Below are 280662 nucleotides of genomic sequence, written 5' to 3'. Positions count from 1 at the left end.
TAGCTGTAAGTTATTGCCAACAGCCTTGTCTGAGAAGGAAACATCCTGTGTCTAAGAGCACTCTGACCCTCGACCACGCGTCTGGGGGAAAGATCTGCACGACACACGTTTCTGCCTCAGGGATCTGGGAATGCGTGGCTTCTTAGGATGCACAGGCTTGCAAGTTCCTGTGTTTTTCTATCTCTACTTCCTTGTCCTTTTTTCTTTCTTCTCTCTGGTGATCTACTAAGCAAAACATCTGTTCCTTGTATGTTGGGTTCACAGGGGTTGCCCAAAGATGGGGACAGACCACCAAAGTGTAGTAAACCAGAAGCAAACGATTACAGGAAAAAGTTAAAAAAAAAAACAAACAAAACTCCATAGGGCACAAAAAGCTTATCAGCTAGCTGAGACCACAGCCAGAGATGGATTTGTAAGGTTGCGGCAAAGCACAGCTTCCGAATATCACCTTTTTTTTTTTTTTTTTTTTTTTTTTTTGGTTTTTCGAGACAGGGTTTCTCTGTGGTTTTGGAGCCTGTCCTGGAACTAGCTCTTGTAGACCAGGCTTGTCTCGAACTCACAGAAATCCGCCTGCCTCTGCCTCCCGAGTGCTGGGATTAAAGGCATGCGCCACCATCGCCCGGCTCACCTTTTTTTTTTTTTTTAAAAAAAGTTTATTTATTTACATTTTATGTATGAGTGCTGTCTTAGGATTTCTTTTTTTTTTACATTTTTTATTGTTATTTATTGAGCTCTACATTTTTCGCTGCTCCCCTCCCTGTCTCTCCCCTCCCCTCTTCAATCCTCCCCAAGGTCCCCATGCTTCCAATTTACTCAGGAGATCTTGTCTTTTTCTACTTTCTACTTCCCATGTAGATTAGATCTATGTAAGTCTCTCTTAGTGTCTGCATTGTTGTCTAAGTTCTCTGGGATTGTGGTTTGTAGGATGACTTTCTTTGCTTTATGTTTAAAAACCACCTATGAGTGAGTACATGTGATAATTGTCTTTCTGGGTCTGGGTTACCTCACTCAAAATAATGTTTTTTAGTTCCATCCATTTTCCTGCAAAATTCAAGCTGTCGTTATTTTTTCTGCTGTGTAGTACTCCATTGTGTAAATGTACCACATTTTCCTTGTCCATTCTTCATTCGAGGGGCATTTAGGTTGTTTCCACATTCTGGCTATGACAAACAAAGCCGTTATGAACATAGTTGAGCACATGTCCTTGTGGCACAATTGAGCATCCTTTGAATATATACCCAAAAGTGGTATTGCTGGGTATTGAGGAAGGTTGTTTCCTAATTTTCTGAGAAATCACCACACTGACATCCAAAGGGGTTGTACCAGCTTGCATTCCCACCAGCAATGCAGATGTGTTCCCTTTTCCTCACAACCTCTCCAGCATAAGTTGTCATCAGTGTTTTTGATTTTGGCCACCAAATCTCACCTTTTTATAGTAGGGAGCACCAAGTATTAGGTCTGAACAAAGGAATTTTTACAATCTCAAATTTTTACAGATACAAACTGCTCTTCTTTGCAATTTCCATTAAGAGTTTTTCAGTTAAACTAGTGGTTTATACTTAATCTATTGTCTTCCCTGGTATTCCCAGGTGGCGTTTACTGAAGCGCTGTGCTCTCCCCTTTGATGCTGCCAGTTTCACAGAGCAGGGGTAATGCATAACCCAGAGGTCATGTATATCCATTTTCTTAAAGTTAACTCAGCTTATATCCATCGTTAATCATGGATGGCCGGAATGTTATCTAAAAGCTGACCCTCAGATTGTGGTGTCACCCTAAATTTGCAGAGGGCCACTTCAGTCTCGCAAATAGAGCTATGGGTTGTAAAGCAGAGTAGCCCACTGTTAATAGTTAATCCTTGAGCTGCTGAGAAAGCTGCTGACAGCCTGTTCTCATTCTCCTAGGCTTACAACTTTATATTTCTTTATTTCTACTTTCTTACTTCTGGAATCTACATTTTTATATTCTTATTCTTGGACTCTTCAGTAAACATGGTTTAATGACTTCCTTTCTTTTTTTGCATTATGATTATCTTTGCATGAACTCACTATAAGAGGCACCCTGGCCCTCTGGAGCTCCGTGCATGCTCTTTGGGTCCCCAGCCTCCTCCGAGCCTTATTTCATGGGCTCAACTCCAGCACCTATGGCAGTGAGTCTGCTGTGAACTATGGAATCCACGATGGGCTTTCTTTTATATGTGTTTTGGTATTTCTATCTTGCTTTCAATAAGCTTTCTTTGTATGGTATATTTAGTGTTTCAATATGATGATGGAGATTCTTTTTTGAGGGGGAAGTCTTGACTGTTTGGTGTTCTGAAGTTCTTCTGTATTAGAGTCCTTTCCTCTAACTCTGAGAAATTTTGTCATGATTCTTTTGAACATGTTTTCAATGCCCTGAGAACAAGATTCTCCTCCTTCTTCTATCTAGTCCTTTCACAATGTTTTATGTGTCTTGGACTTCCTACTCATACCGTCTTAGTTAAATCTTTGCACTTGTTGGATCTAAGACTTCCCACAGAGCTTTTGGGGGCTTGTAGCATGTCTTAGTTTGCTGTCTGCTGCTGTGATAAGGACAGTGACCGAAAGCAGCTTGTGAAGGGAAGGAGTTGTGTGCTTGGCTTACAGGTTACAGTTCAGCACGAACGGAGTCGGGGAGGAACGGAAGCAGGGGCTGTGGTGGAACGCTGCCTTTCGGTTTGTTCTCCAGAGCTTCCTTGGCCTGCTTTCTTTGCTGTTCCTTCCTTACGTTTTGTTTTGTTTTTTTGAGAAAGGGTTCTGTGTAGCATTGTCTGTCCTGGAACTCACTCTGTAGACCAGGTCGGCGTCAAATTCAGCAATCTACCTGCCTCTGCTTCCTGAGTGCTGGGCTTAAAGGTGTGTGCCACCCACCACTGCCCTGCTCAGCCAGCTTTCTCACACAATTCACGGCTACCTGCTCTGGTAGTGACATGGCCCCCAGCAGGCTGGACTCTGCCACGACAATCATTAATCCAGAAAATGCCAGGCAGATCTGACGGTTTTTCAATTGAAGTTCCTCTTCCCAGGTGACCCCAGCTTGTACAAAGTTGACAAAAAACTGACTAGCTAATATTTATTTAATTTTCTTCACAGAGCTTTTTATTTTACTTCCAGCATTTCAGTTTTTTTCAGTATTTCTTTTTATTGAGTTCACATTTGATAACTTGTTCCACTTTATTTCAGTAATTTGTGTTTCCAATCAGGAGCTTATTTTCCTTAAAGTGTGTGTGTGTGCGCGCAGCGTAGCATGTGGAAGCCAGAGTGTAACTTCCAAGAATCCGTTCAGTGCTTTTTACTATGTGGGATCCATGGATCCAGCACAGGTCATCAGGCTTGCACAACAAATGCCTTTATGTGCCGAACCACGCCGGACCCACGGGAGTCTAAGTTTTCTTCATTTCTTTTCGAAGTGTGTGCTCAAAGAGTCCCATTACTGGGCACTGCTACTGTAGGATTAGTCAGTTTCCGATGAGTCGTGTTGCTTTTGTTTTTGTTTTTTTATGTTTATTATGCAACTGCATTGGTGTTTATCAGGGGTTATTTTGTTGCTTTTTTAAAAAAAAAATCAGCTGTATTCTTTCAGCTGAGAGGGTCTTGGAAGGAGTAGAACTTCAGCAATCAGTTCCTCGGTCCAGCAGCTCAGGGTGCCTGTATCGCCTGGACATTATTCTCTGGGTGGAACGGTGAGTGTGATCGCGATCACTGCTGGAGTCCCCCACTGTGCATGTACACCAGCTAATTAGCGGCAATAGCCCATGTGGTTTCTATAACGACCGGAGGATAAACACCCAAGGATAGTACAGAGTATAATGGTATTTTAATTAATAATATTAGGTGGGTGAGGATGGGATAGATATTAGATTGATTTTTGTTTTTCAAAACAGAGTTTCTCTGTGTTATCCTGGAACTTGCTATTATAGACTAGGCTGGCCTTGAACTCACAGAGATTCGCCTGCCATTGCCTCCTGAGTCTTTTGATTAAAGGCTAGATTGATTTTTGAAAAGGAAAAACAAAACAAAACAAAAAAATAACAACAACAAAAAAACGAGGAAGTAAGGTATAGGGAGTATGGGATGCTGTTAGAATCCACAGATTCTAGGGACTGTTAAAGCCATAGAAAATTACAATTAAAAAGTAAAAGCAATGAAAGGAAAAGGCTGGAAGAGGAAAAGACATAGAAATAAGAAAGTATATGAAATATGGATGAAAAGCACAGTAAAACACTCAGGAGGCAGAGACAGGCAGATCCCGTGAGTGGGAGGCCAGCCTGGTCAACATAACAAGATCCAGAACAGCCAGGGCTATGTAAAGAGACTCTGTCGGGGGGAAAATGTTTAGTAAAGAATGCCTTAGAGGATACCGAGTGGAGAAACATACAGAACAATCTTAAAATCTAACTGAGTGATATACACAGTAAAGAAAAACCATCATGACACATATATGCAAGAGTGGATATTAAATAATAGAAAGTAAGAAATAAGAAGTATACTTAGGAAGTGAATCTCTGGCATATCTGCACGGGGTCAAGAGATGGCCTTCTCGGATTCCTCTGGTTCTTACAGAAGTCATTCAGTGTGGTGTTGGGGAGAGCCGCGTGGGAGCCACGCTCCTCCGGAGGTCTCTTCTGTTCCTGCAGGTCCAGCGTATGCGAGGAGCAGCAGCCTGACCCTTAACATTTCTTCTTCTTTTTGAAGCTCACACACAATTTTATTAGAGTTTAAAAGAAAAACCGCAGAGCAGGCAAACCATAAATATCAGAAGCTGCCCAGAGGAGGGAGATGGAGGAGACGAAGACAGAAAGCTATGGGCTTTAGAGTTATTCATGGAAGTTTGGCGAGCAGGAAGCCACATCACAGGAAGCAGCCACAGAGCAAAGAGTGGGGTTGTGGGGCTTTAGAGCCAAAGTGAGGGAGTTCAATGTGTTAGGGAGAGCATACTTATAAGAGAGAGAGAAAAGGAAAGGTCAAGCTAACAAAACTGCATGGCTGTGGTTCTGTAAGCACCTCCAAGAGGGCTGGGATTCTGAGAGAGACACGTATAATAATATCTCATGAAAGGAATCACTCCTCCTGCGGGGGGTTTGAATGGAAAGGGCCCCATTGTCTCCTAATGGTTGAAGCTTGGCCTCCAGCTGGTAGACCCGGTAAGTCTCAGGAGCTGTGGCTCTATTGGAAGAGGTTTCAAAGCCACACCATTCCTCAGCTCTCTCTCTCTGCCTGTGGTTGTGTTCTGACATGGCTTCCAGCTGCTGCTCCAGCCCCATGCCTACCTGCTCACTGACTTGATCCTCATCATCTTAGTCATGGGCTCACTCTCTTTGTTTTTGTTTTTGTTTTTTTTTTTTTTTTTTTTGCTTTTGTTTTTTGAGACAGGGTTTTTCTGTGTATCAGTCCTGGCTGTCCTGGAACTCACTTTATAGACCACACTACCTGGCTCAAACTCACTGAGACCTGCCTGCCTCTGCCTCCCGAGTGCTGGGATTAAAGGCGCCACCACCGCCCAGTTTACCCTCTGAAATTTGAAGCAAAGCCCCAGTTAAATGTTTCCTTTTCTAAGTTGGCTTGGTCATAGTGTTTCATGATGATAGAAAAGTAATGAAGACACCTCCCATCTCTTTGGTATGGCTTTAGGTGAACCTGCCTTCCTGAAGGATTGCACCTTGGTCAGGTAACTTATTCAACTGAATTAACTTTTCCTTTTGTTTTATATTGAGACACGGTCTCTCTGCATAGCCCTGGCTACCCTGGAACTCACTCTGTAGATCAGGTTGGTTTCGAACTCAGAGATTTACTTGCCTCCGCCTCTCAAGAGCTGGCATGTGCCACCAGGCAGTGGTGGCCTTAAATCCCAGCACTCGGGAGGCAGAGGCAGGTGGATCGCAGTGTGTTCAAGCCCTCCTGGTCTACAAGAGCTAGTTCCAGGACAGGCTCCAAAGTTATAGAAAAACTCTGTCTCAAAAAAAAAAAGGCATGTGCCATCATGCTGGCTATAATGAACTTTTAGGGGAGGAGGCAGTGGCATGTCTCCACTCAGTAAGAGATTCCAACCATTTGGCTAGTAAGTTATAGCATTCCCTTAATGGACCTTCAGTGTAACCGTACATTCCTCCCCTCTGAAGAGGTAACTCTAACATCACTATGAGATGGGATGAAATTGGGAAATAAATATACACGCACCATTCCCACAGTTTCCACCGCTTCCTTCCAGACAGCGTGACTTGTCCAGAGGACTCAGACGTGGGACTCTGATTCTTGCCCCTCCCACCTGCTTTCCTGCAGCGGTCTCCGCCACTCCTACAGTCCACGGCCAGGTCTCGATGAGCCCACAGGCCATCAGATGGACCTGGGGGCATTCACTGCCTCTGAAATGCACCGGGCTCTGGAGCACTTGTGCCACTCCGCCCAGTGAGTCCAACTTGGGACGATCCTGGGTTTTGGTTTACTGGGCTGTGAGCTAGCCTTGCAACCCTGGCAGGTTGATGCTAATCTCACTTGTCAGCTTGTGGAGCATTGTTTATCTTGGCTGAGATGGGAAGACCCACCCACGTGGGAGGCACCATTCCCTTGGAAGTCTCGGGATGTTTAAAAAGAACAGAACGTGGAGCCAAATAAAGGTACTCATGATCTCTGCTTCCTGATTGTGGACATGATGAGACCAGTCTTTTCCGCCGTAGTGGACAGTGACCTGAGTCAACTCTGAGATGCTTTTGTCAAGATATTTTACAGTGCAAGGTAGACAACTAAAAACATTTACACAGACAAGAGGCGCTGCCGTTGCTGTCATAAACCTGACCTTTGGAAGTGGGGAAGTGTAGGAAAGTTTGAAACTTTGGGCCAGAGAAGCTCCGGAACGCTGTGAGCAGAGCTTAGTGAGCCGTTCCGGTGGGAGTTTGGGGGGCAAGGAAGGCATCTTTGGACCGTGGAAGCTCAGTTCGCGGAGTCTCAGAGGGGGACATAGACTTGACCAGGGGCCGGTTGTGTGATAGTTTCACCTGGAATCTGGTTCCCACACCCTGAGAGTTGGAGTGAGGGATGTAAGGGTGAGGAATTCACTTGTTAGGAAGACAGGCGAGTATCTGAGCTGTTCAGAGATAGCAATGTAACCGGTAAAGTCAGCACCATTGAAAAGAAGTCTCTGCACTGTGCAGGCAGTAACAGAGCTGTTTTGGGTAACCCCCATCTATCTTGTCAAGATCCAGATTTATTTGAAAGTGAATGAATTGAAAGGGTTCCTGGCTTCTCGATAGCGATAGCCTAGGAAAGTGCTCCAGAGCCAGCACGGGAAGCTCACCTAGCTATGGTCCTGGGGGGCGTGGCTGAGGCTTGAGCCCACAGCAGGATTCCGCTGCTTTGACCTGATAGTACTAGCTTTTCAGTTTGAAAGCAGAGGCAGGCAAATCTCTGAGTTAGAGGCCACCCTTGTCTACACAGTGATCTCCATGTTTACACTTCAGCCTGGTGGTTCCTTGCTAAGCTCAATTTTTCCAGTTTGGAAAGAGAATGTCTAATCTGTGCCATTGTATGTTGCAATGATATAACTTGTTTTGGGCTTTATAGAATTTAACAGTTAAGAGGTTGCCTTGAGTCGATAAAGGAGCTAAAAGTATGCAATGGAAGAAAGAAAGCATCTTCAACAAATGGTGCTGGCACAACTGGATGTCAACCTGTAGAAGAATGAAAATAGACCCATATCTCTCACCGTGCACAAAACTCAAGTCCAAATGGATTAAAGACCTCAATATCAGTCCGAACACACTGAACCTGATAGAAGAGAAAGTGGGAAATACCCTACAACAGATGGGCACAGGAGATCGCTTCCTATGTATAACCCCAGAAGCACAGACATTAAGGGCAACATTGAATAAATGGGACCTACTTAAACTGAGAAGCTTCTGTAAAGCAAAGGACACTGTCACTCAGACACAAAGGCAACCTACTGACTGGGAGAAGATCTTCACCAACCCCGCAACAGACAAAGGTCTGATCTCCAAAATATATAGAGAACTCAAGAAACTAGACTTTAAAATGCTAATTAACCCAATTAAAAAATGGGGCACTGAACTGAACAGAGAATTCTCAACAGAAGAAGTTCAAATGGCCAAAAGACACTTAAGGTCGTGCTCAACTTCCTTAGCAATCAGGGAAATGCAAATCAAAACAACTTTGAGATATCATCTTACACCTGTCAGAATGGCTAAACTCAAAAACACCAAGGATAACCTTTGCTGGAGAGGCTGTGGAAGAACGGGTACCCTCATCCATTGCTGGTGGGAATGCAATCTTGTGCAACCACTGTGGAAGTCAGTGTTTCGGTTTCTCAGGAAATTCGGGATCAACTTACCCCTGGACCCAGCAATACCACTCTTGGGAATATACCCAAGAGATGCTCTATCAAATGACAAAAGCATTTGTTCAACTATGTTCATAGCAGTATTATTTGTAATAGCCAGAACCTGGAAACAACCTAGATGCCCTTCAATGGAAGAATGGATGAATAAAGTATGGAATATATACACGCTAGAGTACTACGCTGCGGTAAAAAACAATGACTTCTCGAATTTTGCATGCAAATGGATGGAAATAGAAAACACTATCCTGAGTGAGGTGTCCCAGACCCAAAAAGATGAATATGGGATGTACTCACTCATAATTGGTTTCTAGCCATAAATAAGGACCACGGAGTCTACAATAGGTGAACCTAAAGAAGCTAAGGAAGAAGGTGAACCGAAGGAAAAACATATAGTTGTCCTCTTCGCTAAGGGAAGTAGACCAAATTTCCGGGGAGAAAATGGGATCTTGAGGGGGTGGTGGGATGGGGGTAAGGGGAGATGGGGAGAGAAAAGGTAGAAGGGAAGGAGGGGGGACCTGGGAAACGGGAGAATTGGGATAAAGGAAAGGTGGATAGGGGAGCACGGAACCACAATTCTTAGTTAAGGGAGCCACTTTAGGGTGGGCAAGCGACTTGACCCTAGAGGGGCTCCCTAGTGCCCAAGATGAGGTTCCCAGTTAGTTCCTTGGCAGCTGAGGATTGGGAACCTGAAATGACCCTATCCTAGAGCAATACTGACGAATATCTTGCATATCATCATAGAATCTTCATCTGGTGATGGATAGAGATCGAGACAGAGACCCACACAGGAGCACTGGACTGAGCTCCCAAGGTCCCAAGGAGGAGCAGAAGGAGGGAGAACATGAGCAAAGAATTCGGGACCACGAGGCGTGCATCCACCCACTGAGACAGAGGAGCTGATCTATGGGGAGCTCACCAAGGCCAGCTGGACTGTGACCGAAAAAACATGGGATAAAACCGGACTCTCTGAACATGGCGAACAATGAGGGCTGATGAGACACCAAGGACAATGGCAGGGGGTTTTGATCCTACTTAATGTGCTGGCTTTGTGGGAGCCTAGCCAGTTTGGATGTTCACCTTCCTAGATATGGACGGAGAGGACCTAGGACTTAACACAGGGCAGGGAACCCGGACTGCTCTGTGGACTGAAGAGGGAGGGGGAGAGGAGTGGGGGGAGGGGGAGAAGGGTGGGAGGAGGGGAAGGGAAATGGGAGGCTGGGAGGAGGTGGAAACTTGTTTTTTGTTTATGTTTTTTTTTCTTCTTTTCGCAATAAAAAAAAAAAAGTAATGTGCTTTGGTGTTGAGTTGCCAAGGGATGGGATTTGGATGGTCAACTGATGAGACCTAGGATCGTTGAACAGACTGGCCCGTGAATATGTCTGTGGGGGACTGTCTTGATTAGGTCGGGGTGGGAAGACCCACTGTGGGTGGGGATCCGGGAGTGTAAGAAAGGGGAAAGTGAGCCAAGGACAGGCGTTCATTGCTCTGTGTTTCCTGACTGAGGATGTCAGGTGACCAGATGCTTCACGTTCCTGTACTACTTTCATGTCATGAGGGACTGTATCGCTGAACTATGGTCCAAAATAAACCGCGTCACCCTTAAGCTGCTTCCGTTAGGGAATCTGTCACAGTGTCAGAGTGACTAACACGGCAGGCTGTGCACAGCACGCTACCCTGCACTAGGGTCTTTATTACAGTGGGACAGGCTCTAAGGAAGGTGGAGATGGAGGCGGGGGAGGCTGATAAGGACTTGAGGAAGGAGGCGAGACAGAGTGAGAAGGTGAAGAGGGGCTGGCTAGGACAGCTTGCCCTTGTTGGAATTGTCCTTTCGTGGAGGACACAGGGCTGGTGAAGCTCAGGAAGATGTCCTCCAGAGAGACCTGGCTGATGGAATAGTCTTCCAACATATAATCCTTCTTGGCTTGTTCCATAATGCCAAACACCTGTAGCAGAGGAAGCCAGTTGCTGCAGATAAGTCCACCCGTAGGTGATGGGGTGGCCACAGGGACAGGTGATCTGGGGAAGTGCAGAGACAGCCATCCTCTGGGAGCTGTGACAAGGCACAGAGTGCTGCTCTCAGGCAGCTACTACAGAGTACCTCCAAAGGAGTCAGGCCTGTGGGAATGGTGGCAGGAAGCGGTGTCCCACTGGGTCTGTGGCCTGCTATGTGGTTCTGGGCATGTAGCTCCTCTCTAGGCCTGCTCCCTGCTACCTGAAACCTGGGGGTGGGAAGAACTGACTTCTGAGGCTCCTTCTAGCTCAGCCTTATGCTTCATGACTTGCACACAAACATTTCCAAAGTTGGCAGAGGACACATAAATGCCACTTCTAGAGAGCAGGAGAAATAAGAGGTGCACTCACCTTTGCCCAAGTGAGGCCGGGGCCAGGGAGGTAGTACTGGACCATACCTTCATGCTTGTCTTCCAGATTGCTGCCTGCACAAAAGAGAGACTGTTCCTGTGAGGGCTGGACTGGAGGGCTAGAAAGGGCAGCCCGAGTGTGACAGCTAACAGATCCAGGCAGGGTGTCCAGCACCATGACACACCTGGGAAGGTCAGCTCCACAAATGCCTTGAACTCCTCCAGGACTTCGTGCTTCCCTTCACTCTGCACCTTGGCCTGCAGGGAGTAGCCGCTGCCAAACTTGCTCTTGAGGTGCTGTGGGCTGCCCAGGCACTTGAACTGGCCCTGAACCATGATGGCCAGCCGGGTACATAAGGCTTCACACTCCTCCATACTGGGGAAAGGGAGAGAGCCTGAGACCGCACTGGAGGAGGCCGATGCCCACCCTGGATGTCAAAGGCTTGTGCAGACAGGAGGGCATCTGTGCCCAGGTCAGGCCATTCCCGATTCCCCACGCTGAGTGTACCCACATGCAGAGCCTGGGAAATGTCCTGGCAGAGCCTGCACTGGCTGCTGCCTTATCTTCTCTTCACCTGGTCCCACCCCAGCCACCTGTTCTGGCTCTGTCCCGACCCACAGATGCAACTCTACCTGTGGGAGGTGATGACAATGGCCTTGCCATACTCACAGGCCCGGGCCACAGTGTCCCAGAGTAGGCGCCGGGCCACAGGGTCCATGCCGGTGGACGGCTCATCCAGGAGGATGACTGCAGGCTCTCCAATGAGGGCGATGCCGGTGCTCAGCATGCGCTTGTTGCCACCACTGGGTGTGGATGGGATAAGGGTGGGGACATGGAGAATGGTGATTGTGGCCTCTGGCGTTGAAGCCCACTTGTTCAGCCCCCGACTCTTTCCTTCTCTGAGGTGATGCCTACTCTGGTGCGCTTCACTCAGGTTGAATTGTAACTTGGTTTGCTCACTAAAGGTCTGAATGGACCTAGATGTCCAGGTTGAAGGGTTGAGATCCTTCAAGGGTCTCTATGAGTACTGGGGGTAGGGTACCACCCATCTGAGAGTAAGGGTGTAAGACCATTTTAGTTAGCTGTTTTTCTTAAGCTGCTCACTATGTAGTCCCAGCTGGCCTTGGCTTCTCATCCTCCTGACTCGGGCTGTCAAGAAGCATGGGACTATAGATGCACACCACTATACTGGCTTTGCTTATTTTTTTTCTTAATTTATAAAATTTATGTATATGTGTGTGTGTGCCTGCATGCGGGTACCCATGACAGCCAGAGGGCATCAGATTCTCTAGAACTGGAGTTACAAGCAGTTTTGAGCTGCTTTGTGGGTGCTGGAGAACTAAACCCAGGTCCCCTGCAAGAGCAGGAAGCACTCTCAAGTGCTGAGCCATCCTTCCCGGCCCTCCCCACGTTAAACTCGCATAGCATTCACTGTGTGCAAAACTCCAGTCTAAACTTTTCTTCTTTTTTTTTCTTTCTGACTTTTCAAGACAGGGTTTCTCTGTGTAGCCTCAGCTGTCCTGGAACTCTCTATGTAGAGCAAACTGGCAACAACTCACAGAAATCCACCTGCCTTTGCCTCCTGAGTGCTGGGGTTAAAGGTGTGTGTCACCATCACCTGGCTTCTAAACTTTTTAAATGTAAATTTATTTGATCCTCTAAATATGGAAGGAAATATAAAAAGCTGCCAAAGACTCAAGCCAACAGACTGGGGGAAGGGGCAGGGACTCTTTATCGGACACCTGGATTCACTGCCAGTCAGCAGCATCTCGCCGCTCTCCAGTTCCAAACCTGGGGTACTGCTGGACACCTGCCTACAGGGGCACAGTGTGTAGTGTGAGGAGAGCCTGTGGATTTGGACAGTTAGTGACCCCCCCCCTTTTTTGAGACAGGGTTTCTCTATAGCTTTGGACCCTGTCCTGGAACTAGCTCTTATAGACCAGGCTGGCCTCGAACTCACAGCAATCCGCCTGCCTCTGCCTCCCGAGTGCTGGGGTTAAAGGTGTGCACCACCACCGCCTGGCTTTTTGTTTTGTTTTGTTTTGTTTTTGTTTTCCTGCCCGGCTATTTTCAACTATTTTACAGTATGTAATTTATCTTTTAAAGTTTGTAAAAATGTGGGGCTGGAGAGATGGCTCAGTGGTTAAGAGCATTGCCTGCTCTTCCAAAGGTCCTGAGTTCAATTCCCAGCAACCACATGGTGGCTCACAACCATCTGTAATGAGGTCTGGTGCCCTCTTCTGGCCTGCAGGCATACATGCAGACAGAACATTGTATCTATAATAAATAAATAAATATTACAAAAATAAATCAATCTTTTGCCTTGCTTTGATTAATCTGAATTAGGATTCTGTTACTGGCAACAGTGATAAACCACCTCGGACTTCTTGGGAGACATATCAGGATGAGGTAACTATGGGTCTAATATGAAAACCTACCCAATAGGAAACTTGCCATGAACAAGCAGACATAAAGATCTGCCCATCTAGCTGTTATAATCACACTTGATAACATATACCTGCTCTCAGCACAAAAAACTGCCTCTGGCTTGAGATAGAAGCCAGCTTCCCTTCACCCCATCTTCCGTGGCAAGGACTACACAGCTCCTCCATGCCTGAGCTGATGGGCTTAACCCTACAGCCCAGCGCTGAGAACTGTGGTTATCTTGCAAATGGAGGTGGGAAGGATGAGGGAATCCTCAGATCTCACCTATAGGTCTTTACCAGCTTGTCTGCATACATGTGTAGGAGTAAGTCCTCAAGGATCTGGTCCACACAGATTTTAATGTGGCATTCAGGGATGCCCCGGATACGGGCATACATGACAAGTATCTCTCTTCCTGTCATGAAGTTTAGCAGGGCATCAAATTCAGGACAGTAACCAATATACTGGCGCACCTGAGGGAGGGAGACACATCAGAGTGAAGCCTCTTGGGCCAGTTTCCCGTCTGCCAACCCAGCAGTTCCGGGACACCGCCTCGGGCTGTCTACGTGAGGAACATGCAGCATGAGGGAGCCAGGAGTGGGAGGATGGCAATGCTGGTAGTGTTGGTGAACAGGCTGCTAAAGAATGGAAGAGGAGGGCTGAGGCTTGGTTCCCTCCTCCTGCTCCACACGTACCAAAACCAGAAGCGCTTAGTGCCCCTTATTTTAGGAGTCAGGAGAAGCATCTTGGTTTTTACTTTTCTTCCTTTTTAAGAAGTTACTACTACTTCTCCTCCTCCTCCTCCTCCTCCTCCTCCTCCTCCTCCTCCTCCTCCTCTTCCTCCCTTTTCTTCTTATATGTGTAGAGGTGGAAATGGGTGCAAGAATGCCAGGGTTCATAACTGGAGACCAGAGTACAATTTTGTGCTTGGTTCTCTCCTTATACCTTCAGATGCGTTTCAGAGATGGAGCTCGGGCGTTTGCAGTGTGCCCGCACTCACTGAACCATCTGAATGGCCCTCACGTTAGAAATATTTTCTATTAGACATGTAATCTATAAGTAGATTTCCTTCATGAAGCATTTACATAAAGAGCCCTGGAGTCTCCACCAGGGCCTGCGGTCTGACTGGAATGTATGTATTCTCCAGACTTCTGTGCTAATGCAGGGTCCCACAGACATGCTCTCCTAGAACAGACTGTTTGGATGAAGTTTGTCAATGGCACCATCCCATACTTACCGTTGCTTAATGTGCCTTTCTAACTGAATATTATGTTCTGTAGATTCCCATACAACCCTGCTCCCAACTCAGGTTAGCCGCTATATACCCAGAGAAGGTTTTAAAAAAATTTTTTAAATTAGTAAAATTTGTTCTTTGATTACATCTTAAGATCCTGTCTCAAAGCAAGACAAAAGAGTTACTAAAAGAGTCTGAGGAAGAGTTGTTAGGGACAGAGATAAACAAAGAGGGGGAACCTGTGGGATGAGCAGAATAAGTTGGAAAAGCCAGAACTACCAAATTCTACAGAGAAACAGGGAAGATACAGACTAGGGTGACTGTAGTAGAAATGGGCTCAAGAGAACACATCTGAGGAGCCTCAGTGGTGGGAGCCTCCACTGACCATGGCTGCCAACTGGGTAACCTGGATGGTACCTTGAATGACAGGAGGATGTGTGTTCCCTCATCCCTATGGTTCCTGTGGGCATTTGAGAGCTAGTGCTATATCTGACCGAGAGTTCAGAGAAGCATCTAAGGGTGCATTTAGATTCAGGGGATTACTTTTTAGAGATCAAGCTCCAAGCTTCATGACCCTGAATCCAGTCACTGATATTGGTTGTGTGCCATACCCACCTTTGCCAGGTCAGACTTGATGTTGCAACCCTTGACAAAGACATCCCCTGAAGTGATGGGCTGCTCCCCAGTCAGCATGTTGAAAATGGAAGTCTTCCCAGCTCCATTGAGGCCAAGAAGGCCAAAGCATTCTTTTTCTTCAACGGTGAAGGACACCTTGTTCACAGCCAGCAGAGGTACCTTCCCTTTATAGACCTGAGAGACACAAGGCAGAGATGAAGAGAGGAGGTCAGCAGCCACTGCACACTCCGTCTCGCAGGTCTGAGCTGCTTCTTATGACCCAAGCTCAGACTACCTTCTCCTTCTGGCCACTACCCAGAAAGTTCCCTTTCTTCCTACAGCCCCTGCTCATTGTCAGCTTGGTTCACCATTTCTCTCTGTCTCTGAGCAAATAAAACCCTTTGATGTTGCTTAAGGGTTATTTTTTTGGTTTGGTTTGGTTTTTTGTTTGTTTTTGTTTTTCAAAACAGGGTTTCTCTGTGTAACCCTCGCTGTTCTGGAACTCACCCTGTCAACCAGGCTGGCTTCAAATTTAGAGATCCACCTGCCTCTGTCTCCACAGTGTAGGCAGAGTTTTTGTCGTTCGGGATCGCAAGCAGCTCGCTTCTAAAATAACCACTCAAGGACTTAATATTATTTATAAATGCTCAGCAGATAGTGTAGGCTTATTACTAACTAGCCCTTAAAACTCAGATTAACCCATTCTATTAACCTATGTGCTGCGCTGAGGCTTGTGGCTTTTACCTCTCCTGCATGTCCTGCTTCCTTTTTGTCTGGTGACTCTTCTGCCTCTGTCCTTCTTCCCAGTGTTCTCTCTGTCCTGAAAATTCCATCTTGTAACGGCGTAAACGAATGCAGACAGATTGTAAAAATATATATACAGCTTTAATGCGAAATAGACTTACAGAACCACCGTTCCCGCGGCGGAGACCAGGAAAGCAGAAGCAACGGCTGGGAGCACGCTGGCCAAATTTATAGGCAAACATTAGCCTGAGGCGAACACGCCCCCCAAGGGGCGGGACTTATCCCTACATCTCCCCTTTATGTCTAAATAAGACAGAATCAAACCAAATACAACTATATACAATAACAACAAATAATAAATATAACAAACAATATTGAGAACAAAAGCTTTGCTAAACATTCTATCTCAAGGAGTCTAAATAATGTAGAGAGTAACTACAATTATATAATCTTCAACTCCGTCAAAGATCTGAGAAGGGAAAATATTACTTAACAAACTAGATATATCCAAAATGTGCAACAGTTGACAGAGACAACTGACTACCTGGGCAATCACCCAAAGTCTCGTTTGCAATGTTGAGTCAACCAACTTTGGCTAAGGCCTAACATAACTGACATACCATTATTAAAGGCAAGGAACTTTTCAAAACTATCTTACCCTGTCTTGGCAGGATATGACAGTCCTGTTTTATCCATTGATGCACGCTCTGTATCTCTGTCAGTGGTTGAGGTATGGGCATTTCTTTGCCCAAAGGCCAGTTCTGTCAAAAAGAAAGGCTCCAGGTGGAGTGTCTTTGGTGCTCAACATTCTCTCGGGAATAGAGCGGTGTTGCCAGGAGCAATTGTGTCTCACTATCATGAAACTCTGAGTTAGATTAAAGGCCATTTTCTACCGCTCTTTGAAGAGGTTGAAGATTATCTATCTATACTGAGTATAATCTCTACATATCTAGAGAACCTGATTAGTCTAATTATAAATGACAAACTAAGATGACTATTTATCTATATAATTCTCAATATCTATCTAACTTAAAGACTAAGACAATAAACAACTGTGTAAAAAATGAGGATAATGACCTCCAAATATAAACACTGTACAAATATACATTGCAATATGGTAAATATATATCAATATACAAACATTATATAAGTATCCTAATCAAAGGTAGAAATGTACACTGCAATATGGTAAATATATACAATATATATTTATCAATACAATATATGTCAATATATAAAAAATGTTTTAAACAGAGATAGAAACATGCATGCATACAATAGTCAATATAATTTAACTTTGTATCAATATACAAGAATCGATACCAATATATTTGTCTAAAAGCAGTAACTCACAATTATAAATCTATTATCCCATCATTCCCTCTGTTTTTTTTTTTCAAAACGATCCCTGAGCTTATAAAATTCCTCCCCCAACCTCCCAACCCCTAAATGATGTCCCTAAACCCAGGGGTAAACTTTACTGGGAGAGGGGACGTCGTCCTCTAGAATTACTTCCAGCTGTCATGGGGGCGACATTCTTTCTGGGGGATCCTGTGAAAGTAAAATGATGGTTAAATTTCAAGATCAATGTCTTTTAAAATTGCAAATAGTCTCTGAGTATTTTGTGGAGGTCTGGCCAGAATGTTGTACAAGATGTGCACCATTTCAGCTAACCAAGTTGGGATCGTCTTGTGCAGCTGGTATCCAAAACAGGTCTTGTAGTAGCGCTATCAGTATCATGACGCCATATCAACCAGGTAGAGTTGTTGTTGTGGGGCCCCATCTTCTTCCTGGAAACTTCAAATGTCACTTCAGGAAAAACTCATTGTTCATTGTGAAAAACTTAAACATTAATCATATAGACATATATAGACATACATACATATATATATATATTCAATGAAAGGCATGATAGATATATTCAATGAAAAGTATGATAGATATGAAGAAAAGCAAAGATGTTTTCTAAACTCATATTTCTTTCTGTCCCATATCATGGCTCTTGACATGAGACAGAAACTCCAGAAACTCTGGGTTTTTCTCTTACTAACAGGCTTGGAATTGGAGAGGGACTGAGCCAGAGTCCAACTTCAAAACCAGCTCTATATATTTATAAAGAAATGTTTAATAAGATATATATATATAAATATAAATTAATACTTACAAAATGTGTCCATCCATTAGTAATTAAGTATTCAGGGTCCCTCAATTTCTTTGAAGATGAGTATTTTCCTGTGGAGATAAGAAAAGAACCCTGCCTCCAACCTATCTGTATTTCTTACCATCAGTATGCTCGCCATCCTTATGAAAGAATTGTTATTTATCTTTTCCAAGTGGCTTCTCTTCTTCAAACCGAACCTTTATTAATTTTGATGGTATCCACAATTTTTCCTCACCTGTGGAGATAAGAGCAAAACCCCTTCCCCAACGTAGCACATCTCCTGGCTTCCATTGTGAGGTCAGCACATCCTTGAAATAAACTGGTTGATTTAGTTCAGTAGACTTTTCCATTATCCAATGTCTTTCTGCAGCCGTTGTTCCCTTCTCATTAGCGTTGAGAAAATTCAAGGTTAACAAAGCATTATGTAACCTATTTCTGGGGGTGTTTTCCACCCCTTTCTGTTTGTTCAACATATCCTTTATAGTTCGATTTGATCTTTCTATGACTGCTTGACCTGTAGGATTGTATGGTATACCTGTAACATGCTTGATATTGTAATAATCAAAAAACCATTTCATTTTCCTAGAAACATAAGCAGGACCATTATCCGTCTTTATTTGTGTAGGTATACCCATGATAGCCATGACTTCTAATAAATGAGTGATTACTGAATCAGCTTTTTCTGAACTTAAAGCAGTTGCCCACTGAAAGCCTGAATAAGTGTCAATGGTGTGATGAACATATTTTAATTTGCCAAATTCTGCAAAGTGGGACACATCCATCTGCCAGATTTCATTCCTTTGGGTGCCCTTTGGATTAGCCCCTGCAGGCAGTGGTGTTTGGTTATAGAAAGAGCAAGTAGGGCATTTCTTTACAATCTCCTTAGCTTGTTGCCATGTAATTGAAAACTCTTTCTTCAAACCTTTGCTATTAACATGATGTTTTTTATGAAATTCAGAGGCTTGTAGCACACTACCAATCAATAATTGATCAATTTCTGCATTACCTTGTGCTAGAGGACCTGGCAGACCCGTATGGGATCAGATGTGTGTTATGTACATAGGGCAAAGCCTGTTCCTGATCAAATCTTGAACCTGGAGAAACAATGAGGTTAGTTCTGTATCATCAGGTATAAATTCAGCAGTTTCAATATGTAAAATAACTCTTTCTGCGTATTGTGAATCTGTAACTATATTAATAGGTTCTTTAAAATCCCTTAGCACCATAAGAATGGCATATAATTCTGCCTTCTGGACAGAATTATACGGACTTTGTTCCACCTTACCCAAGTCTTCTGATTTGTAACCTGCCTTCCCTGATTTATTGGCATCAGTATAGAATGTACGGGCTCCAGTTATTGGAGCATCACGGACGATTCGAGGAAGAATCCAAGAAGTTCTCTTTATGAAGTTAAGCCTTTTGCTTTTTGGATAGTTGTTATTAATGTCTCCCAAAAAATTAGCACAAAGCCCTTTGCCATGGTTCATTATCTTCCCATAATTTCTTTAGTTCATCAGCAGTGAAAGGCACTATAATTTCTGCTGGGTCTATGCCTGCTAGTTGACGAAGTCTCAGCTTGCCTTTTATAATTAACTCAGAGACTTTTTCTACATAAGTTTTCAGTTTCTTACTTGGTTTATGTGGTAAAAAGATCCATTCCAAAATAATATCATCTCTCTGCATTAAAATTCCTGTAGGAGAAATTTTTGATGGTAGTATGACGAGAATACAATCGAGCTCTGGATTCAGCCTGTCCACATGTGCCTGTTGTAATTTTTCCTCAATCATTGTCAGTTCCTTTTCTGCTTCAGCTGTTAATTCTCTGGGACTGTTTAAATCTTTATCACCATCCAAGGTTTTGTTCAAATGAATTATTAGATCAGGTGTTATTCCAATAGCTGGTCGTAGACTGGAAATGTCTCCTAACAGTCTTTGAAAGTCATTAAGAGTCCGTAGGCGATCTCTCCTTAATTTGTGCTTTTTGTGTCTTAATTTTTTGCAAACCTATTTTATAACCTAAATAATTAACAGAATCTCCCTTCTGAATCTTTTCAGGAGCGATTTGCAATCCCCATTTAGGTAAAACTATCTTTATTTCTTCAAACAGTCTGTTCAAGGTATCCATGTTTGAATCGGATAACAAAATGTCGTCCATGTAATGGTATACTATAGATTTGGGAAATTTCTTGCGTATTATTTGCAATGGTTGGTTCACAAAATATTGGCACAGGGAGGGGCTATTTAACATACCCTGGGGGAGAACGGTCCAGTGGTACCTCCTCAAAGGTTGAGAATTGTTATAAGTAGGCACTGTGACAATCTTCTTTTTGCAAAGGTATAGTGAAAAAACAATCCTTTAAATCAATAACTATGAGAGGCCATCCTTTTGGTAATAAAGAGGGCAAAGGAATTCCAGATTGCAGAGAGCCCATAGGTTGAATAACCTTGTTGATGGCCCTGAGATCTGTCACCATTCTCCATTTACCTGATTTTTTTTTAACCACAAATACAGGAGAATTCCAAGGGCTGGTAGATTCTTCTATATGTCCAGCATTTAATTGTTCTTGTACCAGCTGTTCTAAAGCCTGTAACTTTTCCTCAGCTAAAGGCCATTGCTTTGTCCATATTGGTTTCTCAGTCAACCATTTTAGAGGCAAGGCTGTTGGTATCTCTGAAGGGACATCAATTGCTTGTTCTTGTACAGCCCAAATGGCCGGTTTTCTCCGTTTGTAATATCTTTTAATATTTTTCTCAGAAATATAGGCTCTAGAAGTAGCAGGAATGTTAATTTCGGTATTCCATTGTTGTAATAGGTCACGACCCCATAAATTCATTGCGATATTGGCTACATATGGCTTTAATTTTCCTATTTGTCCCTCTAGCCCTATACATTCAACCTATCTCGTGCTCTGCCTTACTTGAGATAGGGTTCCAATTCCCAGGAGCTGAACATTTACATTCTGAAGAGGCCAATACGGATGCCAAGATTCTGGTGTAATGATACTTACATCAGCACCTGTGTCCAGCAGGCCAGTAATAAAAATGCCATTTACACACACTCTCAGTTTAGGTCTTTGATCATTTATAGAAGTTTGCCAAAACACACGTTTTGTTAACGTGTGTTAACAAAACTTATCTTTCTGATCATTATTGCTTGTAACAGTAGACACGGAGCTTCCTAATTGTCCTGATGAGGCACGTTCTCTGCAGAAACTGGAAATGACTGAACCATGTTTGCCATGGGGGCCTGTGAGGCCCCCCCCCTCACGTTTCCCGACTGTATCAGGTTGCCTTGTCTATCTCTTGTAGACCTGCATTCATTCGTCCAATGCCTGCCTTTTCCACATCTTCTACATAAACCTGAAGGCTGAGTCCTCCTATTTCTGTTATTTCTAGAAGATGCATTATTATTATTATTTCTGAAAGATGCATTATTATTATTATTATTATTATTATTATTTCTGAAAATCCGTTGTCTACAATTCCTTTTCATATGACCCATTTTGCCACAATTAAAACATTTGGTATTCTGGTGTCTCCTTTTACCATCGGAAATTGTTTCTTCTACCCATGCTTCAGTGCCATAATCAAATGTATCAACATTGAGTGTATGCAAGACCCATTCTTCCAAGGGCGCTGATCTGAGCTTTAAAGGCCCCAAAATCCTTTTGCATTCCACATTTGCATTTTCATAAGCCAAAGACTCAATCATTATACGTCTTGCTTCTGGGTCAGATATCCCTATTTGTACAGCCTTAGTTAATCTTTGTAAAAAGTCACTAAAGGGTTCTCTCTGACCCTGTTTAACTCTGACAAATGATTCCATTCTCTGTCCTGGGTCTTGTACCCTGTCCCAAGCCCTTAAGGCTGCTGTAGTACACATGGAGAGCGTGTTTTCATCCAAATTAGCTTGTTCCTGAGGGTCGGAAAAGAGCCCTTCACCTAGAATTTGATCTAGGGAAATGTCAATTCCCTTCGCTTTTTCCTGCTGTTCTAAAAGTCTGGCCTCTTGCCTGAATAAGCATTTCCATTTCAATTGCGGTCCACTCTCAAGTACCGCAGAGCTCAGCTGGAGCCAGTCGGAGGAGGTTGCTCTGCTTGTCGTGGCCCAAGATCTTAGCATCTCTTTAACAAAAGAGGCTTGCATCCCAAAAGTCATGACAGCCTGTTTTAGTTCCTTGAGATCATTCATACGAACAGGCTTCCATGTATCCTCCTTGATGACCCTAGGGTTTCTGGAATCAATCACCTTCTCTGTTGTTATTACTGGAAAGGCAGGTAGAGCGGTAGGTAGAGCTTTGTGGAAATTGTCCCGGAGAGATTTACCCACAGATATAGTTAAAATTTGCCTTTCTACCCTTTGCTCTTCTTCATCAGAATTTAGAAATTCCTCAACCTTTTCAATTCTATTCACCATTGCCTTCTGCAATGTCTGAATTTCCTGTCCAGAATTATGTTCCAAAGCCTTCACTGAGGATTCTAAAGTATGAAGTTTGTCTGTTAGAGATAACATCTCATCTTTGGACATAATTTTTATGGCATAAACCGTGCCTTCTTGTATTGACAATCTTTCCGTCAATCTGTCATAAGCTTTAGACAAAATCCGATTGTCACATTCAGCAGTTTTGATTCTCTCAGTTAATGTTTCATTTCCTACAGAAAGGGACTGAATCTTATGGTCCAAATCAGTTGTTCCCTCTTCCATAGTAATGAATTTCTCCTTAATATCAGCCACTAATGTTTCAGTTCCTACAGAAAGGGCCTGAAGTTTACGATCCAAATCAGCTGTTCCCTCTTCCATAGTAATGAATTTCTCCTTAATATCAGCCACTAATGTTTCAGTTCCTACAGAAAAGGACTGAAGCTTACAATCCAAATCAGCTGTTCCCTCTTCCATAGTAATGAATTTCTCCTTAACATCAGCCTGGAGAACTTCAAACTGATTCTTGAGAAGATTGTTGTCATTCTCAATTGTTTTTAAGCGTTCAATCTCTGCCTTAAGAATCCTGGATTCGTCTCGTAAAGACTTTATCATATTTCTATTATCAAACCATTTAGTGCCAATGAAAACTACGAATCCCAGAAGGATCCATAGATGTGGGGTGATAGACACCTCTTGTAAAATCTCCCACATGGTACAATTAAAAAAACTGTTAAATTCTTGAATTCTAACGTGTTCAGACATTTTATTTATAAAAGAATTTTTTTTTTACCTGCAATGATAGGTTCCTGCCAGTGGTGGTCTCTGTGTTTTTGGAGCTTGTCCTAGAACTAGCTCTTGTAGACCAGGCTGGCCTCAAACTCACAGAGATCCGCCTGCCTTTGCCTCCCAAGTGCTGGTATCAAAGGTGTGCACCACCACTGCCCGGCCAAGTCACTTTGTATCAGACCAAATCTGCCGCTGTGGCAGCTTTTGTTGCAAAACCGCAGGTACTTGAGCTTCTGCTAATTCAGGCAGTGGGGTTCTGCTGCAAACTTAGCCAAGGCAGGCAGAATGGGCCTGTGTGGCCAAGTATGTCTTGGACTCGACACTGGGGCAGGAGTCACAAACTAAAAAACAGCACCCGGGAGGGTGCTGTGTTAGCTAGCAGGCTACCGGCTTGAGTCGGGGGCAAAATGGCCCACGCTGGACGCCAAAATGTAACGGCGTAAACGAATGCAGACAGATTGTAAAAATATATATACAGCTTTAATGGCGAAATAGACTTACAGAACCACTGTTCCAGCGGAGGCCAGGAAAGCAGAAGCGATGGCTGGGAGCACGCTGGCCAAATTTATAGGCAAACATTAGCCCAAGGCGAACACGCCCCCCAAGGGGCGGGACTTATCCCTACACCATCTAGTCATTGGCCAGTCATCGTTTTTATTTTATTAACAATGAGAGCAATAAATATTTGCAGTGTGCAAAGATTGTTCCACAGCACCCCAGTACTGGAATCAAAAGCATGTTGGGCTGTTTTTTTTTTTTTTAAGATTTATTTATTATGTATACAATATTCTGCCTGCATATATGCTAGCAGGCCAGAAGAGGGCACCAAATCTCATTACAGATGGTTGTAAGCCACCCCCGTGGTTGCTGGGGCTTGAACTCAGGACCCCTGGAAGAGCGACCAGTGCCCTTAACTGCTGAGCCATCTCTCCAGGTCCCTATTTTTTGTGTTTTAATCACTAGATACATAAGGAAAACAGCATGATTGACAAACCTGGGGTGGGGGAATCCTATAATTTATAGGATTATAGAAAATTATATAAACGTCTATAATTTCAGACGTTTGAAAGGTGGCTTTGAAATTCTTCCTAGGAATCGCATAAGTGCTGGAGGCTCTATTAGTTTCCAGAGCCCTTGCCCACCTGGCACCTCCACAGTTGTTATCTGGATACAGGAAAGGTCAAGCCTATTTCATCTCTCCTTCTATTCTTTCTCAGGCTTTTAGCAAGCATGGCTCTCATTCCTTACTATCCCAGGCCCTCCCTTTACCCAGGAGACCACAGAAGAGACAACAAAGGTACAACGATCTCTGTCTCTGAGTACAAAAATGAACTCAGGTGTGTTTCATTCTCAGACAGAGAAACCTCACTAAGTCTGTCTTCCCTGGAAGCCTGTCTGCCCAGCAGAAGACTGATTCTGTGTAAAATGCCCACAAGAAAAGTATCCTTGGCTTTTTAAAGCCAACTATAAGAACCAGGCATGACATATGCTTGTAACCAGAGTATTCAGGAGGCAGAGGTAGGTCTACGTAGGCCGTATAGCAGGACCCTGTCCCAAATCAAACAGACAAAAAGATAAAAGACAAAAAAACAGATAAAGGAGCAAAGAGGAATCTAACTTTACCTTTGACACTTCTTTAACAATAAGTGGATTTTTCTTTAGTAATGTTTCAAAATAAAACTTGATGGTTTCTGCCTCATCTAGTATATCTCCATCTTCATCTTCTGGCTCTGTTACATCGAGGAATATTCCCTGTATTCCCAAGACAAGGGTGGACATGTAACTGGTTTCCATTGACAGGAGTAGGAGGTAGAGCTTGGCTGGCGTCAAGGAACCGGGCCTCTGTGGTGCACCCTGAAGGTACTGCATCCGTGATGAGGTAAGCATGCAAATCACAAACCATCAGCTTTCGGAAGAAACCAAAGCCCAGGAAAGGGAAGATGAACAAAAGCCCACCCACTCCAGTGTCCTCTAGAGGATGCTGGTTCCACGAGCTAACAACAGACCTTTCTCTAGGCTGTTCATAGCTGACTGTGGAGAAGGTGTCTCACAAGGTATTCTAGCAAGCTGGGGGCTTGTTCCTTTTCAGCTGAAAAGCTGGCCTTTAAAACACCCCAGGTGGCCATATATGGACCAGGGTCTCAGGGGCTGAGTCAGGTTCTTCTCTTCCTCTGAAGGTCCCTAGACATGGGCTACCACCTCTCTGCCCTGGGATCCCTCTAATATATGAAGGTAGCTAAAGAACACAGGAAGGAAGCTCTGGAGCGGTGGTTCTACCTGTGGGTTCTACCCCTTTGAGGGTAGAGCAGCCCTTTCATAGGGGTCGCATATCAGATATCCTGCATATCAGATATTTACATCACCATTCGTGACAGTAGCAAAATGACAGTTCTGAAATAGCAATGAAAATAATTGTATGGTTGGGGATACACAACACGAGGAACTGTGTAGTAAAGGGTCGCAGCGTTAGGAAGGCTGAGGACCACTGCCTTAGAGCCAAGCCTTGACCTGTTTTTACATGACTCTCACCTCTATTTACTCACCAATTCTTCCTTCCTAACAAAGCCAGAAAGCCTGGATCTCAGTTTGCAGAACGCATTGGCTTCAATGAGGAAAAGCAAGATGATGTACACAGGTCCCAGGACAGCCAGAGCAGTCAGGTACTTCCCTATCCCCAGAGACTCCCAGGCATAGATGTTCCGCTGGACCACATAGCCTTCGTCTAATATGAAACAAGCAGGGGTTAGTTCCCCCTTCTGGAGATTTTCAAAGGTATTCCTCATCTTTATGTATGGCAGGTAAATCCCCACAGTGATGAGTGTTACTAAAAGAAGCATCACTGTTATCAACACCATCACTACATTCAGCCAATAGTAAGCAAAAATACTTTTCCTTGCTTTAACTCAGGGCTCTATAAAAACAGTGCGATTAGCTGAGCGTGACAGAGCACACCTGTAACCACACCTGTAACCACACCTGTGACCACACCTGTAACCACAGTACTCAGGAGTCTATGGTGGGCAGATGGCCATAAACATGAGACTGGTCTGGACTACTTAGCAACTCCAGGGAGTCCTGTAATATACGTGAGAGACTGTCTTAAAAACAATAACAAAACAGTTCCAAGAACTTGTGACTCATGAACCCTAGGGGAAAACCTACTGCTCTTCTGCTAAATGCATGTAGCAATCAAATGACTCCCAATGACATATCGTTATACACATTATCACCACATTGTTCAACCCTCACCAGAGAAGGTTCTTTTTGCAGTAGATGATAACTAGCAGAGAAGCCTATTACAGTCTCTGTAGAAAATAAAAGACTTTGGAAGGCTCGGCCCTAACTGGGAAGCCTATACTACACCCTTCTCAAGGCTCAGTGATACATGCAAAACAAGGGGCGGAAAGATCTTAAGAGCTAGAGGTGGTCACACAATGGGGACAGCACACGTAAGATCTTCAGAACTTCAAGCCAGAAAAACTCCAGTGGGCACGGAGTTCCAGCCCTAACCGGGACGCTACTCGCAGAAGGTAACTGCTGGGAGAGGGCCGTAGAGTGGCACTGGTACAGCACCACACGTCAGGGCAGGCTTCCTGCTCACGTGTGATCAGCACAAGACCCACTCCATGCTTGTGTTGCTTTTAGAGAGGAGGAACTTGAAGTTGGATGGATAAGAATATGGGGATGAGCTGGAAGGAGCTGGGGGCGGGGGAGAATAAAATCAAACATTTCACGAAATTACGAAATTCTCAAAGAACAAACAAATCATTGTTTTGGAAAAGCGTAATAAGAGGCTTTCCTCAAGCTGTATTGTATAAATATATGTAATTCTTGTCAATTAAAAAGTAAAAGGGGCCAGATGGTGGTGACACACACCTTTAATCTCAGCACTTGGGAGGCAGAGGCAGGTGGATCTCTATGAGTTTCAGGCCAGCCTGGTCTATAGAGCTAGTTCCAGGACAGCTTGAACTGTTACACAGAGAAACCCTGTCTCAAAAAACCGAGAGAGAGAGAGAGAGAGAGAGAGAGAGAGAGAGAGAGAGGCTGGAGAGATGATGGCTCAGCTGTTAAAAGCACTGGCTTCTCTTTCAGGGGATCTGAGTTCAAGTCTCAGCACCACTCCCCCACTCCAGCTCCAGGGGATCTGATCCCTTACACATACATGCGGGTAAAACACCAATGCACATAAAATAAAATTTAAAAACCAAATGAATAAAACAAATATAAAAAAGAAATGAAAGGGCTGGGCAGTGGTGGCTCATGTCTTTAATCCCAGCACTCAGGATGCAAAGGCAGGCGGATCTCAGTGAGTTCGAGACCAGCCTGGTCTATAAAAGCGAGTTCTGGACAGGATCCAAAGCTATGGAGAAACCCTGTCTCAAAAAACCAAAACAAAAGAAAAATGTAACTCAACAGTAAAGCATGCTTCTTATATTTGAGATAAAAAACAACAACAATAATAATAAAAGGCTTTTCCTTATTTTCAATCATGTAGAAGAATCTCAGGAGGAGACGTGGGGGGTTAGCTCAGTGGGAAAGTACTTGTTTAGCATGCTGAAGACCTTAGGCATTTCACCCAGTACTACAAACCAGACCAGACCAGCTCTGAAGGATTCTAGTCTCTCTCTCTCTTTTTTTTTTTTTTTACCATAGCTGTCTTAAATTTTTTTTTTTATTTTCGAGACAAGGTTTCTCCATAGCTTTTGGTTCCTGTCCTGGAACTAGCTCTTGTAGTCCAGGCTGGCCTCGAACTCACAGAGATCCGCCTGCCTCTGCCTCCCAAGTGCTGGGATTAAAGGCGTGAGCCACCACCGCGGGCTTGTCTTAAATTTTTGTAACTATATATATTTGAAAATTATACAATAAATATGTGCTCATTGAGGAAAAATAAAAAGAATGAAGCAGGCAATTAGAGTGCTTTTAATTTCCTTAAACATTGTAATGATTGCATAGTTTTGTGCATAATTCTTTCATACTTTTTTTTTTTTTTGGTTTTTCGAGACAGGGTTTCTCTGTGGCTTTGGAGCCTGTCCTGGAACTAGCTCTTGTAGACCAGGCTGGTCTCGAACTCACAGAGATCCGCCTGCCTCTGCCTCCCGAGTGCTGGGATTAAAGGCGTGCGCCACCACCGCCCGGCTTCATACTTTTATTTATATTTATTGTTCACTATTGGTGCTCCACCCCAGGGCATCATGCATGTTAGTCAAATCACTACCAAGTTTCAACCCACAGGTATTATCTTGTTAGAATTATTTTCTGTAGATAGGTGTTTTGCCTGCCTGTGTGCCATGTCTGTATATCATCTTGCATTTTATTGGTGCCAAGAAAAACATTAGTCCCCCCTAAATCAAAATTATAAATAGTTATTAGTCACTCTGTGGGTGCTGGGAATCGAACTCAGGGCTTCAGGAAGAGCAGGCAGTGCCCTTAACAGCTGAACCACCTCTCTAGCCATTAATTTGTAAAATTATGTTTATTTATTTTCTTATTTGTGTGTGCGCATAGGGCAGGGGGCAAATACGCTATACATGTTAGGAGGTTAGACAACTTGTGGGAGTTGGTCCTCTCCTTCCAACCTGTGAGTCCCAGGAGTCAAACTTAGGCAATCAGGCTTGGCAGCAAGCACTGAGCCATCTCACGGGCCCAGACAGTATCTGTTTTTTATTTTCTTTTTTTTTGTTTGTTTGTTTTTCAAGACAGGGTTTGTCTGTAGCTTTGGGGCCTGTCATGGAACTAGTTCTTGTAGGCCAGGCTGGCCTCGAACTCACAGAGATCTGCCTGCCTTTGCCTCCCAAGTGCTGGGATTAAAGGTGCGTGCCACCACCGCCTAGCACTGGCCCAGATAGTATCTTTTAAAATGAATATGGAATAATACTATGCATTATCTTCTCCAATGTACTTGCTTCACTTAATATATAATGGACATTGACCACATAAGAATATACAGATAAGGGAGCTGGAGAGATGGCTCAGTGGTTAAGAGCACCAGAGGACCAGGGTTCAATTCCCAGCACCCACATGGCAGCTCACAACTGTCTGAAGATTCAGTTGCAGGGGATCTGACACCTTCACACCAATGTATATAAAATTAAAAGTTGAATAAGCCTTTTAAAAAAAAAAGAATATACAGATAAAATCACTTTTGATACTTGTATCTTCTTTTTTTTATTTTTTTTTTTGTTTTTTGTTTTTCGAGACAGGGTTTCTCTGTAGCTTTGGCTCCTGTTCTGAAACTAGCTCTTGTAGACCAGGTTGGCCTCGAACTCACAGAGATCCACCTGCCTCTGCCTCCCGTGTGCTGGGATTAAAGGTGTGCGCCACCACCACATGGTTTATCATTTTCTATTGTATAGTGTACTACGATTTGTTAACTAGTCTCCTTTTGGTATACCTGTAGGTTACTGTCTTCCCCTAGCAAAGCACTGGTTCACATCAACACAAAAACCTACAGATTCTTTTGTTTGTTTGTTTGTTTGCTTGCTTGTCTCTTCGAGACAGGGTTTCTCTGTAGTTTTGGAGTCTGTCCTGTAACTCAGTCTGTAGACCAGGCTGGCCTCAGACTCACAGAGATCCACCTGCCTCTGCCTCCTGAGTGCTGGGATTAAAGACAGGCACCACCGCTGCTTGGCTGAAAAAAACCTACTGATTCTTGAGTCCCATACAAAATTGCACACTACAGTCATCTTTCTGTATTCCTAGATTCTGTATCTATGGGTTCAATCAATGAGAAACTGGGGGTGTCAAAACTTCTCAGAAAATAAAAACTGTATCTGTACTAAACATCTATAGTTTTCTTCTTGTCATTATTCTTACATATAGTGTAACTGCTATTTACATAGCATCTATTTTCATAGCAGTTACACTATATTAACTACTTTAGAGAAATTTAATGATAATTTAAAGCATGTGGGAACAGACTAGGTATAGCTCAATGACAGAACACTTGTCTAGTATGCACAAGGCTCTGTGTTAGATCCTAAGCAACACACACACACACACACACTCATGCACGGGGGCGGAGGGATGTGCAGATATGCATAGCTTATATGCAAATACCATGTCATTTCATACAGAAGGTGGATGTTGCAATGAGTTACATCTTGGTGGGGTGGCACATGCTTGTAACTGGGTAAATCTTTGCAAGGTCAAGGGTAGCCTGGTCTAAATAGTAGTGAGTTCCTGGACAGCCAGGGATACATGGACTTTGTCTCAAAAAAGACAAATCATCTGGGTAGTGGTTGTGCACACCGTTAATCTTAGCACTCAGGAGGCAGATGCAAATGGATCTCCGTGAATTGGAGGTCAGCCTGGTCTACAGAGCGAGTTCCAGGACAGCCAGTGCTACACAGAGAAAGCCTGTTTCAAAAAAACAACCAAAAAATAAAATCATATTATGCAAATCGTATCAGTATTAAAATGTCATCAGCATTGGGAGTGGAGAGATGGCTCAGTGATTAAGAGCGCTAGCTGTTCTTCCAGAGGTCCTGGGATCAATCCCAGCAACCACACGGCAGCTCACAACAGTCTGGAGCTCCAGTTCCAGGGCATCCAACACCCTTATGCAGACATATCTGCAGGCAAAACACTTAAGCACATGAAACAAAACTAAATAAAACTGTTATTGGCTAATTTCATTCATAATACTTACAAACATCATTGCACTTAATATCACTCAAGTTCCTAGCATCGCAAAACTTTTTTAGCTCAAAGTTATAGTACAAGTTGGAAAAAGCCATCCCCAGGCAGTGTCCAGGAAGTACGAGGAACACATGATCCAAGGAGTCTGAGAGTTCCGCATAGCCAAGGTCTGCAGAGAGAACAGAAAGCACTGGTTTTACCTGCATGAGTCAAAGTGCACACTTCGCCGTTCCTCCTAACCCACTTTAGTCCAGACCATCCTACTCCCAGGTCTCCAGCAGAAACCTGGCTTCCTCCTCTCCTGGCGTTGACTCCCTATCCCTTCAAACTCTAAGCCACGAGTACTTTTCTTTGCTTGGTTCCTTCAATCTGTCACTCCATATCCTTGTTCTTGCAGGCGAGCCTGAAGAGCACATTGTGTCTGAGAACATCCAACGGGGGCATGGCTACAGGAGGGTTGTGTGAACAGAGGTGGAAGGGTTGGAGGTGAGCTCAGACAGACAGACAGCACCGACATGGCGGCTCACAGCATTTGAAGTCCAGTCCCGAGGAGTCTGACACAGCTTTCTGGCTGGGTACCAGGATGCAAGCAATGTACATACAGTCATTCAGGCAGACACTTATGCACATAAAATAATTTTTCTTAATTTTCATATGTATGAGTGTTTTGGCTGTGTGTATTTTTAGTACCTTGACCTCAGGAACTAGAGTTACAAATACTTGTGAACTTGTAAGTTCACTGAAAAAATGTGGGTGCTGGGAGTAAAACCTGGGTTCTCTAGAAGAATAGCCAGTGTTCTTAACTGCTGACCCATCTCACCAAGCCCCCAAATAAAAATTACTTTTAAAAATAAAGAAAGAAGAGGAAGGGAAGAAAACTCAGTCTGAAGTGAGGCACAAGGCGAATGAGCACTGTAGGGCTGGAAGGAAGTCAGCAGCTAAGAACCTCCTACTCTTCCTGGGGCTGGAGTTTGACTCCCGGGAACTGTGCCAGACAGTCCACAATCACTTGTCAGCCTGGTTCCAGTGGATTCCATGCCCTTTTCTGACCTCCATGTGATCCCCCACGTATGCGCACATTCACACAGAAAACCCAGACACATACCCATGATAATAAAATAAGTCCTAATAAAAAGAGCATTGTAGAGGTAATTTCTCAGTCATTTTGTCCACCCCGATCCAGACTTGGTAGTGCAAACATGACGATGTCAGTTTCAGGTGTAGGTTGTAAATCGACTCAGCCTTAGTTTCTTTCTTACCAGGAGCCCTTCCTCCGATGCTGGCTCATTAATTTACTCATCTTTTTTTTTTTTAAAGTAAAGAACACCACATTTTAGTGAAATGCATGGATCACAGGTGAACAATGATTAGTACATACGTAAGTTCATGTAAACTAGTACCCCTTCAAGATCAAGAACACTCTTCATTCTCAAAGTTCCCTGGCGGGTTGTTTGTCTAGTCAGCCCCTTCCCAACAACTCAGAGGCAGCCCCTTCTCTGAGTCTGTTTCCAGGATTAACTCTGTCTGTTCATGGATTTAACCCAAGACGTAGCAGACTCTTCTGCTCAATGTAGTCCATTCTTAAACTGAGCAATAATCTACTGAGTGATTTGATTGAATTGCTTGTCCATCCCCTGTGGAGATGTGTTTGGCACACTCCAGGTGGGAATCTTCAGCCTCTAGCACCTGTGAATATTTCCTCATGGGTCTCTGGTAGGTATACACACATTTCTGAGTGTGTAACGACCAGGGTTGTTAGAGCAGAGACTTAGACAAGACCTAGATGTGATCTCACCTTTATCGCTTGTGACCGTGACAAGCACAGTGGGGCAGATGCTCAGGAAGGTGAGCATTACCACCAGCTTAGCGCATGCGTTACTGGGATTTTTGAAAGAGAAGCTGACTGTGTAGACGAAGGGGATGGTGGCCCAGCCATACAGCATCATGATCAAGACCACCGCCGCGGTGCCCTCGTGATGTGCAAACGCTTCCTCCTTGTACCACAAAAACACCAGCTTAAGAAACAGAAAATTTTGGAAAAGTCAATGAGTGCCAGGAAGACAGTACTCTTTCTGCTTTAATTAATTTATGTATTTGTGTGGGTGGGGTGGAGTTGCTGCGTGTGTGCCAGGGATGTGTGGGTGGAGGACAGAGGACCACTCTCGAGTTGGTTCTTCCTGCCATCTTATATGATCTAGAGATTAAACTCAGGCCATGAGGCCTGCGAGCAAACACTTTCACTCACCGAGCCCTCTCATAGGCCCGTCATCTCAGGATTTAAAACAAGCGTTAACAGTCCTTCGCAGGCATTCGCTTGTGAACTAAAGCCACCCTGAGTCTCAGTAACAGTGAAGCAAATAAAAGACCAAGAGATGCTGATAAAACACACGGAACAAAGCAGGGGATGACCCACTCTGCACGGGACAATCGGGGAACCCTCGGACGACTTGATTCAACTACATCTAAGTTGTTCACCCCTGTTCTTTGGTTACCTACTTCTGAATCATACACACACATCTCCAAAACACTGTTTCTCATTGACTGGAGGCAGCAGTTCTGTGGGTGCTACATAAACACCCTAGCTCAAGGGAGCCCATTTCTGCAGATATTAAACCTAAATGAACTTGACCACAGTTGGTGATGAGAGAGCTTTCGTGTCTGCCTTTCTAGCCAGGACTGACTCCAAGTTCACCTTCCCAGCCGGTTCTGGTTCTGTATACTGGACTTTTAGGGGAGCCCCCGGCCCACGAGCGTGAGCCCAGCACCACCCAGTACTCACCACTAGCACGAGAGTGGGGACAAGGAAAGAAAGGAGATCCCATAGCAGCGCCGAGAGCCAGAAAGCAGCCGCGCTGACGCCACTGACAAACTGGATGTGCTTAGACTTAGTGTTCTCCTCTGTGACGGTCAGGATGGAGAAAGAGCTCGACAGGAAAGCTATTCCGAAAAGAAAGTTGACGACAAGGTAATGTCCTTTAGGGCCCCTGTGAAAGACAGAACGTGAGGCCACAGCTCAAGGAAACCTGTGAAGAGCAACAAGAGCTCCTACAGATGGGGAAGCTTGAAGCTGGGGGAAGAAAGCTAACGTACTGGTACAAGATACTCTCGGAGAGCTCTTTGGCGGTCTGCGGTTGAGGGTAGTTGGTTGTGGTAATGGAAGCATTGGCACAGGAAAGTAACTTGAAGAGAAAATTGTCCACCAGAGCCAGAGCCAGGCCAGGGGAATGGTACGCCTGGTTGTTGAACAGCGCCTTCACCGTGCTGCGGTTATTCACGTCTTCAAAAGAAGCTGCCACCACATAGAGCTTATCAAAATCCTCAGGAGACGATTTTGCCTTTTTCAGTAGGAAGTCCTCTACAGGACCTAGAAGGGAGCCAAAGGTACACAAAGAATTGCTGAGAAAATATCACACCAGACCCCATGGCACACAGTGCATTCATCACGAGCCCCCACCCCAATGCCTCCAGTCTTCTGTTCCTTCCGGATACCCTACCACCAACCTCACATACATCCAAAAGCTAGAACCCTCCTGCCTTGCTCTCTACCAAATTCCAGATGATCTCCAAATTTCCACCTCTTAAGTCCTTTTGATTCCAACTACTTTCCCCCTTACTACCACCTCAACCAGGTCTAGCCCCATAATGTCTTTCTGGATCATGTGGTCCTAAACAAAACCCTTCACCTTCTATATAGTTTCTCTGTACTTAATAACAGTATACTCAGACCTACCAACTTGCTGGGACTCTGACCTTTAGGCAAAGCCACATATCCAAATACTATAAAATATACTTTCTGTTTTGTTTTGTTGTTTGTTTTTGAGATGTCTCACTATGTAGCCCAGGCTGGCCTGAAATTCACAGAGACTGGCCTGCCTCTGTCTCCTGAGTGCAACCATGCCTGGCTTAGAACCCATTTTCTATGTTATAGAAAGTCAGTCCCAGTGTAATCCACAGAAAGGTGGTGAGAACTTTGCTGCGGACGACTGTGTGGGTTACATGCTTGACCCTTAGTGGTCGTTGCTGCTCTAGAGTGGGTTATTTCTCTTTGGAGGTGGTTAGTTATGAAAGCAGTGAGCTATTATAACAGTGGATTAAGCTTTCTCTTCCTACCCTGAAATTCCTTCCTCCTGTCTACCATGTTCCAACACACAACATGAAGCTCTCCTCGGAAGCCAAATAGAGGCCCTCACTCTTGAACTCCTCCTCTTAGCACCAGGTGCCAGGATAATCCCTATTTTCTTTCCTGGTGCATTCTGACAGAGGAAGAGAAAACTATTTAGTCACTCTCCAGACTCTTGGCCTCGTGTCTTTAGATTCTCTCTGTACCTGTGGGTTCCTTAAGCTTGCAGGTCTTCATATTGTTTGGAATGTCTTTTAGTGATCTTCCCTTCCCACCAGCCAGTCCTACTCAGGTAGCAGGCTCTGACCGTGGGGTTTCCCTCCCACAGGCTCTGACCTTGTTGTCGATAGGCCTCTGGATCAGAAGTTCCGTGTGGGCTGTACTAATTCTGTTCTCTCTATATTCTCAGTACACAGTGCCACATCGCTATGCTTTAAAGTTGAAAAAGACATTTAGTGATCTTAAAAAAAAATAACCTTGACATTATTACATTGGACTCCAACTATACAAAAATGGTCATTATCAAACTGTTAGCGACAATGCAAAGCAGGCTTCTCCCAATCTGATATATGAAGAAACAAGTTTTGAGAAGCACAGTGTGTTAAGACAGCTCTCGGTCACTGTAACGAATACCCCAGAGGGAGATTTGTCTTGGCTAACAGCTCAGTTCATGGTCTGTTGGCCGCGCTGTGCTGGGGCCTGTGGTGAAGCATCGTGAAAGGAGCATGTGGAAATGCAGACTTGTCGCCTCATGGGTGGGAAGGGAAGAAGGATGAGGACAGGTCTGGGTATCTGCACCCCCTTCAGGAATATGCTATCAGCTACCTGAGGACCTTCCATTATGATCAGTTTCTTAAAGAATCCACAACCTCGGCCAGGCAGTGGCACCACACACAATAATCTCAGCTCTCTGGAGGCAGAAGCAGGCTAATCTCTGAGTTTGAGTCCAGCCTGGTCCACAGAGAGAGTTCCAGGACAGCCAAAGATACAGAGAAACCCTGTCCTGAAAAAGCAAAACAAACAAACAAACAAACGACTCCACAACCTCTGGAGAGACAATGGTCTCATCTCTAGACGTCCTCCCCTTCTTTTTATCCAGAGCCTAAACGACGCCTTCCTTAGCTTCAGACGGTCAGTCTGACTTCAGAGCGCACCATGGGGTCCAGAAACACGCTGTTTCCCTACGTTCCGCTCAGCTCCTGGTCCTGGTGCCTACCTTGAAGATGCAAAGGAATCTGTCCTGCTGCCACGAGCATCTTTTTAAAATTATCTGAAAGTTGAGGATCCAAGTGGAAATTCTCAGAAACAAAAAATGGCACAATAGTCTGACCATATGTTTTTAAAGTCAGCTCCAAGGGTACGTTTTCCATTTTCTTTAATTTGAAGTCAAAAAAAGTGAGGCTTAACATAATGATCACCAGAGGCAGCAGAATCTGCATGAATAACATCAGCTTCCAGTTGCGCCAAGAATATGTGACCTTCTTCAGGAGCATGGCATAGAATTGTTGGCAGAAAAGACAGAGCTAGAGTTGAAAAAGAAGGCAGGTGCTGTGTCAACATAGAGGCGGAACCTGGACGCATTGAAGCAGCGTCTGCTCACGCCCACGACAGTCCACTGCAAGGCCCACCTCGCGCCCACCGACAATCCTCCCCTGTGTGGCCCACTTCCCTCTGCTTCAGGTTAGGACACCTCATGATTTCATCCTGCTAACGAGCAGCAAGAGGAGCTCCGACCTGAACACTTCTGTGGGTAGAACCTACCGCACTTCGGATACCAGATACAAACAATAACATTTCCCCCTGACTTGTAAAAATTTAAATTTGATGGGAGACTATGGCAGATTGGTGGATGTTTCATTTGTTACAACATAAAAAAGTTATCGGGGGCTGGAAGAATGGCGCATTAGGATCCAGGTTTAATCCCCAGTACCCACAAGGCGGCTCACAGCAACTATAACTCCAGTTCAGGGAATCTGCCACTCTCCTCTGACCTCCATGGACACCAGGCACACATGAGGGGTACAGACATACACAGAGGGAAAATATCACACACATAAAAATAAATAACTCTTTAAAAAAAAATTCTTGCCGGGTAACACACACTTTTAGTTCCAGCATTCAGGAGACAAAGGCAGGAGTATATCTATCAGCTCAGGGCCATCCTAGTCTGCACAGTGAATTTCAGGCCGCCCAGGGCTACGGAGTGGAACATTATTGCAGGGTGGTGATGTAAACCTTTAATCCCAGCACTCAGGAGGCAGAGACAGGTGGATCTCTGTTAGTTTAAGGCCAGCCTGGTCTAGAGTGATTTCCAGGACAGTCGGGACTACACAGAGAAACCCTGTCATGAAAACAAAAACAAAAATAAAAACAAAATCTCTAGATGATGGATACAACTTAATTTTGAAGTAATCTTTAACTTGCATGTTCCACCTCTAGTTAGATAACCTGTATAACTAGGGAGGACCCATAGCATGGCCTTATGGCAATGACAGTCAAAATCAATTTACAGTTACATGCCCCATGGTCCTAGGGGCTGACACAAGCCTGGTGTGGGAAGCCTCGGGGTCAGCGCTGCGTGTGCTCACTTGGCTTCTCTGGGGCAGCATGACTGGACATGTGAAAGGGCCTTCCAGACCAAGCTCTAGTGCCTATCACACAGCCCCTTGCCAGGAGCCCTGTGGAAAGAGGCCTCGTTCGAATCCCTGGCCAAATATCAACAAATCACTAGAGGTCTCAAGCAAGCATGAGTTTCTACCCTTGATGCGCTGGACACCTACTTCAACGCTCTCCAAAGGTCTGCTACAGCTAATCTGAGAGTGGACATAGAAGGACTTTATAAGCAGCGCTAGGGAGGGACCTTCAAAGGCGCGTCATGGCCACAGGGCACCAGGTAATGCCTTGCTAAGGATTTTGAGCAGCAGAGGGTTGACCCCAACCCCAGACATGGGCTTTATGGATGAACTTCCCCATTACTGCATAAATACGCTTTTTAAATTTTTAAATCTTTTTTTTTTTTTTTCAAGACAGGGTTTCTCGCCAGGCAGTGGTGGGACACGGCTTTAATCCCAGCACTCGGGAGGCAGAGGCAGGCGGATCTCTGTGAGTTCGAAGCCAGCCTGCTCTACAAGAGCTAGTTCCAGGACAGGAACCAAAACCACAGAGAAACCCTGTCTCGAAAAACAAGCAAACAAACAAATAAACAACAACAACAACAACAAAAGACAGGGTTTCTCTGTGTAACAGTCCTGGCGGTCCTGGAACTCACTTTGTAGACCAGGCTGGCCTCGAACTCACAGAGATCCACCTGCCTCCCAAGTGCTGGGATTAAAGGCGTGCACCATCACCACTAATGCTTAAAATTTAAGTTCTTGGTGGGTGCAGCACATGAGCAGCTATACCGCACAGAGTATGGATTTGGCAGTTCAAGTAGTTCTTTCAGCCTCTTAGCTGAGGAAGAAAGGCCATCCCCCTGCTAGGATGTTTGGATACTGTTCCTTAATTGGGCTAATCACCACTGTGGTGGCTTGAACGAGGATGGCCTCCATAGGTTCCATATATTTGGATGTTTGCTTTCCAGTTGGTGGACTTCTTAGGAAGGCTTAGGAGGTGTGGCCTTGTCAGAGGGAGTGTGTCATTGAGGGTGGGCTTTTGCCAGGTCTAGTCTCTCTCTCTCCCTCTCCCTCTCTCTCTCTCTGTCTCCTGCCACGGATAGGATCAGGATGTAAGTTCTCAGTGACTACTCCAGGGCCACGCTTGCCTGTGGGCTGCCATGCTCTCTGCCATGTTGGAAATGGGCTAATCATCTAAAACTGTACACAAGCCCCCAATTAAATGCTTTCTCTTTTAAAATTCATCTATTTATTTTACATCCCAGCCACAGTCTTTCCCCCATCCTCCCCTCCCAGTCCCTCTCCTCAACTCCCCATTTCCACCTTCCAATCCCCTCCTTTTCTGTCTCCATCCAGGAAAGGGCAGGTCTCCTATGAATTAAATGTTTCCTTTATAAGCTGATGCTTTGGTCATGGTGTTTCATCACAGCAGCAGTAACCCTAACAAAGATCCTTCTGCCTTTGAACTAGAGCAGGCTGTGTAATCCTGCTGAAACAAGATAGACCCATTCTTTATCTTATTTTATTGACACGGAATCTCTACATGTAACCAAGGCTGTCCATGAACTCATAGTCTTTCTGGTTCAGCCTCTCAAGCACTGGAATTATAGGCATGTGCTACCAAACCCAGTTCTTTTATTATTTTTATTTTTTTGAGACAGCATCTCTCTACCTAGCCCTGTCTATAGTGGAACTCACTATGTAGACCAGGCTAGCCTCAAACTCACAGAGATCTGTCTGCCTTTGGCTTCTGAGTGCTGGGATTAAAGCCATATGCCACCACACCCACTCTAAACCCAGTTCTTGATAGAACAACAGCAGAATTCCATCCATTAAACCACATTTTCCCCATGTATTTGATGCCTTTTTTTAAAGATTAATTTTTTTAGTATTTATTTATTATTCATACAGTATTCTGTGTGATGTCCCCATGTATTTGAAATATGCTGCTTACTCCAGTATTTAATTTGATTGACAGGCCAGACTGCACTGAAAAGATTCTTGAGTGAAGACATTTAATTCTGTCAACAGGAACTCTGTGAACTCGGGGACAATGGTGAACAGAGGGTCGCTTCTCAGTTAAGATACTTGTGCCAGAATCAGCCGACTTACAAACTCTAAACCAAAACAAAAACAAAGTCTCAAAATCACAACCCATTTCATTTTGTTTGTGTTTAAACAATGAGATTCATATACTACTTGGGAAGATGTAAGCTAGACTGAGAACAATGACAGCGAAGGGTGCTATGTCTAAGTTGTACAGTGGGGAGCATGGGCCTCCATGGGCTCTGAGCACCGTGTTAACTCATCAATGTCTTTTCTAAAGATAGCATGCAACACTATTGTGATTAGATGTTTGTTACTTTGTTTTAAAAAGTACTACATGAAAATTAAAACAACATAATATGTTAGTTAATCTTATAAGCAAAACTAAAAATTAAAAAAAAATTGAGAATATTGACAATGGCCAAGCAGTGGTGGCACACACCTTTAATTCCAGGACTCAGGAGGCAGAGACAGGTGGATCATGTGAGTTTGAAGCCAGCCTGGTCTACAGAGTGAGTTCCAGGACAGCCAAGGCTACACAGAGAAACCCTGTTTCCAAAAAACAAAAACCAAATACTAAAAAAAAAGGAAGAAAAGATTATAGACCAGGAGCCTAACAAGCATTGGTTAGTAGTTCAGAACAGCCAAGGCCTACTTTTTCCCTGGTCCTGAACTTAGAATGGTTTTGCATTTTGAAATGATTACATGTTGAGTACATAAGTACCTACATAATATCCTGATTGTCTAAGCTTACATAGTATAAAATGCTATCTGGCGTTTTTGTTTGTTTATTTTTGTTTTTGAGACAGGGTTTCTCTGTGTAGTTCTGGCTGTCCTGGAACTCACTTTGTAGACTAGGCTGGCCTTAACTCACAGAGATCTGCCTTTTTCTGCCTCCCAAGTGTGGAAGGAGCAGAACAAATTCCATTATGATAAAGAATTTCATCTTAGACAGGTCCTAACTGGGTGTGTGTGTGAATGCAGCTACGGCAAAGACATAAACATTTTCAAGAAACTGAGCCTGTCCTGGTCAAAGTGACCCACCAGAGTGTCCAAACAACATCTGCTTGCTTCAAATGTCCTGTGGGTATCTGATTAACTGCTGTTTTGAAATTCTTGTCTGCTGACAGCCACTGTTTTGTAATTCCCTTATACTCCAACCAAGGAATTCAAAGGTTGTATGCCTTTGCCCAATCCCGAAATGCCAAGATTTGCATCACCCTGTTTGTAGTTTTCACTTTAAAAACCCCTTATCCCAAGGGCTGGAGGCTGACCTGCTGCATCATCGGTGTGTTGGATTATGGTCTGAGCTACCTTGTAATCAATAAACCCCAGTGTGTGTGTTTGCATTGGATAACGGCTCTGTGGTGGTCTTCTTTGGGGGTTCTGTGACATGGGCATAAGTGCACTACCTGGCTTTCTAAGAATAGTTTGCTGGCCCTGCCTCTGCCTCCCGAGTGCTGGGATAAAAGGTGTGTGCCACCACCGCCCAGTTAGGTGATGTATTTCTGTTCATAACCCTTGAGTCACTTTTTTATTCCTGGGAACTTATCCTAACATAAGTCGTTATTACTTATGGCTAATTTTTCTTTCAGGAGGATTATAAAAGTTGGTACATTTGTTGTTTATACTGCAACACAGATTGTCACCAAAGTTGGGCATCTTAAAACAACTGTAAACATGTATTTTTTAAAGATAGGTATAAAGTGTTCTGCCTGCATGTGTGCCTGCAGGCCAGAAGAGGGCACCATATCTCATTACAAATGGTTGTGAGCCACTGCATGGTTATTGGGAATTGAACTCAGGAACTCTGAGCCACCTCTTCAGCCCAGCAACTGAAAAACATTTATTATCTCAGTTTCTGTCGGTGAAGAAATGGAGAATGGATTAACTATTATTTTGTCTTAAAGCTTTTCATGAGGCTGCATATTTTCTAGCTATCGGCAAGGGCTGCAGTACCTGGAGTTAGACTGGGACTGCTGGATCCACTTCTAAGGGCAGGAAGTGCAGAGAGCTTTTCATACACCTCCTCTTTCCCTAAGATTAACTTCTTGTATTAGTGTAGTCCATTCTTAAAAATTATGGACTGGCATTCCAACAGGTTCGTAAATAGAAACTGACAAGTTTATATCAAAGTACCTTTAATAACTAAAATAGTCTTTAAAAAAAAAACAGAACAAAGCTAAACATTCTGCAAAACTAGAGCAATCCCTAGCGGCCATTCCAACAATATGGTACTGGCATCAAGACGGAATAGATCCTTGAAGCAGAACTGGGAATGTAGAAAAATTAAAGTCAGTTGACTTTTGGTGATGAAACCCAAACAATTCAATGTGGAAAGAAAAATCTTTTCAATAAATACTTGTGTCCCAATGAGACAGCCATGTGCAAGAAAAGGAATACTGACGCTTTATCAAGTCACACCCCAAATAATTCCTAGTTCAATTATATGCCTAATTTAAAGCTAAAATAATAACGTTCCCAGGAGAAAAGGCAGGGGAAATATTTGTGATCACCTAAGGTAAATATTTTTAAAAATAAAATAGATTTTTTTAAAACCCATGAAAGTCAGAAATGTATAAATTAACTTCCATAGAGATGAAAATGTTTTCATTAAAAACTGCTAGTGATACCAGGTAGTGGTGGCATATGCCTTTACTCCCAGCACTCAGGAGGCAGAGGCAGGGGAATGTCTGAGTTTGCGACCAGCCTGGTCTTTAGAGCGAGTTCCAGGACAGCCAGGGCTAAATAGAGAAATCTTTTCTTCAAAAACCAAAATCAAATAAAAATAAAACAAAACAAAGCCTGCTAGTGAGCCACACACAGGTGTAATCCCAGCTGTAAGGCAACCTGGAGAAGGGGCTCATAAATTCAGAGCCCCGGGAATAAATCCGAGGCCAGCCTGCTCAACTTAGTGAAACTCTACCTCACAGTAAAACAGAGAGACGGCTGAGAACATAGCTTAGTGGTAGAATGCTTGCCTAGTATACATGATACCATCAATTCAGTCCCCAGTAAGCACACACACCTGATCATAAGACTATGAAGAAATGTCTAGAAAGGTAGCTCAGTGATAATGCACTCACCACCATATGAGAGACCCTAGGTAGTCCCCACTACCACAAAAAAGGGAAAGAGATAAATTTTTTTATTTCAAATATATATATTGCTGTGCATGGTAGCACATGCCTTTCATCCCAGCACCCTGGAAGTAGAGGCAGGTGATCTTTGTGAATTTAAGGCCATTCAGGTCTACATATATTAACCTCAGGGCAGCCGGGGCAACACAGTGAGACCCTATTTCAAAAAAAAAAAGTTTCTTAGCTTGAAAACAAGAACAAAACACCTAGGGCTTGGCACAGAGTAAAACTGCTACAGGAAGGCTGGGGTGTGGATTAGTGGTGGAGCACACACAAGGCAGAGAACACTGATAAACCATTTTGTGCCCCAGACAAATAATGATGTTTTGTGAAGGCTAAAAAGATTCAGAATTAAAATGCACAATAGCCCATCAAAATCCCAGCAAAATTCTTCAAAGACCTCGAAAGAATGGTACTCAACTTCATTTGGAAAAGCAAAAAACCAGGATAGTCAAAACAATCCTATGCAATAAAAGAACTTCTGGAGGCATCACAATCCCTGACTTCAAACTCTACTACAGAGCTACAGTACTGAAAACAGCCCAGTATTGGCATAAGAACAGACAGGAGGACCAATGGAACCGAATAGAAGACCCGGATATCAATCCACACATTTTCAAACACCTGATCTTTGATAAAGAAGCAAAAAAAATAACAAATGGAAAAAAGAAAGCATATTTAACAAGTGGTGTTGGCATAACTGAATATCAACATGTAGAAGAATAAAAAAAAACATCTATCACCATGCACAAAACTCAAAGTCCAAATACATCAAAGGCCTCAACATAAAGCCAGCCACACTGAACCTTATAGAAGAGAAAGTGGAAAGTACACTTGAACATATTGGCACAGGAGACCACTTCCTCAATATAACCCCAGTAGCACAGACACTGAGAGAAACAATTAATAAATGAGACCTCCTGAAACTGAAAAGCTTCTGTAAAGCAAAGGTCAACAAGACAAAACGACAGCCTACAGATTAGGAAAAGATCTTCACTAACCCCACATCAGACAGAGGTCTGATCTCCAAAATATAGAAAGAATCAAGAAATTGGAGGAACTCAGGACCGCAAGGGGTGCACCCACACACTGAGACAATGGGGATGTTCTATCGGGAACTCACCAAGGCCAGCTGGTCTGGGTCTGAAAAAGCCTGGGATAAAACCGGACTTGCTGAACATAGCGGACAATGAGGAATACTGAGAATTCAAGAACAATTGCAGTGGGTTTTTGATCCTACTGCCGTACTGGCTTTGTGGGAGCCTAGGCAGTTTGGATGCTCACCTTACTAGACCTGGATGGAGGTGGGTGGTCCTTGGACTTCCCACAAGGCAGGGAACCCTGATTGCTCTTTGGGCTGAAGAGGGAGGGGGACTTGATTGGGGGAGGGGGAGGGAAATGGGAGGCGATGGCGGGGAAGAGACAGAAATCTTTTATAAAAAAAGAAATTGGACACCGAAAGATCACATAATCCAATAAAAAAAAATGGAGTATAGACCTAATCAGAGAACTCTCAACAGAGGAATCTAAAATGGCTGAAAGACACTTAAGGAAATGTTCAACATCCTTAGTCATCAGAGAAATGCAAATCAAAACAACTCTGAGATTCCATCTTATACCTGTAAGAATGGCCAAGATCAAAAACACTGATGACAACTTATGCTGGAGAGGTTGTGGGGAAAAGGGAACACTTCTGTATTCCCTTTTCCTGGTGGGAATGCAAGCTGGTACAACCCCTTTGGATGTCAGTGTGGTGATTTCTCAGAAAATTAGGAAACAACCTTCCTCAAGATCCAGTAATACCGCTTTTGGGTATATATCCAAAGGATGCTCAATCGTGCCACAAGGACATGTGCTCAACTATGTTCATAACGGCTTTGTTTGTCATAGCCAGAACCGGGAAACCACCTAAATACCCCTCAACCAAAGAATGGACAAGGAAAATGTGGTACATTTACACAGTGGAGTACTACACAGCAGAAAAAAATAACGACAGCTTGAATTTTGCAGGAAAATGGATGGAGCTAGAAAATATCATTTTGAGTGAGGTAACTCACAGAAAGACAATTATCACATGTACTCAACTCATAGGTGGTTTTTAAACATAAAGCAAAGAAAGCCATCCTACAAACCACAATTCCAGAGAACTTAGACAACAATGCGGACACTAAGCCGGGCGATGGTGGCGCACGCCTTTAATCCCAGCACTCGGGAGGCAGAGGCGGGCGGATTTCTGTGAGTTCGAGACCAGCCTGGTCTACAGAGCTAGTTCCAGGACAGGCTCCAAAACCACAGAGAAACCCTGTCTCGAAAAGACCAAAAAAAAAAAAAAAAATTCAGAAAAACAATGCGGACACTAAGAGAGGCTTACATAGATCTAATCTACATGGGAAGTAAAAAGTAGAAAAAGACAAGATCTCCTGAGTAAATTGGGAGTATGGGGACCTTGGGGGAAGTTTGAAGGGGGATAGGAGAGGCAGGGAGGGGACCAGAGAAAAATGTAGAGTTCAATAAATATCAATAAAAAATAAATAAATAAAACAAAAAAGAGAATGCACAATAATATGTAAGTTGACAATGGGGGAGCACATAGGGAGTAAGGGTCCCAGCATTTTCCAAGAGCATGTTAAAGATTCCAATTCCTTTTAGCCTTTGACAAAGATATCGTATCTCTTCATTTAGACTGATCATTAAAATAATAAAATTGTAATATATAATTTGCAACAAGTATGGATGGATGGTTGAAAATAGGGGAAAAACAAAAATAAAAGAGAAAATTATATGCAATGTGTCAACAGTAGAACACATCAAGAAAAATCATAGTTACAAATCTGAATATTTCATGAATAATCATAAACAGCTGCACATGCAAATAAAAAGACAAATGCCAGACTGGATAAAATTACCCCTGGGCTCCTTGCCAAGCTCTGGCCTGGTGTAGCTCCCGAGATAGCAGCATTCCACCAAGGTCTTCCTAGAACTGAGCCTGCATTTCCAATTTAGGGTGTACAAATTGTTTGGTAGATAAACCACTTAACACAACAACTGTGCAATCAGGGGGATTCTTTGTAAGAGAAGTAATAAATTCTCCATATTGTTAAAAACAGCTAAGTCAAGATTGTTGTCAAGATACCTGTAGGCAAAAGCATCTCAATTGATAAAATGGCTGTTGCCAGTTGGTAACATATACGTATAATTACAGTGCTCAAGAAGCAGAGGCAGGAGGATCACCCAAGTTTGGGGCCAGCTTGATACATACAGGAACTTTCAGACATATTTAGAACTATATAATGAGACCCTGTCTCAAAAAAAAGTAAAAAAAAAATAGATCTGTTAGACCAGGTGTAGTGGCACACACCTTTAATCCCAGCACTCAGGAGGCAGAGGCAGGTGGATCTCTGTAAGTTTGAGGTCAGCCTGGTCTACATAGTGAGGTCTAGGACAGTCATATATAGAGAGACCCTGTTCTCACCACCCTCCAAAAATAAGTTTGTTGAATAATAATACATTTAACACAATTTTTTATTATCTAATATCCTACTAGATCAAAAGTATTGTTCAGAGACTAGAAGGCCATTCAGCAAGACAATTAGGAACAAGAGTCAAGCTTTGGGTAAGATGTTTGAAGCTCTCAGTTTTGTTAGTGCATATGTGGGTGTGCACAGGTACTCTCGATGACAGAGAAAGACGTCTGATGTCTTCCTCTATTCTTTTCCACTTTGTCCCTTGAGACAGGGTCTCTCGGTGAACCTGATGGTCACTGGGGTTTTCCTGGGCTGGTCCGCCAGAGAGCCCATTTTCAAGCTTGCGTAGCAAGTGCTCTTACCCACGTGAGCCACCTCCCCGGCCTTCCAGTTATTTTAGTTTTGCTTACTGTATGAACACTTCCTCCATAGTAGTGACAGAGGCTCCCAAAGTGGAGATTCCCAGCTCTATCTGTCTCTGTTCTAATTCAGTAAATAGAGCTTCAAACCTAGAAGGGAAAAAGGTTTTATTTTTGAAAGATGTAATTCCACCCTGAGCTTTCTGCAGCAGAGAAGACATGGAGTTTGTTGTTGAGATATCTGCTCAGTTCTCAGCTTTATCACTTAATTTCATAGCTATCACTTTTGAACTTGTAATAGTATTTACTTTGGAAAGTTCTTATAGGGCTAAGTATAAACATGTCTAGTACAAAAGCCTAATGAGGAGTAACTACCACCCTTCCTTCTCAGTCCCTCCTGAGGTACCTTTTCTTGGATTCGACCTGCCACGCCATGAGAAGCCCAAGGCATCTGAGAGTGACTGAGAGGAGCACTGGATGCTACACTCAGCAGTTCCAGTAGCACCCAGTTGTTAGCTAGCCCTGGTTTCCCAGATGTGAGAACGAGCCATCCTGGATATTCCAGAACACTCTAGGTCCAGAAAAATTAATGTGGAGCATAAAAACTGTCCAGTTCAGTGCAACCAACAGACAGAAACCGATGGGGGCAGGGGAAGCAACAGTTACAGCCCCTGTCTTTTATGTGCAAGGCCCTGGACTGAATCCCCAGTACTGGGGAACAAACATTAAAATAGTTGCTACTTTAAGCCAGAATGTTTTGAGTTATGTTGTTATTTAGTAATATACAACTGACCCAGAATTTGAAACTAGAAGCACTACAGCACTATAAAACCCTCAGATCTGAGAGCAGGTGTCATGTTTTTGGGACAAGACAGTGAGGCAAAGGCGAGAAGGGCTTCAAGAGAAGTCTAGACAGACTGGGAGAGTAATGAGGAAATTGTCACTTAGTGGTAGAATTTGGCAGCACGTTCAGCTGTAGTAACAGGAGACCAAAAGCATATCTGTGAATACGCATGACATTGATGTGGGAGTGTCATATATCAATCTGTTGATTTCATTGGTTAAGCAATAAAGAAACTGCTTGGCCCTGATAGGTTAAAACATAGGTGGGAGGAGTAAACAGAACAGAATGCTGGGAGGAAGAGGAAGTGAGCTCAGACTTGACAGCTCTGCTCTCTGGAGCAGAGGCGCCATGCTCCCTGCTCCCAGGCACACGCGATGAACCTCCGACCCAGGATGGACGTAGGCTAGAATCTTCCTGGTAAGCGCACCTAGCGGTGCTACACAGATGATTAGAAATGGGATAAATTAATATGTGAGAATTAGCCTAGAAGAGGCTAGATAGAAATGGGCCAAGCAGTGTTTAAATGAATACAGTTTGTGTGTTGTTATTTCGGGCATAAGCTAGCAGCCCCGCCGCTCCTATTACAACATGACATGGCAGGACATGTTTTCAAAACTGTGAGTATGGCTTCAGTCTAAAAAAAGTGTGTTTCATAACTTGATGCAGAGGACCCCGAAAAAGTACTTATACCATCTTGGATACTCTTCTATAGCAAGGATCAGGCAAATGAAGTCAGCTTTTTAGGAAGAAATAAGTGTTCAAAAGACAGAGTGAACAGCCAGTGGGTGACATCAGGCTATCTGAAACTGTTCTCATGAACTGGAATCATCAATAAGCATTCCCTGCTTCAGAAAAAGCAGGAATTTGAGATGCATGTCCACCTAGAATTTAGGATTTCTGAAGACTAATGTGTTATTTGTCTTTATTTTTGTTTTCTGAGTGTTGTCTCTTGTGATTGCCATTACTTGCTCAGCTCACTGGGTGTATGTAGATCAGATAACACCTCATTATTTTACAAGTCTTCAAGAAGAGCCATGGCCAATGAGGTGAACCCAAGTTCCATGCTAGACATAATTCAGATGACGGGGTTCTGAATCCTATGCTGACTCCACAACAGGAGACACTGTACTTTGCGTGTGGGCATGTGGGAAGGCTGAGGATTGTTGTGGCTGTGGTGGAGTGTGCTGGCGTCTTGGTCCATACCTGGACGTGGTCTTCTTAGGAAGTATGAATACCACTTCTTCTCCAATGCTGGACTCCAAAATTGCATTTGGTATGTGTTGGTAAACCACACTCGAAAGCTTCACAGTGTCACAGATGGGCATTTTTATCAAAGTCATATAATACCCTCCACCTGGAAGACCATGCAGAAGACTATGAAATCAGCTTATCCTTTATACCATTCTTCTCAGGCCATAGTCTCTAGCTCAGCTTGGACAGGTAACAGCAAAGACAAAGAAATGTTGTGAAGTCAGTTTAAACCATAATGGCCTGGCTTCCGAAACTCTGCAACGCCATTCTAGAGACTGCCCTTCTGTTTCAGAATTAGGAGATAGAATGATGGCCAATCTAAGTGCTAAGCAGGGATAAAGAACTACAGTAAGGGTGCCAAGAAGGGTGATCCTCCGAATTCTGAACGTAAGAATGGTGCACAGTGCCAGGAACTCACTTGGATAACTAGGTTGCCAACAGAGTGTGAAGATGTAAGATTAGAGACAGAGGGATAGGCAAGGAGGCATCTGTAATAATCCAAGTAGGAGGAGATGGTGACCCAGACACCAGAATGCTAGAATGTAGCCAGACATTTGAAAGAAATAGGTAGAACATATATATAGTCTTGGTTTCTTTTTGAGACAGGGCTTCTTTGTGTAACAGCTCTGGCTGTCCTGGAACATGATTGTAGACCCACCTGGCCTCGAACTCACAGAGATCCACCTGTCTCTGCCTCCCGAGTGCAGGGATTAAAGGCGTGTGCCACCACCGCCGAACTCCTATATGTATTTTGAAATTAAGACCAGCAATGTTTGCAGATGGGTCAGACATGGGCTGTGAGACTTTGGCTTTGTTTGCTTCCATTTCATAGATTAGATTTTTTAAAAAAAATTCTAAGAAAGGATAAACTAACTTGGTGCCTGGATGAAGAGGCAATAAATTGACAAACTGGAACCCATGTGTTTAACATGGGTCTTCTGGTCCTAAGTCTCAAAGGTGCTTTTTACTTCATTTCTTCCTCCTTCTCACAAGCTCGTCTCCTGGACCGACAACAGGAAGTCTAGGGAAGACCAGGGCGCTTCACAAGGGCGGTGGAAATGGCACTGGCCCGTCACAGGACAGAGGCTGACCTGCACTCCTGCTGCCCGCTACTCACCATATTTCTGCTTGAGGAACGCTGGTGACCCACAGCACCGTAGCTCCCCCTTGGCCATGATGGCGATGCGGTCCCCCAGCAGGTCAGCTTCGTCCATGAAGTGAGTGGTCAGCAGGATGGTGCGGTCGCTCTTCTGCTGCTGAAGAAGGTCCCAGATGGCCCTCCTGGAAGTGGAGTCCATGCCTGAGGTGGGCTCGTCCAGAATCAGGACCTAGAAGGGCCGAGGTGCAGTCTTTAAACACTGACAGAGCCATTTCCCAGGCCCAGGCTAGGCACGCTGAGGGACTCTGTGCAGCTGCAGCTGGGGGTTTGACAAGATGTCCTCACCACCCCTAGGTCTGTCCTAGTGTAGGAGCCTGACTTGGCTGCATCAAGAGGCCAGACCCCTGCTCTATACCTTAGAACCGGCTATGAGGGCGATGCCAAGTGAGAGCTTGCGCTTCATCCCCCAAGTCAGGAACTTGGACCTCGAGTTCCACTTGTCCTTTAGGCCGAGGAGGGGCAGCAGCTCCTCTATTTCTCCACGGCAGTTCTGGGGAGACAGGCCTTTCAACTGGAGGCAGGAAATGAGGGGATGTAAGGCAAGTGTTACTGATGGGAGCTGGGATGTCTAATCAACATTTTGTTTGTATACACAGAAAATAAGGAGAAGGGGCTGGAGAGATGGCTCAGAGGTTAAGAGCACTGATTGCTCTTCCAGAGGTCCTGAGTTCAATTCCCAGCAACCACATGGTGGCTCACAACCATCTATAATGAGATCTGGTGCCCTCTTCTGGCATACAAACATACATTGCAGGAATGTTGTATACATAATAAATAAATAAATCTTTAAAAAAAAAAGAAAGAAAATAAGGAGAAGAAAAATACATAAGGAACATCACTTTCAGGGCAAAGGACAAAGCTACGTAAGTGAAAATGTAAATGAAATGTATCGCCTATCAAAGGGTTAAAGAGATCCCATCTTTAGAGAAATCTAAAGACACCTTCTGGCAAAAATTCCTCCACAGAATCAACACCTCATCCTCCCTCCCTCCCTCCCTCTCCCTGCCCTACGTACTTTCAGACAGGGTCTTACTACGTAGCTCTGGTTGTTCAGGAATTCACTACGTACACCAGGCTGGCCTCAAACTCACAAAGATCTGCCTCCCCGGTGCCAAGATGAAAGGCGTGTGCCACCATGCCCAGCAAATCAACACTTTTCTAGGATCAGAGTTGAACCCTGTTCTCAAAAGTCGCACTTTGCTTATCATTTTGAATTAGCCAGCTACGTAAGAATGTGAGGCTAGTTTCTGACCACTCAGGCTGAGGCAGAGCCACCCCCCTTGTCCTTCCCCCCCTGCTGTGTGTTTGTTTGCTTGATTTGATAGGGATACACACCCTTCTGTGGAATTAAAACATTTGGCCTTGGTGAAATACTTTGGGTTGCTTGGTTGTGGACCCTCAGATCCAGTTCCACAGTAAATAACTTAAAAATAAATACATCAGCTTGTTTAAAAAAATGCATCAGGAGACAGTTGGTGGAGGTGCATACTTTTAATGCCAGCACTTGGGAGGCATAGGCAGACAAATCTCCTGAGTTCCAGGCTAGACTACAGAGTGTTCCAGGACAGCCAGGGTTACACAGAGGAACTCTGTCTTCAAACAAATGAACAAAACCCTAAAAACAAAACAAAAACCCAACATATATTATGACTGAGTAAGATTTTTCAACATGTTTTTAAAAATCACTGTTTTTTGTTGTTGTTGTTCTGTTTTGTTTTAGTTTTTCAAGGGAGGGTTTCTCTGTGTAACAGTCCTGGCTGTCCTGGAACTCACTCTACAGACAAGGCTGGTCTCGAACTCACAGAGATCCGCCTGCTTCTGCCGCCTGAGTGCTGGTATAAAAGGCGTGCGCCACTACCTCTTGACTTAAAAAATCACTGTTTTATAGTAAAGAGTTTGTGTAGCTTTTGTCCCTAGTTCCTGGCATGGACTCTCTGAATCTTTTTTTTTTTCACTTTTAAACTCCTTCTACAAAGTCTGTAGTACTTTAATATCAAACCAGAGAAAAATACAACAACAACAAAGAAAACCACTGGCCAATATTCCTGATAAACACATGCGAAGTTCTTAGTAAAATGCTTACAAACTGAACATAGGCATATAGCAAAAAGATCATCCACCACAATTGAGTTGGCTTTTTCCTGGAGCAGCAGAGAGAGTTCAAAATATATAAGTTAATGAATGTAATAAATAATAAAAATAAATTTAAAGATAAAAATTACATGATCAATCAGCTTACAGTCCACAACCCCGGAGAACCTATTTTGCATACAAATGGATGGAAATAGAAAACACTGTCCTGAGTGAGGTAAGCCAGACCCAAAAAGAGGAACATGGGATGTACTCACTCATATTTGGTTTCTAGCCATAAATAAAGGACATTGAGCTTATAATTCATGTTCCTAGAGAAGCTAAATAAGAAGGTGAATCCAAAGACAAACACATAGGCATCCTCCTGAATATTAACCTTCATCAGGCGATGAAAGGAGACAGAGACAGAGACCCACATTGGAGCACCGGACAGAAATCTCAAGGTCCAAATCAGGAGCAGAAGGAGAGGGAGCACGAGCAAGGGACTCAGGACCTCGAGGGGCGCACCCACACACTGAGACTCTCTGAATCTTGAAACTTCCCAACAGACAGAAGCATCTTTGTTACCACTAGGTCCTCAGGTCATAGTAGAGGTCACACAATGGAGGTGGTCCACTCTGAAAAGCCAGCTTTGTGCAAGTTTTCTGTCATTGTTTGGAGTGTGTGTGTGTGTGTCTCCATCTGTATGTGTGTCTGTGTATTTGTGTGCCTGTGTCTGTGTGGAGCTATGGATGGTTGTGAACCACGATGGGGGTTGTGAACCACGATGGGGGTTGTGAACCACGATGGGGGTTGTGAACCACGATGGGGGTTGAGAACCACGATGGGGGTTGAGAACCACGATGGGGGTTGTGAACCACGATGAGGGGTTGAGAACCACGATGGGGGTGCTGAGAACCCAACCTGGGTCCTCCACAAGGGCAACAAGTGCTCTTAATCACTGAGCCACCACTCAAGCTCCTAGACAGGCTATGAAAAGAGTCATTTCAGTGTGTGTGTATGACACACACACATGCACACGCAGGAGCACACATGTAGCAATAAGATCACGACTCTTGCGAGGTGGTTCTTTACCATGTGAAACCTGGGGCACTGAACTTCAGTTGGCACTGAACTTGGTGAAAAATGCTTTACCCACTGAGTCGTCTTGCTGGACCAGAGGACTACATTTTATAGCTATGAAATGTTAGAGAGAAAGAGATGTAGATACTGGATGGTTTTCCTACGCACAGGTGACAAATTTTAGAATTAGATGAACAGGTCATTAAAGCTTTTAGCAGGACTTGGTGACACATGCCGTGAACTGAGCACCCAGGGGCTAAAGCAGACTTGGTGACACACTCCTGTGAATTTATCACCCAGGGGCTAAAGTAGTAGGATTATATGTTCCAGGTCAGCCTGGGCTTTACAACAAGATTCTATCTCTAAAGAAGTAAAGTAAACAATAAAAAAAATTTATGTGTATCAAAAAAATTGCTATCAATAAATGGAAATTAAGAAAGTTTCTGCAGACCATATCTATTTGGCAGAGTTATAACACCTTGTGTCTAATAAAGATGTCCCACAATTAAATTACAAAAGGATAAACAACTCAACTGAAAAATGAAGAAGCGTATGGAGAAAGATTTCTTCACAGAAGTGTACAAATAGCTGCTTCACTCTACGGGATCAGGCCTCTGGGTTCTGTGGGACCCAAAGGCATTGAAGGAACTGGACTTCTCTAGAAGGCCCTGAGAGCCCCTTGAGGCTAGAACCCAGCCCCAGCATAGGACTGGGAAAAATACAGGGGCAGGCCTCCAGTCCAGTGGCCTTAGAGGCCAGTGCAGGCTGTTCTGGGTTCCCTGAGACACTGGGGCTTTGGTTCCAGGGGTCCCTATGGTCAGTGTGAGTGTGAAGTTTTGATTTCTGAGGCTCCAGTGCTCACTGAGGGCTGAGGGGAGTCTTTAATAGGCCTGTGGCTTTAACCTCAGCCTCCTGAGAGTACATAGGCTTCAGTGAGTCTGATGTTTGATATCCTGTCCCCAGTGGGGCCAGAGAATTCAAGGGATAGTCAAGGTTTTTACTCCATCTGGTTGTCTTGTGGCTTAGTGTACAGCCCCATCTTTGGACCTGTTGGCACACAGTCAAGATGAAATCATCTCAGCAACTCCATCCAACAATCAACAGCAAGCCCTCTAGCAAGATAAAACATCCAGATAAACTTGGAAGAAGGGGAAGTCAAAACTTAGAGACAATCCCACTCCAATAGACTTATAAAACAAAACAAAGAATATAATACAACCAACAGCCATAACCCATCCCCAATCAACCTGCACCCCTCTAAGGGAACCTAAAACTGCAGACAAAACTGAAATATCTGAGAAAGAATTCAGAGACTTTTTTTTTTTTTTTTTTTTTTTTTTTTTTTGTCTTTTGAGACAGGGTTTCTCTGCAGCTTTGGAGCCTGTCCTGGAACTTGCTCTTGTAGACCAGACTGGCCTCAACTCACAAAGATCTGCCTGCCTCTGCCTCCTGAGTACTGGGAATAAAGGTGTGTGCCACCATCGCAGGGCCAGAGCCTTACTTTTTAAAAAAATTAATAATCATACAGAAGATTCAAACAGATGCATGAGCTAATAAAATCTATCCAAGACTTCAACAATATAGTCTTCAAATGAATGAGACAGTCATTAGACTGGAGGAAACATCCAAAATCTGGGGGAAAACTCAGCAAAGATATCAAAACAGTAAAGAAGAACCAAATAGAGATTCCTGAAATTAAGGAGATGATCAAATAAAAATCAACATAGATACCATCATTCAGATACCATCATTAACACACGAGACCACAGAGAAGGATGGATTTCAGGGATGGAGGACCAAGTAGAGACAAAAATACCAGCAGTAAGATAAGGGAGTGGAGCCGGGCGGTGGTGGCGCACGCCTTTAATCCCAGCACTCAGGAGGCAGAGGCAGGCAGATTGCTGTGAGTCCAGTCGACATAGCAAGTTCCACATAGTGAGACTCTGTCTCAATACACACACACAAAAAAAATGAAATGGCCAATTTTGTGTGATGTGCATTTTATCTCTATAAAAAGTAAAAACTTAAATACAAAAAATTGATAAGGATTCTAGAAGTCTCTTTTGTCCTCATATTTGACTTTAATTTAACACTCGATTTTCCTTGCTACAGAGAGAACCTTAATTCCCTAGAATTATCTGCATGAAAGGGTATCTCTTGCTTTAATGAAATGACTCTCAGCAGGCCACTGCATAGCTTTAGGATTTGGGGCTGGTCATCAGAAAAGCCAGGATCCAAAGCTCTACTCCCCGTCCTCCAGGGAAAATGAGTAAATAACACATCATGCCTACATAATAACCCTTGTATAAAAATTTCTTAGCAGCTAAGCTTGGAGTCTCTGGTTGGTAAATGCATTGAAGAGCTGGAAGGGTTTGTGTTCCTAAGGGGCATGGAGGCACCCCTTCCCAAAGACCTTGCTCCATTTGCCTCTGAGTGCTCATTGCATTATCCATGCTTTTTCAACGAACTGGTCATTATAAGTAAATGTTTCTCTGAGCTTTGTGAGAAGTCACAGAAAATACTGAACCTGAGGAGTGGGCTATGAAAAGAACTTGGGTTTGCAGCGGCATCTGAAGTGGAAAGTAGTCTTGCGTGGGTGCTTCAACTGGAGGGGAAAGTTATACTAACTCCAGGCAGCGTTACAACTGAACTGCAGAACACGCGGTTAGGGTGTCAAGTATTCGACGGAACGAGAAGCTGCCTCCCTACATTTGGTGTCAGCATTCTGAGACACTTCGGTGTGCTCCCTTAAAGGACCCCCCCCCACACACACACACACAAACAGTAAGAGAGCTGCAGTCTGTCTCACCATTCTTAGGCACCGACACAGACCCTGCCCACCAACTCACCTGACCATAGAAAGAGAGATGGTCAGCTACTGTAAAGTTATCAAATAAAATGTCATGCTGTGGGCACCAGCCCAGGCTCTTCCTAATGTAAACCATGTCTGTTGAGATGTTCCGTCCATGGACATATGCCTGTCCCTTTGAAGGAGAAATAAGACCTAGAACCAAACAGAAAAGACACCCAAAGGTCATCCTCAGGCGAGGCCGAGCAATCTCCCAAAGACTCCCTCATCCTCCTGTGCACCGTCAGCCAGAGCATCCTAGGAATGCTTCTGTGTGTGTGTGTGTTCCTTCTGTGTGTGTGTTCCTTCTGTGTGTGCGTTCCTTCTGTGTGTGTGCATTCCTTCTGTGTGTATGTTCCTTCTGTGTGTGTTCCTTCTGTGTGTGTGTGTTCTTTCTGTGTGTTCCTTCTGTGTGTGTGCGTTCCTTCTGTGTGTGTGCATTCCTTCTGTGTGTATGTTCCTTCTGTGTGTGTGTTCCTTCTGTGTGTGTGTTCCTTCTGTGTGTGTTCCTTCTGTGTGTGTTCCTTCTGTGTGTGTGTTCCTTCTGTGTGTGTGTTCCTTCTGTGTGTGTGTTCCTTCTGTGTGTGTTCCTTCTGTGTGTGTGTTCCTTCTGTGTGTGTGTTCCTCTGTGTGTGTGTTCCTTCTGTGTGTGTGTGTTCCTTCTGTGTGTGTGTGTTCCTTCTGTGTGTGTGTTCCTTCTGTGTGTGTGTGTGTTCCTTCTGTGTGTGTTCCTTCTGTGTGTGTGTTTCTTCTGTGTGTATGTGTTCCTTCTGTGTGTGTGTTCCTCTGTGTGTGTTCCTTCTGTGTGTGTGTTCCTTCTCTGTGTGTGTGTTCCTTCTCTGTGTGTGTTCCTTCTCTGTGTGTGTGTTCCTTCTGTGTGTGTGTTCCTCTGTGTGTGTGTATGTTCCTTCTGTGTGTGTGTGTTCCTTCTGTGTGTGTGTTCCTCTGTGTGTGTGCGTGTTCCTTCTGTGTGTGTGTTCCTTCTCTGTGTGTGTGTTCCTTCTGTGTGTGTGTTCCTTCTCTGTATGTGTGTTCCTTCTGTGTGTGTACGTGTTCCTTCTCTGTGTGTGTGTTCCTCTGTGTGTGTGTTCCTCTGTGTGTGTGTTCCTTCTGTGTGTGTGTTCCTTCTATGTGTGTGTGTGTGTTCCTTCTGTGTGTGTGTTCCTTCTGTGTGTGCGTTCCTTCTGTGTGTGTGCATTCCTTCTGTGTGTATGTTCCTTCTGTGTGTGTTCCTTCTGTGTGTGTGTGTTCTTTCTGTGTGTTCCTTCTGTGTGTGTGCGTTCCTTCTGTGTGTGTGCATTCCTTCTGTGTGTATGTTCCTTCTGTGTGTGTGTTCCTTCTGTGTGTGTGTTCCTTCTGTGTGTGTTCCTTCTGTGTGTGTTCCTTCTGTGTGTGTGTTCCTTCTGTGTGTGTGTTCCTTCTGTGTGTGTGTTCCTTCTGTGTGTGTTCCTTCTGTGTGTGTGTTCCTTCTGTGTGTGTGTTCCTCTGTGTGTGTGTTCCTTCTGTGTGTGTGTGTTCCTTCTGTGTGTGTGTGTTCCTTCTGTGTGTGTGTTCCTTCTGTGTGTGTGTGTGTTCCTTCTGTGTGTGTTCCTTCTGTGTGTGTGTTTCTTCTGTGTGTATGTGTTCCTTCTGTGTGTGTGTTCCTCTGTGTGTGTTCCTTCTGTGTGTGTGTTCCTTCTCTGTGTGTGTGTTCCTTCTCTGTGTGTGTTCCTTCTCTGTGTGTGTGTTCCTTCTGTGTGTGTGTTCCTCTGTGTGTGTGTATGTTCCTTCTGTGTGTGTGTGTTCCTTCTGTGTGTGTGTTCCTCTGTGTGTGTGCGTGTTCCTTCTGTGTGTGTGTTCCTTCTCTGTGTGTGTGTTCCTTCTGTGTGTGTGTTCCTTCTCTGTATGTGTGTTCCTTCTGTGTGTGTACGTGTTCCTTCTCTGTGTGTGTGTTCCTCTGTGTGTGTGTTCCTCTGTGTGTGTGTTCCTTCTGTGTGTGTGTTCCTTCTATGTGTGTGTGTGTGTTCCTTCTGTGTGTGTGTTCCTTCTGTGTGTGTGTGTGTGTTCCTTCTCTCTCTGTGTGTGTGTTCCTTCTCTCTGTGTGTGTGTGTTCCTTCTGTGTGTGACAGCCCTTGAGGACACGCAGGAAAAACCCTTCCTGCTTTGGAGTTCCTGATGGGAACTTGAGCAATCCCAATCTGGCTAAGTGAATTTAATAACATGGGTCTTTGTAAAGTAAATCACATGACTGCAGGGATTATAGTAAATTTATACGCTTAGTAAATACAGTGAAGACAAAAGCACTTTGGGAATCTAAGAGTTATGAAATATGATCCCCAAAGGCAAGGTCTGACTTTATTCTTATTGCCAATAAATATCAGTTTCCTGAATGAATGAGTGAGTGAGTGAGTGAGTGAGTGACATTACTGACAAATGCATGCCAGTATGTAAGTTGGTCACCTGACTCCCTACACACTATCTTTATCCTTATTCTTGTTAGAATGACAAGAATGATACATACTTATCACAAAAGGTTCAAAAAAGGAGGAAAAGGTATGATCAAAGAAACAGGCTGGAGAGAGGGTCTAGTGGTTAAGATCACTTGTTATTAGAGGACTAGGGTTCAGACCCCAGAACCCACACAGTGGCTTACAATGCCAGTAACTCAAGTTCCAGGAGATCTGGCACCCTCTTCTGGCCTCTGCAGGTACCAAGCACATACATGCATGCATGCAGGCAGGCAGGCAAAACACATACATAGAAAAAAATTTAAACCAGGTTGGTGATGGTGGTGGTGCACGCCTGTAGTCCCAGCACTGGGAAAGCAGAGGGCAGGCAGATCTCTGTGAACTCTAGCTCAGCCTGGCTACAGAGCGAGTTACAGGACAGCTGGGGTTACACAGAGAAAAACCCTGTCTCAAATAAACAAACAAACAAACAAGCAAAAAAGCAATCAACAAAATTTACTTTAAAAAAGAAATATATGTTGTTTAATAAGTTCTACCATGAAAAGAAAACTATAGTTACCATTTCAATACACTGCCTTACATAATTTTATAAACATTTTATGTTTATTTATACTTGCTGTGGTAGTGATAGATTGAATCTAGGGTCTCACATAGGCTAGGCAAGAGTTTTACCAATGAGCTCAGCTCCCAACCCTATGCATTACTTTTATACTGAAATAGGAAAATATAAATTGTTGAGGCTTTTTGTTATTGTTGTTGTTTGGTTGGTTTGGTTTTGGTTTTTGATTTTCCAAGACAAGGTTTCTCTGTGTAGTTCTGACTGTCCTAGAACTCGATCTGTAGACCAAGCTGGCCTCGAGCTCACAGAGATCCACTTGCCTTCTGCTTCCCCAGTGCTGAGATTAAAGGCGTGTGCCACCACTGCCTGGCCTATATGGCTGACTAGTGTGGCTGTTTTGCATTCTGGTATTCAGGCAAGCTTTATTTATTAAAATACAAGTGAAATATCACTACAAACAAGTGCTCTTAGGGACGAGGCCATATCTCCAGCCCCCTGGGGCAGGGGACAACATTTTAGAAGGTTTTGCTACTGTCTTCTAAAGCAGATCTACTTTGGCTGTGACTAATAAAGTAAAGGACAAGGCTGAAGAGATAGCGCAGCATTTAAGAGCACATACTGCTTTTGCAGAGGAGCTAAGTTCAGTTCCTATTACCTATAAGCCCCTCGAGTTAGACAGGTGGCCAGGCCCCACCCTTGAGGACCTCCAACCACCAGGCTCTACCCACAGAACACTCTAACAGCTACAATGGCCTGACCCAGTTCCTCCTAATGCAGGGGGCCAACCTCTATCCTACAAAATAAAAATCCCAAACTCAGGGCTTGAAATCCCATCAATCTCCACCCTGGAAAGCTCCACCCCCAAAAATCCCTATATAAAGCCTGCCTCTCTCTCTCTCTCTCTCTCTCTCTCTCTCTCTCTCTCTCTCTCTGTGTGTGTGTGTGTGTGTGTGTGTGTGTGTGTTTGTGTGTTCTTTGTTGATTCTTGACAGAGAAGAGGCAGCCACCCTCTGTGTCTATCCCAATAAATCTCTGTGTAAAGTTTTTGTGTGGTGTGATTTTGTGGTATTCCTTGTCTCCTGACCGTGGGGAAGCCTTTACCCTCAGAGCTATAACACTTGCTTTGGGGAAACCTATCCCCTCAGAACTGTAAGTGGCCCAATTAGTTGTAACCTCAGCTCCAAGAGATCCGATATCTTCCCTGGCCTGTGCTGAGTTTTAATGCATATCTGAGTACATGCCTGCTGAAGCCAGAGGTCATCCTAAAGTGTCATTCTTCAGGAACTGTCTACCTTGTTTTGTGGGACAAGCTCACTTACAGGGATTGGAGGCGTGTTGATCAGGTTAGGCTGGCTGACCAGTGAGCCCCAGGGATTCCCTTGCCTTCCTCCCCAGCGCTGGGATTGCACTGGGTGCTGGGGTTGAACTAAGCCATCATGCTTGCCTGGCGTTTGCTTACCTTATCCACTGAGATATCCTCCCAGCTCCTAAAACTCATGTGGAGACCCAACGAAGCTGTTTCCTATTGCACAAATTCTAATTGGTCTTAATAATAAAAACCCAGAGAAGCAGAGCAGCCAGACACTAGTCCTTACCACTACAAAATCCTCAGAACCAAGGAGGTAAGACTCTCTCTACAGATCCTCAGACCGAATACCTTGAACTCCTGTCTCCTCCCGCCTTGTATGCTTCTCTCCACCCAGTCATATCCCTTTCTGGCCCCACCTCCCTAGTGTTGGGGTTAAAGGTGTGGGCCCCCACTGCCTGGTTCTGTTTTTCTTTTAGATTGGGTCAATCTCCTGCAGCCCAGGGTGGCCTTGAACTCTCAGAAATCAATCTGCCTCTGCCTCCTGAATGCTGGGATTAAAGATGTATGCCACCACTGCCTGGCTAACTAGTGGCTTAGCTCTGCTCTCTGATCTTCTGGGAAGCTTTATTTGTTAGATCAGAAACAAAATATCACCACGGTTTCCACTCCAGATACTGTCCATTAATCTCTGAGTAAAACCACTTCAAATACCACCTGTGCCAGGTGGCCCAACTCCAACTGCGAAAACCAAATCAGCGTACACTGAGCTCCAAAAGGGCCCGCTACAGTTACGCAGCTTCACAGTTCACCTAACAAGACAAAGGATCCCCAACTCAAAATGTCAAGCTGCCTTTAAATGTCACTGTGCCCTCTGGAGGCCTGGAATGCTGCATCGGGAGCAGCACACACAGCTGCACTGACGACTCAGGTGAGAGACTCTCTAGAGCCCCTACCTGTGGGAGAGTCGCATCCCAGACATGGATCCCGGTGCTGGGAAAGAAGTCAGCCCGAGTTCCTCAGAAAGAGCACACTAGACCCAACTTCTCATTGCAGGAAAGCCCACAAAACTCGGCTTGGTGTGGAAGAGCGGGAAGCAGAGCGACCGCTGCTGCTTCCCCACAGGCTTCTGCATCAAAGGAAAACAGCAGTACAATAGAAATCCAAGACCAAGTCCAGGGACTGGAGAGACGGCTCAGAGGTTAAGAACACATACTATTCTTACAGGGCACCCAAATTCAGTTCCCAGCTCACAAGCACCTGTAACTCCAGCTTCAGTCGGTCTGATGTCCCCTCCAGCCTCTCAGGCAACTGAACTCACATGCACATACCTATGCAGACAAACATGCATACACATAATTAAAGATAAGTCATTTTAAAGGTAAAAAGGTAGAGGGGCTGGAGAGCTGGCTCAGAGGTTAAGAGCATTGCCTGCTCTTCCAAAGGTCCTGAGTTCAATTCCCAGCAACCACATGGTGGCTCACAACCATCTGTAATGAGGTCTGGTGCCCTCTTCTGGCCTGCAGACATACATACAGACAGAATATTGTATGCATAATAAATAAATATGAAAAAGAAGTGTTAAAAAAAACTTCAAGTACAATATTTAAAAGAAAAAAGGTAGAGGACTGGGGTGGGGGTGTGGATGGTAACGTGCTTGCTGTGCAGGCGTGAGCACTGAGTCCAGTCCTCAGCTCCCAGGTAGTGGCAATGCTGAGGAGGAGGAGTTCTGCTAGCCAGTGAGCCTCAGGTTCCTGTGCGTGAGCCACACAACAAAGTGGGCAGCTCTGAGGAACGACACTTGAAGTTGACTTCTGGTTTCCATAAACACACATCCATACAGCCACAGGCACTCACATCCACACCCCAAGGGTAAAAAGCGACACTGTTTTAGAGTAATTATAAAAAGTCTTTATACTGGGCGGTGGTGGCGCACGCCTTTAATCCCAGTACCCGGAAGGCAGAGGCAGGTGGGTCTCTGAGTTTGAGGCCAGCCTTGTCTACAGAGAGACAGCTAGAGCTACACAGAGAAATCCTGTCTCCAAAAATCAAAAACCAAAAAAAAGAAAGTCTTTATGTAAATTTATAATAACTAAATAACTTCAGAGAAAACCCAAACTTCACTAAGTAGAGAAACAAAGTCTATAACGCATGATGTTTGGGGCTTTTCTGCCCAAAAAAAAAATACAGTATGGAGTTGGCACATACCTATAATCTCAGCACTTGGCACTTTAGGTCCTATCTGCAAAAAAATTATGGTTGTAGCCCTTTGCTAGCTAATGTCCTGAGGAAGCAGCCAGACTTTGCTTCTCCACTGAGTATCTCCAGAGCTCACGAACACTGCTATATGATCCCCAGCGGCATCTCTTTCACCAGGCTGGAGTTAATTTTGTGTGTGTGTGTGTGTGTGTGTGTGTGTGTGTGTTGTATCATTTTGTTAGAAGTCTGTGTTAGTGCTTCTACATTCATAGCTGGAGTATTGACAGTATTTACAATTCAGCTATTTAGTCAATCAAATTGAATGTGTATTCTGTGCAAACACATTGTTCTGGCATTGTGGGTCCAGTAAACAGGACAGTTTCTTAGGGAATGAGACAGAAATAGCATACACATAAACGCAGGCAAATGAATACAGACCTTGAGGAATCCTGACCACAGACCTAAGGAGCTGTAATAGGAAGAACGTGGGAGGTAAACAGACTCATGGCTTCCTTGACAATCCAGCTGACTGAGGTGCTGACAGCTCCCCAGGCCTGTGGGATTCTGTGTGTAGGAACGGGTTGGGTTTTTGGAGCTCCTTCAAAGCTGTATGCACCCTTCGATTTTGTCCATAGTTTTATACATGTTAAACTTCTAAAAAAATGTTTCTTGGGTGAGGTTTCGAATGTCATAGAATATCATTTTAATTGATAGGATGTGAAATAATTATTTAAGCATAGAAATTACTCCAGATAGGTATTTCAGAATAACTCGCAGGATTCATTCTAAAAGTCCCTGTGGCAATCAAAATCCAAAGATGATGTTTTTGTTGAGAAGTCTGAGATGTTGAGAGCCTAACAGTGCCTCACACTGCACAGGAAAGTTTGTCTAGAAAGAACTGTTTGAACTGAGTTCTGCAGACTGAAAGGGGCAGTTATAGAACTATAGCTATATACAACCAGACACTACAAAGATGGCACAACTAATACACCATCTCTAATAGTAAAGCGTCAATGAAATTTAACAGAGAAGTCCTCTGCAGAGCTGACCCACACAGGTACCTGTAAGAATGGAGCAGACCGTGGTTTTCCCTGCTCCGTTGTGTCCCAGGAGAACAGTGATCTGCCCCTTGAACAGGTTCAAGCTCAGATCCTTGACGGCTATGCGTTTACTCCGTCCCCTATAAAACACCTGGAGGAGAGTCAGGGTGTGACGAGCTTCATAGCCAGAGCAACACCCTCTGAAAGTTCACCAAGCAGGGCGAGGGCTGGAGAGACAGTGCAGCGGTTAACAACGCTGGCTGTGAGCCTGGAAACAACCTAAATGCCCCTCGACTGAAGAATGGATAATAAAAATGTGGTACATTTACACAATGGAGAACTACACCAGAAAAAAAATAATGACATCTTGAATTTTGCAGGAAAATGGATGGAGCTATAAAACATTATTTTGAGTGAGGTAACCCAGACACAGAAAGACAATTATCACATTACTCATTCAGGTGGTTTTTAAACATAAAGCAAAGAGAACCTACAAACCACAATCTCAGAGAACTTAGACAACAATGAGGACACTAACAGATACTTACATAGATCTAATCTACATGGGGAGTAGAAAAACACAAGATCTCCTGAGTAAAATGGGAGCATGGGGACCTTGGGGGAGAGTTGAAGAGGGAAGGGGATAGGCAGGGAGGGAACCAGAGAAAATGTAGAGCTCAATAAAAATCAATAATAGGGCTGGAGTGATGGCTCAGCGGTGAAGAGCATTGACTGCTCTTCCAGAGGTCCTGAGTTCAATTCCCAGCAACCACAATGTGGCTCACAACCATCTATAATGAGATTAAACATACATGCAAGCAGAATACTGTATACATAATAAATAAATCTTTTAAAAAATTAATAATAATAATAACAACAACAACAATAATAAAGAACAATGGCTGTTTTTCTGGCTGTCCTGAGTTCTACTCCCAACAAACTTATAGTGGCACGGTGGCTATAATGCCCTCTTCTGGTCTGTAGCAAGCACTCATATCCATAAATTAATTAAATAAATACAAAATAAATAACCCTTCCCCCAAAAGAATAAGGAAGAAAACAAAAACCATCTACAATGCAGCTCTAACGCAAGACACAGCAATTGCATTTCAGTGTCTTGTTTAGACTATTTCTATCCCCTCTGACAGCATTTGGGCTGGACTTGGGTATGGAATGCCGATACTGCTGCTGGCTGGGCCTCAGATGTCACTTTTCACAAGTCATCCAATGGTGCCTGCGACCGGGTGTTATGGAAGGAATTGGCACACTCCCCCAACCTGTTAGGTCTCTATTGTTTTGAAGCAAGTGTGACAGTCTTGTTCTCTGACTTCTGTCTCCCTTTCAGTAGAGGTGCCCATGTGGCCAAATTCCCAACAAGGATAATGGGTAGTCTGCTGAGAGGAACTGGAGGGAAGGAAGGGAGGAAAGAAGGAAAAGAAATGCCAAAGGAAGCGGTCTAACTTGGTCCTTCACCACCACAAATGAGTGACTTACTCCAGGCATCTTGCAATCACGAAAGCTCATGAAATGGGTGGTCCCAGGAAAAGCAATTATTACACACCACTCAGTCAGAAAGAGCTGAGAGCTGGCTCTGCGGATCAGCTAAAATCACACAGAACCATTTGTCCTAAGACTGCCTGTTATGAAGGGAGAGCTAGAGCTAGTAAGGGAGAGAGAGAACAGAGAGGATCCCCAGAGAAAGTTAGAGAGACTCCTAACTACTATTACAGAGGAGCTGCACACATGACACAAGTGTCCTGGGCTGGGATATGACCCACTGATGCCCCAGGCAACACGGGGCTAAGTGGGTTGTTTGTTTTGTTTCGAGACAGGTTAATTATATATTCCTGACTGGCCTAGAACTCCCTCTGTAGACCAGGGAGACCTCAAACATACAGAGCTCTGTGTGCGTCTGCTTACTCAGCTGTGGGATTAAAGGCGTGTGCCACCATACCCAGCCGAGTTAGAGTTTTAAGGTGGCAATGCCAAAGTAGAGAAGGTCCCACCGCTTTCTTTTACAGTTGCAGACCAGAGAGCCCAGACAACCACACCGTAGACACTATGAGCACTGAGAGTATACCATGCTGCAGGGCTCTGTCCAGAGCCAGTCTGCAAGCACCCATGGAAGAACAACTGCCTGCTTCTTTATTTGGAAACTAACAGTGAGATCTGGTTTACATTTTGATTTGGTGGAGATGACATCCACCAAATGGCTGCATTCTGGTTTATCTCCAATGGAGATGCTCTGTGGTGGAGGGTGAGCGGACAAACAAAAACCAGATCAGTAACTTCATGATAGGAACAGACCATTTCAAGCCATGTTTCCAATTTTGGAGAGCAGGATCTATCACGTAGGGAATTACAACTCTTGATTCCAAAGAGCAGCCTACAAGCACTGTTATCTTAAGGGGTTGTTTCTCAGGTCCCTATAAGAAAGTTTGAAAGCCCATACCTTATACAGATGTAAAATTTCAACTGATTTTATTTGCTCAGTTGGCTCGTCCTGCATGAACTCTCTCCTTGAAGGTTTCTCCGGATCCCCCATGTCCAGAAGTGGCAGTGTCACTGGAACAGGCCTCTTGAGACAGGTCAGGCACTGCGCGAGAAGTCAACTTACGCACTAACCATTTATGTGGTTTTTCTCTTAGGGAGGATAAATTTTGGCAAATTAGACACCAGCCCCATGGGAAGTTACTCTTTGAATCAAATATTTAATGGCACCTGGAGAAGTTAATCAGCTCACTGATGGACTCATACAGTTCAATCTGTAACCCCCGGAATCCCTGGCACCGAGGAGCTCAGGAAGTGGCCTCCAGGCTCTCTCTCACTGTCCTTGGAAAGCTGCCTTACCATCCGTCACGTTCTTGGGGGTGAGACCTGGATGGGGATGCTGGTGTTACAGTGTACTTGTTTCTCCACATGCTGCAGAGGTCCCGGCCCCTGGACAGGCCAGCACAGGCCAGCACAGGCCAGCATAGGCCAGCACAGGCCAGCACAGGCCACTGAGGGAGGCTGAGCGAAGCACCAAAAGTTCAATTGCTGAGAAAAATTTAGTCTGAGAATTTCTGGAACTGTGACACTGCGGTGATCTCAGAGGTCTCGAAGGGCCCTCGACCAATGCAGCTTAATGGAGAAGGGTGTGTGAGAACTCCAGCATGTTGGGAGTGAGTTCTGTGCGATAATGCGGGGCCTGGTATTCAACGGGCATACACAGGAACCCCAAGGCACTGCCAGGTGCACTGTATGACGTCATCCTCCTGGTCTCACCCTCAAGTCCATTACATCAGCCATGAGGCAAGTTCAGAGAAACTGAAACTCCACTGCCAACCACAGGCTGATAGTTAGGAGGTGAATCCAGGGTAAAGACTTACTGGTGTTTGGATATTTTTAAAAAATAATTTATTTAACTTTACTTTATGTGCATTGGTGTGAAGGTGTCAGATCCCCTGAAACTGGAGTTATAGACAGTTGTGAGCTGTCATGTGGGTGCTGGGAATTGAACATAGGTCCTCTAGAAAAACAGCCAGTGCTCTTAAAGGCCAAGCCATCTCCCCAGCGCAGGTGTTTGGGATCTCAATTAGTACATTACTGGGAGATGGAGGAACACAGATGACAAATATAAAAATCTTTTTTTTTTTTTTTTTTGGTTTTTCAAGATAGGGTTTCTCTGTAGCTTTGGAGCCTGTCCTAGAACTAGCTCTTGTAGACCAGGCTGGCCTCGAACTCACAGAGATCTGCCTGCCTCTGCCTCCTGAGTGCTGGGATTAAAGGTGTGCACCACCACTGCCTGGTGACAAATATAAAAATCTTAACATCTGTCTCTAAAATAGAATCAGAACTTACCTTGGCAAGTAAGTACCAAGACTTTGGCGTTCTAAACTTTCTCAAGAAGGGAGACTCCACCAAAAAGGCTATCAGACAGTACAGGAGGGAGTCCAGCAGGAGCATCATCAGCACCTGGAGGAAGCTGAAGTCTCCTCGGACACTGCCTACGTTCCTCCACTGGATGCCGGAGCCTGTGACACGGAAGGAAGACAAAACCTGCTCAGTCCACAAGACTCAGCAGTCCTAATCATAGAGATGAGGGCCTGGGGGATCCTGATGTTGGCAAAGGGTGGCAGCAGCAGCAGCCACAGCAACAACAATCCACTTACCAACAGGGTGGGGAGGCCCCAATTTTCCCTCAAATGTCTTTAAACTTGAGCCATCAAGAGAGTGTGCTCCCCACCCTGGGGCTAGAGGTCCTTCCTCCTACAGCTATCCTTAGAAAGCACCCTCATGTACATGTCCAGAGACATGGCTCTTCGTTGATGCCAGCTGCAGTGATGTGTACAGGCAACGCTAACCATCACAGAGACCTATTTCAATAGTACTGGGGATTGGGCCTATGACCTTGCACGCAATAGGCAAGCACTTTGCCACTGAACTATATTCCCAGCCCTTACTTTTTTTTTGTTTAATAGACAAGTCTCTAAGTTTCCCAGGCTGACCATAAGCTCTCATTCCTCCTGCCTCGGCCTCTCTAGTATCTGGGATTACTTATACATGCCACCAGGCCCAATTAATAAAAATGAATAATTTTAAATTTCGGTTTTTCATCCATTTATCCATTTGTGTGTATGTGTGTGGAGGTGTGCATGTGTACCATGGTCCATGTGTGGAGGCCAGAAGAGGGAGGAGGTCAGTTCTCTGCTTCTACCATACAGGTTCTGAGGACCAGACTCTGGTCATCAGGCTTGAAGGGACGAAGCTGAAACCACTGAGCCCCCTCACAGCCCTTATATGGTTTCGTTTTTTCCTCCACTTTTGATTGGTTACTGTCTTTTAAAAAGAAAGGCAGTGAGGCCGGAGAGACGGCTCAGCAGTTTAGACATTGGTTGATTTTCCAGAGGACCCAGGTTTGATTCCCACTGCCCATGTGTTTCTTAGCCTTCTGAATGTCCCTTTCCCCATAAGTGACAGTGTTTTTGCCGCTTTATTTTAAGTTACAAGAGCAAATCTCTAATGAAGTGAGTGATTTCTCTCAACATTCTAGAATAAGCCGCTTGCTAGCTACATGTACCATATGTGCCGTCTCTCATCCTAACATGCCCTACATATTATTTGATTTATTTTACATACTGACTGCAGTTTCCCCTCCCTCTTCTCCTCCCGGTCCCTGCTCCCCCTGCCCCCCTGCACCCGACAAGGTAATTCAGCATGGGGGACAGGTTCCCAAAAGCCAGATAAGTGCCAGGGTTTGTCGTATCAGAATTTCAATTTGATATTTTGTGCCTCCCCCCCCCCCAACCAGACTAACAAACCATAGACTGAAACCTTAAAAACTTTTCAAACAAATTAAGGCTGGGATCTTTCAACTCTGATCATCTCAGGTTTCTGCTACGATGATGGAAATCTGACTAACAGAATCTATTAAAAGGTTTGGTCACCAGAGAGATGCTACTGGGAGTAGGCAGAAACTTCAAAGGCATAGTAGGAGGAGGAGCTTGGCAGGAGGTGGGGCTTGGCAGGAGGCGGGGCTTAACAGGAGGTCTTTAGGTTATTTGGAGGAGTATTCTAAGAGAACATGAGACTTGTTCATTCCCTGGCAGTTTACTTTGCTGTATATGTCTCTCATGAAGGCCATGAAGGGTTGGACACCTATAGGTCCAATATAAGGAGGTCACCTAATCTTTGACTAGACTGTACATATTTGTATCAAGGTAAGTCTTTCTCTTTACAAGTTAATCATTTCAAGTATTTCTTTATAATAAGATAAGGCTGACTAATACAATCCCCTAGACAAACTTGAGAAAGAGGGGACAGCAAATCAATGAGACGAATACATGTGAAAACTACTACATTCCCGGTAATGTTCAGTATTTTCTGAGCTTCTAATCATAAGGTTATATATTTCATTATCTATAGAGCTATATAAGCATATAATGTCTAATCATTTGTTTTCAAACAAAGTTACTCTGTTGCCCAAGTTTGTCTGGATGGAATTCCTGGTCTCCAGTAATCTTCCTGCCTTCCAAGCAGCTGGGACTACTGGTCCATACCAACACGTTTGGCTCCAATTTCCTTCTTTACTATTCTTTGGCTTCCCTTCTCCTATCCATATCTATGGCCAGGCTGGCCTCAGACTCAGAGATCTGCCTCCTAAGCGTTGGGATTAGAGACTTGTCACACCACTCCCCAACCCCCCACCCCACCCCTAGCTCTTTAAGGTTTGTGAAGCCTTTAGCATCCCACAGAGTACCATAATGTAAATGCTCAGAACACTAAATAAAATGAGTATGTCAATAATCTATATTTAGAAACGAAGGACAGCCTGGCTCAGCTCAAAGCACGTAGGCAGCCTAAACAGTTTGAGGACGATCGAGCTTACCTTTGGCTTCAAACAGAGAGATGAATCGGACTCCCATTGCCATGGCAACATTTGAGAAGAGGCAAGAGGCTATCTTTTCGACATAGGTCCTCTGGTGATAACTGAAAGTGATGTACAGGTAGGGGAGGTACGTGAAGAAGAAGATGATGCCTCCCATCACAGTTCCGACGTGTGCTGCAGAGCCAGAGGAAGAAAGATGGAGTGTTTCATCAGTAACAGAAAGTTACGACCATACAAGCCTTGTTTCCCCGCTGGGAAAGAAAGTGTCTCTGTGACTGTTTCAGCATTTCAGAAAGGAAACAATCTCTTTTTATATTTGCATCCTTACTAGTGAAACATGAAAGTATTTACGGCACTTTAAAAAATGAAGGTTTCTGCAATTAGTGCTGCTGCTGAATTCTGGCTTTAAGCCGTGGTGATCCCATAGGATACAGGGGGTTATTCCAGGTTTTTGTATCTGTTGAGGTTTGCTCTGTCACTAGTATGTGGTCAGTTTTTGAGAAGGTTCCATAAGGTGCTGAGAAGAAGGTTTATTCTTTTGTGTTTGGGTGGAATGTTTTATAGATGTCTGTTAAGTCCATATGAGTCACATAACTTCTGTTAGTTCCCTTATTTCTCTGTTAAGTTTCTGTCTGACAGACCTGTCCAGTGGTGTGAGTGGGGTGTTAAAGTCTCCCACTATTAGTGTGTGGGGTTTATAGTGTGATTTAAGCTTTAGTAGTGTTTCTTTTACATATGAAGGTGCCCTTATATTTGGGGCATAGATTTCCTCTTAATGGATTTTCCCTATGACAAATATGAAATGTCCTTCTTCAACTCTTTTGATTGAATTTAGTTTGAAGTCTTTTTTTTTCTTAGATATTAGGATGGCTGCACCCATTTGTTTTGTAGGTCCATTTGATTGGTAATTTTTTTCCCCAGCCCTTTACTCTGAGTCGATGTCTGTCTTTGAGGTTGAGGTGTGTTTCTTTTATGCAGCAAAAGATGGATTCTGTTTCATAGCCTGTCAGCCTGTGTCTTTTTTATAGGCAAATTGAGTCTCTTTATATTAAGGGATATTAATGACCAGTGATTACTAGTACCTTTTACTTTAGTTTTCATTGTTGGTGATATTATTGTGTGTGTGTTTTCCCTTCTTTGGGATCATCTATTGCTTGTGTTTTTGTGGATGTAGCTAACTTCCTTTGATTGTAGTTTTGCTTCTAGTACTTTGTATAGGGCTGGATTTATGGACAGGTATTGTTTAAATCTAGTTTTGTCATGGAATATCTTGTCTTCTCTGTCTAGGGTGATTGAAGCTTTGCTGAGTATAGTAGTCTGGGCTTGCATCTGTGACCTGTGATTGCAGATTATTGTCTGCAATAATGCCTGACCAGACCCTTTTGGCTTTCACTGTTTCTGTTGAAGAGTGAGATGTAATTCTGGTAGGTCTGCCTTTATATGTTACTTGGCCTTTTTCCTTTCAAGCTTTTAATAGTCCTTCTTTATTCTGTATGTTTAGTGTTTTGATTATGTGGCAAGGGGACATTTTGGGGGGCAGCCTATTTGGTGTTCTGTAAGCTTCTTGTACTTATAGGCATGTCCTTCTTTGGGTTGGCAAAGTTTTCTTCTATAATTTTGTTGAATATATTTTCTGTGCCTAAGACTTGGATTTCTTCTCTTTCTTCTATCCCTATTATTCTTAGGTTTGGTCTTTTCATGTGTTCCAGATTTCCTGGATATTTTAGACATACCAGCTGAGCCCTTTCTTCAGTCATTCCCCTTTTTAAAAAAGATTTTCTAAAACTTATGTGTATCTTTGTGTGCTTGCATGCAACACATGTGTGCAAGTACCTACAGAACATAGAAGAGAACATCAGGAACATCTCTAGGACCTAGAGTTAAACCTGAATCTTTTGCAAGAACACTGAGTGCTCTTAACCACTGAGCCATCTCTACAGCTCCCTGGTCTATCGTCTTATGGTGGTGCCTTTTCTAAGTTTGAGTTGCATGGGTTATTTTATTTATTCTGGATACAAGTCTCTTGTTATTCCTAATTTTTAAAATGTTTTTCCTAGGCTATAGATCATCTCCTCGCTTTCTTTTTCTGTATGTGTTTGTTATGTTGCTCTGACCGACCTGCCACTGTTTGTAGCAAAGACTGGCCTTGACTTCAGAGCAATTGTCTTGTCTCAGCATCCCGAGCACTGGAATTATAAGCATACACCACCACTTTTTTTTGCTGTTAATGACGCATGGTCTCTCTATTATATAGCTCTGGCTGTTCTGGAACTCACTATGCAGAGCAGGCTGACCTTGAAATGATTATCCACTGATTTCTGCCTCCCAAATGCTGGGATTAAACATGTGTGATGCCATGTGGTGGTGGCGCACGCCTTTAATCCCAGCACTCAGGAGACAGAGGCAGATGGATCTCTGTGAGTTTGAGGCCAGCCTCGTCTACAAGAGCTAGTTCCAGGATAGGCACCAGAACTACAGAGAAACCCTGTCTCGAAAAACAAAAATATAAATAAATAAATAAATGAAGGTGTGTGACACCACACACGGCACTACAATTTTCTTGATGGAAACTTTGATAATACAAAGTTTAAAATTTTTCTGAAATTCAACTATCAATTGTCTCTTATCAGCCCAAGTGTCCCAAGAAGTCATTGTGTAATACAAAACCATGAAGATTTCCTCTTATCTTTAAAAGAAATTTATTCTTTGAAAATTTCATACTTAATATTTAATTATTTTGATCATATCCACCAACCAACTTCATCCATTCAACTCCCATTGGGATGCCCTCAGCCTATGCCCCTCTTGGCTTCATGTCCTCTTTCATCTCTTACATTTTTTTGTGCATGTATGTGTTCATGTGGATTTATATGTGCATGTGGAGGCCAGAGTTGATATGCAATCTTCTCCTCTTTTGGTTTTCTTTGCTAAGGGTCCCTCGTTAAACCTGAAGGAAGCCGCAGCGACAGTGTCTAATTCCTCAGAGTTAGGGTGGGGATATTTTGTACTCAGCTTTTGTCATGTAGGTCCTGCAGAGTTGGCAAACACTTCACTGAACCATCTCCATCTCCTCAGCGCCTGTATTTTATTTCAGATTTATAATCCAATTTGAGTCAATTTTTGTATCTGATGTAATGTTATCCCCACAGGCTTCTTCTGATGTTGATCTCCAGTTGTTCCAGCATCTCTTGTTGAAAAGGCTCCATTGGTAAAAACCAGCCAGTTACCGCATTAGGTTACATGATCTACTTTTGCTTTCATTTGTCACTTGCCCCTAGGATTGCTTCCTTCTGATTATGATTTGTGTTTCTGAATTCACTGGTCACCTTTAATTTTTAAATATCTGCTTATTTACTACACTTGACCAAAGTTTGATGGAGGAAGGTCATTGGTTAATTAATAAATAAACTGCTTGGCCCTCATAGGTTAAAACATAGGTGGGTGGAGTAAACAGAACAGAATGCTGGGAGGAAGAGGAAGTGAGCTCAGAGGCCATGCTCCCCTCTCCAGGGCAGACACGATGAAACTCTGACCCAGGATGGATGTAGGCTAGAATCTTCCCGGTAAGCGCACCTTGGGGTGCTACACATTATTAGAAATGGGCTAGTCCAGGTACGAGAGTTAGCTGAGAAGAGGCTAGATATAATGGGCCAAGCAGTGTTTAAAAGAATACAGTTTGTGTGTTATTATTTCGGTAAAGCTAGCCGGTGGTGGGAGCTGGGTGGCAGAATGCAACCCGCAGCTCCCCCCCCCACAAAAGTTTAACTTTTAAGGCTTCAAGTTCGAGAACTTTAGTAGGGGTGGCGAGACAGGGTTTCTGTCCTGGAACTAGCTCTTGTAGACCAGGTTGGCCTCAAACTCACAGAGATCCTCCTGCCTCTGCCTCCTGAGTGCTGGGATCAAAGCATGGGCCACCACCGCCCGGCTCAGCCTTGAGCACTCTTAGGCATCCTTCCATGCTCTTGTCCTAACTTCTCTGACTTGATATAAAGCTACGGAAGGGAGGTGGAATTCAAAGTCTGAATCCGTCTCCATCTCAGCAGAGTCAGTATTTTCTAGGAATCACATTTTAGAGCATGCTGTTTGATATAAAGCACTCACAAATATGAATAATACTTTTCTCTTCCTGGTTCTTGTTAACACTGTCTTCTCAGGGGCAACTGCTGAGCTCAATTTCTATAGATGTTTTTACCTGGAGACGGTGGCTCACACTTCTGTTCTGCTCTCCCAGCTGATGCTACCTCCTACCTTTCTATTCCCTATTCTAACCTCTATCTATAGGTTTAGATGGAAGACCTCCAACGGCAACAGATTCACAGGAAACCCTTTGTGATATCTTAGAAACCTCTTCACTCTTATGCCCCAACTTCATACTCAGGATGTGGAGGAGCTGCTATCCGAAATGCATTACCCTTACATTGTCTTTTAAACTGAGACTTGGTGGGGCTGGAGAGATGGCCCAGGAGGTAAGAGTGGATGCTGCTCTTCCAGAGGACCTGGCTTGGATCCCCAGCAACCACATCAGGGGGCTCACAACTGCCTGTAACTTCAGCTTCAGGGAACCCAAGGGTCTCTTCTGCCCTCTAGAACACCAGCATACACAGCACACATACAGAGACACAAATAAAAACAAACTGACGCTGATTATAAACCTCAATTTCAAATTATTTTAAGGGCTTAAATATACCAAAAGATTCTATTTTTCATGTGTTTTAACAAGCTTTTAACAGGGATTGGATTTTCCCACTGCTGAGATAACCATCAAACTGAAAACTTGGCTGTGGAAGAAGAAAACTAAATGCTCTAAGTAACGGGAATGACAATGCTTTCAGAAAAAAGTCATTAACACCCCCAACAGAAAATGACAGCAGTACTCACCGCGTTGAAAGAACGTGCTCATCATGAACGCAAAGAAAATGGTGGCAGTGGCAAAACACATCAGAAAAATGAATATCAAGCAAGGATTACTGTTCCCGAACACAGCCACGCTGTTTATCTGCAAAACAACCACAGATGTGAAGGAAGCATGATGTATCAATAAAACACTGCAGAAAATATTTTAAATTATTTAGAATTATACATAGATATTTTTAAGGCAGACATATGATCTGCCATCTGTTATAATTTATCAGTTATGCTATATGGGGGCTGGAGAGAAGGCTCAGCAGCTAAGAGCCCTGGCTGCTCTTCCAGAGGACCTGGTTAGGTTCCCAGCACACACATGGCAGCCCACACCTGTGTGCAACTCCAGTTTCAGGGGATCTGTCACCCTCAAACCAATGCACATAAAATAAAAATCAGTAAATTATTTTTTAAAAGTTATGCTATGAGCATTTTCAAGGAAAAAATAAGTTTGGATTAAATTTTTACCCTAATGTGGATTTTTTTTTCCTTTGGGGGCGTTATTGTGGGTATTGAGCTAAGGGCCTTAAATACACCAGGCATGTGTTCTACCACTGAGAGACACCTCCAGCAAAAGTGGAGGTGTGTGTCACATGATCACTGTGACATACACTTGGTGCTCCTTCTGCTACCTCATGTCTTCTGTTTTAATGCTTTCTGGTTATTTCCTTTGTTGAAATAGTTTCCTATTTAGTATGAGCTTTTCTTTCTTTCACCACACTAACACAACATTAACAATTTAAAAGGTAAGTTTTTATATATCCAAGTTGTGGATTATTAAATTCAAGCAGGCAAATGTTAATATCAAACCCTATTGGCACGCCTTTAATCCCAGCACTTGGGAGGCAGAGGCAGGCGGATCTCTGTGAGTTCGAGACCAGCCTGTTCTACAAGACTAGTTCCAGGACAGGCTCCAAAACCACAGAGAAACCTTGTCTCGAAAAAAAAACAACAACAAAAAAAACTTTAACGTTTGTAAAAATGCATTTTGAGATCTTCAAGTTCCTACTACTAGATTAGGTATGACAGCACAAGAGTGAAACCCAGCACTTTAGGGTAAGGTTGAGAATTCACACAAATTCAAGTCAGCCTGGCTTGTACAGTGGGTTCTCGGCCAGTCAGGGCTCTGTAATGAGCCTCCTTCTCAAAAAGAAAAGGAACAGAAATGGGAAGAAGAGGAGGAAAGATGCTTAATTCCCCAGAATTTCAGCCAATACCACTGAATATTCATCAGAGATTTTCCAAATGGTCACCAATAACAATATCACCCATACCATTCCAGGTTCTCTCCTATCCATTCAGAGCTCACCATATTCTAAAGAATAAGCATACCTTTGTGCAGAAAAGAATGGTCATAACAGAAACAGCAATTAAGGCAGAAATGAAGAACGTGATGAACCAGGCAACCCAGTGCAGCCAGCTCTCCAAGCCCATCAGACACATATATTCCTGGAGGCAGGGAAAGAGCCAAGTGTTAGAGTCTCGTCACCCATCCTAGGTAGAGTCTGGGACATCACTGACTCAGTAGGTTAGGATGACAGGCTGGGTGTCTTGGGGAGAAACAGCTACTGGGGCTGATGGAGACAGATGCAGCCAGAAGGCGAGAGAATAAACAGGGAGGGTGCTTGGCTCAACTACGGCAGAGGAGGCACTGTATAAACCAACTTTAAATTTAAAACCAATTGCTAGGAGAATTTAGAAGTAGGACACCTAAGGAGCCCAGACTTGAAAGCAAAGTATAGTAATCTATGACTATAATGACAGCATTTGGGAGACAGAGGCAGCAGAATTTGTCAGAAGTTCAAAGCCAGTCTAGTCTATGTTACAGGCCAGTCAGGGGTTCTATATTAAGATCTTGTCTCAAAAAAAAAAGTTTGGGGGGCTGGAGAGATGGCTCAGAGGTTAAGAGCATTGCCTGCTCTTCCAAAGGTCCTGAGTTCAATTCCCGGCAACCACATGGTGGCTCACAACCATCTGTAATGAGATCTGGTGCCCTCTTCTGGCCTGCAGACATACACACAGGCAGAATATTGTATACATAATAAATAAATAAATATTTGAAAAAAAAAAAGTTTGGACTTTCTAAGTTTGGACTTTATTCTCAGGGCCATTTACTTGCAGGAGACATTCAGTAAATGAACGAACAAACAGCTTATTTGTCATTGGAATTCTAGGCCTGAGCCAGCACGCCTAACTTCCACAATGTTAAATTAATCTGAAAAGAAGATTCGAGTATAAAGAACAAAAACATGACCAAAGGCGCTGGAGAGATGGCTCAGTGGTTAAGAGCATTGCCTGCTCTTCCTAAGGTCCTGAGTTCAATTCCCAGCAACCACGTGGTGGCTCCCTATTCTGGTCTTCAGACATACACGTCTGGCGCCCTATTCTGGTCTTCAGACATACAGACAGAATATATATAAATAATAAATAAATAAATATTTTTTTAAAAAAGACATTTTATGCCTACCAGCTTCTACACAAATTTACTGCTGAAGCAAAAAATAGGGAAGATCCAATTCCATCACAGGAGTGGGAACTAAGTGGGTGTGCTAGCCGCATGACAGAAGCTCCTCGTTCCCCAGGGCTTTTCAGTGAGTATGAAGTAGGCAGCCTCGAGACGCACCCTAGTCGGTCTGCCTCTTCCTCCTGACTGCAGAGACAGAGCAGGCCAGGGCAAACAGCTCCCCAGCTACAGATGTCGTCAAAGGCCCAGAAAAGCTTCAAAAGAGATTTTAATACGCAATCATAATAATCAATAAAAAAGAAAAGGAAATTTGGGCTGAAGAGATGGCTTATTGGTTAAAAGCACTGGCTACTCTTCCAGAGTTACTGAGTTCAATTCCCAGCACCCACATTGTGGGTCACACCATCTCTATCAATTCCCAGCACTATATCGTGACTCACAACCATCTCTAACTGTAGTTGCAGGGGAACCAGTGCCCCCTTCTGGTGTACAGATGTACATGCAGGTAAAAACACCCTATACATAAAATACATAAATTTAAAAATTATTTTAAGCCAGGCAGTGGTGACTCACACCTTTAATCCCAGCACTCGGGAGGCAGAGGCAGGCGGCTCTCAGGGAGTTCAAGGCCAGCCTGGTCTACAGAGTGAGTTCCAGGACAGGCTCCAAAGCTACAGAGAAACCCTGTCTTGAAAAACCAAAAAATAAAAAAATAAAAAAATTATTTTAAAAAGAGAAAAAAATTAAAGAGAGGATTTTATCCAGATGAGCCTCTAGCCCTGGGGAGGCCGAAACAAACGGACCATGAGTACATGGTCAGCCTGGATAACACAGTGGGTTCTGGGTCACTACTGGCTACCGAATGAGACCACGTATGAGAAACAAGAGCCTAAGCAATACAAGATATTTTTTAAAGGTTAGAACATGAGAAAAGAAGTGATAGAGGTTGTGTAAACAGACGAGCACAGAAAGTGAGTAATGAAACCAGTTTCGGGACCAACTCAGAGGGAACAAATCCTGTCTTCGGTTGTATTTTCCTAGAAGATGCTTCTCAGACATCTTGCCACAAAATGGTAGTGGGTTAACTGTGGCTAAAAATCCCCTCTGTGTGGACACTGTCTGAATGCCTGCCCTGCTAGAGACAGTGTGCTAACTGAGCAGACCTACTATGCTGGGCAACCTAAAAGAAAGACCATGTGTGATAAGAGATGGGGCTCCCTAAACTGCTAGCAGGATAAAAATATGAAAACACTTCTGCTTTTCAGTTCACCCGAGGCTGACGAATCCTTCCACTTGCTTGGGTCTCAGTCCCCCGAGATATTTCATTAGCATCCTCCCCATAGCCCTGTCCTTCCCCTCTGAGTGGACAGAGCTACCTTCACTTTCTTCTCCTTCTCCAGTGAAATGGAACTGATGATTATGAGCTCGACACAGATGAAGCTGAGCATGAGCAGCAGAGGGAACTCATTCTGAAGGATCACTAAGAATGGGTCCTGGATATGGGGCCCAAACGGGAATCTCTGCAACAGTACTTTGAGATCCTTGAACATGTTTTGTGTTGCATTGGGAGCATGGTGCCACATGATGGCTCTGTCTACTGCATGCTGTATTGATAGGAAGCCTTCTCCGTTGTATCCTGCAAGAAAGCAGAATATCATGCATAAGAAAGGCTGATGATCAAAATGACCGAAAATTCAGGTGGATCCTGGCTAGTTATTAAGACAGACAACAGCCAGCAGGTATTCTTAGGGGTCTCGTGATATACCACAGAGGTCAGAGAGGAGCCACTTTGGAGAGTCATGGGAATGAAGCAATGACAAGGGTCTTCGCGGGATCGTCTCCCTTCATTCTCCACCTCTGTGGACAGAGCACCTGTTCTGTAGTTTTGATTATACAGTAAACACAGGACAGTTAGACTCAAAGCACTTGAAAGACGCAGACTTCCTGTGTTGTGACTGCTGTATGTTGCTGGCAAGCCACAAACACTGTCTTCATCATAAGCAACACTCATTTTTTTTGTTTTTTTTGTTGTTGTTGTTGTTGTTTTGTTTTTCGAGACAGGGTTTCTTGGTGGCTTTGGAGCCTGTCCTGGAACTAGCTCTGTAGACCAGGCTGGTCTCGAACTCACAGAGATCCACCTGACTCTGCCTCCCGAGTGCTGGGATTAAAGGTGTGCGCCACCATCGCCCGGCAGCAACACTCATTTTATGAGTGTAGTTGGTGTGCCAGGATCAACTTTTAATAAAAATAGATTGCAAGGTAAGGATCCCGAGTGGTTATCTAGTTCCAAGCAAGGGTAACCAGCCTCCATGGAAGGGCAGTAGAGTAGTACAGAGCCCTGCAGTAGAAGCCACCACAGTGCCCCATTGTCTAGACACAGGCAGACCTCCAGATCTGTCAAACTGGAATAGGGAAGCGCAAATTGCTGGCAACGAGCCCTGGGTATTGCTATGCATTCTTATTTGGTTTGTATGTCTGTTTTCACTAAACAATTATAGGGTATTTTCTAGAATCAGAGTAAATACTTGGGTACTTAGGTTTGGATTCTAGTTGGTGGGCATGCAGGCACAAGACTGAAAGACAATTGTGTTGGTCATCCTATAACGAGGGGCTGATGATCAATTTTGGAAGAACAGTTGCTTGACTGGTGGGAAGTCAAGAAACCTAAAATGAATTGGAGAACATGTATCCTGCATGTGAGGAGTGGCTCCTGGGCCCCCACTCGGGGATATGCTGCTTCATGTGGAGAGCATCTCAGTTATGGGCCATCACTTCTCCTTAAGTCTGGAATTGCCAGAGAGGAAACTGGGGGCTGCCATGGAAGGGGTGGGTCCAGGGAAAGCGGGTGCCAAGTAGGGATGTCTGCACTGTTAGATACAGTTGTGTCCATTTCCACAGCAGAGAACAAGATGACAGGAAGCAGACACTGAGAAAAGCTCTCCCCTATCTTACTGGAGAGCTACGAGAAGAAAGTCAGCAGTGCTTCTTGCACAGAAGGATTACAGAATCTGGGAGTTACAACCCAGCTTTGGAGCCATGTGTTATACCTGATGTGGCATATGCCTGTTATTCCCCTCTGTATGCTGTGAATATGTTTTATTACCATCGGTTAATATAGAAGCTGCTTTGGCCTATGGGAGGGCAGAATATAACAAGGCAGGAAATAAAAGCAGAGATAGAGGAGGAAAGAAGGCAGAGTCAAGAGACACCATGTAGCTGCCCAAGGAGGAGGATACCATAGCCTTACTGGTAGGTCACAGGCTCATGGTGATACACAGATTAATAGAAATGGGTTAATTTAAGATGTAAGAGCTATCTAGGAATATGCCTGAGCGAGTGGCCAAACAGTGTTGTAATTAATATAGTTTCGTGTGATTATTTGGGTCTGAGCAGTCAGAAAACAAAAGAACAGCCTCCGTTTACATATGCATTAGGACACAGGAGCCCCTAGGAACACCTCACCTTCTGATTTTAATGTTATCTGCTTATCCTGAGCAAAACAGTAAGGGGAAGGGCACTTTCTTAGGGTATGACTCCAAAGTAGGAGACAAAAGAGTGGAGCTTGTCATGCGATCTGAAAAAGGGGCAGCTAGTATTCTCCAGCTAGTTTTGGGTGGGCAAAGTGGACAGAATTAGAACCAACGAGAGATCTAAAGATTCAGAAAGAGCAGTAAATTCAAATGAAGTATTAGCCAATGCAGAGGTCATGTGTTCAGCACCCACTCCACCCTGCCCCCACCACCCGCATGTGTGCACATGAGCATGTGTGCACAGGAAGAGGCCAGACTCAGGTGTTATTGCCCAAGAGCCATCAACAAGGTCTCTCACTGGGACATGGGGCTTGCTAATTAGGCTAGCCTGACCAGTGAGCCCTAGGAATCAGCCTGTCTCTGCCTCCCAGGACTGAGATATCTGGCAGGCATATGTGAGATGCTAAACTCTTTCCTTAGTGCTGTAAAAGTAAACAAACGAACTGGAGAGATGGCTCAGAGGTTAAGAGCACTGGCTGCTCTTCCAAAGATCATGAGTTCAATTCCCAGCAACCACATGGTGGCTCACAACCATCTAAAATGAGATCTAGTGCCCTCTTCTGGTGTATGCAGGCAGAACACTATGCATACTAAATAAATAAACCATTTTTTATTTATTTATTTATTTATTTATTTATTTATTTATTTATTTTGTTTTTCGAGACAGGGTTTCTCTGTGGCTTTGGTGCCTGTCCTGGAACTAGCTCTTGTAGACCAGGCTGGCCCCGAACTCACAGAGATCTGCCTGCCTCTGCTATTCCCTAGTGCTGGGAATAAAGACACGCACCACCACCGCCTGCCATAAACCATATTTTAAAAGTGAATAAACAACAGCACAGGCCTAGAGGTATAGCTCATTAGTAGAGTGTTAGCCTAATACATGGAAAGTCCTGGGTTTGATCCCCAAAACTGTAGGGTTTGAGGAAGGGGCAGAAAAACAAGAGTGCTACTTACAGGGAGAGAAGGAAGGTCACAGAAACATTACATAGTCACAAAATGTAAGTCATGTGTCTGTCATGATGAGGGCTACATCTTCCCTAAATAACTGGCCATTCTTGTTATACTTATGGTTCCACTCTGGTCCTGCACGTGTGAAACAAAGATAATGCCCATGGGTTCTCAACAGGGATCAGGTGGCTGCGCTCAAGGTGAATGCACTGGTGTCTTCCTAATTCTCTGGCTGAGTCCTGGTCCCTAACCACACCATCAGGCAGAGGCTGGTGTGGTAGAAAGCAGCATCTGGAGACCTTGTGTTCTCTAGCCTCTGGGAGGCCTTTCCTGTCAGTAACCTCGGAAGGAACCATTGTACCAAGATGAATTCCCATACATCTCTAACAGTCAGCAGCGTGTGTTAGTTCTGGCAGTACTAGAGACTCAACATGAGGGGTCTCACGCTAGGCAAGTACCACTGAGGTATGCCTCCTTCCCGGGAGTAACTTTCCTAAAATGAGAAGAAAAAGGTAGAGGAGTTGTTACTTTATAGAAATTTCAACAAATTAAAGAAATTCACTTGAGCTGTTTGTAGGGAACAGTGGCAAACACACTTTAAAAAGCAGAGCGTTACAAATATAGAAGCACACGCCCCTGTTCTTGTCAAATGCTTTCATTCTTTCAAGCAATTCAATGCCATTATAAGCAATTAAAATACATACCTGCTGCTTTACCTCATACCGGAATATAAGCATTTTATTGAACGCCACATTTTGCAAAGGCAGCTCCTTGGACCTCTACTGAAATGCTAATCTTAGGCGAGCATCCAGTTAGCCAAACAGTATCACAAATATGTGGTACAGGGCAAATGTGGCTGTGCTCACAGTAATATTACAGGCTTCAGAGTTTCCTTACCAGGGCTTCCCCCATCAACATATGCAAATTCCCGGGGTTCTTGGCTTAGATTAGGAGGATAAAGAAAGGCTGTGCACCAGCCTTCTATCTCCTCTTGAAAAATGAAATGCCTCCATTGTGCGAAGTTCCTCTGAACATAACTGAAGCGCAAGTCATACTTAACCTACGAGAAACAGAGAGAAAACATTTGGCCACGAGATCCTGGAACTCAGCAACGGTACACGACAGAGCAAAACTATTTGTCTTAACTCTTTAAGGCCACACAGACAGGTGTCCCTTCTGGAATCGCATAACGGTCTTCCTTGTATTTCTCTGCAAATTATCCCTGTGACCAACCTGGGAAAGGAGCAATGAACTGTAGAATACTCTGGAACCAGGTCACCTAGATCTCAGCCCCAAATTTCTTATTAAAATGCAGTCACCCTGGTCAAGTTACTTAATCTCAATAATTTTTTCCTCAGCTCCTTCAGCGTGAAAGGGGGATGGAAACAGTCTCTGACCCATTAGCTGCCTGGACGGTTACACGATATGGTATCTGACATGTATGTCATTAACACATGCTTGTAAAATATGGTTGGTTTTTATTAGTCACGGTACAAGTTCTAAAAGTCATTAAACTGCCTGTATAGCACAAAAGCTACACACAAGTGTTTCACCCATAGCAAAACATAAATCAAATATTCTTGTTTAACATACTACTTTTTGGTTTTTTGTTTTTTTTTTTTTGTATTTGTTTTTTGAGACAGGGTTTCTCTGTAGCTTTGGAGCCTGTCCTGGAACTAGCTCTTGTAGCTCTTGTTTGAGATCTCTTGTCTCAAACTCACAGAGATCCGCCTGCCTCTGCCTCCCAAGTGCTGGGATTAAAGGCATGCGCCACCACTGCTCAGCTAGAACAGATTTCTTTTTTTTTTTGGTTTGGTTTTTTTAAAAAAAATATTTATTTATTATGTATACAATATTCTGTTTGTGTGTATGTCTTCAGGCCAGAAGAGGGCACCAGACCTCATTACAGATGGTTGTGAGCCACCATGTGGTTGCTGGGAATTGAACTCAGGACCTTTGAACCACTGAGCCATCTCTCCAGCCCCCAAGAACAGATTTCTTTTAAACAGTCTGAAACAACTGAGTGGGCTGTAAGATGTGAAGGTGGAATATCCACTCGTATCCTCTGGAATAAGTCAACAAAGCTGCCATAGAAGAAAGCTGGAGGGTGGAGAACCTGACTGACCCACACTGAGGATGTAACCACATAGTAAGATTGTTATAGGGGACCAGGTGGTGGTGGCGCTCGCTTTTAATCCCAGCACTTGGGAGACAGAGGCAGGCAGATCTCTGTGAGTTCGAGGTCAGCCTGGTCTACAAAGCAAGTTCCAGGACAGCTAGGACTGTTACACAGAGAAGCCCTGTCTTGAAAATCACCCCCCCCACACACACACAAAATCATTATAGGTTGTTATAGGAAGGTTATCTTACCATAAGTGGCAAAGGTTCATTGCTGCTATTGAAGCTGTGGTCAAAAACAATTCCTACCAGTATGAAGAAAGACTTGGGATCCTTAATTATATAGTTTTCAAATAAAGGCACTGAAGGAAAGCCTACAACTACAAAGAGAAAAACCCAGTTAGTGACTAGCTGGCATGAAGGCAAATGGTGCCACAAACCGTCATCCTAAGGGGATTTCAGACTCCAGCTTGTTTTGCCATTCACTTACTCATTCATTCTGCAAACACATGAGCAGAGAGAGACATACACTCCAAATGAAATTAGTTAAAAGGCATGACTTTTAGCTAGGTGGTGGCACACGCCTTTAATCCCAGCACTCTGGAGGCAGAGTTTGAAGCCAGGCTGACCTACAGAGTGACTTCCAGGAGAGTCAGGACTACATAGAGAAGCCCCATCTTTTGTTTTTGTTGTTGTTATTCAGTTCAGAACGTATAGTGCAGTCCACAACTGTCTGTGAATCCCGGAAGTGATGCTGAGGAGAAAGGGCTAGCTCGTACTCATTATCACGTGTGTTATGTGAGTGCAAGAGCATGTGGAGGTCACGGCATAAATTCCAGTCGGTTCTCTTCTTCTTTATGTGGGTTCCAAGGACTGAACTAAGCTGTCCTATTTATGTGGCAAGCGATGGAGCCGTGTTGCTGACTATAATAGTAAATGCTGTATTTATATATCAACATAATTAGAAAAAAGGATAGAAAAGGTATCATATAAAATAATGGTTTTCATTATTGTTGTTGTTATTATAAGGTTATTGTTCTTTTCTTTACTTAGCATATTTAGATCTCTTCCTTTCTATTTTTTTTATTTTTTTCACTGGCTATGGTGGTGCAACAGCACTCCTAGGACTTAGCAGGCAGATGGATTTCTGTGAGTTCAAGGCCAGTCTGTTCTACATAGTGAGTTCCAGAGCAGCCAGGATTATATACTAGACAGGCTTTGTCTCAAAAAGAAAAACCAAACAAACAAAAAAGTCAAAAACAGTTTTTATAGAGTTTCTATGTTCAATTGTTCTGCGTTTAAAAACTGTATTTTTTTAAATTTATGAGAATTTCATATAGCGTATTTGATCATATTTATTCCCACTTCTCCCCCAATGCCTTCCAGATCCACCCTACCTTCCTACCCAACACAATTTATATCTTTATTTTTTTAATAGCCCACTGAATCCAATTTATGCTGTCCATATTCTCCTGAGTGTGGCTAAAGTCAACTTCTCAGGGGCCACACAGGGTAACTCAGGGTAGCTCTATGTAGCCCAATTGTCCTAGAACTCATTGTATAGACTAGGCTGACCTCCAACTCACAGAGCTCTGCCTCCAGAATGCTGGGATTAAAGATGTGGGCCACCACACCAAGATAGACGGACTCTTCCTCCCTTAGAATCCATCAGTTGTTCTTAGCCCCTTAGCTGGGACGAGGCTTTTGAACCCCTTCTCCTCCTAATCCAGGTTGGAGACTGGCTTAGGTTTGTGCAGACAACCACTGTGAGGTCCTGTCGTGTGCAGAAGACAGTTTCAATCCCTTCTTCCCTCACCAACTCTTAGAATCCTTCTCCATCTCTTCCAAGGTGGTCCCTGAGCCTTGGAGTGACACAGGTGTCCCATTAGTGGTCGAACACATTCACACTTAAACTGAAAATTATATGCATACACAAGGAACAACCATTCTGTTTAATGAAGTTATAACCACCAAGGGATCTACATCTTTGATCAAGAAATATCCAGATTTTTAGAACTTAGTTTATTACTTAATTAGTTCTTTAATGAACTGAAGAATATCTACTTAGTAGTTTATCCATATTGCCTTTATTACTGAAGGGTTGATCCAAATAACCTGTCTACCAACTCTTTCAGGATATTTGACCAAACTGTGACACTCTGAGATCGTGTTAATAAAGTTAACCTTGAATCAGGGGGCAGAGTCAGAGACTAGTTGTTGGGAATTAGCCATAGAGAAGCCATAGGGATAGAGAAGACTCATGGGAAAGTTAGGCTGGGACTTGGTGTTTGACACTTTCTTTTGATTTGGAACAAGTGAAGAGACTCGTCTCTTGCTGGGACTCCAGTCAAAAAGGAAGGTCAGCTGGTTGTTTCTCAGCCAGTTTAAACCCACATATTGCAAGCACTGCAGAGCCGGGGGTCCTTCCAGGCTGCAGCCTGAGTGACAGGTAGGCTGCTGACTTTGGAGACATGGGGCCATAGACAACAGTTAAAACATCAGTAGATTTCATGTGTAGTAGAGAAGCCGGCAGAGAAACATCAACCCACAGTTTCCTCTTTTTCAGAAATTCCTAGGAAGTATCTCTTGTAGATTCACTGCCCCTAAGCGTGGCCCTGGACCAGTCATAACAAGGGATGATAAGAGCTGCTCAGTGGTTAAGAGCACGGGGTGCTCTTCCAGAGAATCTGGGTTTGAGTCCCAGCACCCACATGGCCACTCACAGTTCCAAGGGATCACATGTCATCATCTGACTTCTGTGGGCATTAGGTACACATCTGATGATACATGACATCCATACACATAAACAATAAAATGATAGGCCAGGTGGAGGTGGTGTAGGCCTTTAATCCCAGCACTCGGGAGACAGAGGCAGGCAGATCTCTGAGTTCAAGGCCAGCCTGGTCTACAGAGCAAGTGCCAGAACAGCTAGGGCTATTGTACAGAGAAACCCTGTCTCCAAAAACCGAAAACCAAAACCAAAACCAAAAAAAAAGAAAAGTCAGACGCAATAGTATGAAGAAGTGGTGGAGAGAGGAAAATCCCCTGAAATTCATGGGCCAGTGTATTGGGGCTCTCTAGAGAAACAAAACTTTATAAAATCACACATAAAAACGGGGTGCATTATAATGGCTAACAGGGTGGTTAGCTAGTCCAACAATGACTGTCTATTAATGTAAGCGCCAAGGATCCAGCAGCTGTTCAGTCCACAAGGCCGATGTCTCGGCTGGTCTTCAGAATAAGCCAGAATCCCAAAGAAGTAGGCACTGAAGGAATGGACTTGCCAGCAAGAGCAAGTAGGCAAAGGGCAAGTACTTTCTTCTTCCATGGCCTTTATTTGGGCCACCACCACCAGAAGGTGTGGCCCAGATTTAAAGTGGATCTTCCCACCTCAGAAGATGTGGGTTAAAAGCGAGTCTTCCCACTTCAAATGATTTAAGAAAAAATCCCTCACAGACATACCCAGGCATTTGGGTTTTAGTTAATTCCAAATGTCGTCAAGTTGACAACCGAAGATACCTATCATGCCAGCTAGTCTGGTGTATGTAGCAGAAAAACAATGGAGAAACCCTATTTCAAAAAGGACAATGGCACGGGGTTTTGATCCTACTTAATGTGCTGGCTTTGTGGAAGCCTAGCCAGTTTGGATGTTCACCTTCCTAGATATGGACGGAGGGGGGAGGACCTAGGACTTACCACAGGGCAGGGAACCTGGACTGCTCTGTGGACTGGAGAGGGAGGGGGAGAGGAGTGGGGGGAGGGGTAGAAGGGTGGGAGGAGGGGGAGAAGGGTGGGAGGAGGGGGAGGGAAATGGGAGGCTGGGAGGAGGTGGAAACTTGTTTTTTGTTTATGTTTTTTTTTCTTCTTTTCTTAATAAAAAAAATTATGTAAAAAAAAAAAAAAGTGGAAGGGCCGGTTGTAGTGGTGCCCGCCGGTAAAATTTGCTGAAGGAGGCAGAGGCAGGAGAATCACGAATTCAAGGGCTACACATTTTTTTTTTTAAAAAAAGGAAAGGCCCACCATCTGAGGTTATCCTTTGCCCTCCACATGTACAATAGCATGTGCTCACCTAAATTTATTCCCCTTTTTCTTCTTCTCCCCACTTCAATCTCTTTTTCAATCTCCCCCCCTTTTCTCTCTCTTCTCTCTCTCTCTCTCTCTCTCTCTCTCTCTCTTTCTCCTCTCTCTCTCTCTCTCTCTCTCTCTCTCTCACACACACACACACACACACAGAAAGAGAGAGAAAGGATTCATGAGGCTGGAGAGATGGTTTAGTAGTTAAGAGTATGTGTTGCTCTAGCCAGGGGGTGGTGGAGCACCCCTTTAATCCCAGGACTCTTGAGGCAGAGGAAGGCAGGCAGATTTCTAAGAATTGAGAATTGCAAGGTAGCTGAAGGACAGTACAATGGCCTTAAAATAATCATAAATAAGTATGATAGAGGTCCTTAAAGAGGATATGAATAATACCCTTATATAAAACTATGAAAACACTAACAATGGAAGGAAATAAATAAAAACAAGACCTGAAAATGGAAATAGAATCAATAAAGAAGACCTAAATTTAGAAACTGAAACAGGGACTTTAGAGGCAAGTCTCATCAAAAGAATACAAAAGATGGATGAGAGAATCTCAGGCACAGAAGAAAGAAATGAGACCTCAGTCAAAGAAAATATTAAATCTAAAAAAATCTTGGCACGAAACCTCCAGGAAATCTGGGATACTAGGAAAAGACCAAATCTAAGAACAATAAGAATAGAGGAAGTAGAAGAAACCTAAGTCAAAGGCACAAAAAGTATTTTAAATAAAATCATAGAAGAAAATTTCCCTAACCTAAGGAAGAAGATACCTATCAAGATACAAGAAGTTTAGAGGATACCAAATAGACTGAACCAGAAAGGAAATTTCCTCTTTCTGCATAATATTCAAAACACCAAACATCCAGAATAAAGAAAGAATATTAAAAGCTGAAAGGGGAAAAGTTTTATTAGAATAACACCGAACTTCTCAGTGGAGACTCTAAAAGCCAGAAGGGCCATGACAGATGCTCTACAAACACTAAGAGACCACAGATGCCAGCTCAGAGTACTATCCCAGCAAAGCTTTTGGTCACAAACATTCTATAATAAAATCAAAGTTAAAAAATATTTATCTCTAAATCCAACCCTTCAGAAGCTGCTAGAAGAAAAACTCTAACGCAAAGAGATTAACTACACCCAAGAAAATCCACAGAATAAATATCCCAGAAGGCAAATCAAGAGGGAAAACACACACCCACACCACAACATAACAAAATATCAGTAATCAACAAACACTGGTCATTGATACCCTCATCGTAAGCTCATTGATATCTCTTAACATCAGTGGCCTCAAGTCCCCAATAAAAAGACAGTGTTAACAAAATCTATTCAAAAACAGGATCCGCCAGGCAATGGTGGCGCACGCCTTTAATCCCAGCACTCGGGAGGCAGAGGCAGGAGGATTTCTGTGAGTTCGAGACCAGCCTGGTCTACAAGAGCTAGTTCCAGGACAGGCTCCAAAGCCACAGAGAAACCCTGTCTCGAAAACCCCCCCAAAAACAAAAAAACAAAAACAAACAAACAAAAAAAAACAGGATCCGTCCTTCTGTAGCACCCAAGAAACACACTTTAACATCAAGGACAGACATCCCCTCAGGGCAAGAAGATATTCCAGGTGAGTGGAGGTGGAGCGAAGAAACAAGCTCATTTAATTATATTAATATCTGACAAAATAGACTTCAAACCAAAATGAATCAGAAGAGATAGGAAAGGATGCTACATTCTCATCAAAGGAAAAATCCACTTAGAGAACACTGCAATTCGTTTTTTGTTTTTGTTTTTTTTTTTGTTGTTGTTGTTGTTATGTTTTTGACAAGGTTTCTCTGTGTAGCTTTGGAGCCTGTCCTGGAACTAGCTCTTGTAGATCAGACTGGTCTTGAACTCACAGAGATCCACATGCCTCTGCCTCCTGAGTGCTGGGATTAAAGATTTGTGCCACCCCCACCCAGACTGAACATTGCAATTCTTAACATCTATGCCCCAAACACAAGGGCACCCAAGTTAACAAAAGAAACACTACTACAGATTAAATCACACATCAAACCTCACACACTTACAGGCGGAGACTTCAGTACTCCACTCTCACCAATAGACAGGTCATCCAGATAAAAAATAAACATGGAAATGCTGAAGCTAACTGATGTTATAAACCAAATAGACCTAATAGATATTTATAGAACATTTCACACAAACACAAAAGAATAGACCTTCTTCTCAGCACCTCACAGACCTCTCTCCAAAACTGACCACATACTTGGACACAGGAAAGCTGAGATACCACCCTCAGCCTACCGACCACCATGGATTAAAGTTACTTATCAATAACAACAGAAACAGGAAAAAGCTTAAAACTCATGTACAATAAACAACACACTACTGAATGAAAAACGTGTCAATACAGAAATTAAGAAAGAAATCAAAGAGTTTCTCTAATTTAAGGAGAATGAGTATTAAAAGCTGCAAGAGAAAAAGACTAAATACACATAAAGGGACAATATAACAATCACAGTAATGTTGAAGAAACTTTTATATGAACTTCCCATTTGGAAAATTTTTATTCATTTAAACTGTTAGGTTCAATAAATATTTACTGGGCCACCTACTGTGTTCCAGGCACTCTAAAGGACACAGTGATGACCAAACAGACATGGTCCTCTTCCCTGAGCACAGTGGGGGAAAGTAGACAATACACAGACAGCTAATAAATGTGTAATTAAGACACTTAATGAAAATACTGATAAAATGGCAAACCGGACTTTGTAAAGGAGAATAAGGCAGTAGAGAGAAACTCAACCTACTTATTTAGCTGCCTTCCTAAAAGCAAGACAGACTGGCCTAGGAATGGCTGGCACAAAGTGACCCACATGAAGAGGGTACTGAAAAAAGCAGAGAAAAGTACTGACAGAGGAAGTTAGAGAGGAAACAGCAGGGGCATAGTCTAGGAAGTCTGTGTATTGGGAAACCATAGAAGGGTGTAAGCAGGGCATGGGCAAAATCCTAATGACCATTTGAGTTATCTTTCTGCCTCTGCCTGGAGACTGGGTAACAATAAGAAAAGAGAAGCAGAGAAACCTATGAGTATGTTGTGGAATAATCTTTTTTGTACACTGTGAAGATGTGTCATTCTGACTGGTTCAATAAAAAGCCGAATGGCCAATAGCTAGGGAGGATTTTCGGGGAAGGGAGGATGCTAGGAAGAAGAAAGGCAGAGTTGCCTTGGAAGAACCAGGATGGGCATAATGGAGATGAGGAAACATGCTCGTGGAAGAACGTAGATTCAAAGAATATGGGTTAATTTAAATTATAGGAGCTAGTTAGGGCCAGGCGGTGGTAGCACACGCCTTTAATTTCAGCACTTGGGAGGCAGAGGCAGGAGGATCACTGTGAGTTCAAGACCAGTCTGATCTACAAGAGCTAGTTCCAGGGCAGGCTCCAAAGCTATACAGAGAAACCCTGTCTCGAAAAACAAACAAAAAGGTATTTAACGTTTTAATTAGCATTTAAACCTTGTGATACAAGAATGCAAGCTTTCAGTGCCGTCTGTAAAATAATAAAAACGCATAGAGGACGGCTTTCCTTCAACTACCACCTCAAACACTTGGAGATTCCAGATTTTGCATCACTTTTGTAAGAAATCTCAGGAAAAAAAAAAAAACCTCCTTCAAACTACACTATAAAAATGCCCTCCAGGACGGCGCGATGATGGCGCAATGTCTCCAGCAGACCCGCCAGCCTGAGGGACAGCCTGAGTGCAATCCCCAGGGCCCACAGGGAGGAGAGAAATGACTCCGGCAAGTTGTCCTCTGACTTCCACTTTGTGCGTCACAGAATGCCCACATACACACACCTCTACTCACATCCACAACAAATCGACGTAATAAAACATTTTAGTGCAATAAGGAAAAGTGAAATGCCCTCCCTACTCCATCTTATATCTGACCTTCGAAGCCAACAGTGAAGGCTTGGTCCACCATTTCAGTAACGCTTTTCAAAGTCTCACTTTTGGAAGGGATATAGGCCAACTGATATTTATTTCTCGTCGGATAATAATCAAAATATATTGGCAGAACACTGATATCAAATGCTGGGTACTTAGTAGTCGATACGTGTTTTGGCATACTATTGAAACGAAGATACAGTACAATTGCAGAAAACAGTAACGGCATCAGGATTTCGAGAACCGTTATCAGAGTCTTCCGCTTCTGGAACAGAAACAACAGCTGCACGTCAATCCCAGATGAAACTCAAGTGTGATTTCTATGGGGTAAGCATTCTTCTACTTAGAAAGCTGGAGAAACCTTCTAAGTATTTTCTTAGAAGCATGATCCCCAGTATTTAATAACCCAAATGTAGCAATTCACATCTGTAATCCTAGCACTCAAGAGGTTTAAAGGCAGACCGATCAGAAATTCAAAGTCACCCTTGGCTACTTAGGAAGTTTGAGCCCACCCTTTGATATACCATTGAGACCCTGTCTCAAAACAAGTACACAAACAAAAACAAAAAAAAACTCTTTCATTTCTTCTAGTCTTCCTATACAAAGCACACACAAAAAAGGTAAAAGACAGAATAAGAGCTAGCTAGGCATCTCCATTTAATACTACTTCTAAACCATCAAGAGTTAGAAATCAACAAGAGTTGTGTTTCATAATGAGACCTCACAGAATCACTGTGGGAGTGTGAACTTATAGAAATGAAATTCTTTTTTTTTGTTGTTTGTTTGTTTTGTTTTGTTTTTCAAGACAGGGTTTCTCTGTGTAACAGCCCTTGCTATCCTGGAACTTGGTTTGTAGACTAGACTGGCCTTGAACTCACAGAGATCCACCTGCCTCTGCCTCCTAGTGCTGGGATGAAAGGTGTGTGGTCACTACCACCCGGCTAGAAATGAAATTCTTAATTGTTCTTCAACTCATTAGTAGTGATTGTAACTTCAACTTGACAGAATCTAAAATCACCTAGAGACAGGCCTCTGGGAATGCCTGTGGCTCAGCATGAGCAGGACCACTCTGTAGCTAGGATCTCGGACTGTGTAAGTGGTAAACGGGGATGGAATAACACCCACTGTCCTCTGCTCCTTACTGTGGATGTGATGTGACCATGTGCTTCAAGCAGGCACAATGATATCCCCACCTTTAAGCTGTGAGCCAGAATAAACCCCTTCTCCCTTGAGCTGCTTCTGTCAAGGTGACTTACCACAGGAAGAGAAGCTAAGATTGTAACTTATTTAATTCAAACACGCAGCTGCTCCAGAGGACCCACATCTTCCCCATGGATAAGTGTATCTGTACCTTTAAGACGAAATTCTTCCAGAGGAGAAGCTTTAGTTTCTTGAACACTGCCATTTTCCTCCCAGTTGAAAAAGATGCTCACCACTAGTCAAGAAACAAGTTGAGAAAATAGGATGTATAACACAAATATGCCAAGAAGTATTTTCAGTCAGGTGTAATGGCACACACCTTCGATTCTAGCACTTGGACAGGAGAATCTCTGTGAGCTCAAGGCTACCCTGGTCTACAGAGTGAGTTCCAGGATAGCTGGGGCTACATAGTGAGACCCTGCCCTGAGAAAAACAAACAAAAACAGAAGTATTCTTTTCATCTTTGAATAACGTTGCTCTTGGGGATGCTCGGAACACTGTCTTTTCATTGTTACCCCTTCCCTGGCTCTTTGGGCTGATGCCTCCTCCTCTCCACAGCCTGCAAACATGAAGGTGCTACAGGCTCAGTCTCTGGACTCCTTTTCATGCCAACATGTGACCTCACATAGCCATGACAGGATCCACAGGCATTCACACAATGTCTACTTGGATTTCTCTAGTCTGGACTTTTCCCAAATGTTCAACTGAAGGCTACCTGTCCCTGCCCCACTGTGTTTTAGCTCAAAACTGGCCTGGCCTATTTGTGGTTCTCCTGAAACAACTTATCCTAGGGTCTCCTTTACCTCAGGTCCTATCAGTACCACTCTTGAGATAAAGGTCTTTACTGCCTTTTCTTTTGAAATGCAGACTGTCACAAGCCTGCTGGTTCAGCCTTTAAACAGTCCCAGAATTTGGCACCTTCCACCACCCCAGTTCTTATCAGCCCTCACCTCTCCTGACATTTGATGGTTTGGCGACAGCCGCAGCAGTACAGACACTGCATCTGATCTTGTCACCTTGCAACGCACTCCTAAGCGCTAACAAGAACAGCCCGTTCAAGCCAGATGACCCTTCCACCATAAAATCTCCAAGAAAAAGTTGCGCTTTACAATGACCTACCAAGTCCTGCAGTATATAGTTCCTGTTATTTCATCAGTTACCATCTACTTTGCTGTTCCCACTACGACATCACAGGCCTAACTACTGTTCCAAAACATAATAAACCCACACTGCATCAACATTTGGGTTTCCTTTGCCAAGTAGACAATTCCTTCATATCTTTACATGGATAACTCTACAGTTTCTTTTGGATATTTATTCAGAAGTTACTTTCCCAGTGAGCTTTTCATTACCATTCTAAATAAAATTTAAGTCTCTTGGAACATCCATATCTACTTTTCATGTTTTTCTTCCTAGCATATTTAAGTGAAGGAATGTTCTTTACTTCAGGACTGGGGAGATGGCTCAAGAAATGGCTCAGTGGGTAAAATATCTGCTGCACAAAATGCTTGCAGGACCTGAGTTCCATCCCCAATACTCATGTAAAGTCAGGCATGGCGGCACATGCCTGTAACCCTAGCACTAGCTGAGCAGAGAGGCAGCTAGATCTTGGGGGCTCACTGGCCAGGTAGTTGACCTGAAACACTGAGCTCCAAGTTCAGTGATAGACCCTGTCTTAAAAAAATAAGATGCATGGGCTGGAGAACTGGCTTAGCATTTAAGAGTCCATCCTACTTTCCAGAGGACCCAGGTTCGGTTCCTAGGAGCCACACGGGGCAGTTGACAATTGCCTACAATTCCAGAAGATCTGATGTGCTCTTCTGGCTTCCACAGAAACTCACGCACGTGCACGAATACACACACACACGGGGGGGGGGGGGGGGGGGATTGACAGAAAGACTGAGCCAGACATACAAATACATATAATTATAAAATAACTATTAAAAAATGATGCAGGTACAAATGGATGGAAATAGAAAACACTATCCTGAGTGAGGTAAGCCAGACCCCAAAAGAGGAACATGGGATGTACTCACTCATATTTGGTTTCTAGCCATAAATAAAGGACATTGAGCCTATAATTAGTGATCCTAGAGAAGCTAAATAAGAAGGTGAATCCAAGGACAAACATATAGGCATCCTCCTGAATATTAACCTTCATCAGGTGATGAAAGGAGACAGAGACAGAGACCCACATTGGAGCACCGGACTGAAATCTCAAGGTCCAAATCAGGAGCAGAAGGAGAGCACGAGCAAGGAACTCAGGACCGCGAGGGGTGCACCCACACTCTGAGACAATGGGGATGTTCCATTGGGAACTCACCAAGGCCAGCGGGCCTAGGTCTGAAAAAGCCTGGGATAAAACCGGACTTGCTGAACATAGCAGACAATGAGGACTACTGAGAACTCAAGAACAATGGCAATGGGTTTTTGATCCTACTGCACGTACTGGCTTTGGGGGAACCTAGGCAGTTTGGATGCTCACCTTACTAGATGGAGGTGGGTGGTCCTTGGACTTCCCACACATCAGGGAACCCTGATTGGTCTTCGAGCTGATGAGGGAGGGGGACTTGATCAGGGGAGGGGGAGGGAAATAGGAGGTGGTGGTGGGGAGGAGGCAGAAGTCTTTAATAAATAAATAAATTTTTAAAAAAATAAATAAAGAAATAAAAATAAAAAATGATGCAGGGCCTGGAGAGATGGCTCAGGGGTTAAGAGCATTGACTGCTCTTCAAAGGTCCTGAGTTCAATTCCCAGTAATCACATGGTGGCTCATAACCATTTGTAACGAGATCTGGTGCCCTCTTCTGGCCTGCAGCTGTACATGCAGGCAGAACACTGCACATAATAAACAAATTTAAAAAATATGATGCAGTACTTAGAAGGTACCACCATAACCAGCTACACTTACATTAAAAAATAGATTAATGGCTGTAAGGGAAAAAATTAAATTACTGAGAGCATAATTATGGTTGCAAAAATAAATAAATAAACACACAAAAACATTACATTGGCTTTTTCTCTCTCTCTCTCTCTTTTTGGGGGGTGGGATGAATTTCAAGACAGGGTTTGTCTGTAGCTTTGGAGCCTGTCCTGGAACTAGCTCTTGTAGACCAGGCTGGCTTCGAACTCACAGAGATCCGCCTGCCTCTGCCTCCCAAGTGCTGGGATTAAAGGTGTGCGCCACCACCGCCTGGCCTTATATTATTTTCAAATTACAATAGCTTCACTAGTCTAACGATACTTTGTTGCATACTCTGAATTCTGTTAACTGGGTATTTTAATACTTACATTTCCAGTTGTATTCGTGCAGTCAGCACACAATAAAAATGTAAATTTAGCACAAGATGCCTATTTTGTGAGATGCTGAGGAACGTTCTTCATCAATACTCCCAGCCTCATTTACCTAGGGGAAATTTTAAGTCATCCAGCTCTGTTCCTAGATTTAGCTCTGCAGAACTAGGATTCGGTTTGGAAAAGACTAAAGAGTTGCAAGCTTTAATCAATTTAAGCTGGAAATGACAAGTATTGGTTTGAAAGAAAAGCAGTTAAGGAAGAAGCAGGCTAAAGTTATAGTCAGTCAGGCTCACACACTTTTCTGGCGTGAAGTAGAGAATGGGAAAGACATTTTGTTTGGAGGAATGATGGAGATGCTTGCAGCACACTAATAATCCAAATCCCCGCCTTCCATTAATTGCTCCGCCGCATGCTTATTATTATAGGCAAGCGTCATACTACCATTTAATTGGAATTTAAGTGCCAGACATTATAATCACTTAAATATGCTTTTTTTCTCATTTCACTTTCAAAAAGGGTGAGGAGTGGGAGGGAACAACAACCTTTAAATTTGCTATTGTTACCATTTCAATTTTAGGAATTGGAAATTAAGATTCCAAAGAGTAAAATGACTTGACTACACTACTGAAGAACTCAAGGCCTGAAGTCAGGTCTCAGTGACTCCTTTATCCGGCAAACTTGGCCAGAGCTGTCTCTGTGGAAGGTGTTCTAGGATCCCAGGGGACTGACTGTGTGTCAGTAAAGGGCTCTTTCCCTGGGAGCCCACCTTCTGGGTTAACCATATTGGACCTCAGAGAGCAAGAGATCGTGACCACAGTGAAACTGGCATCTCGACTTGGAAGTCCCGGGTTACCTTAGGCACCTCTGCAGCCTGGATGCCGGGGAAGGCTGAGCCTCTCACTCACCGCCCGCACCCAGACAGTGGCCGCGGGCATTCAGGGACCCGCCAAACCACCCGCGGCGACTGTTGGCCCCGCGGCGCAGTCGCCCACGCTCCACCCGGTGACCCACTTCTCACGGGCCGGCCGCGCGGCTGCACAAACCTGGATCCAGGAATCTACGATCTCACCGCCATTCCCTCCCAGAGGGGACCCAGAACCCTGATTCCCTTCTCCTAGCCCCACCCCACCCCGCTACTCCGATTCCGTTCTCCTAGCGATGCTGCTGGGCTGGGTCGTGACTCTCGCTTTACTGGATGCCCGCTGTCGCCGCTGGAAGGTTCCTCAACCTAACCTCCCCAGGGCTTGGGTTTCTTCTGCTCAGGCAGGAGCGGGAAAGTAGCATGTTCCCTTGGTGACTGGAGTGTGATGGAGCGAGAGCCCTGGGGAGAAAGAGGAACTTGAAATAGTAAAACCCGCCGCGAGCCGGGCAGTGGTGGCGCATGCCTTTAATCCCAGCACTTGGGAGGCAGAGACAGGCGGATCTCTGTGAGTTCGAGGCCACCCTGGTCTACAAGAGCTAGTTCCAGGACAGGCTCCAAAGCCACAGAGAAACCCTGTCTCAAAAAACCAAAAAAAAAAAAAAAAACCCGCCGCGAAAGTGAACTACTTAATATTCCAGCCTCAGTTGCTTTGAAACACATTTGTGCTGAGACAAGCTTCAGGCCTCTGTCCCCTGGCACCGCACGCTCAGTCGACGAAGCAGAACCCCAGACTAACGCCCTCTGCTGGACATGGACCAGGCGGCGCCGCAACCTCAGTCGCCGGAGTGAGGCCCAAAACCCGCAGGGGCAACCCATCACGCACGCGCAGTACGGCCCCGCCCCACCCCACCCGCACTCGCGCACGCGCCTGCAGGAGGTGCGCCCTCCGTGGAGTACTGCGCAGACGCACGGTCCGGAATGTTGACCTAGGAGCGGGTGCACGCGCGCGCGACGCGGAGAGCCCTCTGTCAGAGCCGGGCAACATGTGCGGGGCTCTGCGCAGACGCTGAAGCCGGAGCTTAGGCGAGGCTAAGCCGGCCGGGAGCAAACCCCGGGCACCTGCAGGGGCGGCCCACTGCGCACGCGCGATCAGCCGCGCCCCCTAGAGGAGCTGGAGCTTCCTGGTGCGTTCTCCCACCCGCGCCGGTCTCCGGTGCTTCCTCCCTGCGGGGCGGCCTCAGCTGTCAGCGCCGGCCGCAGCCGCCCCTGCGAGGCTGGAGCGGAACCGGGAATCTAAGGGAGGGAACCTGTCGAGAGAGCCGCGCCGAGCGCCGCCACTCTGGCGCTGGGGGTCGGTGAGTGCCACTAGGACCGGTCCCCTCGCGTGCTAGCGCCGGCGTGTGAGTTTGCTCATCCTTGCCCTTGTCTCCGCTTTGCCTGCGGGCAGCCCCCAGCCCGGGGCCTCCAGGTCCCCGCCGGCTCCCGGACCGTCCGTGTGTGTTGCCGCAGGTGTCGCTTTCGCGGCGGCGGCGAGACTGGGTGTGTCCCCGCTATAGCAGGACCGCTGGGCGCGCAGGAACCTGCTCAGACAACCAGGGTCGTTTTATGCGGGCCCAGCAAATGGACAGACAGCCGCCGCCCTCCGGTGCGTTCTTGGCTACGGGGTAGCTGGCAGATGGAGTGCTCCCGGCGCACCCAGCCAGTACTGGTGCGGGATGAGATTCCTCCTGAATCAGAGTCCTTCAAGCTCCACCCTCTTTATTTTCACGAACTTCAGCGTAGGGTTCAAGGGGTGCTTCCATAGGGGTTGAAGTTGGCGAAGCCCCCAGTGTGCAGGACAAGACAGGGAAGGGGGAATCATGGGTGTGGGCTATGTTCCTGCAGCACTGTGCCTAGGGTCAGGTGTCTCAGGGCTGGTGCTCCGGACTTCAACCAGCACCTGAGGGCTAGGGTCGCCTTCGGAGCCTGGGTCCAGGGCAGGTGTTCCCTGGTGCTGCATGCTTGAGAGACCCTGCTTTCCCTGTGTGTGGCCCTTCTGGGCCTTGTCTTAGAAGGTATTTCTGTCTGTCCCCTTGTCTCCAGGCCCGGAAGGTTCTTGAATCCTGGTTTAGGGACTTAGTGTTTGCACATCAGGAGCCCTCGGGGAAATGTTCCAGAATGAGTGATGTTGGCTCCTTAGTAACAATGTGGAGGGAGACCCAGGCAGAGTTTAAGGAAATGAATTCCATCCTTGTCTCCTAAGCAGCCTTATTTCGTTCTGAAAGTTTTGGTGTTGCCGTTATTAAGCTTGAAAAGACTGAAACCATTTTAGAAAACTTGCCTCATGAGAAGTGAAGGGGGAAGGGAGAGGAAAAGTGAATAAAAATGGATGCCATGGGAATCTCCCTCATGCACATTGGTTCCAATTGAGCCCTTGCAAACAGAACATCTTCCTCTAAGATGCTGTACCCCCAATCTGAGCGAGCAGCCTTTTGGAGCATGACAAGTCGCTAGCTTTCCATATTACATTGACCAGGTAGTCTCATGGAAACTATTTGACTTAGTCTTAACTGGAAAGGCTTAATTTGGCCTTTATGGAGTCTATGGTTTCTCCTCCAGCCCTGCTTCTGGCAGTTGGCAGGAGGCTTTTTTGCTACTGAGTCTGTCTAGAGCTACATTCTAGAACTCTTAGGTATGCCTATCGCTCTTAAAATGGGCCAGGCTCCAGGCATGATTCTGAGTCACTAGGGATTGTCCCTGGTCATAGAGATCTTAGAATGGCACTGATTTACAAAAAAAACAAAAAACAAAAAAACTCTGGCAAAAAGCAGAAACAGTTTTGGACCAGTGGTAAAAAGCATTTGACAGTCCCATCTGATAGGTTGAGTTAGATCCCTACGACCCAACTGGCAGACTGGGAGAACCAACTTCTTCAAGTTGTCCTTGACCTCCATACAGACACCATAGTGCAAGCATCCCCCTGCCACAGCACAAATAATAATGTATTTTTATTAAAGGACGAGGTGGGTGGCACATGGCACATCCAGAATAGGTGCCACAGGTGTCCAGCGGGGTGGTTTCAATTAGGAGCAGGAGATCTGAACCAAGGCTGCGTGTTAGAACTGCTCAGACCAGAGCCCACAGTCTTCATGGGTGAGCCTCAGCTTCAGTGTCTGTCAGAAAACAGCCCTAGAAGATTCTGCTTTGCAACTAAGATGATGAGCTCCTGCTTTCCAGAGACAGCATTACAGAGGGCCTGACATCGGAGTAGGCCAGGAAACGGTAGGGTTTCACCAGGTGGAGCAATATGTTGGGTGAAGTGCTGAAGGCCCATTCTGGGTGTGGAGAGAAGGGCGTGGGGCCCATCCATGAATTGATGCCCATTCCCCTTGAATGGCACAAGGCCTGGAGTCAGCAGGTCGTGGTCACCTTCACAGATACCATAATGCTCTCCTTGCTGCTTTGCTTGTTACGGAAGATCCATGGTTACCTCTCTGGGGACTCCTGTTGCTTCATTACCTCGTTTCCCATGCCTAAAAAGGCAGAAAAGCTAGCTAACCGGGGAACGAAACCAAGGCTGCAGCATGGGAATCAGGCAGGAAAGCAAGCAACAGTATAAGCTTTGTGGAATTCTCTTCAGAGAACTTTCTTTAGGCCACATATTTGTCCTAAAATATACCCTGTCAGTTCTCACCAAGAGCTTCCTCTTCTAGGGAGACCACTGCCACCAGCTCTGGATAGACCAGATAATGGTGAGTGTTTGTTCCAGAAAGTACAGTCCTCTCTCTACCTGGGCCTGCAGAACGAATCACCCAGTCTCAGACTTGGCTTCCTAGAGCTCTAAGACACAGCTTTGTAGGCCATGATCACCTCATTTGCATAAGGACCACTGTGTAAGCAAATCATCCCCATACACTTTTCCTTGTGTACTGCTATATAGAAAAGAATTTGAGAGTGTCCATATATAGAGAGAGTCAAATAATAAATCCTAACAAGTGAATCCAGAATTATAGCTGAATGTGGACTTTTTAGAGAGATACAAGGTGAGGCCAGGCAGTGGTGGTGCACGCCTTTAATCCCAGCACTTGAGAGGCAGAGGCAGGTGGATCTTTGAGTTTGAGGCCAGCCTGGTCTATAGAACAAGTTCCAGGACAGCCAGGGCTACACAGAGAAATCGTGTCTCAAAAAATAAAAAAGCAAAGAGATAAAGGTAAAGTTAACATGATGAAAACATTTCCAATATAGTAACAGAACAAAAAGTATAGTATAAACATGCCTTGTACAGGAAAAGCCATGAGATCAGACTCAGATCACTGAAGTGAAACTCATGTCCTAGTGCGTGAACATGCTTGTTCTTGGTCTGTTCATTTCAGGAACCAGGTCTTGTTGAGCTTATGTGAGCATGATAAACCTTGTGTAGGCACAGATGCTGTGCTTCTGGGTCTGAGCTCATTTACCTGCCACACAAATGCTCTGGGCAGATTTGGGTTGGTGCATGTTTACAGGTAAAAGGAAAGATGCAAATTCTGGTCTTGAATATTTTGTGGTATTTACCTTTATATGTGGCACTCATACAGCAGCTGTGGCAATATCATGTGATTGTGAACTGTCTTATGCTTATCAACTTTTTATTGCTATTACAAATTCTTGAGGCAGCTTTTTTGAAAAAGACTTGCTTTGGCTCATAGTTTTAGAGGTTTCAGCCCATGATAATTGGCCATAGCCTTGCGGCCTATAGTAAGGCTGCACACCATGGTGGGGAATAACGTGGCAAATGAAAGCTGCACACATGGTTGTGTCCAGAAAGAGTTCTCACAGATGTTCCGGTGATGTAGACCTCCTGCCAGGCCCCACCTATTAAAGTTTCTGCCAATAGTATCAGGCTTGGAACTCAGCTTTTAACATATGAGCCTTCAGGGGACACACAAGATCCAAACCACGGCACATCTGTATTCAGACATTCATGCTCACTAGATTTCTATTCTTAGCATGAATTGTTTGATAGTTATGATTCTCATATCTTGTCATCTTTTCCTTGAAGGGACAGGTTTGTGTGTGGGGATTTTCTGAGGGAGAGGGTTTTTTTCAAGGAGGGTATATCCATAGGGTGTGTGTGTGTGTGTGTGTGTGCGTGTGCGTGCACAGGCCAGACATATCTTCCTCTGTTGCTCTCCACCTTATTTTTTGAGACAGGCTCTTTCATTGAACCTGGAGCACATTAATTTGGCTGGATTGGCTGCCTAGAAAGCTCCAGCAGTTTCCTGTCCCTGCACCCCCTCCTGCCCTGGCTCCCATTTCAGTGCTGGGGTTGCAGACACACATTCTCATGCCCAGCTTTTCACGTAGGTGCTGGGTCTGAACTCAGGTTCTTCTGCTTACATAACAGGCCGTTTACCCAATAACATCTCCTCAGCCTGTTTATTTCTTTTTTAAATATTTATTTTTATTTTATACGTATGAATGTTTGTATGTGCACTATATGTAGACCTGGTGCCCACAGAAGCCAGCAGCAGACATCAGACCCCCTAGAACTAGAGAACATTGCATTACAGAACATTGTGAGCTGTCCCATGGGTGCTGGGATCTGAACCTGGTCCTCTGCAAGAGCAAGCAGTACTCTTCATTGCTGAACCATCTTTCTGCCCTCCCCTCACTTAGGCAGTTTCATTCATTGTTGCACTTACTTGTTATTTAAAATTTTTAAAGGTATCTAAGATTGAAATCTCGTCAAAGACCTCCATAATTCCCCAGTAAGTCCCACGCTAACCAGTGAACCCTGGAGGTGCCTGTCGACACTTCCCGGATAACTACAAAACTTTGGAAACCTTTGGGTAGTCTCTGTTAAATGTTTATTACATTCTTTGTGTGTATGTGTGCACATATGTGTATACGTGCGGGAAGATCAAAGGACAGACAACTTATGAGAGTTGATTTCATCTTTCTTGTCTAAGGATTGGGCAGGTCACCAGGGTTAGAGCAAGAGCCTTTATATACTGTGCCATTTCTCTGGCCCTCTTTTTAAAAACCACAACCATGATACCCTTTTTTTTTAAAAAAAAAAAATGATATCTTGAAGGCTAGAGAGATAACTGAGAGGTTATGAGCACTTGCTGCTCTTTCAGAGGTCCTGAGTTCAATTCCTAGTAACCAACCACATGGTGGCTCACAACCATATGTAATGAGATCTGGTGCCCGTTTCTGGCCTACAGGCATATATGGAGGCAGAGTGCCATATAGATAATAAATTTTAAAAATGATATCTTGAAACATATACACTTTATGTCTGAGATGCTTAAATAAACTCCTGAGAGAGGCCCCACCACCACCCATGTAACGGGCTCACTATCAGGACCCACAGCCACTGCCTCACAACTGACAAAACCAGAGTCCGTCATGTATTAAATATTCATGAAGCTTTTTTCTTATTTTAGGGAATACAAGGAAATTGCTCACTACCCCTCCACTGCCATGTACTGCCTTGTTCACCCGACTAGAAAACAGCTGGTGAGCTTCACAGATGAGGGCCGTATCCTAAAAATGTGCCTCTTCTTCTCCCTTTTACTCATGATGCGGTTTCCATCTGTAGAATCCATTGCCTTTGACTTTTGCCAGTGTTTAAATAGCCTCAGAGAAAGACTGAACAGAGTCAGAGCAGACGTGAGCTATGTATGCTTTAGCTCACATACATACATGTGCCCGTCAATGCTTTCTTGGGACAGAATCCAAAGCTTTGTGTACGTTAGGCATGGTAGCACATGGTTTAATGCTGGCACTTGGAAGGCAGAAGCAGGTGGATCTCTGTGAATTTGAGGCCAGCTTGGTCTACAGACTGAGTTATAACAACCAGAATTACATACTAAACAGACCCTGTCTTTGAAAAGAATTTTTTTTTTAATTTTAAGAATTTAAGCCTTGGGGTCTGTTTTCATCTGTGTCTCCTTGTTTGCTACTGTCAGGCTCATGTTCAGTTTCAGGGTAACTCTTCCACCAATATCCTTCCATTTCTCCGGGATCCTCCAGTAATTCCTCAGGATGAAGCATCCAGAGCACCATGGTCACCTAGCCCTCCATCTGTCAACATACGTACAATTAATTCCTGTCTTCTCCAGGATTGTGTGATATTATCTCTGGTGGTCTAAATGAAAATGGCTTATAGGGAGTGGCATTATTTGAAAGGATTAGGACATGTGGCCTTAATGGAATAGGTTGGCCTTGCTGGAGGAAGTGGGTGTACTTTGAGGTTTCAGAAGCTCAAGCCAGGCCCAGTGGGTCACTATGTCTTCTACCTGCTGGTCCAGATGTGGAATTCTTGGCTTCTTCTCCAGCACCATGTCTGTGCCACCATGATGGAATGGTCTAAACCTCTGAACTGAAAACCAGCCCCAATTAAATGTGTTTTGTTATGAGTTGCCATAGTCATGGTGTCTCTTCACAGCAACAGAAACCCTAACTTACCTGCCTTAGCTTAATTTAATTTCAACAGTTAACAAGAGAGAGAAGTATTACAGACTATAAACTGTAAGAACATTATGTGTCCATTAGTAAATCCTTAGCATGTTGTACAAATACACATCACAGTAATCATTTGGCAAATGTTTGTTGAATGAATAAATGTTTTCTGCTTTGTGTGTCTTAAAAAGCCACAGAGTCTGTCAACACTCTCTATGTACACACACATACAGTCCTGGCTGACTGCTGGAAATTCTCTAGATCTGGTAATAAAATGCTTTCCTAAAAGCATCTCAAGTAGGGCAAAGCAATTCCTCAAGTTGAAGGAAGAACATGAAGTGTGGCCAGCGCTGCCCACCAGGACACCTCTGTGTCACACACCTGTGTAGCATATGAAGCACCATGGTCATCCGCTTTCTCTGAGCAACCTCAGTGGCCTATTTGTGGCGTTATTAGGGTTTCTTTCTTCTCGAGGCCCGTGACTTCATGGAGGGAGATGCACCAGTGCTGGGGACATGACAGACACATGGCGCAAAGGGTTTTCTGCTTGATACCAGGTCCCTGTTGTGATTTACTGGTTTCGAAGGCCCCTTAGCGCCCTCTCCGAAGCACTGGCCCTGCTCTACTCCATGTTTGCAGATATTTATGTGGAACAACAAAACCAGATGATAGGGTTCAGTGTAGCTGCCATGGTGGCTTAGTGGTAGAGTTCTTTTTTTTTTTTTTCCGAGACAGGGTTTCTCTGTGGGTTTGGAGCCTGTCCTGGAACTAGCTCTTGTAGACCAGGCTGGTCTCGAACTCACAGAGATCCGCCTGCCTCTGCCTCCCAAGTGCTGGGAATAAAGGCGTGCGCCACCACCGCCCGGCAGTGGTAGAGTTCTTTTTTTTTTTTAAAGATTTATTTATTAAGTATACAACATTCTGCCTCCATGTATGCCCACATATCAGAAGAGGGTGCCAGATCTCATTACAGATGGTTGTGAGCCACCATGTGGTTGCTGGGAATTGAACTCAGGACCTCTGGAAGAGCAGTCAGTGCTCTTAACCACTGAGCCATCTCTCCAGCCCAGTGGTAGAGTTCTTGCCTGGTGCGAATGAGGCACTAGTTTTACCCCTGGCACTGGCTGAGACTCTTCTAGATGCTGCTGATTAGAGGCACCATAGTGCGCATGGACTGTCACAACCCATAGTCCCTAAGCAAGAGCAATTGTGAGAAAGACCATTTTACAGGACTCCTACGATCTGCCAGCAGAGTTCTCAGAAATCAGCACTTGCTTTATACATAACCATTTGATTGTCCACTTTAATACAAACATTGAAATACTCATTGCCTTGTGCAATGTTTGATATTTTAACTGGAAGCAAACAAGCCTTTGCCAGGGTGGGGGCTGCCTTTTCTTTCTCGTTGTTTCCTCAGGATCAGGCTGAACCCCCTTCAGTGGGACCTTCTTAGAGGATTCTTGCAGGGGGTGGGGAGGCTAAAGTGACCAGCTCTTGGTGTTTGCCTTAGAGTAGCTGGCAGTCGTTTCCTCCCCTGAGGTTAGGCTCAGCTCTCAGCCATCACCACTTCTGAGTATCTTCAGTGCCACTCAAGTGTTAAGTGCGTTGAGGAACTTTAACTTCCTTCTCTTGTGTGCACTGGCTTTCGTAACCAGAAAGTGTTCCAGATTTTGTAATTCCAGGATCTCCTCCTTTAAATGCCTTTGCTCAAACAGAACATGCACAAGTGTGAATATAGCCTTCACTGAGACTTCAGATAAGGCTTAGCAAGGGCAAAGCAGTAAGCAGGGTATTGAGGGGAATGGGAACAAATTAAGGCACTAAAGAGGTGGTGGGCTGACTAATGCTGCATTCTAGGAGCAAGAGATGAAGATGTTAGAAGGATGCTCACTGTGACTAGAATATAAAAGATATATATACTTTATATATAAATATGTAACATATACACGGTGTATATCCTGTGTATAAAGGATAGAGGCATGCAGGGCCTAAGAGCTCAGATTTCGAGGCTGTCAAGACAGGCTGAGGTTCAAGTGCTGACACAGCTTACTTGCAGTTTGGTCTTGGCCAGTACTTCCTTTTGGTCTCGGTCTGTGAAGGATGATAATACTAGGAACCCTGACCACATTAGGAGGCCATCAGCATAAAGTGCCAGGCACAGCTGTGGATATGTGTGTAAATCTGCATCTCTCCGTTATCCAGCTGGTCTGTTTTAGCACTGTCCTGTTTGGTGTGTCCGGTGAGTGTCAGGCAAGTGCTAGCCACTGATCTGTGCTCCCTAGTCCCTGATAAACATCCTCAGAACACATTTTGCTCTCTTACTTTCTAACTTGGTAGCTGTTTTGTGGTTGTTTTTCAAATTAAACTTAAACATCCTTCATCTACCCAAAGGTGCCAGAGAGTCATGCCTGTGAGCCCCAGGTTCCTCCAGATGTCCCTCGAGATCTCATCATTCCTGCTCCCTAGGGCTACTGCTTCTCTCTGGGGACCCACTGGCTCCACCCCAGAGTTGTGTGTGTAGCACTGCTGCCGCCAGGCCACTTCACCTGTAACCTTGGAGCAACACCTTCAGCCAGCCTTGCCTGGGACTAAGGTCAGTTTCTAGTGCTGCCTCTGCAGTTTGCCTAGGTGTCTAAACTGTGTGGCCTTTGCTGCTCTGGGCCTGAAAGGAGTGGGAATAAGCAAGAGAGTGTTATATATTCTTGAACAATAGCCAAAAAATAAAACTTTATTGTTATTGTTGTTGTTTTTTGTTTTTGTTTTTCAAGACAGGGTTTCTCTAGCTTTGGAGCCTGCCCTGGAACTAGCTCTTGTAGACCAAGCTGGCCTCGAACTCACAGAGATCTGCCCGCCTCTGCCTCCTGAGTGCTAGGATTAATGGTGTGCGCCTCCACCGCCCGGCTAACCATCTACTTCTTTAACCAGAAGATCATTTTATTTCCTTTTTGAAACGAGGTCGGATGTAGCTCATGCTGGCCTTGTACTTACTGTCTGGTGGAGGAGATTGAATTTGAGCTTTTGATCATACAGGCTTTTGCCATCACGCTGAGTTTATACAGGGCGTGGGATTAAGCCCATAGTGAGCTCCAAAACCTTTCTGAACTGTGACCTTTCCATATTCTTCTCTGGTGGAGGGAGAAAGTTCATCTAGGTTAAGCCAGCTGCTGGTCTGGATTAGCTTTGACCAGAGCCATCTGTTCTCCCTTCCAGATGGACTGTTATGAAAACCTTTCATAAACACAAATCTGGGGTGGTGAAATTCTCAGCGGGGAAAGGCGCTGCTGTTAAACACTGTGGCCTGAGTTTGATCTCTAGAGCTGGCATAAAAGGAAAGAATTGTTCCCCTAAGTTGTCTTCTGACCTACACCCACAAACAACACACACACACACAGGATAAATAACTAAAAATGTGTTAACGTTAAAAATTAAAAAGTCACCGCGGGCCTTAACGAATGTCATTAAATTGCTGCTCCTTTATCAGTCATCATAACTGTTTTTAAGACATTGTTGATAGGAGGTTTTACTTGCTGTTGTTTAGGTTTTGATGGTTGGTGGTTATAGGTTTTTTTTGTCATTAAAAGTCACATTTTTAAAGTGGGTATGGTAGCTCATGTCTCAGTCAGGAGACTGATACCACTATTCTGAGGCCAACCTTAGCTAACTGCAGGACTCTGTCTCGAAAACAATTCCATTTTAAATTAATTTGTGAAATTTCTATACTACCTTTAATGCATGAATTTTGAATTTATGTTTTAAGGCAAGATATTTAGTGCCATTTAATATCTGTTTTAAAAAGGTAAGATTTTTAGGTGTTTTGTTTTTTTTTTTTTTTTTTTGGTTTTTTGAGACAGGGTTTCTCTGTGGCTTTTTTTTTTTTATTTAAATTTATTTATTTATTAAGGATTTCTGCCTCGTCCCCGCAACCGCTTCCCATTTCCCTCCCCCTCCCCCGATCAAGTCCCCCTCCCTCATCTGCTCGAAGAGCAATCAGGGTTCCCTGACCTGTGGGAAGCCCAAGGACTGCCCACCTCTATCCAGGTCTCGTACGGTGAGCATCCAAACTGCCTAGGCTCCCACAAAACCAGTACGTGCAGTAGGATCCAAAACCCACTGCAATTGTTCTTGAATTCTCAGTATTCCTCATTGTCCGCTATGTTCAGCTAGTCCGGATTTATCCCATGCTTTTTCAGTCCTAGGCCAGCTGGCCTTGGTGAGATCCCAATAGAACATCCCCATTGTCTCAGTGTGTGGGTGCACCCCTCGTGGTCCTGAGTTCCTTGCTCGTGCTCCCTCTCCTTCTGAGCTCGTGCTCCCTCTCTGTGAGGCGGAACTCACAGAGATCCGCCTGTCTCTGCCTCCCAAGTGCTGGGATTAAAGGCGTGTGCCACCATCGCCCGGCCAGATTTTTAGTTTTTAAAATAAAGGTTTTTTTTTTTAGATTTCCCTCTCTTTTTTAAATTATGTGTGTGTGTATCTGTGAGGGTATGTGCACTAGAGTACCGGTGCCCACAGAGGCCCCGGGTACTGAATCCCTGTACTGGAGTCCAGAGTACATGCTGGGGATCGAATTTGACCTCTCCAAGAGCAGCATGCAGTCTTAGCCTCCAAGCCATCTCTCCAGCCCTGGAAAGATCTTTATGGAAATATTTTAACTGTAAAAGTAAAAATAAGGATTTTTTTTTCTTGGTTTTAGTTTTGGGGGGTTTGTTTGTTTTGAGACAGGGTTTCTCTGTGTAACCTTGGCTGTTCTGGAACTCATAGAGATCCACCTGCCTCTGCCTCCTGAGTTCTGGGATTAAAGGTGTGTGCCACCACTGTCCAGCTAGGGTTTCTTTAAAACAAACAAAAAACCTCTTTATCCCATATAGTTTATAGTCTGCAGCTATTCATTTTAGAAGCATGTTAGCTTTTGATCATTAATGAGTGACTCATGAATTATCAATATACCCTGTTTTGCCCTCATCTGACTAAGAGTTGGTGTTTGGTTAGTATTAGCCATGCCCATGAGCTCATTAACTGAACTAAAGTCCCCACTGTGAGTCACCAAGGCTTTTCCCCACTTGGAGACTTGAGCTGGGAAGTGCTTCTCTCTGCTTGCAGCTCTCAGGAGCCCTGCTGCTCCCTTCCTTCCCTTCCTGTGGGTCTTCACATCTGGACCTCCTTGCCTTCAGTTGCTGAATGGGATTCTCCTGACTGGGTGTTGCCAGCCTTACCTGAGCTTACTCGGACCACCTAGTTTTCCAGGTTAGCAGCTCAATGTCTCTGCTTCTGGTAGCTGAAATGCAGTAAAATTTGTCTTAAGTTGACAACCTTCATAAATGTTGTTTCTGCTGTCGCCTGTGTTTGATGAACTCTCTGTAGACTTTTCCTCTGGTTGTGGGCACCAGAATTATGTTAGATTTATGTTTAATGTAGGAGAAGTACTTTTAGGATGAATTTCTTATGTCTGGTATGATGGCATGTGTCTATAATTCTGTCAGGAGACTGAGACAGAGAATCACTATGAGTCAACAGCAGTCTGGGGCTACCTAGTGAGACCAGCCTGAGCTACAGAGCAAGACCCTGTCTCATAAGGGGGGTGTGAGAGAGAGAGGGGCCATGCGCAGTGAAACCCTGGGCTCCAGTATTTCTAATAGCAATAGGAAAAACTGGCCTTAGATTCACGAGAGAATGACTGACTTACACAACTCTTGAGCCATTGGGCTCCTGGGTCAGCAAAGCCACTGAAGGCCCCAGTCCTAGGCCTCTGCTTTTCTCTTCCTCCTCACAGTCCTCTCAAGTCCTAAAAACTACCTGTACCAGGACACCAAGTTGAGTTTTCTTTTTAGTTGATTAATTTAGTGTCTGTGTACACACATGGCATGGTATATGTGTGGGACTCAGTTCTCGCCTTCCACCTTTACCTGTGTCCCAGTAACCCGGTGCCAAGCTTGGCTGCAAGCACTTCTACCTGCTAAACCCCCTCTCCAGCCTTGAATTTCCTTTTACTGATTCTACATTGGTTAAGGAAAAGGCATTATTTTGTGATTAGATGGGACATGCATGGTAACCAAGGCATTGGAACAATGATAAAGCACAGCAGCAGTGGAGAGCACATAAAAAGCTCATTGTTGGGTGGGCAAGAGCCCAGTGGGGAGAGCAGTTTGGCTCCAAGCCTGAGGACCTGAGTTTGATCCTCCAGCCTTGCATGGTGGAAGAGAGAACAGACTCTGACAAGTTGTCCTCTGACCTCCACACATACACCATGGCACTTGGATGTGCACACACGCATACACACAAAAGTGAATAAATAGAATTAGTAAAGCATGTTGTTGAAAAAGATGGCAGTTGCCCCAAAGCATGTGCATTGTCTCTGGATATGGTGGGTCTGGAGCATCAGGATGGCATGCTTCCTTCCAAGGGAGTGTTTGGGATTAAGGTGGCAGAAAGGAAGGTGAGAAAATACGGAGGAAAAGAGCTTGTAGCAATTCCCAAGGTGATTGGTCTGTGTTTCCATGGCACTTTAGTTTTCCATCTTTGAGCCTTTGGTTGGTGTTGGCCCTGTGCCTGCAGGAAGATGGCAGTGCTGCGGCAGCTGGCGCTCCTACTCTGGAAGAACTATACTCTGAAGGTGAGTCCAGGCCCGAGGAAGGGTGGCCATCATCCATTGGATGCCCAGGGAAAGCTTCAAGGACGGAACATTTGCTGCAGTCCACAGGGTGGTCGTTTCTCTTGTAGAAGCGGAAAGTTCTAGTGACAGTCTTGGAACTCTTCCTGCCCCTCCTGTTTTCCGGGATCCTGATTTGGCTACGCTTGAAAATCCAGTCAGAGAATGTGCCCAATGCCACAGTTTACCCGGGCCAGTCCATCCAGCAGCTGCCCCTGTTCTTCACATTCCATCCTCCTGGTGGGAACTGGGAGCTCGCCTACATCCCTTCCCACAGTGATGCTGCCAGGACCATCACGGAGACCGTGCAAAGGGAGCTAGTGATCAGCATGAAAGGTGAGACCTGGGAGGGGCTTGTGTTTTGGGTCTTTGTGACAGTGTTGCCTCCTCCAGGGCACAGAAAAAGCTGAGTCCACACTCAGAAACTCATCATGTTGGCTAAATACCTTTATTAATCCCTGGACTACCTTATCTCAGTACACAGTGAGGCTCAAGAGCCCGGCCTCCCCTCTGTCCAATGCTGAGGGGGACCAATGAAGAAACGTGTGGTAGTTAGTGTTGGTCATATCTGGCTCCACAGTCGCACCTAGTGATAGCGAGCAGCTGGGTGGGCCCAGTCCAGAAAAGCCGTTTAATTCTGAGAGAGCAGAGCACAGTTTGAGTACATGGTACCAACAACCTTCCTGGGGTGGGTTTCAGGGGACAGCTCTGAATTAAGTCACAGGAGGCCTGTGGAGCCACCCGGGTAATGTGTGCTAGCCTTCTTTTCTGTATCTTTGCTTTCAAGATAAAGCTATTGTCTCTTTCCCTCTTCCTGTTGGCATAGACTGCCTATAGCTTGTTTCACCCCACCAAAGGATTACAACAAAGCTCTGTACTTAAAAGGAGGGTCAGGGGACAAGGTCATTTGAGCAACTCCAATTTTTAAAGCTTGCCATGCTGGTCATGGTGGCGCATGCCTTCAAATCCAGCACTTGGAAGGCAGAGGCAAGTGGATCTGTGAGTTCAAGGCCAGTCTGGTCTACAGAGTAAGTTCTAGGACAGTCAGAGTTACACAGAGAAACCCTGTCTTAAACAATAAATAAATGGGGCATTGCCTGCTCTTCCAAAGGTCCTGAGTTCAATTCCCAGCAACCACATGGTGGCTCACAACCATCTGTAATGAGGTCTGGTGCCCTCTTCTGGCCTACCGGCATACACACAGACAGAGTATTATATACATAATAAATAAATAAATATTTTTTAAAAAACAATAAATAAATGAATAAAATAAGACTTGCCGTGATTGGGGGAGTGAGTGGGGCTGTTGCCAAAGACTGCAGCCTCTGGCCCTGTTTTGTTACAGGTTTCTGTGACTTGGCCCTGCTGCCGGCCTGGTATTCCAGCCTGATTCAGACTGCAGTAGGAAGACTAAGTGCTACCCAGGGCTTCTCTGACTGAGCAGTTCTACTGTCCACAGCAGCCTAAATCTCTGCCAAGACAAAAGCCACTCTAGTCTTGAGGGTTCCCACAGCTTTTGACAGCCTTGTCAGTGTGCTATCTTTTATCTGAAGTGTCCTGGCCTTCCCAGGCTTCTCAAGGAGCAGGGATGATTAGGCAATGTGTGGTTTGCTGCTTTGTCCACAGTGCATGGCTTTTCCTCTGAGAAGGACTTTGAGGACTACATTCGGTACGACAACTGCTCCTCCAACGTGCTGGCAGCTGTGGTATTTGAGCACACCTTCAACCACAGCAAGGACCCTCTGCCGCTGGCGGTGAGGCTTTGATTCCCCTCCACACGCTTTGATTCCCCTACACACACACACACACACACACACACACACACACACACACACACTGTGCTGAGCCTCATTTCCCCCTCACTACTCACTACGCTTGCAAATAAGGATGCTTTTCCTCAACTGCCCCCTGCCTAAGAGTCAACCTTAAGCTGTCCCTGGGAACTATAGTACTCAGTCCGTCTGAGGGAGCTTGGTGATGTTAACCTATAAGTCCAGGACAGTTTTTAAAAATCTACCAGCCCATGGGCAGTCACTTAACTTTTGCATTTTATAAAAGGTCTCTGGGCCTCTTCGGATAAAAACCAACTAGGATAAGGAAGAAAATGGGTGTTTTGGCCTTAAATATAGCTTTAAAAAAATGAAGGAAGCTCTTTGCTTTCTAGATGGTTTTAGAACTGAGCAAATTGATGGGGCGGTGGTGGCTTGGCCTTTAACCCCAGCACTCGGGAGGCAGAGGAAGGTGGATCTATGTCAGTTTGAGGCCAGCCTGGTCTACAAAGCAGGTTGTAGGGCAGCCAAGGCTACACAGAGAAACTCTGCCTCAGGAAAACAAAACTGAGCAACTCTCTCACACGATGGTGGTGCCCGGCCATTGAAAATGTGATATTGCTGGGCATGGTTGTGCATGCCTTTAAGTCCAGCACTTGAGAGACAGAGGCAGATGGATCTCATGAGTTCAAGACCATCCTGGTCTACATAGCAAGTTCTAGGCCAGCCAGAGATACACAGTGAGACCCTGTCTAAAAAAGAAAAAAAAAAGTATTCATGTTGCTGAGTAACGGAAGAGAAGTGGCTACAACGTCGCATAAGTACCTTGTGTATCCCTGTGTCCCTGCTGGGAGGAATAACTGCCTCTGGGGCTGGAGAGAGAGAGCTCAGCAGTAAGAGCACTGGCTGCTCTTCTGGGGGACGCAGGTTGAATTCCCAGCACCCACATGACAACTTACAACTACAGTTCCAGGGGACGCAACACCCTCACGCAGACATACATGCAGGCAAAACCCAGTGAACATTAAATAAAAATAAATAAATCATGAAAAAAAAAAGAATGTAGGTAGTGGCACAGGCCTTTAATCCCAGCACTTGGGAGGCAGAGACAGGTGGATCTCTTTGAGTTCGAGGCCAGCCTGGTCTACTGAGTGAGTTCCAAGACTGGCTCTGTAGCTACTGAGAAATCCTGTCTTGAAAAGAGAAAAAAAAATAAAGAATGTCTCCCTCTGATGTTTTGAGGCAGTTGGGGTAATTGCAGGGCAGGGCATGATAAGCTCCTGGTGACACCATCCTAGTGAGGAAACACACCCTCGGGGCACTCTGGCTCTACTCTTCCAGATGAATCCTTCAGAATGGTTGATTTTCTCTTCTGTTTTCACAGGTAAAATACCACCTACGCTTCAGTTACACGCGAAGAAATTACATGTGGACGCAAACAGGAAATGTTTTCCTAAGAGAGAATGAAGGCTGGCACACCACTTCTCTTTTCCCACTTTTCCCAAGCCCGGGGCCAAGGGAACCATCATCACCTGATGGCGGTGAGCCAGGTGAGAGACACTTAGGGACCATAGTTCTAACCCCAGGTTGCTAACTCCTGATCACTCTAAGGAGTCCAAACCACCTCACCTTCTCTACAGAAAAAAATTGGGGGGTTGGGGTGGTGAGACGGGGTTTCTCCATGTAGCCCTGGTTATCCGGGAGCTCACTCTGTAGGCCAGGCTGGCTTTGAACTCACAGAGATCCGCCTGCCGCTGCCTCCTGAATGCTGGGATTAAAGGCACGTATCACCGCTGCCCAGCCAGGAAATTATTTTTATAAACTTCTCAATTGTGAAGGGAAAAACATTCAATAAAGCTGGCTCCTAAAGGTTAAGTCTAAGCCTTAGAAAGAGTAGCATCCCGCCCCTACTTCAGAAGACATGGGTCCTTGAGTGAAACATTTATCACTCGGGTTTTTGTGTCTTGTGTTTTTCAAGACAGGGTTTCTCTAGGTAGCCTTGGCTGTCCTGGAACTCACTCTATAGACCAGGCTGGCCTCGAACTCACAGAGATCCCCCTGCCTCTGCCTCCCATGTGCTGGAATTAAGGCATGTGCCACCACCACCCAGCTGTCGCTCCGGTTTTTAAAAGCCTCATTTTAACCAACTTTTCAGGCTTGTTTTTTTGTATCCCTTCCCTGGCCTTCTCTGTGTTTGATTTTATAACATTTTGAAAGGCTGCAGGTTCTTGATTTAACTCAGTAACTTGCATAGAAGTTCATGTTGATTATTCCAGTTCCCTGTCTATGCATACTGTGGTCTGTGTGGTGGAGCTTTCTGTTGTTCATAGGTCTGTCTGTTCTGAAGCACAGGAACGTCTTGGACCCCAGCTAGAGAGAGGTAAGAGGTGGCTCGGACCGATGATCCAGGGTGAAAAATAGCTCAGTCCGACCAAGACTGGCAGATGTCCAGAAGTTCTGGAGAACACTGTCTTCTGCAGGTCTCTCTGGGGAACAGGACTCAGAATGTACACCTGGCAGGCAGGAGGCATCTAACGAGCAGCATTTAGAGACACCTCTCACTGGTTCTAGGACCCATCCTGAGACTAACAGTCTGGGTTGGGGTCTTAAATCTGGAAAATGAACTAAAATGAACAAGGAGCGATAGAGTGAGAGAGGTTCTACACCAGTGAGTAGACCTGGAGCTCAGGAGAAGCTGCAGCCAGCTACCACATCAGTTGCCATGTCAACCAGCTGGACACGCTGGCTGACAGATGCTACCGTGTAGCTCCTCAAGCCTGTCTTGTTTGTTTGTTTCTGTCTTGTTTCCTGAAAGCAGTAGAAAATATCTCTTTAAACCAGGGATGGTGGTACACACCTCGGATCCCAGTACTTGGGAGGCAGAGACAAGCAGATTTCTGAGTCGGGGGTCAGCTTGATCTACATAGTAAGTTCCAGGACAACTAAGAGATCCTCTCTCAAAAACAAAACAAAAGCCTGGGGCTAAAGAGATGGCTCAGAGGTGAAAGCCCTGGGTGAATACCCAGCACCCACATGATGTCTGATAACTGTAGCTCCAGTGTCAGGGAATCCCATGTCCTCTGGCCTCTGCAGATACCGAGCAATCATGTGATGCACAGACAGGCGTGCAGGCAAAACATCCAAATACATAAAGTAATCTTTAAGAAAAAAATTTTTTAAAAAGTAAAAAATTAAATCTTAGAGGAAAGGCTGACAGATATCAATGAGTGCAAACTCAAAAAATTGCCCCCAGAAGAAAAAGCCCAATCACTAATAGAAGACTCGGAAAAATATCTTCAGCAGTTGAGAAAGGGAAAATGTCAGCCAGACGTGGTTGTTCAAACCCTTGAAAGACTTCCCTGAGTTGTTTAGGAGTTTGTAAAAGCCGCAGAAGTAGGTAGGAAGGTTACAACATTGGTGCCGGGCAGGTCAGTTCTAATCTCACTTTTGTCCCAGATGTCCATGCCTCAGACTCACTAACGGCATCCTGATAAGTATATGTCCCCAAGGGTGAGGAGATGGCTAAAGTTAAGAGCGCTGACTGTTCTTCCAGAAGACCCATATTTGATTCCCAGTACCCACATGGCAGCTAACAACCTTATGTAACTCCTGTTTCAGTTGACCAGGCATGTACCTGGTACATAAACATATATCTCCCAAATACCCCATTCTCATTTTAAAAAAAAAAATTAAATGAAAGGCTGTGCCCAAAATACTCTGAAAGAACAAGATAACCCACAACATTCCTCCAGTGGGAAAGTGGTATATTAGATTACAGAGTGATGGCTTCATGCCTTAGACCAGTGGTTCTCAACCTTCCTTGTGCTGCATCCCTTTAATACAGTTCCTCATGTAGTGACCCCAACCATAAAATTACTTCATTGCTACTCATAACTGTAATTTTGCTACTGTTAATGAATCACAGTGTATATATCTGATATTCGAGATATCAGACGTGTGACCCCAACAGAGTAGCTGCGGACCATGAAGAACCATTGCTTAGACCGTCAAGTCCCCACAAAGTTGTAGTGATAAAAAATGGCTGCATCACTTGATAGTCTCCTGAGGAAACAATGCGCCAGCAAGTAGCAGGCAGTTATATGTGGGGAAAACCATACTGTAGTGGTGACTAAGTTTGACTTCGAAGACAAAGTTTATGGTGTCCCATGTCACCTGAACCCCTCACCAGCTCTGTGGCTTCCTGGGCCTGTCTGTCTCTCCAATGAGGACAGCATTCGCTGCTGTGAAGTGTCCTTGTAATGATGAGAATTATTGCTGCACCAGCACTGGCCTTGACACTTATCAGTGACATTACAGTCACAAAACCAGAGACAGAAGAATGGCAGCACTTGGTAACCTGTGCCATGGGCGTGGTTAGTGTAAGCTTTGCGGCTGGGATGGAAAGGGATCCTGGCAGTCGGGAGCCAAGGAATCCTAGTGCTACAGCTCAGGGAGAGAAGTATTCTGGTAGTCGGGGGCCAGGGAATACTGAGTGTTACAGCTCAGGTGGGAGAATATTCTGGCAGTTGGGAGCCAGGAAATAGTACAGGTCACAGTAAGCATAGCAGCTGACAGCCCTGCTCTAGGGAGGGTTTCCCCAATGTAACAGCTCTGCTCCAGCAGGAGAGAGCTTCCCCATTGGAGTTGTTACAAAGCTCTGGAGCATAACAGCATAACAGCTCTGCTCTGCTAGGGGAAGGGCTTCCCCAGTGAAAGTCTGCGACTACACAGCCCTGCTCCTCTCACTCCCTCTCAGCTCAGACAAAAGGTCTTCACCCACCCTCATTCAAGAGATTTACCCGGAGGGAAGGATTCAGGAGAGTGTCTGCCTCTGCCAGGGTGGAAAAGGGGCAGCCACAAACTGAACAACCACAGGGCTTATATAGGACTTCTTAGGGGTGGAGTTTTTCCAGGGAGATTTTCAGAGTGGGACTTGGTCAGATTTCAGTCCCTTGAGCTCAGATCTGGTTGGTTTTCAGGGGCAGATTTGGCTCTGGTTTCAGAGACAAACTGGGTTTCTTTCACTGGCCCTTTCTAGCCTTTCTGGCTCTTGTTTTGGGACCAGGGCATATTTCTTTCACTGGCTCTGGTTCTAGGGCCAAGTGTGTATCTTTGACTCTGGTTTCAGAATCAGGTGTATTTCTTTGGTTCTGGCTTCAGGGCTAAAGTGTGTTTCTTTCACTGGTTCTGGTTTTAGGGCGGGGGGGTGGGGGGTGGTTTCTTTGGCTGGCCCTTTCCCCGTACAGTTCACATGTACATGGTAGGCTTTTATGAGAGTTCTGGGGATCCAAACCCAGATTCTCTTTTTTGTGGACGGGGGGAGGTTTCAGGACAGAGTTTCTCTGTAGCTTTGAAGCTTGTCCTGGAACTAGCTCTTGTAGACCAGGCTGACCTCAAACTAACAGAGATCCACTTGCCTCTGCCTCCCTTACTGGGATTAAAATCGCGTGCCACCACTGCCCGGCTCAGGTTCTCACGCTTATGTAACAAGTGCTCTCACCTACTAAACTGTCTCCCTAGTCCCATATTAAGCTATTTTTAAACTATAATCATGTTTGTGATTATGTGTGGGATATATTAGTTATGAAGTAGAAGTATCACCTCTACTGTGATATGTGGCAATATGTGGCAAACATTCTCTTTTCCCTGGGAATCTCTGAATGGTGTCGGATGCTATTAGTGGTCCGCAGAGTGGGGTATCAGTTACCCTTTGCCTCCTTGGCCCTACCTCTGTGGACCCAGAAAAGTCCTGTCTGTTCAAAGTGCATCCCTCTCTAGTGAGCAGCGCCATGACACAGCGTTCCTCTGTTTTTGGACTCAGGGTACATCCGTGAGGGCTTCCTGGCAGTGCAACATGCTGTAGACAAAGCCATCATGCATTACCATGCCAACGCCTCTGCGCACCAGCTGTTCCAGAAGCTCAGCGTAATCACCAAGAGGTTCCCGTTCCCACCGTACATCTCTGACCCCTTCCTCATCGCCATCCAGTACCAGCTTCCTCTGCTGCTCATGCTAAGCTTCACCTCCACCTCCCTCAGCATCATCCGGGCAGTGGTGCAGGAGAAAGAGAAAAAGCTGAAGGTAACCCTCTGTGTGCGACAGGCCGGTTTGAGAATGGCACAGCCTCAGTGGTGGGTCCAGAGACTCCTCAGAAGAGTTGGCCTGTCTCAAGGCTCTGCTATCAGCCAGGGCTCCCTCTTGGAGGCAGTGTAGACACCCTATGGTCCAAGCTCTTTGAAATGCTGAGATTCTGAGAGAGAGCGGGCCTGCCCTCTGCCTGTAATCTCCAGGCAGCACTAAAGGAGGTTTTGTTTGCTTTGGGTTTTAGTTTGTTGTTTAGTTTGGCTTGGTTGTTGTTTTGTTTTGTTTTTGTTTTGTTTTGTTTTGTTTTAAGTTTTTTGAGACAGGGTTTCTCTGTGGTTTTGGAGCCTGACCTGGAACTAGCTCTTGTAGACCAGGCTGATCTCGAACTCACAAAGATCCGCCTGCCTCTGCCTCCCAAGTGCTGGGATTAAAGGCGTGCGCCACCACCGCCCAGCTTGTTTTTGTTTTTGAGATAGAGTTTCTCTGGCTGTCCTGGAACTCACTCAGCAGACCAGAAAGGTTGGCCTTGAACTCACAGATATTCCCCCTCCCCCCCCCTTCTGCCTCCTGAGTGCTGGGATTAAAAGTGTGTATCACACCTCTTTTTCTTTTAATTGTTACATTATCTTTATAATTTTTTGTTTCTGAGCTAAACAGAGAATTCTCAACAGAAGAAGTTCAAATGGCCAAAAGACACTTAAGGTCATGTTCAGCTTCCTTAGCGATCAGGGAAATGCAAATCAAGACAACTTTAAGATACACCTGTCAGAATGGCTAAAATCAAAAACACCAATGATAGCCTTTGCTGGAGAGGTTGTGGAGAAAGGGGTACACTCATCCATTGCTGGTGGGAATGCAAACTTGTGTAACCACTTTGGAAAGCAGTGTGGCGGTTTCTCAGGAAATTCGGGATCAACTTACCCCTGGACCCAGCAATACCACTCTTGGGAATATACCCAAGAGAGGCCTTATCATACAACAAAAGTATATGCTCTACTATGTTCATAGCAGCATTGTTTGTAATAGCCAGAACCTGGAAACAACCTAGATGCCCTTCAATGTTTCTTTATTTCAAAAAATTTCCTTTCAGCCGGGCGATGGTGGCGCACGCCTTTAATCCCAGTACTCGGGAGGCAGAGACAGGCGGATCTCTGTGAGTTCGAGACCAGCCTGGTCTACAGAGCTAGTTCCAGGACAGGCTCCAAAGCCACAGGGAAACCCTGTCTCAAAAAATGAAAAAAAAAAGTTCCTTTCATATATTTTGATAATATTTTCCCCCTTACCTGACCTCTCCAAGGCCCTCCTGGTGTTTTTGTTCTGTTCTGTTTGGTTTTGCTTCTATTGTCAGTGTTGAAATGGAACTCAGGGTCTCAAGAATGTAAGCACTCTACCACTGAGCCACACTGCCAGCCAAGAGCTGAATTTTCGCTTTACAATGCCTCTGCAGCTTTAGATTCCCAGAACCCGTAGGCAGCATTGGTCAGTGGAGGAGCTGCTCCCGACGGCTTGATAAGCAGGCCAGAATGAAAGACCTGGTCAGAGCTGCTGCAGGTTACCTTATCCTATTCTTCCACAGAGACAGGATGCTCCTTTCCCTAAAAGGTTCTCCTTCAATGTGGGAAGGCAAATGAGCAGATGCCTAGGTCTTTTAATGTGTGTGCTTGGCCACAAACTGGTCAAGGCTCACAGCCCAGGAGGCTGCTGTCAATGTGGTCAGTAGCCTACAGAGTCTGCCAACCTTAGGAGGGGACCAGACTGGGTGACTCTGGATCTTAATGCCAGCTGACACTCCTGGCTTCTCAGAATCAGCTCAAGTAATATGAAGACATGGGAGCATCCCTTGGGAGTGTGGGGTGCCCCACGGCATACAGGACATCCCTGCAGACTTGGGAGCATCCCTTGGGAGTGTGGGGTGCCCCACGGCATACAGGACATCCCTGTAGACTTGGGAGCATTCCTTGGGAGTGTGGTGTGCTCCACGGCATACAAGGCATCCCTGAGGGACGCAGAGAATTCACCAGCTTAACATCTTTTGGGTACCTGTGTCACGCCTGAATGAGGCACAAGCAGAGAAGGGGGTTTCCTGGCATGACAGAACTTAGTGGGCCCAATGGTCTTAGCTCTCATGACGCAGAACAGACCAGGCCACATTGCGTGGTGGGCTAGGGAGTGGGGCCGACCATCGTGACTTAGGAAAGGGCAATTAATGCTGATTTGACTGTCAGGTAGCCTCCCAGATAGGTGGTGTGTAACACTGATGAAATGCAGAAAAGGACTAAATTCTCACCACAGGGATAAGAACTGTTGGACAGGCACTAGCATGACAGACCACAGCCTTCTCTTTCCCCTCATGTATGCTGGGTAATTCCTGCCTATGCGTACAGCACAGGTGTGCTGGGCTGCCCCCTGCCCTATAGATGGCACTGTGTTTTTATAAGCAGACTGGCACACATAGGACTGTGGGGAAAAGCTGCTAGCGTGCAGACAGGATAATAGCCTGACTCTGTGATGCCGTCTCCCGTCCACAGGAGTACATGCGCATGATGGGGCTCAGCAGCTGGCTGCACTGGAGTGCGTGGTTCCTCATGTTCTTCCTGTTCTTCCTCATCATGGTCTCTTTCATGACCCTGCTGTTCTGTGTCAAAGTAAGTGTGGCTTCTGTGAGGACTTTAGCAGGAAGAAGGGGGGTGCAGAGATCCCAGCACTCTAGGCCGTAGAACATTCATGGCCACTGACCCCAGGGCAAATCTTTCCCCTGCTGGGGAAAAGAAGCAGGGCTTCCCACTGGGTGAAACAAGGATCCCTTCCCATCCAACAGTGTCCCTGAGACCTGGAAATTTAGGCCCCTCCTGGTTCATTTCTGCCTTCCCTGCCTCACCCTGCCACTCTGGCTTCTACAGGTGAAGAAGGACATAGCAGTCCTTTCGAACAGCGACCCCTCCCTGGTGCTGGTCTTCCTGCTGTGTTTTGCAATCTCCTCCATCTCCTTCAGCTTCATGGTCAGTACCTTCTTCAGTAAAGGTGAGTCCTGTTGTTCCCCTTAGTCCAGAGGACTGGAGTCATGCAGGTCTAGGGAAACAAGGGGGTTTATGCATGGTCACAGGATCAAAGGGATGTATTTTGATGACCCCAAGGCTGAGTTTGAGAGGAAGGCAGAAAGGAATACAATAAAGGCCATAACAGAGCCTCCTAGAATCCCCCAGGAAGGAGCCAGGCGATGGGTAGAGGGCAGAGAGCGTGCACTGTGAGCCAGAGAGGAGCGGCAGGATGTTACAGGGAAAGGGGAGTCGGCAGAAGGCAAGTGTGACTTTGTGGACTGCTGAGATACTAGCAATGAAAGCTTCGCCTGCCTGTACACTCAAGTCGTTTCTGCTCTCTGAATTTTGTGTTCAACTTCTTGTCATCTTGTGCTTATGTTTTCTTCCTTGCTGACTTCTGTTGAACAGAGAAAGTTCACAATAGTTTTTGGCTGTCTGATAGCTTGTAATATACAAGCTACATTTCTCCTAGTAATTATTCGTAGTTTTAAGCTTAAATGATTTTAAATTTTTCCGAAAAATGAGTATGTCTCAGGTCAGTCCATACCTCACTGTGAATTCTCAAGCTCCCTATCAAGTAATTTTATTGGTTTTTAAAAAACATATGCAAAATAGTAGCTTGGTTGCTATTTTACATTCAAGCTGTTGCCAGCGTGTTTTATGTGTACACATTTTTGTGTGTGCTGCTGCAGGTGGGCAAAGATCTGCATGAGGGGGCTAATAATGCAGAAGATGCTGTAGTCCCTGTGCTGGGTTTTGGGTGGGGTAGGATCTGACTTGGGTGGGGTAGAAGTCTCCTAGCAAGTTCATGGCACCCATGCTCCTTCTCCCCACAGCCAACATAGCAGCTGCCGTGGGTGGCTTCCTGTATTACTTCACCTTCATCCCCTACTTTTTCGTGGCTCCTCGGTACAACTGGATGACCCTGAGCCAAAAGCTCTTATCCTGTCTCCTATCTAATGTTGCCATGGCAATGGGAGCCCAGCTCATAGGAAAATTTGAAGCCAAAGGTAAGTCTTATCCTCAAAAGTCGTCAAGTCATGCCTTGCTGATTCTTGCAGCTTCGTAAGAAGCATCTTGCCCAAAGTGTTTCTAACAGTTAGACTCACATCAGGTGGAAAGCAAACTTATTGGAGCACCTGAGCTAGGGTGTTTAGCTTGGCCCTAGACTAGCGGGGAAGTAGCTCAGATAAGGCCACTAGGAGCCAAACACAACACGAGAGGTGTCGGTCACCCCATCTGCTCTGTCCAGTGACTAGATTTTACCAATTAGCTTGATTCTCTTCCTCCTTCTGTATTTGAAAGTTTTCTAAGTGTAATTTTTTTTTCAATACAGAGTTTCACTGTAGTTTTAGAGCCTGTCCTGCAGCTAGCTCTTGTAGACCAGGCTAGCCTCAAACTCACAGAGATCTGCCTGTCTCTGCCTCCCAAGTGCTGAGATTAAAGGCATGCGCCACCACTGCCCGGCCTTCTAAGTTTATTTTTATTTTCAACTCTGTGTGTGTGTGTGTGTGTGTGTGTGTGTAGGGGTTGTGCACATGTGAGTGAAGATCCTACAGATTTAGAAGAAGGTATCAGGTCCCCTGGAACTGGAGTTACAAGGGTTGTGAATCACCTGATGTGGGTGCAGGAATCCAACTTCAGTCCTCTGCGAGAGTAGCAAATACTCTTAATCCGTCTCACCATTCCCTTTAGAAACTTTTTTACTACATTTTTTATTGTGAGTATGTGTGCACACAGGAGCATCCATGTGCCCCAGGGCATGTGTGGTGGCCAGCAGACAGCTGTTGGGAGTCATTCTCTCCCTTCACTGCATGAGGCCCTTCTGGTCTGGTGTCTGTGCTGCTGTCAGAGAGCCCCTGAGGCTGGTAATGTGTGAAACAGTAGCCTGGTTCTCACCGCTCTGGAGGCTGTTCTGGAGATGGGACACCTGTTTCCAACACGGCATCATGGATGTAGTTTCTCATAGAGCAGGAGACCGAAAGGGAAAACCATTCCTTAAGACCTGTTTCATGACAGCTTTGGTCCTTTTGCTGTTTGTTTTGTTTTGTTTTGTGTTTGGGGAGGTTGTTTTTGTTTGTTCATTTTTGGTTTTTCAAGACAGGGCTTTTCTTTAATCCCAGCACTCAGGAGGCAGAGGCAGGGGGACTCAACAGAGGTGAGTTTGAGGTTAGCCTGGTCTACAGATTGAGTTCCAGGACAGCCAATGCTGTTTCACAGAGAAATCCTGTCTCAAAAAACAAAAACCAACAACAACAAAGACAGGGTTTCTCTGTGTAGTCCTGGCTGTCCTGGAATTCTCTTTATAGACCAGGCTGGCCTCAAACTCACAGAGATTCGCATGCCTCTGCCTCCCAAGTGTTGGGGTTAAAGATGTGCGCCACCACCGCCCAGCAGCTTTGGTTCGTTTATGAGGGCTGTCTCTCACACTGTTAACTGGAAACAGATGAATATAAGGCCATGTATTCAAACCATACCACTGAGCAAGGTAATCCTAGCACTAAGGAAGTCACAGCAGAATTGTTGTGAGTTTGAGGCTGCCCAGGAAACATAATGAGTTCCATACATGGGCTAGAGTGAAACTCTGTCTTATAAAACAAAACAAGCAAACAAATATCAACAAAACAACTACCTTTTATGAGGGCCTGGGTTGTTGCCTAGCACTGAATAAAACCAGACATGGCGGTGCTTCTGTAATCCCAGCACCAAGGAGGTGGGGGTAGGGAGTTCAAGAGGTCAAAACACAACACCTGTGTGTTTCTGTCATTAGTAGCCTATGGATAGAGTGTAGACATTGTAAAATAGCAGAAACTTCCAAGGCCTCTAGAACTTTTTAAAAGGCCTTTTACAGAACCGGGCAGTGGTGGTGCACACCTTTAATCCCAGCACTCAGGAGGCAGAGGCAGGTGGATCTCTGTGAGTTCAAGGCCAACCTCGAATTCCAGGGTAGCCGTCAAAGCTACAGAGGAACCCTGTCTTGAAAAACAAAAACAAAAAAAGAAAGCCTTTTACAGGGTAGAAGAAATGGCTCATTATTTAAGAGCACCTACTTAACTTTCAGAGGATTGGGGTTCACTCCCAACACCCACATCAGGCAGCTCACAACTGTCTAACTCCAGGTACAGACGATCTGACTCCTCTGACCTCCTGTGGCACCTGAACTCACACACATACCCACATGCAGCCACAAACAACTTCCGATACGTAATTTAAAAATAATGAAAGTAAATATTTTTTAAAATAAAAGACCATTTCCAAAGAGGAATCTCAATGTATGTCACCTTTTTTTTCAAAGTTGTGTAGTGACTTTTCTTTTTTAATTAATTAATTAATGTATTTATTTTACATCCTGACTACAGTTTCCCCTCCCACCTCTCCTTCCAGTACTTCCTCACCACCTCCCCTCTGCTGCCCCCCATCCACTTCTCCTCAAATTCTGTTCAGAAAAGGTCGGACCTCTCATAATATCAACAAAACAGTAAGACTAAAATCCTCCCCTTATATTAAGGCTGGGCAAGGCAATTCAGTATGAGGAAAAAGGTCCCAAAAGCCAGTAAAAGTATTGGAGACAGCCCCTGTTCCCACTGTTAAGAGTCCCACAAAAACCAAGCTAAGCAACTGTCACATATATGTGTGTGACTTTCCTTAAAACAGACAGCTCTGTAGCTGTTTGAGGGTACATATTCACCAAGGCTGTGGAGCAAACATTTCATCCAGGGTCCTCTGGCCAATGGAAGACTGTCAGATGCTTAGGTCCAGGCTTTCAAGGCTATGACACTGATGTGCCTTGTAGCTCCCCACCGATGATGAGCTTCGTAGAGCTTCACAATAGTCCTGAGTTCTTTCGGTTTTATAGGTTCACACTGACCTAACACCACATCTCATGTGTGCATGCATTTGTGTACCTATGTATATACATATGCATATATGTATGTGTATGTAAACATGTAACCAATGAAATGCAAAGTTTATGAGCTTTTAAAAATTTTAAAGATAGCCACACAATGGTGGCACATGCCTTTAATCCCAGCATTTGGGAAGCAGACTTAGGCAAATCTCTGAGTTCAAGGCCAGCCTGGTCTACAGAGTGAGTTCCAGGACAGCCTGGTCTACAGAGTGGGTTCCAGGACAGCCAGGGATACACAGAGAAACCCTGTCTTGAAAATCTAAAAAAGTAAAAAATATAAAAATAATAAATTTAAAAAACTAAAGATGTCACTGGAGAGAGTTGCCTGCATTTGCTTCTGTGCACTCCATACATGCATTACCTGCAGAGGCCAGGAGAGGGAGTTGGATACCCTGGAACTGGAATTACAGAGGGTTGTTAGTCACCTAAATGGTGCTAGGCATCACACCCAGGTCCTCTGGAAGAAGTACCATTGCTCTTCACTTCTGAGCCATCTCCTTAGCTCAAGTTCATGAGCTTTTGATAGTATTCCAATTTGCTAATTTTTTAAACTTACTGCTGTCTTCAAGACTTGAAGAAAAGTTGTCTAGGGGTGGGATGTGGCTCAGCTGATTGTGTCTACCTAGGGCTCAGTCCCTAACTCAGCATACGCTGAGTGTGGTGGTGCACACTTTTAATACCAGCACGTGGGAGGTGTAGCCAGGACGGTTATGGACTACTCCTGGTGAATCCTCAGGCACTGGCATCCAGTGGCGTGACCTCCTGAACCCTGTCAACGTGGATGACGATTTCTGCTTTGGACAAGTGCTGGGGATGCTGCTGCTGGACTCGGTGCTCTACGGCCTGGTGACCTGGTACGTGGAGGCTGTCTTCCCAGGCCAGTTTGGCGTGCCCCAGCCCTGGTACTTCTTCCTTATGGTGAGTGCTGATGCCCTGTTCTTCAAGCAGGTCACTTCTTTGGGGGACAGAGGTGTCCCCAGCACTCACATGGGACCCCTTCCAGTTCCAGTGCATGACACCTGTGTAGGGCTGACTTAGGGAACTCTGACCCGTGCATCTCTGTCCCAAAGGCCCTTAAGATTTGTTCATAGGATAAAGACAGACTTTATTCCCCGGGGTCTGAGATGCAGGCTCACTGAAGCACACAGCCACTGGTGCCCTCAAACACACTTCCTTGTTTATGAAAAATCTTTTAATTTTTAGAAATAATGTCAAGGTTTAAGCCCAGGACCTCGCCTATAAACACTGAGGTCTGTCCCCAGCATAACAACAAACAGCTTACTGTTCTGCCTACAAAATAATGAAGCTTTTTTTGTGGGGATGGGAACCACACTTTTGAAATAGATAGCACTTCCCACCACTAGAAAGGAGCACTGCTGATGCCTGGTTGTGCCCTTTTAATGCTTTTCTCATTGACAAACACCTAATAAAAGCATCTTAAGGAAAGATGGGTTTATTCTGGCTACAGTTTGGGGCGGGGAGGATACATTCTATTGGGGGACTGGAGAGATGGCTCCACGATTAAGACCACTGTCTGCTCTTCCAAAGGTCCTGAGTTCAGCATTGCCAGGGCATAAATTTCATTCATTTTCAGGGAAGACATGGCAGCAGGAACACAATGTCACATAGTGTCTCTATTCAGGAAGTAGACATCCTGAATGCTGGTGCTCCGTTCATTTTCTCCTTTTCCTTCAGTCATGAATGAACAATGAAACCTATGTGTAATGTGAGTCTTCCCACCTCGCTCACAGACACGCCCAGAGGGTTGTCTCCAATGTGATTCTAGATGCTGTTGGATACTAGACAGTACTAGTCTTCATGGCCTTTGCACACTTGTCCTGTGCACTTCCTGCCTGGCCCCTGCAGACAATTTGCTTGATAAAAGTGGACCATATTATAAACCAGACATGAAATGTGCTTTTTATTATTATAGCAGTGTTTGTTATTTTGAATGCATATGCCTAAGTATCTATTTTTAGTTCTTAGTCTTTTATTTAGCCATATTTATAAGTGTATTTTTAGTTTGGAAGCATATTTCTACTTAAATATATAGCGTTTTTAATGAGTGAACTTCATTTGTAGTGGTGACGTAGTATCCCCAGGCCAGGGTTCACCATCATCCACTAGCAACTTCCAATTGATAGTTAGGTCCAGTTCTTTTTTATTTTTTGATTCAGCAAGTATTTGTCAAGTGTCAGCTATTGTATTCCATCAAATGCAAGATGATACCTGTTGTTAGAGAAGACAGACATTATTACTCTTTTTTAGTGTTTTTCAAGACAGAGCTTCTCTGTAACTTTGGAGTCTGTCTAGAACTCGCTCTGTAGCTCCAGGCTGGCCTGGAACTCACTGAGATCCACCTGCCTCTGCCTCCTGAGTGCTGGTATTAAAGGTGTGCACCACCACCACCCGGCCATAGCTATGAAGGGAAAATGCCATTGAATTATGGGCTTTTGTTATGTGAAATCCATTCTGACTTCACAGTCACTTTCCATACAAGATGTGTCTGGTACCGGTACAGTGTGCCCATCAGAACTGAGGACAGAACTAACAGATCCTCAGCAGACATCATATCCTCTCGTCCCCCACCCCCCCCCCCATCCACAGGGAGCTTGTCACTGCTGAAGAGAGAGGGCAGAGATACAACCCCGTTCCTCTTAGGCTCTGATAGTGCTCTGGACAGGGCTGCTCAGTGATGTCTCTTCATAACGATGACAAATTCCCTTTTCTTTGTTAAATCTGAATTTCACAACAGTCCACTCTTGTGCCCATTTACCAGATTAGGAGGCAAGAACTAGAGCTTTCCCAGGTATAGTCAAATCAGAAAACATGCAGGGACTCAGTATAAAGATGGTGTTGTCTCCTCAGCCATACACCCTGTGAAGGTGCAGTGACATCATGTTGTTGCACGTCTTTAGTGTGTCGATGGTAGTTACTTTGTTGCCCACGAATAAAATGAACTGACACTAATGACTCTGATACCCACGTGCCTGCATCCCAGCCCTCCTACTGGTGCGGGAACCCAAGGATGGTCGTTGGGAAAGAAGAAGAAGACAGTGACCCCGAAAAGGCTCTCAGAACTGAGTACTTTGAAGCCGAGCCGGAGGACCTGGTAGCTGGGATCAAAATCAAGCATCTATCTAAGGTGAGGCCTTGAAGGCAGACCAGTCAGCTAGAGATGCTCTCTCTAGGCCTGGCTCCCTCCAGCTATCCTAAACACCTGAAGGAGGAGGATAGGATCCCCGCAGCTGCTCTTGACCCACTCTCCAGGGTACAGACCATCCCTTCACGTCTGGCCCCAGGTTGGCTAGTGTTGTGGTGTTGTGGCATTGTGGCCATCTAGTCCTGGGTGTTCCTTGCACTAGCTACTCAGTACAGGCTACACTGGATGCACAGTAACAAGAAGGAAGTCATGTAGGGACTAACAGAGGCATGTAGCCTCGCCCCACAATTCTGTTCTGGGTGTTGATTCATGGTGCCTGCTTCAGTGTCCTGAGATACTAGGCCTAAAGGGAAAGGAAGACCCTGAGAGCCACAGGAAGTCAGGCAGCTCTCTGCCTTACCTACAGGTGTTCCAAGTGGGTAATAAGGACAAAGTGGGCATCAGAGACCTGAACCTGAACCTGTATGAAGGACAGATAACAGTCCTACTGGGCCACAACGGTGCTGGCAAGACCACGACCATGTCCATGCTAACAGGTGAGAGGTAGCTCCATGTCCATCTATGACAGACAGACAGGCCCTTCCCCTCTGGCTACTTCCCATCAGCCATGGATTTTTCTCATATGACTTTCATTCATACCCAGTTAAGTTTTAGGCCCATGGCCCAGAGGAACATACGGGAGCCTTTAAATGGTTCCCACCCTGTTCTCAGCCTGTCTATGAATGCCCAAACCTGGTGGGGTCAGTAATGACAAGTACAGCTAATTCTCCAGCCACACAGGACTGAAGAGAGCTGTGCTGGGCTAGGGGTGTGCATCCGTGTGGAGTGATTGTCTGGCATTCATTGAGCCCTACGTTCAGTTCCAGTACCCATGGGAAAGAGTAAAGGATACGAGGAGGAAAGGAGGGGACTCTTCATCCCCTGTATGCTTCACCGGTGTGGAACTATTCCTCGCCTTCCTGAAACACTGAGGTGCTTGTCAGTAGCACACACCTTGACATTGAGAGTGGGGCTTGTGATAGTGCTGGAGCCAGTATCTGCACACACTTGTGTGCATGAGAGTGAGTTTCTGATTTATGACAGAGTGGTGTGCCCTGCAACAGAGCTTGAGGTTCCATCCTTCGTCTCCTACTGCTCTGCTGGACAGAGCCTAACGTAGCCGAATGCAGGGGTCCAATACTGTCTTCTGGATACGGTCCTCAGTAAAATGGGGGCAGTGAGTTAGCTGAGTCAGGAGGTCATTGTACCTTGCACAAGTGAACAAGATTTTCATGATGAACTTGGGGGTCTTTGATTTGGCTGCAGGTCTCTTTCCCCCTACCAGTGGACATGCATATATTCATGGGTATGAAATTTCCCAAGACATGGCTCAAATCCGAAAGAGTTTGGGCCTGTGTCCCCAGCACGATGTCCTGTTTGACAACCTGACAGTTGCAGAACACCTCTACTTCTATGCACAGGTGAGTTAGGGTGACAGAGACGTGTGGGTAGTGACTGTTCTACCAAGGATTCTGCAGCTGTCCCAGTATTCCATTAGCCTCTCAGTAGTCTGTTCTGAGGAGCTAGTCCATGGAAGCAAGTCCTAGGCAGATGAGCAGAGTCCATTCATGCCAAAGGAAGATATCTCTTAGGCCAGAGAACTTGCTAGAGGGTTTGGCACCTTTATCGCCACCTGACTCGTACTTCTCCTCCCCACCTTTCAGTTGAAAGGCCTCTCTCTCCAGAAGTGCCCTGAAGAAGTCAAGCAGATGCTGCACATCCTTAGTCTGGAGGACAAGCGGGACTTGCGGTCCAAATTCCTGAGTGGGGGGATGAAGCGCAAACTCTCCATTGGCATCGCCCTCATAGCCGGTTCCAAGGTATAGGGCAGGGGTCTGGCCTCTTGATGCAGCCAAGTCAGGCTCCTACACAAGGACAGCCCCAGGGGTGGTGAGGACATCTTACTAACCCCCAAGTCAAGCTGCAGAAGGCCACACAGCACAGCCATCCTGAGCCTGAGACATGGCTCTGTCACTGTCACAAGGCTTCACCTCTGCCCTCCAGGTATTGATGTTAGACGAGCCCACCTCGGGCATGGATGCAGTGTCCAGGAGGGCCATCTGGGACCTTCTTCAGCAGCAGAAGAGCGACCGCACCATCTTGCTGACCACTCACTTCATGGACGAAGCTGACCTGCTGGGAGACCGCATCGCCATCATGGCCAAGGGGGAGCTACAGTGCTGTGGGTCATCACTGTTCCTCAAGCAGAAATATGGTGAGAAGGGTGAAGGAGGAGTTCAGGTCAGCCTCCATCTAATGATAGGGCCAGTGCCACTACCCCCTGCGAAGGGTCCCCATAGTGGCTGGGCAAGGCCATCTTCGAGCTTTCTCTTCTCTTGTCCATCCAGTGGGTATAGTAGGACAGAGTACTTGAGTGGTAGGGCTCTTGTTTAGTCCACAGCAGGACTGCCCAGGGCAGGAATCCGTGGGAGTAGACATGGGTGCTTTCCTTCATGCTACTCGCATTAAGAGCAGTATTCATTGCTCAACCCAGTCCAGCAGGCTGAGTGCCGAGTCAGCCCCCTGCTGTGTGGAATGTGTGGCTTTCTGTTGTGACCTCTGGGTCTAACTGTGCCTGTCTCCTCCTCTCATACAAGAGTACTTCTCCCCACAAAATGCCCCAGCGTTCTCACCTCACCTCTCCCCTGCCAAGCACTTTCCCCTAGAGATTTCCCCAGTCTAGCCAGGGCTAGAGAGGGGCCCTGTCATCCTAAGTGGCCATGTGCCTAGTGAAGATACTGAGGTTCCCTTACCAAGAGTGTCTTCTGTCCATCTTTACTAGGGCCTCGAGAGTTTTGCTTGTTCCTTCTTGTCTGTTTGCCCAGTTAGCCATGCCATTGATTGTCCTGGGTCCAACACCCTTGTCTCTGAAGGGAACAAGAAAGGGCCATTTCCTGAAAAGCATTATTGACAAGAAGCCAGACAGAGCTCAATGCGTGCAGGATAGCCCCACAGCTCCTGCTGTCTCCTCCTGGCAGCCATGATCTGCATGAATCCTACTACACAGACACACTTGCATGCTTAGGTTATTGCTGGTGGTTTTATCCTCACGAAGGCTCTGGCTCCCAGGAGGGGCACCTGGCTGCGTTCAGTGACCCAGCTTCCCTAGCACTTTTCCCCACATAGGTTGTGGGAGGTGACACTACACGGAAGAGCCCAAGATGAACCTGTCCTGGTTCAGTGGTACCCAGTGTGCAAGTGTCTGATTTGAGCCACAGGGATGTGGCGTATCAGAAGCAGTGGGGCCACCAGAGGGCCTGACACTTGGTCCATATGTTCCAGGAGCGGGCTACCACATGACACTGGTGACAGAACCACACTGCAATCCCGAAGGTGTCTCTCAGCTAGTACACCACTATGTCCCCAATGCCATGCTGGAGAGCCATGCTGGGGCCGAGCTGTCCTTTATTCTTCCCAAGGAAAGCACACACAGGTACGTGTCCTAGAGAGTGCACAGATACAGACCTAGGAAGGTCCCATGGCTGAGAGGGCTCTGTTCCCTCTCTGTTATGACTGCTTGAGCATCTCTGGCCCAGGAATGGGGGTTCTGAAGCATCCACTGGTCTGGTATTTCTTTTGTTGTTGTTGTTGTTTGGTTCATTCGTTGGTTGGTTGGTTGGTTGGTTGGTTGGTTTTTTTCTGAGACAAAGTTTCTCTGTAGCTTTGGAACCTGTCCTGGAACTCACTCTGTGAACCAGGCTGACCTTGAACTCACAGTGATCCCCGTGTCTGCCTCCCAAGTGCTAAGATTAAAGGCATGCACCACCACTGCCCGGCTTCATTAAATACTTTCTTATTTCAAGAGGGAAGAACCAGGGTACAGTCACAATCAAAGCAAAATCAAATTTCACCTGTGTAAATAAGGCAACATCCAATGTCTGAAATCCACTCAAGGCCTCCTCAGAAGGACTTGGGCTGGGCTGGAGAGATGGCTCAGTGGTTAAGAGCATTGCCTGCTCTTCCAAAGGTCCTGAGTTCAAATCCCAGCAACCACATGGTAGCTTACAACCATCTGTAATGAGGTCTGGTGCCCTCTTCTGGCCTGCAGGCATACATGCAGACAGACAGAATATTGTATACATAATAAATGAATAAATATTATTGGGCCTGTTCTCTGGCTCCACCCTCTGCAGCACACACAGATTGTCTCCTAGTGGCAGGCTGGCTCCATGCCACTGTTGCTGCTGTCCTGGGTGTTTATCCCATGGTCCTCACTGCAACTGGACTACACTTTGACCAGCAGCGTCTCCTGGGCTTCTCCTGGGCTCTCTTCAAGAATTCCCAGCCCTGCCACGCAGTGCCAAGCCTCAGCTGCTCTCCACAACCCCTAATACCTTCAGTATCAACTGGGAAACACTTGCACATGACCTATTGGCTGTCAGCGCATGGTACAGCCATGGCCACCCCTGTACCACAGCTTCTGCGTGCTGACCCTGAGGAAACACTTCCCTGAAGATTTCCCTCGGTGATGCTGCTCTCTTCTTAATCACAGCTAATTTCTCAGCTCCAGCTGACCAGCATCGATTATCCCAACAAAGAAAAGGTTTCACGTTAGTGGTTCTGGTATCTTATTGACCACTGCTAATTCTTCATTCCCAGTGACCAGAACTACAGATTCTTAACTCTGAGTCTTTAAGTGACTCAGACTTCCCTCTGGAACGTCACAAGACAAACGTCTTTCATCTGTATTTCTCCCGACACGTATAATGTGAACTCAATGGCTTTTCTAGCCCAAAGCTCCAGAGTCCTTTCCACAGTCCTCTGAAAGGCACGTGGTCAGGTCTCTCTCATCAGTACCCCACAATCTTTGCATCAGTGTCTGTCCCACTTAGGGTTACTCCTGCTGTGGTGAAATACCAGGGCCAAAAGCAGGTTGGGGAGGAAAGGGTTTATTTGGCTTACACTTCCACATGGCTATTCATCACTGAAGGAAGTCAGGACAGGAACACAAACAGGGTAGGATCCTGGAGGCAGGATCTGATGCAGAGGCCATAGAGAGCTGCTGCTTACTGGCTTGCTCATCATGGTTTGCTCAGCCTGCTTTCTTATAGAACCCAGGACCACCAGCTAGAGTGGCCCCACCCACAGTGTGGGCCCTGTCACATCAATAACTAATTAAGGACATGACTTAAGTCTGTAGCCTGACCGTGTGGAGGCATTCTCTCAGTTGAGGTCCCCTCCTCCTCTCAGATGTCTACAGCTTGTGTGAAGTTGGCATGAGACTAGCCAGCACAGCAAGAATGTGTATATGAGGTTTTCTAATGTTCATTTTTTATAACGGGCTCAACCCAGGGCCTTATGCATGCTAAACAACTGCTCTACCACTAAGTTACACTCCACAGCCCATGTAATGTGGGTTTAATTTTTATTTTTATATTGTGTGTGGATGATTTGCCTGTATGTATGTCTAAGCATTACATGTCCTCAGTGCCTACAGAGGTCAGAAGAGGGTGCTGGGAACTGAACCGAGGAAATAATTGCTCCTCTGAGCCATCTCTCCAGTCCAGTAATGCAGTTTTTTTTTTTTTTGGTTTTTTTTTTTTTTTTTGGTTTTTCGAGACAGGGTTTCTCTGTGGTTTTGGAGCCTGTCCTGGAACTAGCTCTTGTAGACCAGGCTGGTCTCGAACTCACAGAGATCCGCCTGCCTCTGCCTCCCAAGTGCTGGGATTAAAGGCGTGCGCCACCACCGCCTGGCTCAGTAATGCAGTTTTATAGTAACATGATGATCTATAACTCAAGTGTACCATAGTTTAAAAACTCCACTATTCATTTCACATTTTCAAAACTGTTTTAATAAATATTCTCTTTTTTTTCTGAGACAAGGTTTCTCTGTAGTTTTAGTGCCTGTCCTGGAACTAGCTCTTATAGACTGGGCTGGTCTCGAACTCATAGAGATCCACCTGCCTCTGCCTCCCAGTACTGGGATCAGAGGTGTGCACCACCACACCCAGCTGAAAGCATGTACTTCTCTCATGGTTGCTTTGAGTAAGGTTTTTCATTTGTTTTCCAGTATTTATTGAATGGGTCGGGAAGCTCACAAATACTTGATCATCACCTCTCTCCATTCTGCCTGCCTGGTCAGAATGGTAGCGGTGTTGCCTCTGGGTAATATCTTTAACTCTGTTATGGATCACTTTTAGATCTTCATATCTATCTTCATATCCATCATATCAACCGTTTTGTTGCTACTTTTATATACATGGTTTATGTGTGTGTTTGATTTTGTGGGGTTTTTTTTAGTAGAAATTGTATGTTTTGTACATCACATCTGTTCTGTGATTCTTCCAGTGTTATTCTCAAAGCCCTCCAGTTAAGTAATAATCATCAGAAGGGTTCGGTCTGTCTGTCTGTTTTTCAGGTTGTTTTGTGGTTCCTTTGTATTCTCAGGTGATATGTGGGAGTGTCATATATCAATCTGTTGATTTCATTGGTTAAGCAATAAAGAAACTGCTTGGCCTCATAGGTTAAAACATAGGTGGGAGGAGTAAACAGAACAGAATGCTGGGAGGAAGAGGAAGTGAGCTAAGACTCCACAGCTCTGCTCTCTGGAACAGAGACGCATGCTCCCCTCTCCCGGGGTGGATGCGATAGCTCTGCTCTCTGGGACACACGTGATGAAGCTCCGACCCAGGATGGACGTAGGCTAGAATCTCCTGGTAAGCCACCTCGTGGGCTACACAGATTATAAGAAATGGGCTAGTCCAGGTGCGAGAGTTAGCCTAGAAGAGGCTAGATAGAAATGGGCCAAGCAGTGTTTAAATGAATACAGTTTGTGTGTTGTTATTTCAGGCATAAGCTAGCAGGCGGCCGGGGTGCTGGGGACGCAGCCCCTCCGCTCATATTACTACACTCAGGGCCCAAGTCCACGTGCTCAGAAGGGAAAATGTGTAGGATGACATAATAAGTCTCTATCTCCTCTAATTTTTCCATGAACCTAAAACATCTCTATAAAAGTAAGAACTCTGTCAGTGTGGCTGTCGCTCGACAGTAGCACACTTGCACAACACCGGGAATATGTGTTTAATTCGTCTTTAAAGAAGGAAAGATAGCATTGCAAGAGACAGTTCTACCCTGTCTTTTCTGCATTGTATACAGAGGTGATTACTTAGAAAGTGTCTGCAAAAGCCTTATCACTTTTTCAGGTTTGAAAGTCTGTTTGCTAAACTGGAGAAGAAGCAGAAGGAATTGGGCATCGCCAGCTTCGGAGCCTCTGTCACCACCATGGAGGAAGTCTTCCTTCGGTCAGTAAGTGTGGGCTTCCATCTGTCCCAGACCCTCACTGGAGATGATTTTCTTTAAGGATTCTGCCCTAGGCCACTGTCGAAGGTGGAGAGTGAGCAGGGCAGGGCAGGTGCTCCGAGGCAGAGTTCAGCTGTGAGTCTCACAGAGACGCAGCCATGGCCTCAGTGTGAGGAGTGTGCCTGGCCTACGTCCCCACACACAGGCCAGCACGGCATGGGTCACCCCACAGGATTTGTGCTTCTATACTAAAGGGTGTAGGTTAGCTCTCGGATCCTTAGAGTACCAGACCATTGCCATATTTCTTGAGAGTGTCTTGAATGCTTATCTGGCTGGTATAGTGCTAATAGCTGGAAGTAAAATATTTTTTTATGAAATAATTTTTTCTTCTTGAGGAAACCATGGTCAGAGGAGACAGCCTAAGTTATAAGATCTTGTGCTGTGTGCTTAAAGGCATCTACCTCAGGGACTGTGGAGACCAACAGGAAAGGCCAGCATTGCTGCAGGGAGACCAGTGGGTACAGCCAGGCACAGGAAGAGTTTGTGCACCTTGAAACAGAACAGCCAGGGGAGAGAAGAAGGGAAAATCAGAGCAGCTTTTGGTGTGTCTTAGTTGAATAAAAGAGCCACATGCCAATCTGCTGTCAACTGTCCCTGAGGGCTCAAATCCAGGTGACTCTCAGAAATCGTGTAAGCCTCTGCATCTCTATGTTTCCTGGGATTTAGTGCCTGTCTAGTCCCCGGTCCACTTTATCACCCCATCCAGCTTCTGACCTTGTTATTTTTCCTCAGCTCTAGGCCAGTGCTTTATCTGAGTAACTCATCTCAGGAGAAAAATGCCTTGGGTCTCTGCCAGCCTGCCCAGGACCCTGTTAGCAGTAAGGACGGGCAGCGCAGCAGACACTCAGATGGTGGGTGGCCTATTCTTAATTCACTACCGCCCGGCTTGGTGGCTCTATCTTGAATCTGTGATTTGACTCTGAAAAATAAATAGGTCTGGGACCAGGGATGACTCAGAACAAGCCTGTCAGCCTGAGTTTGGTCCCTGAGACCCATCTAATGATGGAAGAAGAGAAACGACTCCCCAGGGAAGTCCTCTGACTTCCACATATACATGGCATGTAACACACACACACACACACACACACACACACACATTTTTTTTAAAAGGCCAGATAAGGTGGTGCACACCTTTCTTCGTAGCACTTGGGAAACAGAGGCAGATGGATCTCTGTGAATTCAAGGCCAGAGAGAATTCAGTCCAGGACAGCCAGGGCTACATAGTAACATCTTGTATCCAAATAAATAAATGGGCTTGGTGGAAAAATCAGTGAAGGGGGGCCTGGGTAGGGGCCAGCAGAGCAAGGCCTGAAGAAAGCTTCAGAGAACAAAGCCAGGCAGAAACACAGACCAGAAAGCCCCTCAGCCGCTCAGTGGCTCAGTTGTTCCTGATCAAGGACTGCTTGCAGGGTTGGGTTAGGCTGGGTTTTTGCAGGGCTGAGAATCCTATCAGGGACTGGCACATGCTAGGCCACTGCTGTGCACTCAGCTACCTCCCCAGCACTCTGTTTGTTTTTAAATGTCAGCTTTACTAAAATGATTTATATAACATTTAAAAGTCACCTTTTTGATATGGTTTTGATGTGCTCACAGTTTCTCAGTCTTCACTGTACTAAATTTAAGGTGTTTTAGACATTCTCTGCCCCGCTCCTTAAAACCCACATGTTAGCACTCCCTGTCCTTCTCACCGTCAATTGCAGCCATAGACCTGCTTTCTGTCATTAAAGCTTTGCCTGTCGTGAACACTTGACATAAATTTGATCATACAGCGTATGGTATTTTGTCTCATCTTCAACTTAGCACACTTCCATTGAGGTCCATCCAGGGTGTAGCACGTGTCTGAAGAGCATTGTTCCTTGTCGTAGCTGAGCAGCCTTCATTTTGTTTATTCATATCAGTTGAAGGACATGTGTGCTCTTTCTCTTTTTCCTTTTACCGGTCATGTTTCTGTGGACATTTTGTATACAAGTTTCTGTGTGGTTACATGCATTTATTCCTCTTGGATAAATGCCTGGAATGGATTATACGGCCATCTTGTGGCTCCATTAGGTACACACATCGGTCACTTAGAGGTTTTTGTCAGAAGCACTAAAATAGAAAAGAATGTCATTGGCTTCCTGGTCTTTTTGTTCGTCTGTTCGCATTCACTCATTTTTTTACTCATTCGCTCATCCTGTCGTTTCTCTGCTCAGTGACTAGCTGGGGCTGTAGGCAGGGACTGCCCATTCGCTTCACGGCACTCAGACCCAAAAATCACACAGAAACTGTATTAATTACAGCACTGTTTGGCCAGTGACTTAGGCATGTTTTTAGCTAGCTCTTACATCTTGAATTAACCCATTTCTATTAATCTGTGTATCGCCACGAGGCTGTGGTTTACCGGGTAAGGTTCTGTCTGGCATCTTTCTCCTTTGGCAGCTACACAGCTTCTTTCCACCTACTTTCTCTCTGTATCTCTGTTCGGATTTCCCATCTGGCTTTACTCTAATAAGCCACTGGTCAAAACAGCTTCTTTAATAAACAATGGTAATAAAACATATTCATAGGGGGCTGGAGAGATGGCTCAGCGGTTAGGAGCATTGCCTGCTCTTCCAAAGGTCCTGAGTTCAATTCCCAGCAACCACATGGTGGCTCACAACCATCTGTAATGAGGTCTGGTGCCCTTTTCTGGCCTGCAGACATACACACAAACAGAATATTGTATACATAATAAATAAATAAATATTTAAAAAAAAAAGAAAAAAAAAAGAAAAAAAAATAAAACATATTCATAGCATACTGAGGAGAATCCCATATCAAGGGGCAGCATGGACACTACCACACAAATGCCAGAAGAGAAAAAGAACCAGAGAGGGCCCTGCCTCCGAGAACTTTCCAGTGTGTGGGGAGACTGTCTGGTTAGGGATACAGCTCATATCCCTAACCAGAGCCCAAAGAGAATGTGCCTGTGAACCATGTGACAGCCTGGAGCAGGCTGCAGTGCAGCCCCAAGTACCTGCTGCAGGACTTGCAACCCCATGGCCTGCCTCCCTCTACAGTGTCTATCCCTGCCATGCCCTCTGAAGCACAGTTGTCTGCCTCCCAGTTTAGCTTTGGCTGGCAGTGCCCCTGAACTTTGTTTTCTTGGGACCCAGCACAGGTTGCGTGATGAGCTACCTTCATACATGGTGAAGCCATGGTGCTGTACATCCCTTCTCTCCCCGCTAAACACCCTGGTCACAAATGCTGGGCAGTTCCCTTTGGAACCCCAGCTGGTTATCTCTTTCCCGTGGGCATTACATCTGGCTACACAGGGATGATGTTCTGGAGATACGTGTTGGTGGGTAGGTGAACTCGTGAGCACACAAGATGATGGCATTGCTCTGCTTCAGAGCCTCTATAAAAAGTCCTCTTCCTGTGTCTGTTGCTGGGTGGAACAATAGCTTCATCCTCTACCGACGAGCTGAGTTATGACTGGTGACTGTATCTGGTGCAGGGTTGGTAAGCTGGTAGACACCAGCATGGACATTCAAGCCATCCAGCTTCCTGCGCTGCAGTACCAGCATGAGAGGCGGGCAAGTGACTGGGCTTTGGATAGTAACTTGTGTGGAGTGATGGACCCAACGAATGGCATTGGAGCCCTCATAGAGGAAGAAGAAGCCATGCTCAAGCTCAACACAGGGGTGAGCACCTGGAGCTGGGACCACACAAGACCAGCTCGGGAAGGTTATCATTCTCTGAACTCCTCATCTTAGGGGAGGCAGGGGCCGTCCATATGGCAGGGGTTCTCCACACGGCAGGGGGTCTCCACACGGCAGGGGGTCTCCACACAGCAGGGGTTCTCCACATGGCAGGGGGCCATCCACACCACGCAGCAGGGGTGCTGCACATGGCAGGGGGTCGTCCACACATCCAGAGTTCCAGTAGAAAATTGAGGGCAGATTAGTAGGTCGACAGAGACCTACTAATTCAAATGGCTTTTTTATTTGATATTTTGTGAGAAAAGAGTTCACTCTGTTGTCTAAGTTGATAGGCCAGGGCTGGCCTCAAGCTGTGACCTTCCTGGCTCTGCTTCCAAAGGCTGGGGTTACAGATGTGCTCTGCCATTCCCGGCTGAATGTCTTGATGTTCTAGCTTGGGAACTCACAGAAAACTGTGTTTGCTTTTAACATTGAAATTGCCCTGTTGGGGAAGCCTGCCTTATGCCAGGCTCTGTGCTACCTGCCTTGATAGTCATCTAATGAGGTCAGAGAGCAGCAGGGAGGACTCTGCACCCGTTTTAGAGTCAGAATAGTCTAATCCAAGCCTGGTGATGGTGGCGCTCACCTTTAATCCCAGCACTTGGGAGGGAGAGGCAGGCGGATCTCTGTGAGTTCAAGGCCAGCTTAGTCTACAAGAGCTAATTTCAGGACAACTAGCAACTAGGACTGTTACACAGAGAAACCCTGTCTCAAAACAACAACAACAAAAACCAGAATAGTCTAATGCAAATTCAAATAGCCCGGCATGTGCAAAGCCTGGGCCTGGGAGCTTGATCCCTAGGTCCTGAGACCTGCACTTAGGAGGTCAAGAAGGAAAGATGTAGCGTAGGGGAGTCCAGGGAGGCAGTGAGAGGAGTTGTCTGTCTGCTGTGTATAAACTAGACCAAAGTCTTCTCTGTGGTGAAAGGCAGGGAGCCCCAGCCAGACCCTCAGTACTCTGAGAAAAGTATCTGCCAAGCTTCTGTGGCTACAGCGAGACCTTACAAACCCATGTGCCCTCTCAGTTTTTGAGCTCCACCCATGGCCCCACATCACCACAAATTGTTCTTGGTGTAGCTGCCTGGGACAGTGTCACCCAGAGTTCCACAGAGTGGTGCTACTTGGGTCAGCACTTGGCCTGCGGCCAGCCCCCATGTACAGCCATGTCATCTGCCTCCCTTCCACCGCAGCTTGCCCTCCACTGCCAGCAGTTCTGGGCCATGTTCCTGAAGAAAGCTGCATACAGCTGGCGGGAATGGAAGATGGTAGCGGCTCAGGTCCTGGTCCCCCTGACCTGCATCACCCTGGCCCTCCTGGCTATCAACTACACCTCAGAGATCCTCGATGACCCTCTCCTGAAGCTGGGCCTGGACGAGTATGGTAGAACAGTTGTGCCCTTCTCAGCCTCCAGCAGCTCTCAGCTGCACCAGCAGTTGTCTGAGCATCTAAAAGACATGCTGCAGGCTGAGGGCCAGGAGCACCGTGAAGTGCTGGGTAAGGAGTAGCCGGGGCATGGGGTCCAGTGGTGCTGACAGCATTGGTGCTGTCACTAGGGTGAGTCGTCCTTCACTGTCCTTTGCCTTCATAACAGTTAGCAGCTTCCCTGGAATGGCCCACCTCTATCACGACAGTCAAACTTGCCTTTGAGCATCACCAGATGTCCCATAGGCTAGAGCTCATGCTCCTAAATCAGGGGAAGTATCCCTGGGATACCAGAGGCACAGGCACAGTTAGGACTTGGACACACCCAGTCTTCGGAACCTTTTATAAATAAAATGCAGGGGCTGGTGAAATGGTTCAGCAGTTAAGAGTACTGGCTGCTCTTCCAAAGGACATGGGTTCAATTCCCAGCACCCACATGGCAGCTCACACCTGTCTTAACTCCAGTTCCAGGGGATCTAACACCCACACCCAGATATTCATGCAGCAAAACAAAATGCAGAAGTCCAGTGATCTCTATATAACTCATCTTTGTGTGTAGTCTAGGCTGCTGATAGTGCGCCGTCATGAGATGTGGTACTTTCATCCAGCACCTTGGAATTTAAAACTGCCTTGAGTCTCTGGTAGCTATAGCTCAGGATTGCCCCAGGCTTAGAACTGCCATGTTCTGGTTAAATGAAGTGTCTTGGCAGGTTTTTTCCTTTTATTGCTCCCTCCCACATTGTGACGAGCAACCCTGAGGTTCTGTGGACTGATTGATGACAAAATGACAGTTTCTTATTGGTAAATGGGTGATCATTTCAGCAGTTGAGAAGCTGTCAGCACCATGGTGGGCACTACTGGCCCAGTGGAGGTCCCAGGAGAGCCCAGTGTTCCATCTCACCTGTGCCTGTACTGAATCCCCGAGAGTCACTGGGATGATGGTGGTGCTCCTATTTGTCCCACCTGGTACCTGACACTGCATTATTCCACAGGTGACCTGGAGGAGTTCCTGGTTTTCAGGGCCTCAGTGGAAGGGGGCGGCTTTAATGAGCGGTGTCTGGTAGCAACATCCTTCAAAGATGTAGGAGAGCAGACAGTGGTCACTGCCTTGTTCAACAACCAGGCATACCACTCCCCAGCCACCGCCCTGGCCATCGTGGACAATCTTCTGTTCAAGCTGCTGTGTGGCCCTCGGGCCTCCATTGAGATCTCCAACTATCCCCAGCCTCGGAGCACCCTGCAAGTTGCCAAGGACCAGTTCAATGAGTACGTGTACAGCTTACACACCCACTCAGGTGTCCCGCACCAGGACCACCATTGGGACAGTGTCAGAAATAAGGCTTTGTATATCACAGAATGATGGTGTATTTACCTTAAATGCTGCTGCCTCTTGGCCAAGGTCACTTCAGCTGCTCAGCAAATCAGATTCCAAACACCCGTCCCATAGGGTCTGTGGTCGGAGGATCCAGTGGGCATCTTTGCCTTCTCTTCCTGGCAGGGTCCTTGGTAGTAGAGCAGGAACTGTGCTTAGAGCTCTAGAAAGGCAATTGCACCCATTAGACTACAGACTGGAAGGCCCAAAGAACAGGCTAAGGGGCACAGAATCTTAGAAGATACCAGTTGTTCATGAACATGTCACCCACAGCATACAATATGCAGTCAGCCACTTGTTTGTGTATCCAGAGGTGGCCCCTTCACCTCAGTGTCATTTTGTTAAATTGTCCCCAAAACAGTCCTGAACTCTCCAACAGTCACTCATCCTTCTATACGGAAGTTTCTGTCCTGCCCAGTCCTCTAGCCATTCAGTCCCAAAGAAACACAGAGTTTATTTATTATAAACTATTTGGCCTGTTACTCAGGCTTGTTATTAATTAGCTCTTACAACCTAAATAATCCATAATTCTTATTTGTGTTTAGCCAATTGGTTTAGTATCTTTTCTCAGTGAGGCATTCTCATCTTCCTCTATATCTGGCTGGTGACTATGTCTCTGACTTTCCTCTTCCCAAGATTCTCCTAGTCTGGTTGCCCCACTTATACTTCCTGCCTGGCTACTGGCCAATCAGCATTTTATTAAACCAATACGAGTGACAAATCTTTACAAAATACAAGAGCATCATCCCACAGCACATCCTCCCAACTTTCAGTCCTCAAAACTGCTCACCTCCTGTTTCTGTAGGGCTTTCTGTTGTGGTTATTTCTTAGAAATAGAATTGTATATAGTACATGACCTATCAGCATGGTGTTTCTAGGGTTTGTCCATGTTCAGGCCTTACCGCTCCTCCTTCCCCTGCCTTCCCTTGCTTTTCCTTGCCAGACACTTTTTGGGTTGGGGGGGGGTTGTTTTGCTTTACAAAGATTGGGTTTCGCTATGTGTTGTCCCTGACTGTCCTGGAACTCACTCTGTAGACCAGGCTGACCTTGAATTCATAGAGACCCACCTGCCTCTGCCTCCCAAATGCTGGGATTAAAGGCTAGTCCACCATGCCTGGCTGGTTTTTGTTCTTTTGAGACAGGTTGTCACTGTGTAGTTCTGCTGTCTTGAAGCTCCTTATGTAAACCACACTGGCCTCAAACTCACAGAGATCCACTGCTCCTGCCTCCACAGTGCTGGGATTAAAGTGTGTGCCACCACACCCATCTTAATCCTACTCTTTATCCCAATACCATTTATTTTTTTTTGTTTTTAAATATTTATTTATTTATTTATTTATTATGTATACAATATTCTGTCTGTGTATATGCCTGCAGGCCAGAAGAGGTCACCAGACCTCACAACAGATGGTTGTGAGCCACCATGTGGTTGCCGGGAATTGAACTCAGGACCTTTGGAAGAGCAGGCAGTGCTCTTAACCACTGAGCCATCTCTCCAGCCCCCCCCAATACCATTTATTGAGATGATCTGAAGTAAAGCTTTCAGAGCCCATTTCTAGAAGGTGTTGCTGTTGACTCACTGTAGGACACAGAATGTAACAGGAAGGGGGATTTGTTTACCATAGGGACCCAGGAACTTATCAGCGAGGTCTAGCTAGAGGTGATCAGAGAGCAGGGCAGGAGCTCCCAGCAGTCACAGTGACAAACAGAAGGGCAAGTGTCCCTGAGTGCAGAGACAGTGGTTTAGAAACTCACAGAGAAGCCTAGGGGAGAACTCTGTCCTTGTTCATTCGGGACCCCAGGAGGAGCCGTCCTCAGGGAGTGAGTTCTTCCTTATCCCCCTTGAGTGGTGTGGCTACTGTCCATGGGTTTGGATGGTAATGACCAAGGGCTCAATCTTTCCCACTACCCAGACGCACTGTGCTCTGCCCTCCCCAGGGGCCGGAAGGGATTTGACATCGCCCTCAATTTGCTCATCGCCATGGCATTTCTGGCCAGCACGTTTTCTGTCCTGGCAGTCAGTGAGAGGGCTGTCCAGGCCAAGCACATTCAGTTTGTGAGCGGTGTCCGTGTGGCTACTTTCTGGCTTTCCGCTCTGCTGTGGGACCTCATCTCCTTCCTCATTCCCAGTCTGCTACTTCTGGTGAGTGCTGGGTGTGCCGGCCCCTGCACACCCAGGGAACACGCCTGGGGTCCCCTTGCAAAACCAGGACCAGCAGAGAAACCCATGTAGCAGCTGAATTCTGATCAAGAGGACAGTTGGAAACTCCAAGTTTCTTCCCTGCCCTTTGATAGGCAGGGACTGGGCTAGCTGTCCTGGTTCTAGCTCCGGTAACCAGGAAACTTTGCTCCCAGGGTTCCCTTTCCCTGGCGCTGGTTCCCGCTGGCCTGTGCACTGACCGCCCTCATCTGTGCTGCCGTAGGTGGTGTTCCGAGCCTTCGATGTGCAAGCCTTCACGAGGGATGGCCACCTGGCGGACTTGCTGCTGCTGCTGCTGCTGTACGGCTGGGCCATCATCCCCCTCATGTACCTCATGAGCTTCTTCTTCTCGGCTGCGTCCACGGCTTATACCAGGCTGACCATATTCAACATCCTGTCCGGCATTGCCCCCTTCATCATAGTCACTGTCATGCGCATCCCAGGTGGGAGACTGGGCACCACCCTAGACCACTGGCCGCCCACTTAACCATTTTGTACAAGAGACCCCGTTTGCCAGTCACAATAGTGGGAGGGTGTCTGGAACATTCTCCCAGGGGCCACACAAGGAGGAACCACTTTCTGGGCTAAATCCGATCTGCCAATGCCTAATACAGGGATACCTGAGACCTGACCTTCCTTCCCTGGATCTGTCCTTAGGCAGATGTGTCGTGTCTGCCACCACTAACTTGTCTGTACCTCTTCACAGCTGTAAAATTAGAAGAACTTTCCAGAACCTTGGATCATGTGTTCTTGGTGCTGCCAAACCACTGCCTAGGCATGGCGGTCAGCAGCTTCTATGAGAACTATGAGACTCAGCGGTATTGCACGTCCTCACGGTTCGCTGCCCGCTACTGCAAGAAGTACAGTGAGTGTCCAGGTGGACCCTGCTTCCGCTCTCACCCTTGGCTGCCAGAGCTTCTCCAGGCCTTACCCAGTGAAGGGGCTTACACCAGCCCTTTTTCTGCTCCCTATAACAGTATCAGAGGCTGAGCAAGTTATAGATTGAAGAGGTTTTTACTGTACTGCAAGGACAAAGGCCCACTTCTGGCAGTGGTCATCTTGCTCACAGAATCCCAAAGATGCACAAGGCTTCATGTGACCCAAGATGAGTTGACGCTTGTGTGTCCTCTGGCCTCTTAGAAAGCCATCAGGGTTTAGTTATGCGGCTTTGCCCTGTAGAGTGTATTTAATGCTAGTCACCTTTCAGAGGCCCCACCTTCGAACGCCACGGGTGGATTAAATTTCCACCTTAAAGAAAAAATTTATGTATGGGTGTGTTGCCTGTAGGTGTTGCCTGTGTACCACTTTCATGCTTGGTACCCAGAGGCCAGAAAAGTTGGTTGTGAGCCACCCCATCAGTACCGGGAATTAAACCTGGAATTGAATCCTCCTCAGAAAGAGAAGCCGGTGCTCTTAACTGCCATGCCATCTCTCCGGCCCCAGATTTCCCCCTTTTTAATACCTCACACTAGGGATTGCATGCCAGCTCCATAACAGGGCTTATAGTCTGAGTCATCACCTGCCCCTTACTTCTGCCTTCATGTTCTGGGCCTGCATCTGGACATCTGATTTTCCCTTATGTCCTGGTGCCCTGCAGCTTCTAGAGTAGAATACCACACACAACCCGTGGGATAATCAACAGACACGTGATATCCATAGTTAAAGTGTGGGCAATGCCATGCCCCCTCCAGAGGCTCAGGGGAGGATCCATCCTGCCTCTGTTTATGCACAACCTCCTCCTCTGTGTCTCTGGGTCTCACATTTCCTGCCTTTCTCTTACAAGGACGTGTCACTGGATCTGGGGCCAACTTCAAATCCAGTATCTCCCCTTAGGTCTTTAACTAGTAGCATCTTCAATGTCTCATTTCTTAACAAAGTCACATTCACAGATGGAGAGTTTGATGTAATTGGGGATGGGGGCTTTTTACACTTGGAATGGTCTCCTTTGTTCATCAGCAGGGAGCATAGCAGTCCCTCTGTAGAGCCATGCACACCCTCAGACAAAAGTGCAGTCCCTCCCCTAAGACAGGGCCTGTGAGTCCCTTCTCTAAACTTGAATGCCTGGAGAGGGGCGTGATTAGGGCGTCTTCACATCTCTCCCCAGTCTCAACTCAAAGTAGTGTGAGTAACAGACAAGGCTGTAATTCGTGGTTGGTCCCTGATCGCAGGCATACAAGGGACACCTCACATGGCAGGATTCTTCCAGAGCTGGAAAGTACCTAGACTCTTGATTGACATTGGACAGACACAAGGCATGACCTCAAGAATTGGAGCCTTGGTGGAGGGTCTGGGCATTTGTGTGGCCTAGGGAGCTAAGGGCAGGGCTGGGGTCTGGGAAGGGATAGAGTATACGGCAGATGGCCCAGCCTTGCTCCTTGCCCTGCACAGACATCCAGTACCAGGAGAACTTCTATGCCTGGAGCACCCCAGGGGTTGGCAAGTTTGTGACCTCCATGGCTGCCTCAGGGTGCATCTACCTCACCCTGCTCTTCCTCATTGAGACCAACCTACTGTGGAGACTGAGGACCTTCATCTGTGCCTTCCAGAGGAGATGGACTCTGGTGAGTGGCTCCTGGAAGCCTGGGAATGCTGGTAGGTGCTCCCCACATCTGCCATGGGCCCGAGACAGTGAAGGACTACCTCCCTCTGAGCACAGCCTTGAAGCTCATGCACCTTGGGTGTCCTCCCATTTGTCACACCGCCTCACGGCCAGCACATAGCGATGGCTCCCTAGCATGGCCAGGTCCGAGTACACTGTCACAGCACGGGAGGGCTCTCAGCACTCATTATTTTCTCTGCCATAAAGCCTGAGAGACAGTACCTGAGCTTCCTGAGGTGTCCAGCTGGACAGGAGTCTGCTCACTTGTTAACACATACCACACACACACACACACACACGCACGCACGCACGCACGCACATTTTCCAAATCAGGGTTTCTTTGTGTAGCCCTGGCTGTCCTGGAACTCACTCTGTAGACTAAGCTGGGTTTTTGGTTTGTTTGGTTTTTTTTTTTTTTTTTTTTTTGGTTTTTCGAGACAGGGTTTCTCTGTGGCTTTGGAGCCTGTCCTGGAACTAGCTCTGTAGACCAGGCTGGTCTCGAACTCACAGAGATCCGCCTGCCTCTGCCTCCCGAGTGCTGGGATTAAAGGCTTTTGCCACCACTGTCTGGCCATATATTCATTTTTAATTAAGTAATCAATGTGGAGGTCAGAAAACAACTTGTGAGAATTGATTCTGTCCTTCTGCCATGTGACTCCCAGGATAGAACTTGGTTGTCAGTCTTGACAGCAGATGCCTTTACTCACAGAGCCATCTTACTGACCCCACACATTTGGTCTTTCAGATATATTCCGTGGTTTCATTTCCTCCTTCACAAACAAGAACAAAGTCTGTCAGGATCACATTGGATATCCAGATCTGTCCGAGTTGAACTTACTTCTCAGAAACATTAAGCTCCTGAATGAGTTCCCACGCATGTGATAGTCTTCCCCGACAGGGGCAGTGGTGCAGAGTTCCCGCACATGTGATAGTCTGTAGTGATAGGAGCAGCAGGGCTGCGTCCCCAGCATCCCGGCCACCTGCTAGCTTATACCCCGAAATAATTACACGGAAACTGCATTCTTTTAAACACTGCTTGGCCCATTAGTTTTAGCCCTTACTGGCTAATTCTGATATCCCGATCAACCCATTTCTAATAAACTGTGTAGCACCGGTCTTACCGGGAAAGATTCAGCATGTCTGACCTGGCAGCTTCCTTCATCGCGTGCATCTGCCCGGGAGAGGGGAGCATGGCATTTCTGCTCCAGAGAGCAGAGCTGTCGAGTCTGAGCTCACTTCCTCTTCCTCCCAGCATTCTGTTCTGTTTACTCCACCCACCTATGTTGTAACCAATAAAATGGGCCAAGGCAGTTTCTTTATTTTTTAACCAATGAACTTCCTCCATCAATAGTCTTCCCCGACAGGGGCAGTGGTGCAGAGTTCCCGCGCATGTGATAGTCTTCCCTACACGGGCAGTGCTGCGGACCTGTAGTCTCAGCTTCTCAGGAAGACAGCAGGCAGATGTCATGCGCTCAGCAGTTGAGGCTACCCTGGACAACACAGCAGCACACATGAGCTCACAAGAATTTCAGAGGGTAAAAGTGCTTGCTGGATAAGCCTGTCAGCCTGAATTAGAACCCTGGAACTCATGATGGAAGACAGAACCAAGTCCTTTGGGCTGGAAAAACAGCAGTTAAGAACACATACATCTCAACAAAGTTGAGTTTCTGTTAGATGTCTAACAACCAGCTACCCATAACTCTAGCTCCAGGGATATCTGATACCTCAGACCTCTGTGGGCTTTTCACTCACGTATGTGCACATACACACACACACACAATTAGAATTTTAATTTTAAAAAAGAAAAGAGGGTTGGAAGATGACTCAAAGGTAATGAGTACTTGCTGCTCTTCCAGAGGAACCAGCTTCAATTACCAGCACCTATATGGTGGCTCCCAACTGAATGTAACGCCCTTTCCAAGGGACCCATCACCCTCTTCTGGCCTTCACAGCACTGCACTCATGTGGCACGTGGGTATACATGCAAGCTAAACAAAACCCATACATAGAAAATACACTCTTAAAAAGTGTTTAAAAAATAAATAAAAATTGTTTTAAAAACAGGATTTTGTGCCTTCTTCTGGCCTCCACAGACACTAGGCATGTATGTGATGTATGCACGCGCAAACACATACACACACAAACACACACACACACACACAACCATATACATAATAAAAATAAATGAAAAAGGGGCTGGAGAGATGGCTCAGAGGTTAAGAGCATTGCCTGCTCTTCCAAAGGTCCTGAGTTCAATTCCCAGCAACCACATGGTGGCTCACAACCATCTGTAATGAGGTCTGGTGCCCTCTTCTGGCTTGCAGGAAGAATATTGTATACATAATAAATAAATAATTTAAAAATAAATAAATAAATAAATAAATGGAAAAAAAAAACCCTCCTTCACATCCCTGATTATGGTTTTCTTCTTGAGTTCCACACGGTTCTTGTGTTAGACCTGATGCCCGGATACTGAGTTCAGCCGCTAAGACCCCTGCCTCTTATGAGAGAGTGTATACATGAGGGGTAGGGGTGAGAAGTCCCATCATTTCCCATGTCGTCCTTCTATGGGACTGGGATTCACATGTGTAGTCTTCTTCATCTTAAATAATCAGGCAGAATTGCAGAACCGGACATCAGTGCTTCCTGAGGACCAAGACGTAGCTGACGAGAGGAACCGAGTCCTGGTCCCCAGCTTGGACTCCATGCTTGACACACCGCTCATCATCAATGAACTCTCCAAGGTAGCAGAAGCTCCGCCTTCCACCCCACTGGCCCTAGCTAGTGGGGCCTAGAGGCCAGAGGTCCTGCATTATCTTCAGCCTCCTCACCTGGGCTTTCTCGTCGGCATCTTACAGGTGTATGACCAGCGAGCACCACTCCTTGCTGTGGACAGGATCTCCCTTGCCGTCCAGAAAGGGGAATGCTTTGGCCTGTTGGGTTTCAATGGAGCTGGGAAAACCACAACATTCAAAATGCTGACTGGGGAGGAGACCATCACCTCAGGGGATGCCTTTGTTGGAGGCTACAGCATCAGTTCTGATATCGGCAAGGTAGGTGCAGCAGGGAGGCCCTATTGGTCTGAGCAGTCAAGGGCCACCCGAGAGGCCAGGTAGACTTGTCTCTGGCTCACTGTGGGCATAGCAATGTTTGTGGACATCGGAGCAAGGCCGTGACAGGATCAGGCTTAAACAGGTGGTAGAAAGGAAAGAAATGCTGGTCAAGGAAACATAACTTAGCTGTTTGTGTCGACCCAACAATGTTCTGTGTCTAGGACTTACAAATATGGTTTGAAGGCCTAGAGAGAAAAGGAGGAATGAGAAGGTCCAGGGCCCATTCAGGTTCCCACACATTGGGCTGAAACCACAGTGGGAATGGACCAAGTACAGCCTGCCTGTCCCCTAATGCTTAGGGACAGTATAGAAGGCCCCTGTGTGCCAAGCAGAGCTGAAAAGGGGAAGAGGGATGACTATAGGCCTGGCAGTGGACTCCTCTCCCTGAGCAGGTAGCAGGGAGTGCTGGGCTGGAGGACGGGCCACCCCAGGCTTCTGAGATAGGAATACGGTGTCCAGATGTGTGAGCAGAGCAATGCGGTATAGATACTGTGCAGGTGTGTGAGCAGAGCAATGCGGTATGGATACTGTGCAGGTGTGTGAGCAGAGCAGTGAGGTGTGGATACTGTGTGCAGGTGTGTGAGCAGAGCAGTGAGGTGTGGATACTGTGTGCAGGTGTGTGAGCAGAGCAATGCGGTATGGATACTGTGCAGGTGTGTGAGCAGAGCAATGCGGTATGGATACTGTGCAGGTGTGTGAGCAGAGCAATGCGGTATGGATACTGTGCAGGTGTGTGAGCAGAGCAATGCGGTATGGATACTGTGCAGGTGTGTGAGCAGAGCAATGCGGTATAGATACTGTGCAGGTGTGTGAGCAGAGCAATGCGGTATGGATACTGTGCAGGTGTGTGAGCAGAGCAGTAAGGTGTGGATACTGTGTGCAGGTGTGTGAGCAGAGCAGTGAGGTGTGGATACTGTGTGCAGGTGTGTGAGCAGAGCAGTAAGGTGTGGATACTGTGTGCAGGTGTGTGAGCAGAGCAGTGAGGTGTGGATACTGTGTGCAGGTGTGTGAGCAGAGCAATGCGGTATGGATACTGTGCAGGTGTGTGAGCAGAGCAATGCGGTATGGATACTGTGCAGGTGTGTGAGCAGAGCAGTGAGGTGTGGATACTGTGTGCAGGTGTGTGAGCAGAGCGAGCAACCAGGTGTGACAGGAATTTGCAGGAATGAACTCAAGGAATGAACAAACTCAGATTTCTTCTTTTTCTAGATTTATGTGTATGGGTGTTTTGCCCGTATGTATGTATGTATGCTGTGCATCCCTGACCCATGGAGGTCAGGAGAGGATGTTGGACACTCTGAAATTGAAGTTACAGATAATTACGAACCACCACATGGTCCTCTAGAAGAGCAACAAGTGCTCTTGACCACTGGGCTATCTCTCTAGCCTCCAAACGCAGATTTAAGATTTTTCAGTTGTCTGGTCAAGATTATAAAAATAATTTAATGTGTTTAAGGATTAGAAATGACTGGACATGGTAGTACATACCTTTTAATTCCATCACTCAGGAAACAGAGGAATGTAGATCTCTGTGAGTTTGAGACCAGCCTGGTCTACCAAGTGAGTTTCAATACAGTCAGAGCAACATAGAGAGACAATCTCAAAAAGAAATTATTGTTATTATTATTATTATTATTATTATGTCTTTCAAGACAGGATTTCTCCTCTGTGTAATAGCCCTAGCTCTCCTGGAACTCGCTCTGTAGACCAGGCTGGCCCCGAATTCACAGAGATTCACTTGCTTCTGCCTCCGGAGTGCTGGGATTAAAGGCGTGTGCCACCATGGCCCAGCTACAAATATTTTAAAAGGATTAGAAATGTGTGCACAAGGGCTGGAGAGAGGGCTCAGTGGTTAAGAGCATTGCCTGCTCTTCCAAAGGTCCTGAGTTCAATTCCCAGCAACCACATGGTGGCTCACAACCATCTGTAAAGAGGTCTGGCGCCCTCTTCTGGCCTTCAGGCATACAGACAGAATATTGTATACATAATAAATATTTTAAAAAAAAAAAAAAAAGAAATGTGTGCACAAGCCGGGCGGTGGTGGCGCACGCCTTTAATCCCAGCACTCGGGAGGCAGAGGCAGGCGGATCTCTGTGAGTTCTAGGCCAGCCTGGTCTACAAGAGCTAGTTCCAGGACAGGCTCCAAAACCACAGAGAAACCCTGTCTTGAAAAACTAAAATAAATAAATGAATACATAAATGAATAAATAAATGAATAAATAAATAAATAAATAAATAAATAAATAAATGTATGCACAAGTAATAGTGCTTGCAGTGATCCCCACCTGATCTGAAAATCAAGGGAAGGGTGACAGGAGCTGAACACATTTAACCTGAGGTCCAGAAGGAAAGTAGTGTGGGAGAGTTAAGCCAAAAGCTAAGAATTGTTCCAAATCAATTAAAACAGACTCTAGATCTCCAAGAAGGAGACTCTCTGAAATCTTCAGAACCTAGGCACAGCCACCCCAGCCAGCTCACATTCACACCAGAGCCAGGAGAGACCCACTGCATCCTGACTTTGCTGAGCCACCGCTGAGGACAGATGCACACTCTAAGAGCATTACCAGTGCTCACCTCTTATTAAAGAAAGGCCCTGGACCATCAGAGTTTGTTACTACCTGAGGGGTGAGGGAGGGTGTGAGCACATTCCACCAAAAGGTTTTTATATGTCACCACATGTATGAGAATGAAACCATCCTTTTTCATATTATTTTGTTTTTGTTGTTTTTTTTTAATTATTTATTTATTTATTATGTATGCAGTGTTCTTCCAGCATGTATCTCTGCAGCCCAGAAGAGGGCACCAGATCTCCTTACAGATGGTTGTGAGCCACCATGTGGTTGCTGGGAATTGAACTCAGAACCTCTGGAAGAGCAGCCAGTGCTCTTAACCTCTGAGCCATCTCTCCAGCCCCCTTATTTTTAGTTTTTAAATATGTAATTATTTGTTTATTTATTTACTTTGGTTTTTCTTTTTTTTTAAATTTTTTTTAATGATTTATTTAACTTTATTTTATGTGCGTTGGTGTGAAGGTGTCAGATCTTGTGGAACTGCATTTTCGGACAGTTGTGAGCTGCCATGTGGGTGCTGGGAATTGAACCCTGGTCCTCTGGAAGAGCAATCAGTGCTCTTAACAGCTGAGCCATATCTCCAGCCCTACTTTGGTTTTTCAAGACAAGGATTCTCTATGTAACAGCTCTGGCTGTTCTGGAACTCATTCTGTAGACCAGCCTGGCCTCAAACTCACAGAGGTCCACCAGCCTCTGATTCTGAGTGCTGAGATTAAAGGCATGCACCATCATGCCCAACTAATGAAACCATTCTTATGCTAACTGCCTGCATAGTTGTCTGTCGTGAATCAGGCTCCCAGCTAGACCACTTGCTGGCCTGTCTGTTTCCTTTGGGAGCCTCCCTAAGATAGCCAAGTCCTTCCTGTGTCCCCACTTGGGTGGTGCTCAGAGAGCTTCCGCTGTGGTCAGGGCCTAATTACTCTCTTTAGACAACCCCGGGCAGACTCACTGGGGTGTAGACGGAGGGCAGGTATAGAAGCAGGCACCATGGCCAGGGTCACTTTGGTCCTCTGAGAAGAGATGGCATCTCAGACCCATTTCCTCCCACATCCTCATCTAGGTACGGCAGCGAATGGGCTACTGTCCCCAGTTTGATGCACTGCTAGATCACATGACTGGCAAGGAGATGCTGGTCATGTATGCGCGGCTCCGAGGCATCCCAGAGCGCCTCATCAGTGCCTGTGTGGAGAACACTCTGCGGGGTCTGCTCCTGGAGCCACATGCCAACAAACTAGTCAAGACCTACAGGTACGACCTATATTTAGCCTCTATCTTATGAAATCAGCCCTGGCTCTTTGCAAAGTAGCTTAGGCTCTCCTTATCATAGAGCTCAAGTCAGTGGCTCCAGAGTAACTAACTACTCACCTCCTCCCTGTCGCCTGGGATGCTCTAGTCACTGGGTGTGGCCTTGGCAATTCATGTGTATTATTATCTTGCCACCCACCTGTCACCCATCCATCTCCAGTGGTGGCAACAAGCGCAAACTGAGCACCGGCATCGCCCTCATTGGAGAGCCTGCAGTCATCTTTCTGGATGAGCCGTCCACCGGCATGGACCCTGTGGCCCGGCGCCTACTCTGGGACACTGTGGCCCGGGCCCGTGAGTCTGGCAAGGCCATTGTCATCACCTCCCACAGGTAGAGTTGCATCTGTGGGTCAGGAGCAGAGCCAGAACAGGTGGCTAGGGTGGGACCAGGTGAACAGAAGATACGGCAGCAGCAGTGCAGGCTCTGCCAGGACATTTCCCAGGCTCTGCATGTGGGTACACTCAGCGAGGGGAATCGGGAATGGCCTGATCTGGGCACAGATGCCCTCCTGTCTGCACAAGTCTTTGACATCCAGGGTGGGCATCGGCCTCCTCCAGCGCGGTCTCAGGCTCTCTCCCTTTCCCCAGTATGGAGGAGTGTGAAGCCTTATGTACCCGGCTGGCCATCATGGTTCAGGGCCAGTTCAAGTGCCTGGGCAGCCCACAGCACCTCAAGAGCAAGTTTGGCAGCGGCTACTCCCTGCAGGCCAAGGTGCTGAGTGAAGGGAAGCATGAAGTCCTGGAGGAGTTCAAGGCATTCGTGGACCTGACCTTTCCAGGTGTGTGATGGTTGGTGCTGGATGGGGCCTGGGACCCTGCCTGACCCCTTGACAAGGACCCCGGCCCATCCTCTCCAGCCCGACCCACATGGTCTCTTCTGTGCAGGCAGCATCCTAGAAGATGAGCACCAAGACATGGTTCATTACCATCTGCCTGGCTGTGACCTCAGCTGGGCCAAGGTGAGTGCAGGTCCCAGAATCCCATAGGGGTCTGGGACTAAGAAGGACCTTCCAGGACTCCCTGTTCTGTGGTAATTCCAGGATCTTTTCCAGGTAGAGTCAGGGTCTAGTTTTCATCTCCCACTCACCTTTATATCTATTGGGTTTGAGTTTGTATATGTAAAATATTTGAGGTAGAAAAAGAGAATGTTTGCATGAAAGGAGACTGGCCCCCAGAGAGAGGACACATTTTGCTCAAGGTCAAGCTCTGAGATCAAAGCCAAGCCTTGGCTTCCACCTTGCTACCCCTGCACAACCAGCATCTTCCGAGTGACTTTGGGGGCTCTAGGACAACACTGGGGGATGGTAGGGTACGGTCCAACCTCCCATCATCAGAGGACTCACTATCTGGGTCCTGGGCTCTCTTACATGTAGCTTTTCTGTTTCAAAAGGTATTTGGTATCCTGGAGAAAGCCAAGGAGAAGTATGGTGTGGACGATTACTCTGTGAGCCAGATCTCGCTGGAGCAGGTCTTTCTGAGCTTTGCCCACCTGCAGCCTCCCACCACTGAGGATGGGCAATGAGAAGCTCCCTGCTGCCTTCAGAGCACCGGGCTTGGAAGGAGGAGTCGGTGCCCAGCCGTGCACCCTCTCCCTCCTAGTTTCCCTTTTCTTTCACTTTAATCACTTTTTTCTATGATGGACATGAAAAACAACCAAGGTGATATGCACAAAATGGAGCAAGTGTGTCTGTCAGGACCTGCAGGCAGGAATCAGCATGCAGATTTCCACCCCTGAGGGCAGACTCTGGAACCGCAGCCCCAGACCCAGAGCCCCGTCCACAGCGCACACAGATAGGCAGGGCTTCCAGGTGCTGCTGCAGCGAAGCTGGGGCCTGAACATCTTTGCAGTGCTGTCCAGAGAGCCCCCAGGGACCTGTCCATGTTTACAGATGACAGTAAGCTCCCCAGGGAGGAAAAAGAAAGCCAGCAGGTCTGAGCAGCTACAAGGACTTCCAGGCTGCCATGAATGAGCAGAAGCATTGCAGATACCTTCATGAAGGGAAGATGTTGGGTATGACAGGTGCTGAGACCTTGGCTCCCAGTGCAGCTGTGAGGCATCCTTGGGTTTCGATGACTCTTCAGGTATGGATACTGCACCAGGCTGAGCTGGTCCTGAGCCAGATGTCATCCCACAGAGCATCTGTAGCACAAGAGATGTGGCCAGACTTGAAGCACAGTCCTCTGTTCCCAGCTCTGTGCCTTCAGGAAGCTACCAGCCACAGGACAGTCAGGGACCACTACAGGGCTGAGCGGTGTCACTTCTTGAGGATACACTTAAACATTGTGATTCTATAAGGAAATAAAGGCTAAGGGGACATCATCAGTCTCTGAGTCATAAATATGATATAAGGAGGGGTCCCAGGACTGGATCACTACACCGCGATCCCATATTCAAATTGGCTCTCATATCCAGTTTCAAGCAAGAGCAGGAATTGGCTTTTCCTAACAGAGGAGGCTTGCAGAATCCACTGCTGTGGGGTGAAGGGATCGGCACGCATTAATCACTTTCCCTGGGATAAAATACTGGACGAAAGCAACGTCAGGAAGGGTGTGTTTGGCTCCTCCTGGTTCAGCGTGCACGGGAGGAAGCCGTGCTGCTGGGAGCTTGAGTGATGATCAGCCATGCTGTATCCACAGGCAGGAACACTGCTGCTTGTCCCTGCTTCCTTTCAGCCCATGGAATGCCACCACCCATATTTCTTGTAGCTCAGTAAGCCAAGGAGTGGGCCAGCAACAGAGCTAGATAAGAAAGGTAAACAGCAGGTGGGGCGCATGCCCAAACACTGGTTACTACAGCCATGCTTAATCCCAGCCAGTTGATCATCGTCAGCCATCACAATGCCCAAAGGCAAATGAAAAGTGGATCCCATCTACAGCCAGGAAAACAACAGGGGCTGGTGCAAGACACCTCTGGTTCCAACATAAAGAGAAAAACTTCAGAAGTTTCTTCAACATGAGTCCCTTTTATTTATGTAGTATTGCTTCTTGTCATTTTCTTTTTTTTTTTCTTTTTTTGTTGTTGTTTTCGAGACAGCTTCTCTGTAGCTTTGGAGCTTATCCTGGAACTAGCTCTTGTAGACCAGGCTGGCCTCAAACTCACAGAGATCTGCCTGCCTCTACCTCCCAAGTGCTGGGATTAAAGGCATGCGCCACCACCAACCGGCTTTCTTGTCATTTTCTAAAACACTGACTCAACACTTCTGTATTTTACATCCTTCTAAAATTGATTAGTTTTGTTTTTTTTTTTTTTTTGAGACAGGGTTTCTCTGTAGCTTTAGAGCCTGTCCTGAAACTACTAGCTCTTGTAGACCAGGCTGGCCTTGTAGAGATCACCTGCCTCTGCCTCCTAAATGCTGAGATTAAAGGCGTGCACCACCGCCCAGCTAAAACTGATTAGTTTTAGAAAAACTGTGCTTTTTAGAAGTCATGGCCACAGGACAATCAGGAACCACTATAGTGCTGAATGACCATCCCGTGGGTGTACAATAAACATGACTATCCAGGAAAAGATGGGGGACATGCCCAGTGTGAGTGACACAGGCCACAGGAGCTGGGGCCTCGTCACTCTCTGTTCTGGTTACTGTTCTTACCACTGTGGTAAACTACTCCAAAGACAGCTACTGTAAGGAGAAACAGTTCATTTCAGCTCACAAATCAAGGAGGTGACAGCGCAGAAACTGGAGGGAGTTGATCCTGCAGTCAGGAAGTAAACACAGAGAGCAACAAGAGGTGCTTAGCTCACCTCTGTATTCTTTTTAAAAATTAGGCCAGGATGCAACCTTAGGTTATGGTGCCACCCACTGGGTAGGCCTGCCCACCTCAGATAACCTAATTAGGATAATCCTCCAGGCCGGGCAGTGGTGGCACATGCCTTTAATCCTAAAACTTGGGTGGCAGAGGCAGGAGGAGCTTAGTGAGTTCAAAGCCAGCCTGATCTACAAAGCAATTTCCAGCCAGGACTGTTACAGAGAAACCCTGTCTCTAAAAACAAAACAAAATAATCCTCCACAAACACGCCTAGAAGTCCGTCTCCCAGGAGAGCCTAAGTCTCATCAAGTTGACAACTGAGATTATCTTAACTAGGGTTTCTGTTGCTATGAAGAAACACCATGACCATGGCAAATAGTTTTTTCTTTTTTTTTTTTTTTTTTTTGATTTTTCAGGACAGAGTTTCTCTGTGTAGCCTTAACTGTCCTAGAACTTGCTCTGTAGACCAGACTGACCTCAAACTCGCAGAGATCTACCTGCCTCTGCCTCCCAAGTGCTGGGATTAAAGATGTGCACAACCACCTCCCAGCTAAACAACAATAAATCTTACAAAGGAAAACGTTTGATTGGGCCTGGCTTACAGTTTCAGAGGTTGAGTCCATTATCATCACAGCAAGACATGGCAGCATGCAGGCGGACATGGTGCTGGGTAAGGAGCTGAGTTCTTCATTTGATCCATAGACAGCAGGAGACTGTACCAGTACCACACTGGGTGTCGCTTGAGCATATATGACCTTAAAACCCACCTCTGCAATAGCACATTCATTCCAACAAGGCCATCTCCTAATAGTACCATTCCCTATGGGCCAAGCATTCAAACACATGAATCTTCCGGGAGGTGGGGGCATTCCTATTCCAACCTCCAACCACCACAGAGATTAACCATGCTTTCTCATCACTTTGAGACATTTTGGTTGGTTTTGCTGTTGTTGCTGAAATGAATGTCTATGCACTTCATTGTGTCCATGATCCCTCAGAAGAGGTCAGAAGGGGACATTGTATCCCTTGGAACTGGAGTTATGGATGGCTGTGAACCACCATGTGGGTACTGGAAACCAAACACCGTGCTCCAGAACAAGTGTTCCTAACCACTGAGCCACCTCTCCAGTCCTGCTACAAGATCTCACTGTGTAGCCCAGAGTGGCCTGGAACCCTCTGGAAACTAGGCTGCCTTCAAACTCAGAGATCCCCCTGTTTCTGCCTCCCAAATACTGGGGTTACAGGCCTGGGCTACCACACTAAGCAAAAATGTTTTTGACCATCTCTGAGGCTTTATAGGAACTTCAAATAGTTTCCACAGCGCTCATTCCTTTAAAGTGTTCAAAACTGGCATGGTGGTATTAGTCAAGTCAGGGTTCTCTAGAGTCCCCTCCCTCCCTCCCTCCCTCCCTCTTCCTGTGTGTGTGTGTGTGTGTGTGTGTGTGTGTATTAAATTTACTGGACTGACAAGCTGCAGTCCACCTAATCCAACAATGCCTAGCTATGAATGGAAAGTCCAAAAATCTAGTAGTTTCTCAGTCCAACAAGACTGGGAGTCTCACTGGTCAGCTGCATATGCTGGAGTCCGGAAGAAGCGGGCTCTAGTGAAGGAATGGATGTGCTGGCTCCAAAGCCACAGAGAAACCCTGTCTCAAAAAAAAAAAAAAAATGCCAGGCTCTTGTAGACCAGGCTGCTCTCAAACTCACAGAGATCCGCCTGCCTCTGCCTCCCGAGTGCTGGGATTAAAGGCGTGCACCACCATCGCCCGGCTGGAGCTGTGGACTTCTGAGCCAGTAGTCTCGCCTGTCCCTGTCGTTCATTCCCTTTCAGACCAGTAAGGCCCAAGCTGTTTTCATGTGGCTGCTGTACCTGGCCGCCTAACTCTTCGGCCAGGTACAGGTACAGCCTAACCCAGGAGACAAGGCTGTTTCCTCTGCTCCCCATGATGGGACTCAGTGTCCACAGGCCCAAGAGCAAGTCCTGTGGGACAGTTACCATGTTTCCTCATTTAGTCCCGTGCCCAACAAAGTGGCTCCACCGAGACACTGTGTCACTGCGTGTAGAACCTGCTGGTTAAGACAGAAGGGAGTAGAGGAAGCCCTACCACCTGAAATCACACTATTGGAAAGCAGAGGCAGAGGATGTCCAAAAATTTGAAGCCAGCCTTGGCTACACAGTGAACATCATGACAGACAGGGACACATAGCAAGATCCTGTCTAGAATGATAGATCAGGAGGAACTGACCCTATCCTAAGCAGCATGGTTACAAGTATCAGAAATTGAGCCAGTGGTGGCACAATACTTCCCAGCATTCCGGAGGCAGAGGCAGGTGGATCCTTGTGAGTTTGCAGCCAGCCTGGTCTACAAGTGTTAGTTTCAGGGCTGGAGAGATGGCTCAGCTCTTCCAAAGGTCCTGAGTTCAATTCCCAGCAACCACATGGTGGCTCACAACCATCTGTAATGAGGTCTGGTGCCCTCTTCTAGCTTGCAGACATACACACAAACAGAATATTGTATACATAATAAATGAATTTTTTTTAAAAAAAAAGGTTTCAATCACTTTTAAAAAATTTAAAAAAAAAAGAGTTGGTTCCAGGACAGGCTCCAAAGCCACAGAGAATCCCTGTCTCGAAAAAACCAAACACACACATACACACATGTGCACATAAAGAAAATTACAGACCACTGGTTTAAAACCACAGTTTACTGTTAGTCATTCATGAACTATGGAGAAGGCAGTACACGGCTGTCATCTTCAGGATCTTTGGCCAGGCTGGCTTCAAACTCAGAGGTCCGCCTGCCTCTGCCTCCCAAGCGCAGGATTAAAGGCGTGAGCCTTCTTTGCCACAGCTGCCACCACCACTACCACCTGGCTAGAGATTCAGTCTTACGATTCTGAATGTTTCTGCATACAAAATGGTAAAGTCTGGTAAATGCTCAGTTTTCAGAGCTCAACAGCTGACAGTACACTCAGTTATAAAAATCCGTAATATTTAGCAACAAATTTTATCAAAGCATCTGAGTAAATCATGCTTTTAGATTTAATATAAAATGTGTTGAAGCTTACACGAATGCCAAATTAAATTACTTCAAACATTTGGGGAAAAACGCAGGGGAGAGGGTGTTATGTTAGCTCAACTTGTTCTGGTGGGGTCCCTAGGCTGCCTCCTGCTTCAAGGTCCTCAATGCTGCGCTGGACTCAAAGCTCTGGGTCTGAGGCCCCCAGAAGTCTCTTTAAACAGACTCCGCTAAATCTTCAGAGAATTGTACCCGCTGCCTGCTTGACTATCACCATCTCGGAGTCTCAAGGGCCCTTCCCCTACAAGAAGAGGCTAAAGCCCCTGGGAGATGGCTGATCTTGGTTGTCAACCTGACTGGATTTAGAATTAACCACGAGGCACTCCCCCAGGCATGCCTGTGAGGGATGTTTACAACTGTCAAGTAAAGTGAGAAGATCCACTCTAAAGGGGAGCAGCACTAACCAGGGACTGCCCAGGTATGAGGAGGTCTAAGATTCGATTTTGTTGCTCCTCTCTGGTAAGAGTGTCTACCTTTTTGCTGCCATCTTTCACTTACACCAGAACCCAACTTCTTCAGCCTTTCCAGGATGCAGACGGTCACTGTTGGATGACCCAGACTGAATCAGGTAAGTTAACATGTTTATTTACTTATTTGTTTTCATTCTATCAGTTCTGTTCCTCTAGAGAGCAGCTAATATATCCACTTACCACTCATACCTGACCACAGCAGACACAACAACAATACAGGAAAATAAAACTTATGTTAAATATCCCACACAACAAATCTTAAGAGCAGCAGGGGTACCTGGCCAGACCGACTGGATCTGCCAACCCCACCCCAAGACTGCAGAGGCAGGCTCCTTTTCCTAGCCTGTGCCCAGCTCCTTGGACTCTGCTATCTTCTCCCTCCGTCTCTTATGCACGTTGGCCTCTTTTCTATCTTTCACTGCAATATGTAATCCAAATCTAAGCCACCTTTGTTCCTTCCTCCTCAACTTAGATCTGTTCCTCTCTTCCTTGCCGCCTCAAACCTGTTTGGATAACCGCAGGAACTGTGTGCGTATCCATTACTTTCGCAAATAATCACAGAGCAAGGAATGTGCCAGGCTGAGTTGGGAGGCGGGGACACCACGGAGGCGGAGAGCGCTACTCTACAGTCTTGTGCCCAGACAGGGACCTCTATGTCCTGACAGTGACCCTCACCCAGACTGGCGTTCCTTTTCTTCTCCCAGCGAACCTGAACGCCTTTCTTTGCACCTGTTGTTCCCTCTGCCCCTTTTCAGAAATGTCACCTCGAAGACGCCTCCCCTGTTGCAAGTCTTCAACTCTTTTCTTTTTGGCCTCCCTGGTCTCCTGCCGCACCAGTCGACCGAATCCCACCAGCACGGAGACCGCGTCTACGCGATCACCACTACACTACCAGAGTTTTGACTGCACGAACCCACCATCTGTGCCAGCTTGTCCCTTCAGAACCGCGCGGCTCTGCTTTGACCCTCTCCCGCCAAGACTGTGCGGCGCACCGCTCCCTGCAGGACCTTGGGCCCTACAGACGGCGTAGATCAGGTACTCAGAGTCAATGAGAGAGGTAACCAGAATAGCTTCTTCCGCCCAGACCCGCTAGACGCCAAAGGTTGGAGCCCTGCGGTCCCGGCCAGCCAATCACCGCGCGCTCCAGGACGCGCAAACCGAGTCCCGGATCCTATAAAAGATCCACTCCGCAGGAAAGAAAAAGCAAATCGCTGCGACGACACTCTCCTGCAAACAGCCGCTGTCCTTTCATTCTCCACCGCTCTCGTGCATTGGCTGAGGCACCTGACGTCATCGCTGCGCGACGACGCCGTCTTCCCGCTTCTCAACTCTGACGACAGAGCGGCGCCGACCTCCGGGTCTGAGAAGAGCGGGAGGAGGTGGCGGCCTCGGGAAGATGTAAGTTGGGGAGGAATCCGGCCGCATCCGTACTTCGGGGGCCGCCTGCCGGGCTTGGTGGGGCGCATCGTGGAGCCGGTTGCGTCCCGCAGCCCCGCGGTGTGGTAGAGGCTTGCCGGCGACGCGCACAGCCCGAAGAGAAAGAGGGGTTCAGGTCGGGCGGAGTGGGAGGCGTCGAGGCCGCGGCCCGGAAGTGGTCGCCGCGGTCGCAGACGGAAGGGCGATCCCGCACCGTTAGCTCGGCGGCGGCCGGCCTTAGCTTACGGGACTCCCAGCAGCTGCGAGCGCCGCCTCTTCTCTTGTTTTCTCGTCTAGCTGGAGACCTCGGCTTGGCACGCCGGGCCCTGCCTGAGTTGTGAGTGGAGAAAGGGTGGGAGGCGAGGTCGATATAGTGGCCGGAGCGGACGGTGCCGATGGTGAACCGGCCTACAAGGTTGGCTTTCTCTTAGATCTCTTCTCACGAGTGTTTATCGATCTCCTGTGTGCAGTCCTCAGCTCCGGGCCTCGAGGGTCCGGCCCCCAGGGTGGACTGAGCACAGTTACCGAGCTGGAAGGGAGAATATTGAAAGGTTACGGTTGATGGTAGAGACGTGGAGTAGGCGTCCTTTCTGTACCTTGTGCTTCTTCGTAGGCTCCGCGGCTCAAATGTGCTTTTATATGTTGAGAGTGCTTTGAAGGTTGCCGAAACGGCCTCTGCTCTAGATGTAACTAATTGTTTTCTCCTCTCTCTGGCTGTCGGACGCACGCCTTTCCGGAGGACGGGGAGGTGACCAAGGTCCTGGGCTGGTGCCTGCACTTGGGAGAACAGAGACCCTCACCTTTGCTTTCTAGCACTCGACCACAGCCAGCAAAGTGTTTGCTCACACTATGGTTACAATTTGTAGACTGCTTAAAAATACCAGGTTCTGCTTGCTTCATAAAAGTACTTTGTGATAGTTGGGCTGGGGGTGCCCAAGCGGGATCTGTTCTTTGCCACCGGTACCATCCCGAACCGAAATGTTAAAGCACACACCAGAATTAAATAATTTAGTATAGGGAAACACACATATTTAGTATTCTTATGTTGGTTATGCTATAAAGGTAATTTTTGTTATCTTATTAAAAAACTAATTTTGGGACCCACACACTACCTTTAATCCCAGCACTCGGGTGTCATGTCTCTTGAATTTGAGGGCTGCATAATGAGACCCTGTCTCAAGAAAGAACCTATTAACTTTGGACTGTCAGTCAGTGTCAGTAGTAGAGTCCTTGTTGAGTGGATCAGGCTCTGGGGTTTTTTGGTTTGTCCTTTGTTTTTGTGGTTTGTTTTGTTTTGGAAACAGTGTGTCCAAACATTGTAGACCAGGCTGGCCTCAAGAGATCCTCCTGCCTCTGCCTCCCAAGTGCCGGGTTTAAAAATTTATTTCTGAAGCAGCGACTCTCACTGTAGACCAGGGTAGCCTCCACAGAAATCCACCTGCCTCTGCCTCCCAAGTGCTGGGGTTAAAGGTGGGTACCACCATTGCCCAGCCCTACAAGAAAAATTTTATGCTAGTTTTGATGTGGCTGCAAGGAAACTCGAGGTTGTGTTCATGGCTCACATTCTTACTGGGCAGTCCTGCTCTGTGTGATCTCTCCCAAAATTAATCTTAAGGTGAGCTGTTACGGACTTGATTAAGCATTCAGAAGTCAGGTGTGATGAGGTAAGAGCAGGTGTGGATGTAGTTTCCAGACGTGAAGAAAGCCCTTTGACTGTCACTTATCGCTGAACTTGAAGTTTTGGTTGGGTGCCTTGTCGGATTTACAGGCAGCCGAGGTCGGGAGAGGTGAAGCTCTAGTCATGGCTGAGTTGATGGGATGCTTTTGCCTACCATGCATGAGGTCCTGGTCTCAGTCTCCAGCCCCGCGTAGAAAGCCCATAATCCCACGTGGAGGCAAGAGAATTAACAATCAGACTTTCCAGCCAGGCGGTGGTGGCGCACGCCTTTAATCCCAGCACTCAGGAGGCAGAGGCAGGCGGATCTCTGTGAGTTCGAGACCAGCCTGGTCTACAAGAGCTAGTTCCAGGGCAGGCTCCAAAACCACAGAGAAACCCTGTCTCGAAAAAACCAAAAAAAAAAAAAAAAACCAATCAGACTTTCCTGCATAGGACATTTGAAGCCAGCCTCGGCTGGATTATAAAATACACCTTTAATCCCTGCACTCAGTAGGCCGAGGCCAACCTGGTCTACATAGGCAGTTCCAGGACAGCTAAGGTTACATAATAGAGAGTCCTGTCTCTAAACAAAAAGTTTATAAAACTAACAGTGAGCACCAGCAAGGTGTAGTGGCACGTGCCTTTAATTCCAGAACTCGGGAGGCGGAAGCAGGAAGAGTTCCAGGCAAGTCTGGTCTATAGTTCCAGGGCAGCCAGAGCTATGTAATAGACAGATCTGTCTCACAGTAAAGAACATGGTTAAGAATGAGTGCCATCGCCGAGATGACAGTAGGGAAGCACAGAGTCAAATGCAGGCACGCTTGTGTACTCCAGACCATGGGTTGCTGTCTTCCCTGGGGGGTGTCTGTAGCATGTTTTATAGCCCTGGAAAGGAGCTGTTCCATTCGTCTGTCCAGAGGCAAGGGCTCTTCTCTTTTGGGTTAGAATATTTCCTCAGCAACATTTAGAAGTGCCGTCTCTGAAATCAAAACCCAATGGTCTATTCTTTCTCTCTTGGTTACAGTTGAAGAAAGGAGGCCTTTGCTTGTATTTTTGCTCCCTAAAAAGAGAGCACAGGAAGCAGTTCTAAATTCAGTTTTTGATAGTCATTTAGCATATTGCTAAACCTTTAAACAACCTGTAAGATCTCATCCCATTCCAAGTTTCAAGGTGCAGAAAGAATTCAGTATTTGTGCCTGCCTAACTGCTGCCTAGATCCAGCAGGTCACATTTTCCCACGTTTGCTTTATGTTTACCCACTTGACAGTCTTACAGGGTATCTTTGTGTAGCCCTCCTGGCTGTCCTAGAACTAGTCCTGTAGAGCATGCTGGCCTTGATCTCTTCACCTTCTTTGTCTCCCAAGTGCTGACATTAAATATGTGTGCCACCACAGCCTGACTTTATGTTCTGATGTAATGTTTTGTCCATTTGTGTTGAATATTTAGTGTTTTAGTGTTTGTCATCCTCAAAATGACCTGATCATTACTCCAGTGTATCCACAAAGGAAATTACAGCAAGAAGACAAATCTAAGCATGACAGTTGATCTGCCAATTGGGGTTTTCTCCTCTAAAGCCATTGTGGTATCTAGTACTTTTTGAAAGCCAGCAAACTTAGCAGTGAACTCTAGAGTTGTGCATGCTCTGAAATAACGTTGATAGTACAATTATCACCCCAGTTCTTTAATGAAAACAATGAGGAATCTTAATATTCCTCCTGTGTGTTGGGCATGTAATAAATTTTGTAAATTTTTTCCTATTTGAAAAAAAAACTAAGGTGGCCATTTCATTTGTGCCTCTTACGGGAGTAGGAAAAAAAACCCATGAGGAAGTAAGGGCTGTCATCTGAGTGTCCAGGCTGTGTGGACACTAGCTGTTTGCTGTGTTCCCTTGCTCTTTTCTTGTGTGCTCAACTTTTTGTTGCAAAGTAGATTTGTTGCCTTGTCAATTCGTTTACTCTATTTAAATCCTTTTATCTTGTTACTAGGCTGCTCTTTGGCGTAAATTGCAATCGATTAGGGATCGTTTCTCAGACTCGAGTTAGAAGTGAGAGTTCAGATAAGTGAGGCCGACATTGCTGCTTTGAACACCTCAGAAGGGGAGAATGGATTTATCAGGAGTGAAAAAGAAGAGCTTGCTAGGAGTCAAAGAAAATAATAAAAAGTCCAGCACTAGGTAATCCTTCTGTAAGATTTTTCTAGTGCTATTTTGGGGGTGCTTGCTGTTTTAGGGACTCTCAGAGAGGGGAAATTTTGAGTTCTACAGTGAGTGTCCTAACCCACAGATGGTTTTGCTCTGTGATCAACTGGGATCTTAGTATTCCCTCTGGACCCCACTGTTGGGTTGTTCTATTCCAGGGCTTGATCAAGGGAGCTTGCAACCTCACATTCTTCCTCACCATGCAGGGCTCCTTCTCCTACCAAACGCAAGGACCGCTCTGACGAGAAGTCCAAGGATCGCTCTAAAGATAAAGGGGCCACTAAAGAGTCGAGTGAGAAGGATCGTGGCAGGGATAAGACTCGGAAGAGACGCAGTGCTTCAAGTGGAAGCAGCAGCACCAGGTGGGGCAGAGGGGCCACTGCTGCAGCCCTGTCTTCCTTCACGGTGAAGCCCACCAAGGATGACCTTTTCTTTTTTAGGAGGGTGACACGTTTGTGTGTTAGGAAGTCAGAGATCAGCCTTGGGTGTTAAATTCCTTCCCTTGGGGAAATGTAAAGGACATCTGCCCTTCCTGTGCTCCTACCAACAAACCAATGTCAATGTCCACTGACACTCACTCCAGGGAACTGTTGAGTTTGTTAGGGTTTCTAGTGCCTTGGGTGCGGGTTTGCTATCAGGTATGGGTGATGACTCCCCTGTGGTTGTGTAGATGGAGTTCCCACCCCTCATAATCCCCTACTTAAAGCATCTTCGAGGCTGTGCGCAATTAGGACAGAATTGCATCCTACAGCTGGTTGAAAGGGCTGGCTGAATACTCCCTGAGGATCCCTTCACCTCCCTGTCTCTTCCTTCCAAGAGACCAGCCCAGCTGTGATGACCTTTGGTGTGCAGGCCCAGCTGAACTGAGAATAGCAGCAGTTTGGCTGGGAGGGTAGTACTGTATAACGTGTTACACAAGAGCTTTCTACTTTGTTTTGACAGGATTACATTAGTGCCTAAGACTTGCCAATTAAATTGAGGCCAAGGGAAGGGTACCTTTTCTTAACTACTTTAAAAGCAACCAGACCTAGGGTTGTTGACAAGACCCTAAGTTATGGCATGCTGATTTTGAGTTTCATCTCATATATGGTCTTGATGTGTAATGTATGTTGTATATGGATATGAACTCTTCTATGATACTAAGAAATGTGATGTTTAGATGTCATGAACTGTTTCTCTCGCAAGTATTAATCATTCTTTAATTCTGAATTGAGATTGGATGGCTTCAGTCTAGAGCCTTTTTTTTTCTTTTAAAGTATATGAGTTTTGCCTCCATGTATGCATGCATACCATGTGTGTGCCTACTTCCCATAGAAGCCAGAAGAGGGCATTGGGTCCTCTGAAACTATCACAAGGCAATTGTGAGCTGCCATGTGGATGCTGGAAACAAAACCTAGGTCCTCTGGAAGTGTTTTTAGTTGCTGAGCTGTTTTTTCAGCCCCTCGAGCTCAGTTTTTGGTAGTTGAAAGCCTGCCTGAGTATGAGTATCTACAGCCCTGTTGCAAGCTGAGGTGGTGATCTGACCTTGGCTAGACTCCTGCCTTTTCTCCATTGGTAAAGTTTAGGGTTCTGTACAGGTGACAACAGCCTGTCTTTTCTTTCTGGACCTGTCAGGTGTCATTGCTGATGACTTAAAGAACTAGGAGGTCCATTTCCTGCTGGGCAGTCTTTGTGCAGAAACGTGACTCTTGCTCATTGTTGACTCTCTGATCCCCCACCTTTTCCTCAGGTCTCGATCCAGCTCGACTTCCAGCTCAGGCTCCAGCACCAGCACAGGTTCAAGCAGTGGCTCTAGCTCCTCCTCTGCGTCCAGCCGCTCTGGGAGCTCCAGCACATCCCGGAGCTCCAGCTCTAGCAGCTCCTCCGGCTCCCCCAGCCCTTCCCGGCGCAGACATGACAACAGGCGGCGCTCCCGCTCCAAGTGAGTGCACGGTGGCTAGCCTGCTCATTGCCATGGCTGTACATAGGAAAGTAGATCAGGGACTGACAAGTGCCTCAGCAGTAAAGGGTTTTGCTGCCAAGCTTATGACAATCTGAGTTCAGTCTCCAGGATTCACATGGAGGTGGGTGTGTGGTCACTCCCACAAGTTGCCATCTGACTTCCACATATGTATGCACTATAGCACAAAAGTACATATTTTTTTAAATTGTTTGTTTACAGTTTGTTATGCACAATAGTGTTTTGCCCACTTGCATGTCTATGTGAGGGTGTGGGATCCCCTGGAACAGGAGTTACAGACAGTTGTGAGCTGCCATGTGGGTGCTGGGAATAGAACAATTGAACCCGAGTCCTCGGAAGAGCAGCCAGCGCTCTTAACTGCTGAGCCATCTCTCCAGCCCATGATTGATTGATTGATTTAAAGTATGTCATGGGAAAGTGGTGGTGCATGCCTTAATCCCAGCTCTCAGGGTGGTCTACAAGTTATCCTCTAACCTCCACACGTGTTGCCCTGGCACTTGCCCACACAGAATAAAAGAGTTGGGGGGTGTCTTAATTTGAAGGGTTTCTAAATCAAGGATAACGTCATAGTCGGTGTTCCTTTGCTGTGAAAAGACACATGACCAAGGCAGCTCTTATAAAGGAAAGTGTTTAATTGGAGCTGGCTTACAGTTTCAGAGGTTTAGTCCATTATCCTCATGTGGTGGTGAGTATGGTGGCAGTTCTACATTTGGATGTGAAGGCAGCAGAAGAGATAGACACTGAGCCTGGCTTGAGTCTTTGAAACCTCTAAGCTCACCTCCAGGACTCCAACAAGACTATACCTTCAAATCCTTTCAAATAGTGCTATTCCCTAATGACTAAGCATTCAAATAAATGAGCCTATGGGGCCATTCTCATTCAAACCACCATAGGTAATAATATAAGTGAATTGGTAAGAATTCTTGGCTGTTCAAGCTGAGTAGAAACCTTAACACCATTGCTGAGGCAGGCTTTCACTAGGCAGTGTAGGTTGGCTTTGAACTTCTAGTATTCCTCCTGCCATGACCTCCTGGGTGCTGGGGTTTTAGGCAGATACCACCACACCCAGTTGATATTTTCTTCCTTTTTCCATGTTGGGGACCAAATCTGAGATCTTGCCCTGAACTCTATCCTCAAACTCACTATGGTTGGTGGAAACTGAATTTCTGGGTGTTTTGTATTTTCAGATCCAAACCACCTAAAAGAGATGAGAAAGAGAGGAAAAGGCGGAGCCCTTCACCTAAGCCCACCAAAGTGCACATTGGGAGGCTCACCAGGAATGTGACTAAGGTACGAGTCACTGATCCATGAAGGCTGGACAAGCTGGTGTCTGGCAGCAGGTGCACCTAGAATGGAATCCATGACTTGATTGGAACACTGCTTAATTCTTTTTATTGGACTTAATTTATTGTTTATATCCAGGAGACCCAGTGACACATCTTGTCATGTGGCAGAATGTTTTCACACTAGTGGGGATTTACTCAGCATTTAGTGCATTCCCTTTGACCGTTAAGTAATAGATAGGTAAACAAGGATGTGACCTTTCTCTCTGTAGGATCATATCATGGAAATATTTTCTACTTATGGGAAAATTAAGATGATTGACATGCCTGTAGAAAGGATGCATCCTCATCTATCCAAAGGCTACGCATATGTAGAGTTTGAGAATCCAGATGAAGCCGAGAAGGCACTGAAACACATGGATGGAGGTGAGTGACCCTGTGGCCACCCTCAGCCTGTCACCTCTGTCCTCACATAGACCCATTGTTTGTGGGACCGTTTGGAGTAGGGTTCCAACCCAGGTTCTTTTGAGTCTCAGTGTAATCTCTTATTCTTTTGGCTTTTGAGGGGCTCACCACCCAGCTCCCAAATAAATCACACACGGAGGCCTTAGCTTGGCTTGTTTCTTGCCAGCTTTTCTTTTTTTTAATATGCATTTTTTAAAGATTTATTTATGATGTATAGAGTGTTCTGTCTGCGTGTATGCCTACATGCCAGAAGAGAGTGCTGGATCTCATTACTGCAGAGACTGAGAGCTGGCAGCTCACAATACCATCTGGGCTATTAACCTGTGTTGGGGGAACCTTAGAGTCCTCAGATGCCTATTAAGCTTTACAAATATCTAAAAGTTTTAATTGAAGTTTTGTTGTTGACTTTCTGTATGAGTTTTCTTTGATACTTAGCCACTTTAATTCCCTCAAGTGTTTCAAGAGTTGAGCATAAACTACCTGTGTTGTTCATATCAGCTCAGGTTCTATGAGTGACACCTTCACTTTCAAAGTGCTTGTCATCTGGTATTGCCAGAGTGTCTTTTTGATGATCAGTTAAAAATCCAGGGAACTAACCATGCGATGGTGGTGCACACCTTTAGTCCCAGCACTCGGGAGGCAGAGGCTGGTGGATATCTGTGAGTTCAAGGCCAAACTGGTCTATAAGAGCTAGTTCCAGGACAGGCTCCAGAGCTACAGAGAAACCCTGTCTCGAAAAACACGGGGGTGGAGGATGGGGGAGATTCAGGGAACTAGAGTGGCCTTTGCTGGCAGTTGGCTACTTGATGTCTTATCTGTTGTTCAGTTAATGCAGTGACATTGTTTATTGGTGCTGGTTAGACTGGGTTTTGTCATGAGGGTGCCTGAATTAGCCTCTAGGTATTGGCAGGCAGGAGCCTTTGTCAACACTGAGGCTAGGTTTGGGCTCTAGGGACCCTAGATGTGGAACAGTCTGTAGCTGTTAGGTGTCCCTGAGTTTGCACCTTGGTGCTCTCTGCTTTTCTCTCTCAGGAACCCTATAAGTTCCTGAGGTTTGTGTCCAACAGTGCCTCCTCCCTGCTTTTGAAATCATCCCTAAATTTTTCTTTGTCTTTCCTTTTATTTGGAAATTAGTTCATGTAGATAGCTGTAGAACTCTTCAAACAAGTGTCCTTTTTTTTTTCTTTTTTCTTTCCCCAGCCTGAGCTTCCCACTGTCCTTTAAATAGGAAGTTCAGGGCCAGGTGTGCCTTTAATCCCAGCAATTGGGAGGCAGAAGCAAGTGGATTTGTGAGTTTGAGGTTGGTCTGGTCTACCTAGTGAGTTCCAGGACAGCCAGGGCTATGTAGTGAAACCCTGTCAAAAAAGAAACTCAGCTATTGATGGCACCTTCTTGCCCCTGCCAAGAGCCTCCATCCTGCCCTTAAGCCCCAAGCTATCTTGTAACTTGTTCCATAGTTGGTGGTTCTGTGTCTTCTACCTAACAGGTTTCAACACGTTTTCAGAATTGTGTATTGTAGTAGGACAGGCCAAGCAGTTTCTTTATTAATTAACCAATGACCTTCCTCCATCAGTGTGTGGATTGTCTGCAGGGAAGTTGTTCCGGTGCCTCAGTTAGTGTCTTTTTTTTAAAAAAAAAATCAAATGTAAATATTTTTTTAAATGTATTTAACTTTATTTCATGTACATTGATATAACGATGTCAGATTCTGTGGAACTGGAGTTACAGACACCTGCAAGCTGCCATGTGGTTGCTGGGAATTGAACCCGGCTCCTCTGGAAGAGCAGTCAGTGCTCTTAACCACTGAGCCATCTCACCAGCCCTCTCAGTTAGTGTCTTAAATCTCATCCCTGTGTTAGCTTTTCCTGGTGTTCCTTGTGTTATTTTATGATTATTTACCTTGGTATACTGAGCACCTAGATTGGTGCTTGCCTGAGGTAGGTAGGGTTTTATTTTGTATTTGAGACAGGGTCTACCTATGTACCCTCGTCTGGTCTTACCAGGACCTTTCTGTATAGGCGAGGCTGGCTACAAATTCTCAGAGATCTACCTGTTCTGTCTCTGCTTCTCCAATGCTGGGGTTAATTTTGATATTTTTGTTTGATTTGACTTTGAGGCAGTATATATATATATATATATCTCACTATGTTGCTGAGGTTAACTAAGGGTTACCTCCACCTATTGAGTGCTGAGATTCCAGGCATGTGGGACCACACCATCACAGGTATGAGTATGGTAAGTACTTAATATTAGAGATCTTATGATTTTGTCCCTTTTTTCTACAGGACAAATTGATGGCCAAGAGATCACTGCTACTGCTGTGTTAGCACCCTGGCCTCGGCCACCCCCACGGCGATTCAGCCCACCCAGGAGAATGCTTCCACCGCCTCCCATGTGGCGCAGGTCACCCCCACGGATGAGGAGGAGGTGAATTAATTGGAATTGCCCTTGACCCATCTTTATGTGATTTATAAACCCAAATGGCTGTGGCAACTCTGGGCTCCTTCATTGTTGTCCATTTGGGGTTGAATACAGAAAGAAGGTCAGCATATTGCCCTTGGGTACTGGTCAGAGAAAGGACAGTCAAAATATGTGTATTGACAGGCACAGATGAGGCCCTTCCAAGGAACCTCCTCTAGAGTCTAAAACTAGCATGGGTCCTTGAAACCCAGTGCAAGCTCTCTGCTCTGGGTGAGGGGCCTGCTTGGCATGGTGCACATGCCTTTCTTTAATCCCAGCACTGGGGAGGTAGAGGCAGGTGGATTTCTGAGTTCTAGGACAGCCTGGTCTACACAGTGAAACCCTGACTGGAAAAACCAAAAAGAAAAAAGATTACAGGAGGGGTTAAGAGAGGAGCTTTGGGGTCAGACAGCAGAAGCCACACTTCATAGGGTTGTAAAATTAGAGTTATCTTCGGAAAGGCCAGTTTGCCCCCACAGCTGTGCTTCTTGGAGCTTTTTGCTTTTGGCTGACCACGTTCCTCTTCCTGCAGGTCTCGCTCTCCAAGGCGCAGGTCCCCTGTGCGTAGGAGGTCTCGATCTCCTGGCCGCCGCCGCCATAGGAGCCGCTCCAGCTCCAACTCCTCCCGATAAGCAGGGACGTTGATTCGTACCTCTGTAACTTATGTTCCCCCAACTCAGTTTTGTCCTTTCTTTAGCCAACGAGGATCTGTAGGGAAGGATCCCATAACGGGGTGGGCTTTGAAGACAGCAGTTGAGATATTTCCTCTGCAGGAGGATTCTGGCTGCAGAGGTACTGTTGATTCAGGACTGTGCCCATAAAAGTGCCCTGTAGTTTTCTGGCTAGAAAGTTCACCCTTCCCATTCTTGAGAGTCTGGTTTATAGCAGAGCCAGCTGGGATGAGCAAGCCTCCATATTGCAGCACACGGTTTTCCACAGATGACCTAGGACCTAGGCAACCTGGTCGTGCTCCTGCTGTTGCTGTGCCACATCTGCGGAAAGGGGACCCAGCTGCTGTGCTCTGAGGCCTGACCATGTCCCCTTTGGAGTCCTCGTCAACTTCTAGGGTTAAACACCTTTATCTTTCCCTACCCCCAGGTCTGTTATTCTGAAATTGGTGAGCCAGTTCTACAGGGTCCTCATGGAACCTGCCACCACACTCATTGTCACCTGCTGCTGTTCACAGGGATGTTGCAGGTTAACTGTGGCAGTGTATTCATTGCCTGTTTTTGCTTTTATTGTACAGTCAGTACTATAAATTTTGTTTTGAGTTTTATGACTTTGTAGTATTTTAGATAAAGTCATTTGTACTTGTGTAGAGTGAGAGGAGACTGTTGAATAAACCTTGGACTAAATGCAAACTGAGTGCTGGTGTCGCTGCCTCCTTCTTAGTCCAGAAGAGACAAAATTTGTGTCCGCCCAACCAAGAACTCACTTTAGGCTTAATTCCCCCCGTGGCTTTTTCTAAAAGCTCTCAGCCAGGGGGACCCAGGGTTTGTGTTTGGAGAGAGATCAATACCGTGGATGAGAAGCTGATTCTGCCTGAGGCTGCTACTGCTGTGTTGTGAAGATGTGGAAATAATTTCCTGTCCCCTACTGGTCCTGAGTTTCCGATTATCCGTCCCCCACACCACAGAAAAGTCTATGCCAGAAGGAAGACTTAGAAACATTTAAAACAGGAGTAAACATTGAGGTTCCCCTCCCTCAGTGCATGTGCCATACAGGTGGCTGCTTTTATTTGTGGACTTTCAGTATTGACACAAAAATAAACTTGGAGGTCTTGGAACTTGCTCTGTAGGCCGGACTGGCTCACAGAGGTCCTCCTGCTTCTTGGGTTAACGGCTTGAGCCACGCCACCCGGCCCAAAAACATACACTTATGAGGGTGTTTTAAACCCATGGTGACAGCCCTCCGTGTTAGCGAGGCAAATCTGTTCACTGCCCTGCAACCATTCTGCCAGCCTTAGCTTATGTTCCTAATCCCAGCTCCTCTGATAGGCGTTCATGTATTGCCTGGGTGAGATCTGGCAGCTGGCAGGAACCTTTGGTAAATGCTCCCGAATCTCCGGACACCTCCCTCCCCGTGCCCGACCCTTGACAGGAGCTCATTCATTACCTGGTGCTGCCAGCTGTTCTGGGCTCACCCAGAACAAGTTACTGACTCCGGAGACTGGCCGCGCCCAGTCCTCAGGAGGCTGCGGAGTGCCCGGCTGCCCCTGACCTTGTGGGAGGGAGGAGGAGGGCCGGTCCGAGAGGAGGAGTCTGCAGCGCCTGGCTGCTGGCTTTGCGCTTGAACCCTGCCGACAGCCAAGATGGCGCTGGCTGCTGCGAGTCGCGTTCTGCTGCACGCCGGTGCGTGGTCAGGGAGGGGGAGCCGGTGCACGGCTCCGGAGTGGGCTGGGTTCGTGGGCGGCCGTGGCGAGAGTCTGGCGAGCTTGCTAACGGTGCCCCGGGCTGTCCGCAGGATCCCGCCTCGGGCGCAGGGAGGCCTTGGACGGCGCGCGGCGCTTCGCTAACAAGCGGGTGCTGGTGGAGACGGAGGACAAGGCAGGTGAGTGACAGGGGTGGGGACTGCGCGTCCTCCCGCTCCGAGGCCCCAAGGCTACACTTCTGAGTGAAGTCAGATGTTGAGCACTTTGAATTTCCAAAAGCAGTGAGAAAAAAAACTCATGTAAACTCATTTTCTGTTTAAAACTTAATGTCACACGGGGTGGTTTGAATGACAAAACGTGTAAACTTTTTTAAAGTTTTGGTTTTATTTTGAGACAGGATTTCTCTGTAGCTTTGGAGCCTGTCCTGGAACTAGCTCTTTTAGACTAGACTGGCCTCGAACTCACTGAGATCTGCCTGCCTCTGCCTCCCGAGTGCTGGGATTAAAGGCGTGCGCCATCACTGCACAACTGTTGTTTTGTTTTTTAAGACAGGATTGCTCTGTGCAGCCCTGGTTGTCCAAGATCTCATTTTGTAGAACAGGTTGGCCTTAAATTCAGATATCTGCCTGCCTCTGCCTCCTGAGTGCTGGGATTAAAGGCGTGTGCCACCACTGCCCGGTTTAGCTTTTAAAGTTCAAAAGTTTTTAAAGTTATGGTCTATTACCTAAACTATTAGTTAAAAACAGTTGTATGGGGCTGGAGAAATGGCTCAGCATTTAAGAGCACTGGCTACTCTTCCAGAGGACCTGGGTTCAATTCCCAACACACACATGGCAGCTCACAACTGTCTGAAAGTCCAGTTCCTTGGGATCTGACACCTTCACACCAAATGCACATAAAATAAAATTAATTATTTAAAAACAAACATTAAAAAAAAAACGTTTGGGGGGGCTGGAGAGGTGGCTCAGTGGTTAAGAGCATTGCCTGCTCTTCCAAAGGTCCTGAGTTCAATTCCCGGCAACAACATGGTGGCTCACAACCATCTGTAATGAGGTCTGGTGCCCTCTTCTGGCCTGCAGACATACACACAGACAGAATATTGTATACATAATAAATAAATATTTAAAAAAAAAAACGTTTATAGCCTGCTTTGTGGCTCATGCTTGTAAATCCAGCTGCAGCTAAGTGTCTCAAAAATCCTACATGGGGCCTGGAGAGATAATGGCTCAGCAGTTAAGAGATCCCGGGTTCAATTCCCAGCACCCACAGAGCAGCTCACAACTGTCTGACTGTTACTTTAGTTCTAGGGGATTTGTTAGCTTCCCACCAATGCACATAAAGTGAAATAAATTATAAAGAAGAAGAGGAAAAATAGCCGGGCGGTGGTGGCGCACGCCTTTAATCCCAGCACTCGGGAGGCAGAGGCAGGCGGATCTCTGTGAGTTCGAGACCAGCCTGGTCTACAAGAGCTAGTGCCAGGACAGGCTCCAAAGCTACAGAGAAACCCTGTCTCGAAAAACTAAAAAAAAAAAAAAAAAAAAAAGAAGAAGAGGAAAAGAAAGAAATGTACCAATGTGCCTCCACTCCTGGCTTTCTTTAAAAAAAAAAAAAAAAAAAACATGAAAATGACCGGAATATTTTCCAAACACTGGCTCGTGGCACAGACCCCAGCAACTATTTTCCTAATTAAAGTTAGAAGCTGCAAGTAGGGTCACTCCCGCCCCCCCCACACCGTCAGAGCACCTGGGAAGCCCTTCAGAAGGCTGAAGCAGGAGGATGGTGAAGTTGAGGTCAGCCTGGGCTACATGTAGGGCTTGTTTGCCTGTGGTTTGTTTTGTTTTTTAGAGTGAGGGTGTGAAGCACAATTAATAGAAACCAGAAACATTGGGGTTCAGCCTGAAGACCAGAAACATTGGGGTTCAGCCTGAAGACCAGAAACATTAGGGTTCAGCCTGAAGACCAGAAACATTGGGGTTCAACCTGAAGACCAGAAACATTGGGGTTCAGCCTGAAGACCAGAAACATTGGGGTTCAGCCTGAAGACCAGAAACATTGGGGTTCAACCTGAAGACCAGAAAAGCAAAGCAGCCAAGCCACCGGCTCTTGCCTCGACCTCAGTCTGAAAATGGTGATCCTGCATTCAGGAGACCTCAGAATGAGACTGAGAGCTGTCTCTTCCCCTCTTATAATCCTCTCAAGGGCTGGGATTAAGGGCATGCACCACTACCACCCGGTTTTTAGGGCAAGCTAAGTGTGGCTCCGGGGATTAAAGGTGTATGTCATTGCTGCCTGGTCTAAGGCTGACCAGTGTGGCTGTTTTACTTTTCTGATCCTTAGGCACGCTTTATTTATTAAAATACAAATGAAATGCCACTCTAAGGATGCAGGGAGAAAAAGGTGGGATTCTTCCGGGACGGGTAGCTAATGAGCTTCTGGAAGAAAAGCTTAGGAGACTGAACCCAGCTGGGCACAGAGCTTAGGCTCCCGTGCTAACCCTGACCCTGGCCTCTCAACACTAAGTGTTGGCACCTGTAGAGGAAGGACGAGTCCTCGGAGACTCTGAGGCCAAGGTCTGGGTTCCTGTGTGACAGTGCTGCTGGCATGGACTGAGGAGGGGCTTGGGCTCGACCTGAGGAGTCCAGCAGCAGTAGGTGCAGACCAGATTTACATCTCTCAGGTACCACAGAAACACACATTTTAAAATATGAGAGGGCTGGAGGTGCCTTGATGGTAGAACATTTCCCTAGCATTTGCCAGGCCTTGGGTGTAATAGCAGTACCACAAAAATAAATAAATAGATAAATAAATGAATAAAACTATCAGAATGGGTAGAGTAACAACTCTATACCATGCTAAAGCCACTGGATTATACACTTAAAGGTGACTAGACAGTTGGGCTTAGTAACGTGTTTTATCACAGTTTTAGCATATGTGAGTAGCATATGTGTGTGTGCATATATGTGTGTGTGTTTGTATATATCTCTTGTAGAAAAGGTAAAATAGCAACTGGTTTTATTTTATTTATTTTGGTTTTAAAAATAGAGTGTTACCTCCAGTTCAAAGGCAAAATAGAAAAGCCCATATGTCCCTTTAGTTTATGGGGTTTTTGTTTCTTGTTTGAGACAGATTTCATTTATTCCACCCTGGCCTGGAACTCATTGTGTAACTGTGTCACTGTGACTGACCTTGAACCTAACCCATCTGCCTCTGCCTCCCAAGTTCTGGGATCGCAAATGTTTGCACATATTTTTTAACAATTTATTTTATGTATATAGGCTTCTTTTCTTTCTTTCCTTCCTTCTTTCTTTCTTTCTTTCTTTCTGTCTTTCTTTTTTACCTGCATGTAGTTTGCACAGTACTGTGGAAACCAAAAAGGCTGTTAAATCCCCTGGAACTGAAAGTTAGAGGCAGTTGTGAGCTGCCAGGTGGCTGCTGGGAATCAAACCCAGGTCCTCTAGAAAAGCAGCCAATATTATTTTATTTTCGGGGTGGGGGGTGTTGTAAGAAAAAGTCTCTCTGTAGGATTTCTTTTTTTTAATATTTGTTTATTTATTTATTATGTATACAATATTCTGTCTGTGTGTATGTCTGCAGGCCAGAAGAGGGCACCAGACCCCATTACAGATGGTTGTGAACTACCATGTGGTTGCTGGGAATTGAACTCAGGACCTTTGGAAGAGCAGACAATGCTCTTAACCACTGAGCCATCTCTCTAGCCCTCTGTAGGATTTCTTTGTGTAACTCTGGCTGTCCTGGAACTTGCTCTGCAGACCAGGCTGGCCTCAAGCTCACAGAGATCCACCAGCCCCTGCCTTCCTAGTGCTGGGGTTAAATGCCCTGACTAACCACTGAGCCATCCATCTAGCCCCTCTCGTTACACTTGTAAGCCGCCAGTACAGAAGCACACTAGGTGTGAACTCGGCTGGCAAAGAAAGCAGTTCCTTCCAGAGTTGATGCAGGGTCTGTCTGCTTGGCAAAGGTTGGCTCGGGTGAAGATGGACTCTGATTGGTTTCAAGTTTCTCCCCCAGCAGGCACTTCCGATTAGCATGCTTCTCAAATCAATTGTGCCAAAAACCAGGGGCAATTATGTTTCATTGTAGAGTCTGCTGAACTCATCATTCACGAAGATTGTATCTAATACTCACCCTGCTCCAGGAATTTGGTGACTACGTTCATCTAAATTCTCTCCATAGCTGTCTTCACCTTTTGCCTTGTTACCTTTCCCCTAGTGCCCACTGCCATACCAGGCTGTTCAGATATGTTCCTCCCAACTAAGTCTGAGGTGCTTGTTTTATATAGGCCTGTAACTGGGTCACAGTTACTTCTTCCACTTAAGTCAAAGGTCTTAAAAGAAGACCTTTGTCCTCATTCTCAGAGAAGGGTCTTTCATTAACACCTGGACACTCAGGTCCTCAGCTGGAAATACCTCTTGATTATTTTGCAAATTCTGTAGGCAAGTAGTTAGTGGCTGCAATGCCCCTGGAGATAGGACCGTATTTTTCTTTCATGCTGCAAACAGAACACACCAGAAACCGAGGATAGCGGAGGGCACTGCAGGTAGCATTCGCCGAAACCGCTACAGAAGTGTGAGCTGAGCGCCTGGTTCTGAGACGTTCCCTCTTCCTCTGAAGACTTGGCTTGCAGAAGAACAAGAGGAATCGCACAGAGTGATAAATTCAAATCAGAGAAAATGGAAGGACAGTCAGTAGAACTCTGCCCACGTCCTCTTTCAGGACGTCAAAGTCGTGGCACAGATCCAGCTCCGCTGTCAACTCCTTGGTGTCCTTGAGACTGGAAGCCCAGGGCAGTCAGCTCAGAGTGCAGCTGAGGAGCAGCTGGTGTCCTCAGGTTTTGGCGTAAGGGAACCCTTTCTACCTAAAGTAGGTTTCTTGCCAGAAGGGCATCCACCTCCAGCCTTCAAAATCAGATAGCCATCTGGTGCGGATATTGGAAAGACGGGGACATTCAGGGCCCCAGGGCAGGACTGCTTGGCTTCTGTCTGAAAGTGCAGGTTTCTGATAATGGCAGTCCGGGTGGACACAGACAGAATACGGCACACTGAGCTGATGGGATAGATGACTGCCACGTTTCTGAAGAGCAGAAGTCCAAAGCCAGGGGCGGGAAGGACTGTGGTCCTCTGAAGCTCCGGCAGGAGTCTCCCCTGCGTCTTCTGGCTTTGGTTCTACCTCACCCTCTGGTGTCCTCTGGCTTGTGGGCAACTCCTTTTATTCCGTTTCTTTTACATATGTGTATGGTGTGTGAATGAGGCGCACATGTATGATGGGAGTGCACCACCACTACCCGGCCACATGGCTATGTTTTTTATATTTTGTTTGTTTTTCTGTTTTCTGTATAGAAAATGAAAGCAGATCCCCTATTTTGGGGTTTGTTTGGGGGGCTTTGTTGTTTTGTTTTTGGGGCAGGTCCTCACTATATAGCCCTGACTGAGGTAAAACTGATCTCTGTCTGCCTGCCTCTTTTAAAAGTTAAAATTTCAGACCAGCCGGGCGGTGGTGGCGCACGCCTTTAATCCCAGCACTCGGGAGGCAGAGGCAAGCGGATCTCTGTGAGTTCGAGACCAGCCTGGTCTACAAGAGCTAGTTCCAGGTCAGGCTCCAAAACCACAGAGAAACCCTGTCTCGAAAAACCAAAAAAAAAAAAAAATTTCAGAGCAGGCAGTGGTGGTACACAACTTTAATCCCAGTACTTGGGAGGCAGAGGCAGGTGAATCAATCTTTCTTTCTGTCTTTCTTTGGTTTTTTTTTTCTTTCTTTCTTTCTTTTTTAAAGACGGGGTTTTTTTGTAGCTTTGGGGACTATCCTGGAACTAGCTCTTGTAGACAAGGCTGGCCTCAAACTCACAGAGATCTGCCTGCCTCTGCCTCCTGAGTGCTGGGATTAAAGGCGTGTGCGGATCTCTATGAGTTGGAGGCCAGCCTGGTATATATAACGAGTTCCAGGCTAGCCAAGACTATATAATGAGACCCTATCTTAAAATTAAAAAAAAGTTAAGATTGTGTGGAGAATGTTGGTCCAATCAAAACTGGCTCATTATTGTCAAACCAGTACAGCAGATGGGACTACTAGCTACTACTTTCTGGTGCCTGTCCTGTGGACTAGTCCATCTGCCTGGGCCCCACAGTTTGTGCTCAGGTGAGTCTCAGTGATTCCTCTCCTGAAGCTCTTACCTAGGGAGGCCTGAAGTGCCACAGAACTTGTCTCCTGCCTCTGGTCTGGATGAATTTGAAAGAAGGGATCTGAGCTGTTCAGTGGCAGCACACGCCTTTAATCCCAACACTCACTCAGGAAGCCGAGGCAGGTGGATCTTTGTGAGTTCAAGGCCAGCCTGCTCTACAGACCAAGTTCCAGGAAAGCCAGGATTGTTACACAGAGAAACCCTGTCTCGAAAACAAAACAAAAAAAGGACCTTAAAGGTACACTGAGGCAGAATGAGGCAGAAATGGGGCATCCAGAATGTCCCGCCCAGCGTCTGGCTGTGCACTTCTTTTGAGGTTTGGAACTTTATCGAGCCTGTATTTAAGATAGTTTTCAAGAGTGTCCACCGTGTAGTCTATGGGCTGCAGTAGCCAAGGACAACTTAACACAAAATTGTAATCTTAAAATATGACTTGGTTTTAGGTTTTTAGTGGGGGGAGTTGATTTTTTTTCCGGTAACTAGGTTGTACAGTTCTTTGTTTTATTTATTCATTCACTTGTTTTTGGTTTGTTTGAGACAGGGTTTCTCTGTGTAGCCCTGTCTCTTCTGGAACTCACTCTGTAAACCAGGCTGATCTCTAACTCACAGAGATCCACCTGTCTGCCTCTGCCTCCCGGGTGCTGGGATTAAAAGCATGCACCGCCACCACCCAGTCTGCCTGAACTTTTGAAACCCCAAATTCTGCAACTCCCATAGACGGACTGAGGGCTAGGGATGGCCAGGGGTGGCCTGGACTGAGCAGTTTTCGAGGATTCCCTCTTTTTTGAACTAGGAGTTGCGGTGATGAAGTTCAAGAACCCCCCAGTGAACTCCCTGAGCTTGGAATTTCTGACAGAGTTTGTCATCAGCCTGGAGAAACTAGAGAATGACAAGACGTTCCGTGGTGTCATCCTCACTTCGGTAGGTGCCTGTTTGAGCCACACACACACACACCCCAGCCCTGACTGTGGGCAGAGAGCAATCCATTACAGGGCCTGGAGCCCCCAACACCCCTGATCACCATTACGGGCTTCTAGGACACGGTGTCCTGAGGAGCAGGCTCTCAGTGGATGGCATGGATGGGGTGTGTACCAGGCCTGGGCTGTCCCTGTGAACCTGCCCAGCAGTCTCTGTGGGAACTTTGTCTTCCCTGGAGCTACCTAAGGTCATCTAGTCACTAGCAAATGTAGCTAGGGGCTCCCAGGGCACCACCCCTCAGGAGCTGCTGGTACCTGAGCTACTCCCAGCAGAATACGAGCCTTGAGAGTGTGTGCTCGCCTTTGGGCCATCTTAGGTCAGGTATGGGGGGGAGGGGCAAATTCTTCCGCCATCTGTATTCTGGAGGGGACCCTGGGCGTTGCCTGCAAGCGCTGGCACAGGCCGGGAACAGCATTGGTGAGAGCAGTGCCACTGAAGTCAGGAGGAAGTCCGAGCTTCGGTCCCCTGCCCTCCTCAGTGCCAGGACACAGTCAGATGTGGAGCCGGGTCATTTCAGCCCCTTTGTTCCCGTTGTTTGGTTAGGGTACTGTACTCCAGGCTAGCCTCCAGCTTGTTCTGCAGTCAAGGCCAGAGTGCCACTGCGCCAGCCTGTGAGGGGCGAGAACCAAACCCAGGCCTTGGCGGACGCTCGGTGAGTCCTCCACCATCAGCTCCCAGTAAAGAATGGTTTGGGGTTTTTTTTGGTTTTTTTGGTTTTTTGTTTGGTGGGGGGGGTGATGCTGGAGATTGAACCCAGGGTCATCTGAATATTGGGCAAGTGTCCCGTCGTTGTACTTCCTCAGCCCCCTTTTAAGGTGGAAGGACAGCACCACTACCTTTCAAAGTAGGCGTAAAGTCTAGGCGTCTCCCTAATCTATGCCACAGTGACACAGAGACCAGCAGGGACCACTGGCCAGTAGCGTGTCTTAGCAACGTGGTCAGTAAAGGTGCGGGAAGCTAAAAGTCATCAAGCCCCAAAGGGTCAGGCTGACCAGCAGGGAAGCGGTCATTTCCCTGGACAAAGGCCGCCAGACTCCTGTCTCATTGATTCCTGTGCTTATTATCATTGCGACTGTTAGTTTATTTATTCAGCCCATAGCCTTAGCAGTTTGTCTCCCAGCTGATGTCACTGCAGGCTGCCTTTACCACATCTAATTGGTGCTCCATTAGCGTTGATAAGCACTAGCCCACCAATGCCACAATTACGTTGATTATTCTCATCCTATTAACGGCCCACCCGAGAATTCACAGTAGCCCTTTTTAAGTCCGTGTTTTTATCCTGGTTAGCCTTTTTTATGCGGTAACTCATAATGGCCCACCAAACACATGTACCACAGTTCACCCAAGCCCAGTACCACTAACTGGAACACTCTCTACCCTTTATCTGATCTCTGACCTAGTAATGTGACCCCATTTCAACTCTTTTATCTGACTGTCCTTAGGCCTTAGCAAACACTCTCACCATGTATCAATGATGGCGTGAAATACCAAGACAATTGCACCCTGTTGTATAGAAAGGCCTTCATTACAGAATCATTTATTGTAACTGAAGTCTCCCGCCCCAGGCTTTCTGGCCTTGTGCCTGCACGTGACCTAGGTGGATGCTGACCGCGTACAGGAACTGTTCCAGTTAACTTACTTGAAGTCCCCCTACTCAGTACATCAGTCCTCCCAGCCTCAGGGGTGTCACACGAGCCCACCATGGCGTCATAGAAGGAAGTAAAGTCACAGGAACCAAGCCTTGCATATTCCAGTCATGTCAGGACTCCGCCCTTCTCCAAGCCTCAGAATGCTTCTGGACGTCATTTTTTGTTGTCACCGCCCACACATTTGTCATCATTTGCTTTATGGTAAAACCAGGTCATTGGAGGCTTTGGAAACCGGTTAGGCCCCTTGGTAACTGGGGCACTGACATGGCATTCCCCTGGAATGTCAGTGACTGTTCCACTGGGAGAATCGCTTGTTGGGAGGCAAAGGCTTCCCAGATTATAAAGATTATAATAAAAGCCATCTGTGAATGGATGACCCTGTGGAGGACACAGCATTTCATATGGTGCAAATGTCTGGACGGTCAGCAGTGTCTCGGTATTCCTAAGAGCCCTAGAAAATGGTGAGGAAAAATGTCATGTTTACTACTACAGATGTGATGAGAAATGAGCTCTTGCTATACCCTGAAAAACGTGGAAATCCTTGGACAAAACCAGCCATAATAGAGAAGACAATGACAGTGGAAGTGAGCGTAATATCGAGTGAAGAGCTGCATAGGACAGTTCCAGTGAGGCCCCTGTTGTAGGCTTTCTATTGCTGTGAAGAGATACACAGCCACGGAAACGCTTATAAGGAAAACCATCTAATTGAGTATCTTACATTTTCAGAGGTTTAGTCCATTACCATCATGCTGTGACATGGTGGCGTGGAGGAAGTCATGGTGCTGGAAGAAGGAGCTGAGAGTCCTGCATCTTGACTTGCAGGCAACAGGAAGTAGTCTGAGGCACTAAGTGTGGCTTGAGCATAGGAGACTTTAAAGCCTGCCTCCACAGTGATGCACTTCCTCCAACAAGGCCATGCCTACTGCAACAAAGCCACACCTCCTAATTGTGCCACTTCCTATGAGATTATAGGAACCAGTTACCTTCAAATTACCACAGGAAATGGGAATAGGAAAACAAAACCTAGGGCTCTTGGTGTAGCAGTAATGTTTCCTCAGTGAAGTGTAGCAAGTCAGCAGAAGCTCTAGCTGGGGTAGCAATAAGTGTGGCGAGTGTCTGTGACAAGGCCTACTGGGAATACATGATGAGCTCATAAGATAAATAATAAAAAATCAATAGATATCATAGCTCAAAGTGTTGCTATATATCCAAATGTTTCTTTTATGCCTGAATAATAATAAGTAATGATATGGGAAATAATTCTGAAACCTGGAAGGATGAAAATGTAAACTTCTGATTGGCTGAAAATGAGAAAAGGTGTTGCTAGAAAATTGGATCTCTTCCTTCAGCAGGATCAAAGAAGGTTGTGTTTAAGTTTCTGGCAATTAAGAGTGCAGAAATTCCTGCAGCAAGGACCAGGAGGGAAGGGGGAAAGAGCTGCTGTAATTAGGACAGATCACATTAGTAAGGGGGGTTGATACTGTGTTATGGCTGGCGGTTTCATACCAATGGGGATAGTAATAAAGTTAGTTGTGCCCAGGATAAATGAAAGAGCAGCTAAATGAAAGGAGAAACTAGGTCTGTGTGGGCTGTGTCGGGGTCCGGTGCTAGCCCAGACCCTCAATTATTTCTCTCGACCAGACCCCAACATAAACTCTCTGGACCGGCATGGAAGCGTGGGAATAAAGACACAACTCACATGGCTTTATCAGGAGGGAGATTCTCAGTGGTCCCTCATGAAGTCCTGAGTTCACATCCTGAAGAATTTCTCTCATTTTTTCTCCAAACAATCTTTTTTTTTTTTTTTGGTTTTTTCGAGACAGGGTTTCTCTGTAGCTTTGGTGCCTGTCCTGGAACTAGCTCTTGTTAGACCAGGCTGGCCTCGAACTCAGAGATCCACCTGCCTCTGTGTCCTGAGTGCTGGGATTAAAGGCATGCGCCACCACCGCCCGGCCTGTCTTATTAATTTTAAAAGATTATGGGAGAGAGATACTTTTGGGCTCTGTGTTGGAGCCATACTCCCTTGTCAGGATAAATTATAATGCTTTATAAATAATCACGCTCCCAAAGGCTACAGTCTCCTGTTTAAAGAGAAGGGAATGACCTGGGTTGAGAATGCTTTTTCACCTGGTTTCCAGCACCTCTTAAATTTTTTACAACAGGGGTGCTGTTGGTGTCTGTCTGTCCTCTCAGGTCCTGACAGGGGTGCTGTTGGTGTCTGTCTGTGTCCTCTCAGGTCCTGACAGGGGTACTGTTGGTGTCTGTCTGTGTCCTCTCAGGTCCTGACAGGGGTGCTGTTGGTCTTCCTGGAGCAGGTGTTGCCCTGCACCAGCCCTGGCTACGAACCCATGCACAGGGGAAATCCTCACGTGCATTTCTTCTTCTGGTAGCTTCTGAGCTATTTCCCAGGATTTGGTGCTGACCCTGACACAAGGCTCTGTCCCTAATGCTCTCCTGTACCCCACTGGCTCCTCCTCCTCCTGTGTTCTCCTCAGGCCTGCTCTGGTGGCTACGTCAGACCTGAGACATCAAACTGAGGACCCACATGAGTGGCTGTGCAGTTCTTCAGATCCTTCTGCCCCAGCACTGCCCTTGCCTGGCTTTGGGAGGTAGAGGGGAACACGTGGCTGAATGACGGAACTCGGCCAGCCTGTGTGTCTCTGAGCAATACCCCCCTTAACCTGTTCTGTCCTTTCCAGTTTGAAGCTTCCAGAAAGTAGAGTCAGTCCAGGGGAGGGTCCAGGCCATGTCCTTGACACTCTCAGTTCTGATTCCTTGTAAGTGGCTTCTTACTAGTCGAACATGATCCTGGCTTCTCCTGGCTTTTCCTGGCAGGACTGCCCGGGTGTTTTCTCAGCTGGCCTAGACTTGATGGAGATGTATGGCCGGAACCCAGCCCACTACGCTGAGTACTGGAAGGCTGTGCAGGAGCTGTGGCTGAGGCTCTACTTGTCCAAGCTGATCATAATGTCCGCCATCAATGTGAGTGCCCCCACCCTCCCCCTGGGGACACTCAGGCGCTGACCTTCCTGGGCCAGACAGACCTAGCAGAAAAAAAGCCACTTGGGTGGGAGCAGGGCCTGGTGGGCTGGAATGAGCCCTGAACAGACCAACACTTGGGAGGTGATATTCTGACCTGACCTTGGAAAGATGGAGCAGTAGAGAAAGGATTGGGGTTCGACTTAATAAAAGCAGGGTTCTTGTGGGGTGGTGGTGCACACCTTTAATCCCAGCACAGAGGCCGAGTGAGTTCCAGGACTACACAGGAAACCCTGTCTTGGGAGGGGGAAAATAACACAAAAAGAAATGGGAAAAAAAAAGGGTCAGGGTTCTCTGAGGGGATAGCTCTAAGGATCAGAGCTACAGGAATGAAAAGGGAGGACTGAAGAGAAGGTTAGTTTAGAGATACACAAGCCTGGGGAAGAGGCCTGTCCCAGCGTGGGGGCACACATTGCAGACACTGCCATTTGGGGTTCCCAGGCATCCTGGTAGGAATGACCACCAGGAACAACTTCGTGGCCTGACAGCTCTGTCTAAATACTCGTCTTGAACATTAGCATCAGATAAAAGCTAGAAAAGGGAGAGGCAACTTGCTGACCTAAGGGTCATTTTTTGGCCCCCTAAAAGCTAAAGAGCCACATGTGAAGGCCTTTGAGCCCATGGGTAAAACTTAGGCCTCTTAAGATCTCCGCTGCTGGTCCCTGGTTGGCCAGTCTCAGTTTACATACCTATCGGGCAGACTTGGCCCAGATCAGCGCAGTGCCAAGAGCTCATGCCCACCCTCAGCCCTGTTTAGGGAATATTACTAGGAACCGGTGGAACACCTACAGACCAAGGCTCTGCTTCTCTGTACAGGGTGCTTCTCCAGCTGGAGGCTGCCTCATAGCTCTTACCTGTGACTACAGGATTATGGCTGACAACCCCAAGTACACCATAGGATTAAATGAGACCCTGCTGGGCATTGTTGCCCCCTTCTGGTAAGACGAGGGACTGCACTCATACTCTACTGGACAACACACACACACACACACACACACACACACATCCCACCACCGCCAGCAGCACTAAGGTGAAGGATGTCCTCATTCCAGGTTCAAAGACAACTTTGTGAACACCATTGGGCACCGAGCAGCAGAGCGTGCCCTTCAGCTGGGGATGCTCTTCCCACCAGCAGAGGCCCTCAAGGTGGGTGTGGTGGACGAGGTGGTGCCTGAGGACCAGGTATTCAGCAAGACTCGCTCAGTCATGGCCCAGTGGCTGGCCATTCCAGGTGAGAAGCAAGCAGCGGGCAGCTTTGGGGCAAGTGGTTAAAGGAAGATGGATCACATTCTGGTGACCCATCCTGATGAAACCAAAAGTTCTCCCAAGTCAGGTTCTGTGAATGTAGGCTGCGCTGTTTATCTGCTCCGTGCTGCTGTGGAGCAGGGCTCTTAGAGAGGGGGAAGCCATCAGGAACACACACAGGCTCTTAGAGAAGGGGGAAGCCGTCAGGAACACACACAGGCTCTTACAGAGGGGGAAGCCATCAGGAACACACACAGGCTCTTAGAGAAGGGGGAAGCCGTCAGGAACACACACAGGCTCTTACAGAAGGGGAAGCCATCAGGAACACACCCAGGCTCTTAGAGAAGGGGAAGCCATCAGGAACATACACAGGCTCTTAGAGAAAGGGGAAGCCATCAGGAACACACACAGGCTCTTACAGAGGGGGAAGCCATCAGGAACACACACAGGCTCTTATAGAGGGGGAAGCCATCAGGAACACACACAAGCTCTTACAGAAGGGGAAGCCATCAGGAACACACACAGGCTCTTACAGAGGGGGAAGCCATCAGGAACACACACAGGCTCTTAGAGAAGGGGAAGCCATCAGGAACACACACAGGCTCTTAGAGAAGGGGAAGCCATCAGGAACATAGCTGCACCCTGTGAAACTGCAGGGGCACCAAGACTTTGGTGTTTGACTCTTTTAAGACAGGGTCTCACTGTGTAGCTAAGATTTCCCTGAAGCAACCTACTTAACCCATGTCTTCAAATTTGGAATCCCCCTGCCTCCACTTCTCCATGTTGAGATACAGTAATGTACCACCAGTTAAGACACTAAAACTTTAATGTCATGTATGTCCCAAATGTTACAAAGTATTCTTTTGAATATCCCTGAAAAGAGCCTTCTGGATGGACCTCCTTGGAGTCAAGTAGCCAGTCTCTACATCCACAAGCAAGTATCTACTGATACAGAAATGTGGTCAATAATACAATTCAACGAAAATGGTGTGTTGGTTATTTGAGATGCTGGAGATGGAACTCAGGGCATTGTGCATGTTCTCTACGATTGACCTGTGTGCCCAGCCCTAAAAATGACAGTAAAAAAATTTTTGGACTGAGAGAGATGGCTCAGAGGTTAAGAGCACTGACTGCTCTTCCACAGGCCCTGAGTTCAATTCTCAGCAACCACATGGTGGCTCACAACCATCTATAATGAGATCTGGTGCCCTCTTCTGGCCTACAGGCATATGCACAAGCAGAGCACTGTATACATAATAAATAAACCTTTAAAAGGTCATACCTGTTTTTTTGTTTTTTTAAGGCAAGCAGGCATAGTGGCATGTGACTATAATCCTAGCACCCAGGGGACTGAAAAAGACCTACAAGTTAAAGACCACCCTGGAGCAGCAATAACAAACTCTTACAGTTCCCTCCTGTCTGCTTCTACGTTGTATTTTTGTTCGTTTTGACAAGGTGTTCATTTCAGGCTGACCTTGAACTCCCTATCCCGCCGTAGCTGACACCCAGCTCTGTGATTTTCTGAGAGCCTGTGTTTCAACACCTGCAGAAAATGTAGAACAGCAGGAACGGCCCCACATTCTCTGAAGGTGAATTTCACAAGTAGCCCCATTTTCTTTAGACCATTCTCGGCAGCTGACCAAGAGCATGACGCGAAAGGCCACGGCAGACAACCTGATCAAGCAGCGGGAGGCTGACATCCAGTATTTCGTCAGCTTCATCTCCCGAGACTCTATCCAGAAGTCCCTGCAAGTGTACTTGGAAAAGCTCAAGCAAAAGAGGGGCTAAAGCCCCACAGATGTTTGGTCACGCGTGCCTTCTGGGGTCTCCCTGGTCCCAAGGATTATAAACAAGGTATTTTTCAACTTAAAAATTCTTAGCTTTGTGTTCCTGACCTTAAAAATGTCCTGTTCAGGAAGGAGAGGTGGCTTGGTGGTTAAGAGCACTGACTGCTCTTGCACAGAACCCAGGTTCAATTCCCAGAACCCACGTGGTGGCTCATAACCCTCTGTAACTCCAGGAGCCAGTGCCCTCTCTGCTCCAAGGACACTGCATGCACATGGTACACATACACACATACAGACACACACAGAGACACACACACAGTTTTTTTTTAAGCAGTCCTGTTAGCAGGAGGGATGGGTCTGTCAATAAAGTGGTCACCATGCCATCGTGAGCTTGATAAGAAGCAAGTCATGGTGGGTGCACTGTAATCCAGTACTGGGTAGACAGGAACAGGCAGATCCCTAGGATCCTCTGGCCTAATTAGTGAGTGCCAGTGGGACACCTTGTCTCAAAACAAGGCAGATACCCCTTGACCTCTGGCTATCCATAGTCACACGCTCATCCAAAGAAGCTGTTCCTTGAAGCCTACCACCTTACAGCTCCAACCACAAGCACCCTTCTGCCTGGTGAACACAAAACGTCACACTGCTTGTCCATCTTAAAGCAGAATTGTGAACAATGTCTGTAGGTTGGCCTATCCTTGGCCTTTTACTGGCTGCCTTTTTGGAACCTTTAAGGCCAGACAGTCTCTGTCCCCAGTTATCTACTAAGATCGCCGGAGGAAATGTAAGGGCATGTACATTTTCATTTAGAAAGAACAGACAGCTATCAGAAGAACCTGAGGAACAGGAATGTGGAGGAGGACTAAAGGGTTGTTACCTTCCTGTGACCACGCCACTGTTCCTGCCCTAGATGAGGACTGCCTCTCCTCCCTCAACCTCTGCGTACTGGGGACCAAACCCTGGGCTTCGTGCATGCTAGGCTAGCACTGCCAACTGAGCCGTGTGCTCAGCCCAGTACTGCTTATTCAGTGCAAAGTCCTGAATCGTGCGTAGATTTTGCAAGAGCCAGACTTGTAGGCTGAGAATGAGGTTTGATTGAGCACCTACCTAGCACGTTCTGGTCCTTGGTTCAATTCCCAGAAATGCTAAAACAAACAAACAAACTTTCCTAACTCATCACAAGGGGTTTTTTCTATGTGACTCAGACCAATTTCTCTAATGCCACTAAAGATATTTTATTGACCTCCATAGACACACACAAAAATAAATACACACACACAAAGATGAGAAGTTTTAACAACCAGAAACCTCACGAGAGTCTTATGTCCACGGGACAATTTCCTGCTCCTAAAGTGATGGCCCACCCGAGCATAAACCTCCATCCTCAGGGCCTTGCCCAGGACTCCAGGGAAGAAGCTACATAAGACCATAAGACTCCTTTGAAGGGCTCAACCCAAGCACGGCGTGGGCTCTGGACAGGACTTGAGTGCCAAGCAGGTGCCTTTGTTTTGCTGTGTGGGGTTCCTCCCCAGAAAGTTCCAGAACAGCTCACACACTGGGTGGGTGCAGCCTCCCTTGCTCCTGCAGAGCAAGATAAGAACCCAGCCTCTGCTTCAGATGAGTGTGTCAGGATCCCTGAAGGGCAGAATGAGCACGGGAAGTGTTTGAAGTTTGTACAAAGGAAATAAGGACAGGGAACTGGCATGGTCTAGAAGTGACCGGTTTCCACCAGGCTGGGAAGTGGACAAGCTAAGCCATCCATTTCCTTGAGAGCAATGGAAAGAGATCTACTGGGCATTAAGACCAAGTTTTACAGCCTAGGAACCGAGGTCTCAGAAGGCACAGAGGCCTCATCCAACGTGTGGGTAATGGTAAGAGCGGCTTGTTCACTAAGCATGCAGTTAGTGCGTGCTGCTCCGGTGCTTTCCACGGGTTCTCCACAGCAGCCCTATGAGGTAGATCACGTGATGTCAGCACTCCTTACAGACAGGAAACAGGCTCCCAGTAATCCTGTAATGTGCCCATGGCCACTGTCCACACCAGCTGGCCCTGCCCTGTATTCTCAGTGGGTGGGTGGCCCGCCACCCAGTGATCCATTATGATGCTATTCCTTAGGGACAGAGTCTGCAGGTGGCATATCCTGGCCGGGCCTCAGCTGTCAGTGAGACTTGAAGGTCACTTCCACAGGAAAATGGTCGCTGATGGCAAGAGCCTGGAAGGAGAGGGGTGGAGCCTCAGCAGTTCAGCAGAGAAACATGTCCCAGCTGAGAAGGGGGATGGTAAAGTCCGGGTGGCCACCCGTGAGTCTCATGGTGCCCCCATGTGGCAAAGGAACAGAAATATACCAACGGTCCCTTCCTGGGGGACTGGCACGAAGGATCCTTGGCTATGGCTGCCTTTGTAGAGGGAACAGCAGTGTAAACTCACGGCAAGTATTTCTGTGAGCCTCTCCTGAGTGGGCTGGTGTGTCTACCGGGTCCCTCTTCATGAGCCCAACCCCACACTCACCTGCGTCTGATCTAGGCCCAGTTCCTCCTGAAAGTTATGAACAGCGGCTGACTGGGGCTTCAGGCTCCTGCGCAGGTGGGCGCCACTCACTACGATCCTATCGTAGGCACAGTCGGAGTTGCCCACTGTGGTGTCCGCACTGTCAGGGATGAGCCACTTAAACACCTCACTGCTGCGCAGGCGGATCGATACCCAGTCGTGGGCCTTGACGTACTTGCAGTCGGCATTAAAGTCGCCCAGAAACAGCATGTCCTGTGGGCAAGCACAGCGGTAAATCAGGGCGCAGTGGTCCAGACCTGAGCACACCTTTAGTATTCTGGGATGGGAGTTAGGGAGCGGGGGAGGGGGTGGCCTACATCGGTGTTCCACTTGTCAATCACATCGAGGTACACATCGTAGAGGGCATCGATCTCTGCCACTGCCTGGTGCGGTGCTGCATGCAGGGGGATCAGCACGAGCTCCTTGGCGGCTGTAGAAGGGAGGTGGGAGCATGAGATTCATGGACAGCCTGGCAGAGGCAGGTCTGGGAGAGGGCAGCATCAGCCTCACCAGAGCTAGGAGCTGAGAATTTGACCACAAAAGGTTCCCGGCTGAAGGCATCCTCTGGGTCTGGGTACTGGTATGTGCTCACAACCGACACCGCATCTTTCCTGGGAGCAGAGGACCAAGTGGTCTGCGGAGCTGGTCACCCCTGCCAGTGTCCCCTCCCGTCACCCCACCCCTCACCTGTAGACAAACAGATACATCTCCTTGTATTGGTCACGTCCAAGTGGCTTGCTGCTCACAAAACCGTACTTGTGCTTGGACACTCTGTGGAGAGATGCGCCAGTCCCTGGGTCAAGACACCAAACCAAGCTTGTGATTGTGGCTGGGGTTGTGGTGCCCGGCCCTGCCACACCTGTTAATTTGCTCCATGAGCAAGGACACTGCACTCAGGTCTGGGTCTCGTACCTCCTGCACCAGGGCGATGTCATAGCCAGCCAGGATCTGAAGGAAGAACCCACAGGTACACTGTCCCAATCAGCCTAATTGCCCAGAGCCTAGCTCCTAGTCCCATCTTGTGCCCCACCTCCCACCCCCCCGCCCCCATAACCCTCATCCCGTTCCTCTGCTACCCCACAGGGCCTCACCTGTGCTATGACACTGCCGCAGTCTGGATCTGACACTTTGCTGTCACCAAAGCTCTGAATGTTGAAGGCTCCAATACGTAGCGCTGTGGCCCCCATGGCCCCCAGTGCCCAAAGTGCTGTCAGCAACGCCCAGGGCCAACCCATGGCAAAGCAGGAAGCCTGGAGACAGGAATGTCCCAGAGTAACACCAACCCATACCAGGCCAAAGCACAGCTGTAACCAACTAGGTCTGGCGCCCACATTGCTCTGCATCCCTGCATTCTCCATGTTTCTTCAGTGTGTACGTGTGTGGGCTGGGGAGGGGGGCATATGATGACCTCTCATTCCAAGGATGGGAGGCCTCTGTTCCCACCCAGCCTCCAGCCCAGCCCCTAGACTTACCTGGGTTGTGAATAAGGTGCTATCAAAAACTCAAGGGTCCTGAGTCAGTCAGAGAGATTCAATCCAGATTAAGGGCCTCACGTGGCCCAAGATGAACTGCAGTCTTGGATACAGTAGCTCTGGTTCCAAAGCACCCACAGGTATTTGAAGCCCTAGACCAGGAAGGGGCTGGACTACAACAGGAACCGCCCCTTCCATGGGGTGGATTCCAGACCTGGCTCCCATTCCAGAGACCCGAGAGACAGGGCATATGCCAAACCAGTTCCACTTACTTAGAATCATGGCAGAAGCCCCTGGCAGCCCCCTAGAAGAATCTCAGCAGCACTACAATGAGGGACAACCATGCCCACGGCCAGCCTCACTCGTCTCCACCTCTGAAACTAGATGGCCCAGAATAAGTTGCCTTGAGTTGCAGCCCATCAGGGAAACAGGATAATGAATCAGGAGACCAGCCCTAGCCTGCTAACTTCTCCTGCAGCTTCTCCAACACCTGCCCATCACAGAGGAAAGCATCAGCTACTCAGGCTGATCCAGAGTCCTAGGTCTTTAGACCAACCCCTAGCCCCCTGCAGTCCCTGATATGACAGGTGAGAAGGAACATCTCACACCCAAGCAGGCCTGTGAAAGCTGGAGTCCGGGATCCAGCCGGGTAGGACAGCATCAAGAGGCGTCTGTCAACATGCCAGAGACACCTACGCGCCTTGAGGCGCCACCAGGGCTGCAAGCCAAGTTTGTGGCTAAAGGGTACCTATGAAGGCAGTGGTGCCAGCTAGAGGCTGCCTCAACCTTAACATCACAAGCTGCAGATTTTCATGTTTTATTGTAAAGCAAAAAACAAACAAAAACCCTACATATCCACAGTCTCTCAGCTCCTCTGGGCCTGAACTTCAGTCTTCTGAGCGGGCAGGTGTGGGCAGGCACTTGGGTCCTCACTCCACCACAGCAGAGGCTTTCAAGCTACACGATGACAGTCTGCACCTCAAGTTGACCCTCTGGTGAAGCAATGACCAGCTCTCCTCCATGCTCCAGGATCTCTATGTCCTCTGATGACACCATTGTCACAGTGGCCTGTTCAGCACTGTTTGGACCTGCACGTGCTGTAAGCACAGTGCCCTCACTGATTGCTGAAGCCAGTGTCATGGCCACTTGTTCAGTGAGACTCTCAGGAGTGGCAATGGTGATTGTGTCAGCAGCAGCTGCCTCTGAGCCCAGTGCTGCCTCCTGGTCCATGGTCACATTCTGCACAATGATCTGGTGCCCAGCACCAGCCTGGTGCACAATCTGCTGTACCACCTTCATGATGTGACTGTCCACCTGCAAGGACCACAGTTCAGCTTGAGGGACAGCTCAGCAGCCTGATGATCCTCCCTTACCTCCCCTAGACCCTCACCTCTGTCTGGGTGCCCTCGATGATCTCAGTGGCTTCACTGGTCTCTGTGTCATCTGCAGTAGCCTGGAAAGCCAATTAGGTCAGCCTGGGCTGGCCCGAGTCCCACTGCCCCCCGCCCTGTACCTACCTCAATAATGTACTCCTGGGTGTCAGCCACCACCGAGGAGAATTCCACCAGCACGGTGTGGGGGTCTTCTGCCAGCACAGTGGCAGCCGCAGAGGGGCTCTCCTCAGATACCAGCAACTCCTCCACTTCCAGCAGGCAACCCCCTGCCAACAGGGAAGCTCAGCTCAGTCAGTCAGGGACAACTGACCCCAGCCCTCACCCTCTCCTGCCACCCGTGGCTCAGACCTTTGGTGCGCAGGTGCCGGTTGAGTGTGCCGTGCTCTGCGAAGCCACGGCCACACTTGTAGCATTTGAAAGGCTTCTCGCCCGTGTGGTGCCTCACATGCCGTACCAGTGAGCCCTTCTCCCGGAAGCCTCGGCTGCAGAACTGGCACACGTGGGGCTTCTCTTCTAGGTGTGTCCGGAAGTGCACCTGCTGGGCATTCTAGGGAAACCTTTCCGTGACAGCTTGTCCTCAACCATAGCCCCCACCCCCAGGTCTAGGCTGGGAAGAAGGTGAAAGGGGACACAGCCAGACCCCCAGTTAAGACAATGGAAGGTGGGTACAAGCATAAGGATTGCAGGACCAAAGGCTTACCTTGGTTTTGTAACGCTTGCCACACTGGGGACAAGGGAAAGGCCTCTCGTCTGAGTGGACACGTCGGTGGCCCCGCACATGAGCGATGGTCTTATAAAGCTTCCCACAGTCTCCACAGCGGAAGCGGCGCTCATGCACGTGCACCTCCTGGTGTTTCTTGAGCAGGTAGGCTTTGGGGAAGGCCTTGCCACACTGTGTGCAGGTGAATGGCCTCGGCTCTGAAGCCACACTCAGCATTAGGCCATTTTCACCAGCCACAAGCCCACTAGTTGCCAGCCCACAGGCCTACTCTCCCTGCTACTCACCTATATGACCTCTCTTGTGGGCCTCCAAGGTAGCTGCTGTTGGGAAAGTCTCACTGCACTGAGGGCATGGGTGTGTCCTAGGCACCTTTGAAGCTTCACTGGCCACCTGCTGGGGGACCAGAGACCAACCACTAGCACCTCCTGTAACTACACTCGGAAGGTGCCAAACACAAGAGCCAGCCCTCTTCTCTCTTGGCCTTATGGCCTTAGGTAAAGAAATTAATAGAGAACAAAATCACAGCAGAAAGCAATGCGCTTTTCAAGCCAGGCACAGAGGTGCATGTTCCCGAGTCCAGTATTCAGCAGAACCAGGAGGATCAAAAACTGAGGCCAACAATGGCTCCATAGTAAATTTGGGACACCCTGGGTTACATTAGACTGTGTCTTAAAAGAATAAAAAAGCTAAGTGCATTAGGAGGTGGCAGCCCCTTCTACCCCCAGCATGCTAATCAGACACTGGGCGAACCTCACAGAAAGATCATGCCAGTAATGGAAACCTACTGTCTCTATCTGCTCCACTTCCAGCAGTGGCAGTTCCGGGGGTCCCTCTCCCAGGGACTGGGGACTGGACTCAGAGGGAGGGGCTGGCTCCAGAGTACTCTCCTCTCCAGCAACCCGCTCGAGGACAATGCCAGAATTCTGCATGGCCTGATGAAGCAGATTCTCACGGCTGTTCTCGCTGGAACAGGGGAGCTCCTCAGGGTCTGGGGGCTGTAAGGGAGGTAGGGGGAAAGAAGGAAGGACGGAGGCCTGTCAGGCAGCCCAGTACAGGGTACCCATTCTCACCCACGCCACATGGCAACCCCATGGTGCATTGCCAGCTGCCTGTTCTCCCTGACTAAATTCCAGCTCATTCTCCCTGGACTTCACCTCAAACCCTGGCAGCTTCCCTGCCTGCACACGCCATCTAAGGAGCTCTCCCCACAACCCAAGTGCCTCCCAGGGTAGGGTGAGCTGTAACTCCTGGACCTGCTGCAGGCAGTTTCTGAGTCCTAGCACTGTGTGATCAAAGGGCAGAGCAGCACCTACCTCAGGAGCAAGGGCCTTCATGCCCAGGGGAAGCTCCTGCATCTGAACATGGACTTCATGGATGACAGTGCCCTTGGCATCTGTAACCAGGTGAATCACAGGCGATGACTCCATGGGGTCTCCTGTCACTGATGATGTAACTGACCCCACAGTGGAGGCACTGGACCCTTTAAGGAAAAGTTCAATGAGTCCTTGAAGAGCCCGGCAGCCAATTTTGGCAACAGCTGTCCCAAGAACTCAGGCTGCCTACCCACCAAGCTGACCTGCAGGCACTTCCTCTTTGCCCACAACTGTGTCCTTGCTCATGCTGAAGCGGATCTTCTCTGTGCATGGGGTAAGAGACTTCAGGTGCCTAGTCAGCGCGCCTGACTCCCTAAAGCTCTTCCCACACTTGGCACACTTATAAGGGCGCTCATCTGTGAAAGGACAATCAGCCCTCAGTGTGGCACAGTGTCCTGTGTTTAGGGGACACAAGGCATGGAGCCCCGTCTCTTCATCCAAGGACACAGGCCAGCTGTAGGGTGCCCCCAGAGCCTGTCCACAGGCTACTTAGTGTAGCTCTGACCCCACTTCACTCACCAGTGTGCCGCCTGTGGTGCCGGATAAGCGAGCCCTTGGTCCGAAAGGAAGCACCACAGAGCTTGCACTCATGGTCCTTGCGGCTGCTGTGCGTTACCATGTGGGCCTTGAGGATGCTGCCCTGTGGGGGAGGGGCAGTAAGGCTCAAGGAACCTCACTGGACAGGAGTAGGCAGGGGAGCCAACGGGCCTTGGCCCCAGGGGCTCACCGTTTTGAAGGTCTTGTGACATAGCATGCACACGTAGCGGCCTTCCTTGTTCACCAGCAGCTTGACTTGGGCCTGCTCGCCCTCCCCAATAAGCCCAAGTTCCTGATGGTTAGGACTGCCTGGAACCTCTGCCATCTCGCCATCCCCTGGCTCTGCCTCGGCAGCCACAATGACCTCTTTGATGTGCCCACTTCCTGAGGAGAGGCAAGTTAACATAAGCCTCAAGACCTATCACTACTATAGGCCCTGCCCATGGGGATCCCTCCACAGGAGTCCACAGGAAAGCCACACAACTGTCTAGACCACACACCACCCCAGGGCCTAGAGCCTGAATCCAGTCTGCACTGAGGGAAATCTATGCAGCACCTATTAGAGGCAGCCTGACATGTGCCTGACCACGTTCGGGTCAGTAGAGCTGCCTGTAGCTCAGGGCCCCAATGTGGGCATTCTCCATAAGATATCCATCCCTAAAGCAAGAGACACGGGGGTTTTACACCCGGATCCTCGGGTAAATAGGCAGTGAACATTCTAGTTCAGCTCCCTGCGTTTTTCTGCTGGGTGGCTCCAGTTTCACCAATACAAAGAAAAGATAGATCTGGGAGCTGCCCGATCCCTGTCCAGACCTGACTGGAGAAACTGGACATCTGAGATGGCGAGAGAAAGGAAGTCAGGTTTCTGCACTTCTCACAGGATGCTTTGGAATCTGACAGTGTGCAAAGCCATACTATAAACACACTTCACATTTTCTCCTCATGAAAGCGGTGAGTGGGAACTAGCTGTGAAACCTTCCCATCCAGCTGGTCTTGTTGTGACAAGCTGTTCTCTCAAAACAGAATGAGTGAGCACCATGACTCAAACAATTAAGGGTATTTCTCACCCGTGCTCCAGCCCAGTGCTCCCAAAGGACAGAGGCCTGATGGGTGAGGAGTACAGGTGCACTGGCCCAAGAGGAAACACGTCTGCTAGGCCAGATGCCAAGAGCCTAGTGCTGATACAGCCACTCCATGCAGCCCTCACCACCTTTTCTTACCCAGGTCACCAGAAATGCTGGTGACCCTGACTCCTCTCCCCTTGGGGTGCCTACAAAAGGTACAGGAGAAGCAGAGGGTCCCTGAAGTAAGGACTGCTGTGCTAAACAAAAGCTTGAATACTGGGAGTGGGCGGGAAAGGACCCAGCTGGCAGAGCCTGATTATACAACAGAACCCAGTGAACTTGTTTTCCCAAATAACACCTCCCACTACAGAAACTAAACTCTGTGTCAGAGCAGGAGCAGGGCCCCACCCCCACATGACAACATTCCTAAGTCTGATTGTCAAGGAGTGAGTTTCCTGTTGCAGGAACATTGAGAAAGGCATTGGAAAGCCAGACAGGTGTCCAGGTGCCTCACTGGGAAGGGTAATGTACTTAGAGGCTCCCTTCCCAAGCCCCAGGTTGGCTTTGTCAACAGATCCTTCCTCTTCCTGTCCCAATTGATTCTCATAGCTTCTCAAGGTCAAGTTCTACCCATGGTCCCAATTCTTTCCTGTCCAACTGCCCGTTCACTCATCTGCCTTAGTCCCTGCAGAGCCATGATCGTTCCTTTCCCAACATCAACCACACTGGACTCAGCCCCATTACCCTTTTGAACACTCAGCCACTCATCCCTTTCCTGAACTCGGTCCTTGGCTCTTTCACCTGCTCAAGCCCAGAATGCCCTTTGAATGCTCCCTGCATAGCCAGCAGTCTCCAATTAAGGAGCACTTGACCCAGCTTGGGCTTCTTAGTAGCCCCCCTTCCCACTGCACACCAGTGAGTACTTAAATTGAAAGCATTAGCCATCAAAGAGGCTTGGCGTTATATGCTCATAAAAGCCCATCAAGAATCAGGGCAAGGATCCATGCCAGTGTAAACAAGCAAGCAAAGGGATGAAAACCAAGGTCAAGCAACAAGTCAGGGCCAGCCAAGACATCTGCCACAGCCTGTCCACCTACTGATCCTACAAAGGCAACTGCTGGGACAAGGGACCATGTGGTGTACACTGATAGGGGCTGCCTAGGGGCAGGAAGGTCGAATTGGGGTGGCAGGGATGTGGAGAAGATGCTGAGGACAGGGCCAGAAACAGCCTGCGACAGCACGTAAGAGGGAGAAGTTCATTGTGGTGCATAGACTGAACATTCCCAAATGCCCCCAATACTCCAGGGCAGTAAGGAAGGTCCAGGCTCACACAAGGCTTGGGCCCCTCTGCGGAGAGGACAGGCCTTGCTCTTGGGAGATTGGAAGATGTGAGCAGTGAAGACCCTCCAGCCCTGACTATAATCAAGTCAATGACTCAGAGCTGAGGGTGACCCATGGACAATCAGCTTACCAACAAGGTCAGGAGCATGGCTGATGTCTGCTGCCAGAGAGGTGGCCTCCACCACGATGTGGGCCACAGTTATGGGCTCCTCTGGACCTCCCTCCGCTGCAGTTGGCACCACCTATCAATGGGGTCAAAAGACAAATGAATTCCAGATTTACAGATAACTTTCCTCTGTGGAAGAGGGGAACTTGGGAAACTTCCACAAACTGCAGGAAGGTGGTGGGGCTCTTCTCTCGAAGGAACATGGCTCTAAGCCTGACTCCCAGCCTGGGCCGAGTCATGATCAGTCCCGTCAGACTAATACCGCTGACCACCATAGCCTGGACACAGATCAAGAGCATATACAGCAAGGGACTCCTAGAAGGCATGAAGCCGTACTAGCTGTAGGAGTGAAGGAGCCCATGCACAGCCCAGCCAGGTGTTAGAAGGAAGGACCCAGGGCTGTGGACAGACCTTCGTGGAGTGTGCTCAGTGAGGGGAAAGTACTGAGTGCAAGGCTGAAAAGTTAATCCCTTTCCATGTCACCTGACCCCATTCCCTCCCTGCTGATAGCCTGAGGCCACTGAGGTTTCCTTAGAGCAGTGGGCCTCTAATACGGTCCCTCATGTTGTGTGACCCCCAACCATGATTTATGTTCTTGCTACTTCATGACTGTAATTTTGTTATTGTTATGAATCATAATGTAAATACCTGTTTTCTTTTTTCTTTCTTTTAAATATTTATTTATTTATTATGTATACAATATTCTGTCTGTGTGTGTCTGCAGGCCAGAAGAGGGCACCAGATCTCATTACAGGTGGTTGTGAGCCACCATGTGGTTGCTGGGAATTGAACTCAGGACCTTTGGAAGAGCAGGCAATGCTTTTAATCACTGAGTCATCTCTCCAGCCCCAATATCTGTGTTTTCTGATGGTCTTAGGCGACCCCTGTAAAAAGAGGTCACCAGCCATAGTTTGAGAACTACAGTCTTGGAGGTTTCCCTTCTCTTGAGCAAAGGCACTAGAAACAGAACCTTTGTGCAGGTTAAGTAAACATTCCACTACTCAGCTATATTCCTAGGCCTCTTTCCATTAATAAAGATATAAAAGATGTCATTATTTTTATGTATATGAGTGTTTTGCTTGTATGTATGTATGTATGTATGTATGTATATCACATGCATGCCTAGCACCCACAGAGGTCAGGAAAAGGGCATCAGAATCTCCAGAACTGTAGGAACAGATGGTTATGAGCTACCATACAAGTGCTAGGAACTGAACCCGAGTCCTCTACAAGAGCAACAAGTGCCCTTAACCACTGAGCCATCTCTCCAGCCTCCTTTAAAATGTTATTTTTAGTCTAAGTCATCTAAGGTAGCCTCAGACTTACTTATATTGTAGCCCAAACTGGCCTTGAACTTCAAATCCTTCTGCCTTAGCTTCCCCTGCAGCTGGGATTACAGACCTGTATTAAGAAGCCTGGCCATAGCCTCTTCTTAATTCTACCCACTGACTCATGGGAATGCTGTCTATATAACAGCATTTAGTAAGACTATGTCAGTACATCCCCAGACATCACTAGAATTCAATCAAGTGGGCTAACTTTATATAGGTCCCAGGACCCAGTAGGCCCTACTTGAAGATGTATACAGGACAGGAGATAAGGCTACCATGATCTCTTAAGCTAAGATACCCTTCACACAGAAGAAAGGAAGGATCCCCGCCCCCAATCTATGTAGGCTGCTGAGGTTGAGCTACGCCAGGTCATCCAAAGCACCACTCCACTCATGGTGGTACGACTTGGTCTTTCTTTACCCGCAGCCATGTCTGACTTCTAACTGGTTACATGTCATAAACCTAAACATAAAGTTCAGGGTGCTCAAGATACTGTTTCTTCTTCCTTCTGGGAGATGAGCCAAACTAGAGCAGTGTGGAAGGGGCTTACCTCCTGGCCCAGCAGTGCAGTGGCAGGAGGGGTGGTAGGCAGGGCCTCTTGAGGGGTCCGGTGGCAGGTCTTCTGAATCTTGTGCTGGACAAAGTCCTCCAAGGCAGTGAATTCCACCTGGCAGCGGCCGCATCTGTGCACGTCATCCTCATCTGCAATGAGTCCAATGTCAGGGGGACTGGAGGCAGTCAGGGCCTCATCCCGCGTCCTTCAAGGCTGAGACAAGAGATACCCAAAGATGGCACCAAAACCAGAGCTGATCTGTCTACTCGTCCCAGAGCTGCTGAGGATATCCTGGAGTACATCCAGGGCTGGGGAACACTAAGGTCTAACCTCATATTTGAGAGGTCTACAGAAGCAAGGCCTATTAGGGAGACCAGTATTTTCCACAAGTTACCCTGACCGCAAATTTATCCTGCAAGGACAAAATGAAGCTGTCATATCCAAAGTCTCTGCACCATAGAGCTGGGGAGAGAGGCTGGGAGACATAGGAGCTCACCTAAGCAAGTTTGGGGACAGCAGAGACCTAGATTTAAGATTACTGGAGAGCTAGGGAAGAGCTCAGTGGTAGAATATTTGCCTAACATGCAGTAGACCCCAGAATTTGAAAGAAAAAAAAATCTAGGGCTGCTGGTGATTTCCTGTGAGGCATCTCAATTTCCACATCTTGAGAAGGATAAATAGGCTGATCAGTTATGTATCCATCTGAGCACTGCAGGGGCTGGAAGGTGGACGTTCGCAGAGCTCTGGCTAATACACCAGGTTCTGAAAACTAGCAGGAGCTGTCACTCATCAATCTCACTACTTTATGCATCTGTGTATATGGTGCTGAAAATGGGCCTTGAACATGCTAAGCAAACGTTTACCAGAGAGACACACCCACACCGTGACCACTCTTCTCTCTCTTATATAATGTTACATTGGTCCCCACTGGGTACCAACCCTGCTCCAGAGTATACTCCAAAGATAAAGCAGTCCAAAGCAGATACTGGACTTTACACATCCCAGATACTGCATCTGGGTCCCTCACCATCATTGCATCCACTCCTGGACCTGCAGGAGTTACATAATAAGCATGTGAGAATTGCTTTTTCTATTGTTTTTCTTTTTCCTTCTGTCTCTCTGTGTGTCTCTCTTTGAGACAGGGTCTTTCTACATAGCCCTGACTGTCCTGGAACTCACTATTTAAAACTGGGCTGGCTTCGAACTCGGAGAGATCCACCTGCCTCTGCCTCCCTGGTGCTGGTGTGCACCACCACTAGCAGCCATTTTTTCTTTTAGATTTGTTTATTCTTACTTCAAGTGTGGGTGTTTGGCCTGCGTGGATGTCTGTGCACCACAGGTGTGTCACCACCACCCAGGTGCAACAAGGACTCTTAACACTGAGCCTTCCTTTCAGCTCAGTAACTAAGAATTTAAGCAAATCATTCCAGCACCCTGGGGAAAGGTATGACTAAGTCCAACCTAAGAAAATTATTAAGGTTCAAGGTCATTCAGCTGAACCAACCAGACTAGTTTCCAGAACAATCTACTAGTTTCCACTATCTTACACTCAGTCCCAGATTAAAGCCAAACCTAGCCTGGTACAAGGGAGGAGTAAACTCAATGAAAAATTAACAATCAAATAAAAGGGCAAACCCAAGCTATGACAGGCACACAGGCCACCTGAAAGAGGGTGGTGCCCTCCACATAGCTCACAGTCACAAAGCAAGCACTGAAGTTCCTACCATCTCTTACCCCTCTTATTTACAGTTTGACTCAGCACCAAGACATTGCTACTGGCCAGGCAGTGGTGACACATGCCTTTTATTCCTGCGCTCAGGAGGCAAAGGCCGTAGGATCTCTGTGAGGCCACCTGATCTTACATAGTGAGTTCCAAGACAGCCAAGGCTACAGGGAAACCCTGTCTCGAATGATTAAATAAATAAATAAATAGCCACTGAACCAGAAAAGGACACACCTATCCCATCTCACAATGAGAAAAGGCCATAACCTGAGTCGTTCTCAACATGTGGGTCGCCACCGCTCTGGTGGTGAGCTATCAGATATTACATTACAATTCATAACAGTAGCAAAATTACGATTGTGAAGTAGCAACAAAATACTGTGTTTGCTTGTTTTTGGAGATGTCTCCTCTGTGTAGCCTCTGCTGTCCTGGAACTCCCTCTGTAGACCAGGCTGGTCTCGAATTCAGAGATCTGCCTGCCTCTGCCTTCCGAGTGCTGAGATCAAAGGCGTGCGCCACCACTGCCCGGCACAAGGACATAATCTTATGGTAGGGATCACCACAACATAAGGAACTGTATTAAAAGGTTGCAGCATTACATAGGTTGAGAACCACTGCCATAAACCCAAGAATCGATAAGCCAGGTGTGGTGGTAAATGCCATTAATACCACCCAGCGCTGGGGAGGCAGAGGATCTCTGAGTTCAAGGCCAGACTGGTCTACACGTAATGAGTCCCTTGTAATGAGTCCCAGGACAGCAACGCCTCTACGTAGTGAGCTCCTGTCTCAAACAAACAAAAACAAAAAACCCAGAATCTCTAAAGAGATCCCTGAGACCATAACGGCCCCTCTCCAAGCTGGTATACGGAAGAAACCCGATTACAGTGAGACTGAACACCCTTAGGACGGTATTTCTTGCCAAACCACTTCCTGTCGCATCTACAGCTTGGTGGAACTAACTCAGAGCAGACACCTGAACCATCTCTGAAAGATACCAGTATCCAGAGAAGTAATCCTTAGTGTACCCAACACAGCCTTCGGCATACAGACAAGCTTTTAGCTCTTCCCCGTCCTCTTAGGGGAAATTAAAGGGCGCCAATCTGATCCTTGACAGGAACAAGATGAGTGACCCAACCATTTTACAATCCTTGAACCTCAATTATCTCCATCTCTGAAGTGAAGAGTGGTAATAATAGTTCGCCTTTCGGGGTTACGGAATGGTAAAAGCCGAGAAGGCGGGAGTGTGCTGCACATTCCTGGAGTCGTTGCTCCACCCCGGAGAGAAGACCCAGGTCCTCAGTGGGGCGGTGCCGCCTCCCCACGTCAGGTCCCTGATCCCTTTCTGGCAGGGCCCTGCGGCCCCGCCCTCAGTCTCCTGCTCCTCCCGGGCCAAGCAAGGCCCCAGCGGCAAAGGAGGGGACGCTGGAGCTAGGGCTGGGGATCGCTGAAGAGGTGCGAGCGACGTTTGTTAGGTCTACTCCAGGGGGCTGGAGAAATGGGCGCCCTATGAACCCCTGCATCCGGGCCCGGCAGGCTGGGGGTGGTCCGCAGGGAAGCCCGTGAGAGTTGTGAAGGTTTGCAGATGGCGAGTCTGCACCTCGCAGCCCGGGCCGCGCCAGGCTCCTGCAGCCTCGTTACCTTCCTCGCTGAAGGGCGCTGGGAGGCCAAGGAAGCCGCCGGAGGACAAGGCTACCGCCGCCGCAACCCCGCCCTCGCCCGCTTCACGCCCGGCTTCGGCCCGGGCTTCTGCCGTATGAGCGGCCGTCACCCGCACTGCCATCGCGCCCTCCAAGTCGCAACGCGCCGCAGGAAGATGGCGGATTTACGACCATGTCGTCATAACAACGGGCCGAACCGAGGGCGGCGTGGAGTACAGGCAGGGGGCGGGACCAGAATGAGTTTGACGGACAGGCAAAGGGGGCGGGGCCTCGGGTTGTGGCTGTAGAAGCGGAGTCTAGCTCTCAGAGCGGCGAGAGTGGAACTTTATCGAGGGCGGAAATGGGCGTGGCTTGTGTTCCGTTGGCTGGACCTAACTGGGGGTTAGCTACCCTTGGACTAAAGAATCCCAACTCTCCCCCTCTCTTTTTTAAATGTATATGGATATTTTGTCTGCATGTATGTTTGTGCACTATGTGCATACCTGGCGCCCGCGAAGGCCAGAGGAGGGTGTTTGATCTCCTGGAACTGGAGTTATATGTAGGTGTTGAGAATTGAACCTAGGTCCTCTGGCTTAGAGCCGGTGCGTTCTTAGCCACCGTGCAGTATCTCCACCCCGGAGAATCTGAACTCTTTAGGGTTCAGATCCTGGGCTCGGACCAGGGTTGAATTCCCAAGATAGTGGGAGACAGTTCGTATGCCCCTTTCCAGAGACTTTTATTTTCATTTCGTTTTTAGGTTTTGAGAAGTACACATACAAATGACCATTTGTGACAGTACACAGACAGTGTTGAACACTCATCCCCAAAATTTAGTCCCAAGTTGGTTAGTTGATTGGTTGATTGGTTTTGAAACAGGGTCGGACTTTGTAGTTCACAGTGGCCTGTAACTCAGAGCTGTAAATATGCAGATTTAATTCCAGGACATTTCTGTCCTCAAAACCTGTACTGAGTCTGTAGCTCAGTTGGTGGATGGCTCACTTACCATGCACAATATGCTGGCTTCAATACTTCACACTGCATAAAAACAAGCAGAGTGGCTCAGGCCTTTAATTCCAGCATTTGGGGGAAGTGGAGGCAAGATCAGAAGTTCACAATCATCCTTGGCTAAGTAGGGAGTTCAAGACCAACTTGGCACACATGAGAATGTCTCAAATAATTAATAAAAGTACTAATATTACATTGTATAAACAATGGGTTTATATTTCATTCATCATACTTGACCTGCTTATATCTTTTTTTTTTTTTTTTGAGACAGGGTTTCTCTGTATAACAGCCCTGGCTGTCCTGGAACTCTCATTGTAGACCAGGCTGGCCTTGAACTCAGAGATCTGCCTGCCTCTGCCTCCCCAGTGCTGGGATTAAATGTGTGAACCACAAGCACCCTGCGACTTTCTTATCTTTTTGGCTATTATGAATTGCTCTGAACATTCTTTTTTTTTAATATTTATTTATTTATTTATTTATTATGAATACAATATTCTGTTTGTGTGTATGCTAGCAGACCAGAAGAGGGCACCAGGCCCCATTACAGATGGTTGTGAGCCACCATGTGGTTGCTGGGAATTGAACTCGGGACCTTTGAAGAGCAGGCAATGCTCTTAACCTCTGAGCCATCTCTCCAGCCCATGCTCTGAACATTCTTATATAAGTTCCTTTTAAGCCGGGCGATGGTGGCGCACGCCTTTAATCCCAGCACTCGGGAGGCAGAAGCAGGCGGATCTCTGTGAGTTCGAGACCAGCCTGGTCTACAGAGCTAGTTCCAGGACAGGCTCCAAAGCCACAGAGAAACCCTGTCTCGAAAAACCAAAAAAAAAAAAAAGTTCCTTTTATAATTTTGGTTTTTTTTTTCAGGTTCCTTTTGTTTTTGTAAGATGATACTTAAGTAGCTTCTTGAAACTATTTTGTTGGATTAATCCTCTTGGGTTAGCAGTCCTTGGGCTGGTGAGATACCTTCTATCTGCCACACGCCTAAGAACCCGAGTTTGAGCCCCTGGACCAACAAAGAAGAAGTTGGCTTCTGAATTTCACATGCACCCTGTAGCATATAAACACAAATATAAATACAAATATACAATGCTCTCGCATACACACACACACACACACACACAAATACAATGTAAGTCTTGTTTTAAGATACCATTTATCAGATGACTCATTAGGTAAAATCACTTCCCTCCCAGACTGATGATCTGGATTCAGTCCCTGGGACCCATGTGACAGAAGGAGAACCAGCACCCACAGCTGTCCATCATGACACTCAGGCCCACACATGCATGCACACACACAAGTAAGTAACACATAAGTAAACCAATGTGATTCTTAAGATGCTCCAGGTGGTGGTGATGCACACTTTTAATCCCATCACTCGGGAGGCAGAGCAAACACCACGTGGTAGAACAGAGATTAATAAAAATAAGTCAATTTAAGTTATAAGACCTAGCTAGAAACAAGCCTAAGCTATCGGCTAAGCTTTCATAATTAATAAGAAGTCTCCATATGATTATTTGGGAGCTGGCTAGTGGAAAGTCTGCTTACAGAGATGGCGCAGGGTCTATTCTTCCGGAGGACAGGGATTTGAATCACAGAATCCACATGGCATCTAATGACCATCTGTAACTCCAATTCCATGGGATCTGATGCCCTCTTCTGGCCTCTCCAGGGACGAGGCATACGTGATACAGAGACATATATGCAGAAAAAACACTTATACACATAAAATAAAAATAACTAAATATGCCAGGCGGTGGTCATGCCTTTAACCCCAGCACTTAGGAGGCAGAGGCAGGCAGATCTCAGTGAGTTTAGGGCCAGCCTGGTCTACAAAACAAGTTCCAGTAGAGAAAACCTGTCTCAAAAAAAAAAAAAAAAAAAAAAAAAAACCACCTAAATATTTAAACCAGGCTGGCTTCAAATTCTCAAGAGATTCATGATGTATCTGCTTCTGAGTGGTAGGTTTTAAAGGCATGAGCCATTATGCCTGGCCTGGTAAATTTATTTTATTGAGATAAAAATGAATTAACATATGTGTGTGTTTGTGTGTGTGTATGTGTGTTGTATTTTGAGACAGGTTTTCTCTATGCAGCCTTGGCTGCCCTGGAGCCCACTCTGTAGACCAGACTGGCCTCAAACTCAGAGATCCACCTGCCTCTATTTCCCAATTGCTGGGATTTAAGGAATGTGTCACACACACCCCACCCCAATGAATAACAAGTATCTTAACATAGCAAAGGAAAGTGCAGCAAACATATTCTAGGACTGGAGAGATGGCTCAGATGTTAAGAGCAGTGGCTGCTCTTCCAGAGGTCCTGAGTTCAATTCCCAGCAACCACATGGTGGTTCACAACCACCTGTAATGAGATCTGGTGCCCTCTTATGGCCTGCAGGCAAACATGCAAGCAGAATACTGTGTACATAATAAATAAATAAATAAATAAAATTGTTTTTTTAAAAAAGGGAGAGATGATCAATACCTTTAACTCTTTATTTTTTTTAAAGATTTATTTAGTTATTATGTATACAACATTCTGCCTTGATGTATGCCCGCACGCCAGAGCAGGGCGCTAGATCTCAGTACAGATGGTTGTGAGCCACCATGTGGTTCCTGGGAATTGAACTCGGGACCTCTGGAAGAACAGTCAGTACTCTTAACCTCTGAGCCATCTCTCCAGCCCCCCTTTAACTCTTTAAAATAACTTTATTTTTATTTATTTTTTAAAGATTTTATTAATTTATTTATTATGTATACAACATTCTGCCTCCATGTATGCCTGCAGAAGAGGGCGCCAGATCTCATTACAGATGGCTGTGAGCCACCATGTGGTTGCTGGGAATTGAACTCAGAACCTCTGGAAGAGCAGCCAGTGCTCTTAACCACTGAGCCATCTCTCCAGCCCTATTGATTTATTTATTATTGTATGATTGCTTTGCACCATATGCATACCTGATGCCCAAGGAGGTGATAAACTTCCATGTGGGTACAGGGAGTCAAAGTTCTAAGAAAAGAAATAATCTTATCAGCTATGGAAATTTTTGTTCAGGAGGTAATCCATTGTCTCCATCCTATCCTATCTTCAAGGTGAAAGAGAGCGAGCTGCGGGCACTTACACGTGTGGATGAGCGTCGGGTACGTACACACGTGGGTGAGCGAACTGCAGGTACATACACGTGTGAGCGAGTTGCTGGCACATACGCATGTGGGTGAGCGAGCCGTGGGCACATATGCATGTGGGTGAGTGAGCCGTGGGCACGTACACGTGGGTGAGCGAGCCATGGGCACATACACATGTGGGTGAGCGAGCCGCGGGCACATACGCATGTGGGTGAGCTGTGGGCACGTACACGTGGGTGAGCGAGCCATTGGCACATACGCATGTGGGTGAGCCGTGGGCACGTACACGTGGGTGAGCGAACTGCAGGTACATACATGTGGGTGAGCGGCGGGCACATACACGTGTGAGCGAGTTGCTGGCACATACGCATGTGGGTGAGCGAGCCGTGGGCACATACGCATGTGGGTGAGCTGTGGGCACGTACACGTGGGTGAGCGAGCCATGGGCACATACACATGTGGGTGAGTGAGCCACGGGCACATACGCATGTGGGTGAGCCATGGCAACGGTACACACGGGTGAGCGAGCCATGGGCACATACGCATGTGGGTGTGGTTTTGGAAGCCAGAGGGGTCAGATGGCTTTCCCGTCGGCTCTTCACCTTATTCCCTCGGGACAAAAATCCCTCACTGAATCTAGCCCTCACCATATTTTGGCTATGCTAGCAACTAGAAAGCCCCAGTGATCCCGTCTCTACCTCTTCCGCTGGCACTGGATTTAAGGTATATACGGGCATGCTCAGTTTAGTTCTTTACAAACGTGTATCCTCCTGCTTGAAAAGCAAGTCTGCTTTTTCTGCTTGTTGGGTTTTTGTTTTGGACATAAGGTTTCATTGTGTAGCCCTGGCTGTCCTGGAACTAACTCTGTAGACCAGACTCAAACTCACAGAGATGCCCCTGCATCTGCCTCCTGAGTACTAGGATAAAAGGCGTGTACCACCACTGCCCAGCTGCAAGTCTTCTTACCCAATAAGCCATCTCTCCAGCCCCATCATCATTATTTTGAAGATGAAAAGCCTAAAGTACAAAACTGTCAGGATACCTGTCCCAGGTCTGCTCTCAGGGCTCTAATCCAGGCTGGGAATTCAGGGGACTCTGCTAACTTAAGTGATTCCCAGTAACCAGGAGGATGCAGGCTGAGATCCTGGTAGATCACCAGTCTCCCCGAAAGCTGACCCAGACACAGGACCAGAAGAGCAATGGGTTCCTCAGCAGGAAGCAGGCAGTTTTGTCCTCGGAAGGGCACTGAGCAAAGGTTGTTTCCAAGTTGTGATGTCAACGTGGGAGACTGAGACTTGGAACCTTTGGCTTGGTATGAACCAAGATGTTTAAGAAACAGCTAAGGGCCGGGTGGTGGTAGTGGCACACGCCCTTAATCCCAGCACTTGGGAGGCAGAGACAGATGGCTCAGAGGTTAACAGCACTGGATGCTCTTCCAGAGGTCCTGAGTTTAAGTTCCAGAAAGCACATGGAGGTTCACAACCATCTGTAACAAACTCTGGTGCCCTCTTCTGGTGTGAAGGCAGAACACTGTATATATAGTAAATAAAAAATTAAATTAAAAGAGAAAGGAATGAAAGGAGGAAGGTAGAAAGAGTTACGGTTATCCCCACTCAGGATAGAATTGGTGGAACTGCCTTCTGCTGACAAATCACTCACCGTTGCTGTTTTATCAGAGAATGTGTATTTTGGAAGGATCTCTGCCTGCCACCAGGATTTCAGGGCATAGCCAAAGGAGGAACTGAGCTCAGGAAGTTATGGGCTCTAGATAGATCTATGTGATAAGGGCAGATGAGGGAAGTAGTAGGTTGGGCTGGGTTTATATGTTTTGTTTAGTTATTGGTAGGGTGGGTTTTTGTTTGTTTGGTTGGTTGGGTTTTTTGGTTTGGTTTGGTTTTTTTATTTTTTTTTTATTTTTTTTAAATATTTATTTATTTATTTATTATGTATACAATATTCTGTCTGTATGCCTGAAGGCCAGAAGAGGGCACCAGACCTCTTTACAGATGGTTGTGAGCCACCATGTGGTTGCTGGGAATTGAACTCAGGACCTTTGGCAGAGCAGGCAATGCTCTTAACCACTGAGCCATCTCTCCAGCCCCTGGTTTGGTTTTTTTAGCACAAGACTCTCATGGAAGAGATGAGCCGAGAATTCTGGAATACTTCCTCAAAGATGTACTGAAGAGTTAAAGAAAAAGCCAGTGTCCAGGAAATAGAAGAGAGAAGACTGTCCAGGGAGAGAGTGAGTGGGGCATAGCGGTGCCCACCTATAATTCCAGCACTTGGGAGCTGACCAGAGGATCACTGTGAATTTGAAACTACAAAATAATGAGTTTACATACGAAACCCCTATCTCACAAAAGAAACAAAAAACTGGGGGGGGGGGGTCATCAAAATAAAACCCAAAGGGAGATGACTTGGGAGTAACAAAACATGAACAGGTAGAAGAGACAGAGAATCTGCTGGGTGGACTCTAAGGCAGACCAGGATTCCTGCTAGGGCTCTCCCTGAAGGTCAGAGTGTCCTGAGCCCCTGCAGTTCAGGCCTCGGTCACTACAGGAGTCCCTGCAGTTAGTGGGCAGTAAACAGACTCCCTCACCCAGATGGCCTCTTGCTGGACAAGTGTTGATGACCCATGGTCATAGACAGGAACTCACAAGTCCTCCTTATTAACTTCTCTGGAGGGGTTGAGACAGGGTTTATTTAGCACCTAGAACTCGCTCTGTAGACCAGGCTGGCCCTGAGGTTACAGACAGTCACCTGCCTCTGCCTCCCTAGTACTGGGATCAAAGGCGTGCGACACCACAGTTTTTATTTATTTGCTTATTTTTTTAGAGACAGGGTTTCTCTGTGTAACAGCCCTGGCTGTCCTGGAACTCAACTTTGTAGACCAGGCCGGCCTTGAACTCAGAGATCTGCTTCTGCCTCCCAGCCTCCCAAGTGCTAGGATTTAAAGGTGTGTGCCACCACGCCCAGCCTTTTTAATTTTTTAAATTGAATTTTTCTTTCCAGAGAGAACACAGATTAAGGAAAAAACATGAAAACTCCTGAGAGTGGGAGGTTACAAGGAAGGAGGAACTGTTCTTTTAAATTTTGAGATATGATCTTGATAAATTGTTTTGGCTGCCCTCAATCTCCTAGGTTTGGCCTGGCTTCAGCTGTACCTTACATAACTAACCCATGCAGAGGAACTGTGAGGTGGTGTCCCTGCCCCCACAAGGTCTTAGGATTCTGAAGCTGCCCTTGAACTCCCTTGGTAAATGATGACCTTGAAGTTAGTTTGGTTTTTTTTTTTTAATTTATTAGAGCTTTGCTGCCTGTGTGTGAAAATATATCACTTGTGTTCCTGGAGTTGCAGACACTGTTGAGCCACCATATGGATGCTGGGAACTGAACTTGGGTCCACAAGAGCAACAAGTGTTTTTAACCACTAAGCCATCTTTCTGGCCCTTCTGCTCTTCCTGCCTCCACTTTTCAAGTTCTGGTATTATAGGTATGTACCACCATAATATATACCATATAAAGGTATGTACCACCATAATATATACCATATATAGGTATGTGCCACCATAATATATACCATATATAGTATGTACCACCATAATATATATACCATATAAAGGTATGTACCACCATGCCCTGTTTTTTGCTGGGGATGGAGCTCATCCTGTCATGCTAGGCAGGCACTCTACCACTGAACTATAGCCTCAGCCTCTATTGTTTTAAAACAAGGTTTCACTCTGTAGCTGCATGCTGGCCTGGAAGCCAATAGAAATCCTTCTGATGGGCAAGCACAATGGCTAAGCAGGTAAAAGCACTTGCCACCCAAGCCTGACATAGTGAGTTTGCTCCCTGGAATTCACAGCAGTGGTGGTGAACAAGCTTTTAAAAGCTGGCCTCTAGGGGGCTGGAGAGATGGCTCAGCGGTTAAGAGCATTGCCTGCTCTTCCAAAGGTCCTGAGTTCAATTCCCAGCAACCACATGGTGGCTCACAACCATCTGAAATGAGGTCTGGTGCCCTCTTCTGAAGTTCAATAAATAAATAAATATTAAAAAAAAAAGCTGGCCTCTAGCCTCCATGTGCACACTGTGGTATTCACGTACTTACACTCACTCCTACATACCATATACATATCATATTCTCTCTCTCTCACACACACACACGCACATACAGAGTAAAAAAAAAAAAATGAGGACCCAAGTGTGATGGTACACACTTTTAATCTCAGCACTCAGGAGGCAGAAGCTTATGAGTTCAAGCCCATCTTGGTCTACATAGTAAGACATTTTATAAAACATCTAAATAAAGCCAGGTGGAGGTAATGCACACCTTGAATCCCAGCACTCAGGAGGTAGAGGCAGGCAGATCACTGAGTTCGAGGCCAGTCTGGTCTATAGAGTGAGTTTCAGGACAGCCAAGGGTACCCAGAGACACCATGTTTCAAAAAAAAAAAACACAAACAAAAACAAGAGCCAGGCAGGTAGTGACGTATGCCTTTGATACCAGCACTTGGAAGGCAGACAGCACTTGGGAGGCAGAGGCAGGCGGATCTCTGAGTTCGAGGCCAACCTGGTCTATAAGCGAGTTCTTGAACAGCCAGAGCTACACTGAGAAACCCTGTCTCAAAAAAAAAAAAAAAGCATAACAAACAAACCCAAAAAAACCCCAAAGACAACAATGAAGATCAACTCTCACATCTACCCCGTATTGTTGGCTGTGCCATTTCAGGGATGTTCCTCACTTGGGAGGACATGACACTGGTACCATCTACTAGAGGATATATACTGAACCAGCTGTGCACGAGGAAAGCATCAAATGGGCTCCAGTCCATCCATATGGCTGCTCCACCATGTGGTCCCCTCCAGACTCCCCCAGGACCTCAGCCTGAAGGTCTTCTTCTCTCCTTTGTACTCTTCCACCACGCAAGCTGTCCCTCTCACCAGCAGGAGACCCGGTGACAGTGTTCAGGTTTGGAGTCAGCCGATGGCTCTTTGTTGCTCAGTTTCTCCCTGTCACAGAGGTGTGTTAACAGTACCTGTTTCTCAGGATTGTCCTATGATTCTCCCAGCAGGAGTGGTGCTGTTGTCTGTGAACTTACTGACAAGGGTAAACCAAGGCAATCGGGTCAGTGTTTCGGAAGTCTGGTCACATCTGTTCGTAATTGGCATTCTCCATTGTGGCCTGTATACCAAATCAACGTGGGGCTTCTAAGTGACAGAATCAGTCTTTGTGATCTTTTGTCAAGTGCAGCTCTTCTCGCTGCCAGCTCAGTTCCCCAGACTAAATGTGAAATCAGAGGGATGAAGGAGTTCTCCTAGGTAGCATGGACTCCAGGAAGGAGCCCTGCAGTCTCTGCCCTCCAAGGCTGTGGTCCTTGTCCTTGAAGTTTTCCAGGCCAGCAGAGATAGGATATTCCATAAATAGGACCTTAGGAGTATTGAGGTCATTGGGTTTGTCTGATGAGTTTGAAGATTGAAGTGATTCAGAAAAACCCTTGTGGAGAACTGGGGCTCAAGAGCAAAGCAAGAGGTGGACACATTGGGAACTGGGAATCTACATAACACAGGGCAGACCCTCGGGGAAACTGGGAACTGCTTTTAGTCTGACAGTGCACATCAAGGTGATGCTGATAAACACATACCTCGCCTATGTCCTAGCTATTCCACTCCAAATGATACACCCCAGATACGGGAACATATGTCCATATATTCATACATAGAAACAAGAATCTTCACAGAGACATTAAAAGAGTCTTAAACTGGAAATGACCCAGTGCTCATCAGCAAGGAAACAGATAAAACCACATGTTTTTACAACAGCCCAAGAGATAATTCACTAAAAATTAAAAATAAACCGAGGACAGATTTCACAGGCACTATGTTGAGTTAAGGAAGCATGATAACCAAGGGTACATCTCACTTATAAGATGGTCCTAGAGTAGGCACGGCAGCTCATGCCTGTAATCCCAGCACTCAGAAGCTGAGGCAGGAGGAGTGCCAAAAGTCCCAGGCTAGCCCAGGCTACAGAGTAGAAAGTTTGTTTTGAAAAAACAAAAGACAATCAAACAAAAGGGTTCTGGGGACGTAGCTCATTGACAGAGGTTTGCCTGGCATGCACAAACTGAGCATGGTGGCACTTACCTATGATCTCAATAGTTGCAAGACACAAAACAGAAATTCAAGGTCACCCTCAGTATATATTGATTGAGGTTGGCCTCAGTTTATAAAATCCTGTCTCAGAACAAATGAACAAAGACAGAGCCAGTGAGATGGCACAGCAGCCAAGCTTGTCAACCTAAGCTGCGGCCCAAGGACTCACTTGCCATGCCACACATGGGCACACACACACCTAATTTAAAAAGAAAACAATGATAGTTTTCAAAAGATTTCACATACACATACATTATTATTATGTTTGTGGAAACAGGTTTTCTCTGCGTAACAGCCCTGGCTGTTCTAAAACTTGCTTTGTAGACCAGGATGACCTCAAACTCACAGAGATCCACCTACCTCTGCCTCTGAATTCTGGGATTAAAGGTGTAAACCACCATGCTGGTCATCCAGTTCTTAGCACCCAAAAGAGAGCTCACGAAAGCTCAGTTTACTCCTTCCTTCTTCTGGTTTCCAAGATTACCATAAATGCAGGAAAATACTCATATACATAAAGTAAAAATAAATCTTTAAAAATATTATTAATTATGTGTGTGTATGTGCATGTGTGCACAGGTGTCCACAGAGGACGGAAGAAAGTCACTGTCCCTTGCTGGGCAGTGGTGAAGCATACCTTTAATCCCAGCACTCAGGAGGCAGAGGCAGGTGGATTTTTGTGAGTTCGAGGCCAGCCTGGGCTACCGAGCTAGTTCCAGGACAGACTCCAAAAACCTACAGAGAAACCCTGTCTTGAAAAACCAAAGGGGGGCGGGGCTGGAGAGATGGCTCAGCGGTTAAGAGCATTGCCTGCTCTTCAAAAGGTCCTGAGTTCAATTCCCAGCAACCACATGGTGACTCACAACCATCTGTAATGAGGTGTGGTGCCCTGTTCTGGTCTGCAGGCTTACCTGTACACAGAATATTGTATACATAATAAATAAATAAATATTTAAAAAAATAAAAAAAACCAAAGGGGAAAAGAAAAGAAGAAAGAAAAGAAAGTCACTGTCCCTTGGAGCTGGAGTGATAGGCACTTATGAACTGCCCAATTTGAGTGCTTGGGAACTAAACTCAGGGTGGTCTTTAGGAGGGGTGAAAAGCCAGTCCGCCTCCATCTTAGGCTTAAAAGCCATCTTATAGAAAAGATATACTAGGTTCGTTTCTGTTTATGATTAAACCTGAACTTCCGCAAGGGTACTTGCATTCTCTCCTTCAGTTCTTCAAAAACAGTTTCCCAGTTTCCAAGTGACATGAACCGGTAATGGCAAAACAGTGGGGTTGGGATCCAGGGGACATTGTCCACAGTATGGCATTTCACAATTGGTAGCTGTCATGGTCCTCATCAACTACTAATACTTTTATTGAGGCATAGTATACAATGATGCACTTATGGCTTAAGTACAGATCAATGCAATTTTTATATAATATGGGCATGTATCAAGTATCAGACATAGCACAATTCCAACATTTCACAAAAGTGCTCTTATATTACTATCCAGTCAATAACGGATATCTCTTCCTAACCACGTTTCTGGCTGCGATTGTGCATTCACTCTAATTTGCTTGCTCTAATCTTTTTAAAATCACCTGTGGCCTAGAGGAATCTCGATTAAAGATTGTACTCTGTTAATCCCAGCGGCGGGAAGAGAAAGACCACCAACCCAAAGCATCATGGCAGAATTAATTAAAGCAAACAATGAATTAAACCAAGTATTTTTTTAAATTCGTGTACATGTACTGCCTCCCCCTAAGGCGGAGTTGAGAGGTCAACATTGGATGTGAGGAAAACAAGGTTTTTTAGAAAACTCAGGAGTAGGGGGATTCCAAATAGGGAATTTGGCAGGCCAAATAGGACAGATTGTAGGAGCAGAACATAAAATCCTAACGATCTCCTGAAACAAAGACGTGGTTGCAAGGTGGGCATAACAAGGTAGTCAGAAAAAGGTAAGTCATAAGTGGTCAGATAACCTTTTAAAACAAAAGTAGGGTTGCAAGATGGTTATCAACAACTTTTTGAATCAAAGACACGATTTCCATCCCTGGAACAGGTAGTACAGAACCTTTTGTAGTTAAGGTCACAGCCTGGGCATGGCTTCAAAGAAAGAGACGCGGTGCGAGCTCCGACTTCACCTCTAAGACGCTTAAGTGACTGCAACGCCGGTGGCCCCTCCTGCCGAGCTCCTGCGGGTAGCTCCGCCCAGCCAAGACCGCCAGAAGAGGTAGCCAATCAGCGGCCGGCCTGGCCCGGGGTCCCTGACCTGGAGTCTCCGTCACCTAGGCTGACCACCAGTTTCCAATGAGCGAGCTACTCCTCGTCCATCCATGATCAGCCGCCTTACGTCCCGTGCCATTCACGGCCCGCAGCGTTTCCGTAGCGTACGCTTTCCCCTTGCCGGTTGGCGCTCTGCTAGCCAATCATCGGCGTATCCGGACCAGCCAGCCAATGGCTGCCCGCCTCCGCGCGCCTGGCCCGCGACGGTAGCGGCTGTGCGCCTTGCGGCACGCGGGAAAGAGCGAGGGATTGGCGCGAGCGGAGGCCAATGGGCGGTGCGCGCGAGGAGCGGGGCCAATGAGCGTCGCAGAGGCGGAGCCGGCGCTGCGGCGGGCGGCTGTGAGGAGCGGCCGGTAGTGGCGGCAGTGGCGGCGGGTGGCGGCGGCGGTGGCCAGCGGTCGGCCATGGCCGAGGCGGAGGCCGGCGGCGACGAGGCCCGCTGCGTGCGGCTGAACGCCGAGCGGGCCAGGGTACTGCTGGCCGACGTGGACACGCTGCTGTTCGACTGCGATGGCGTGCTGTGGCGCGGCGAGACGGCCGTGCCGGGCGCGCCGGAGACCCTGCGGGCGCTGCGGGCCCGCGGCAAGCGACTGGGCTTCATCACCAATAACAGCAGCAAGACTCGCACGGCCTACGCCGAGAAGCTAAGGCGTTTGGGTTTCGGCGGCCCGGCGGGGCCCGACGCGGGCCTCGAGGTCTTCGGCACGGCCTACTGCAGCGCGCTCTATCTGCGCCAGCGCCTGGCCGGCGTGCCGGACCCCAAGGCCTACGTGCTGGGCAGCCCGGCCTTAGCGGCCGAGCTGGAGGCCGTAGGTGTCGCCAGCGTGGGTGTGGGCCCGGAGGCGTTGCAGGGCGAAAGCCCGAGCGACTGGCTGGCCGTGCCGCTCGATCCCGACGTGCGCGCGGTAGTGGTGGGCTTCGACCCACACTTCAGCTACATGAAACTCACCAAGGCCGTGCGGTACCTGCAGCAGCCCGACTGTCTGCTCGTGGGCACCAACATGGACAACCGGCTCCCACTGGAGAACGGCCGTTTCATTGCGGGTCCGTGCGCCTGAGGGCTGGAGGTTGGAGGGCGGGTCCAGCCCTTCCGCGTCCTCTGACCCCCAGCGTCCCCTTCCCTCCCTCGCCCTGCAGGTACCGGCTGTCTGGTGCGAGCCGTGGAGATGGCCGCCCAGCGCCAGGCAGACATCATCGGGAAGCCTAGCCGCTTCATCTTCGACTGCGTGTCCCGGGAGTATGGGATCAACCCAGAGCGCACCGTCATGGTGGGAGACCGCCTGGACACAGACATCCTCCTGGGCGCCACCTGTAGCCTGAAGACTATCCTGACCCTCACCGGAGTCTCCACGCTTGAAGATGTGAAGAATAATCAGGAAAGTGACTGCATGAACAAGAAGAAAATGGTCCCTGACTTTTATGTTGACAGCATAGCCGACCTCCTGCCTGCCCTTCAAGGTTAAAGATCTTTAATCTCTGGAATAAAAAATTTTAAATCAGTTACCTAAGTTAATAGGTGGGGCTTAGAAATGGCTCAGTTAGGTGGCTGCAGGTTAATTAGAACTGAGCCGAGGAAGACGTTAACCTTGTAGGCAAAGTTGGGGGTGTTGTTTACAGATGGTTGTATTTTAAGATGCACTTTTAAACTTAGAAGGCTGTGGGGTGGGCGGAGCATCTGCCCAGGATTCGGGTAAGCTTACGCCCTGTTGAGGAGTCTGAAGGAGGTCAAGGGGTGTGCGTCATGCATTTTGCTGAAAAATGTATTCAGGGATCAGACCCTCAGATGGGCAGAGAGGAAAGGAAGGGCTCTTATGAGACACTTGTGTAGACCAGAAACTAGGGTGTTGTCCTCCATTGTGACCATACTACAGAGGAGCCTGCTTCTGTGTTCCCAGTTCCTCCCCTGCAGGGTGGGAGTGGAGGAAGCTGCTCCCAGGAGGGATTGCTGTTGTTGGGGTTTAGGATGCTGCCCTTGACAGCTTCCACTCATCTTGGCTTCCTTGAAAACCACTTTGATGTCACAATTGTCTGTTCTGATGCCCAGGATTGCAGTCTCATGCACAGTAACAGCCTAGCTAAACTTGGGCTCTCTTGTGTGAATTTAAACCCAAATGTCTCACTGAGTGTGCTCTGCTGAGCGGGTATGGGTGCCTGCATTTAACTCCATACTGCTGTACAGGGACCTTAGAACAGTGTTTATTTTTTTTAAAAAAAAATTTTTTTAAACTACTCAACAACAATGTCAGGTGTGGAATTGCATCTTTAGTGTATGGATTAATAGCTGTGCTGTCTCAGGTAAATCCCACTGAAAAAACCTTAAGCCACCATCAGCAGCATAGCCAATGTGCAGCCCAAGGATTGCCTTGTTTCCCCGAGTGCCCTCTGAGTATCCCCAGAGTGCCCTCTGAGTATGGAAGGAAAGAGGAGTCCTGAGAACAGTTGTCTCACAACCTCCCTGGCCTCTGTCCTTTGGGTTGTGGCTGGGTTATATGTTGGTGCTCCACGAAGCCATCTATTTCCATCCTGGATTTCTTTGTTGATGGCCAGCCAGAAGGCCCACCCTACCAACCAGTTGGCTTCTCAGCATCTCTGGCCTTTTGCTCGGCTCTGCAAGTCTCTGACCTTTAGCAGTCTGCTGAGCAGACTGGGCAGCGTTTGTGGGGCAAACCCAGGAAGCTGTTCCTTTTGGCTGACTCCTTCCTTCCTGGCTCCTTGCCCTGTGGCTACTCATGATCATGGCACTTCACCTGTTCACCAAGTTCTCGAAGCAATAAAATGTATCCCATGCCTGAAGCTGTTCCCAGGTCAGGGGTTGCTGGGAGTGGAATAATGCCATAATTCAACATGAAAGCAGCAGTGCCTTTAACATTGGTGCTGATCCTCTGTGAGGGTGGCTCCGTGAGTCTGGGTAGGGTAATAACTGTTCTGTTGTGGCTTTATCACCTACACAGGAGCACTGGTAGGTGCAGCAGCAAGGGATGCCCCTCTTCTACTGGGCACTAGCCCGAGAACCTATGTGTGTTACATTTCCACCTTATTTCACTGTGAACTCAAATGCACATTAAACTCTCAAACCCACACTGATAAGGTTTGCCTTCCTCTATATACTTTGAGTAACACCTGTCTAGCTATGGATGGGGGCAAGGCAGGAGACATAAGGCAGGCCAGGATCCCAGTTCCAAAATCTTACACAGTGGACATGACCACTGCAGCCCCACCCTTCTGAGGAACAAACAGGTTCTGAAGAAATAGGAAGTGTGTAGCGTAAAACCAGAATAGAATACAGCTACTGGGTAAAATATGTGGATATGTGTGCAGCTGAGCTACCATGTAGCTAGACAGACCAGGGACCAGAGCAATCAGCTTGGTTAGAAAACATGCTAGGGAACAGGCTGGCTTAGCCATCCTTGATATACAGCAAGCTGTTTGTCCAGTGCAGCCTGGAGCCCACTGTGTGCACATGGGAATATCCACAACCCTATCTGGTATTAATGGGGTCTAGAAAGAGGCTTGGGAGTTTACAGGTAAAGAAAGGAAGCAATTAGCCTCATACTGATGGTCCATTGAACATTTATTGATGGTCTATGTCTAGCTTAGGAGTCCAGAGGTAACGGATTCCAAGAAAATTAACTGCCAAAACAGACAAAATCATCCTGGCCAAGATCTAGCCTGTTCTAACTTCCTACCAAGGCCCTGCTTTCACTTGCTCTCCGAACCATGATCTGCACAGGCCAGGTGTCCAGAGACATGCCTGATGACCAGCAGTGGGGGAGAGGGCTGTCCTGGCTCTGACCCAGGATATCAGATACTGGCTGGGAAGGAAGCAGTGGGATTGGGAGGGGAGGGTACAGTTTGACTCATCAAAGGCATCCTGAGGTTTCCCTGGCTGACTCCTCCAAGGGGCTGTAGACAATCAGTGCATTGTCAGCAGGGGCTGCAGCATGGAGCAAGGGCACATCCACACTGAGAGCCTCAGGTCCAGGCCTGTTGAGGTGAGTGTCTCTGCCACCCCCCCACCCCACCCCCGACAAGGACACAGGGACACCATAGGAGACTAGGAGACAGAGGTGTCACCACCTACCATCAGCCCCTTCCCTGAGCAAGTCGCTCCCTGGTCTCTAACCCGGAAGCCGCTTTGACAGTAATATGCCCCCAGGTGAAGACCAAACCCTGCCACAGGGGTTGGAGAACAGCGGGCCTGCTGCTGTTGCTGACACTGGTCACTGCAGGAGCCATGGCAGGAGGGCTTCTTGGCTTCACGTACAACCCTCCCAAGGTGAGCCATTCCTCAAACCCAGGGGTATACAGAGTGGGAAGGGAGCAGGAAGACTAGAATCTCCCATAAGGCCAGGCCTAAACACTGGCCTTGAGCAGATAGCCAGAGGAGCAGCAGGAACAAAGGCCAACTCAGGTAATGTGGCAATACAGATGTTAGGGCTGAATTCCAAATACCCCTTAGCCTTTGTTGCAGATGCTCCGAAAGACCTCAAGCTCCAGGGTACCCTGGCCCAACCAAACCACTCTAGTGGACGTGGCCCAGAACATGGCAACTATAGTGGTGACTCCGCTTCAGAGCAACCACAGCTGGGCTGTGCTGTTTGACGGGCAAAGTGTGAGTAAGCTTGGGAGGGAGTAGAGTGGAGGTATGGGGTGGCCTTGACTTACCTGTCTGCCTCCCCAGGGCTACATCTGTTACCGCCCTGCAGAGCACCAGGCCTGCTTCCTCCGGCTGATGGAAGCCCAAGATCGGGAGACCCTAAGGCTGCTGGTAAACACTTCCAGGGTGAGCAGTACTACTTGGCTTGCCACCCCCTCCAAATCCCCTCCCCAAGGCCAGGGGACAAACAAAAGGTCCTCTGTGCAGCCTGGCTGGGCCAGTCAAGGCTCTGGTTTCAGGGGAACAGAAAGCTCTATCTTCCCCTAAGGCTGTTGACAAGAGCAGGTGGAAGGGCCATCAGGCTGGGGTGGAACATGAATGCCCTACCCAGCCAGGATCAAGAAAGTATTATACAATGGCCCACCAGAGTCTTTCTGCAGGCCCAGGAGTCCCATGTACCTGGCCAAGAGACCCACTATGCGCAGGAGCTGCTGGCAGTTTTGGGGGGCCAAACTGTGGACCCTGCCCAAGTGGGAGCTTCGGTGCAACACCTTTGCGTGGACACTCCCATCTACTGGGCCCGACGAGCAGAGGGTGAGTTGGGGAAGGGTTGAGTGAACAGGCCTATGGCTCCTTCAGGACAGTACTGGGTCGGAGCCCTTGGGACTCATGAGTTCCCTTCTCCCCAGGGCCCCAGAGACAGCGGCTGATCTACCTCTGCATTGACATCTGCTTCCCGAGCAACATCTGTGTGTCTGTCTGCTTTTATTACCTTCCAGACTAAGCCCCTTACAGAGCCCTCCCGGCTTTTGGTCCCCACAGGCCGCTCCTGTCCCCACAGGTCAGCCAGCTGGTTTGGTCACCACCACCAGTGAACGGAAGCTGACAGTAGGGACAAATAAACCCAGATTACCTGGCCATAGTGGTAATTTCTGGGGGCCTCAGGACCTGTACAGGGGTAGAGAGGAGCAAGTGGGGTGACATACCTGGGAAACAAGCACCAACCTCAAATCTTAACAGTTCCAATCCCTGTGGGTCTAGCCTCCTAAAGGGAGCAAAGACTCCCTGTCCAGGCACACGCAGCCTGGCTTGGTGAACCTTCTGACAACAGACTGGGCATGGAGAGAGTCCCAGGGCAGAGTGGCCAGCAAGTCTAGGCTGGCCAGGCAAGGCCAGGGTAGTCTGGTCAGCTCCAGTTGGCCTGACATGCAGAGGCTGACCTGAGAGTCTCATCCACGTAGAGCCACTATACCAGGCAGTCCTGACTTCCCAGTGCAGCCTCAAGGAGTAGAGGCTAACCCAGCACGCTGTCATTGAAGGCCAAGCAGACGACAGCTTTCTGATGGCCACCATACTCTCTCTTGATCTCTCCAGTCTCAACACACCAGAGCCGGGCCAGGTTGTCAGAGGAGGCTGCAAAGGGGGTGCAGGCAGAAGAGAGCGGCAACTTTGAGTGGCCTCTCCAGAGGCCAAGGCAATGTGGGGGAGACAGAGGGCAGGGCTCACCTGTGACTATATACTGGGAGTCCCCTGAGAAGGCACACCCCCACATCCAGCCACGGGATGACTCTCCAGGGTTACCACTCTTGATGCTGAGCTCTGTCATCAGGGAGAAGTTGGATGTCCTCCAAATTTTACATGTCTGGTCAGCTGAACAGGTGGCAAGGAGCCTGGGGTTGGACATTGGGTATCCCTGTATCCACTGACCACACACCAGATAGTGTCCCCAGCCCCTGCAAATGCCCTCTTCCCCCAAACCCTAACACGCACGTGGAGTCAGGGCTGAAGCGGCACTGCAGGGCATAGCGTGTGTGGGCTGGGATCTTGGTCTTGGGAATGAGCTGAGTCACCTCGTCACCAATGCCCCCGGTCAGGTTCCAGACATAGCAGTTTCCCTATAGGACAGAAGGGCAGTCATTCAAAACCCAGACCCCTCAGAACTGGACTTGGATCCGTGGACACCTGGGCCAGGGTAGGAAGGCTGGCATCTTGGGTCATATCTACAGGAAGCTTGGTCCCAACAAGGAACCATACCCAGCCAGTCAAAAGCAAGAGTCCACATTGGCCGAGGACTTGAACACAGCTCCTTAGAGGCTGCTGCTGGCCAGCAGAGATGTGCAGGAGGGAGACAGTGAGGAGGGCACCCAGACAGAAGAGGTAACAACCCAAGGCTGAGAGGAGGAAACGCAAGCATGTGGAAGAAGTGACGTTCTAGGATTTAAAAGGAGAAAATGACACTAGAGATGGAAGCAAGGACCAAACTGGAGCATCCTGCAGTCTATGAGAAGGAACCAGGGCATCTTAAGGTCTCAGAACAGTGCAGCCTGTCAGTAAGGCTAAAGGATACTTCTACAGTTGAAGGAGAACAGATCAGGCATCCCAGGAAGGCCACAGAGAAGTTTGTCAGTATCAGGGAAGATCATAGACTGGAACGTAAAGGAAAGGGAAATATTGGCTGAGGTGCCTAGTTTGATGGGTGGGCTATGGCAGACAGCAGGTGCCTGACTTTGAGAGCTGGGTAGAAAACTTAGAGAGGCCTGAGGGATGACCAAGGAATCAAGTCATCTGCGGAAGATGAGGGGCTAGGTGCTGAGATGGCCCTGTACCCAATCCCGGTACTCACAGCACTATTGACTGCTGCCATGTAGCTGGCATCAGGGTCAATGTGGGCAGACGTGATGGAAACCTCAGGCTCAGGGATCAGCTGCTCATTGTGGTCTGTCTTCAGGTCCCAGATGTGGATAGCACCGCTCTGGTCACCCACAATGAGTTCTGCCTGGGATGTAGTGGGGGTAAGATGCAGCAGTATCTCTGCCCTCCAAAGCCCCCAGGTACCTGGCCCCATGAGTGCTCCTCACCTGGTTGGGGTGCAGACACACGCAATTAATGGGCGCATTCACCTGGAAGATACGCTGACACTGCAGGTTGCGGGACCTGTGGGGAGTTACGGTTATACATGGTGTCTAATGCATACTACTGGTGTCCCGCCAAAATCCCCATTCTCTGCTAATAAGAGCTGCTTCTGCCTTGGAAGTTTGTGGAGTTTGGGTCTTCCCCAGAGATGGCAGTGTGAGGCCAGCAGAAAGGGAAATGGATGTCTGGCCGCTAGCCTGAAGCAGGGTTGGCTTTGATGGAGGTCCATCCTGCTTTCCTTCTCCCCTCAAACGCCCCTTTGGTTAGTTTGTCCGTGGGGTACCTGCCCAAAGACAACCCCCTGGCTGCCCTCTCCCCAAACAGCCACCCTCTCCAGTCCAGCACTCAACACCTGAGGTCCCAGATGCGAGCTGTGCAGTCCTCCCCGCCTGTGTACATCCAGCGGCCATCCTCATGAAAGCCCACAGATGCGATGTTCTTATTGACTCCATCGTAACTGATGATGGGGTTGGGGTTATTGGAGTTGAGATCATACATGCGGATATGTTGGTAACCTGGGGACACAGGCTAAATTGAAGCATGGCTGCAGGTAGTCCTGCCACCAGTCAAGGAAGGGCTGAGGTCAAGAATCTCAGGTACCTGCAGCAGCGATCATGCTTCGGTCTGGTGTGATCTCCAATGCATTCACCTGCTGAGCATGTTAAGGATGATGGGAAGGGAACCCTGGAAAGGGAGGCCTTGGGGCCACAGGCTAGCAAGACCTCCACCACTTGGCCTGAGTTTCCCCAGGCACTTGGCATTCATACCTAATCCTGGCCACCACCACCCTGCCTGCTCCCAAGTGAAGGATACAGAGTCCTGATGCTGCACTGTTCGAGTGCAAATGCCACTGTGTGCCTGCCAGAAGCGCACAGTGTGGTCATAGCCTGCAGTTGCCAAGATGACAGGGTCACTGCCCACTGTGCCTGGGGTGGTGTTCATTGTTTGATGGCTGGGGAAAATGAGGCCTGCACGGGGCCAGGCGCTAGATGATAGGCAAAGTCCAAAGGTCAAAACATCTAGAGGGAAAGATACATGTATGAAAAAACAATCTGCACACTACACTAAGTATTATCACTTTAAAGATAAGAAAAATGAATCTTTAGAGTCACGCTGGCCGTCACAAGATAGGCGACTCAGTTCCTCCGCTTCTCGGCGCCAGTACCTTCGCTTCATCAGCACGGAAGGAGACGCCAACCCGCCTGCAGCCAGCAGGAGGCAGTCACACACAGAGGGCAATCACAGGGACGCCGTCTGCCGCAAGAGTAGGCAACGCATGCGCAGGGCGACTGGGGAAGCCGGGCACCGCGGCTGCTGCGCATGCGTAGCTGACCGGCATTGGGCTCTGATGGGTGGGGGAGCTGTGCGGCAGGACCCCCGAGCTCCCCTGTGCTCTGCAGATTGCTCTGGCTCTGTCCTGCCGGCCTGATTACCGCGACCGCACCGTCCTAGCCACCCAGCGACTAGTACTCAGCCCTCGTCCCGCGGACTCCGTACCTTACACACGCTCAGCACTCTGCCTTGTCCAGGACGGCGAGGCGAGTAGGAGCGAGTCGATAGAAGCCGGGCCGAGCGTAGAGTTATCGATAGCTGCTCAGGGCGAGACCATGAGTGGGGGAGTTGCCAGAGATATTTGAAAGTTCTCAGACCAGGAACTGCAGAAGCGGTCGAGCGCGGAGGGGCATCAGCCGCGACCCCAGACCTGTAATAACTGAACATCACAGCCTTGATACGGCTCCCTGTTTTTCAGGCTTGGTTCTCAGGAAGGATTGCACTGTCGTTGTCCCCTACCCCTGCACACATACACAATCCCCTACCCTACCTACCAAGATAGAATTTCCAACAAAACTTTCAGATATTTTTTTTAAAGTATAAACATATCTCAAACGTTGTACTAACAGGATTACTTTCTTACAAGAAGTTCAAATGCAACTGGGCATTCTGTACTTCTATTTGCTTTATCTGGTAACCCTAGTCTGGGCCTTTACAGACCTGTCCAGCCCCAGCCTGATCCTCAGTGCACACAAGTTAGCCTAGGAACCCCTTTAGAACTGCAGATTCTCATGACTTCGTCTTTATTACAGTCCTCCTATCGCCACAAAGAAGGTCTTGTTTACCCATGAATTCTTTCCACTGCACCTATAAATGGGGCTGCAAACCCATTTTCCTATGACCACAAAGAGGGTGAGTCCAGTTCCTTGGCCAAGGCCAATTCCTGTCCATGCACCCAGGTCCCTGATCATAGACATCCCTCTTCCCCACACTTTTCCCCAGGCCCTCTTCACCTTTACCTCCTTAGTGAGTTTTTGTTGTTTGTTTTGCTTGTTTGTTTGTTTTTGGTTTTTTGAGACAAGATTACTCTGTGCTGCCCTAGCTGTACTGGAACACATGCCGTAGACCAGTCTGGCCTCGAACTCACAGAGATCCACCTGCTTCTGCCTTTAGGTATTAATGGCGTGCACCCCACCCCCAGTTTTGTTTTTGTTTTTTGCAGGGGTAGGGTTTTAAGACATGGTTTCTCTAATGTAACAGTCCTGGCTGTCTTGGAACTCAATTTGTAGACCAGTCTGGCCTCGAACTCACTGAGATCCGCCTATCTCTGCCTCCCAAGTGCTGGGATTAAAGGTGTGTGACACACACACACACACACCCTCCCCCCACACTTTGTTGTTTCAACCAGGGTTTGCTTGGTACCCTATAATGACTTCAAATTTACTAGGCAAGGATGACCTTGAACTTCAAATTCCCTGTCTCTAACACTGTAGATGTTTGAGCTTTGCACATGCTAGGCAACTATACTAGCATCTGAGTTTCAGTGTTAACTCCAGCCTCCCCCTTAGTGTTTTCAGAACCAAAACAACCCTAGTATTCTCTTTCCAGCTAAACTCTCTCTCCTCCAAAGAGTTGTCCTTGCCGCTTTGGTAACTGTACTTCCCACCTCCCCCTCATTCCTCAGCTTTCCCCTCAGCTCTCTGGGGAAATTCCTCAAGGCCACTGCCCAGCTTCATCTGCCAAACCTGATAGATACTTTCTTTCCACCTCTTGACCCTTGTGTACTGCGGATGACAGAAAATCTCATCTTCTTTTTTGTTCCCTGGTACCAGTACCAGCTCCACCTCAATGGACTCTCTTCCTGTCCTCCCAACCCCCCCCCAAAAAAAACTCTCCCCCTTTTCTCTTTGCACACAAATGCCACACGTAGGACACCATTTTCCTGTCTAAAGTAACTCTCACTGACCAGTTGTCTTTCTGTTATAACTGAGCACATCCCTCGTCCTTGCCGTTGTGAGCCAACAATTTCACCTGGCACCCACCTCCTGTCTTTGTTTGTTGTCTTTTGAGATAGGGTTTCTCTGTGTAGCCCTGGATGTCCTGGAACTGTAAACCAGGCTGGCCTTGAACTCAGAGATCTGCCTGCCCCTGCCTCCCAAGTTCTGGGATTAGAGGCACGCGCGCCACTCCTCACGTCTTGGAAAGCCCTGCTTTAGTCCCCCTTTAACAGTCAACCTGTTTGCCCCACCCTCCTCCTCCTCCTCTTCCTCACACAATTTCACACACCCCAGGCTGGTTGGAATGGGCTCTGTGTAACTGAAGATCTCCTCCTGTTCCCACTTCTTGGAATCGCTGGAATCACAGCTGTGCCTGTGTGGTCTTTTGCAAACTGAAACAAGAGCCTTCAGGGGTACCAGAGAACTTCCAGGTTCCTGGGTCTCCTAGCCCTTGCCTCTGCCTAATCCCTTCTCCTCCCCAGGCCCACAGAGCTCCACAGAGATCTCTCGCCATGCCCTTTCTTAGGTCCTTTGCCTGTGCCTAGGCTGTTCTACCTCGACTCCATGCCCACACAGCTCTTGGCTCTCAGCACCTTCACATTCATCTTACAAGCTTGCTCTTTGTGGGACTTTGTGCTGGTTCAGGTGAAGCTCACAAAGCATAAAATTGTCCATTTATTAAAGGTTTGTTTTTGTTTATGGGTATGTGTGTGTGTCTGTGTTAGCATGCATACATGCATGCAGGTGCCTTCAGAGGCCAAGAAAGGGTATATGATCCCCTAGAGCTGGGGGTTGCAGGTGGTTGTGAGCTACCTGTTGTGTGTGCTGGGAACTGAACTCAGATCCTCTGCAAAAACAGAATTGCTCCTAACTGATGAGCTATCTCTCTAGTCCCACAATTGGACATTTCAATTGAACAGTTCAGGAAAAGGATGCAAATCAGTAGTAGAGAGACTGCCTGGCACATTCTAGGCTAGCCCAGCAATGCATAAATAAAAACAGAGTGAACAATTTAGTCAACATGACACATCTGTAATCCTGGCACTTGGGAACTTGAGTCAGGAGGATCAAGAGTTCAAGGCCAGCCTCACTTGGCTACATAATGATTTAAAATAGAATCAAGTCAATGTATTTTTTTAAAAAATTATGTAAACGTATTTTTAAAAAAAAGAATGATTTAAAAAACACCAATTCAATGGTACAGTGACATTTAGTGGATTGACACTGTGCAACTACTACCTACTGCCAGATGTTTCCATCCTCCCTTTAAGAGGTGACAGTGGTGGCCATGGCGCACATCTTTACTCCCAGCACTCGGAGGCAGAAGCAGGTGGATTTCTGTGAGATCGAGGCCAATCTGGTCTACAAAGAGTTCCAGGACATTGCCGGGCGATGGTGGCGCACGCCTTTAATCCCAGCACTCGGGAGGCAGAAGCAGGCGGATCTCTGTTAGTTCGAGACCAGCCTGGTCTACAGAGCTAGTTCCAGGACAGGCTCCAAAGCCACAGAGAAACCCTGTCTCGAAAAACCAAAAAAAAAAAAAAGAGTTCCAGGACAGACACGGCTACACAGAGAAACCTTGTCTGTCTTGGAGAGAGAGAGAGAGAGAGAGAGAGAGAGAGAGAGAGAGAGCGCAAAGGCAGAGCTGGGCATGGTGGCTTTTGCTTTAATACCAGCATCTGAGAGGCAGAGGCAGGCGGATCTCTGTGAGATCAAGACCGACCAGATCTACAAAGTGAGTTGCAGGACAGCCAAGGCTACAAAGAGAAACCTTGTCTTGAAGAGAGAGAGAGAGAGAGAGACGAGGCATTACTCCCTGCCCTCTTTCCCCAACCCAGTCCCTGAAAACCACTAATCTTGTCTCTGTGTGGTGGCCTCTGCTGGACATGTCATGTCAATGGAATCGCAGATGTATAGCCGTTATGGGTCCCTGTCATCCGTTTCTGTGGCTAAACAGTGTCCCCCGAATGTGTCCACCTCCTGTCATTTGTTCACCAATGGACGTCTGAACTGTTTCCTTCTTCCCAGCTTCTGTGACACGGTGCTGCTATAAATGTTTGTGTTTGAGCATTTGTTTGCATACGTGTTTTCGTTCGCCGTGGAACTGTCTTAGGAATGGAATTCCTGGGCCGTGTTAGCTCTGTGTTCAGTCACAGAGCCATTGCTGTAGCCAGCTATGTTTGACTTTGGGGAACTGCTGAAACATCGTGAGGCCTTTCCCTACATCATGCTTTGTGCTCTGCAGCGACTCCACTTAGGAGGATCAGTCCCCATCTGGGGACATCCTGTCAGAAGACAGGCCCCGAGCTGTAGTATTGCAGTTGAAGGCTCATGGCTGGAAGATGGTGGATCCATTTGGCCCAGCTGCAGTTCAGACCCCTCCCTCTCCTGACCACATCCTTTCTGGCCAGCTGAGCAGACTGATCCACAGGGACCCTGCATATGCCCACCTATACCTTACTTATCTTCCTGTTGATGACACATAAGCTCCCCAAAGGCAGCTAGCGCCACTGGAGGTTCAGAGGCAGCTTTGGGGAGTCCTAGGCATACTGGATGGAAGAGGAGTGCCAGCATCGGAGGATGCTTGAATTGGTATCAATCATGATGGGACCCAAAAACACAGGAGAAGAGTGGCCAGGTGTGTGTCACCTGTTTTCTGAGCTGTTGCCCTTTCTTCAGGACTCTGGGTGTGGCCAGGAACTAAAGGCTGGGATGCTGTAGATGGTCCAACCCAGAGATAGCTGTAGAACCAGGCGTGGCCCTGACCATTCTGAGCAGCTCGAGCATCTCTGTGGGGTAGCAGGAATCTGGAGCATGTGGCTTTTGAGATACTACTCACTGGCATAGCACTTTACAGAGGTGGCACCCACAAAAGTGACACCTGACATGCTTCTAGCAACCCAGAGATGGCACATTCAGCAATACCATTGTATACATGAGGAGCTGGGTACCAGTGCTTGGGGAATGCCCTGAGCAGGTACACAGCTGACAGGCAGAGTCAGGGGCTGCAGGCTGGCTGGCGGCAGTTAAGCATCTGGGAAGAAAGCCAGTCAGGGCTGCAGTGAAGCTGCCTGCCATCAGCTCAGCAATTCTGCTGGCTCAGCGGCCCCTCCTCCCAGGATCTTCTTCAGAGGCCTGACATCCTGGAGGGCTGCCCCAAGACCCACGAATCTGCATCCTTTGTCCCAGTAGGGATAGGCAACAGCCTGTTACAATGCTCCCATCCCCAGGTGAATGGGGAGGAGGATCCAGGCAGGTAAACATCTTTGTATCCATGCATACCTTCCCATCAGCCCTCCAGACAGAGCTGCTGTCCCATTTTACAGCCGAAGCAACTGAGCATCAGGAGCTTGTCCATCATGGCCACGAGTCAGCAGTACCATGGTCTCCTGGACCCCCTCTGGGATCTAGTTTGACCTAGCAAGGGAAGCCTCTGACTTTCTTTCTGCTACCATCCACCCTTTGAAGTAAGGAATGACTGGATGCAGAAGTCCACCTAGAGTCTGGGTGTCCCTTGTAGACCACAATATGAATATTTAACTGGGACCCTTGGATTTTCTGCCCAAAAGGATCTAGTCGATTTCTCTGGTCTGCCCACCCCTCTTTCTGGGTGGATTACACAATGGGATGCCCACAACTGGTCCGAGAAGTGGCTCCGGGTGTCTGTTTACGGGGTGTAGTTGATGCTGAAGCTGGACAGCTACAGGCAAGGGCCAGCTCATTACCAAAACGCAGTCCAAGAATACTAAATTTAAACTTGCCCTTCCAGGTCTTGGTGAAGGTATATTTGTTAAGGTAGGAGGCTAGAACATATTTTATTTAACAGGTTATTAGTGTGAATTACAATATTGAAACAGACATTTGGTGAGTGGGCTTCTGTTTGTATTTTTGCCCCAGGTCCTTAGAAGCTCCAAACACGGCAATAATAGTCCTTATAATAGCGGTTTTCTTTTTATATATTTACATATTTTTGTAGTGTTTCCTGTATGCTTGGCACTGTATCATGTGAAGATGAACCTAATACAGTTGCAATCCCTGCAGGGAGGCCCCAGGACATTACAATATTCACAGCAACTATTTGCTGGGCATTTTACTATGTCCAGGATTAACTGTGGGGACAGAATCACAATTAACCCTGGAGTAGATGGAAGGGACACATTGTTGACCCACCTTTAACAGAGAGGGTAGATGAGAGACTCAGAAAGAAAATGGCCAGTTCAGGCTGACAAAGCCAGTAAGAAGAACTGAGGCAGAAACTGACATAGGTGCCAAGCCCAGACCCACGACCTTGAGGCCCAGGGACCTTGTGGCACACACTCAGGAATGCATAGCATTTCCAAAGCTTGGTTGCTGTTTTCTCAACCTGTAACATGTGGACAGTAAATTCAGCTTTAGCCCAGATGACCAGCACAGCCCCTGAGCCTGTGAGTAACCACAAACTGTTCACTGTAAGTGGTTAGGGGAAGGATTTTTGCATTCTGAGACCTTTTCTGAGAGCCCAGCACATATGAGAAGACTCTTCCATGACCAGAAAGATTACATGATCCTGGACATCCCTGTACCTGATGCTTCCTCTCCCCTGCCCTTCTGGACCTGCTGCATGGTCCCGAACCACTAGAACGGTGAGTCGGGGTGCACGTGTGAACCTCACCAGATTCTCTCTACTGTCTTGCTGGGTTGGGAAGATGCTCTGCTCCCGGTTGTAAATAAGGAACCTGAGGGGGCAGAATCTTTCCCAAGCCGTGGAGCTCCACTGATTCACAATGCTGCAGGCAAGGTAAGGAGAGGCCTGGGGCAGCCCTAGCCTTCAGGTAGGCAGGAGAAAGGTGAGGCCTCTGGAGATGTTGGTTAAGCAGGAAGATCCTGACTGGGAACCTGTGGCTGGAGATTGTTTTCGTTGGGCTAAAATGGGGCGGGGGGCGAGGGCACGGCAGGGCTGGGCGGAGTGGGCAGTGGTGCGGAGGATGGGAGGTTAAGTTCCTTCTTGGTGAACATAGACAGTTACATCCTAGTAGATGCTGAGAGTGACAAAGTCAAGCTCCCTTCCAGGCTGTCCTCGAAGGAGAACTGTCGTCTTGCATTGTTGCAGAGAGAAGCCAGAGGCTGCCAGGGAAGAAGGTGTAGTTGGGGGGAGGGGGTACGGGTTCCCTGACACCGAATTCATTATTGGGAGATTCCTCTTCGCAATCCCTCAACACCTCCCACAGGAACCACGGGCCAGAAATGTCTGACAGCCTCTGGAGGGCCGGCACCGGTGGCACTGGTGCCCGGCTCCCCGCCCTCCCACTGTCTCCGAGTCCCTCCCCCTCAGGTCCCGCAGCCTCGAGAAACCTCTCCTAGGTCTAGCCTTGCGTCGCCGCCGAGTCGGTGCTCCGTGGCCAGCCCCCCTGCGCACCGTCCTCTGTCCCCGGCGGTCATCCTCGGTCCCCCGCTGTCCGCAGGGGCCTAGTCTGACCCGCGCACCCAAACGTGGGGTGGGGGTGTCGGGGGGGGGGGGGGAGGGCCCATGCGGGGGCGGAGCCTCGGAGCCGGGCGCGCGGCCGGCGCGGGCTGACGGAGGTCAGCGGCCGCGGGAGCGGACCCAGGCGTCCGGGAGGCGGCTCAGACGCGGCGCGCCACCGGGTGCCCGCCGCCGCCGCCGGCTCCCGCCCCTGGGCCGCCCCCCACCCGTGACGCGCTATCCGTCCCTCGGCGTCGGAGCCCCAGCCCCAGTCCGAGCCCGAAACCCCAGAACGAGCCCGAACCCGAACCCGCAGAACGCTGGGCGGCGGGCGGCGCAGGCAGCGCGGGCTGGAAAGGATGCGATCGCAGACGCGGGGCCGCCGCTGCGTCTGAGCCGCCGTGAGCACCGAGCGCCTGGTCGCTGCGGGCCCGGTGGCGCCATGGGGAAGGAGCAGGAGCTGGTGCAGGCAGTGAAGGCGGAGGACGTGGGGACCGCGCAGAGGCTGCTGCAGAGGCCGCGGCCGGGGAAGGCCAGTGAGTGCGGGGGGCGCGCGGGGCGCGGGCGGGGCCCCCACCGCCGGGGTGCAGGGCGGGGAAGGGATGCTGTGGGTCTCCGGGGGTGGGGCGGGGCCAGGAGCGCCCAGACCCTTGGTCCGCGCCCCCCCCCTTCTCGCCCCGGCTCTAAAGGAGGGGCGGCGACGAGCGCCGGACCGTCTGCCCAGCCCCCTGCGGGCACCTGCGGCACCCACGATCCCCCTGAGGCCGCGGGCAATCACATCCTCCCTCGGACCCCCTCCCTTCCCAGGCTGCGGGATGATGATTTCTATTTGGGCTTTTAAGGGCGAGGCGGATCTCCCCCCCCACACACACACACATCAAGACACACTGTGGAGAGAGGGAGGGGCCCTTACGGTGAGGGGCGACCCAGAGGCTAACAATCTCTGTCAGACCTCTCTTCCCCACCCTATGTTTAATAACAGGCTTTGCAGGGAAAGGGGGGGGGGGAGGACCACGCTGGGGGTGTGGCTGCCCAGGCATGGCCAGTGGGGGCCATTTACTGATGAGGAAGTGAAGCAGAGGCCCAAGGTCGCCCAGCCCTGGGGCAGGCTGGGTTTGAGGCAGGGACAGCCTGGGGATAAGGACTGAAGGCTCACTGCTTCTGCAGTTTTCTACAGACCTTGGTCATCCCTGGCTTCTCTGCTGGGAAAGGGGGCCAAGGACCAGTAAAGGAACTCCCACACCATCCCAAGCTTGTGCCCTGGGGGTCCAGAGAAGGGCTTGGAGCTTGGAGCTTTGATTCTAGCTCTCCACCCTACCCATCCTGGAGCCTCCCTAGGGGCCTCCGGAGATGGATGGATGGGCGTGTGGACTAGCCAAGTGTGCAACTGCGCACGTATGACCGTGTCAGTGTGTCAGGGCACCTGCGTAGGCACAAACTGGGTCCTGTAGGTCAACACATGGGACTTGGGGGCCATCACTCCCTACCCACCGCCATAGACTGCGTATAAGCTGGGGGAAGGGGATCCCATTTCTCCAGGGGGCTGCTGGGACATGGGACTGTTGGTGAGGACAGTGGTGGTTCCAGGGCACACAGGCCGGCTGGGAAGCTTCACTTACTAGGGCCTCAAGACTGAGTGGAAGAACTTCTAGGGAGGGGCAGACAGACGAGGGTAAGGCACAGCTTTCCACCTAGTGGCCTTGTGTCCTTGGTCATACTGGCTCTCTAGGCCTTAATGGCCTTATCTGGAGGATGGAACATCTGTGGTCCCCACCACCTCACAGCAGCATGAAAACAGGAAGAAGGCACTGATGAAGAGGAGACAGTTCGAATTCAGTAAATTCTAATGGTGTTGGCATTTTTCTGCTGCCAGCCAGTGGGAACCACAAATGGGGGGGGGGTGAGAGGACCCTTGCCTCTGGCTAGTGTGGTCCCAGAGACAGCAAAGGCACCTGTCTTGGCTCTTATGTCTTTACTCTCTGAGTCAGAGGGGCGGTGTAATAAATCAGACAGAGAAATCCCTTCGTGAAGTAGCTCGGTTGTCATGGCAACGCTGGCCTGCTTTGGAGTAAGATGTATTTTGATTTAGCAAAGTACAGCTGGAGTTTGGGCCATGGGGTGTGGGGGGTGTCCATAAGTATCCTCAAGAGTGTGTTCCCCCACCCCACCAGCCAGGCATAGTGGCGCACGCCTTTAATCCTAGCGACTGGGAGGCAGAGACAGGCAGATCTCTGTGTGTTCAAGGCCAGCCTGGTCTACAGAGTGAGTTCTAGAGACCCTGTCTCAAAAAAGAGAGTGTGCTCCCCAGTCAGCCTAGAGATTTCCCCACAATCTTGTTCTTGGGCCTCTTTGGGTGCCCAGCTCTTCACTCCAGTCCATGGCTCTATAGCCCCCACCTCGCCGCCAAGGGAGCCTGCACACTTAGCAGTTATCCTTGAGGGAAAAGGAGACAGCTTTGGGGGTGAGATGTTGGTAAGGGCACCCCTCTCCTGCTGCTAATGGGTCCTGTCTAGTTTTGTGGCCTAGCCTACCTCCCCATGGCAGACTGAGGACACCATGGAGGAATTGCCAGAACCTGTTTCTCTCTCACCTTGGCCCACTAAGAATTCCCTTTTTAATCCCAGTACTCTGTAGCCCGAGTCAGGAGGATCTCTGTGAGTTCAAGGCCACCCTAAGTGAGTTCCAGGTTAGCCAGGGCAGCATAGTAAGATCTGTGGTAAAAAAAAAAAAAAAAAAAAAAAATCCTTCCAACCTGGAGTTTGGATCTGGCCTCAGGCTGGTCTCTGGAGAGCAGCTTAAGGTCTGGGGTCACAAGAAACAGGGGCGAGGTTTGTGCATTCCTTGTATATGTGTGTGCTGCTGGGGATGGAATCTGGGCTTCATGAACGCTAAGTAAACTGCCAGGGAGCTGCACCCCATGCCTGCCTACGTACTGTATGGATGCAGACACCTATTAAAAAGTGAAAGGGACTGGGCGGTGCACACACCTTTAATCCGAATGCTGGGGGAGGGGATCAGGGGGGTGCAGAGGCAGGCGGATCTCTGTGAGTTTGAGTCCAGCCTGGTCTACAGAGCGAGTTCCAGAACAGCCAGAGCTAAACAGAGAAACCCAGTCTTGAAAAACAAAACAAACAAAAAACTAGAAAGGGGCTCCTGAGGCCTTCAGCTTGGCCACCACTTGCCCCCTCCTCAGTTCCCAGGCCGCCTCCAGCTGTCTTTTGCTCCTGACTCATTCCCCAAGCCTGCCCTGCTGTGGGATGGCCACCCCAGCACGACATCTTCTTCAGTATCTCCTGCAGGCACTGGGGATGCCCTGAAGCCTCAAAGTGCCCTCTAAGCAGTTTACACTACTCCCCTCCCTATGGGACTGTGGATTTGTGTCCTTTGAAAGGTGACCCTCCCCATGTATGGGGAGCAGTCCTCTTTTTTATTTTTTTATTTTAATTTTTTTAAAAATATTTATTTATTATGTATACAATGTTCTGTCTGTGTATATGCCTGCAGGCCAGAAGAGGGCACCAGACCTCATTACAGATGGTTGTGAGCCACCATGTGGTTGCTGGGAATTGAACTCAGGACCTTTGGAAGAGCAGGCAATGCTCTTAACCTCTGAGCCATCTCTCCAGCCCAGTCCCCTTTTTAAAAAAAATAAAATAAAATTAACTAATTTTCTTTTGAAATGCGCTCACTATGTAATCCTTGCAGGCCAGCTGGGAGATAGATCAGGGAGGCTTAAACTCCTCTGTCTACTTCTGCTTCCTAAGTGCTGAGATTAAAGGTATCCAATGCCACGCCTTGCTGGCAGTCCCATTCTTGATGGAGCCCTCCCTCCTCCCTTATGGAGCACTACACCCCTCTAAAACATTGGCTCTGCTTGTCTGACCTCAGAGCAGTGTGCCTGGGGCTCCCACTCCCTAAACCTGACTCCGTAGCTGCCTGGAGGCCCCATGGTGGAGGGAAACAAGAATTTGGTGAGCCTTGGAGACTCTGAGACCTGACTACTTTCAGCTGAGAAGAGTGGGCAAAGTGAGTTGAGCAAGGCTCTGAGGGGATGCCACGGAACAGTGACATCAGTTCGTAGCAGGGGACTGAAGCAGACCCAGCCATTTATAGTTTTCAGGGCCTCGTGTAAGATGATAGTGTAGGGAGCTGGAGAGATGGCTCAGTGGTTAAGAGCACTGACTGCCTTTCCAGAGGACCTGGCACCCACATGGCAGCTCAACTGTCTGAAAATCCACTTCCAGGGGATCTGACACATTCACACCAATTCACAACATAAAAAAAAGTTAAATAAACCATAAGAAATATAAAAAAGATGATAATGTAGGACCTTTATCTGAAATCAAAGTATTCAAGTCGGGTACCTTTCTGAGTAACTGCACAGGTCATCCACCCATGCAGCTGGCCCTGAAGACGGACAGACAGCGTGCAGGATGGAAATGGCATTGTTTAGCCACCAAAGCCATGAAGAAAATTGATGTGGTACACTTGGTGGTGAAGGGGGCTAGGGAGGGAAACACAACTAATTCAGGAAGGGCAGGGCAGCATTTTGGATGAAAGACCTAAAGTGTGTGAAGGAGGGGGTCATGCAAAGGCCCTGTGGCCATGGTGCCCTCTGTGTTAGAGGGACATTAAGGAAGGCATGCAGCTGGGGAGAGGTCAGAGCAAAAGCAAGGGCCAATCACGTGAGACGTTGCAGCCTGAGCCTCTACCCCAGTGAAATGGCACTGGAGGGTTTCCAAGTGTTGCTGTTTCCCACTTTGGTGTTTCGTTTTGTTGGTGGGTTTTTGCTTTGAATAGGGTCTCACTATCTCACTGGATCAGGCTAGGCCTACAGAGCTCCACTGGCGCTTCCTTATTCTTAATTCGTGTTTGTATGTATGTATTATTTATGTATGTGGCATACACGTGCCATGTGTATGTGTCATAGGACAATTTGCGTGAGTCAATTTTCACTCTCCACCAGCTGGGGTTCAAGGCTTGCTGGCAAGCCCCTTCACTTGGTGAGCCATCTCGTTGCTGTGACCCCACCCCACATGGTTTTTGTTTGCTTGTTTGCTTGCCTTGCTTTGTTTTTTTGAGACAGAATCTCATCTGCAGCTCTAGGTAGGCTGGAATCCTACCTTCTGCCTTCACCTCCAGAGTGCTGCAACATATGGCTGGTAACTTGTGGTTTTTGTACTAGCTCTTGTAGACCAGGCTGACCTCGAACTCACAGAGATCCGCCTGCCTCTGCCTCTCCAGTGCTGGGATCAAAGGCGTGCGCCACCACCGCCCACTGGTTTTCAGAAGTTTTGTTTTGCCTGCTTTCCCTCCCTCCCTCCTTCCCTCCCTCCTTTCTTTTTCCCTCTGGTTACAGCATCTTACGTAGCCCAGGTTAGCCTCAAACTTACTGTGTAGTCAGGTTTGGCCTTGAACTCCTGATTTTCCTGCTCTCTCTCCTGAGTGCTGAGACTGAACATGTACGCCACTGTATCTGGCTATGACTTGCATTTTAACAGTGCTCCGACCTATTTGTGCAGAGGAGAAACCTAGGGGTACAAGGAGTCAGTGGTGACACCAGTGGGAAGGCAGTGGCAGGGATCCTGTCTGAAGTGCCAGTCAGGCCCGCGGTGGTAGCCATGGTATGGTGAAAAGCATGGGACCTGGGTGTGTTCTGAGGGTATTGTCAGGTACAGCTGGTCAAGGGGATTTGCCTGAGAACATGACAGGTCCATGACAAAGACCCCAGGGTTGACTCTCTTTTCTTTCTTACTTTTTGAGACAGAGTCTCACTCTGTAGACCAGGCTGGCCTCAAACTCACAGGGATCAGCCTGCCTCTGCCTCCCAAGTGCTCGGATTAAAGGCGTGTGTCACTATACCTGGCTGCCAAGGCTGCCTCTTGATGCCGAGGCTTGGTCTGGCTGACCACTGGGGAAAGAGTGTACAGTTAATGAACTGGTACTGATACTATCTGAGACCATGGGAGCCACCAGAAGGTGGCAGTACTTTCACTCTACCCAGGAGAGATTCTGTGATGTGGGGTCTGCCCAGCTAGTGTTGAGGTAATGCCCCAAGTGTCACCGGCTCAGGTGATAGCTACCACCTTTTCTAGCTCATAGAAGAGCCAGTGGCCAAGGCTACAGCGCTAGGAAGTGTCAGAACAAAGATTGAAATTTAGGTGCAGCTGGCTTCCTGGGCTTCAGGGATTGTCAAGAGACCTACATGCTGTGCCCGGTGGCTGAGGCTGAGCCAATCCAAGCTAAGCCCTACAGCCAGCCCACTGTGACTCTACTCTCTTGGCTCCCCTGCCTTTGGGTCCCCGTCCCCCACCCCCACCGCTGTCCTGAGCCTGCACAAAGGGGCTTCTGTCCTTCTAGCCCCCCCCCCAGAGTGACTGACCCACAAATGGGTTATATAACCATGGCTCAGACAGGCAGGGGGTTGGCAAGAGTCCGGTGGACAAGGGCCCACTGGGATGGCTTTGGTGGGCTCCCTCTTCTGAAAGCTCTAGAAAGGCCAGGGTGAGGGAGGCCACGGAATGACAGACCCTTGGAAGGAAAAGTGTGGACCCTGGTGCTCTAGTCGGTATGAACGTGGCTTTTGTGGGCAAAGTGGCCATTGGCATGGGTCACCTGGAGACTCTTCCCATAAGCCAATGTCTCCCTCTCCTGCAGGGTTGTAGGGCTTATCCACATGGCAGCCAGAGCTGGCAGCAGAGGGCTTGGATATGGTCCTTTCCCCCAGAAATACCCCATTTCCGGGTGTTCCAGCCTCCTCAACCACCCCCGGCCCCATCTGGGTCCTTCTGAGAGACAGATGGGGCCGGCTCTCTCCCTCCCACCAATGGCAGGTGCTGAGGCAGCATCCCAAGGGAGACATGCATGTGCACGTGTGTACACCCATGTGGGTTCATGGTCTGGACTCCCCTTCTCTGATGAGGACAAGTTGAATACCTAGAGCTGAGTCCCTACTGAACTGGATGTGTGACTACAGAGTAGACCTTGCTCCAATAGGCAGGCAGATCACCCTCATCTTCCCCAGCTCTTAATAGGGTCTGGACTGCCTCTCCTCACTGGGTCTCTCTCTCTCTCTACAGAGCTCCTAGGCTCTACCAAGAAGATCAATGTCAACTTCCAGGACCCAGATGGGTGAGTTGTCAGCTTGGGCAGAAGCAGCGTGGATCCCCAGGGTGGGTGAGCTCCAGGGAAGGCTGGGCATTGGCTTCACTCCTTGACCTGCCCTTCATCTACCCAGCTTCTCAGCCCTGCACCATGCTGCCCTGAATGGCAACACAGAATTGATCTCTCTGCTGCTGGAGGCTCAGGCTGCTGTAGACATCAAGGACAACAAAGGCAAGCCTGGTCTGGGGGGCCTTGAAGCCAAGGGCAGGGGACGAGGCCAAGGGTGGAATCTTGGCAGCTTTCAGCCCAAGGTATCTGCCTGGATGAAGACAGAACCTTAAAGATGGTGACATATCCTCTTTAGAGAGGGTTGGATTTAGGGTCAGGACTTAGTTTCCAACAAACCATACCTGTCCCCAGGCATGCGGCCATTGCACTACGCAGCCTGGCAGGGCCGGAAGGAGCCCATGAAGCTGGTGCTGAAGGCAGGCTCAGCAGTAAATGTCCCATCCGACGAGGGCCACATACCCCTGCATTTGGCCGCCCAGCATGGTCACTACGATGTGGTGAGGCCTCATGGGAAGTCTGGTGGGCAGTCAGGCAGAGGGTTGGGTGGCCCCAGGGGTAACCAAACCCTTGTTCTGCAGTCAGAGATGCTGTTACAGCATCAGTCCAACCCTTGCATGGTAGACAACTCCGGAAAGACACCTCTGGACCTGGCCTGTGAGTTCGGTCGAGTAGGGGTAAGTTTCCCCCAGAGATGGGTGAGGCACCTCCTGCCTGTCCTTCTCCCTGTGGTGGGGCCAGGACGGCCCCAAGCCAGGACCACCCTACCCTGATCTTTCTTCCTTCCTTCAAGGTAGTCCAGCTGCTACTAAGTAGCAACATGTGTGCAGCCTTGCTGGAGCCCAGACCAGGGGATACCACAGACCCCAACGGCACCAGCCCCCTGCACCTGGCAGCTAAGAATGGCCACATCGACATTATCAGGTACAGGACAGGAATGGGGCATGTCTTAGGCCTCCGGGTCGTTGAGCCTCCGGCACAAGGCTCCTGTTCTTGGCTTGAGGATGAGAAAGGAACCTCCAGGGTGGTGGCACAGGTCTGTCCTGCCCATCACTTGAGGCAGGAGGACAGAGACTTCAGGGCTAACCTAGGCAATTTAGCAACATCCTACCTAAAATGAAAAATAAAAGGCCTTGAAGCAGGCGTGGTGGTATATATCTGTAATCCCAGTACTCCGAGGGGGTGGAGCCAGAAAGATTCAGAGTTCAGGGTTGGGCTGGAGAGGTGGCTCAGAGGTTAAGAGCACTGGCTGCTCTTCAGAGGTCCTGAGTTCAGATTTCCAGCAAGCACATGGTGGCTCACAACCATCTGTAATGAGATCTGGTGCCCTCTTCTGGTGTGCAGGATACTGTGTACATAATAAATAAATCTTTTTTAAAAAGCTCAGGGTCATCCTCATCCCTAATAAGTTTGACGCCATCTTGGGCTACATGAGATCCGGTCTTCAAATGGGGGTGGTGTGCTGGTGAGATGGCTTAGCTAGTGCTTGCCATGCAATCATGAAGACTGAGTTTCCCATGTAAAAGCCAGACATGGCAGCCCGTACCTATAATCTCATCACTGGGGAGGGAGAGACAAGAGGATTCTTGAGGCTTGCTGGTCAGAACCAGAGAGATGGTTCGGCACTTAAGGACTTTCTGCTCTTCCAGAGGACCCAAGGTTGGGCAGCTCATAACCTCCTATAACTCCAGCTCCAGACAACCCCACTCACTCACATGCACACACTCACATACACACACACACACATGCACACGCTCACTCACATGCATACCCACTCACTTGCACACACTCACATGCACACACGCACCCACTCACTTGCACATGCTCACACATGTACACGCTCACTCACATGCATACACTCACATGTACACACTCACATGCACACATTCACTCATATGTACTCATACACTCACTCACATGGACTCAGTTGCACACACTCACACACCCACTCACTCACTTTCACATGCTCACACATGCACACGCTCACATGCACACACTCACACATGCTCACACATGCACACGCTCACTCACATGCACACACTCACACATACCCACTCACCCACATACATATTCACTTACTTGCACACACTCATGCACACAGTCACATGCATACACTCATCCACATGCACACACTCACATGCACTCACTTGCACACACATGCACACACCCACCCACTCATTTGCACATGCTCACTCACATACATACACTCACATGCACACACTCACTCACACATACCCACTCACTCACCCACATGCATACTCGCTTACTTGCACACACTCATCCACATGCACACACTCACTCACATGCATACACTCACGCTGGGTGGTGGCGGCACACACCTTTAATCCCAGCACTCGGGAGGCAGAGGCAGGCAGATCTCTGTGAGTTCGAGGCCAGCCTGGTCTACAAGAGCTAGTTCCAGGACAAGCTCCAAAGCTTCAGAGAAACCCCGTCTCGAAAAACCAAAAAGAAAGGAAAGGAAAGAAGGAAGGACAGACAGACGGACATCATATCATTACATGAGGGCAGGGTGGCTCGTCCTCCAGCCCCAACAATGTTGGTTAGAATCAAGGTCTGGTGTGAGGGTTCTGAGGAGAGGGCTCTGGCTAAAAGGCCTTGTCTGCTCTCTCCGCCTTTGCACAGACTCCTTCTTCAGGCCGGCATCGACATTAACCGTCAGACCAAGTCTGGCACGGCCCTTCATGAGGCTGCACTCTGTGGGAAGACAGAAGTGGTTCGGCTGCTGTTAGACGTGAGTCTAGTGACCCAGGACATAGAGAGGAAGGTTGGGGCCAGGTGGGGGGCACGGGAACCCCTGACAAGGCCTCGGCCTTTGGTGTTCGCAGAGTGGGATCAATGCCCACGTGAGGAACACCTACAGTCAGACAGCTCTGGACATTGTGCACCAATTTACTACATCGCAGGCCAGCAAGGAGATCAAGCAACTTCTCCGAGGTGGGGCCTGGAGGGGCTGAGGGCTGGGATGGGCTGGGGAGGGTAGCTCCCAGGACTGGGGGTCTACTCCTGTATCTTCAGAGGCCTCAGCAGCTCTACAGGTGCGGGCGACCAAGGATTACTGTAACAATTATGACCTGACCAGTCTCAGTGTGAAGGCTGGGGACATTATCACGGTGAGGACAGTTCCTGGGTGCTGTGGCAGGGATGGGAGGGTCTCTGGCATGCTTTGAACATCCTCCTGTAGCAGTTGGGGGAGGGTGCCGGCCAGCAGGCCGCACCTGCTCAGGTGTCTCTGAATACAGCCATCTGTTTGGTCAGGTACTTGAACAGCATCCAGACGGCCGGTGGAAAGGCTGCATCCATGATAACCGGACAGGCAATGACAGGGTGGGCTACTTCCCATCCTCGCTGGGCGAGGCTATCGTCAAACGAGCAGGTAAGTCCTCCTCCCTCTGGAGGGAAGAAATCAAGAAGCACTCAGTCTGAGACTGGGGACTGGAAAGAAAGAAAAGAAGTATGCTTTAGTATGTCGGTGGCAGAGCCAGTTTGAGTTTTAGCCATGGCCAGGACCGGCACCCATAACCCCTCCTGCTGGCCCTCTATCAGCAGAGTGCCGTGTGCATTCCTTCACTTGGTTCACCACGCCTTCCATAGTTCAGTTCACTTCTCTTTCTTTCTTTCTTTCTTTCTTTCTTTGTGGGGGAGTGGGGTGGCGTTTGTTTTTGAGACAGGATATCTCTGTGTATCAGCTCTGACTGTTCCGGAACTTGCTCTTGTAGACCAGGTTGGCCTCAAAGTCAGAGATTCACTTACCACTGCCTCCTGAGTGCTGAGATTAAAGCCGTTGCCACCACTTCTTAGGTGGCCACACACGGGGTCCCAGGCAGACAGTGGTCTTGTCCTGAGGTGGGGAGAATCAGGGAACTTTGATACTAACACAGGAAAAGAACCAACCACTTTCACAGAGAAAGTGACGCAAGGTTCACCTTAGTTAGGGAGGTCTGAGGAAGCACTGAAGGGTGGGAGAGGCCAGGTCATGGGCTACACTGTCCTGGCAACATGAACCATGTGTGCAAGGGCAGTGGGGTGGGATCTCAGCACCTAGTGGATAGGAGGCCAGCCTGGCAGAGCACACAGGAGGAGTGCAGGGCCAAGGTGGAAAACTTCATAGTACGGTTTAAAGAGGGTGGAGGTGAGGTCAGAATGGGGTTGATTTGTCTTCTAGAGTGGCCATGGATGGAGATTAACCGATAGGGCAAGAGGGCCAGGTAGAAGGTGTGATCAGCCACCTGTGGTCATCTGGTTCCTAAGATAGATTTGGCCTCAGGCCGTTGGGTGGCTCCTTGCTTGTCCCCTAGCACAGAGAAAGTCGACCCTCCCAGTGATCCTCAACCCCTTTGCCTGTCTGGCCTTAGGGGTGGTGGTAGGACACCTGACCCTGAGTCTCCTGTCACTCTGACCTGGTCTCAGACTTTCAGGGTCTCTCAGGTTACTGGAGACAACAAGGCAGAGGGCGGTAGAATGGCCTCTACGCTGCTTCCTCTCCGTGTGTAGCTGCGCCTGGGTTGCCCAGGGTTCAGGAAGGCTGTGTTTGGCCTACAGGTTCCCGAACAGGCAGCGAGCCAAGCCCACCCCAGGGAGGTGGCTCCTTGGGGTCCTCTGCACCCGCGGAGGAGATCTGGGTGCTGAGGAAGCCTTTTGCAGGTAGGCCAGGGGCCTCCAGAGCACTGGGACAGTAGTTTTGCTGACGGGTACCACTGTGGGGCCAGCATACTTCAGAGTCCCTGTTCTGGCAGGTGGCGATCGCAGTGGCAGCTTGAGCAATGTGGCTGGGGGCCGAAGTGGTGGGGGCCATGCCCTGCATACAGGCTCTGAAGGAGTTAAGGTGAGTGAGCAGGGAGGGTTGGTCAGGTTGGGGTGGTCAGACCTGGAGCAGTGATAGCAAGTGGCCTTTCTGGATTCCAGCTCCTGGCAACAGTGCTTTCTCAAAAGTCAGTCTCTGATTCCAGTCCAGGAGACAGCCCCGTCAAACCTCCAGAGGGGTCTACAGGTAAGAGCAAGGACTGAGCTATGCTGGCCTGGCAGGCAGGTGCCCCCTATATAGATAGCCCTTTCCTACTGCTCCCTTTCATTACCAGGTGCTGCCCGGTCCCAGCCTCCAACAGCCCATGCTGGGCAGGTATACGGGGATCAGCCACCCAAGAAGCTGGAATCCGCCTCGGCCTCAGAGGGCAAGGTACAGGGCCTGGTCAGCTCCAGGCCTGGACTCGGGAGGGATGGGGTTAGCAGTCTGACAGGCATCTCTGGCCACAGCAGCTACCATAGGACAGACTCTGTCCTTCTGTCTGTCTCTGTGTCATATGTACACGCACACACAAGTGTTCAGGTGTTGTCTATTGTGCAGGCTGTGAGCTAGTGTGCGCACACTTGTAGAAGTATGCAGGGTGTCGTGTGGATGTGCAGTGGTCAACTCTGAGCTGGGCGACATGTGTGTGGTTGCACAGACGGAAGGGGATGGGTGTGAGACACGTAAATGTGTATGTGGGTGCTGTGGGTCACGCGTGTGTGCACCTGTGTGGCTGCGAGGCTGATGGCTGAATCCCACACAGCAGAGGAGGCGAGGGACTTCTGACCAGGGCACAGAGCCCACCTTCCAGGGAGAAACCCTACCGGAAGCCCTTCCCCCAGAGCCCCCTCCCATGGGGCCACATCTGCATCTCTGAGATGGTCCGGGTATCATTGGTGCAGACATGGGGGGGGGGGGGGAAGCCACGGCACAGACTCAGCAGGACGTTCCTGGTGGAGCTCACAGAAGAAGGCTGGAGGGCTGCAGATGCTGTATCCAGGATGACAGACCATGGAGTACTGGTGCAGTGGATGCAACGGCGGACCCAGCAGAGAAGGAGGCACAGTGGAGGTTGGGGCGCAGCCCAGCGGTGGACAGGCTGCAGTTGGTGCCTTGTGTCTTGCAGAGTGCTGAGGCGGTCAGTCAGTGGCTCGCCACATTCCAGCTACAGCTCTATGCCCCTAACTTCACCAGTGCTGGCTATGACCTGCCCACCATCAGCCGTATGACCCCCGAGGTGAGCTGCCACGGGCTGGTTGCCAGATGCTCCCCTTCCAAAGGGCAGATTCCTTCTGCTTGCTAGTTAATGGGCCTCCTCTTTGCCTAGGACCTCACAGCCATTGGTGTTACCAAGCCAGGCCATCGTAAGAAGATCACAGCAGAGATCAGCGGCCTGAACATTCCTGACTGGCTGCCTGAACACAAACCCGTAAGGCTCCTTGCGCCCTGGTGGCCGAGCCAGGACCAGCAGGCAGATGGACAGACAGGCTACCTCTCTGGTCACAGCCCTCATCTGCCTTCTGGGGTCCTAGGAAGTGGAATTGAGGATGGAGCCAGGCTTGGTAGTACAGGGACTCAGCACTCAGGGAGTTCAAGGCCTGGGCTACAGAAGCGGCCAGCTAGCAAGGAGCTATTTGGACAGCCTATTTGTCTGTTAATGGGGCCAAACCCCCTAGGCAGGCTCATGGCTGAGAGGGAGCCTAAAGTCAGGAGGGTATGCCATCTCTACTCATGGCCAGTACCCCTGTAGTGCTGTCGTTTACTTATGTGGACTGCGGACGGGTTGGTGTCGGACATGCTTGCCATATGCATGTACACAGGTCCCTGTACTGCACGTGCTAGCCTGTGCTAATGGCTGACAGCTCTCTGGTGCTTCTGCACACAGTAGCCTGTGCTCTCACTTATGAGGAGATGCCTGTATCCAGGCTTCTGGGCTGATGCTGGCCCTCTGGGTTGCACACTAGCTCTGTGCTCCCATCCACGGGAGAGTGTTGCTGGCTCCCCAAAGCCTGTCCCCTCCAGGGCCCTGGATCTGTTGACAAGCAGGGCTGCCCTCATCCGATGGCCCCACCTTGCCACTCAGTCAGCAGCTCAGGGATCCTCCCAGGAGCACATCTGGGTGTCATGGACCTCGCCTCGCTCTGTCACCTGCATGACTGAAGGTGCTGAGTGTGGGTGTGAGAGTGGCATCAGCTGGGAGCTTGGGACGACTGGGCAGTTCTTGGTGGACACGGTGAACATTTGCACATTCCTGGTATGGCTGCGCGGTGAATGTGTAGCGGACGTGTGATCACGCATCTGCTGCAGGTGGGGAAACACTGTGATGTGATCAAGAGAGGGTGCTTGTGTTTTGTATAGCTGGAAGTAGCATGCAGGGTGTGCGGTGTGTGTACGTGGATCTTACGTAGCATTGTGTGTGTGTCTGGCATATGGGTGTGTCTTCTCAGGACACTGTCTGTGGCCACCTGATTAGGCAAAGAAGCACTTTCTTGTACCTGAAACTGTGTCCAGATGATAGGTATCCCATGTGTTTGCATGTGTTAGCCTGTGTGTATCCTAGTGTACCGTCGGCCTGTTGAGGAGCTGGGCAGCAGTTCCCAGCAAGGCTGTGCTGAGGCTGTCTGCAATACTGACATTTCAGGCCTGTCTGTTTGTCCTTCTGTCTGTCTGTGCTCCACAGGCCCATCTTCTAATAGTTCCAAGTAGGTGGTCATGGTGTGAGCAGCCAGCTCGGGCTGCCCCTCTCTGTCCCCCTCTCCATAGGCTAACCTGGCTGTGTGGCTGTCCATGATTGGTCTGGCCCAGTATTACAAGGTGCTGGTGGACAACGGCTATGAGAACATTGATTTCATCACTGATATCACTTGGGAGGATCTGCAGGAGATTGGCATCACCAAGCTGGGTAAGGTTCCAGCCTGCCCCTCCATATCTGCCTGGACCTCCAGGTCCTCCTGACCAGCCTCTCCCCCACCCCCGACTCAGGACACCAAAAGAAGCTGATGCTGGCCGTGAGGAAACTGGCAGAACTGCAAAAGGCGGAATACTCCAAGTATGAGGGGGGACCCCTGCGCCGAAAGGCACCCCAGTCACTTGAAATGATGGCCATTGAGTCGCCACCACCATCTGAGCCTGCTGCCGCAGATTGCCAATCTCCTAAGATGACCACCTTCCAGGACAGTGAACTCAGTGGTGAGCTGCAGGCTGCCCTATCTGGCCCAGCTGAAGCAGGCGCAGCTGCTGCTGAGAAGTCCTCCAACCACCTGCCCCCCACTCCAAGGGCCACCCTGCGACAGGAGTCCAGCCTGAGTGGCCGGGCTCGGCACATGAGCAGCTCGCAGGAACTGCTGGGTGATGGGCCCCAAGGGCCTGGCAGCCCTATGTCACGAAGTCAGGAATACCTGCTGGATGAGGGGCCAGCCCCTGGCACCCCACCCAAGGAGGTGCGGTCTGTCCGCCATGGCCACACTGTCAAGAGGGCCAGTGTGCCCCCGGTGCCTGGCAAGCCACGACAGGTCCTTCCATCAGGTGCCAGCCACTTCACGCCCCCACAGACACCCACCAAAGCTCAGCCGGGTTCTCCTCAGGTACTCGGGGGACCTCATGGTCCAGCCACAGCCAAGGTGAAGCCCACCCCACAGCTGCTGCCGCCGACAGACCGACCCATGTCGCCCCGTTCCCTGCCTCAGTCGCCCACACACCGTGGCTTTGCCTATGTGCTGCCTCAGCCAGTTGAGGGCGAGGCGGGGCCGGCTGCTCCAGGACCCACACTCCCACCAGTACCGGCAGCTGTGCCCACACTGTGTCTGCCCCCAGAAGCTGATGTGGAGCCTGGGCGGCCCAAGAAACGTGCCCACAGCCTAAACCGCTATGCAGCCTCTGACAGCGAGCCGGAGCGGGATGAGCTGCTGGTGCCCGGGGCTGCTGGACCCTATGCCACAGTCCAGCGGCGTGTGGGTCGGAGCCATTCAGTGAGGGCTCCCGCTGGCGCTGACAAGAATGTTAATCGCAGTCAGTCCTTTGCTGTGCGGCCACGCAAGAAGGGGCCCCCACCACCTCCGCCCAAGCGCTCCAGCTCAGCCATGGCCAGTGCCAACCTAGCCGATGAGCCGGCTCCAGATGCTGAGACGGAGGATGGCCGGCTGGGAGTGCGGGCACAGCGCCGGCGGGCTAGTGATCTGACTGGCAGCGTGGACACAGGCAGTGCCGGCAGTGTGAAGAGCATTGCAGCCATGCTTGAGCTGTCTTCCATTGGGGGTGGGGGGCGGGCTATCCGCAGGCCCCCTGAAGGCCACCCCACACCTCGTCCTGCCAGTCCAGAACCGGGTCGGGTAGCTACTGTGTTGGCCTCTGTGAAACATAAAGAGGCCATTGGGCTTGACGGCGAAGTGGTAAACCGGCGCCGTACACTCAGCGGCCCGGTCACGGGACTTTTGGCCACTGCTCGCCGGGGACCCGGGGAACCAACAGAGCAGAGTCATTTTCTGGAGGATGGTACAGCCCGACAACGGCCTCGAGGTCCAGCCAAGGGGGAGGCAAGTGTGGAGGGCCCTCCCCTTGCCCGGGTAGAGGCCAGTGCCACCCTCAAGAGGCGCATCCGGGCCAAGCAGAGCCAGCAAGAGAATGTCAAGTTCATCCTGACAGAGTCTGACACAGTCAAGCGCAGGCCTAAGGCTAAAGAGCGTGACACTGGGCCTGAACCACCCCCACCACTGTCTGTGTATCAGAATGGCACAGCCACTGTTCGCCGAAGGCCAGCCTCTGAGCAGGCTGGGCCCCCAGAGCTGCCCCCTCCTCCTCCACCTGCTGAACCCCCACCTGCTGACCTGATGCAGCTGCCCCCACTGCCCCTGCCTGATGGCAATGCCCGGAAGCCCGTGAAGCCACCCGTCTCTCCCAAGCCCATCTTGGCTCAGCCTGTGACCAAGATACAGGGCTCACCTACACCTGCCTCCAAGAAGGTGCCACTGCCAGGCCCTGGCAGCCCAGGTAGGTACAGAAAGCCAGCACGGGAATCTCAGGACAGGTCCCTCGCCTGCCACCCTATCTCTCAGTCTGGTTTTTCTTTTGGGGTTTGATGCAGCCCAGGTGGTGTGGGACAACTCTGCCAACCTGTAGTGAACATGCCTCTTGTTCAGTAAAGGAGGTACAGATAGTCAAGAGGAGGCACATACACAGGAAGACCTAGCTGGAGATCCCCGTTACAGGAGAGGGTTGGTTTCTTCCATAGAGGACTGCCATCGCTGCTGAATACTTGAGGCTCAGGCTCAAGGAGCTTAGGAAGCAGTGACACATTTTGCGGTGGAATAGCATACCCTAGCGGCTGCAGTGAGAATAGGGCCAAGTTCAGCATCTCTCCTGCTAGATGGAGAGAACACCGTGTTGCTATTCCCTGGGTACCAGCCTTGTCCTCTTCCATGCAGAGGTAAAGCGCGCTCACGGCACGCCACCACCTGTGTCACCCAAGCCTCCGCCGCCACCCACAGCACCCAAGCCAGCCAAGGCTGTGGCGGGACTACAGTCCAGTAGCGCCACCACCTCGCCTGTGCCCTCGCCGGCACGCCAGCCGCCAGCAGCCCTAGTCAAGCCGGCTAGTTCGCCGCCCTCGCAGAGCGCCAGCCCCGCCAAGCCCCCTTCCCCAGGCGCACCCGCGCTGCACGTACCCGCCAAGCCCCCTCGCGCTGCCGCTTCAGTGGCCTCCGGACCACCAGCAGCTCCAGACTGTGCTTCACCCGGGGACAGTGCTCGGCAGAAGCTAGAGGAGACTAGTGCGTGTTTGGCTGCTGCATTGCAGGCAGTGGAGGAGAAGATCCGGCAGGAAGATGGACAAGGCCCTCGGTAGGTACCTGGGGCTGGTGTGGGGAGCTCTGGTCCAGCACAAGGCGTGGCTCTAATGGGTGGACTGGTAGGGATAGGCGGAGCCATCCAGCCGGGTTTAAGAGTGGATTGCTGTGGAGCCACCTAGCCTTGAGTAAAGGGGGCCTGTGCTGCCCCACCCCACTGATGCATGACCACCCTTAGACCCTCCTCCATCGAGGAGAAGAGCACTGGCAGCATCCTGGAAGACATCGGCAGCATGTTCGACGACCTGGCCGACCAGCTGGATGCCATGCTGGAGTGAGGCGGCCACAGACAAGGGCCCACCGTACTCCCAGTTCAGGCCCGCACTTTGACCTTTACCTCAGGACGGGCACCTCCGAGCGGTGGGCGGGGCCGAGTGGGCGGGGCACGCCCAGCTCTGCACAAGCACAACTCCCATTCCTGGCCCAGGCTGGTTGTCAGCTCCCTGGCACGGGGGTGGGGGACGCTCCAAGGGCTCTGGGCAGATGTGCTGCCCGCTGGTGCCCATTCCTGTCTGCTGCTCCCTGTGCAACAAATGCTGGGCCCTACCCATGCAGGCTTTGCTCTGCTTGCAGAGGGCTGTTCCTCCCTTGCCCTAAGCAGACTGAGTACCAAGGGAAGATGAGGGGGTGGCCACTGTGGCCCTCTCCCCAATCTGTGGCAGAGCACAGGCCTATGCCCAGCACAGAACTGCCCATTGGGGAACCTCTGCCAGCCGCTCTGGCACAGCACAAGGGACACGGGGCCAAGGTTGGGCTTGCCCCACTGCACCCCAGAATATAAGCTATCAAGAGTATTAATTTATTGGGAATGAGCTGAGGCAGATTTCCCCAGAGAAACAAAAAGATAACTTTAACAAATATATATTTAAAGAGAAGAAATACTATTGATTCTATAGAAACCATTTACCAACAGAAAGGACCCGAGTCCAGCTGGAGACTGCAGATGTCGGGGGCGAGGCCACCTGTCTGCCCTTCTCTTCTTTCATCTAGGAATGACCTTGCCCCTGGTCACGAGCACACACACCACCTGGGAGGCACAGTCTGGAGGAGCGGCTCTGCCCAGGGCCTCTCCTCCACTCTTCTAGCTTCTGAGAGTCTGAGGAACATGAAGGATGTGCCTTGCTCTCACCTGCTCCTCTCCATGCCCCATAGACCTCTGGAGGGGTTCTTCCTTCTGAGTGTGGCCATGCCCTTGGGTGCCGGTGTGAGGGTGCACCCCGCGTGAACCCTGTGTGAACGTGGGCACGAGTGCAAGGGCATGCATGCCATACTATGGGCAGATGTGTGTTCAAGGTTGTGTCTGCCCCCGCCTCCCTCAAGGCAGCCTTATACAGGCAGCCAGCCTGCCCATCTTGACTCCCCATGGCCAAGTCTGCTCATGGTCTGAGGCTGTGTTGTGTAGTACTCTCTTCCTCACCCTCTTTTCCTCCCTACAAAAACAGACTGGTCTCCTCCTTCGTGTTTGCTGATCCACAAGTGTTGGGCATAACATTGACATTTCTTAAAAAAAACAAAAACAAAAAAATAACTTGCCAAAACCATAATTGTGGTGTAGGCTGGTGGAGGGGGCCAATTAAGGTAGTGTGGACATGGGCCCCTTCCAACTGTCATTCCTGGCGCTTCCTTATTTGTGAACATGCTGGCCATTTATCAGCCTCCTCTGTATAGGTGGCCCAAGCTAGGGCTCTAGGAAGTGGGGAGGGGGGTCTGGACAGGGAGCTGCTGTCAGCTGTCAATAAACAGCAGAAAACAGAGCTGCCTGGCTCACTCTTTGGGGCATGTGTGGTGGGAAAAGCAAAGCTCAGAGACTGGCAGTTGGGAGCCAAGGAATGACAACTGCCTCCTGTAGAAGAAAGTCCTCCTGACCTCCCTCCCGTCTTGTCCCCGGGCACACCCACGTGAATCATGGTCCCAGAAGCTATCTCCACTCACAACCACAGTCTGTGCAGCTTTTATTTCAACAGGGAAGTAATAAAATCTATATACAGTCTAAAACCAGTAGAAAAGGTGAGTAAAAAGACCCACGGTCCATCTGGGTTCTGCCAGGAGTGGTGGCGTAGGCCTTTAATCCCAGCACTTGGGAGGAAGAGGCAGGCAGATCTGTGAGTTCGAGGCCAGCCTGGTTGACATAGTGAGTTCCAAGACAGCCAGAGCTACATAGTGAGACCCTGTCTCAAAACAGAGGTCTGCGGAGTGATATGAATGGTGGGCCGGGCAGGCATCGTACCTGGCACCCAGAGAAGGGCCTGGGCACTTCTCTGGTAGAGAAGTAAGAGCGGGTCCTAAAGAAAGATCCCTTGCCAAGCACATGGCAGAGATGACACTGCCTAGCTGTTTGAGTCTGTCTACCTGTCTCCACAAGACAGGCAGAAATTCCAAGGCATTCACGTAGGGCCAGCCTGATTGACAGACCCAAAGGGAGCCAAAGCTTGGCCTGGATTTTGTTAGCATGTCCAAACCTGCAAAGAAAGGGTTCTCTTTCAGATCCCCTGCAGCACAAGGCTTCCTTTCTGGCCAGTCTAAGTCTCCCAGCCCTCAATCGTTAACCTGCCTGCACCACTTGCCCCTCACCCACCCTCAGAGCTCCATCCTATGCAACCTGTCAAGAGCCCGAGCCACAGGCACTGACCTTCACAGTGCTATCCACTGCCCCTGAGAAGAGCCGGCCCCGGGAAACAGCCAGTGCAGTTACACTGCCTTGATGGCGCAGCAGCGTCTGCGTGCAGATCATGTTGTCCATACTCCAGACCTGGGGGAGAGGAGCACGTGGCTATGAGGGCCCACCCCGGCCCAGCCTCTTCTGGGCCTCCTGCTCCCGGGCAGCACATACCCTGAGGGACCGGTCATAGGATGCACTGAAGACTTTGGTCTGGTCTGGTGTTGAAATGACTGCCAGGGCATATACTGTGCCCACATGGCCCGTTAGGGTCCGCACCTGCTCTTTGGACTCAATGTCCCATACCTGAAAGGGGGCAGGCCCAATTTAGGTTAGAGAAAGGGACCCAGAACAAGGGCAGGAGAGATGGAGATCTGCTACCAGGTTGCCTAGCCCTTACATGAATGAGGTTCTCGTAGGTGCCACAGACAATGTGGTGATTCGTCACAGCAATGGAATAGACACTGCCACCAGATGTCTGCAGGACATGGATGCAGTCAAGGGTCCGGATGTCCCAGATCTAGGGAAAAGTATGTTACTTAATCTCAGGCCAGGCACTTTCTTACCTTGGGCTCTGGGATTCAGGAGAAGACAGCCCAGAGCATAGAGGAGGATATGGAAAAGGGCAGAGGGGCTTCAGGACACCATAAGAAGAGCAGCAGAGGGCAAGGCCCCGTCGCCAGGGGTGGGTGGGCACACCTTGATTGTCTGGTAAGAGCCGCTGTACAGATAGCTCTGTGCTGCCACTAGGGCCCGCACCCAATGGTTGAGGCCTGTGAGCTCCTTCTTCAACTTTAGCTCAGTGCCCACGATGTCCCAGACCTGAAGGAATGGACATGAGCCTGGGCTAGAAAGGCACCCACTACCCCGGTACCCCACGTACATGCGTACCCCGTACCCACACACGTGTACCCCTTGCCTATACCTTGATGGCCTTCAGTGAGCCACTGAAGAGCATGTTATGGGAGGATACCAGGGTGCACACAGGGTTGTCATGGGCCCGGATGGTGTTCACCTTCTGCAGGTTCTGGATGTCCCACACCTGTAGGGGTGACAGTAAACCTCAGGGTTGGAGGTTCGAGAGAAAGGAAAGAGCACCGGGCTTTCTCGGTCCCCACCCTCATGCTGCACTCTACTCACAATGATGGTGCAGTCTGCAGACCCACTGTACAGTTTGCACCTGGGGGAGCAAAGCAAGAAGCTACCAGACTTGGACACGATATCCTGGCTGGCCCCAGGAACCAACGTGGCTTGGTCCCAGGGCCACTGCTATGCCTCACTGCTGAGCCCCATTCTCAGTCTGCATAGTTGGATATGAACAACCAGCCTGGGAAACACTTGATGGCTGAGCTGAGTGAGTGGGGAGGCCACCTATACTGAATACCAAATCCCAGAGAGGCCACCACCAGCAGTGAAGATGAGCAAGACCCCTGCCCACATACCTAGTATGACCACACACAGCCTGACAACACAAGAGAGAAGGGCCAGGCTTAGGAAGGGCCTACGGAGAAGTCAACATGGCAGCTACCACATGGACCAGAACTAGAGTTAAGCCCAAGGCACTTGCCATCCTGGTGACAGTTGAGCTGTCCTGCCCTCGAAGGGTGCCCCCTCTAGCTTCTAGCCACCTGACATGCCAGGGCAGGGCCAGGCTCTGCTGGGAGTTCACAGACTGTCACTTAGGATCCCAGTATTTGCTCAGGTGTTAGTGTTCCATAGGTGGAACAGATGCATGTTTCACAGGGTGTCAGTATGGCACACCCTGGCCCAGTGGACAAGACTCACCCTTGGATGCAGAGCGCCAGCACAATACCATCATGGCCCTCCAGTGTCTTTTGGCACTTGTAGGTGGTACACGTGTCCCACACCTGCAGAGATCAGGTTAGACCAGGTCTCCACAGGTCAGTCCGGTGCCAAAAGGGCAAGATAGCACCCATTAGGGGAGAAGACACAGCCATGGACAGAAGGTAGCAGGGGCTGGCATGCAGTGCCCACCTGAGCCCAGGTACAGTGCAGAGCCTATGGAACAGGACCCACTCACCTTGATCGTCTTGTCAGAAGAGCCACTGAAGAGTAGGTCACCCATGGAATAGACACAGAGACACCAGACAGGGCCCTGGTGGCCCACAAAGGTCCCTTTGCACTTGAAGATCTGCTGAGGGTCATAGGCTGCAAACGGGAGAAGTTAGTGAGGGACTGGTAGGGTTCTAGAGACAGCGTTAGCAGCAGCGGGCTATACTCACATCCAAGGATACCCATGTTCAGGCGTGCATTGATGTGAGACAGCTCATCCTGCAAGACCAAACACAGAGCAGAGAATGGGTGGACGGAACAGACACTGACCTCTGGTGAAACCCTGAGCACTAGGGACAAAGGCCAGAGGAGGAACCCCGGTCTCTCCTCCTGTGTCTCCGCTCTGCAGCCCTCAGGGACTCACATTCAGCATGGATGCATCCCTCCGGAACTCCATGAGGTCCTCACTGAGCTTGCTCTGGTTCTCATCAAGGACATCTGAGCGACAAGAACAGACAGGTATTCCCGGGGTCCAGCACAGCGCGGGAACCCACGTTCTCTGGGCTATATCTTACCAAACTTGAGCTCAAGGCTCTTCTCCAGCTGGTCAATCTTCTCCGAGAGCTTGCCCAGCATGGAGCGCAGGAAGGCGATCTCCTGGTCCTTCTGGGCCAGCGCCACATGCATCTCATGGAAGCGATCATCAGTTTGCTGCAGGAACTCCTTCAGGCCCTCAAAGCGGCATGTTTCCAAGTGTGTCTCATATGTGTCCTGGTTCCCGATAAATGTGCACCTGGGGGAACAGGACCGCTGCCCTGCCCACCTGCCTGCCTGGCAAGACTGACCCTTAGCCTCCCTACCCATTAAATCCAAGTCATCACGATCATGCCCATTACCCCTCAGACCCAGCTCCCCTCCCATCCTCCACCAACAGCACTTAGATCATTTCACAGTGAAATTTTGTCCCATAATCCTAGAAAGCCTCAAGGATCCCTCCCTCCCTAAGAGTAAAACTTGTGCCCAGTAACAGCCTCCCTGCTCAACAGCTAGGAGGATGCTCCTTTCCTTCTGTCCCTGCCTCCCCTCCACTCCCATTTGAGCCCCTTTACCCACCTTCCCTGATACCCACTTCCAACCTGTTTGGTCCTCTCTGTTCTCCTGGGCACCTGGATATGGGCTGTGATGGCAGTCATTGGTGTGGCTCCCAGCTATGGTCCATCTGCCAGGCATCAGCTCCCAGAAGCCCACCAGCCCACATCCCACCCCCGCCCACTCACCCGTACTTAGAGTGGGGACACTTGATGTGCTCGCATTCCTTCAGGTGGGCCTCTAGGTTCATCTTGAGAAGGGGAGGGCAGCTGGGGTTGTTGGGGCAGCGCACAGGCCTGTAGTCACAGCTACTCTCGTGGTCCCTGTGCATATGCAGGATGTAGGGGCAGAGCTGAGCCTCCCCCCAATGTAGTCCCAGAGAAGTAAATGAGCTCAGCAGCCCCAAAGAGAGGGAGGCTCAGAAGGTACTCACTTCCGGGCACTAAGCTTGATGGTGAAGGGGCAGCCCCTCGGGTCTACCTCAAAGACACCAGGCTTCCCAGTGCCTGCTGCATGGCAACCATGCCGACAATGGATGAAGAGCTCTCCAATCTGCTCAGCCACTGCTATGTTGTTCACCACCACGGTCAGCTTGGCATTGTCCACGGGACACTTCTCTGGAGAGGATGATGTGCTGAGCCCACCGCCTGCCCAGCCACCTCTCCCCCTGGCAGCTCTGCCCAGTAAGAGGTCAAGTCTTGGGGAAAGGAGGTGCAGTGGCAGACAGGCGACGGAAGCCCACTGGGTGCCCAAGCTGCCTGTGCAGAAAAAGCTGCACAGTAGACCTCCCAGATGAGCAGGCAGTGACAGAGGTCTCTTAGCTGGCCCAGTAGTTATGGGCAGGGTCAAGGGGTAGTGGACAGATGGTGTGAAACAGAAGCAGAGGCTGCCAGGGACAATAGCATCTGTTGGAGCCCAAGCCCTCACCCTGGAACCCATTCCATATCCACCACAGCAAGAGCACTGAGGCCAGGGAACATCAGCAATCAGGCTTTGTATAGAGGTCCTTTGCCTGCCAGGCTAGAGCCCTTGCATCACTATTCCAGCCCTGGGACAGGCCACACATGCCTAGATGGGAAACCAGTGGCCTCTGCTGGCAGCCGGGGGAAATAACAGAACAGGGACCACCCACCACCCACTCCCCGTCCCAGGTTTGAATGGGAGGCACAGACCTACCTGACTTCAAGGCGCATCGTCTACAGAACGTGTGCTGTGGGGACAAAAAGTGGACTTAGGGGACAGTTGTAGTTGTCTTCCCTCTAAGTCAAGGTCAGTGGCAGCCCAGAGTTCACACCATTCCCCACCACTTCAAAGAGCTCCTGCCTGATAGCCAGCTTGGGACTAGGAGCAAGGCCAGCAGTGCACTGGCCTGAGCGCCGAAGGGAGTACCTGGGGTTGGGGAGTAAGAGGGTCTGTGATCTCACCCCGCAGGTAGTGATCACAGGGTCCTTGAACACATTGCAGCAGAGCTGGCAACACAGTTTTACCGAGGGCTGCTCAGCAAATACCAGCGGTTCCTAGACAGAGCGGAGCAAAAGCCAGATGATCAGGAAGTGGGCCTGGAGTGCTGAGGTGGAGATTTGGGGATTAGACCCTCAGCAATATTAACTACCCAAGCCACCAGCATGTCCACCCTGTCCAGGACTGGGCCAATCCTGTTGAATCTAGAGCATCGTAAGAGGACCAAGGAGTCAAAGCAAGGGGTGTGGCTTAGAGGTAGGCTGTAAGCAGTGACCAACCACACACACAGCACCTGCACACGGAGTCTCAGCCAGCCTTACTGGTCCCTCTTCCTGGCAAACAAACTAGAAAAGTGCCCAATCTGAGCCCCACCTTCCCACCTCTCATCCCCAGACAGCCTTCAGATAGAAGAGGGAGACAGAGCCCTCAGAGTTCCAACCAGAGTCCCTAACCAGCTCTGACCTGCCCTCGCTGTGCTATGTTGTATGGCCTGAGGGGACAGTCAGTACCCATTCCACGGTAGCAGTGACAATCCTGGAAGACAGTTCCTGTCAAACCTACCACACCTACCGGCTCCTCCTCCTCCTCAGGCAGCGAGAATGTGGAGCGCAGGGACATGCTGGACTCGGAGTGTAGGGAGCGGACAGAGATGGCTGAGTCAGAGCGGCGAGGAGTGTTGATAGGGGGCTGCACAGATGGAGGCAGCCTATCAGGGGGTTGAGCCCTGTGGAGGCAGGGGTGCCCCTAAGCCACCCCACTTCCAGCAAGTCCACAAGGCTGTGGATTGTGTGGGGGAGGTTGGTGTGGCCTCAGTCCCTGCTGCCTGTGATAGCCGACCCTGGCCTTTGGTGCTGGGCTGCCCGTTCTCGCCTGCCAATTTTCTTTGTGTAAATGGAGAGATTTCCTGCTATTCAATTCTACAGGACATGCTTAGGCTTCTTCCTGCTTCCCGTGAGGGAATGTGGGCTGCAGAGAGGCTACATCCACCAGCCAATCCTGGGGCAGTTAAGACCCCGGATTACTGAACAGAAAAGTGCAGAAGCCTGGTCAAGGAGAGGTGGTCATGGTCTGAGCTGCCTTCTTGGTCAGGAGACATTTGACCCAGCCAAGGATGTTCATTGTAATGGCAGGAATGTTCTACCCAAGGCTGACCTAGTCTCTTAAGACCTGAGGGAAGCAACCTTTGATGAGGTCCTAGCGGGAGAGAGGACAGCATTCAAGGGCCACTGCCGCCACAGCTCTTCCCTGCAGGCTAACAGACACCTGCAGCCTCATTTGTGAGCAATAACCTGTCTTGGACCAATGTCCTGGTCTACTTGCTACCTTTTGAGCCTGTGTCTGGAGCAGGAGGCAGACTAGACATGCACTTCATTTTCCAGGGCAGGGACCATCTCCTTTAACTAGGATGTCCCAAAGTGACACCTTGCATGGGAATGCCATGTGAGGCCTAGAGGGCAAAGTTAAAGGAAGTGAGTCAAATATCCCCAGCAGTGGCCGGCAGAGGAGCAAGGAGCGCCAGACAGGAGCTAGCACAGAACGGCACGCTCTCCGCTGCCTACTGGTCAGAGCAGCTCTGAGGGAACTGAAGTCAGGTTAGTGGGACAGACAGGTGGGCACAGCTGCCCATTGTCCCACAGCAAACAAGAGTCCAGTGCATATGTAAAATTACTGTAACCTGTCAGATGCCCCAGAGTATCCAACCCAGAGGCACAATGAAGCCCTTCCAAGGCTCAGGCTGCAGTAAGAGGAGCTGGGTGGAGACTGAAGAGGTGAAGCTGTGGGGAGCGGGGTAAATATATCTGACTCATATAAGGCTCAGTGCAGTGCCGGGCCCACAGGGCACATGTTTTTAATCTCAATACTAGTGAGACAAAGAGGCAGATCTCTAAGTTCAAGAACATCCTGGTCCACATAGTTCTAGACAGCAAGGGCTATGTAGACAGACCCTGTCTCAAAAAACAATAATGAAAATAAACAAAAAAAACCCTACCATGCTGGTGGTGTATGCCTTTAATCCCAGCATCCAGAGAGGCAGAGGCAGAGAAATCTCTGTGAGTTTGAAACCAGTCTAGTCTACAAAGTGAGTGAGTTCCAGGACAGCCAGGATTGTTAGACAGAGAAACCCTGACTCAAAACAAACAAACAAACACCCCCCCAAAACAAACAAACAAACAAACAAACAAAAAAACCTACCAAAAATCAAAGCAAAAAGAGGAAAAGGTGCTTCCGCCTCTGCCTGGCCTGCCCTCCAGGCAAGAACTCCAGTTACGCCAGTTGTCCTCTGTCACACTGGCAGACTCACCTGAGAAAACCTTTCGTGGCTCCCACCTTCCTTAAGATGGAACCAAAACTGCCTGACCGTGGCCGTCCGGGGTCATGCCCTAACGCCCAGTCCTACAAACTGGCTGCTTACTGCCTATATCCAGTTTCAGGTATGTGACGAGTGCTCAGACCTCCAGGTGTTTCACTGGTCCCTCAGAGAGGAGGGCCTGGTAGGAGGGTTAGGAACCGTACCAGGCTTCTGCATCCTAAGGACCTACCATGCTGTCCTCTTCATCCCGTGGCGAATAGGCAAGGGTGCTAGAGGAGGACGGTGTCCTGCGATGCTGTTTGTATGTGCTGGTCCCATCAGCCGCTAAAAAGACAGAGGAAGGCTGAGTGACATGACTGTCAGTGGAGGAAGGGACTGAGGCAGCAAGGACAGCAGTCTGCTGGCAGAGCCTCTCTATGGGATCCTCTGGATTGTCTCCTGAGGTGAGACCAGCACTGGCAATGTGGCCCTGCAGATAACTGAGGATGGTCTGCTAGCTGCCCCCCCTCTGCCTACCTTTAAATTCTTTATTTCCCTCCCCTTGTGTAGAGAACCCAGGACCTGGCTCATGCTAATCAGGGGCATTCATCACCAGTCCTTGTTTTTCTTTTGTTAACTTTATGTGTATGCGTATCTTGCATTACACGTGTGTCTGTTACCTATGGCAGCATCAGATCTTCTAGAACTGGAATTACAAGTTGATGTAAAATACCATATGGGTGCTAAGAACTGAACCTGGGTCCTTGGGAAGAACCACTAAGACATCTCTCTAGATCCAGCTCTTGCTTGAGTTTGGCTTTTTGAGACAGAGTCCCACTATGAAGCCTTGACTGTCTTGGATTTACTATGCAGACCAGGCTGACCTAGAATCATAAGAGATCTACCTGTCTCTATCTCCCCAAGGGTTGGGATTAGTGGTGTACACTGCCATGCCTGGTTCGGCCCTTGTTTTAAGACATGATCTCTCTATGCAGCTCAGGGTTACTTCAAATGCATTATTTTCCTGCCTCCATCTCTGGAGTGCTAGGCCGACAGGCAGCACCACCATGCCCAGCTAAGACCTTCCTTTCAGAGTCTTCAGTCTGATAAGGGGCCCTCCATGTCTAGCTGGGTGTGTGAGTGGCATGGCATCTTTCCTAGGGCAGATCACTTGGGCATATCCCTTCAAGGTAACTGTCAGGTTGAATTCTCTGACAGCCTTAGTTCAGAAGGGGAAACTGAGGACCTCAGCTAATAAATGACAGGTAAATACTGCATTCTGTTAGTCTAGGTCCTCCTGCCTCCTCCCTGGCACAACCAGATTCAGAAACTAGGGCTAGCTAGCCTTGTTGGCCTCCCATCTCTTGTACACAGAATACCCTGCCCAGCCTAGGCCAGAAGGCAGGGAGGGGTTCCTGGAGCGTGCAATATCAAGGGTTCACATGGGAACCAGAGAACCACCTCATAGACCCTATAGGCTACTACGACCTCAGGTTCAAACAGATCCAAATGTCATAGCACAACCAGAATGCTAAACATCTCCATTCAGGATCAGGAATATGACTGTCTATCCTGTGACTGGGCCTCAGTTTCTCCATCTCTAATGACAAAGGCTGACAAGCCCTAGCCACCCAGAAACCAGGGTACAGCAGACCACATGTCATTTTGGCTCTGGAACCCTCAACAGTAGTAACAGGTACTGTGGAGTCTCTGAAGACAGATGAGACGGTGAGCAACAGCCTCCTGGGTGGGGTGTGGGAGAAGAGGCCCTTTCAGAGCCCCCTCAGGTCATGCAGAATTAAAAGACACTGGTGTGTTCCTGCTAACCCCATGCCTTCAGTCATGGGAAGGCAATTAAAAAACCAATTAGTAGCTGGCGCACTCCTGTGGTAGAGAACTGGCAAAGCAGAACACAATGCCCCAGAACTCTGGCCCTCCCCAGCCTCCAGCGAAGACGCTGACCCACTGCCCCAAACTGTGCTATGATCTCTTGAAGCACCTTGTCTGATAGCACCAGATCTCGCCCTAGAAAGGATGCTGTACCAGTCACACCCTGTTGGACGCTAGGAGCCCATGGCCGGGATGAGGCATAAGTCACTGGGATAAGATATAACTGGTGGTGCCAGGGAAGTCAAGACAGCTGCCCCCCCAGATGGGGTGGGCACTTTTTGGGTAGAAGGAAGTGGAGGGAGACTAATAACAAAGGTGAGGTACAAAAAAAAAAAAAAAAAAACCCACAAAGGTGAGGTACAGGAACAGTACTGCCTAGTTCTGCCCGGCTGGCGGCTGAGACATGGAAAGAAACAGAGCCCTGGAGACCAACAACACTCCTTCACCAACACAAGCACCCCGTGCCCACTCACCAGGAAGTGCCCCTAGATCCCAACAGAGTACAGATTCTTCCTGATCACAGGCTCACCTTTGGTGATGGTGGTGACGGTCGAAAAGGTAGGCCCAAAGGTCGTTTCCATTCTGGTCTAATAGGCAATGGAAAAGACTTAATGCAATATGCACAGGGTCACACATACTGACATGCTTGCGTACTGGAGGCTCATCTGCACACATGTGCAGGGATACTCCATCAACGGGCACAGGCTATTCTGAGGGGCCCTCCAATGAGGAAAAGGACTGTCAGTAGCTCTGCCCATAGTGGCAAGCTTTATATATATAGCATGCTGGGGTGCTGGGGTGTGGTATGCAGAGGGAAGACCCTCAGGTACCTCTCTTACCCCACTGCTGTCTGGGGAGGGAAGATTGGCGGGCCCCCCAGAGAAGCGGTTGTAGCGGGCACTCTTGGCTGAGCTCATGCTCTAGAGAGGCATCCAGGGTCCTCGGGCAGTGTCCCCTATGGGTAGAACACAAATGAGGGGCTTCAGAGGTGGCATTCTGGGTACCTAAAAGCCAGCCAAGTTCCCCCATTTGGTAGACCTAGCCAGTCCATCACAGGGCAGGTCTTAGCTTCCTCCTGCCTCTGTTGCATTGTTGGGAGGTCCACGGGCGGGCAAGGGCCTTCCTACCCCTCCCTCAAAGTTGCAAAAGCCCCAGCTACAGGAAAGGAGGCCCCCTGAGGACAGGTGACCTTTAGTGGTACCATCCTTTCAGGCCTGGACCCTTTGAGGAAACCACCCAGCTCTACCCCTGAAGTGGAAAGCCCAATCTGCATTGGCCGATCCTCTGGTCCTGCTCACAGCTCATCACTTTGAGACCTGCCCCTGTGCAGGCCAAATATCCTTATCGGGTCTTGATTTCTACCCATCCATTAGACTGGGCCTGAGGTGTAGCACACACACCAGGACCTAGTCACATGGGAACCCACCAGAGCAACATGAATGTGTTCTCTGCCATAGCAGATGCTATAAGGACCCAGACAGGACCACCAAGAAACCATGGGCAAAGTCACTTGAGTCTCTCTTTCTCTCAACTTGGCCATCCAAGGCAAGTCACAGGAAAAAGATGAACCCTAGATCTTAACCAATGGCAGTTACCCACACCACCTGTGCCATTCGGGAATTAGGGTAGCAGAAGGCACAAAGGAAGCATACAGGGACCAGTGTTCCTGCTCTACTCAGAAGAGAGTGGCAGGAGAAAGGGTAGACATGTGGTCTCTACAGGGAAGGGACGATTAGAAGGAGACCAGCCAGTAGGTCACACTCAGGACAGGTCTAGGACAACACCCACCCTGAGACACAACAGCTACTTACAGCTGTCAGAAGGTATCCCCTACGGGCTTCCCCCTCTCAGGATTCTGCAAGGGTGGAGCTAAGAGGGCAAGCAAGCAAGCAACAGCCTTGTTTCAGCCCCAGAGAGCTCCCTGCAAGGAGCAGGGTTATTGTGGAACAGAATATCTGTTTAACTGTGTAAAGATGTGCTGCATTTGTTTAGTTATGGAAGATGTGCGACTGTTTTATCTTGCCTGCCTAAGGCACCTGACTGGTCTAATAAGAAACTGAATGGCCAATAGCTAAGCAGAGGACAGATAGGTGGGGCAGAGAGAAAAGAGAAGCCAGCCAGGCAGCCAGGAAGCAGGAAGGACAGTACCTAGATAAGATAAACAAGCCTCAAGGCAGCACACAGATTAACAGAAGTGGGTTAAATTAAAACAAAACAAAACAAAAAGCCAGCTAGACACAAGCTAAGGCAGAGCATTAACAAGCATTAAGTCTCCAGGTCATGATTTGGGGGCTGGTGCTCCAAGAAAGCCCGCTACATGGGATCACAAAAAAATGAGAACTCTACCTCTCATGAGGCCACCTAGTGATTCACACCACAGACTCATGGCCCAAGTGGAGCCTTTGAGGCCACGTTCTAGGGAGACACGGCCGGCAGTATCCATTCCACAGGCCAGGGCCACGCCACAGTGTGGCTTGGTTTGTGCCAAGGCCACTGAGGACAGGGAAGGGACAAGAAGGGAGAGAGCTCAGAGGGGTCCAGGTAAATCGTGCTAAGCCTAGGCCTCAGATCAAGGTGAGACAGTTTCTACTCCAGTTCACTAGGAATACTGCACGCAGGCAGCTTCTGCCACTTTCTCCACCAGGTCCTCCTGACATGGTCTCTTCCACACAAACACAGGGAGGCCACAAAGTCTGTCCTGCTTTACCCAGAGTTGTCTAGTCCCATCCAGAGGGCTCTGAGGAAGGACTGGCTCCCAACCTGTCTGTATCCCCTGCCAAATCTTGATCCTTTCTCTTCACTGCCTAGGCCTCATCGACCTCTTCAGCCACCACCTAACCATCTACCTGCCAGGGACCCACTTAGCCTCAGCCCTCCACCTCACAAATCAGGGTAGCTTCTGGCCCCTGGAAATGACCTTGTCAGACATGTGCCCTCTGTTACTCTAGACACCCTCAAGTACAGGTAAGTGGAATTCTTTAAAAGGTAGGCCTATCTCTTCTGACCTTAGCTTCATGCTATACAGTTGCCATGACAGTTGCCAATGCCAGCGGCTCTCTGGTAGTCACTGCCTCCCTCCCACTGCACCCACCTCAAAACCACCAGACACCACCAGGCACACCTGGGGTTCCAGGGCCTGGCTCTGTGTGGTTTAGACTGTGCTCTCTAGGGACGGGCAAGCTCCGAGGAGATAGGACTGGAGCAGAAATGTGAAGGAGGCCGGTAGGCAACCTTGCACTCTTCAGGCTCTTCCCCCAGCAGTCTCCTCCCTGAGCAGGAAGGTCCTTGATAACTGACTTAAGACGAAAACACCTTGGTGGCAGGGACTTCCAACCAACCTAAACCTGGGGGCTCGAGGCTCACTCCATCAGTGTGAAAGATTTAACCCTTTGGAGAAAGCCAAGAGGTAGCCGGGCGGTGGTGGCGCACGCCTTTAATCCCAGCACTCGGGAGGCAGAGGCAGGCGGATCTCTGTGAGTTCGAGACCAGCCTGGTCTACAAGAGCTAGTTCTAGGACAGGCTCCAAAACCACAGAGAAACCCTGTCTCGAAAAACCAAAAAAAAAAAAAAAAAAGAAAGCCAAGAGGTGGGCTCATAGGGCAGTATTAAGAGACAGACCTACATTCCACAGAGCTGTTTCCTAGCACCTGTTGCTTTGGGCTGTGAGCCCAGGAGCCAGTGCCTGGCTCCTCTCAGGCTCTATTGTAAGGTTAAGAAAGAAAAAGTACGCTTGGCAACATGCAAATCAGCCCATAGAGCCAGTACAGGGAAACAGAACTAGCCTGGAAGGAAGCACAGAGCCAAGCAAGCGGGGAAGGAGGGAGGCAGATTGTGCTGGGCCTAGGAAGCAGTTTCCCAGTTCACACGGGTTCAGCCTCCTTCAGGGACCGGAGGGTAGGCTAAGCCCAGGCTAGAGTCCAGAGCGCCCATCTGTGCACCACACACAAGACAGCAACCACCATTAGCACCACAGGATTGAGCAACACACCGAAGGAACTCTTCGGGTTAGTTCCCCAGGGCCTGAGCTTTGCAATAACAGGATTCCCCAAATGGCGGGGCAGGCTGAGACACAGGGAAAGTGTCACGCAGGCCAAACACACCAGAAGCTGGAGCCTACCCTGCTGAGGCTCTCTGGAAAAAAGATGTCAACTGGAGTAGGAATCCCTTAGGGGTTATGTGTCCTAGAAGCCTGGACGCTCCTGTCCTCTAATTCCCAGGGTTGGAAGCTATGGGCAGTGGGTTAAGCCAGGACTTGCCACTTTCCATGTCTGTGGAGCCCAGGACATAATCCCCTAGGAAACAGAATCTCCCTTTTTATTTTACTGTTCTCCTTCTTCAGATGATTTCCCCACTTATCTTTCTGTGTGTGTGCATCTGTATATGTGTGCCACAGCCCCTACCATGAGTGTGCAGAGGTCAGGAAACAAACGATGGAAAAAGGTTCTCTCTCTCTCTCTCTCCACTCAGGTCACCATCTAGCCTACACGCTGTCTCCCGAGTACTGGGATTAAAGGCATGTGCCATTACTGCTCAACTAAGATTTATTTTAAAAGAAGAAAAAAAAACTGCGTGTGCAAATGTATGTGTGTGTTTAAGTTTGCATGTGTACTGGTACCTACAGACACCAAAAAGAATGTTGGATTCCCTGAAGTTAGAGTTTTAGGTGGTTTGTGAGCCACCCACTATAAACACTAGGACCCGAATTCCACGCCAGAACCATAAGTGCTCTAACCACATTCCAGGATTCTTCGAGACAGGGTTTCTCTGTGTAACTTCGAAGCCTGTCCTGGAACTCATTCTGTAGACCAGGCTGGCCTCAAACTCACAGAGATCCGTCTGCCTCTGCCTCCTGAGTGTTGGGATTAAAGGCGTGCACCACCACCGCCTGGCGCAATTCTTTTTTTAAAAAATATATTTATTTAATTTTATGTGTGTGAAGTTTTGCCTACATGTATGGCTGTGTACCATAAACAGAATGCTCACAAAGGCAAAAAGAGAGTTCGAGGCCAGTCTTGTCTACAAGAACTCCATCCAGGACAGGCTTGAAAGCTACAAGAGAGAGAGAGACAGAGACAGAGAGACAGAGAGAGAGCAGATATTCCCTAGTATTGGAGTTACAAACAGATGTGAGCTGTATGTAGAACTGAACCTGGGTCCTCTGTAAGATCAAGTGCTCTTAACCACTGAGCCATCTCTCCAACTTGGTCTTTTTTGGTGGAGGGTTAGAAGACAGGGTTTCTCTATAGCTTTGGAGCCTTTCTGAACTCACTCTATAGACCAGGCTGGCCTTGAACACACAGAGATCTGCGTGTTTCTGCCTCCTGAGTGCTGGGATTAAAGGCATGTGCCATCATTGCCTGGCCCAATTTGGTCTTTTTAAAAAGACAAAAAGTTTGAGAGCCTGAAGCAGAAGGATCGCCCTAAAGCTAAGGCCGGCCTGCAATAATTAGTGATGCTCTCTGTCTTGCAGACAGACATGGACACACACATACGCCTTGGCTGTTACCAGTAGACGAGTATCGAGGCTTGTCTGAGCTGTGGGTAGCTGATGGGCTGGACTTCTGCCAGAGCACCCTCTGGTTATACTTGCCAAAGTTCCAAGCATATCTCCTGGCATAAGAAAGCCAGTGCCGGGACCTGAAGAACGTCCAGCCCCTACTTCAGCTCCCCCTGGCTCAAACCCAGATCTGGCTGCCAAATCCTATAGAAACAGACTTGGTTGCCATAGCAAAACCATACACACTTGCCCTGCTTTTCCCTTGATGTCCCCTTAGCATATCTTTCCCACCCCAAACAGGCAGGGTGTGCCAGCCAGGGCTGCTAGAGTGTCAAATCCCTCAGATCTGAAGATCTCACAGAACGTCTAAAGCCCTGGACAGAAGCCTGTTCTGCTTCTTCCCTTCCCAGCACCCCAGCCTGACTTCTGCCCTCAGTTTTCCTGCTGTCTAGACCCACTGATCCAACTCTGCATGGGTCCCAGCATTCTGTCTCCTTCTTACACCCTATATCCAACCTCCACGTCTTCCCTGCTCAGGCTGAACCTCTTCAGAGTTCAGGGAGTGAGCTTCAACCCCGCTCCTGCTAGTGGCACTAACTTCACCTCACCGTTTTTCCTTTCCCAAGTCTGCGGTGTAGGAATCAGGCTTTTTCTAGAAGTGCAGAGGGCTTCCCAGAGGAGGGGACTAGCCAGATCCAGAGCAGACAGAGCTCCTGAGATATATATCAACCCACTCGAGTGCCTTGCTATCTAAAACAAATCCAACTGGTGGCAACTTGTGGCAACTGATCCAGGTACCTGCTTCCCTAGTGGTTTTTCTTCCCACCCACAGAAGCTGGAGTAACTCAGACAGAATGTAGGGGGCGGAGACCTGCCCAGTCTCATCCCATACTATATACACTCATAGCAGCTCCGTCCCACCCCTTCTATACATCCCGCCCCTGGATGGCCCTATTTCTTGGTTTCTACCCTGTCATCTTCTTCTACCTGGGACTTTCAAGCATCAAGTCCTCCATTATCAACTCATTCCTAGGGGTCTGTTTCCCTTCAGTCACATGACTCTTCCCTAGGACACAGGGTATCTAGTGAAGGATGGGGGGGTTGGTAGGTTCCTCTCCGAGGGTTCCTCCTGAACAAGCCAATCAGAGACCTGATAGAGTGCGAGGTGCCCACTTGCTGTTAAGACCAGACTTACAGGAACCCTGGTCCACAGTAAGATACAACCAGCTGCTAAGTTTTAAACCTGGGTTCAAGCTGGCACTTCACACACACGGTACTTGTGACAGGGCGATCGTGACCATGAGCCCTCGACTCAGACAGACCTAGTTCAAATTCTCCTTTGACCATTCAAGACAGGGAGGACTGAGGAAGTTGCTTGGCTTTGAAGGAGACTGGATTTTCCACTATAAAACACTGTAACAGCTGTCAGAGACAACATAACTAAAAGCTACAGGTACACCAGGAGCAGCAGCTCTGACAGACTAGAGTGGAGGCTGAGAAAGGCCAAATGGCCAGCCCACAGACAAGCCAGTGTGTGGGCACAGAAAGGCTGCCCCAAGCTTTGTTCCTTCGGCTCCCTCCACTGCTGTCAGCAAACTAGGAGCCCCAGTGAACCCTCAGGCTAGCCCCTTGCTAAGCAGAGCCAGGTAGCCCATTACAGAGACTAAGCTGCCTGCCTATCTTACATCCTCCTTCAGCTGTACTTTCTTCCTATTCCCCACACCAGACATTGCTTCATCCAAGATTTAGACTCACTGGGTGCTGGAGAATAAGGAGATCCCCAAAGACTGTTTAGTTTGATCCCCGAGGAGCTAGAAGCTGGGCCAAGGGTACAGAGCCTCATTTATTTCTATTCCGTCTGAAACAGATCAGAACTAAAGAGCCTGATCTTTGGATCCATTTCCAAAGACTAATATACAGTTACAAGAAGTTACAAAAAAAAAAAAAAAGGTCCGGCAGTGGTGGCGCACGCTTTTAATCCCAGCACTCGGGAGGCTGAGGCAGGAGGATCTACAAGAGCTAGTTTCAGGGCAGGACAGGCTACAGAAAAACCCTGTCTTCAAAAACAAACAAAAAAAAAAGTTACAACAAGGAACTTCTCTGATTTAGACACTACTCTTGGCCACTCCTTCCTGGTCTGTGGTCACCTGAGTCAGGCTGCAGCCGGGCGGTGGTGGCGCACTCCTTTAATCCCAGCACTCGGGAGGCAGAGGCAGGCGGATCTCTGTGAGTTCGAGGCCAGCCTGGTCTAGTTCCAGGACAGGCTCCAAAGCTACAGAGAAACCCTGTCTCGAAAAACCAAAAAACAGGGGGCTGGAGAGATGGCTCAGAGGTTAAGAGCACTGACTGCTCTTCCAGAGGTCCTGAGTTCAATTCCCAGCAACCACATGGTGGCTCACAACCATCTGTAATGAGATCTGGTGCCCTCTTCTGGTCTGCAGCATATATGTAGGGAAAATGCTGTATACATAATAAATAAATCTTGGAAAAAAAAAAAAAGAAAAACCAAAAAACAAAAACAAAAACTTTAGTCAGGCTGCGTATAGTGGTTCTCACTTCCTGAAGGGACAGTGGTCAAGAGATGGAGCAAGCTCCGGGGTACAGGGACTGGAATTTCCACAGAGAAACATGAACGTAAGGAGGTGACTGAAGCACTGCCTGCCACACTGACCCCCTGGAAAGCTGTCTGGGCATAGAGTTCCAAAGAAAACGGAAGAACAGAGCTGAACGGTTACTGAACCAAGGCCAGCAGTGAACAAAGGAATGAACTTGTACGTGCACAGGGAGAGGCTGGAGGGGAGATGAGACTGAAGGGGCAGACATCTCCAGGACTTCAGCCTCATCTGATCATCTTAGCCTGCCCCAAAAAAATAGAGGCTGAGACAACTGGCCAAGTGAGGATTAGAAGGCTTCCTCTCACCTGCAACTCACCTGAATTATAAAGTTCATCTTTATGCATACCAGAAGGCTGTTAGACTTTGCCCGGATCTGCCTCCTACCTCTCCTACCCCTTGCTAGAGATCGCTAGCTTGCTCCAAGCTCTTTATCCCTCTGGCTCCCTCTGCCTGTAAGCCTCTTTCGGCAATGTTTCAGGACTGATTGCTCCTCCATCAGGTCTCTGGCTAACTGTAGCGCTCCCAAACGATTTAAGAACGCTCAACACTCACTTTATCTGCTTCACTTTAGTGGGTTTGTTTTCGTAATATCTATCACAGTTCCTCATGATTTTTAACTCTTTTGTCAGTCTTCGGTCCTTTTAGAAGGAGGGTGAGTTGCCACAAGGAGACATTTATCCAAGTCTCGGAACATTTTTGTTGTAACAAAACAGGGCTGTGGGTATTACTACCATCCAGGGAACAAATCCAGAAACGCTAAAATGCACAGGACTCTAGAGGCAGAATGCCTAGGTCTCGAAACCGCGTACCAGATGAGCTTATCAGTTTCGAATCCTGTTCCCTGCCGACTCTCCGGAGCCTAGGATACTTTCTGGCACACAGGCAGCGCTCAATAAATGCAGGAGAGCAAAAGGAAAGAGAGTGAAGGAAAGGAGTGACAGACTCGTCTGCGGAGAGTCAAGCCGACTTACGAACGCTGAGACCCCAGCTGTCTCAGTCCCGCCCCCCAGGCTAGGCCCACGACCACTCGTGACGCTCTCCTGCCAGCCCGCGCCCCGCCGCACAGCACGGAAGAACGAGTCCCAAGTCCAGTGCGCCGCGCGCACACTCACCCGCCCGCGGCTGCCTAGGAGCAGCGGCTACACCCTCCGGCATCATCTTGCCCCCTCCGCCCGCGGCCCGGAAAGGTACGAGATACAGGAGCCGGAAAAGCCGGGGCGCTGCGCACGTCGGAACTTGTAGTTCACGGACTCCCGGAACTCCGGGGGCTGCATCACACTTTGAGTTTCCTAAACTACGACTTCCGGCGACCTCGGCACTGCAGGACCGGATTGGTGACTTCTGAATCACTCTATGTTGCAGACCGAAATTTAATTGGCTAAGCCCAGTCGTCGCTCATGTACTCAATGGCTCTACAGAGGGGCTGATCTTCGAGCGACCCAAGATACCGCCTCCGAAAGAAAGTCTACGATGTGATTGGTGGAAACTGCATGACAGCTTGAAGAGCATATCAGCAGCGAAGGAAGGTGGGCTCTTCCTCAGACTGCCCAATCACATAAGGGGCAGTTCTATAAACGCTTGAGCCTCGGCTGCGGTCGTTCTTTTGGGAGTGAGTTGGTACTGTGCGTTAATGTTTGTTCTGGCTCTGTGAAGCACGTTTTACTGGCCTTGGTCGCCAAGAGAAACTGGAAGGGCCTTTCAACTGCAGGCCAACCTTCTTCGAGTGCTGCGGTGGTCTGGGCCCTGCTTTTCCCCTCAATCTTCTGACATTTTTGCAGGTAAGACTAAGTCGGGCCTGGCTTTCCTTTGCAGCACCAAGCCGATGATGAGTTGTTTTAATTTCTGACACCTCGTATGAAAACTGCATGTGCAGCCTGATTACATTACAAGGCTGAGGCTTGGGGACTCTGCCTTTAGGTGGAAGGGCTGGAAATGAAAAGTTACCAAAAGTAAAGATTTCTGTTTCTTGTGACTTTCAGGGCATGGTGAGTCGGCTGCTTCCAGAATCAACAACGGGCAGGAGGGTTTGCTGGTAAGCTGCGTATCTGTATGCGAATTGCTTAAGCAATAAAGAGAAAATGCAGCCGCAATCTTCGTTTCAAATGTCATTATTTCATGCTCGTGCCGTGTGCAAAGGGGCAACCGTGAAAGTAAGGCCTCCGGGTTTTAGAACTGCTGTATGATGAGCTCTTGACCTGTCTTGTTTCAGTAATTGGTTGTGGGCCTCTCTAATCTTGGTAATCCAGGGTCCATGGGGGATTGTATTTTGAGGGTGTTTGCACATAGGGAAGTCAGAATAGCCACAGGAGTCAGGCTTGTTGTAGGTGCCTTTACCCCCACTAAGCCATCGTGCTGGCCCTGGAAGGTGACTTTCCACAGATGACACAAACTCCAGAAAAAAAAAGCCTTTATTGACTTTATGATGACGGTGTTTCACTCAGGTTTGTGACTTGGTGACACGTGGAAGGGACTGGGCCAGCCTGCCGAGTGGTAACTTGTTGTGTCCCGGCATAGCTGTGATTTTCCTACATGCTAGTATCCTCTTAAGAGTGAACTAGAAGCAGGCTGCTGTTTCCTTGGGGCTAACAAATGGACGACAGTGATGAAGCCCTCTTTCCTGGCCGGTGTCCTGCATGGGCAGTGTGCAATAAACAATGGCTTAGAAGCTAGGCATTGTATAGAATGCCCTCTGCTGCAAGTGCCCAGGAGAGGGCGGCAAAGTGCCATAGCATGGTTTGTATGCTTTAAGACCATTCCTGTGGTAGCCACTGGGGCAAAGGGGGCTAGCATTAGCCTTAATCTTGGAAATGGGAACACTTCGGCCGTCACTGGGTCAGGTCAAGCCTATAGGCTCCGCACGGCTCTTCAAGGTAGGGTTGCTTCCAGGTTCAAGGCCGACAGCAGGATACCCCTCGACCCTCCCTCTTGATGTAGTCGTGAAGTCTGAAGTGTGGTTCATTGGGAGCCTTTGTGGATCGCTGTTTTAACTCCCTAAGGAGTAGGGGTGACAAGAGTACAATATAGCAGCCTCTTCAGGTTTATTGCCTGGATCATAAGGGGCGTGTTTGTTCACTATCAGGACTTACTTTGCTATGGCTGTAAAAGCCAAGTCCACGTTGAGGCCGGTCTTTGCGCTGGTTTCCATGAAAGGTAGCCCATACTCCTGCAAAGAGCTGCTGGCAGTTGCGTGCTGACCAAATAGCAGGCAGCCCGAGTGTTACGGGCCTTGAGGACACCTCACCATCCACCCCATTTTGACTCACCTTGGCTAATTTCTCCCCATCTTCCCTCTTTACCACACGTTCTTGGGTAGAGTCGACCTGACCCAGGCACAGAAATTTTGTTAGTGCCAGTCCATGGCTTGCCAGTCCAGGCTGGAGGAAAGCAGGTTCAGATTCCCACCTTGTTCCCCAGCAGCATGAGTACCACGTCCCGCTGGGCGTATTCCTGGATCTCCGTCAGCCAGGCCTGTGTGGGGAAAGCTGGGACCAGTCTCAAGGCTGGTCTTGCCCTCTGGTACCACACTTCTTCAGGTGCCTCTTCCTAGAAGCCCTGGCATGTGTGGAACAGAGGTACCCGCTTCACTGGTCCCTTATCCAGGTGATCCTGCTAGTGGACCAGATGTTACCCATGCACACTGGCCAGCACGAGCTCAGAAGGGCCCATTAGTTCCTATCTTTCCTTGATGCTCTCTAGACAACCCAGCCCCCCCCACCCCCCACCAGGAAGCCACTGACCTGGATGTTGTCGAAGGAGTCTTTGTTGGTGATGTCATAGAGCAGCAACAGTGCTGGATACGGAAAGTAATGAGAACATCCCTGGGGCCCAGTGGCTCCTTGAACCACCCGCATACTTTCCAAGTCACTGCAAGTCACGGGATGTTCACCCCCTGCCCCCATGCCAGTAGATCACCCAGACTCCCTGTGGAGAACTGGCCCAGTGTCTTACCATGAGCATCCCGGTAGTAGGCATGGGTGACACTTCGGAACCGCTCCTGACCAGCTGTGTCCCAGATCTGTGGCAACAGGCACTGGTCATACTGCCCAACCTCTCCCTGGTGTCTCCAGCCCCAAACTTGTGCTCCTGTAAGCTCACCTGCAGCTTCACCTTCATGCCATCCACATCCAGAACTTTATTCTGAAACAGAAGCAGCCAGCAACAGTAAGGATGCCTGCCATCCTCTGGCCTGAGGGCTCATAAGGTTGAAGTAGGAGAGGAAGTCATGCAAGTCATGGCTGGACCCCCACTGGTGGGAGGCTGGGGGACCCCCCCCATCCCATTTCTGCAGCACCTCCTGGTTCTGCTCTGAGAACTTAAACCAGCCTACAGGTCACATTTATGTTTAAAATCAGATGTTCCTAGCAGCTGCCTGGTACTCCCTGCCACTGCCTCCAGCATCAACCCCAGGGGGATTCTCTCCAGGTGACCCTGCCTGGGCCCTTCCTGCCCTGATACTAGGTTATGGCCAGCTACATCCACTTTAGGCCCTTGTTTACCCCATTCCCTCCCCCGCCACCGGGTCCCACACAGGTTCCCACTTGCCAAGAGTGTAGTAGCAATATTAGTGTGCTGTTCCTGTTTAAAGACTTAACTGGCTTAAAGTCATCGATGGTATGGATGCTACACTGTGCCCCAGTTTACCCACCTGTAGATGGGAAGAGGAAGGACACCTTTAACTTAATGAGCTACTGTGTACACTGAGAACTACACCCCGCCTGGGAGAGCTAATTTCATTTTCCCACCTCTCAATCACTGGGACACCCATTTCTAAGGGGCAGGACTTAATTTAAGCCTGCCTGACCCTGTGCTGTGCCCACTGAGCCCAGAACTATGGCTGGTACATAGGCAATATTCATAAATTTGCTATCTGCAAATCTAGACCAGTCCCTTCAAGATGAGCCACCAGGCTGGAGTGCCCACCCACCCGTCACCCCAGAGGGGTTGACTACAGGCTGGGGCCAGGTGAGGTGAGGCCTGGCTCCCCCTTTCTCCAGAACTCCTGCTGTCAGGGCTTCTAGGTCTCCAGAGAACCAGGCCTCATCCATCTGCCTGGCGAGGGAGGATACTCTGCCTTTCCTGCACCCTGAACAGGGGTGCAAACCACACAGCCCTACCTCCCTCACCTTCCACCCAGAAGCCAAGACGAGGTGGGTAGGGAGACCAGGGTGGGCAAGAAACACCTGCTCAAGCTTGTCCTGCTCCCTGGCACTTCCACCTTTACTTCTTCCAGGACTCTAGGACCTAGAGGGCTTGAGGAAACCTGCAATCCTCAATAAGAAACAGTTCCCACTAGGAGGACCCCCCTTTCTATCCCCAGAATGGGCCTTCCTCCCAACTCCTGCTAACTTGGTCTAATTAAAGGGTGAGAAAAATGCAAATTCAGGACTTGCCAAGAACACACCAGCACCTCAGCACATGAGATTCAGCCTGGGCAAGGGGGTTGGGAGGCCCTTGATGGCTGGAGCTCCCAGGACCCTGCCTGGGATCCTAAGGAGGCCTCTTCCAAGCTGCACTGCATTGTAGGAACTAGAGAGTTCCCAGTACCTCCCATGGTCTTGGGTGCCCTCTTTAGTGGGAAAGCAAGTGAACTAGCGGCCTTGAGATCCTCCCACTGTCACTACCCTAGGGCACAGGTATAGCTCAGTATAACATCAGCCTGTGCTAAGAGTAGAACTCTGCTGCAGCTGGATGCAGTTAGGACCCTCAGATGTTGGGAAGCAGCTGGTTTAGTAGCTAAGCTCTCATCCCCTGGGACTATGGACACATCAGCAATGGAGAGTCAGCTGGGGGGGGACTATGTATAAGAACCATAGAGTACAGCTGGACACAGTCAGAGCTCGGGACATCAGTCTCCATCCTCACCCGGAAGTCAATGCCCACAGTGGAGATGAAGGTACCAGCCAGGAAAGCCCCATCCTTGAAGCGCACAAGCAGGCAGGTCTTCCCCACACCGGAATCCCCCACCAGCATGACCTGGAGCAGACAGGAGGGTCAGAGGAGTCAGGCTAGGAGATGAGGGCCTTGCCCACCTAAAAAGATCCTTCTGGTCAGTCTTGAGCTGTGGGGGAGGGGCAGAAGAGATGAGTGTTCCAGGCCTGTAGGTTCAGCATAGCTTGGGGAAACATAGCAGCCATGGTCCCAAAAGCTTGGATGCCCAGTTTCTCTGCCCCTGGTAGTCCCATGTCACCTCTCCCTCCAACAATGCCACCTCAATCAATGGGGAGTGAGGACCGCTGTCCCCATCCAAGATCTTACCTACCCCTCCTCCATAGACATCATGCTTGATCTGGGAGGGCATCATTTGGGGCCTATGGGGAGCACAGCATGAGAATGCAGCTGGAACCTCCTAAGAGACCAGTGGGGACTCAGTGCCAGGGGCTTCTTCAATTCCAGCAGAGACACAAAATCTCAGCAGCAAGGCTCAGTAGAGGCTAAACAGTCAGCTTTTGAAGTGAAGAGGGGCTAGGGATAATCTGGAGGCCTAAGAGGCAGACTGGCGAAGTCTCTCCCTCCCCCCACCACCCCTGCTGACAAAAGCTCCAAAACCCTCTGCCTTCAGAGGTCAAAGTCACACAAGCTTCAGTTTTGGACTGGGGGTGTCCCTCTTCCTCCTCCCTCCCAGAAAAAGACTAACAGTCCTTGGGGGCGAGGGAAGGCAGCATATGGATGGGAACTGATGAGAGTGAGCACCGGTAGGGCCCAAAGGTCGGGGAGGGACAGCTTCAGGACTCTGATCTTTCAGAATCCCTTGCTTGGTCGGTCTCACAGTAGGTGGAGTGGGGACAGGTCCTGCCAGCTGTTGAATACCCCAGACCCGAGCCTAATAGTTCTCTGTGTGTGTGCGTGTGCGTGTGTGTGCACGCGCGAGACAATGTAAGCCGATGCTGTGAGGTGTTGCTCAGGCCAGTTCAGCAGCCAGGGTCCGCACCGCCCTGCCACTCTTCCCCAGAGGCCTTCCCAGTAGTCTAGTCAACGACACCTGCTGCACTCCCATGGCAGGGAGGCGCCTAGCTCACCTTGAAAGCAACGTCGTAGAAGTCTCCAGTGCCACCAAGTGAGGGTCGGCCGGACTGCGGGGGCCCGTTGGGCAGCGCCTCCGAGCCAGGACACGGAGTCCTGGGATGTGCCAGACGGGACCGGTTGGCGGCGGTGGGCAGCGTAGAAGCAGCAGGCACACTTCCCCCCTTGCTCTTAGGGGTCTTCTTCCTGGACATGATTCTCAGTGTGCTCCTGCTGCTGCCACCACGCCCTGGGCCGTCCCACACCCGGTGCCGGCCAAGTCAGACTCGGACCCGAACCCGTCCCACAGTAGCAACCGAAGCAGCAGCGGTAGCAGCATCTCCAGCACTCGGCGCCTACCCCGCCCCCGCCTCCCTGGCGGCGCAGCCACTCAGGTCCGGCCTCCCGCCGCCGCAGCCAATGGCCACTTTGGGGCGGAGCCATGCAAATAAGCCCGCCGCTCCGGGGGCGGAGTCAGGAGGTTCCAGTGTTCACCCGAGAAGCATTCTCTCTGCTCTGTGCTAAGACTCAAGGGCCCCAGCTGTCTACATATAGTGTGAAGAAGCACCAGGATCCTGGGTCTTCTTGGTGCAGTTTCTTTCCCCAGCCGTCAGTGTCCCCGTTTAGTAATCTAGCTCATTTGATTGGGCCTCAGACCTGGGCCATGGGTGTGCTCTGAGATGAGGGTGCTGGGGCAGAAGGCTTGTATGTGTAGGCAGCCTGAGATTCTGTTTCTTCCCAGCAAGAGATGCCAGCCACCTGACCTACTTGTTCTCAATGCAATACCCTCCAGGGCAGGCAGATCCAGGAAGCTCCTACACTCAGGCTTCACAAACAATCCCTGCTATGTCTGAGCACTCTGGGCTCAGCTGTTCTAAGGCACGGTGGGGTACGGTGCTCTTTCTCACAGATTTTGCTGCCTGGGCTGAAGCATGGGTATCCTAGCGGGGAAAGGAAGTGGGTATCACAGCCAGCACCAGGCCCTATGAGATAACCCTTGCAAGACCTCTGCCCTGATGGCCTAGGAGATGGGA

The 280662-nt window shown here is 48.1% G+C and overlaps 12 protein-coding genes and 1 non-coding gene across 35 annotated transcripts; 7 read left to right on the top strand and 6 right to left on the bottom strand.

The window, feature by feature from the left end:
• Nucleotides 1–10055: 10055 nt before the first annotated feature.
• Nucleotides 10056–93048, bottom strand: LOC121463928 (ATP-binding cassette sub-family A member 17-like). The gene is made up of 30 exons (XM_041676498.1): nt 92995–93048; nt 91647–91908; nt 83882–84009; nt 82409–82571; nt 78410–78669; nt 75902–76018; nt 74546–74663; nt 69668–69841; nt 67141–67313; nt 65750–65875; nt 63319–63448; nt 55748–55902; nt 50101–50256; nt 49704–49914; nt 48539–48689; nt 46543–46641; nt 39437–39599; nt 36087–36393; nt 33841–34114; nt 33530–33734; nt 32546–32765; nt 30761–30919; nt 25656–25834; nt 24736–24864; nt 14999–15193; nt 13435–13622; nt 11358–11528; nt 10910–11100; nt 10726–10799; nt 10056–10307 (listed from the first exon to the last, which is right to left on the bottom strand). The coding sequence occupies exons 1-30, from the start codon at nt 93046–93048 to the stop codon at nt 10056–10058; spliced, it is 5184 nt and encodes a 1727-aa protein (XP_041532432.1).
• A 4892-nt stretch (nt 93049–97940) lies between these two features.
• On the top strand, nt 97941–156990 carry Abca3 (ATP binding cassette subfamily A member 3). 6 transcript variants are annotated; one of them, XM_041676104.1, is made up of 34 exons: nt 97941–98186; nt 100695–100733; nt 106822–107023; nt 109531–109674; nt 110937–111040; nt 111148–111412; nt 112703–112830; nt 114230–114395; nt 118667–118926; nt 121458–121574; nt 121830–121950; nt 122804–122977; nt 126611–126792; nt 128876–129019; nt 129444–129573; nt 130343–130497; nt 130741–130896; nt 131081–131291; nt 132359–132509; nt 136219–136317; nt 139851–140037; nt 141285–141588; nt 142509–142782; nt 144827–145031; nt 145312–145531; nt 145795–145953; nt 147477–147649; nt 150303–150431; nt 150546–150740; nt 154431–154618; nt 154836–155006; nt 155264–155454; nt 155561–155634; nt 156066–156990. In XM_041676104.1, the coding sequence occupies exons 5-34, from the start codon at nt 110987–110989 to the stop codon at nt 156195–156197; spliced, it is 5115 nt and encodes a 1704-aa protein (XP_041532038.1). In that variant the 5' UTR covers nt 97941–98186; nt 100695–100733; nt 106822–107023; nt 109531–109674; nt 110937–110986; the 3' UTR covers nt 156198–156990. The 6 variants fall into 6 exon arrangements, with proteins under 6 accessions (XP_041532038.1, XP_041532036.1, XP_041532037.1 ...); XM_041676102.1 differs by having other exon boundaries at nt 97941–98357; XM_041676103.1 differs by lacking the exon at nt 100695–100733.
• A 6262-nt stretch (nt 156991–163252) lies between these two features.
• Rnps1 (RNA binding protein with serine rich domain 1) lies at nt 163253–174775 on the top strand. 6 transcript variants are annotated; one of them, XM_041676509.1, is made up of 9 exons: nt 163353–163370; nt 163686–163803; nt 167031–167218; nt 167449–167604; nt 168972–169163; nt 170390–170492; nt 170758–170911; nt 173236–173377; nt 173943–174775. In XM_041676509.1, the coding sequence occupies exons 3-9, from the start codon at nt 167148–167150 to the stop codon at nt 174040–174042; spliced, it is 918 nt and encodes a 305-aa protein (XP_041532443.1). In that variant the 5' UTR covers nt 163353–163370; nt 163686–163803; nt 167031–167147; the 3' UTR covers nt 174043–174775. The 6 variants fall into 6 exon arrangements, with proteins under 6 accessions (XP_041532446.1, XP_041532442.1, XP_041532445.1 ...); XM_041676508.1 differs by lacking the exon at nt 163686–163803 and having other exon boundaries at nt 163295–163370; XM_041676511.1 differs by lacking the exon at nt 167031–167218 and having other exon boundaries at nt 163318–163370.
• A 915-nt stretch (nt 174776–175690) lies between these two features.
• Nucleotides 175691–190761, top strand: Eci1 (enoyl-CoA delta isomerase 1). The gene is made up of 7 exons (XM_041676352.1): nt 175691–175761; nt 175874–175960; nt 182771–182898; nt 187440–187586; nt 188460–188581; nt 188696–188874; nt 190510–190761. The coding sequence occupies exons 1-7, from the start codon at nt 175722–175724 to the stop codon at nt 190674–190676; spliced, it is 870 nt and encodes a 289-aa protein (XP_041532286.1). The 5' UTR covers nt 175691–175721; the 3' UTR covers nt 190677–190761.
• Nucleotides 190762–191901: 1140 nt separating this feature from the next.
• On the bottom strand, nt 191902–195357 carry Dnase1l2 (deoxyribonuclease 1 like 2). The gene is made up of 8 exons (XM_041676416.1): nt 194695–195357; nt 194314–194472; nt 194082–194170; nt 193910–193993; nt 193733–193833; nt 193540–193652; nt 193184–193435; nt 191902–192887 (listed from the first exon to the last, which is right to left on the bottom strand). Exons 2-8 carry the CDS (start codon nt 194455–194457, stop codon nt 192834–192836), a joined length of 837 nt encoding a protein of 278 aa, XP_041532350.1. The 5' UTR covers nt 194458–194472; nt 194695–195357; the 3' UTR covers nt 191902–192833.
• Nucleotides 195358–195497: 140 nt separating this feature from the next.
• On the bottom strand, nt 195498–206711 carry E4f1 (E4F transcription factor 1). 6 transcript variants are annotated; one of them, XM_041676410.1, is made up of 14 exons: nt 206536–206711; nt 203172–203323; nt 201255–201366; nt 198910–199103; nt 198702–198822; nt 198377–198538; nt 198123–198289; nt 197595–197804; nt 197094–197202; nt 196789–197006; nt 196437–196635; nt 196212–196354; nt 196085–196147; nt 195498–196008 (listed from the first exon to the last, which is right to left on the bottom strand). In XM_041676410.1, exons 1-14 carry the CDS (start codon nt 206675–206677, stop codon nt 195652–195654), a joined length of 2349 nt encoding a protein of 782 aa, XP_041532344.1. In that variant the 5' UTR covers nt 206678–206711; the 3' UTR covers nt 195498–195651. The 6 variants fall into 6 exon arrangements, with proteins under 6 accessions (XP_041532344.1, XP_041532345.1, XP_041532346.1 ...); XM_041676411.1 differs by having other exon boundaries at nt 197094–197199; XM_041676412.1 differs by having other exon boundaries at nt 198386–198538.
• Nucleotides 206712–219398: 12687 nt separating this feature from the next.
• Nucleotides 219399–221878, top strand: LOC121463625 (phosphoglycolate phosphatase). Its single transcript, XM_041675913.1, has 2 exons — nt 219399–220129; nt 220223–221878. Exons 1-2 carry the CDS (start codon nt 219490–219492, stop codon nt 220546–220548), a joined length of 966 nt encoding a protein of 321 aa, XP_041531847.1. The 5' UTR covers nt 219399–219489; the 3' UTR covers nt 220549–221878.
• A 760-nt stretch (nt 221879–222638) lies between these two features.
• On the bottom strand, nt 222639–228131 carry Mlst8 (MTOR associated protein, LST8 homolog). 2 transcript variants are annotated; one of them, XM_041675915.1, is made up of 9 exons: nt 228093–228131; nt 227409–227614; nt 227196–227247; nt 226948–227110; nt 226541–226616; nt 226306–226458; nt 225453–225577; nt 225189–225352; nt 222639–225095 (listed from the first exon to the last, which is right to left on the bottom strand). In XM_041675915.1, the coding sequence occupies exons 2-9, from the start codon at nt 227535–227537 to the stop codon at nt 224977–224979; spliced, it is 981 nt and encodes a 326-aa protein (XP_041531849.1). In that variant the 5' UTR covers nt 227538–227614; nt 228093–228131; the 3' UTR covers nt 222639–224976. The 2 variants fall into 2 exon arrangements, with proteins under 2 accessions (XP_041531849.1, XP_041531848.1); XM_041675914.1 differs by lacking the exon at nt 228093–228131 and adding an exon at nt 227761–228083.
• On the top strand, nt 223239–224510 carry Bricd5 (BRICHOS domain containing 5). Its single transcript, XM_041675917.1, has 5 exons — nt 223239–223361; nt 223545–223697; nt 223767–223868; nt 224123–224276; nt 224372–224510. The coding sequence occupies exons 1-5, from the start codon at nt 223320–223322 to the stop codon at nt 224464–224466; spliced, it is 546 nt and encodes a 181-aa protein (XP_041531851.1). The 5' UTR covers nt 223239–223319; the 3' UTR covers nt 224467–224510.
• Nucleotides 228132–235333: 7202 nt separating the features above from the next.
• Caskin1 (CASK interacting protein 1) lies at nt 235334–254901 on the top strand. Of its 4 annotated transcripts, none has more exons than XM_041676124.1 (20): nt 235335–235840; nt 242384–242435; nt 242542–242639; nt 242829–242974; nt 243056–243151; nt 243268–243398; nt 245118–245226; nt 245321–245429; nt 245511–245605; nt 245751–245868; nt 247035–247136; nt 247229–247317; nt 247398–247482; nt 247571–247668; nt 248405–248515; nt 248606–248707; nt 250042–250180; nt 250261–252264; nt 252699–253113; nt 253297–254901. In XM_041676124.1, exons 1-20 carry the CDS (start codon nt 235747–235749, stop codon nt 253394–253396), a joined length of 4293 nt encoding a protein of 1430 aa, XP_041532058.1. In that variant the 5' UTR covers nt 235335–235746; the 3' UTR covers nt 253397–254901. The 4 variants fall into 4 exon arrangements, with proteins under 4 accessions (XP_041532059.1, XP_041532058.1, XP_041532060.1 ...); XM_041676127.1 differs by having other exon boundaries at nt 235727–235836; XM_041676125.1 differs by lacking the exon at nt 247035–247136 and having other exon boundaries at nt 235334–235840.
• A 152-nt stretch (nt 254902–255053) lies between these two features.
• On the bottom strand, nt 255054–273868 carry Traf7 (TNF receptor associated factor 7). 3 transcript variants are annotated; one of them, XM_041676109.1, is made up of 21 exons: nt 273742–273868; nt 265357–265472; nt 265047–265104; nt 262878–262972; nt 260899–261024; nt 260301–260393; nt 260053–260086; nt 259310–259493; nt 259065–259199; nt 258363–258580; nt 258212–258285; nt 258018–258066; nt 257816–257943; nt 257560–257642; nt 256915–256954; nt 256700–256816; nt 256474–256596; nt 256175–256294; nt 255949–256080; nt 255748–255867; nt 255054–255577 (listed from the first exon to the last, which is right to left on the bottom strand). In XM_041676109.1, exons 2-21 carry the CDS (start codon nt 265432–265434, stop codon nt 255563–255565), a joined length of 2022 nt encoding a protein of 673 aa, XP_041532043.1. In that variant the 5' UTR covers nt 265435–265472; nt 273742–273868; the 3' UTR covers nt 255054–255562. The 3 variants fall into 3 exon arrangements, with proteins under 3 accessions (XP_041532043.1, XP_041532044.1, XP_041532045.1); XM_041676110.1 differs by having other exon boundaries at nt 260908–261024; XM_041676111.1 differs by lacking the exon at nt 260899–261024.
• Nucleotides 273869–274446: 578 nt separating this feature from the next.
• Nucleotides 274447–274529, top strand: LOC121464087. Its single transcript, XR_005976490.1, has one exon. It is a non-coding gene; the product is annotated as a small nucleolar RNA SNORD60 (small nucleolar RNA).
• Nucleotides 274530–275019: 490 nt separating this feature from the next.
• Rab26 (RAB26, member RAS oncogene family) lies at nt 275020–279986 on the bottom strand. 2 transcript variants are annotated; one of them, XM_041676289.1, is made up of 9 exons: nt 279646–279986; nt 278492–278602; nt 276725–276766; nt 276578–276644; nt 276367–276419; nt 276032–276097; nt 275893–275949; nt 275716–275819; nt 275020–275620 (listed from the first exon to the last, which is right to left on the bottom strand). In XM_041676289.1, the coding sequence occupies exons 1-9, from the start codon at nt 279841–279843 to the stop codon at nt 275518–275520; spliced, it is 801 nt and encodes a 266-aa protein (XP_041532223.1). In that variant the 5' UTR covers nt 279844–279986; the 3' UTR covers nt 275020–275517. The 2 variants fall into 2 exon arrangements, with proteins under 2 accessions (XP_041532223.1, XP_041532224.1); XM_041676290.1 differs by having other exon boundaries at nt 275716–275792.
• Nucleotides 279987–280662: the final 676 nt, after the last annotated feature.

Source organism: Microtus oregoni, unplaced genomic scaffold (genome assembly GCF_018167655.1).
Source record: "Microtus oregoni isolate MIOR12 unplaced genomic scaffold, Mior012 000027F_ref0000203, whole genome shotgun sequence".
NCBI classification, from domain to species: domain Eukaryota; kingdom Metazoa; phylum Chordata; class Mammalia; order Rodentia; family Cricetidae; genus Microtus; species Microtus oregoni.
This window is presented reverse-complemented; position numbering and strand designations above follow the sequence as displayed.

Bases quoted from the DNA above. Each gene is read 5' to 3' on its own strand.
- Mlst8 (XM_041675915.1), bottom strand. From the start codon at position 227,537: ATGAACACCACCCCAGGCACAGTGGGCAGTGACCCTGTCATCTTGGCA. The intron at 227,248-227,408 runs GTATCCTTCACT...TAACATGCTCAG, and splicing joins CAGTGCAGCATCAGGACTCT to CAGGTGAATGCATTGGAGAT. The intron at 226,459-226,540 runs GTGAGGAGCACT...ACTACATCCCAG, and splicing joins TGTGTCTGCACCCCAACCAG to GCAGAACTCATTGTGGGTGA.
- Bricd5 (XM_041675917.1), top strand. From the start codon at position 223,320: ATGGCAGGAGGGCTTCTTGGCTTCACGTACAACCCTCCCAAG. The intron at 223,362-223,544 runs GTGAGCCATTCC...AATACCCCTTAG, and splicing joins TCACGTACAACCCTCCCAAG to CCTTTGTTGCAGATGCTCCG. The intron at 224,277-224,371 runs GTGAGTTGGGGA...CCTTCTCCCCAG, and splicing joins CTGGGCCCGACGAGCAGAGG to GGCCCCAGAGACAGCGGCTG.
- Rab26 (XM_041676289.1), bottom strand. From the start codon at position 279,843: ATGTCCAGGAAGAAGACCCCTAAGAGCAAGGGGGGAAGTGTGCCTGCT. The intron at 278,603-279,645 runs GTGAGCTAGGCG...TGTCTGCTCCAG, and splicing joins TCTACGACGTTGCTTTCAAG to GTCATGCTGGTGGGGGATTC. The intron at 275,950-276,031 runs GTGGGAATCTGA...TGCCTGGGTCAG, and splicing joins TCATGCTGCTGGGGAACAAG to GTCGACTCTACCCAAGAACG.
- E4f1 (XM_041676410.1), bottom strand. From the start codon at position 206,677: ATGGCAGTGCGGGTGACGGCCGCTCATACGGCAGAAGCCCGGGCCGAA. The intron at 203,324-206,535 runs GTAACGAGGCTG...GACTCATTGCAG, and splicing joins AGCGCCCTTCAGCGAGGAAG to ATGAGGATGACGTGCACAGA. The intron at 196,636-196,788 runs GTAAGCCTTTGG...AGGTTTCCCTAG, and splicing joins GCAAGCGTTACAAAACCAAG to AATGCCCAGCAGGTGCACTT.
- Rnps1 (XM_041676508.1), top strand. From the start codon at position 167,148: ATGGATTTATCAGGAGTGAAAAAGAAGAGCTTGCTAGGAGTCAAAGAA. The intron at 167,605-168,971 runs GTGGGGCAGAGG...CCTTTTCCTCAG, and splicing joins AGTGGAAGCAGCAGCACCAG to GTCTCGATCCAGCTCGACTT. The intron at 173,378-173,942 runs GTGAATTAATTG...CTCTTCCTGCAG, and splicing joins CCCCCACGGATGAGGAGGAG to GTCTCGCTCTCCAAGGCGCA.
- Dnase1l2 (XM_041676416.1), bottom strand. From the start codon at position 194,457: ATGGGTTGGCCCTGGGCGTTGCTGACAGCACTTTGGGCACTGGGGGCC. The intron at 193,653-193,732 runs GTGAGGCTGATG...TCCCTTCTACAG, and splicing joins ATTCTCAGCTCCTAGCTCTG to CCGCCAAGGAGCTCGTGCTG. The intron at 193,436-193,539 runs GTAGGCCACCCC...GCTTGCCCACAG, and splicing joins TTGACAAGTGGAACACCGAT to GACATGCTGTTTCTGGGCGA.
- Eci1 (XM_041676352.1), top strand. From the start codon at position 175,722: ATGGCGCTGGCTGCTGCGAGTCGCGTTCTGCTGCACGCCG. The intron at 175,961-182,770 runs GTGAGTGACAGG...TTTTTGAACTAG, and splicing joins GGAGACGGAGGACAAGGCAG to GAGTTGCGGTGATGAAGTTC. The intron at 187,587-188,459 runs GTGAGTGCCCCC...TTCTCTGTACAG, and splicing joins TCATAATGTCCGCCATCAAT to GGTGCTTCTCCAGCTGGAGG.
- LOC121463625 (XM_041675913.1), top strand. From the start codon at position 219,490: ATGGCCGAGGCGGAGGCCGGCGGCGACGAGGCCCGCTGCGTGCGGCTG. The intron at 220,130-220,222 runs GTCCGTGCGCCT...CTCGCCCTGCAG, and splicing joins GAACGGCCGTTTCATTGCGG to GTACCGGCTGTCTGGTGCGA.
- Traf7 (XM_041676109.1), bottom strand. From the start codon at position 265,434: ATGAGCTCAGCCAAGAGTGCCCGCTACAACCGCTTCTCTGGGGGGCCC. The intron at 265,105-265,356 runs GTAAGAGAGGTA...ATTGCCTATTAG, and splicing joins CCTCCCCAGACAGCAGTGGG to ACCAGAATGGAAACGACCTT. The intron at 256,955-257,559 runs GTGAGTCTTGTC...TTGCTCCCCCAG, and splicing joins CTGGCGCTCTGCATCCAAGG to GTGCAAACTGTACAGTGGGT.
- LOC121463928 (XM_041676498.1), bottom strand. From the start codon at position 93,048: ATGGCAGTGTTCAAGAAACTAAAGCTTCTCCTCTGGAAGAATTTCGTC. The intron at 46,642-48,538 runs GTATGGACCAAG...TTTCCCTTCTAG, and splicing joins CCTAAGAAGACCACGTCCAG to GTTTGAAGCTCTATTTACTG. The intron at 39,600-46,542 runs GTAAGCAAAACT...GTTTTGGTTTAG, and splicing joins ATGGAGGAAGTGTTCATACA to AGTTTGTAAGTCGGCTGATT.
- Caskin1 (XM_041676124.1), top strand. From the start codon at position 235,747: ATGGGGAAGGAGCAGGAGCTGGTGCAGGCAGTGAAGGCGGAGGACGTG. The intron at 243,152-243,267 runs GTAAGTTTCCCC...CCTTCCTTCAAG, and splicing joins GTGAGTTCGGTCGAGTAGGG to GTAGTCCAGCTGCTACTAAG. The intron at 247,137-247,228 runs GTAGGCCAGGGG...CTGTTCTGGCAG, and splicing joins GCTGAGGAAGCCTTTTGCAG to GTGGCGATCGCAGTGGCAGC.
- Abca3 (XM_041676103.1), top strand. From the start codon at position 110,987: ATGGCAGTGCTGCGGCAGCTGGCGCTCCTACTCTGGAAGAACTATACT. The intron at 118,927-121,457 runs GTAACCCTCTGT...TCCCGTCCACAG, and splicing joins AGAAAGAGAAAAAGCTGAAG to GAGTACATGCGCATGATGGG. The intron at 129,020-129,443 runs GTGAGGCCTTGA...CCTTACCTACAG, and splicing joins AAATCAAGCATCTATCTAAG to GTGTTCCAAGTGGGTAATAA.